Raw genomic sequence first — 275,092 nt, forward strand, 5'->3', positions numbered from 1 at the left:
ATCAACAGTCTTTCTTGGACTCTTTAGTTCTTTTTGAAAATATTTCCAAAATAAAACTCCTCCTAGATTTGCTAAATGACTTATTTCAACTGCAGATTTCACAGGACAGTTTTCTCTGCAAAGTACAATGCCAGGAGTACTATGCCAATATGTCAACAGATTATGCAGGTGGAAGGTTGCTTGCATCATAGCCGATTTTCAGTGTGCCATGACTGATGCTGTTCTTCATTCATTTAAGAAATTTTCATTCAGACAAAATGGGGCAAGCACAACATAGGCATAAGGAGACTGTCCAGTGTGAGGGCCAAATTTCCTGAAGGTAGCATATGTTTGCTACTCATCTGCTTCCTTTTTACATCCAGACATCTGGTTCCTTCTTTTGTTTAGGTTATTTGTCTCCTGCAAAGACCATGGACAGCAAGAAATGGCTTACTGTTTTATTGTTAGGAAACTACTTGTCCCAAGAATTCTTGTGAACACATTTCTAACTTAAGTAGAAAAATAAGCATGAAGAATAGTAATAACAGAGGATCTTATCTGTTCCATAGTGTGTTCTCATATATTACCTAGCTTTAATGTCAACGCTACCTAAGTTCAAATGTGCTACTTTGAATACTATCCTTGCATATAAAATCAGAGGCATGTATCTTAATTTGAGAGTTCTTTGTGAATGTAGCATTTGTTTTTGAGCAAGAGAAATGAATAAACATGTACATAGTGTCCCTTGGCTGTAAGAAGTAGAAGGGTGTTTTCTGTACTGCTGTTGACTGATTACTTACAATTTTGTTCCCAGTGAGTCATACCAGACCAAATTACAGAATTTACATGTTCCTTCAGTCAGTTTGTTAATCTTTGTGATATTTTACTCTGGCATATGAAGAAATACGTAAATACATAAAATATATCTGTGAAGAAAGGTGGTTTTTTTTTTCTTTTCTTGAATTAAAAATATTTCTGAGTGAAAAATCAGAAAGAGATATGTTGCAATTTTTTTGTTGCTGTTAGGAACACATATTGAAAAAAGCAAAATCAAGAAACCTGATTTTCTATTCCCTGAAAATTATACCTGAAATGCATGGGATTAAACTAAATAATTTATTGATCAGAAACTGAGGTATTAGTCTAGTGAAAACATATGTGGAGGGCTCTACCTAGAATAATAATATAATATTAACTTGTAATGGTAGCTGAAGATACAGATTTCCCACCTGTATTGTAATTCCCTATAGAGACTACTAGTAAGTGTTAAAGTGTTTTTAATCCTGTGATTGTGCTGCATTTCCTTATCAGCTTGAGAAGTCTGTGAAAAGAGAGACAAAACCCAGTATCAGATTCCACTGAAGAGGAAAGAAGCCTTGAAATTTGCTACGGAATTAATCCTTAAGTCAGAAATGTTTGTGAATTCAGGCACTGTATGTGAGTTTCTAGGCAGGATCATTACCACCTTTTCTAGAGACATGATGAAAATATAGAAGTTGTCTCCATAGTTCACTATATTTCTCCTTCAAATATACAGCAAAAGCTTCTTTTGTGCTTCAGATTTCCTTTCTTTTTCGTTTGCTTCTTTGCTTAAATACAAGTGACTGGTGCTGAGCAATATACTCTACAGCATGCTTTTAGGGCCAGACTGAACTGCTGTAGTTACTTGCTCTGGCCTGCTTGACCTTGGCCATAAAAGGATGCTGAGGAAATGTCAAGGCCAATTTTAGCAATGAAGTTATAATATCCATTTTAGAAAGATAACTCTGGATAGAAAGGTTTCAGATGATAGTTGTTGACTTTTTCATCATTATCAATTTCATGATCTTGATTTCTTTTCAACAGTTCTGCTTCCACTTTCTGAATTAGCAGGGCAAGCTCTCAGATGCAGTTACTTTTCAGGCAGAAGTACTGCCTTCTCTTTCTCTTTCTCCTCTCTCTCACCCTTCTATTCAGGATCCAAGGAGATGCAGGTAAGGGTTTTAAGAAGAATGTGAAACAATCAATCAAAACCAAGTGGGTTTTGCTAGGCTAAGTTAAAAGTGGAAGTCATCCAGCATACCTGTCAGGGAAGAGGAAGATATGTGTCAACCCCTGTATGTCCTGTATGTGTGTGACTCCAGCTCTGCTTCCAGGCAGATTTTAATAGCACGAATTGCAATATGTTGATAACTGTTAATTCATGCCTGCAAAGTCAGTTCAGTTGTATTAGTATTCACTTTGTTCTGCCTATCTGTTCCGCCTTTCCAGCAGCTCGCATGCTGACCTTATGTCCTCTTTCACCTCTTCTCTGTGAATAAGCAGGCTGTACAAATGGAATATCCAGTCCCTCTATTTTATTTAATTTTATTTTTAAGATGGAACACCCCAAAGTTATGCAAACAGAATGAAGTTGGAGCACTTGCATATTAAAATCACATGTGAGCTAAGTATGTCCTTTCTACTGAAATCCTTCACATATATACTTCTGACCACATAGCAGTCTCCAAGTTAGCTGCCCTGATTTCTTCAGACTTGACAAAATGCAGTGTAACAAAATATTTAAAGAAGAAGAGAGTCTGGCATTATATCCAGGCTGTCTCTTCTGCTTCAAAAATCACCATTTGAACAGCCCAGTAATGGGTTAATGACATCATGCCAAGATAATCTGGTTGGTGGCAAAACAAATACCAATGACTCATGAATTTAATAAATGTCCCCAAATGCGTTTCAGCAGAGAGGCCCAGTGCTGAGACACCACTGCCAGCACGGCCAGAGGAAAAACCTGAACCAAAGGTTGCAGTGATGTCCAGCCTGCTGCTCAGAGGCATGAGAGAGGAGAGCAGAGCTGGTACCTCTGCAATGGGGGTGGTGAGCAAAACAAGCTTTTGCATAGAATACTGTGGGCACTACTGTTGCTGGGGTGCTGTACTAAATCTAAGCCATGTTCTGCTGAAAATTGATTTTGTTTTCAGATATATAATTTATCATGGAAAAGCAAATCTTTACACAGCTGCAATTTCTGCATGCATTTACATAGCAAAAATCTGTACTTCTGGTAGCTACAAACAACAGCAGTCAGGAGGAACAGTTTGCAGGAACTACTCCCTCAGTTTTACTCACAGTAAACAGACAATTGCAGTTTATTTCCCCAAGCCCTGTGCAACTGTCTCAATTCCTTTATGTGCTGGCATATTTCTCCAGCATAAAATATCCTGCTAGCAAGGCAAGTTTTAATTTTTCCAATATGTTGTGTCAACAGAAATGAGGACATATACATGCACTTCAGTATTTACATGCGCCTGAACTCAATATCCTTTTGGTGAAATTCTAGATGAATCAGGCTCTTCTTTTTCGTTGCTTCCTTGTCCTTTCTTGTAGTTAATTCTAATTTTTAGCTACTACTCTGGGCATAAAGGGTTGGAGCCAAGAAGACAAACACGTGTCTGTTAAGATCCTTGTCCGCTACAGAGGAACTCAAACCCAACTTGGGGAATATTCAAAATGGTAGCACAAAGGTAGATATTCTATAGTTTTAACAGACCACAAAATATGTTAACTAACTTTTTAGGTATTAAGAATTAGTGTCCTGGAATAATATTTGCACTGACTTAGAGTAAGGTTCTGTGCTCAGTGTGTGATATATGTAAACTAGTAATCTTACTGTGGAAGTGTATTATTATGTTGAGTGCTTTGCTCTGAGAAAATATCATTAAGTTAGTTACCGATGCAAAATTTGGTAATTTATGTACAACTATGAATTGACAATCCTGACTTTTAAATCATGTGCATGGAAAGAGAGACCTGTAAAGGCATGGAAATTCCTGCCTCTTGGGGCACAAATGCTGGGACAGCATTGCTGTGCAGCAGGAGAAGCTTTGGCAAGTGACTCCCTGTGTCCCTGCAGGGATGCAGAACTCACCACCACACCCCTGTGACACCGGAGCCTGGTGGTGACCCAGTCCTGAATGGTGTAGATTTTCCAGATATTTCCAATATGGTTTCCCCTTGGAAAGACTCAACCCAAAACCAGAAAAGCCCTTGCAATGTAGTGGCACACAGTAACTTGGTTGCTCGTGTTCATTCTTACAAAAGTGCCACAGTTTCCTCCTGCATATGCAGAGAAGCCTACACTTGGAATCTCTTAAGAAACCAGCTGAAGTTTTCTGCAATAGAAATACCAGTTCCCAAAGACTTTAATCAGATGTGGAGATGATGAACTGTCTGCCTGGAGTACTCAGCATGACACATTACCAGGAGCTAACTATGTAGAACTTGTTTGGTTTTGTAATAGTCTTTTTTGTAGTGCTTTTTATGTGCCAGAAATTATTATAGACTCCTTACGCCTTGAGTGCAGCACGTTTCCTCAAGCTGCCCACTTGCTCAGGCTCCATTTCTGGCTGCTGTTTCCAGGCTAAACCATTTCCCCTTCCCTCTTATGTGCAGGGAATGGGCAACAGGGTACAGCTAATTCCCTTCTAAGGGAGAAAGTGCAGAGCCAGCAGCAGCTGCAAACACCTTCCAGCAAAGCTGAAGACAGAAAACAAAGTGGAGGAGCTGCTGTCAACAAAATGGTATGTTTTAGTCCATGTTTGTAGCAGAAAGCATATGGTCTGGAATGCAGTGCCCCTGAGGGGGCAAAGGACTGGCCTAGGTCACAGGTTATAGTCCACCTTTATTCTGAACAAGTGACTCACTAAGTGGCACAGGAAAATGGCTGATGATCCTTGCCTAACTATAAGTTTTAGATTAAGCTAAATTTTATCGTATGTTTTTAAATTGAAATCTATGTCCAGAAAATAATCAGTGAGATCCTAACCAGCTGCTGGTTTAATGAAATAAGCGGGAAACAGTCCAGTCTTCTGCACCAGGATTTTTCATGCTAGAACTACCGCAGTGTTTGGAAAGGACTGAATTATGGATGGCAGGAATAAAACCAAAAAAACGACAGCAAACCATGCTTTATTTTATTCATAGGCTGCTGACTATGAAACAGAAGTAGAATGCAACCCAAGCGAGGCAAGGACACACCCATGTGGATGCCAGTGCTTCTGTGTTAGCCTTGAAGTCTTCATTTTCTGGTCCAAATGGAGATTTTAATGTTGTAGCATTTCTGCCACTTTTCCCAGATGCCTCACTTTAGCTAAGAGAAAAAATACTATTAATGGTTAATTCCACTGGATTCTACTGTGTTGACAGACAATTCTAGATAGAAGTATTATTTGATGAAACATCACTTGCAGTATGGATTTTAGTTACAGTAAATTTGGAGATTGATTTTTTTCATTGTTTGCTTTTATTAACTGTAATTAGAATCTCAGGATTTCCTCTCAGGAAATTAGTATGGAAACACTTTGGGAGAATTTTCAGTAAAATAAAAGCCATTGTTTGTTTGTTTGTTTGTTTTGGGTTTTTTTTTGGTTTTTTCTGCTAAGCTTTCACCAGGGCTTACAAAAAACTTAAATAATTAAGTGAAAATTTGTGTGTTTCACTCCCAGAGGTTTTTTTACATGCTTATGTCACGTTAATGTAGCTACTACATAATACATGTAGGAGCCTCCTGTTCACTCTTGTGCAATAACTTTTTGAAGCCACCTTTAGCTTCCTTCTTCATCTGGAGCCTCACCCTGTTCGCCATAGGGATACATGGATAAGGAAAAGGGGTCAGGGCTGCCACTTACTCACTTTTTTGCATTTTTCATTTTTTAGGTTATTTGATGTTAGTTTTTTTGTTATGTTGTGAAGGAACAAAAAACTAGTTCAAGTTGTTCAAGTTTATACTCATATTAACACTACTGAGACAGACGGTAACAGCTGTAGCAAGGAAAACAGACTTCTGCTGTGCTCAGTGTTAAAAAAAAAAAAAGTAAGGAAAGTAGATTGTTTTGAAAGAAAAACAAGCTGTGGCATTTGCAAGTGTGTATGTCCTACCTGCCATCTAGTTTTTAACAGTACTGGCTATGAACAGGCTTACAACATATTTAATTTCTGTCTGTCTTGTGCAAGAGCCTTATCCAGCTCTGGGTTGTTGCCCTCACACAACAGAAAAGGCAAAAAGCAAGCTGGTTTCCTTTGCTGGCCTTGGCAGAAAAACCTGTGAAATAAAGCGTAACTCTTTTATGGATGGGTTCCCCTAATAACTACATCTGCGAGCATAATGCATATCTGAGGGAGTTTTGGGGCAATTTCTTAACTCTTACTGCATCTGAAGGAAGTTGGTGAGTGTCCCATAATCCAGGTATTGACATTGTGTGCCTGGAAATATGGAGGTCAGAAAATGTAGTGAGGTAAAGAGAAACTGTACTCTTTGGACTGAAGTCACTGTTGAGGTAGGCTTTTAATTCTGAGCACAAGGATTTTAAAAAGAGTTAAGAATGACCCACCCTCTGCGGTGGGTGGTGGAGAACCACCTGAAACTCCTTAGTGGCTGAAACTCCTTAGTTAATGGATAGTATCAAGAAAACTTACATGTGGTTATTACTTTTTTCTTAAGTTTGTAAACTTCAGTTGAACCACGATGCAATGGAGAGACTGCACGTGCTAGGAAAAAAATTTATTTTTACAAGAGTATTCCAGGTAAAAACATAGCGTACAAAGTAAATACGTTAACAAATTTCTTGTGTTTCAAATTCTTACTCTCTGAAAGGAATAATTAAGGTGTCTTCTGGTCAGTGGAACAGTATGTTCCTAGGAAAGAAGGGCTACACTTGATACATCACTGGACAGGAGCAGCACAGGGGTACAGAGACATTTTCAGAAAATGGAAGTTGGATATCGTTGGTAGAAGTTAACCTAAAGAAGACAGAAAGAGAAAGAATGCTGACCTTTGTTTCTCCTTCAGCTCCATACCATCACCTGAATGGTCACTTTTCATAAGTTATTTCTGCTTCCAGTTAACATTCCCAGCCCTACTCTATCTCCCACTAATTTTATAAATTTATTGTTTTACTTTGGTGTAGAAGTCACAAACAAAATTTTAAGAACAGAATACAGTTTTAATATATTACTGAAGTGCATAAGGTCATTCAAATCAAGAGTCCTGGGCATCTGCAAACTGATATGGCTGTATTGCTAAAAAGCAAGGATAATCCCCAAAGTTTTTGTATTAAACAACCATGTAGAATCACAGTAATGTATGTGTGTGTGTGTGTCTGTGTGTGTGTGTGTGTGTGTGTGTGGTTTGTTTTGTGCACGTGCATTTTTGCGCACGTGTTTTTGTGCATGTTCTTAGTTACAGTGAGCCTCTGGAAGACATAAATATTGACAGGTAAATGTTTCTGTCAGCTGATAGTTTTAGCAGTCACATAATTCTTCCTTTGATGTCTTGGGTCAGTGAAATCATAGTACCATCAGGGTTTTGTAGGAGATATATTCAAAGTGTTTCTCTGTGATCTTTCCTGCAAACAGAAACAGCAGTAAAAGCTATTACTCTGTTGTTATGAAAGAGTATCTGTGCATTCTTGACTACTCCAAATAGAGTAATTTTTTAGTTACTGGAAGAGCACAACTGTGGCTAGAGATAGAGCTGCCACAACAACTACTGGAGAATTACAGGGAAGATCCACAGTGCAATCACATTCTTTTGGCTATTGGCATGTTACACTGGAAATAATGCTGGAGGTCAGTTACCAGAACAATACTGTGTGATGTGCTGCATATTCATATACCTTCTTATATTAAGCCATCAGTTCTCTAAACAGCACTGAGGGGCCTTAAGCCGTTCAGTGTTTAACATCAGACATCGTAATATACCATAATGCATTTTTGAGAGAAAACAGTAATAACACTTCTCAAAGGCTCTTAGAAAAGGTACATTCTTTATTTATTTATTTATTTTTTAAAAATATTTATTTATTTATTTTGCTCTAGGGCTCGACTCCTGTTCCTGCTGAACTGAGCCAGTGTGTAAAATCAGAACTGATATCAGCTCAGTAGGCACCGGAGGACGGGTCCATCAACAGCCTGGAACAGCAGCAGCTGTAAGTGGCAGCTCCAGTGGAAAACAAGCATTTCCTGCAAACAACACACAATGCTAAGCTACAACTGTAGAGAGATCATGACAGCATGCACTAAAGACAAGACTATGAAGCAAAGCTTATGGGCAATTCTAGTTCAAACTTACAAGCATTTATTTCCTCTTACCTTTAAAAAAGCATGATAACTAAATTACTGGAGACAATGCTTTTTTTCACAATCAGACCAAGAATTTAAGGAGCACTGTTTAATCTCAAATAAGTAAAGAGTTTTTGGTCCTCCACATCACCTCTACCTGTTATCTTCAATAGACTGTGTCTCACAGGCACTCTTATTGTCAGTCTGCCCATTCAGCAGCAATCACACAGCCATCAAACACCCCCTTCCCCCATGCAGGCTGACATTAAGCGAAGTCTCTTCACCCCTTCTCTTCAGGTGCAGAACTTAGCCACTGTGAACAAAGAGGGAAACAATCACTGTTCACCAATCAGCTAAGCTCTGCACCTTGCCAGAGAGGTCTCTGTCTCAGGATAGTTCATCAGATGATGTTCTTCTGTGAAGTGCTGCTTTCCTCTTTTTTAGTTGGTTTGCTTGTTTTTTTAATGGATAGAGAGGATTCCACACTGGGCACAGGTCAGATAGTTACGGTGAGTTTCATACTTAGGAGCCGCAGTCATGGCTATGTGGTAATCCCTGGCAATGTGATTTTAATCTTAAGTCACAAATCATCATGCCAGGAACCCAAACAGCCACAACATTAAAAGAAAGCTGTGCTGTCGCAGAGAATGTTGCTCTCATAGCAGTATCTTTAGCTTCTATGTTACAGCTCCCCACAGACTTCTAGTCTGCCTCAAAAGTCAAATAGGGAATTCTATACATTGGTAACACATCCACCCCTTGTAATTTTCCTGTGCTAGATACTTACCATCAGAAGCCTGTGGAAATTTAAATTTTTACTACTGAAGAAACCATAGGGAGACAGTTCCTAGTACAGCAGCAACAAGAACAAACTGCATCTCCATGTTTCTGCCTTCAGACATTTGAAAGCATCTACAAGATTAAAAATTATTGAACGTAACTCAAGTTCCTGTGGGTTCTCAAAAATCAGGAGCAGAAAAGGAAGTCACTTAGCTCTACCTGATTTACAAGCCAAACCTCCTACCCCATAATTTTTACCCTGGCACTCTGTAGTCTAATCCACCTTTCCCAAAAAGTTTCCTTGGCAGACACACTTCTTATGTGTACAGAAGAACACCATTTGTGCATAAAAACCCCTTGTTTTCATGCTATCTATCTGCAGGATTTCATATAAATAAACACCACAAATTCAAGTGGAACTTGCTATCAAGTTCTGCTATATGCACAGGCAGGCTCGAACAGTTCTCTGCTTGGTACCAATGAGAAAATGATAATTTTGCTAAATTTTATGCCTGAACCTTGATACCACAAATCAGCTGTAAAGTTATGTGAGCAACCAAGGCAATCAGTCTTCAGATGAGTGATAATCATCAAGCAAAAATCTGAGGTATGCTGTACTCGAAGAGACCTTCATACCAATCCTAGTTTGTTATGTGTTAAACATACGTGTACAAATACTGTAAGGTTACCTCCAGCTACTTTAATAGACTGAAAAATTGAGATTATATTAAAAATTTAACAGTTTATAGCCTGCAGCAACCTTACTTCACAAATATTTCTTACAATTCTGCATTTTCTCTGGTGATTCCTCCCATAATTTTAGAAACAAGCTGGATTATCTATGATATTAACCAGCTTCTTCATTTAAGGCCACTCTTACCTCATAATTAGTCTTCAAAGGCCTCACTACACTTAACACACGAAAACATTTGAATTATCAGCTTCTTCTTACATGATGCAGATTGGCTTCCAACTGCACGGCTTTGTACTTCCAGTGTGGGCTCAGATTAATTTCAAAGACTGTGCTATCATCAACTTGCAGCTTTGTTAAAACATAAATGCTCCTTGCACAATTGCAATTTCTGTAATCAGAATTAAGAATTCAGAATGGCAAACAATGGCAGGTGGAGCCTGGGCTTCTCCAGCCATTCCAGCTCACAGCTGCCTCTTGTACAGTCAGTTATAAAGTCTTAGTGCCTAGACAAATCTAACTCAATGCACAAGTGGTTGGGCTTCAAATAAAACCAAAATCAACTCAGCAAGATATTTAGCAAGAGTTACTTCTCAAGGTAAGCAGCCATAAATTGTATGGCATGCCAAAGTTCACTGTGTTTAGTGAGCTCTGCATATTCTGTCTGTGTGAGGGAAACCCAGGGTGTTGAATTTAAAAAGAAAAATCACCTCTTCAGAATAACATCTCTGCCACCACTTTGGCTGAGGATGCATCCATATGGTCTCGTGCTGCAGCAAAGCATTTACGTGCAAGTTCTTGCTGTTTTGCATCTTCATTCACCATTAATTCACCATAGAGATACACACCCATTGCCTGAAAGAAGAACATAACACACAAGGATCCTAACACCAGTAACGACTAGTTAGCTGGTTTTGTTCCACTGACCCCCTAGTATTCATTTAATTCAAAACAAAACAAAAAAGACAATACAAAACACAAAACATACATTGTTTTCTCTGGATCTCTATAGCCTGGGGATGGTTGTCTATATGTTGTACTGAATATGTAGGGACAGAATATTAATATGGGGTGCATGTTATGTCATGACAAGAAAATTATTTCTCACTCCATTTTTTCTTACCACTTCTGAAGTAGAAATCTGTTTTCATTTATCCATGGCCCAAAATATTTCCAAATGCCCCTTATGAAAACAGCTTGTCCTTCCCTCAACAGGATACGGATTTTCTTTCCAATTGGAATGCTTCCATACACACATATGAATAAAGAGCTCACCAGCTGAAACAGTCCACTCTAAAATTCCCATTTGGCAGTTCTTGTAACTGGACATCAACCGAACACAGTCGGGTCTATGTTTCAGACTCTTTTCTTTACATATTGCTGAACATGCACAAATTCTGGTTGGGTCATAAGGCAGCCTTTTCCTAACTACTTCTTCTGGACATAGCATCTAACAAGAAAGATAACAAGGCCTCTGGGAGTGAGGTTTGACAGCATGTAGCAAAGCACTGTTGAACTTAATGGGAAACACGTTGGGGATTGCTGGTTTTTTTCTGATGACAATTTTTTCACCTAAATATGGGAATTCAGTAAGTGTTAAGCTGTACTTATCAAAACAGATTAGACACATGACAAAGTATTAGCAGCTCAGCTATACCGGCTTTTACAGTTCTGCTTAGTGTTTGGACAGTTGCTGGAAAAGAAAATTTTGGATTGCACTAAAAAAACATAATTTTTAATACTATTCCTCACAACTGGCTAGTAAGCCTTTAAAAAAAAAGGGATTCCCAGAGTGGCAGACACCTGCCAAACACCTTGCCAATCCACTAAGCATGCTCTCTTCCATCCAGAGACCCAAGAACTCAGATTTCTAGGGCTTACAGCTGCACCAGGGTCTGGAAGCCACAACAGGCATGGACACAGCCTTAGACCTCAGTTCCCACTGCTGTCATAAAGAATTTCAAAATGCTGAAATTTTGTTACAAATATCAATTACCTTCCATACCCCGTATTAATAATTTTTCCCCAAGCCCAAGCATTAATGTACAATAAAAATACTGGGGTTTATGTTCCTGAAAATTATTATTTAAGTAGTAATTATTATTATTTAAATTATTATTCAAGTAGTCACATTTGCATTTTTCCCAAACTTTAAAAAAGCCAAGTCTTTCATGATCAGTAAGGACATGAAACTGCTCTGATCTAAGCAGTAATCACTTGAGGTTTTGCCATAAACTATATGCACTGCTGTAGTAAGTGAAATTAAAGATATTGAAGAATGCATTTTAAAAGTTGCATAAATTACTTCCCTGCACTGCAGAAAACATTAATCTTTGTTTGGAGTAATATCTGTTCCAAATATAATGTAATTCAATATGTTTGGTTTTATGAACTCAACAATTTCCAGCCCCTCCCCTCTTCAGGCTTCTGCTGGTGGTTATCTTCATTCTTTCATAGGATTAGAATACACACAATATATATTACTCCTTATTTCCATAAGAAACTCTGGTTTGTGTTTGGTTTGGTTTTGGATTTTTTTTTAAGTAAAGAGCTTGCCAGGAAGTCTGAGGCCTGTTTATTGGCTGAGATATAAATAGGAGGTATACTTCAGAGCTGGAAGAAAGCGGATGAGACTGCAAGAAGTTCATTGTTCTGTTGTGACAAAATGTATTTGCCTGAAAGCACAAAACCTCATTGGCTGTAACTGGAGTTGTTCATTATCAACATAAAAGGCAAAACATTAATATCTTGCCTGGACTTTGACATATCTTGTAACATTCTCTACTTTTTTACATACATTTTAAATACATAATAGTCATCCCAGGCAGCAAATGCCTTTATTTTATAGAGTTGATCATTAATAGAAATAAACAAAAGTGAAACAGGAAGAGTAAGGCAGACATATAATTACAACTGAAACTTATTAATAGCCTAACTAAAAGCCATAGTGAAGACAGCATGTATAGCCAGTCTTTTAACACCTTCAAAATCTTTGGGTATCTTTTTCTGTACTGTGGACAGGGCTGCATTCTCTAGATTTATATCACTGTGCTATGCTTCTCCTTGATGTTGTCTTAAAGCAAGTTACCTAAGCACTGACTGCTTTGCACGTAGCTCATATCATCAGCATTTACAGCTAGACTTGGACTTCTCATTCTTGAAAGGGAACCAATGATGAGAAGTACCTTACTAGTATCATTGCTGCCTCTGGCTTGCAAAAATGAAAGTGGGAATATATACTATTTCACTACTTGCCAAAAGATTAGCATGCTTGGGGGGGCTGAATAACCTTAGATGGCTTCCTTAAGCTACAGGGTTTAAGGGACAAAGGCAAAAACCAAATACACATTTGAGTTCTTGAAAAACTGCCAGAAGAAAATATATTAATAATAATTTTTTATTTCATACCATAAAGTTGATAATTTTGAAAATGCTAATTAAATGTAACTGACCTGATCCTCTCTGAGAAATTTTGCAACATCTCCATACCCAGGAACGTACTTGTATTTAACAACAAGTTCACACCATCGATGACGAACCTTTGGGAAGAGAGAAAATATTAGGGAAAAAAAAAATGTGTGAGTGTTTATAAACAGTACATCTCTAACCAGTTTGGTCTGGTCATTGTTGTTGGCTTTGGGTGTTTTGGTGGGTTCCCTTTCTCCAGTAACCAGGCAGATGCCTCTTGATACTGATTGGTAAGCTGCGCAGAGGTGCAGGGGAATTCAGAGACCCAGAACACCCAAAGACAAACTCCTGATTCTACATTAGTAAACTATCCAAGATCCAGGCACAGATCTGCAGCATCTTCGTCTCCATTGATCCCAATCTTGACTTTTTTTCCTGCAAGTTAGGCTAGAGTTTATTCTTGGAAGGATGAGGGGGAGGAGAATTAGCATTGCATACATCTCGAAGAGCCACAAGATACAATTGATCATTTCCCCTACATAAATCTATCATCCAAGTGATATAAAGGTTTAAATGTACCAATGCTAAATCAATCCTAAAGGCATAAGATTTACATATAAACTTTACAGAGTTAAATCAAGCTGCCAACCGGTCACCAGTGGTGTTCTGTGTAGCTCAGTTTTGGGGCCAATCCTGTTCAGTATCTTCATTAATGATCTAGAGGAGGGGATTGAGGGCTTTCTCAGTAAGTTTGCAGATGACGCTACGCTGGGTGGGAGTGTTGATCTGCTTAAGGGCAGAAAGATTCTGCAAAGAGACCTGGACAGGCAGGGCCAGTGGGCCAAGGTCAATAAAACCAAGTGCCAGGTCTTGCACTTTGTTCACAACAATCCCATGAACGATTACAGGCTTAGGAAGGAGTGGCTGGAAAGCTCCTCAGCAGAAAAGGACCTGGGGGTGTTGGTCAACAGCCAGCTGAATATGAGACAGCAGTGCCCAGGTGACCAGAAAGCCAAGAGAATCCTGGCTTTTATCAGGAATGGTGTGGCCAGCAGGAGAAGGGAAGGGATTGTGGCCCTGTACTCAGTATTGGTGAGGCTTCACCTCCTGCCCATGAACCAGCTTGTCCCTAGTGTGCCTTTCCTTGTGCAACCACAATAGCTGCATGGAGAGCAGAACAGAAGTTCTCTTCATGAAGGCGTTCATGTGGTACTACTTCCTCACACAATAATGTTGTCTGTGTCTGCCTTACATTTGTATCATGGCCTGATCATCTGAACCCAACAGCTTTGGAAAACCCAGAACAAATCAAGGAGTGCCCATTCCCTTAACTGCTCCATCCTCCATAGGTTTCTGTTCTTGGCAAACAATCTCCCTTCAAATAGTTTAAAAGATAAAGATTTATTTGTCAAGTGAGATATGAGACAGCATGCACTTTCCTTTCTCTTTTGCTTTTTACCTTTCTTTCCCAAGGCAAATACAAATCATAGCACATTCCCAGATATGAAATGCTGTTCCTTGGCCATCTGGGGCAGGGAGTGCCATGACTGCTATCCTCAGATTACACCTTCACCTCCTGTTTTCCAAAAAAGTCCTCAATGCTCTCGCAGCACAGCAAACTGGAGCTCATCCTACTGTTACTGAAATACCTGTGGAACCAGCAAGGTGCTTGGTCCTGCCAGCTTCCCCTCATCTCATATGAGACCCCAGCAAGATGAGCACAGAAAGCAAGTGCAAGAGAAGCAGGGGGTGATCTGCACAGTGCTGGCTCTTCATTCTTCACTGCACACACAACATACTGGTGACTCTCCTGCCCCATATGCAGTGCAGCATATAGATGTCCTTGGGTTACACAAGCTGCATCTAACACAAATGCAGCCATCTCTCAAATACATACACTACAAAGGAAGTAATTTTTCTCGTATAATCCATGCCCTGGGCTGACACCGCAAACATGAAAATTTTATTCACATAAGAGAGGGATGGAAAAAAAAAATCAGTTCCCAAAGCCTCTCCCAGTGTTTAGAACAGGAAAAGTAAAATGGGCCCCACAGCTTCACAGCCTAATTAATGAGTCATGTGAACAGGAACTTTTAACAGACCAGTCTGAAAAGGAAATTTTTAAAACTAAGGCTCTTCTAGGACTGAACTAACCATACTGCATCCTGTCTATGCTCTTCTTGGCTTTTCTGTTCCTTCCAGGAGCAAATACTCAATGGCAAAAATTAGAATTCAAGTCAGCTCTCCCAGTTTTCTCTCCACACCACAAACAATATAAACTAAACCTGAAAAGTAATTTACAGCAATCCTTCCTGTTACTGTTGGCAGAGAGCACATGTGACTTGGGATCTGAAGCAACACCTGTAATCACCTTCACCCCCAAATGCTCTCACTGGTTTGGCAGCTGCAGAGGCCCTTGTGCCAAAGTTGGAAACTCAGTTTATTTTCTTAGCCTCCAATTACAGGCTGAGAGCTGTCCTTCTGAGCCCATGACTGACAGCTATTAGTCCTGAGGATGGGGAGAGGTGGCTTGGGGAGCAATAGAGGTTTGCTGGGACATCAGGTTCCTCATGGATGGATCCTCATGGTCTAGAATTTGTTCTTTCCTCCTGTACTGCTTTTGCAGCTGGTGCTGATGCACCCACTAACAGCATTTTGAGCTAAGCAATGAGTTATGAGTTTTAAGTTATGAGTTTTGCAAGATCCTACCTGTATTAGTAGTGTATTTCTAAGGCACAGCTTGGTGGCAGGAAGATATTGAGACACGCACTGTTTTGGGTACAACATTTGGAAGCCAGCTCATGTTTCCATACATGTCTTGAAGTGATGCTACTGTCAGCAGAGAGTCCCAAATTTAGGAGCAGTAGACTATACAAATAATTCCAGTGGACTCAAATTAAATTTAATTTCCTTTTAAGAAAAATATACAGTATTGCATATTATTATTTGCAACTCAAACATTCCCTGTATTCTGGCAATGCAGTAGATGCTGAAAAACCAAAACTATGCTGTCTTAGCCTGTTTTCAGAGAATGCAAGCTGTTGCATGAGATTATTTAACTGAGATAAGTATTTCTGCATAATCTCCTCATAATCCAGCTTTAAGACAGCCCCTTTGCTTTAGCAGCCTGGGCCAAGACCATTTGGGAAACGATGCTTGAAGCTGACTGACTTAACCCATCTAATGCACCAAATATGCAGCTTGACCTTCAAAAGAAAATGTCCCAGGGGCATACCTAAGAAATAATATTTTTAAACTATGTTTAACAGGTCTCAAATTGAAGTGATAATATTTATTTTTCTGACCCTGATGATACGTTACTTTGTCTCATCTGTATTATTCTCCCCTGCCACACACAAATAATCAGACAAGCCTAAAATAAACATCCTCACAGAAAGCCTTGTGTGTTATATTGTAATGACCTAGCTTGTTACAGTTCTCAATCACTTGTATGCAAGCAAAAAATAAATATTTTACTTCTGAGGTCTACAAGCAAGATTTGGAAAATAAGTAATTTAAACCATGCTTTTATTAAAGGGAGGAAAAAAGCTAGAGTTTAATAAGCTTTTGGTCTGCAAAATAGGAGACTAGCTTGAGGGAAAATGAGTACATTTTGCTAATAGCTGGATCCAATTTAAAAGGCGCCATGAGACAACAAATCTAAATCACTGAACAAAAGCGACTTACTCAGAGATCTTAGAAAATGGGGTAATTTGAAAGGCAGTAAGAGCTATTGTCCAACAAAATGAAACCTTAATTAAAGGTACGCATATGTGATCTTTATAAAACGTGGGTTCAGAGTCTTATTGAAAAAAATTATGCGAACAATTTGAATCCTAAATGTTAATTAAAGAGTCTCAGAGGCCAAACTCCCACATCTAACTTGCAGAGGAAAAAATAATTAAAAAATTCTCTCAAAAAAACAAGCTATGCTACTACATTAGTTTTAATTAACAAAAAGGAAGCTGGTATCTCCAGAGCACCAGGATGTTGCTCTGTTCCAACTGAAAGCATTTAACTCCAGTTTCTTCCCAGCTACACATAAATTGCATTCAAATATCAGATCATTTTCCTATATAATTAAGGAACAATGCTGCATGTTACAGGGCAATATCTGGACTAAACCCCATGTTTTACAACTGCTTAACATGGAAGAATTAAGAGTTTAGAAATTCCCAGTTTTACGATGCATTTAATGATCTATTTTTTTCCTTTAATCTTAGCTGAAATAGTTACTTTTTAATACACCAGCCAGGTTGCATCAGTCAGTTTTCATTCTGCATAGTCTGAATTTCTAACGGGCATTCCTATCTTCTCTGCCACAATATCTTAGCATGCAAGTTTGTTTTCATGAACATCTACCCAAGTAAGATGATCAGGGATGCAGAAGTAGCTCAGAAGGAGCAATAGAACAGACGTGTGTGTTACAACTGTGCTGACAGAGTATCAGTTTGGCAATCTGAAAATGTGTACTCCATAGCCAGAAACCTACTGGATGAAAGCAGAATGGATTCATCATTCTGACAAGGATTCTGTAACTGTGATTATTGTGTATGCCAAGGGTTTCTCAGGAGACTGAGCAAAGAGGCTAACATCTTAAATGAGCTTGTATTTTGGACCAAAACCTGCTGGACTTTCATAGCATAATTCGTCTATCATGTATCATAGCACTTTCCCTGACAATCAGTCTGAAAGTGCCTTGAGAAATGACTTGAAAATGTGCAATACAAATCCTCACTTAAATGCAGACAGTGTTTGCCATAAAAATGACACTTTTGAGGCCATTATCTTTAAAAAAAAAAGAAGAGTAAACTTATTTGGCCTTGACAACAGAGCAGGGCCAAAGAAACCCTGGACTAAATAGAGTGTTTTTCCTGAGATGCTAACAGTGCCAAGGTATAATTAACGCTATTTCTTGCAGTCCCGTGCAGTCTCTTCAATGTTACGGTCAAAATCATGGAAAAAATTCAGATTTTAAAAATGCTTTGTTAGTCATTCTCATGCTGCATTTTGAGTACTGGGAGGAACTGTTTTTCAGTGGGGACAGAGACAGCTGGACCCAAGGCTGATTGAGTTAATTGAGACTCATCATTATCTGCATTGGACATCACTGACTGTACAGGCAGCACCAGGCCAGTTCCTGCCACCTTGGGCAACATCCTTTCCCTATGTGCATCCCACTGGGTATCTTGCCAATTGAAAACCCAGTAAAACATAGCGTGGTCATTCAGGAAATTCTAAGGTAATAAAAAGCCGGCTAATAAAACTGAATTTTGTCAGGACATAATTGTCATGCTGGGGAGAACTATGCAGAGATGTAAATAACTTTAAAACCCAGAGTGTGAAGTGGTCATTAAAAAGCAACATAAAATCTGATTTTAGCCGGATACCAGACTGTGGATTTTGGTACTACCGGTAGCAGTATTCTACTTACTTAATTAATTTTATGCTTTCTGACCTGCATGTCTCCATAGATCAAGCAATTCCACCCCACAACGAGGGCTGGCAACAAGGGAGGCAGTCTTGCAAGCCCTATCTCTCTGTTCTCCACTCAACATCATTGATGGAACGCTGTAGGCAGAGTTCAAGAAGCAGCTGCCTCCACTTGATAACAGATGTTGTACTATCAAGCTTTTAGAAAACAAATTCTCTAGTTTGATCCATGGCAGACAGTGGTACAACCAGCAGCATTTATTTGCACCTGTAACTGCCCAAGTGACCCAGCAGGTCAGGCAGCAAGCTCCCATAGCTCTGCAAGCCTCAGTTAGCAATAGGTGCAGGCTTGAACCTTCTCACCACTAGAAATGTGATTTATGGGAATGTAATTCCTTTCCATCCTTCACCTCCACTCCAGTTTCTGGTTTACCATTCACTTATTTCCATGTAGTACAATTGAACCTTGATGTTAAAAAGTTTCTGAGCACCACAGCCTTGCTTAGGAGCAACATGATCAGATCCCCTGTCTCCAGACAGTGAACATATGACTCCACTTCTAGCTCCAAATAAAACATATGCTTCTCTACAGACAGCATGCAGACTCTTTCCTACGTGAGCATGCAGAAGCCCAGGAATCACAAATGTGTAGGAAATGCTGTGTAGGAAAGCCCAAGTGGAGTGGAGGGCATCCCTGCTGCTCTCTGTGATCAGAAAGGCATAGCAACTGAATGGCAGCATTTCAGGACAAGATTCACTCCTGGCAATGAAGCACATGCTGAGGTCTTGTTTGGAAAAGACAAATGCCCTTTTTTTCCCACCTCAGATTTGCAAACAGCTCCCAATTAGAGACCAGACACTTTTCTCCCTATGTATGTGGTTTCCATCTGTGATCACTGACAAGAGACTAAGAAGCTGTGTCTAATCCTTCTTCAAAGGTGGCACAGGCAGTCTCTCTCTTCTGGTGTCAAAGCTGCCACTATGAATAAGTAACTCAGTTAGGACACCTAATCCTGTAACCCCATTGCTCCTCAGCCTGCCTGTCCTTACCACATCTCACAGGAGACAGGCACACAACAGGATCTGGTCTCCAGTTTTTGTTCCTCTTCCACAGCAAACCAACAAAGTGATGACAGAACAGTGACCTACAGCAGAGCTGGCTGAGCCACCAGCACCAAGGTAGTGTGGCTGCTTCAGCCATATGCTGGGAGATCACATCCCTGACTGTGCCCAAAGGCTTCTCTCCCCCTGTTCCCATCTGCACCCCCTGTGCTGGGGGGAGCAGCTCCCATATCACGGTGCATGTGAGGTAAGGAAATGTTTAACACAGCATGTGAACTCACTCAATTTGAAAAACAACTCCTTTAAAAATAGGCCTTAATTAAAAACATAAATACACTACTTATACTGGAACCAAATGTTTTCCCATTCCCCTGCCTGTGCAGTACTGCCTGTTCAGCACGCTGGGGCGTTAGCACTGCTCACAGCTTGAAGCAAGATGGAAATGGCTTAAAAGACATCATCAGCTGCCTTTTTAACAATTTCTATGGAGATGTGTGCTAAGTTTTGCTTTGCTGTAGTGCTGCTGGCTCTCAGGAACAGGGCTGCCTTCTGTCTGGCAGCAGAAGAAAGGCCTCTGCTGCCCCACAGGCCTCCCAGCACCCCCAGCACAGGGAGAGATGCTGGCATCCCAGCGGGGCTCTGAAGCAGAGGAGGTTGGATGCCAGCCCCACTGACAGTGGTTCTTGCCCTGCACCTGGTGCCTTCCCTGTCCCTGCTGGAGGGCTGGCAGCCTGCTCCCCCTGGGGCTTTGCTCCCACCCAACCTCCATCCCCACTTATCCCTTTTCCCATCGGGCTGCTCTGGTGAGGATGGCTGCACAAGCTGTGCACGTGGACAGTGTGCTGGCAAACTGGGAGATCCTGTACCTCAGAAGGAGAGGAAGGAATGCTAGGTCCTAGCTTCATGTCCAACCAATTTTAGCCTGCAGCCTCCACCAAGAAATACTGCAGGCCTGGCTGGAGAATAGGCACAGATCCCAGCTGAAACTTTATTCAAAATGTATTACCACAACTGCCTGCCCTGCTCATGTGCAACCACATCAATGTTCCTTCTGACACTGCACTGGAATGCCTACCTACAATAGCAGCTAAAATATCTCTGGTATCACTGCATGTTTTCTTTTTATATTAGCATTACTATTGATTAAAATACTTCTCATCACCAATGTCTCTCCAGGATGTCCCCAGACTGAGTCTGCCTGGCATTTTTATCCATGCAGTGTTTGTATGTGTATTCAACATGAGCTATTTATACATGCACACAAAAGTGTCCTGGACTTATAAACCCAACCTTTGTAGTGAGAAATAGCACAAAGTCTGAGGCATATATCTGAGGCAGAAATGCAAGTCTGAAGAGTATGGGAATGAGCACGCCAATTTTCTGTTATCAATTATTACTAAATTACAAATCCTGTTCTGCAAAAGGATGGGTTCCTGCAATATCAAGACAACAGTAAGGTATCCCCTTTGCTTATTACCCTTTCTCCATCACTCTACTTCTACCTCCTCCCTCTTGTAACTAGGGGCAAAAAAGTACCTTCCTTTTTCTTTGGTCTCCCACAGTGACAGTGGTCCAAACACTTGTGATTTCCAAGCAAGAATATCATCACAGACACAATTTGGAGCTCCATATGAAATGAGACTCAAATTCCAGGCAATGAACAATGCAGTTGCCATTTTTTTCCACAGCTTAGGTTACAGCCAGTCTACAGTGCCCATGGTCACATCCTTACAACTTTGCATAGTTTAAAACTTGTCTTCCAATTTTCAAAACAATCAGATGCAAGATTTTAAAGCTAAAGACAAAGGCCTTTGACATCACTCTCTCTCTCACACATACCTTCCCTCATTCTTAAGTGAAATATATATTGAGTTTATAAACTCAGAAGAAACACACTCATTCCTCTTTTTTTCCTTGCTGCCAAAAATGCAGTGACTGTCACTGTGGAGGATGATGCTCACCCCATGAGGAACACAACAAAACTCCTCTCCAGGATACTGCAACCCAAAAAGCATTTAAATGGCACAGAGTTGAAAGGAGGAAAGCAGACTTTTACCCACACATTAGTAAGTCAGTGGCCCAGCTGTGGGTACAGATCTGTGTGGCTAAGGTAATGATGTCAGAACTAGCTATCGTTAGTAGTTTTGAACTGTCCTGTGTCATGCACTATTTAGACTTCACAAGTTTATGGAATAACTTACTTTTTCAAACTCTGTGGTGCTATCCAGGCATAACCTGCATCTGCAGTCAGCCTTCATACAGGAATAAGAAGTACTAGATGAGCTGTTTGGATTTAGCCTCAGAATCAGTTTATTTTAAATAAAAAGTATCTTCAGATTTTTTTTTCATAGTTAAAAACAAAACAAACAAACAAAAAAAACACACCCCAAAAAGCCCCCACAAAGGAAAAAGATGCACCACACATGCACAAAAACGCTCACAGGCCTAAGAAAAAACAAAAAAACACCCGTAATGCTGACAGCTAGGAACTTTTGTTTGTATTTTTAAAACTACATTCTCCTTAACATCCTGATTGCTGTGTCATTGATGTCATATATATGCAAACAGGGTAAGCTTTTAAATATCATGACAAGGCAGGTGGTTTGTATTACAGTTCTAGTTTTGTATTGCTCTACATACAAATACTCTATAAAATTTCATATAAAGCAATTGTATTCAATTCAGAACAGCTTTGGGACTGACTTCAGAAACCCAGAGGACTCCAACACTTCATTCATCTTTCCAGACAATATGACATAGAAAAGCAGGAACAATCCCTTCCTCCATTGATTCTTTGGATAAACAGCAAAAAACCCCAACCCAGTTCCATATTTGGTTCCCTCTTACCATCAGCTACCCCATTCTGCAAGTGCAACTAAGTTGCTGAGGTGCCTGATAAGGAGGAAACTAAGCCTCAAAACCAGTTAGAAAAATAAGGGGTGATAAGTAAACAGCAGTAGTATGACCAGTCAGGGACTTGGAAACTCCTATTAATGGCACCCAGCAATGAGTGAGATCACTTGGAACAAACTTGTTGCTGTTGGCTCCTGGATGATGAGGAACTGGGAGTGCTGACTGGTGCAAAGCTATTTCCAGTGCTCCATAAATCTCACACTCTGATTATGCCCTTAGAAAGCTAATGCTGATGGAGGTATTTTCTGTTCTTCTGAAGTGGCTAGAAAAGCCCCCATACTTCACTTGCAGCAATAAAATAAACCCAAATTATAGCTACTTGAGATTCTCCTTCAGTCAGTCTCAGAACTTCATCTCAAAACATCCACTCAAGTTACAAAACCCACATGAGCAAGAGTCAGTACCAGGGGACAACTCCCACTGCTCTTACTGGAACTGTTTTTCAGTCATCCTGTTCCAGTTTTCTTCGCCTCACTCTGAATTTTAGGCCTCATATTTGGGAAGCAAGTACCATATTCCTAGAGGCTACACTTTTCAATTTCACTGAGGAAAAGTCCAACTCCATCAAGTGCACGTTTGTAAAACCCATAGTGGTAACACCAGTACCATCTGGAACAAAGCACCCACAAACTGCATTTAGATGCAATACAAGTAAGAATATGGAACAAGCTGCAAACACAGAACATACCAAGATCTCAGAGGACCTTTTGACAAATGGCTGCTGTTCCAGCCAATGGGTTTCCTTTGTAGGAGTTAGGAATAGTCTACTATACTCTGGAATGAGCCCCTTTACTAGTGAAAGTGGGAAATATTTTATATGACAGTGATACACTTCTTGCTATTATTTGCCAGGGGAAGTGTAAGAAAAGCACAAGGAAAATAAAATGAGTATTTCTGTGAGGATGATTGTGAAAAGCATCACCCTAAGAACAGTACAGAGATTTCACTTCATAAAAACTTGGTTTTCTTCTCTCTTCTTTCTTTTCCATTTGATGAATCAATCACTCCAGTAATAGCTAGGTATACAAGCCTCAAATCTGATTTATTCCAGAAACAAGTTTGGCATGCAGGCTGACTGTTTTATAGAGCTTTTTCCAAGCTCTTCATTCCTAAACACTAAATTGCTAATTGTAATTCAATTACAAATAAAAGATCTTTTCAAGGTAATCTTACCTATGCTCCAATGCCAAATTAATTCTCTGAATATAATTTTAAGAAAGGAAACGTCAAGTGAAATTTATTTTGCATCCATGAAAAATTTTCACAGCTGCTTTTTAAGTCCTGCACAACATACTCTCATACACGAAATAAGCCATTTCCTCCTGACTTGAGTTTAAATTGGATAGTAATCTGCATGTTTAAATATGGAATAAGTACCTAAACTGTTTTTACTTTTGGAGAAACAAAGAAGTCTTGTAATCACTTATTTTATCTTACCTTACAGGACAGTAATGTCTTGTAACATGGTCATTCATTAGGCTGTTACCTTGTTCATTTGATCTGAATCAGTGGCTCACACCAACAGTGACACAGGTTTAGGAAAACAAGATTGTGTATCTCCTTGTTCAGTTGCAATGCCAGTATCTGATACATCACTATCTTTTGGTCCATAGTCTAGTGAAGGAGGACTGGCAAGCCTGTGGAGGAGGTGTTTGTAGTACATTGCTAATTTCATTCAAAAGCAGGAGGCTGGTCCTGAGCCCCTGCCCCCCGGGAGTACGAGCTGACGTGCTTGAGGATGTGCTGAAAGGAAAGCTCACCAAGTGCCTTGCCTGCCTGTGAGCATGGACTGACTTTTCCCAAGCAGTTACCTTGTCCCACCCCATTTTACAGTGTACTCTGCAGAGCTCTGTTCCCTAAGGGTGCCTTCCAAATGCTCAGCCACAAGCAGCAGGACAGCCGTGCAAGAACATGCTCAGCTCAATGCAGTCACCATCAGAGGAGAAGCAGCAAGACAGATAATTGCATTGTAATTCGTTTGCACGTCCATGTCTACTGTTTTTTCCCAGGCTAGGAAAGATCAGTGAATCAGTTATTTCATCCTAAATGAGATTTTCACCACTTTTAGGAAGCTGAGCACCTTATATGGTTTGCATTAGCGTGGCTGGATTTTTGTCAGTGGAATAAGATTCCACCACTTTATAGCTTCAGTGTAGCAGGCAGACCTCATGCACAATGAAGCAGTTGTGTGAGAGTGGCTTTATGCCACCCACGTGACAGACGATATTGTGATCTTAATTCTTTTTACGCACATTTTCTGCAGAAACAGTTATAGGCTCTCCTCTCTCCCCAGAATATACCATATTATGATTCTGAATACAGAGAAAGCATTATGTAAGCAAAGAACATTCCAGCCAACTTGCTAAGACAAGGAAAAATAACAAGGCAACTTTCCATATGCTGTACAGGCAAGAGATCTTAAAAAAAGCGCTGCCTGGAATAGGAAAGAAACAAAAGCTAACTGTATGAGAAGTATGGAGAAATACACCACAAATCTTTCTGCTCAATCCAAATTTTGTATTTTTTTTTCACCAGGTCTTAAATGATTCAGCAACAAGTAAAACAAACTTGCAAAACCGGAAACCTTTCATGTAGGCCAACTCTCCACACTCTGTCAGATGCTAGATATTGAATAAATCAAATATCTGCATAAAATGGCCACCTCAGAAAGAAAGAAGCAAAGCAAAACCAGGCACAGACCCACTTTTAACTCTATGATTCCACTGCACTGTCTGATGGCAACTGTAGCTGCTTTATAACATATTCCACTTCTCAGTCAGCTGAAATTCCAGCTGGACTTTGCCATCTTCAGACTGCAGCCAGGAACTATGTTGTGTTGCTAAGGAAATCCAATGAAGGACACAGCTTGAGCTCTTAATCAACATTTAAATTCCAGGCAAAGGCTGACTCATGCATGCTCCTCTTCTGGCTGCTACAAAGCAATCAAAACAAGGCAGATAAACTGCTGCAAACCCTCTTCTCCTTTCTGAAGTAAGGTGTGCCCTTACATTGTTAAGACTGGGTATGCATGGGGTAACAAGTGGTCAGGAGTACCAAATCATGTTATTAGCAGCCTTCACAGAGGACAGAACTGCACGTGGCCGTGGGCAGGCATTGTCAGGTTCATTCTGTTTTACAACAAATGCACTGAACTTTACAGTCAAGATAAAGATGCTTCAGAAACAGATTAAAAAGCTTCAAGAATCAAGAACCAGGATTTCTCACGCTGCACTTCTCATGCTGCACATTGTAGAACAATGTGACTGCCAACAAAGAGCTCTCTTGAAGCATTTGTGAAACTCAGGATACAGAGCCATCTTACACAGGCTTCTGAGTGAATGAACTCTGAAGTAACTCAAAGAAAAAACAAGCCTGATGCACAGGTATCCCACGCCCAGTCAACCAGGCTCAAAAAACCTTGGCCAATGTTTCCACAATACTTTTGCATTGTTGGCTTTGGTGTGGTGCTTCAGTGCCAGAATGCTACTGGACTCAAGTATTCATACAGAACATTCAGGTCCTTTAAAAATTAGCAGATAGTAGAGTAGTTCTGTACTGAGTGTATCCCAACAGTAAAATGCACAGACATGGTGCATGGTCCATGCCTGGTCTGTCTCTTTTACTCCCTCCAACACATTTACCTGATGAGGTGAGATTATTGAAATCCCCCTTTTTTTTTTCCATATAAGTATTACCAAGCATGGAAAAATCTTGCTCTCACAACAGTACACAGCAGCACGTACACATGTTACTCTTTACACTCCCTCTGATGTTGTAGGGAGGCCTACAAGTAGGCAACTACAGTAGGTATAGGGAAAGCCTTCCAAGTCCTAAGTGCAGACAACATTTTAGTGTACAATTTTTAAGACCATGCTTTGCTGAAAATGCAAAAATCTCATACTTCTTTGTGTACCACTTTCACATAGTACTGGCCATACATTGCTAATGCCCACCAGAAGACTGCTGTGAATTTAGATATCATTTGTCATAAATAACAAAGAAAAGAACTTCTTGGTTCTTAGCTTTCTGCTGCTCAATGAAACACAGCTGACACCACTTCCAAAAACTCCTGAATAAAAGCTTTGATGTGGACAGTTTTCTTTTCTTACTGGCCTGCCTGCAATATTTTATGCCTGTATTTTTAATGATCCATTTCTGATGCTTAGTTACTGAGAACATTTGAACTCCACCATCACAACAGGAATACTGTAAGTTATTAATGTCTTCACAAATCAAATCTAGACAAGAGCAGCTCATCTATCATCAGGCTTATCAGGCTTGGGATGTGGTTCTGTGTCCCTTGGTCACAACAAAAATCCACTGTGCACATACTAGAGAAAAAGGCACGGGAATTCCTTCCCATAGGCCTTTGAAGGCACATAACCTAAAATTCCCTTTAAAGAGCTGTAGGTGTCTGGCATCTGATGACTGGTAAAATGCTAATGTTATCTTTGTTGTACTTCTCAATGTCTGCAAAGTCTTTGGTTTCACCTTGTAAAATAAAATGGGAATTATGCTCCTTTCACTGAGGTTATAATCTTGCATTTGTTTGTTTGTTTTTTTTAAGAAAAAATTCTCACAGATCACTTCTGTGCTTTTATAGGATACCACAAGAAGGAAATAAAGTATGGAAGTGGAGACTAAGGAAAAACCTGAGAAACCAGAGCTCATGGCCTGTTGCTTATAGTTCATATGCATAAACTAGCTATCTCAAAGCTATTGCTTTGATCTATCTCCCTATTAATTCGTCTTCCCATTAAAGAACTACTTAAATTTCACTGGTATTCAGATGCGATTAAAATATATTCTAATACCTATAAATAGAAATGTTGGTTTGAGTACTTACTAAAACAAATCTGGCTTCTGGGATCCTGAATCGATCAAAGAGTAAAAAGGTGCAGTAAACAGCAATGGTCGAATGATGCCCATTTTTTCCCTGAGGAATGGCTAGGCCTGTGTTTTATTGATTTTTAACCAATTAATTTTTGGATTCCAATGTGTTTATAAAAGTCCATCCAGTAACTTCAGCATAAGAGTAATAAGAAAGATTTTGTTCTTGCCTTTGATTTTATTTATTGCCATAAAGTTCCAATTATAACAGGGTAAGTCATGCACACCGACTTTCTGCCGCCTTCACAGTAGTTTTTAATTAAAAAAAAAGAGTCAAATGTCATGTTATGTTTACTGTGCTCCTCCACTGCAAGTTAGTTTGATCATATGCTACTCCATAGCTAACCCTTGCTTATATATAAATCTACACGTTCATTATTTTCATGGCTGGCTCCATCTTCTTATTCTCCTCCTGAATACTGCACCCTCTAGGCAAAGACTCATTGCAATGGTGCTTTCAGCCACAAGTTCTGCTCTGCCTTATTTGTCACAACTTTCCCATCTTGAGAAATCCATGGGATGCTACAAAATACGCAGTGATGCTGTGTGGTAATAAGGATTTACTGGTTTGCTCCCCAGAGACATTAAGCTCTTCAGAGTTGGGATGCTCATATGTGCCTGTGATGGGGAAACTACATTTACAATATGACATAAAAGTGTTTTCCTCCGGGACTGCTAATATCCCTGGCACTTACTAGAAGGAACTGTAAAGAACTGATTCCCCCTTAACCTCATGTCCAAAACCAGAACATGCTATACTCTCTGGAAAGCAGACTTCTAAATCCTGAGTGAGACTTCAGAGCAGCCACAGAGGAACAATATGGGCTGACCACAGGGAAGAATAATTTTAGACAGACAATATAACAAACATGCATGCATCTGGGGACAATACACATAACAAAAATGAACTGGGCTCTAATAGACTATCACAATGACACAGTGTGAAATTATTAGTTGAAGATAATTACCTCAGCATCCTGCTTCTGGATCTGGTATGTTTTCTTTAAGCACTGCAGTATTCTGGGACACAACGTCTTCTCCTCCAAGAGAGACTCCAGAAGTAAGACTAGCTGGTCAGGGAGAAGCTAAAAGGAAAATAAACTCCACATATGAATAAGATCTCTACTGAGTGAGCGCTTAAATAGAAACAAATGAGAGAGCAAGACTGTGATCATCTGTGTACTTCCAGCATGTGCTTGAAATACAACAAAACTTCTACCTAGTTCTGAAAAATACGAGGGTTTACATGTATGTGTTCTGAAATACTCTTTGTGCAGCTCAGTTAAGACTTATTTTCCATGTTTTTCATTACTACAGTTAGATTAGATCTAAACCATGTTTATCTTATTGAAATATAACCACAGCTTATTAAGCAAGATTTTTATGGCATATATATACTAAGTAATTCAATTTTCTTTAGCCTTGGAAGGAATAAAGCCATAATAATTTACAGTGTATAGCTTCAAGAATCATCCAGACATCAGAACGTACAATTTTTAGGAGTAGCATTTTTATCTGTTATGTGAGCAATTCTATGATATTCTTACAGTGAGCAAAGAAACAACACAAATAAGTGACCAAAAAGTCTGATGTAGCAGTGCTTAAGTGCTCTGTTTAATAGGCTTATGAGATGAACAAACAATTAACTCAAACGGAGCTCAGAGATAAATTACTTCAACTGCCAGGAAACATCTATTGGAAATTGAGGCTTCAGGGTGATCAGTCAGAAGTTTCTCATATGTCCCAAAGATTTCTCCACTACTCATAATTGTGGGACACCAAAAGAGGTAGAAGGAAGGGAGGCAAAAAGTGAATTTAAGCTTTTCAACACAAAAAGAAACGATCACTGTTCACTCACACCTGCTGCTCTCCAGCCAGAACAATGAAAATAAAAATATCCTGTTACTTTAACACAACTTCCAGCTTTTATCACATTTGGCGATGCTGCCCATGTGCTCCTCTGCTGTATCAAAGTGCTGAGCAGGTAGGAAATGAAGTTAGCTCTTCCAAAAATACACCCCACAGCAGGGATGTTTGTGTGAACTGAACAAATCTGGACCCCTGATCTTAGACAGCAAGTTCATGAAGTTATCAAGGATCTCCTGATAAATCTTGATCTGTAAAATATCATGATTAATAGCCAACTAACTATGAAAAAAGGAAGGTTTTTTTCCTGTTTCAGTATGACATTATTTAGCATCATTACCTGAATCAGAATAAAGAAGAAACAGTTATCTCCAGGATTTTAATGCTTTGGTTCCCTTGCATTTTTATTTCCTTCCATTTCTTCATTATGGAAGTTTTACTCCTGGAGACTGAAAAAGCCTCACATCTTACTATCTATTAATGAACATTTTCTAAGCAATAACAAGGCCTGCCAGCAAAATTGATTTGTCAAAAATAGTCAAACATTTAAAAATATTGAGTAAGTCAATTTCAGGACAGCTACTAAAATGCCAGCTTGAATGTTTATTGCACAATCCAACATCAGCTGCCTGGAGGATGGTGAGACACACTAAAACTAGCATAGACAGCCAGTTGAAGGAGGTGATTCTCCCCCTCTTCTCTTGTGAGACCCCACCTGGAGTACTGTGTCCAGTTTTAGAGTCCCCAACATAAGAAGGACATAGAGATTCTGGAACACGCCCAGAGGAGACCTACAAAAATGATCAGAGGGTTGGAACAACTGTGAAGCCAGGCTGAGGAAGTTGGGGTTGTTCAGCCTGGAGAAGGCTCTGAGGTGACTTTATAGCAACCTTCCAATGTCTGAAGGGGCCTATAAGAAAGCTGGCGTAGGGCTTTTTACACAGGTGTGTAGTGAGAGGACAAGGAGAAATGGTTTAAGACTTGAAGAGGGGAGATTCTGGTTAGGCATTAGGAAGCAATTCTTTAATTTGAGGGTGGTGAGATGCTGGCACAGGTTGCCCAAGGAAGTTGTGGCTGGGTTGGATGGGCCTTGAGCAACCTGATTTGTAGAAGGTGACCCTGCCCATGGGGGGTTCAAACCTGCAGATGATCTTTAAGGTCCCTTCCAACTCAAACCATTCTGTGATTCTATGACAGAATGAAACAGAGTACGCCTACAGGAAGGGCTTCTGCTTGGAGACTGAATTAATTCTGAACACTTACAAAATCTGAAATATTGCAGAACAACACACAGAGCTAGTTAACTAGTGAATCAGAAAGCATTTTCTGCTAAATATAAAGATAGCAGAACAATACTTAATTTGTAGAAACTGTAGAACAGTTGCATGAATATGTGAGTTCAGAACATCAGAGCTAATATTTTATAAGATACCTCCATCATAGTTGCTATAGATTCACCCACAGAAAACTATTGTTAAAGATAACATTACAGAATCTCACTGAAGCCAACAAGAGTACACCAGCAGAAATAATAGCTATGTCCTTAATTTACCTCAGTCTAGCATTGCATTATGGGTGAAGAGTTTTTGGAATTACAGATTAAACTCTTACTGGTTTATGTTTGAGACAGCAGAGAAAAAAAAAATAAAGAAATCTGAGACCATGGCTTTGTTGTTTTCCCATCTTCCAGCTGCCTGAAATGAGACTTTGTATACCAGTTTCCAGCTCAGGGATTTAATTCAAGCCCAGAGCAAGCGGTGGCTGAGAGGGTGAGGGCACCAGCAGAAGAAATTCTGACGGACCTGGTACCGAAGCAGCACAGTGGGTGCAGGTATTACATGTTGTTCTCCCACTACTTTTGAAACAAAATAAAAGAAGGCACTCCCTTTTCTTACCTTTTCCTTTTCATAAAAGAGGCTCTGCCTAAGAGAGAAAAACTATCCTAAGCAAAGAGGAAGACGAGCTGTCTGCAGTTTCATGACAGAGATTGCTACATAACTCTTCTGAGGGATTTAGAAATCTTTTCTCCCAATACAGCAATATGAATAACGCTAGCTCCAAAGCAACCTTTTAACTGTTATAAACAAAATTCATAAAATTGCACTCTAATTTTCAGTCAAAAAAACCCACACTCCATTATTTTTCATTTTCTCTACTACTGTTTGTCTCACCCACCTGCTACTTCTCATCTTTCACACCATGAGAATTGTTTGGGGTACACACTGTCAATTTTCCATTTGTTTGCCTTATGCTTAATATAAACAGGCCCCTGCTTTTAAGTGCTAACAAAACACAAATGCTGGAGAAAACAGAAATTAGAATTCTTTTGTGGCATTATGGAAGCATTTTCCTTTACAGCAACTCATATTTTGCGAGTATCCAGTGAATATCTAGCATCTATGTATATGCAATTATTAAAGTACATTACTTCAATCAGGAACTGTGATGAGTACAAAGAAATAGTTTTCATTATGACAATGATTGCTACAAGAGCATGTATTTATATTGTCAAGTAGATAGCTCCCAACCTGGGCTTCCTGCATGGAAATTATACTACTTTTCCCAGGCTTCCCCCTCCCCCACTGGCAAGTACTGACACTAAAAAGAGGGAACAAATTAGTATGTTGCAATCAAGCACACCCAGAGGTTTTCTGTCATGTCCCACGTAATTAACCATCATTCCCACTATAAAGCTGTATCCCAGCACTGCATATTTCATCTTGCCTGTAAAACCTCTCCTAAAAGTCTTCAGCCTTTTGAAAAAGTTCACTCTGTCCTGCCATTAAACAGTCATTTGCCCTCCGATTCCTGTCCGTACCCTAAAGTCAAGGTCTTAGTGTTAGTATTAAGTTTTTACCTTTAAAACAAACTGCAAATTATAGGGAGTATCAAAACCAGGTCTGTATTTGAAAAAGTAAGGCCATACTAAAACTGTAACTCAGGCTACTACAGAAGCAGCTTACAAGAGCTGAGATTTAACATATACTAAATATCTGGAAAATAAGAAGAAGCCTTCTTTTTACTTTATTCATATCAGTACACAAGACACTTAAACCATTACACTTTGTTACAAAAGTATTTCAAGATAGCAAGCTTGAAAAGGTTTCTACGAAGAATCTTGGAGCAAACCCATGAGTTTTCTGAAACTTACTCCTAACCTGTAAAAAGCACAAATAGCTCTTGCCTCCTCAAAGATCTGGTATGGCAGCTACAGAGGTCATCGACCTCATATCCCAGAAGACCACCCATGCAAAGGAGTGTATTTATCAATTCCTACATTAATGAATGCAAAAAATACCAGATTCACCCTTTACACTAGCAAAAATGCCATTGAAAGATTTGACTACTGACCTTTCACAGCCGTGAAACGTGACACAGATCTATCTACTTGAGCATCCGCAGCACCGATGCTTGCACTGCACCCCTAAGCCAGGACACAAATCACTGAAGTAGTACAGCTGGTATGCTGAATATCCCATTTGCTCCTGCCTGCACTTGAATGAAGTCATTGAAAGATTCCTCAGAGGGAAAATGTGCCTCAGACTAATGCAGCAACCGATTGACAGTGGCGTGATTTCTATTATTACTCCATTATCACACTGGGATCTGTGCCTAAACGAGCATGCTTCCTCCCTGATGCCATTTCCTTTTATCCTGGCTCTAGTCTAAATGTGGATCAATGGGAGTAATATATATGATGTCACTTCAATTTTCAGCTACTGCCTCCCTCTCTCACATGCACAGATAGATCAATTCTTCCCAAAAATGGTTAAGAAATGCACAGGGATACTCTTATCCCAGCAAAGCATTCTCTGCTATATTTGTCTGTGTAACCACAGCAAGGAACTGTTTACACTAAGCAAAAACAGGGGAGAAAAGAAAAAAAAGTCACTTCTGTGCACTGGAAATTGCTGGCTGGAACACAACACAAACAAGGCCCAAAACAGATTTAAAGCAATCTGACCACTGAAAACTGTACAGAAGCGTTTCAGGTTTCTAAGGCACAATAAACTTCTCCCTTATTTCTCTGGGAGAAGGTAGTCCCCACAAAAAAACATGAAGTGTCTTTTCATATTAATTTTTAATTGCTTTTCCAAAGTCAACCCAAATTTTTCCCACCCCTCTCATAGGAAAGAAAGAGAAAAAACCCACCCCAGAGTTCAATAGTGAATGGCCCCCTTCAGTCAGAATTTCCTCATTAATTGCAGATAAGAAAGCACTGCTAGTAGTCTAGGAGAGAAGATTTATAGGGCCAAGCAATCTCTGTGCCTATGCTCTGAACTGATCAAAAAAATCCCTGAATGAATCTTACATTATAAACTTTTGCCATGGAAAGTCTGCCTTGAGGTCTGTTTTCTGCAGGCTGCAATTAAACAAAAAAAGCCTTTGTAAAACAAATCCCCCCTTACTCAAACTGTCCAGAAAATTGTTAGATTCAAAATTCAAGAAAACACTATTTACTCAACAACATTTTAAAATACACTTTGTCATTGTTTACCTCAAACACTATTGTTCCAATACTCTTTTGATCTGCACAGTGACTTCTTTTAAATGAAAACAAGGCTGTCCTCCCCCCTCCTGCCTCCAGCCACTTCCCCATCTCACCTCCCCCCTCCCCATTCAGGGGCTAAAATGTACTCATATCAAGTAACACATGAATTCAATAAAAAATGACCATGCTAACAGCTGTTAACTAGCACAGTGCGCTACACTACTTAAGAGAGTCTAACTCTGAATGAACTAGTCTGCAGTTTGATTAATAAGCAGAAAAAAAAAGTAATCTGTAGCTGACAAACACTTTGAACTGGCTCAAAAAATAAAACTCATTCATGCCAGAGGCTGACAAAATTTCAGAAGTATGTAGTGAAGCAGAAAGTTCTCTAACTTTATTTGGGTCAGTTTGTTTATGACTTCCCCCTTACCGAAAAATCAGCTCCCTTTCAAAGGTTTATGAAATATAACTAAACCTCACTATATTTAAAAGTAAAATAATTATCACTCTCTGCAACACATTCTCATCTACCCACAAACTACGCTTCTACAGAATGTCTTTTCACTTTGTATAATTTTTCTCAATCTCTGCTCAAACCATTCCTTCTGGTCTTGGCAACAACAGGTATTTTTTAGTATCTATTAAAAACAAAACAAAACCAAACCAAAAAACCTCAAACAAAATAGCAATTGTACAGCATTTTAATAATAGAACAAAATTCCTATGAACTTTGCTTCAAAACTCTTACTTCTAGAAGTAATGGCTGCAACAAGTTCATCAGCATTTGATTTGTGTTGCAGCTCAAAATGCTGTTTCTGGGACATTTATATTTGGTATTGCTTGCTTCATGGTAGTAGAGCATAAAAATGGAAGTGAGAGCGGTTTATTTGATAAACTACTGCACTTGCATTTAGTTCCTAGTTACTTTCATCTTCATAACAATATAAGAATTTCTTATTTTTGGAAGCAGATCATCTGTGTTAGAAATAATTTCAAGGCCACTACCTACATAAATATAAAGATTATATTTATTCTGGCAGCACATAAGAAAATATTGTTGGATGAAAAACACAAATCCCTAAGACACGCACAATCTTACATATGCACACGAGTCAAACAGCCTCATCTCCACTGACTTTTACCAGTCCTTTTGAAATGCAAGGACAAAACTAGCAGTAATCCGATTGCAATTATCAATATGCAAACAATAAATCTGACCACACAGCTACAGTTTAAGGTGAGTTTCCAGAGGGTTCTAAGAAGTTTTTTGCATGTGTTTGATTTTATTTATAACTTAAACTAATTCATGCAACAGTTTTGTCCATGAAGCAACAGAACTTGGGGAACTTTTCTAACAAAGCAATGTTTTCAGCATTTTTCAAAGAGGGACTGCTGATGGGCAAGGACTTTACAAAACAGGGCTGCTTCTTTTGAGATACCCTGCTCAAAACCTGTCCTGAATTAACACTGTTTTGACACCCAATGTTTACATAACCAGTGCAGTACTTGCCTAAGTGTTTCAGATACCCAAATAAGGAAAGCTCTTGGGACTACTTCTGTGCTTAAACTACATCATGCTCATACAGGTTTTTTGTCCTGTTGCACTTTAATGTGATTTTGACACCATGCAAATCATAGCACAAATCACATCATATTACTCGCATCAGACTTGCAGTAATAAGTAAGTGCAAACTTACCATTTGATTTTCTTAACACTGGAAAATATTTGTAGAGTAGCATGAAAGCACAATCAGACAGGAAAACTGTGTGTAGGAAAACTGTGTGTTCATATGTTACAATCCTGTGAGATGAGAATGCAAGGATTTAATTTTAGCAATATTTTAAACTGGCTTTTAATGTAGAGATCAGCAGCATAAATGAAAGTTTGAAGCTGCTGTATATATTCTGGGTCTGATATTTGGTTACAAGTTACTAGTAATGTTTTCAAAATGCCAGCCATTGCTACCATTCCATAAAGTGAACATTTTTTTCCTGGAGCTGTAGCATATAGTATTTTCACATAATTCACTTAATGAAGAGAAGATCCAGCATCTGCAATCTAGTACAAATGCACTGGAATGTCAAAAACTATTAAAACTTTATGATTTAACATACTGCTAAGACAGCAAAATGTAAACCAGGTGGCTTCCACTACAGGTTTAGTCAAGTTATATACAGTGCTGCCCCTCAGCCCCAGTTTTCTCATGTGTTTCACTGCAACCACAAGCACATAAGCACTTTATAAGCATAACAGGCTATGCATAGTCTATTCTATGCAGACTATCACCACTGTGACTTGCTGTCGTTCTATTGCTTCCAGTGTGTCCTCTTCCTGGTCTCTGCTGAAATGTCCAAGGCAAGAGGAAAGTGGACATGAAAAACCTGAAATCATGATAGGATCCATAGGATCATTACTTGGTTGTGCTGAGAACAGAGGATTGCTCTGACACAAAGTTGAAGCTGGCAACAGCAACATCTTCAGTTACCCCTTCACTTGATCTCAAAAATCCCAGCACTTGGGTGGGCGAAGGTGATCAGAACACCAGCCCTGCATTGAGTGCTCTCCATGTGAAAGCCGCTGGCACTAGGACAACCTTCTCATCTAACCCAGGAGAGGCACTTCAGCTTTAGCAAAGTGTTCATCTAACTACAAAAAACAAAGCCAAGAACTTTTATTTTCCATACTCTTACACTACCACAAATGAAAGGATTAATACAGAAAACCAGCAAATCTTAGCTACTGGAGGAAAGATTTCACATGTATGTTGTAAGCATCTGAAGTGGAAGTATTTGCTTCCTCATTTTCATGTCCTAAACACTAAGTTTCAGCTGCTTCAGGTACGCGCTAATGCTGAGATCAGTAGCAGTGTAAGCCACCCCACCCTGAAGGACCATCATCTAGATCCAATGAAAACTATTAGACTAATGAGTGTCCTTTGAGACATTAAAATAAAGTTCAAGACTACAGCACACACTGAACACCCATATTTCAATGGCCAGTCTATCAACTGTTAAACAGAGTCAAAAAATAATTATCACTATGCTAGCCACAACCATCAGTGAGAGCACTCTTAGAAAGATTTCCTTTATTTTTCTGCCTGTATGTACTAGGAGAAGAAAGAAGGACAAAACCCTCCAAGCCAAAGAAAATTTACTAATTTTTTTAAGCTTTGCTACGTGGTAAATTACTGTCTAAGTAACCTCATCACTCAGCATTGAAAATGTCAAATTCTATCTCTAGAAACTAACCTGGGCAGTTAAACTACCTCTTCAGTCCAAAATCCTTGCAACTGAGTAATTATTGCTTTCTTTTTCCTTGAGAAACTGGAATATAAGTGGAAATTTCTGGAACAGAAATATTTTCTACTTATGTCTTCCAATGCGGGACACAATACCCGGAGTGTATTTAGGATTGTGATCTTCAAGATTCATGGGAATTCACTAAACGTTTCCCAGATCTCTTATGATGTGGTCAGATCTTGGGGAGACCATGACCCATTTGCTGGAATATGTTAATCACAAAGGCATAATACATGCCCCAAACAGCTGGTATTGTTCAGAGAACGAACCTGAAGAAGGGGAGAGACAAGAAATTACTTCTTTTCCAACCTTTCATCATACTGGTTTCTGCTGAAGGCAGTTTAACATAAAGCACTAATAATATCACAAGCCTATCCTGGAGGAAAGGACTGAAGTACATCCACTTCCATCTCTTGACCCTTTACTCCTGTAATCCCTAAGCACCAATTCTCTTTTCTACACTTTTGGTCTCAGAACAAGTCATGAGTGATTTCATGTATAATTATGTGAGTTGTCTTTTACTATTTGCATTTCCAGAGCTCAGCTAGCAGAGTTTTCTTCTGACCTGAAATCTGGCTCTGATGCATTGTGTGTCACATACAGTCTGTGAAGACTCAAAACAGATTTCCCAACACATCACGTTCATTTTATCCTTTGCTGGAGAGGGCTCCAATTTTTGTGTTCTCTTAATTTGCTCAGAATTCAACCAACCAGATTGAGCACACTCGTATTTCAGAAATATATACTTACCTCCTTAATCACAGATGACTTTGCAGTAGATATAACTGTAACAGATGAGATCTAGACCTAGGACTACATAAGTGGGAAACTAACAGAGCATTATGTAGAGTTTGCAGTCACAAAACAGTCTCCACTGACTGGAGATGCAGAGATGCAAATCCACCACCATCAGCTTCTTTGATTCTTTTTTAAACTAAGATCTGACAGTGTCAATGACTAAAAATCTGCAGTTATCAGGGAGAAATCTTTCATTGTGGCTAAACTGATCTAGTTCCACAGCTGATGTAATTTCCCAGCCCAGCTACCACTCAAAGTGTCTCAGAGTGAAGCTTTTGTCACTTCAGAAGACAGCAAGTAATGTGCACTGCTGCATGACTCCAGCAACACAGGTCACTGCATGCCTGTCACACTGCTCTTCTAGTTTCTATATGGGTTTGCACCAACATCCCCTCTAATCTGGCCACTGCAGCCTGCACTGGTGATGCTGAGGCCACCTCTGACTGCTGACTGAGGATCACAGACAACAGGTAGGCTCTTTTTCCATTCCACAATTCTCCACTCAAGGCCCACAGTCTTCTTGAAAGGGAGCCTGAACTTTTTAATGGATTTATCCAAAACTTATGCTGTGAACTAAGCACATGCATTACCATGGCAAATTTCTTGGTTTTGACTGGTCTCATAAAAATACATTGCAGCATGTACTTGAGGGGGGAAAAAAAAGAAGATTAAAAAAGCAACCCTTTCTCCCTCCCAAGAAACCCTTTCTGAAACAAAACACTCCACTGCTCAGAGCTCTCTCCAGGGGGAGAGAATGAGGCAATGATGACAGATGAAACAACACATGACAGATGTTAGTTCATTGCTTAATGCACTTGTGGAAGCTACTCAGATTCTATGGCGATGAGTGTGGTATGAAACAGTACAAGCATATCTTGTTACATTTTATTCCTGATTTTAAAAATATGCATAAGATTTTATTTAAAACTGTTGTGGAGGACAATTAACATTGGGAAAAAGTCCCCCAAAACCCACAAAGACTTTAAAAGATCTGTGGACAAATGGGTGAGTGTTGCACGACACCTTTATTATGCCTGGTGTACAGAAGATGCTATAGTTACTAGCAAGGATCTAGCTGACAGATTTTCTCTTTCAAAATTGTATATAGGAGCATTAAAGCTAAACATAAAAATTAATCCTAGATGAAAACTACTGGACTCCAAGTCCTAGGTGTAATCGGACAAAATTTTAGCTTGAAGGATGGCAAGAAACTGAGTGGCTTGAGATAGGATTTGTACACCATTAGTATACAAAGCACCAGGACTTGGTAAGGAAAAGCAAGAAAACAAAACAAAACAGCCCCAAACCAGCCAATTAAACCCTGAAAATTAGTTGAAACGCTAATGATGGCAGAAGAAATGACCAGATACACTGAAAAAGTGCTACATTCTGCTCATGTTTCTAGATGAGACTTTCTATAATGCAAAGTAAGATATGTGAATTATTAAAAGGAAGCAGGACTCATTTTGTCACATGTACTGACCAGTGCTTCCACACACAGACACAACATTAATAATTTCTTTTAGATCCAGATAATGGATTTATTTATTGACTCACAACTACAGCTTTTGTGTGGGAACAACTCTATTCAATTTAATAGAATTACATGAAAGTACTAGCTTCTGAAGAGTTTTGTTGAAAGAAACAAAAATTAGAACTTTCTGTGAAGGCAGAAGTGGCTTTATGACAATGCAAGCAAAACAGAAAAGTATTTTGGACATACTACTAAGTTGAGGAAGGGGCATGAACAAAATACTTTACATTTAACACACAGTCCCTTATAAACACATTTTCACAGTTGGATTAAAACTAAAGACTTTAAATATAATAATTTCCTTATAAAATAGGGATAAATATAATTTATTATATTCACTTGTAACATAAACATACAAAGACATGCTTACAGAATAACACTCTGAAATGCTTAACTCTTTCCAACTTTTTTTTTTAATAACAAGCCTCATAATTAAAAAAAATAAATTGGTGTTTAGGTTCTCCTTTTTATGTATCTGTAAGGAAGATTCAATAAGTTCCTTAACAGACCTTGAGTTTATACACCCCCTTCCATTAGGTTTATACATAACATTCTGTAGTACCTTAACTTAATACTGTAGCACCTTAATTCTGTAGCCACTTAACATGCTTATAAAATTTGACTACTTGCAACTTAATTTCCAAAAGCAGATACAAAGACAAGTCTTATTGCTGAAATAGCAGAAGGTCCCAGGTTCTCCATTCTCAGAGACTTTTTACGACATTTTCCATCAATAGTTTACTACAACTTCCATTTTTAAAGATATTTGAAAATCTCCAGTGCTTTAAAAATTATTGAGGAAGCAAAGAGTAAAATCACTTGTTGCAGAAAAATAAAAAAGAAATCCTAAATCAAAAGTCCTACTCTGAATTTGAACTTATTTTTATTCTATAAACATGCAGAGAAATTAGTCAATTTACTGCACTTATTTCCATAATATTTTCTGTTCAGTACAAGAATCTAATATGTGTAAAGCAGTGAGTGCCTCCCATCCTGCTTCTCCCCCATGAACTTCTGGATTCCACTCCAGTATTTCATGTCCTGCTCAACTTGGACCTTTTGACTGGGATCTGGGGGAACCAATACAGGCCACAGTAGAACTTCGTCATAAGCAGGCATCAAGCAAATCACATCAATAAATAGAGCCTATTCTCTATAACACAACATTTAATTGCTTACTTTTACAGCTGAACAGTACCTAACTTCTCTCTCTGTTTAGGAAAGCAAGGAGTGGAAAAAATAGTGGTCTCCAGGAAGGATGTGTGGAAAATTTGCTGTCCTATGGCCTCATTCCATACTCCTTACAGAAGGACATCTCCTCATTTATTTACTCACTTAAGATCAAGACCAGCACTTAATCACTAAAGTTACATAAAAATGTTAAAACTACCAAACAGATAACGCCAGTGAGCACTGGTTTGGTTGTGCAGCAGTAAAGCATTATTTGTTTAGAAGTGGTGGGATAATGCTAAGTACAGTGCTTCAACAAGAATTCATAATCATGTATACTAATGCACAGTGACAGAACAAAGTTACTTACATGAAAAGTTTAAACAATACAATGCCACAGCTAATTTAAGAAATTCCTTGGTAACATGATCATTTAAACATAATTCAAGATAAATAATGAATGCTTCTGAACGCTGAAATGCAAACCATTTTGCAATACAAGAAAAATTTCTGCTTAGTATGGATCTTGTTCTTGAAAAGCAAAGGCAAGTGCCCACCCCACCTGCTCGTCCCTGTCTCACGAAATCAAGCTTTGGAAGCTTAATTTCAGGTATGTGTAGGCTGCTGTGACCAAAATGGACCTGAACTTTCCATTATGAATTACAGCTCTCAGATGCTTTTAACTTAACTATAAAAGTCAGCAAGAAACTTGGCATTCAAGTTTTCAGTCTGTAAGAGATTTTAAGATTACTTTCAATACTAACATTAGTCGTCATAAAATGTCCAAGGTGGTTTACTGACTTAAGAAAAGTGTTTGTCATCAAACTCCTACTTTTGAGAAATAAAAACTTAACAGTTGATTACTCTAGGGTGAGCCTAATGGCATTTGCAACTCTGAAACTAGGACAGCTGTGGTAACACACAGCAAACAGCCGCAGCTCCTTTAAGGACTAAATGTTTTCCACTGGCATTGTTAACTTTTAATAGCTTCATCTTAAATGACAGAAAAAGATAGCACTTTTTAATTTTCTTCCAACTAGGCAGTAGAGATTCAGTTTGTTGTGTGGTTTTTTTTTTGACCATGTTTAAAAGCAGTCACCTGAATACGTCTTCCAAAATCCCAGCCACCTCACCACCTGCCCCAGCGAAATCCCCAAACAGTCTCACTTTATGGACACAACTCTGTGAACACTTTGGTGTAATTAATTTCACATGCAAGAAATACCTCCACTGAGAGGAACAGCAACCTACACTTGCTCACAAGTTTACAGCATTTGACCCTCTTAAGTGTCTCTTTTAAAAGGACATTTAAGGGCTTAATAAATTAATAGCAAAGTTACACTCCAGAATTTTGCAGCAACAGTAAGGTTATTGTTTTTTCAAACTAGCTCAAAACGTGGGTTCTACATTACATTATACAGACTCACAGAGCAATTTTTGTGGTATGCTACTTATTATCTGCAGAATCGAATGAACTTATTAAATTATACACAGCTTTAACCAGTCTAGTCGGGAAATACACTTAAATGAACAAAATATTCTTGGAAATTTAACACTTCCCACTACTTATTTATTTATTTATTAAACACAGACACATTAGCTACAACAGTCTGTCAGTTTTTACAGCAGTTTGTGTGCACCGCTGACTTCAGCCTAGGAAGCTGCTGCAGCCCTGACTTTCAAATTCATACATACCCACAAGTTCTAGAAAACCTGGAATCAAAAGCACTCAGCACTTGTAGAAATTGAGGACCTCGCAAGTGTAGTAAGTACATTAAAGTGTCCCATGCAAAGAAAGCACTGTACACTGAGGTCTCCAGTTTCTCGTCTGTTTTTTTCTGGCAATCTTACAGTTGTTTTCACCATTGTTTGTTAAGAGGGTGAACTTCTGCCCATGATCAGCTTAGCTCTTCATCAGTCCTCATTTTGCCAACTATCTTTGTCTAAATTCCAGAGAAGCCAAAAGATACACTTAAATGAAGTTAAAACATGTTAAACAGCCTTTGATTTCACCATTTGAAAAATTTAACCTTGGGAAAACGTCTGAAAAGACATGCAAAGCTGATTACATGGGTAGTAGACATATTTTTCCACCCCTGTAAACTGTTCTTAAAGAAGTTGCCTGCATTTCATATTTCTCCAAAGCCAAGGAACAGAAACCAGCTGTGCTGTAAATGCCCAGTCTGGCACTGGCAGGTAAAAGGATCTCAGCTGCATATCACTGTTTTAACATTATGGTTGAACGCTGCAACAGACAGCAATTTTCCTTCACAAACACTCCTTTTAAAAGTGATTAAAAAGTGATTAATGATAAATTCAAGTTCTTAGCTAAGTACAAATGGGCAATAGAGGCAAGGTTACTTGAACTGAGCTTCACCAATATGTAAAACAAGCACCATAACCAGTAACCGCTGAATTACTCCAAGAATGGGTAAGGTACATGACAAAAGAAATGCAGTATGTGCAAATGCCAAAAGACAAGGGTTTACTCACTGAAAAAGCAACTTCAGGTCCACTCAGTCTGTGAGAGCACGAAGTCTTTTAGCCTGCTTATGCCTTGACTGCAGAGTTCTATAGTACTCGTCTTCTCTTCAGACTATATACACAAGCTCTTCTTCTTAATCTAAATCCAATCACAAACCATTCTTGGAAATGCTCCACCCTTGCAATTACATACTGCACTCAGTGATCAGATTCCAACTCTCCTCCTCCTTTTCTGTACTGTAGCCCTTTATATTCAATGTTCTTCTTGGAGCATTGTCTCTCATGTAATAATCATATTAATTAGAACTTTTGGCATTTAAACAACATGAAACTAGTTTTGGAAAATCTTACAATCCCAGGGGCGATAACAACATAAAAGTAAAGCCCTTTTTTATCTGCCCCCAAACATATAGGAATTTCTTAAAGACAAAAAACAGAAGAAGAAGAAATGTTATCTGTAACAAAGTGAGTATGTCAATTGCCGTAAGAGCTCTATTAGTTTCTGATGCTAGTGCACTGACTTCAAGGAGATATAAGCAATAAACACAGCCTTTCACTTTAATAGCTGAAATGCAAAGTAGGTGCACTGAGGTCTGCCAAGGGCAGGAGGTATTTCTTAATTTTCAGAATAACTGCATCTTATTTTTTATGCAGTTTCTATGTAAATAAAATCAATAAAAGGAAAAAAAAAACATTCTACTGAAATTATAATTTCTTTTAATTATGAATAGTATATAATTAGCAGTCTTACAGTAAATTGTGCTGGTCTGCGTGAGTTCACAATGCCAGTCTCTGCTCATAGAGAGACTGGATGGAACAAACAAATAAAACAATGGAATTTCAGCAGGTCTGTACCATTAACAAAACCGGTGTAATTAAGCAGCCTTTCCATTACACACTGCCCTTCTATGTTAACCTTTGTGGTCAAAAAATAGTTTGTCCAGCTATAAACAAAGGGTTGACAATGCTAGTTAGTTTTGGATGCATCGGCATGGAGCAAAATAGTAAGAATCTGTACCTTTCTGAGAGGTCTCTCAAGGGAAAGAACAGGAAAGTGACAGCAAAATTGTTGTAGTGATACATCATACAATTATTCCACAAAGCTGACCAAGTTCCATGCAGTGCTGAGGACTGGTTTTCTCTAGAAAATGTGTTTTCCCTTTTTCAGTCCCCCTGGGGTCTGGGGATCCTTGCCTGTACAGTTTGAACTGACTTAAAAAGTGGAGGGGAGGGGCAGGGAGAAGCACATAGGAAACAAAACTCCCAGAGTGCTGTGACAGGCTATTTCAGCATAAACATGGATACATCTATACAGCCAAGGCACTTGGGGCCTATTGGCAGCAATACTGAAAATCACATGACATAAAATTATAACATATGCCTCACACAATTAGGATACCAAATTAAGTGTCTCTCAATGTATACATTACTTCTCTCCTTTATTAATTTATTTTCTAATTTTCTAATGATCAGGTTCCCAATTCCACCAGTAAGTGCTCTCTGTATAGGTCACTATTACTGTGGCAATACACACATGCTGTACATATAACATGGCTATAAACTGCAGCAAGAGGGATTACTTTAATCTAGATTTTTGATACATAGCACAGCAAAAGATAGAATGGAGGATGCTGAGTCAGTCTGCTAAGATTTCAAAAATAATGGGAAAACATACTGCTGGCTTTTAGCCTGTTATTTCTTGATCATCTCTCCCCTTTTCCACTTGCGCTTGGTATTATTCAGCACAGTAAATAAAATATTTTCATTGTAGTTTGTTTTTTTTTTAAAGTGGGTTGCAGGTTCCCATAACAGAAAAATGTGATCTCCATGACAGTAAAATCTTTTTTTTTTTACCTATTACGTATACATTGCATTTTTTTCAGTTCTTGGTGATTGAGTTGTCCTCTATTTTTGAATGTTTTACTCATTGTTTATCATTTTGTTTATTCTGGATAGTCTGTTTCTCCACTTGTAGTGGGGTTTTTTGTGTGGTTCTGTTTGGGTTTTGGTGGGGGTTTTTTGTTGTTGCTTTTGCTTTGTTTGTTTGCTTTTTTAAAAAATTACTCACACAGCAACAGAGAAAAAAAATATTTTTAAAACCCCTCTCCGGGAAGCTGGACTGTGAAACCACAAAATCTGTCAGAGTGACAAAGCAGGGGGGAACCTTACATATTTTTAGCTAACATTTTGAAGCTGACTAGATTTCAAGTTGAACATTAAAAAAAAAAAAGAAGTAAAATGAATGTATTTTTCTTGATTGAAAGAGAGGGCTTTGACAGGGAATAGAAGGGAACAAAGAAGTATGCTTGCATCATGAAAACAGAAGGCAAGAAAACACTTAAAAAAAAAAATCCACAGATAGGATGACATTTTCTTTCCACAGAGACTTTATACACTCCACCCTTTCACCTGTTTAAAAGCCCCCATACTTTTTTCCAGTATTTCAATATAACTGACATTGAAAAATCCCTCTTGTTTCTTGTTTTCCCACACCCTCTGTATTTGACACTTGATTAGGAGCGTGCTCTTCCCTAAGGAGAATGCCAACAGCAGCACGTGGATGCAAGGGATGAGCTGAAAGACTACAAAACAAACCAGAGCCACAACGTGGCTGCTTCTGCATGCTCCCTTCCCTGGGAGCAGTGGGGAAGCACTGTGTGCCCGTGACACGAGGGACACGTGGGATGTGCTGCCACTTGACACTTCAGCCACAGAAAGCACTTCTTCGTTTTCAAAAACAATTTCCAAGCCACTGCTGGGCAAATCTCCTGATCTCCGCCTAAAGGCTTTCCAGGGTATTATCTGTGTAAGGGAGACATCTCACTATACCTGGAAAACGGGAAACACTACCAATTAATTTTTTCTATTTGTGGCTGAAAATCTGCATTCAGTAATACACAACTCAAGACAGGACAATCAGGGACTCCATGATGCTGATTAGTACCTGCAGAAAGATTTTTCCAATCTGTATTTTGCTGATACTTATTCTCTACCACATTTTCCTGTCTAAGTTTCAACAGAAGAAAAAACATAAAACTAATTAAATGCTTGTAAACAGAAGGAAAATCTGTTGCATTTTTGCAATTTCAATTAAAAATCCACACATTTCTATTTTTCTTTCATACAAAATACCTTTAGTACTCTATGGCTAGCTATGTTTGAAACTGGTCAAAGCTGTGATTAGAGTACCTTATTATGAAAGTTAGAAGTCTTGACTGAAGTAGAATGACTAGTCAATAAAAAGTAAAAAAAAAAAAATCCTAGAAAGAAAGTCAAGGCTCAGATCAAGGATCTGTACTTTTCCACATTCAATTTGAAGTTAATTTTCGAGCCATATTAACTTACCACATACATTTTCATAATTAAATTACATAATGTTACAGTTCAATGAGCATATTAGGTAAATAATACAGGCACTTTAGTTTAGCACAAGAAAGGTTGGCTGTGTATCTAAAATTAATTCCATGTTCCTGATGCACTGCTACTATGAAAAAAAGTCTACTGTGAATAACTATGAGTTTTCCCTGATAATACAAATCAGCAAGTATATGAGAAAACTAATCTGCAGCACACTTTGTAGCAGCTTGCGTGGAGCAATGAGATAAGTTGTTACTGTTCAAATAAACATTATGTACATTTTTTTGCACATTTGCGCCTTCATCACAGCTTGTAAATAAGGCTTGCAAGAGCAAATCAGGTCCTGATGTAAAGCACAGATACAGTTTTGTCCTACTTTTCTGACAGGTGAGCATATAATAATATTTCTTTACTGGGAAAGATATAAAACATACATTGAATGGATACTCACAACAGTTTATGAACTCTGACAGATCTAACTAAACAGATGTAAAGCTAAAACTTTTGAAAAGGACCGCTGAGAGCAACAACAGTATTAGAGAAACAAAAATAACAACAACAACAACAAATAATTAAAAAAAAAACCACACACACACACAAAAAAAACCAAAAAATCCAAAAAAACCCAAAAAGCAAAAAACCAAAAAAGGACAAAATCACTCTATTTCTGACAAAATCAAACCAGTTTGCATACCGGATGTCAATAAGCACTTTATTTTTAGTTACTCTACATGGGCTATCTACTGCTCAAAAAGAGACCTGCAGACACTTTTTGGAAACTTAGGGAAACTACGTTGCAGCTGCTTTGCATCAGATTTATATGCTGAGCATTTAAGGCATAACAAACTTGATTCTGAAGCAGTACTTGTTGAGACAAAATTCCCATAGATTTCAGTGAAACTCATCTGCATAAGGATTGTAGGGTGTGGCACACTGCACCTTCTGAGTAATCATTTTAACATATACACATTATGATAATTTAAATTTATTTTGACATTTTGTAGTCTTTGGTTAGCTTTAAACTTTAAGTGCAAAGCCGAAACATGTAAACATTAAAGAGCATAAGATAAAACAAAGTGCTGCAGGAAACAGCGTTGCTCAAATCTAGCAGAGATTGAAGCAAACATGAAACATACTCCTAACCACCTTGTTCATTTGAGGACATTTGCACATGGTGTACATTTCTTATTTAGGGATATCACATATGTTGATAAGGGTCAGATTAATTTAAGAAATGAGTCATAGTTTAATGCTGGGCCGGCAATTAACTGAATGAAAGATGCTTTCTACTAATTCCCTTCCCCTCCCTGATAAAGAAAGGAAAAAGAATAAGGGAGAGAGACTTATGGGCAGAAAACTAAACTACTCAGGTTTAATGAAACATGATAAATGTTTATAATGATAAAAAGGATAAAAAAAATATTTACAAATATGCAGAAAACCAATACCACATTCCTCTCCCCTGACCCCAGTAACTCTCACGTCACCACCAAGGCTGCAGGGCAGCCCTGGGAAAGTCCAGGATGGACTCCTGGAGTTGGCAGCAGTTGGGAGTTGGAGGCAGGAACACACAGATATGGGCTGGCACGGATCAAGACCAAAGACAGACCAATGAACAGAATCTCCCTGGATGCCAAAGCAAACAGGAGCAGACAGAGAAGGGCAAAAACAAAGTGTGAAGAGGAAGGCTGAAGGAAGGAAGGGGTTTGACCATTGTGATCCCTCGATTTTATACTGAGTATGATGTGTATGGAATACTCTGGTCAATTTTGGTCATTTATCCTGTCCTCTCCTCCCTAAAGGAGGGCGGCAGGTGTCACCTCTTTATCGCAGGTGCCATGCATATAACCCATGCATAAGAAGTAAGTATTATCAGGACATTTTCTGATATACACCTTGGTCACTGGATATTTGTCAAAAGCCTTGTAGTAAGTTGACCTCAGATGTCTCTAAATACTTTATAAAAACAATTTGTGGCCACGTAGGCAAACAGAGAAAAGTTTAGTCTTGGCAAGTAGAGACAGCCAGATTTGCATAAGCAGACAGTGAAAACAAGAACTTTGAAAGGCCCTGGATGGAAGGCTCACATTGTGTGTGTCATCTATAAAACCAGAAAGCAACATGTTATTACTATACTTCATAGTGTAAGGAATCTAGTGGTTTTTATTTATACAGAGACTGACACTTCACGTGGCCATATTTCCAATGATTTTTTCTTGTACAATAGTATCAGAACAACAGCTTTTTTCCCACTTTTTGTACTATTCCATATTGGAATTAGGAGCTAAACCAGACCTAGACCTTTACGAGCCCCCTGTAAAAGGGTGGAAATACTGGCTTTTTTGTTCCTCCAACTTCGTAACAGGGTGAGCATACTTTTGGCATATGGTATGAAAAGAAGATCGACCAAATGGAAAAAAGAGACTTAAACATTTACAGTGGAGCCTAAATACTCTTTTCTAGATAAACCTTCTTTCCAAAGAAATGAAACATAAGAAAAAAGAAAAGGTTCATTCCCTCCTAAAAATACCCATCAGTATCACAAAAGCTGCTCTCACAACTAGTAGCCTTGATGGACATGAGGGCTGAATGAGTGTGGAAACTGAATTAAACCCCCTGTCCCTGTAGGTGGTCCTTATGGATCAGTGTGCCAGAATCAGCACCACTCCTGTCCGTGATGCATCTGTTCCATGGACACAGTCCTTCAGGCTGCAGTTCTCTCAGAATTATACCAATTAATGGAACTACATTTTTTAAAAAATCTCTCTTTGAAACAGTAATTTAGGATAAATGGCTATTTGCAATAGACAGTTGCAATAGGAACTCTCATTGCAGGCTCCTGCTAATCGAATTTAAGCATGATTTTGTTTCCACTCAGGAAGCTTAAATTAATTTAGCTGTTCCTGAACACTGCTACAGAAAGATGAAGTATCCAGTGGCTCATGAGTACAGTTCCTAGTTCAATAGCCACATTTGCTACACAGCCAGGTTATGCTGAAAATTTGTTTGCTTTAGCTACCATGACACAAGGGATTTATACTATTACCCTGTTATCCCATTACATTTAGTTTTAGACTTGCACAGATTGCCTAGAGACTGAAAAGCAGAAGAATTCAAATCCTCATGCATGATAAATTACCAGCTGCAAGCAAATCTCTGGCATATTCCCCACACTGATAAGTCTTTGTCATTAATGCACCCCAACACTGAGAAGACCAGTGTGGTCCAATTTCCCACTATTATCTATTATCTCCTTCTACTGATTATTATTGTTGTTGTTGTTATCATCACTCAGTAAACTTTCAATTCAGGACTAGCTTCCAATAAAACAAACTGCGGTTTCTAATTCATCCCATGCATTGAAGATATGTGTTTTGATGAGTAACAAAGAGAAGGGCAAAAACTATGATGAAAATGTCAAAATCAGTAAGCAGAAATTGAAGTCTCCCCTTGTTTTTCAGGGACTTGCAAAATAGCTTTTGAATACAGAATTCTTCCATTCAGTTTTTCATAACTACGTGGAGGGCTCCATCAAACTCATTGAGAAAATCAACATTCTGGAGTCTGAGTTACCTAACTCTGGGCCTTTTCTTCCACTGTCACTTTCACTGTCACTGTCACTTAAAGGTAAATAATGACAAGCAAATTAAGACAATGAATGAAGACAGCCAAAGTCACTGTACAAGGGATGTCCAGATGCAGAACTCAGTTCAGAAAGTCAAGTCTGTTCCTCTTTGAATGCCATTCCTGCTAAATATGTGAGGACAGGTATCAGAAGATAACAGACTGCTACCACAATACCAGGAGATGCTATGTCCTTAGTAATCTTGTATAAATTTACAGTGTGGCTAGAATTGTCAGCACTTAAAGAAAAAACAAACCACAACCTAGATGTTTCCAGTCATCAGTTTGATACAAAAGCTATGGGGTATGCCCAAGCTATGGGGAATCACCACAATCAATGTCTGAAGTTGGATTACCAGCCGGTATGACAAGGTTCTCCCTCCTGTTTTTTTCATTTAACTCACAGGCTGCTATCAATGAATGGCAAGAAACACATAAGCTCATTTTCCTTACAGTTTTGTCTTTAAAACCAAAATCCAACAGTTCAGGAAATACTGTAAGATGAAGCTGGCTGCACTCCTAGAAAAAAACTTAAAATTTCAGTAAAGCCTGACTTCTCTCTATAAATTACACCTTAACCCCCCCAAAACAAACAGGAAAAGATACTATTACCTAATGTCTGAAAACTTAGAGAATATATTAATTCATGGAAAGTACTTCTGCAAGTGAAATGAACCAAAATTATTTCTATTGTTTATTGCATACTAACAAAATATCCAGGTACCTTTTTAACCTGTGTCTTCCTGGAAATACTATATTCCTTTTACTTGTCAAGGAGAGCAAACACTGGACTTGGTGCAGATAATCTTGTTAGCATAAAACCACTCTCAACAAGACAGAACTGTGTTTTTACAGAGGCATGCTACATTTTCCACTGTGATTCCCAGCCCCTGATGTGCAATTGAAGCACCTAAATTCATGCTGCTGTAGTTAAACTATCATATCCTCTATGCTTTCAAGTGTATTTTCAAATAAACAACTTTATTTGCTAGCAACACATCCAGAATTCATTCATCACTATTCTAAGTGTGTAATTTAATCCCATGACAATCACATCATCTTTCAGATGATTCATGTGGCCATGACTGTCAATGCAATGTTTGTGGCAAGCCTGAAACACAGACAAGATCAAAGGAACTATATAAAAGGCAACCCCACCAGGGTGACATTATGTGCCGTGCCTATAAAATCAGATTACTGCTTCTCTGGCCACGGCTTTCTCTAAGTGTGAAAGCTGTGTCTGTATCAAGCTCTGTAACACCTGAAGAAAACAGAAGTTACCTTTTTGATAAAGTAAGCCACAATAATTCCAGTAATTGCTCAGAGGAGAGCCCTGTTACATTGCTTTATGTCACAGTAAAAGTGTTTTACTGCAAAGACAACAAGGAGCTGCAGAAACCACCTGCATGATGGAAACATACTGTAAGACCTTTTTCTTGTACCGTATTATTCTGGCAAAGGGAAGGGAGGAGCCTTTTCCCAGGAGTGCAGGAGCACAGCCTGCCTCTCCACCCACAGCCCACAAGGGATCTCCCTCCAAGAGGCACTTATCTGTACACCAAATTGACATTTTGGGGAAAGCATCAGGCCTAATTAAAAGTTTAAAGCCAAAGATAAGTGCCACAGGACCACAGTGGGAATTAGAGCCTCTGGCTGGCTGGTCCTGCCTGCTCTGTCTTGGCCTGACACACAAATAGCTAATAAGAGTTCATTTAGCCTGTTAATACACCAGTTGGCAGCAAATAGATAAGGCTCAAGCATAGGTAGGCAAGGACACTATCACTTCCCAAAAGACCATATAAAGTTGAAACTTGTAACTCCAAGCCCAGTACTATAAACCAAAGATTAAAATTATACATTATGAAAAGAATAGCCACTGTCCTAATGGTCAAAAGAAGCATGTATTTGTGTGTTTCTGAATTATCACATCCTTAGAATGCTCTCCTGGGAAGAAAAATAAATAAATATATAAAAATTTGATAAGAATGTTATAGGTGTCAATTAGTTGGCTGGGGTGGCTCAATGACTACCCCATTCTAGCTCCCTTTTGTTGTGGCAAGCTATTTAGCAGGAGAAAGCACAGTCAGCATAGTTAGGCCACATTAATTTGCTGAAACTGGGCTCAAAATCATCTCTTTTTGGATTAGTTCTATGACAGCAATTCTCATATGAGTCAGCCGCCAGAGAAGTAGATATTAATTTAGCAACCAAATTATTTCAGAATATGTGAATCTGCTATTTCAGTCTCAGTTTCCTTTGCTGTTACTTCTACCCTGTGTAGGTGAGTTATGATTATGCAGCACACAAAATCAGAGCAAGTCCAAAGCATCTATTCCATTCTAAAGCCCCTTCATAATGCTGCTGAGCATAGTTGTATTATCACTGTGTAAAGATGACCAAAAGATACATTTATAAAATCATTCAGATAAGACAACTTTATATCTCTTATGAAATACAAACCATTAATGTTATATTATTCAACTATACCTTCAAAACATACAGCACATTTAACAAAAAACATTATTTACAGGATTGTAGGTTCAGAAAGTAGGGGATATATCAAAGTATGATCAATAGTAGTTGAACAACACAGAAATGTTATTTCCTACATCGGTGTTAGGCTGGGAAAAAAAGCCCAATCCTGAAATACCTAATGGTTTAAGCCTGAAAAGAAATGTGGTATTACTGACTTCTACTAATTCTAATGATATTGAAACCAATTATATTTGCTTCAACCTCTAAAATAGAAATTCACTCCTCAACACAGCAGTCCCACCACAAATGAGAAATATTATTTCAGGAAATGTGCACATCTCACAGTCTGATATGGCTCCAACTTTTATATTTTCTTTGATATCACCATCACAGGACTTCTAAAAAAAAAGTTTAAAAATATAAGCAAATGAGGAACAAACCACGATATTTTTAGATAATCAGAATGCCTCTCCACAACGTGATCTATTTCCAGGTCGTTTTTTGAGCTTGCTATAGTATTCAGAAGATTTTGTGAGAGGCTTGAAAGAAAAGAGAATAAATGGAAAAACTTTTAACAATTCCCCTGAAGGCAATTTTGCCTCTCCTTTACTTTTCCTTAAATAAACCCTGGTTACAAAATAGAACAATAATTTTTAATATCCCTTGAAAGTGGCCAGCAACAGATTGTATCCTCATGATTACATGGTGCGGGGAGAGGAAAAGAAATACTGTGAGCTACCAAGTCTGCCAATAGAACTTTGAAGCTATAGGAACCTTATAATTCTTCCTAAATCTGGTTTTATCATTCAGTTGCTAACAGCAACTAATGTTTGTTTGAATCAGCAATAAAAATTCAGGGATCCAGCCCATTACAACTGGCTCTTTGCAGACATAGCATGCATATTCATGCTGACCAATCTAAACACATTTAAAGGAACAATAACATTCACCTGACTGCCTTATATACCTTTGGTTATGTTGCCATCCCTCAGTGACAAACAGAAGATCAGGCTCTTGAGGCCCCAGCTGAGCACAAGGGCTTCAGCTCCACAGAAGCAACTACCATAGATGCTACCACCTTGCCTTCTAGAAACTACCACAGAACATGGACGAGTTTGCATCCTCTTTAACAGCTGCTTTCAAGTAAAAATATGTTTCTGCTGATGCAACTAACACATAGCCTGAATTCTGTTTTGATGCACGATTTGCTATGTATATCATGGATCCAAAGTTTAGGAAAAACACAGATGAACTTTAAATTACTTAGAAGTATCACATCTCCTCAGAGTGGAAAATCAGTATTTCTGAAAGCTGATAAACACAGTCCACTCTTCTTCTTTTCTAGAACCAAACAAAATTACAGTATTGGAAGTTACCATACTCAACTCTGCAGGAAAGTAGGCCATCCCTGACAACTTTTGAGTTTTATGGCAAAACACTGCTTAGGCATTATGACTCAGATAAGGTAGTGTACGTAAAAAAACAAAATCAGCAAGTTCTAAGTTTATACCAATTTCAGACTTTGAAACTAGAACATGAAGATTCATACACAAAGTAAATCATGCTCTCTGCTCATTATTCTTTCAACAGGACACAGCAGCAATATCAAAAAGAACCAACTCTGTTTTGGTCAACAACTGTGCACAACCCAGGAACTCTATTTTATGTTAAAACTAGCATAATGCAGTCAAGTGTCCATAAAGCTCATTTTAAAATGGACATTCAAGAACAAAGAGATGGCAATTGCTACTCTCAACCTGGAATCAAGCAACCACTCCAGATGCAAGAGGCTCCACTGCCAGCTTTCTTGGGCAACCTCTTTTCCTGAGCTAGAATTTCAGACACAACACCCCACCCCACCAAAATTGAAAACAAAACCCTATTTTCAAGCAGAAAGCCATTTTACAGAAGTTCTATTTACCTGCCACTGAAATAGTCACAACTGAGCACTTCAGAGTGTCAGAGGAGGATAGAGAACTATTTGGGTTTCTATACTCAGGTTCCAGAGTGATCAGCTTCTGCATGTCAGGAAAATCCCAGTGGTTTCCATCATCTCAACCACAACTGAAAGATACAGAGCAATTTTATTTGTTCATTTTTTCTTTCTTTTCTTTTCTTTTTTCTTTTTCTTTGAGAGAGAGAGAGAGGAAAGAGACCAAACTGAGGGGACACCTACATTTGGACCAAGAATAACTCTGAAGTACCGAATAAATGGGAAGTTGTTTCATTGCTGATATGAGGGCCACTGACATAAAACTTCATTTTGTGTCAGGAGCACAGAGGGGAACAAAGAAATAATTCAGGAATAGGTTTTCATGCTTTGTCATCAAAACAGAGCTAGAACTATAAAACACTGCTTAACAGCCAAGTTCTGGACATGATTTTTTTCCAGTGCCTAATTCTGAATACACTGGTATTCAAAGCAGACTTTCCACACCCTCCCTTACAGACATTCCCTATGCAAAAAAAGGTTTGAAATAATACACATTAGCCAAACCATAACATATTATGGCAGAAAAATCAACTATGGAATCAGCGGGTAGTATTGCACTGTATCTAGTCTTACAGGAACACTTAAATTTTAAGAAAAAACCTTGGGAATTTAAAAAAATTCTAGGGCCACATTGCAAAATGGTCAATTATAAAATTACATTTTTACCCTTTCACCTACAAACAGCGGAGAAAAGCTCACAAGTGGTTCACCCACAATTAAAATCCATTTCTGGCTGGCACTACTATTAACTGACTGCCCATTTCACAGCTGATCTGGTATGTTCTGTCATGACAGAAAAGTACACCAAAAATGAGTGAATTAAACTAACAGGCTGAACAGCCTTTGATCAGGACTGAACTCACTGCTTCAGCACAGATACCACATACTGCAACAACCAAAGTGCTCTGACATTTAAGATTAAAGGGCATTATTAGAGGTCGTTTAACTGCTGGGGTTTTTTTTAAAAATATTGAAGCAAGAAAATAGTGCTGTCTTGCTCAGTTTTTAGGTAAGAAGACAGAACACTTCTCTGAAAAATTCACTTCCAAACAAATGTGCTCTTCTTTTCTAGTTCCCCTTGTTTTAGTGAAACAAACTGACAAAACTCATAAGGACAGTGGTGATTAATATAGTGCTGCTGCTGTGAGCCCTTATCTAAGCATGAGGCAAAGAGAATCTACCAAAATTTCAGCCTGGGGCTATAGGACAGCTGTCACTTCATCCTGCCTGAGATCACTAGCATACAAGACCAATGCATCATTTTTTCCATGTGTTTTCCCACTCATTGCTATTCATCCACCTATTTGTTCTGTCTAAAATCACAAGTCTTAAAACAACTTATTTAGCAAAATTCTGGGGATTTTCCTCACAGCTTTTTCTTTACTGCTCAAAACATATGCTGACCATACTTGAACAAAGTAACACCATACTGCTTCTCTAAATCCCCACTACAGTACAAATTAAGTAGAATTTTGCTTATGTCTCAACTTACAGTGTGGACAATGTTTACACACATTTTACATGTGCTGCAGCAATGTCATTCTGCTATGCATATGCCAGATTCTGCCACAGAGATGGCTGGCTGTCAATCACAGCTCAAGACATGTCTGAAATAAGTTTTGTATTCTGAACATCAAAGACACTAAAATCTTGCAACTGGACTGTGAAGTTCTGGTACACAACTAAAGCACTGCTTCAGGGTAAAATAAAGAGTTATTGTTGTCTAAATTAATCAGTTAACCTTCAGACTACAGTGCAGACTCTTTAGTTAGATTCTGGATCTTTATACAAAGCAAATAGAGACTTAGCCTAGATGCCAGAAAAGCTGCCAGAGAAGCCAAAGAATCGTAAAAGGAACTAAAAATAACAATGACTGTTCTTTGCAGAAGGGATAAAGGGATAATGACAAGACCATGCAACTTCTAAGCGCCACGTTTTATTTCAAGATACTACGTGCCTGAGCTTAGGAGATGGTGTGAACATTGAGTATATGTAAATATTTATCTGTCCTCCTGAAATTACTAGTTTTCTGTGTTAAAATGCTCAGGGCTGTACTTTATTTCCACCTAAGCCCCCAAGGCCTTCTATTGCTAAAGTCACTGTTCCTTGGAAAATTGATATAGCAGACACTTTTCAGCACTGTCTATTAATATATCACTGGACATGTGCTTTCTACCTTCTCTTCCTCCCTAGGAAACCACTGTTTCATAGAGGAAAATTTTATGCACGATTTTATTTTATGCTATTTTATGCTCTATTGAGGAGCCCCTCAGTTCTACATTGCCTTCAGCTCCTACCAGTGTGAGAATTAAGCACACTGAACAAATGCCCACTATGTAAAAGACCTGAAAACAAAAGGGAAGGATTGACGCCAAAGCTACTGCTGTCAGGCTGAGCAATGTTACCCACTATTCGTAATACTGGGTAATCATCCAAAACCAACATTAATCCAAAACCAGCATGCTTAAGACATAGTGAACTAAAATCATTGCACAAGGGTGTTTGTCATGAAAGGTCTTGATGGATATTGTAACATTCTATTTTTCCTGCTGATTTTTTTCAGAAAATAAGGAAGGACTGTTTCAGCATCTTCTATCTTAAAACTTATGTTTTGAATGTAAGGTTTTCACTGTGAAATCAAAAAGAAAATCATAGAAGAGAGATTCTTTCAGATCAGATGCATTAATTTGAAGAAAAAAAATTTCTTCAGATCTGATCAAGACAAATTTTCAACACTGCTCACTGAAACAGAGTGATGAAGGGCATATATTTCTCATTAGCAAACACACTGGCAGTCTCACTTTTAAAATCACAAACTAATGTCTGATCATAGCATTTTACAGACAGCAAATAAAAAGTTATTTGCTCTACTTTGCATTTACCCAGTGGTTCTCTTAGATAGATAGGACAGGCTTATCTTCAAAGATCAAACTATCCTTCAAACAGTCAATCAGATTCAGAAAGAACTGAGCAAAAAGATCTGATTTTTTTTTTTTTTTTACTTTAGGTTCAAGATTTATTTTCTTCTATGCATTTTGCTCTCAGATACTATAACACATCATTATTTCTGACACAGAAAATACTGCTAAACTACATGGTCAAAGCTGGAAAGTTTCCAATGCACGATGTATCATAGCACTGCATGCAACAGCTCCATACAGCAGATGTAATTACTCTGTACAACAGGATGAAGTATAACCAAGTTCTCCCTGTACTTCTGTAGAGGCACTGTGTCTGCTCTTTTGCAAAAAAGGCGTCATCTACAGCCTTTCTTTTTATTCCTCACTGATTTTAGAAAGCTAAGTTTGATCTTGGAAAAGCTCGCCCGCCTCCATTAGCTCTAAGACAGTTGATGCTGTCACTGGATGGAAAGTAAGAACAACAAAGATCACCATCATAGCACAACCTCTTGGCCTGCAGAGTAATAAAACATCCTGTACTCAGAATCTGTCAGCTCACCTAACTACAGGGTTCTTCTGTGATTAATGTAAGGGTTCATTTAAAGCAGTTGTTCTTCACTGCGTATTACAAGGGAGAAGGATATTAGGACAGGTCTCCCAGCCAGTTGAGAAGAAGTGGCAGAGAGACAAAAATGTAAGAATCAGAACACAGGAAAAAAGGTCAACAGAGGGCCAAACAGAGAGCGAGATCGTGACTGCAACTCCCAACTCTTTGTAAAGTTCCCTGTGCCTACCAGATCCTCAGAGAATGAAAGGACTGAATAAGAACAGGAATAATATCTTCCTTCTGATACTGTTCTTTTCCATTCTGTGCTACCAGCTTAATGAGTTTAATGGCTCATACCATGGAAAACCACAGTGAGGGCTGGGGGAAACATGTGCTTCAAAATTGGAACTTAGTCCAGCTTTGGGTATGAAAAACAAAAATATGTGGTCAGGAAGTCTTGTTCATGAAACACTCTGCAGTGAAACAAGCACTGAGTTGCTAACATCACAACAAATAAAGATATATTTTCCCCTTGAACAGCTTTACACATGGCAAGTGAATAGTACGTAAGGCACTGGTGCAACACAAAAAGTAGAAACAATGCCAAGAAGTTCTGAACTATCTCAAAAACTCTTTTCTCACTCCCCCCTTCATCCAGGTAGTTCATTTTTGTACTCATGTGTGTAATTCCAGAAGAAGTATTACAAAGCATAGGAAAGTATTGATTATTGAATCTTTGATGCTGAATGATAAAGCCAGTAATACATGGCCAACCAGCCCATTCAGGAGCAGAGGTCTACCTATCATAACACTGGGAATCACCATACTGTGTTCTTTGTGACACTCATTGGAGAAGCTACTGCAGACATCTGTTCTGAACAGAATTCTTGAGTCATTTTTAGGAAACCTCAGGGGAACTGATTTGCCTAAAGCCATTTGGTTCATTGTAGAAACAGACATCCTCATTCCTAGTTGCCTGTGCACCCAACATCCTACCTGCCACTTCAACACTTCTGTATGAGAATGACAAGATTGTACAAGCAATTGTTGTTTGCTTCATCACAATGGAGCATTGTGTAGCAAAATTGTGTTGTTCCAGAAGCACAGGAATTCATGAAATCCAGGTTTGTCCTGGATGTGTCCTGTGTTTGACTGTAAATTCACCCAAAGTTCATTCAGTTACTTCTAGGGCCTTTCAATGGAGAGATTTCCTGTGCCTAATAAAGCACACACACTCTTCAATGGCATTATTTACTTACTCCCCTTCCTCTGTCTGGCTAGTATTTACTGTATTGTCTTTGATATCTGTCTTTCTGTCATACTTGATTTAAATAAGCCAGGTTATTTGAGAAAGCATATGGATAAGCACATATAAACTGAAAATAGCTTTCAGTGCACATATGTTTTAGGAAACAAGACTAAAATAATCTTCTGTTCTTTAAGGAGGTGGAAGACAACATCCATAAAATCTCTGAACAGCAACTATTAATACCACAATATCACAAGCCCAGACCCTGCGGTAACCAGAGGCATTTCCTGGGAGCTGATCAGCTTTCCTCCTCTCTTCTGAAACTGGATGGAATGTCCTTGAAGTAAATATATCACTGTAGGAAAAAACTAAGGAAAAGGGCAAAGGTGAAGGTAGAAAGACACAGGTAATTTAGATAAAACACTTGATCCAAGTGGGCTTGTGGTTGCCATTCCAAAGCTACACAGTGGCAGAGGACTCAATTGTCAGATCTAACCTATTCTCAGGCAGAAGAGCTGGAGAATCATGAGTAGGCAAGTGCCTAGACTTTAGCAGAAAGAGAGAAAAACCTGCATGACACTAGGGTGACTGCCAAGTCCACTAAGGCATGAGCTATCAGCTATTCACTGTTCTACACCTTTGAGGACCTTAAAGCTGATGAATCCATCTTAGCCTGAACAAAGCCACACAGCCAGCATCTCCAGGGACTGAAAGATCATGCCTTGACATCCTGTATTGTGCATGAAAAGCTATCCTTCCTGAAAAAAAAGAGGAACACAGAATGTGGAAAAATATTTGGCAATTGGTCCTCAGCAGCTCAGAAGATGATAATTGGAGCAGGCCACGAAGAATGACAGGAATATTTTGAACCCATGAAAAATTTTACTAATAGTAAGCAAAAACTAAAAAAAACACCAACCCAGAACCCCCCAAAACCTACCCACTGGTAATACACAAATGGGATGCTAGCAGTTCAGAAAAACCCACAAACTAAACAACCTAATTCCAGTGTGCATTACAGTGTTAGGGCAATTAAGTTTTTTAAGATGAATCTGATTTTAATCTGTAAGAGTTGGGTAAAGTATTTTGGCTAATGGCCAGTGGGGAACCATCAGTAAACAGACGTATTTGCAGAGAGGATCTGTGAGGTCATACAAACCATTACTACACTCAGGGGAAGGAAAGCCTCACAGGACTCTAGACAGAACCACCTGCATCATGAGGCCCATCATCCAGCTAAGGACACAGAAGCTCCAAGCTGTCCCTCGAGAGCTGACACACAGATGCATTGTTTACAAGAGCTAAAGCTCAGGGGAATCTCCAGGACACCCAAGGAATTTCCTTCACTGTAACTTAAAAACTGCCATGGCAAAACATACTTGATGGCGGAATTTGGAGACAGCGTTTCAGGAACAGTCAGCAGGAGAAAACTTGCAAAAAAACAGGAAAGGCAGATGAGACGGAGGAACTGGTAAGAAGGAAAAACTGTTTGTCTAAACCAAAATCTTCATCCTTCATAGAAACCCATCTGAAGCTGGTTTAAGGAACACCATCTTGTGCAGACCACTGAACAGAAACACACTCCCAGAGGCATGCATATCTGGCACACAGATGTCTGATCTGATACACACTGGCCCAAGACCTTTGCAGTTAACTCACCATTTTGTCTCCACTGTTACAGATGTGAAACACTAAATATTTCATTGTTGATGTTTGTTTTTTCTACGAAAGCAAAGTACTGACAACACCTGTAAAGAACTGTGAAAAGAGATGCAAGTGACTAGGCATTCCTGCAGCCATACTACGGTAATGTGGACTCTGTTATCCTACACAAATCTCTCTAAACTGATCTTTCTAATATTAGGAAATCATGTGGCATTTCTGCACTGTGGAAGGAGATCCAGAATATTCTATGTGCAGTAATTCTATCTACACATGTTGTACAGGTCTCAGAATTATTTATATTGCATACCTCTAGCCACTGGAATTTCAAAGGCACAGACACTGAACCTACAGTGGATTACAGAAATAGCTCAGTCACTTTTCATTTGTTCAACCAAATTTATCAAGGAGGATATATATTCAAGAAAGAGGGATTGTCATTGTCCTGTGGATACATGTACAAAACATTAAAAGCTTCAGTTTCATTGACTTCCAAGAGTTAAGAGGGAAGGATAAGGGAGAACAGTGATAGCTTAGGACCAGAATCCAGGAATGAGCGCACTTGGTGTTTTTTCTGGTATCCATCTTGAAATCTGCTCGCTGAAATCATGGAAGTTATTGACATGATTACTTCACAGAATATAAATTATCAGTTCAGGGACTCAACAAAATATTTCAAAGCTTCCAGCACTAGTCTTCTATCATTATTCACAGTGGGGAGCTACAACATACTCTATGCTTGCCAAGTGCTGGCAGAGTGTCTTCTGGAGAAGCACTATGGCTACTCCACAGCAGAAGAGGCAGATGAGAAGAGTCCAACAGGCTGGCTCTTGGATGTCTTCAGTGCCAGCAGGGAGAAATGCAGACCCTGCACTCTCCACATAGCCTCATAAACCTAAGACCTGGCCTTCTACACTTGATGATTAACCTTCAAGCCATCAAACTGTGGGATCATGGACACCTCTCCACACTCTTGAGGAAAGCTGGTGGTACCCGTATCACGCCTCCTGAGTGAGAGCAGTTGGATTGTAAATGGAGCTCTGCCCACAGGCAGTATCTGAACCTCCACCAGCAGCAAGCTGGGACAGCTGGCAAGGACATCAGCTGGAGAGGAAGGAAGCCTCCTGTGGGTGTTGAGTACATTTGCTGCAGACCAATCTACCTTTTCAGAATTAAATCCACATCCTCTCCTGTCACAAATAGCTGTGTGATCTTACTCACAGCCAGTTTTTGCTGAGGCATAGACGGCACAGGAAAAGGCATGGTGCTTGCAGAAGACCAGGCAAGGAATTTACAGGGTTTAATCATGCTTTCCCAACCAGGTCAAAAAAAGCAGTATTAGCAAAAAGCAATTTTATACAAAAAAAAAAAGTTAAAATTTAGCTTTAAAAATTGACAATTACATTTCTTAAAACACAGAATTTTAATTTTTGATTTTCATTTGGGGGGCAGAAGAAAGGAGTGAAGCCAAATAACATTTACATATATAAATATCAATGGTGCCTTCTTTTAGGGGATAAACAAGATCTAAGTGAACACTCCACCAGTCTAAGAGGAAATAAAAGCTTTATTAGAGATCTTTGTCAATCCCATTCCACTAATATGGCTATGTTTCTTTAAGAAGACTACATTTGTACCATATGTTCTTCCAGAATTTTGCTTTCACATTCACTTTTTGCCTTTTCAAAAAGACAGACTTGTATTTTTCCACTATAAACTGACATCACCCCAAAACCTGCCCCTTAACTATTCAAGGGCGTGTAGGCACAAAAAAAAAAATACCATCCTCCTAAGCAGGCTGGGTGTGGTATTTGAATGTTGTACATTCCTTCAGTTAATTGAAAATTATATCTCTCTTCTCAAAGGTTCAGTAAACAAATGGCTTGGCAAAAAGTCATTGAGAAATAAGCCAGGATTACCTATTTCAAATAACTTTTATTTCAAACATGCCATTAATATATATGTTGATATGCAACAGAATTTCTGGTGCTGTAAGCCCATGTGCTTCCCTTTAAGAGGAAGAAAAAGAAATAAAAGTAGGGCACTACCAAACCCTAAGAACTTGGCGGTGTGCTGAAATAAAAATATGTACGCACAGCTTTACTAACCTTAGTGAATCATCATAAAATCGAGACCCAGCTTAATACAAAGTAACATAAATTCTTCCACCACCATCCTCTCCCTCCTCTTTTTTTTTTTTTCTTCTCTCTCCAGTAGACCCATTTGTGGCAAGCATATTCATTCTCCATAACACATCTTTTCTACCACTGACGTAAAACTGCTCCACAGCACAGAATGGGGGAAACTTCTGATTCTCTATCAATACTATTACTATTTAATTTATTTATCAAGGTACACTTATCTGGAAAAAAAAATCTGTAATAAGAAGTTCCATAGATTCTAAAAAAAGATTCAAAGAAACTGCAGATATTCAGACACTAAACAGTTTCAGGAGTTCTTAAAATAATACCAAATGGATTACTCAGAAGTCAGCTGAGCAATAAGAAAAAATTGTTTACATATTGAGGTATGCCGACTTTGAAACAGCCTGTTTCTTCCACACCCTGAAAAAAGACAGCCACTTTTGTTAGAGCTTTTGATATAGATTCTTAAGCCTCCTTTTTATGCAGCCACACTACCAGTATTTTCAACAAACATCAATATTTGCCATAGACTCTTGAAAGTATTATCTGTGATAGTTTTTACCTTGTCTTTTGTTACATTCATGGATTTGCTCCTTAAAGCTTAAGGCAGCCTGCTTTTCAGTTGAAAGAAATGGAAATTTTCAGAACAGAAGAGCACATAATAGAGAAGGTTAATTTCTGCTGTTGGCACAGCTGACCACATTTCACAACAATATGAATACAGAAGATGTATTTGTGTAGGGCAGTACCAACAGCCCCAGACACTCCAGCTCTTGGGAGCCAGCCCAAATCTCTCATCTGCCAACACTCAATAGCCAGGGACTGGAAACATAAATTTTTCTCCGTGCTAAAATATCAGTGCTGTTTGGTCCAGACTTCAAGCTGGAGGCATGCTGTTTGCCTATCGGGTTGAAGGAAGAATTTTCTTAATAGTTCTACTTTAAATGGTCAATGAGGAATGCTTCCCAGGATGTGCCGAGTGCTCTGTAGTACAGCTCATCTCCTCAAAATACTGGATTGGTAATCAATTTAGTACAAGTTCAGGAACCTGGAATAAAGTCTCTGTACTCACAACTGGGTATTTACAAATGTAATATCAGAGAATTAAAAAAACAAACAAACAAACAAAAAAAAACAAACCAAAAAAGCCAACAGAAAACAACAAAGCAAAAAAACCCCCACAGGTTGCAAATCCAGGCAGAAATACAGCTTTTCAGAAAAACTGTGACATCCTCAGAGTAGGAGCAGCATGTGTGCTGTTCCTTGGAGGTGCTAATTAATTTTTTTTTAATACCCTTCAATGCTAGCCCACTCCTTCCAGAAGCTGACATCTTGGTCTGATCAGACTAAACAGGGTTTTTATTCACAGTCACGAGGCTCATCACTGTTCTCTGATCTCAGCACAGAAGGTCAACTGCATAAATACCAGGCAACCAAAACTGCAAAGTTATGACCAGACATCCTGTTTGCTGTGAATTCTATTTTTAATACTTCTGTGATGTTACTAATGGGAACTCCCCTTTTAAACAGTTTGGGTTTTGTTACAGTTTATCCTGCAGTTAATTAATCAAAAAAAAAGCTTAATGGGAGATCCTTTTGTGTACAGATTCTACTTATCACTGACAGTTTTAAGTTGCCTTTTCCCCCCTCAAGTTCCCCACTCCTGCGTTTGAGGAGCTTTGCAGACTGCTTTGAGAAGTAAAGACAGAGATTCTCATCAAATCTTAAAGCCGTATAGAAAAAGAAGGTTGTAACATTTGGCTTCCATATAGAAGCCAAGACATTAGAAATAATACAAAACTCAAAACATGTTATGCAGAAACATCCTAATAGTGAGCTATCCAGGAGACCAGCAAAGGTTGGGAAATGCTGTACACCCTCAGCACATTCTGAGAGATGGATACTCCCCTCTGGGAATGCCTTCACTGAGAAATTGCAAGATGGATCTCACCTAAACTCATGTTCACCTCTTATACTGGCTTTTCTTAAACTCTTCCTTCTGTTTGAGGTCATAACCAAGCATCATTCTCAGGCCTCTGCCAGTTACTTACGGTGTGGCTGTAACTACCCATTCACTATTCCTTAGTGGATACTGTCTCTTATACATGTCAAGCTCATCAGCTTCTGCTGAAAAGCAATCAGCTGTCTTTTGCCCTCCCCTGGGTTACCAACAATCATTCAATTGAACTAGCTCCAGTTTTAAATTTAAAAGTACTTTTTGACTGAGCATTCACATGGACTGGTTTATATTCAACACATTCAGTCCTTGTATCTTGCCCAGTTCAAACGTATCTTATCTCTCTGTATAGACTGAAGATTTCCAGAATGAATGCTACATTGGAAAAAAAGGGATATAAATAATAACATTCCCAGAGTTAATAGTGGAAAGCTTTCTCTTCTTCTTTCCAAGGGGAATGCCTTTAAAGCCTGCAAAAGATACAAGGCTGAGAGAACTAGTATCAACTCAGAGCCTCAGATGTTGATACTTGTCAAACCTATCCTATCTATGGCTTTTGCTGAAACAATCAAAAGGGATTTTAAGCAATAACAACTCTCTTGTTAGCTGTGCTAGGAGTTATTCCTACTGAGAAGGAGTAAGCAATGTCTTACCTCAACCAAAACACTCCACAAAATTTAAAGACATCTAATTCTTAGCTATTGCCACTCTTGTCAAGAAACAAAAGGCTCTGTATAATCACTGTTCTCTCCAGAAACCCAGCCCAATTATTAAAACTGTCAGCATATTGTAAAAGGATTTAATCTGAGTAAACATTCAAACTGTATTGCCCTTTGGTTAAAAAAAAAAAAAAAAAAAAAAAGGCAACCCCCCAATTCTGGGTTTATAAGATGTGATTTGCATTTGGGCCAAGATGAAAACATCAAGTATTTAACATACTTTTCAGTTTTTATCTTTTAGAATTTTCTTTCCATCTAAAAATGCTTAAATTCCTCTATAATACTAATACATGCATATTAATAAAGAATTAGTTCTCTACATTTCATATTATGTAACAACATTATCTTCCAGAAGAATAGATACAAAAAGACAAGTGTATCAATCATCACACAGAGCTGTTCCACAGAGATGTGTTTACTTCCCATTGATTCAATGAAAAACAATAAAACAAGCAGACATCAAAATCTTTCCCCTCTTTTCTCATAGGCAAAGCAGGGAAAAAAAAAAAAAAAAAAAAAAAAAAAAAAAAAAAAAAAAAAAAAGACCTTAACAGAAGTTGAAATCAGATAAACGGCAGGTATTCATTAGAGTATTGCAGTCTGGTTAGAAACAGATTTTTAGCCTGATGTAGCCTTCTTTGCAAAAGCAGGAAATGAAGAGTTTCCTAAAACTCAAGCCCTCCTTACAAAGTAAGGAGGAAAATTAGGGTAGGAAATGTGGTATGAAATGTGAAAATGCAGACAGATGGGATATGATGCAAGACAGGAAATTAAAATAAAAGTCTGAATTTGAACTGTGGAACTATGGAGAGACTGGACTTAATGACTATGTTGCTTTACCTTTCATTTCTCACCCAATGCTGACACCCTGACTCTAGGAACAGAGAACTCAGGCAGGAACAGTGGAGAAAACTCAAATGTATGTAGATGGGTGACTGACTGATAGAATTTTTAACATTATTTTCTCTAATCACATATATCTACATTTGCCAAATTATTTATAAAGCATATCACAATTCTGAGACAGAAAAAAAAATAAATTGTGGTGTGGGTTATTTTGAAGTTCAATAAACATTTCTACCTGAAGAGACATGGGACAACCTGAAATACTGGCAGGAATAGCTGCAGCACTCTGCCATAAAGAACCAAAGCAATGTAGATATAAAGGAGGCCGAGGAACCAATGAGAAGTCCATCTGACCACTGCCACATCACAGAAGCCATTTGCTAAAGTATTTCAAATATACAACCAAAGTTTTCAAAGAAAAACAAAGAAACCCAAATTCCAAAACACTGTCTGGTTGAAATACGTTGCATACTTATATGAAGCTTTAGGTGTTTAGACAAAAGGAAGAGCCCCTTTTTGAGGTGGTAATCCTCAAACAAAGGAAATTTGGGGAAAGAAGCTTGAGACGGTTTTTATTTTTGAGATATAAAACCTATCTTTTTACCTATGATGTTTCAAATCCCATAAATAAGACTTTTTGTATCCTGAATGTATTTTTGACCCAACAAAGAAACAAACATTAAAAATATTTGCATCCCTGTCCTGTTGGTCACATGCATTGTAAAAACTTCAAATAACTCTTGCCTTGCAACCATGCCTAATTTAAAATGAAAATCAGCATTTCAGCTCAAACACTCAGGGGAACTCAGCTGGATTTACTATTAAATCTTTGTCAATGCTCTGGAAAGAGTCTGCATTGCAAAACACCCACCCAGTCCACTCCTACCTAAGCCAAGATGGCAATAAATCCAATAAACTGGAAAAAAGCCACCAGCATTATATGCTGGCTTCCAGAATTTAAAGGATATCCTGGTAAGGGCATCTTTAACTTAAAATTCCCTCCATGTATCTTTTCATTACTATTTCCCATCCTCTAACATTAAAAGGAAACATACTATAATTAGATAACCAAATTTTCCTTACCCCTAACTTCAAGTAACTTTACTATATGTCAGTTTTGGAATGTTTAGATGCCAACAGAGGGGCTCTCTGTGATATTCTCACAAGAGAACAGAAGCCTCCCCAGTGGAAAACGAAGCCACGGGCCAGGGAGGGGGAAGACAATGAAAACACCTTGGACTTTCCTTCTACAATTCCGTTCCTATGCCTGCCTCTATTCCCCCAGCCTACACGAGAGCAGTAATGAGCACTGCAAAATCTCAAGGATATTATTTATGTTGATGACTTCATGGCTTGGGCACTTCGCATTTTATGACTTAAAAATTTATAAAAATTGTCATTATAACTAGAATCACAATAATGAAGGTGATAGTATATTGATCCAATTCCCTCACTTCCCATTTTTTCCTCTATGTAATTCATATTGAGTTATTTTGTTGTTTTTTGTGTTGAATATTTTTACTGCAGGGGAGTAATCCAGAGTCCATAATCAAGTTTTTGTAAACTTTAACAAGATATTTGCAATTTTGTGGCCCAGTAAAACTCACATGATAATCTTCAAAAGTAAGTATTTTCCATGGCAGATTTGTTGAGTCACAAGGGATTCTTATTCTAACACAAAAAGACATATTTACAGCATTTTAATCATTGGGCTTATTCTAAGGTTTGAGGGGAATAAAAGCACTCAGATGAAGATGACTCAGGAAGAGATAAACTGAAAAACACTAACTTTTTATTCATGAAACAAAAACAGTCAAAACTAACTGGTATGGGATTTGGAAACATCCAGTCTTATTGCAAGACATGTACGTCTGAAGAAACTAAAAAGCTGATGACTAGTACAAAAAACAATTAATATTTCAATTTCCTTACTTGAAAACATCAGTCATTGCTCTGGCAGCAGAAAAAAACCTCAGGAACTACCTGAATTCTAACAGTTACTATATCTACCAGTGTCAGTATGCTTTTTAAGTATTAACTTGGCATGACAAGCAATGAAACACTTAGATAAGTATATTTTTACATTACAAAAATGGATGCCTTGAAACTGATTACCCTACCTACATGCAGATAGGTCCTGCAGCTGGGTCGAGGCAATCCTAAGCACTGAATAGGCTGAGCAGTGACTGCTTGAGAGCAGCCCTGAGGAAAAGGACTTGGGGGTGCTGGTGGATCAGAAGTTCAACACAAGCCATCAGTGTACACTTGCAGCCCAGAAAGCCAACCAGATCCTTGGCTGCATCAAGAGAAGCATGGCCAGCAGGTTCCAGGAGAAGTGATTCTCCCCCTCTGCTCTGCTCTCCTGAGACCCCACCTGGAGTACTGCATCCAGGTCTGGAGCCCCTTTCACAGGAGGGACATGGACGTGCTGGAGCGTGTCCAGAGAAGGGCCATGAGGATGATCAGAGGGCTGGAGCACCTCTCCTATGAAGTCAGACTGAGAGAGTTGGGGTTATTCAGTCTGGAGAGGAGAAGGCTCTGAGGAGACCTCACTGTAGTCCTCCAGTATCTGAATGGGGCCTACAAGAAAGCTGGTGAGGGACTTTTTAGGATGTCAGGTAGTGACAAGACTAGAAGGAATGGATTCAAACTGGAGTAGGGTAGATTTGGATTGGAAGTAAAGAACAAATTCTTCACCACGAGGGTGGTGAGACACTGGAACAGGTTGCCCAGAGAGGTGGTGGCAGCTCCATCCCTGGAAGTTTTTAAGGCCAGGCTGGACAGGGCTCTGAGCAATCTGATCTGGTGGGAGGTGTTGCTGCCCATGGCAGGCGGGTAGTAACTAGATGATCTTAAAGGTTCACTTGCAAACCTGAAAATTCCATAATTCCATATCACAGCTCATCCATATGGCAGAAGAAAGAACAGCAAATTTAAGTAATTCTGCAGCCTATGCGTATTTAAGAGAACATCTCTGTTGAAGTTTCCAAAAATGTAATGCTAGAAATAGAATGTAGAACAAGAGCAGGGGTCACAGAAATAGACTGATGAGCACAGTTTCTCCCTAGTTTAAAAAGAGGGGACACAACAACTAAAGCTGCAGCAGCCGTAGCAGTGCCATGACCTAGGTTTAAAAATTCATTGGGACTACAGCTCACTTCTCTGCTGAATGTTCTGATGGAACATAAGCAGAACATCATCTAACTGGTGAATTGCTCAGCCATTTTTCTGTTAAATCAGAAAGATAACAAAACATGGAGCAAGAAACTGATTTTCAGATGTCATCATATCACTAGACTGCAATAAATCAAACCACTTACTATGACTCATGTAGATAGACAGTGAGAAGGATGGATATTCTAGAAAGCACTTTCTTCTAAAACTAAAAGTTTAACAATCAAATATAGACAGAACTTTAAAAGTAATGTCTTTAAAAAAAACACAGACACCCAAAATATAGCAAAAAAATTGCAAGCATATGGCATACACAGAAGAGCAAACAATATTGTTTTCAGGCCCAGCTAAGAAACTGCTGTTACACATGGAAATCAAGGTTGACTTTTAGAAATCATAAATAATTTTAAGTATGCTTCCTGTCTCAGTGCTTTGAACAAGAGAAAACAAATGAAAAGACTTAGTGTCTACATGCCATCTAGGTCACTGATATTGCACAACTTCCTGTTTTAAATACACTTCAAAAAAATTCCTATACTGGACATTCATAGGTTTTAACTGATTAAAAACAAGTGCAAAATACACAATACATCCTGGAAGTACAAAATGGCTATTCTTCAGATATATCCCTCTGCCCTTGACAAACCATAAAATAATCTGATAGTCTGACCAGAGACTTCTAATTAAATATAACTCATTAAATACTTACTTACAGGCCAAGGCTAGATCATTACACAGGACCTTCACAAAAGACACTTTATGCTGTATTTCTGTTTTACATAGCTGCAAAGCAACATGCATCATTAGTATAATTATACTTCTAGGGTAAAATATGATACATGCAATTGCTTTTTATCATAGGTTCCAGCTCTGCACTACTTCCAGCTTAATAAAACAGAAGCACACTTGTCCACCATACCTTTTTCTGTTGTGTGCAGACAAAACACACAGGCACACTTCTGGCTTCTAAACTAAGTATCATGGTCCAATTCTCTGTAATACCATGCCTGAGAGATTTATAACAAAAACTATTTGCACTGAAAAAACCCCATGATTTAACAGTCTTTTATTATTCTACTCTCCCGTTGTATTAAGTTACAGGACTGCATATACTGATACAGACAGTCAAGGGCAAAATGGTAAAGGGCTGCCCCTTAAATACTCTCCTTTAAAATTCAGTCAAAGCTACTACTTTTATTTGATACTTATATTCAGAAACCACTAGCCATAGCCTTAATTTAATACTAGAAAATACGTTCTATTGCAATATATACATTTTGATAAAATTAAACCTCCCATGCACAAGCTCACCTTGCCAGTTATGCTGTTATATTCACTGGGTCTTTCATAATACTAACAAGAAGAAGCAGTCACAGCACTAGCTTCTGTTCCCATCCCTACCCTAGGTTAAAGTATCACCGACCTTGTTGTACTTTGGGTCAAAGAGCAATAACTGCTTCATGACACATTGTGTGGCTTCATTCTTTGATATTTATAATTCTTAGAGCCCTAAGTGTTTTCATGGAGGTGAAAAATTGTCTTAGGACACAAAACCTAAAGACTTCAGTCCAGACTCCTTGCCATGCCCAGCTTTAGGTACCTTTGGCCATCTGTTTACCATCTGTAAAATCAAGATAAGCATTCTAATTTCCATCCTGAAGGACAGAATTTTAAGAGAGAAATTGAATATTCATAAAGTTATCTCATGCAATGGTAATTAGATCCTTACACACACACACACACAAAAGAAAAAAAAGCACATCGTAATAATTTAGTAGAAAGACTTCCTAAACACACAGTTGCATTGAAACTGTATCTTCACACTGCTAGGTTCTGAGATGTTTAGAATCTCTGTTACTTTTATGCAACTCAATCCTGCAACTTGGAGTTGTTGTAAAATTAGGAGCAATGGATGTAATTGAAAGCATTTTGTTTCCTCTCTGGTGCTAATAAAGACACATGAAATTTTTTCAAAAAAGGGTATGTTTAGTTCCTTGAAAAATACTACAGATTTGACAAAATAAGAGGGTGTATCAGAACAAAATTGTGGTATACTAAAGAACTTAGACCAGAAGAAGTTTTAAAATGCAGCTTCTGTTCACATATCCACACCAATTAACACCAGATAAACTGAAATCACTTTTCCTGGCTTCCTAGTCCCTTTAGGCATCCAGTTCTTCTAAATATGAATGCCTTTATTACTTGTGCTTCACAAAAGATAATTTATTTTTTAAAAAAATTTTCTTCTGTTTCTTATTAAAGACATGAAAGCATAAGAAGCTAACTCAGGGTAACATTTGTCAAAAAAATAAGGCCATATTTATCAAGCCACATGAAAGTAAATTTCAGTGATAAACTTAGAATTCCATCTTGTGGGTTTCTCATGCTACAAACTGGTATACACTCAGAAAGGCATCCACTTCAGCAAAAGAGGGGAGGGGAAATTGCAGGACATTGAAAAAAATTGACCCTAAGACAAATGATTTCTACAGTTATCTTCCCTCAAGTATTATCTCTCTTCCACACTGGTTTCTCACCTATACTATTAAATGTTTTTAAAAAAGTAAATTCACAGCACATCTCCCAGTAAAAAGAACCCTAGGAAACTACAAGTCAGCTCTCCTCTTCAATCAGAAAACTGGTCACTTGGAAAGATCTTAAAGAAGACTAACTAAACCTGCTTCAGCAGAACAATTAAATATATGAGTAGCTTCGATTAATTCCTCAGAAGTAGAGCCAACACATAGAAATCTCTCAAATTTAAAGAAAAGCAAGAGTACCACGGTTTGGCACCATACTAGTCATCTTCTCTTTGAAATAAACAGGATCTGGACCACGAAAACATTTAATACTCTCTATCTTTATTTAATTTCCTTTTGCAATACAGATGAGAGGACATAAGCAAGACGCTCATCAGTTTTCTAAGCTAAGTCTTAAGACCCTTTTTTTCCAGGTACTTGTGTTAGGAGTACAGGGGCAGATTCATTACATGGATATTTACCATATTTGAAGGACAAGACCTGAGGAGTGAAAAGACTATAGTACATAAAGCCAAAACATTAAATTCTGCAAGAAGCAAAAATAATGCAATAAAATTTCTTAGGAACTTCTGTCTCATGACCAAACTGTCTCATAGGCTGAAATGTGTCAACAAAAATGTGTCCTGTGGTTGGGACAGACACTGGGATAGTTGAGACGTCTGTCCCTTCTGTGTGTCTGTTAGGATTCCCAGAAATGACAGACTCACATTTCTGCCTTGCCTTACATGAACATTCCCCACAACATCTCATATGGGAACACGGCAGATTTAGAGAATGAACAAGTTGCCCTGAAAATGGTCATAAGATGCCTAACCTAAAGGCAGAAAAGGGAAAAAGATACATCATTGCTTAAGCTTTTTTTTCCATCAGCAATTTTTCTTGACAAAAATAAAAGCTTTTCTCGAAAAATCATTGTTAACTAGAACACTTATACCACAGGAGGACAGAAAAATCCTTGTACCTTCTTTATTAAGCAAATTTTTATTGGCAATCATTTGTGAATCAAAACTACAGTTTAAGTATCAGTACCTTCTGCTTCAAGAATGCTATTCAGGTATAGACTGCCTGGGTGGAGCTCAAAGTAGGATAAGAAATTATTTTAATAGTAAAAAGAGAAAAAGAAAATATTTCTGTTCATCCACAGCGAGACTGCAGCTCCATAAACTGACAGATATTATACAGTTTTGTCTTAGATCTCATCAGGTAAAAAATATTTTCTATATTTATATTGCATATATATATTTACACACATACATACAGCATAAATATCCATGTTAGTGTTGAGATGCTGTTGTCTAGCTTCAAATGTTGGTATGGATTTCACAAAACCTGTAAGCAAACCATCTGGTAAGAGGAACTAGGCAAATTGGGTGTGGGTACTCACTCAATTTCTGCCTCCAAGAAAAGTTAACACATATATGCATGACAGACCAAATGAGTATAATACAATTTACACACCTTTAAGAAATAAATTGTGTCTCTTTAATTAAAACAAGCAAGAATGTATTTGTTTTTAACAGTGAGCTACCTTCCTGCTCTAAACATTTTATTGGAGGGCTGGAAGGGCCCTGGAAGGGAGGATAACAGTATTACAAGCTGTATCCATGGTACATGGTACACAGAATAAAGAAAGAATGGTCATCAAAAATTGTTAAGCCTATTTCTGAAAATGGATAATAAGTGCAACACTGAAATAAAGCACACATTTGGGCCATCAGACCATTAAAACTCCTTTGGAGTCATTACAGTCAATCATATCAGGAATAATTTAGGGATTCTTAAATCAGTGGATTATTTAGCTGCCATGCACAAGTGTATATTCTCAACTCATTAAAAAAAACCATAAGAGATTCTGAAGAAGAAAACTTATGGAGTGTTTGAATGTAGTTTGTCACTTTTTTTTCAAATGTAGTAAGTTGCTCCAGTTTTAAATGTCTTGCCAGGGACAACTTTCCCACTGGCCCCCTGACTCACTTCATCACTGCTCAGAATTCACTGCATAAACACTGATGGGGGCAGACACTTGAGAAGTATTAAAAGTTATCAAATGTTTTTTTGTTTTCTGTTATTTTTGGAAAGAACAAAATTGTTCTCATATCTCCCATTTCCTATTTTATTAAAACGAAAAGTTATTTCTAAGCTAAGGTACAAAAGAGCAAATTTCATCCACCAAAAATAGGGCCCTGTAACTAGAAAAAGCAGCAGACTAAAAAGTTAGTGGCACTGGTAGATCCCAGTAAGGTAACTAAGCTTGCTAGTATCACATAATAACAAACATCACCTCATTAAAGTGCATCCAGTGAGACTGACTGCCAAATGGTGCTCCACCACAGGTGTATAACTAAGTCTTCCTACAAATCAAAAGGGAAAAATCTGCCCACCAGATCAGCCTTTTTCTTTCCCACACAAATTGAGTTTTACATTACGGTGACTTTAATTCTTCTCCACTCAGAATGGCTGCTGGCTTGCACTGCTGTAATTAACAGTGATTTAAGTATCTGTAAACTTTAAACTACTTCAACATACATCCATGTTGGATCCTCCTAATTTAGAAAAGGTCATCTCACAATTTAAAAGGGCTCATCATGGTATGTGTGGTGATCAGTTGCTTCATTGATCTAAACATGCAGCCTGAATGTGGCCTAAGAGAAACACCCACCCTTAGATGGAGATAATAATAACAACAACAACAACAATATCCATCTGGGAGACTCAATGTGAAATATACAATGCAACAACTCTTCCTTGCTAATAGAGATGGGTACTATTAAAAAGGAAACTAAAATCCTGACACAACACCACGCAAATAAGGTACATTTTACACTGAGGTCAGAACTGGGAAACTTTTTCTTATTATAGGTAAATCCAGTCAAATTATTTTTTTTTTTGTAATACATTGATATAGTATTTTCTTTTTCTATTAAATGTTCCTTAAGTGATCCTTGAGACAGCACTAGTTTATAAAACAGCAGAGCTGTAAAATGTCAGTTTCAAAACAAAATACAGACATTTTTTACAGGGATGGAAAACAAAATTTTGAAAATATTTAGGTTTAGTGGCCTAAAATTATATACAGATGTATTCAGGGGATATATATATTTTTTTAATGATAGGTTCTATTTATCAGATAGCTTAACAAAATTTAATGCAATTCAGCTCTTGTACATTAGGAGGGTATAAAATGTTCTCTCCAAATCCCTGTTTGCTAAAGTAATTACATGTTATTTGTAATCAGTGAAGACAAGCAAATACATTTACAGGGTTCCTAGAAAGTTCTGAGAGATTAACAAAATTTGGAAAGATAAGGTACAGCGAAACTCCACTGAGCATGGAAGAATGCTTTAGGATTTGTTACCATGTTTCTTTCCACTGTTAAGCACTGCACAGTGCAAAAGCACAAGTGATGTATTTCAGATTTGGTCCTTCCTTTGATCCTCCATTTGGTGGGTTCAAGCAAAAATGTTTACCATTTAATTTTTGTTTCACAAAGAATAAAGTCTAAAAGTAATTTTAATGCAATTTATTTTAATATTCTTTAATCGAATCAGCAGAGACATATAAACTTGAATTCCTTAGTTAAATAATTACATTTTCTATTTCCTACCTATATTTTTTGCTGTGACTTTTGTATCAAAAACCAATTTTGCATTTGAAGTATAATCCCACAACTCATTTTCATGAGTTACAAGATTAGCTTCTTATGTTTCAGTTCACTGGTGAATTTATCGTTAAAGAAAAAAAAAAGAGTTACAGCTATTAGCATTAGTCATACATTTCACAACCGTTTTGTTGTTGGTTTTATTATTATAAACTTAACAGCTATTTCAACAAAGTCATTTTTGCTCAGGTTATTAACAGAGCCTAAACGCTGACAATTGTAAATCTCTGGAGTGAGAAGAATAATCAATAGAAACAACCAATAAGAAAAAAAAAAGTTAGACTATCACATTATCAGTAAACTAGTAGGCAAGCTTCAAACACAAAAACAGTACTTTTGAGAAAGCAGCATAAATTATTCTGGAAAAATCGAGTTGTTCCTCAAAATTTTAAAGGAATAAAACTAAATGAGACAAATGCAATTTTGATAATTTTCACAAATCATCTTCCCTACTTAATGTGTATATATCTATATATATACACACACATACACACACATACTTCAATGCTCTAACTACTGTGTACCCTTGGTTTCTCATCCTAAGACACTTCTACCATTGGAATACTTCCAAAGTAGATTTTGTGTTTTAACTCTGAACTTCATGTAAAAGTTAGTAAGTCTCCTAACAAGAAGATATATTTCCCTTCAAATTCCACAAGGAATACAGATAGCATGCTTATAATTCTACTAGTATGATCATTTTCCTCTGCCTAATGCTCAGCACTGGCACGGATAATGGAATCTTTATTCAAGCCGGCACAGTTTAGTACAACAGGAATAATAACAACAATACGTAGCATTCTTATCACAGTCTTCATAACAAAATAACACTAATTTTAACTATCTGAACCTTTCCAAGCTGTGTTCTACCTTGTCTAACTCTCCCACATCAACAACATTCTGTATTGATACACATACTGACTGCTAGATGTGTTGACCAGCTGAATGAGGTGAAACAGCGTATGATTAAATGACAAGTGCAGAATTTAGGAGAATAGAAAGGATGACAAAAGCAGAAATGCATAAGGTGAGTGCTTTTAAGCATGAGCATGTCATAAGAACAGTCTCTACAGGTAAATATAAACAGAAAACAAGGTGAGCAAAAGATAATTTATGAACCAAAAAGCAACTGAAAGTAAACAGAAAGTAATGAACAGTACTGAAGGTGACTGAAGGAGATGAAGAACAGAGAAAGAAAAGAGGGGTGAAAAAGAAGCAGCAAAGAAATGACTGTAATAAAAGCTGCTTTAAAAAATATACTGATGAAACAGAGCAGCAGAAAGGTCTGAAAGGGAAAAAAGCTCCAGAAAAAAAAATAAATAAAAAAGAGCATAGGAACAAGAACCTTTAGTTACTTGACTAAACAGTCTTTGTCACCCATTGAATTTGTTATGCTGCTGTGATCCATCATATGTTGTCCACACTGGAGAGCAGCACCACACCTTTCTACACAAGCTTTCTGCAGTTAAAGCTACCAGTTATACAGTTCTTATCCAGCAAACAGAATCTTCAGAAGTTCTTTAAATACATAGAAGCGTGTGTAAAGTCAGCTCCTACAAACTTAACTGTTTAGAAGGCAACTTTTTTCAAGAAGGAATTCCCCGGCAGTTGTCAGCAACCTTTCCTCCACAATTCTGTTTCACTTATTCCAAACAGTTATCTCTCTGTCCTAGATTTTGTATTTGGATGCAGAAGCAGATGCTTTGATTTGGCGGTGTCTCAGTATAGCAAAGTCATCCATCTTGTATTAGAAATAGGAATTCCTATCACAAAGAAAAAAAAAATGATAGAGGAAAATCGGACAGCACAGACACATGAAAGTTTAGAAGCTACATTTAATAAGTTTGTCCTTGTTTTGAAAGGACAAGCAAGATCAACAAAAAGCTAATTTTTTTGATGCAGCAAAATACATCACAATCCTTATTTTAGGTACACTGTGGTAAGAGCTGGTACCAGCTCTCTGACTTCTGTTTACTTATTGCTCTGCTTCTTACCTCCCTCTTCTCTCTCCATAATTCTATCCCTATCACTGCTACTTTCTTCAAGTGTGCCTTCTCCATTATGTGCTTTTTTTTTTTTTTTTTTCTTTCTTTGATGCTCTCTTGCTTATTGCTACAAAAGTACTTAAGCCACTGCATTTCTGCTACAATCTTACACAGACACTGCTAAAAATCAAGAGTTCTAGGGGAACAGAGGTTAGCATCATCCACACTGACATCCACATTCTGACTAGTAAGTCCATGCTGGAAACCTAGCTGTAATCAACTGAGAAACCAAGTAATACAAAAAGCTCTGACAGCACCAGGGAGGTTGCCCACCCTCTTTTTCCTCTTCTCTCATTTTTAACCATATTGGAAAAGTCACCATTGCAAAAAGCAAACTTCAAAGGAACATGAAGAAGTACCCTGATGATGCAATGCTATGAATCTGCATTAAATAATAATTATTGATACTTATGATATTAGAAGACAATGTATGCTCTTGCCTTCAATTAGCATTTATATTTCTGCTCGCAGACCTAAACTAAAAGTTACTGCTTAAAAAAAAAAAGAGGTTTACACATTACGTTTTGCATTTCTAACACAGCAAGCATTCATGCTGAAGTTCCCTCTCATATATTTGGAGCAGTAGGAGGAGAACAATCCACACAACTGAAACGGCGTTTTATTGGTACAAAAGCGTTTTGCACTGATAAAGCTTTTTCCTATAAAAAGAGACAATAAGGAGTCTAACAGCTTGAAGTATCTTTAAGCCTACTGTCAAGATGTAGCAAGGGACCTACTTTGTACCATATACAAATTACTCCAAAATGTGTCCAGACCGCAGCTTCTGCTAAGGCTATTTGTACACTCAATGATTTTTCTCACAAATTCACGTGATGACACATTGGTTAACTTTAAAAAAAATTCTTCTTCATCTTAACATAAAATTATTTTAAATACAAATGCTACACATACATGAAAACACACATTTCCTGACAGAAATAAACCAAGAAATGGAATTATTTGGTGTAATAGTTTATGCTACCTCTATTTAGATCACGGCATTCTAAAGTACAACAGCGCAGAACATATTTCCTACGTGACGCATTCCAGTTACAAAATAAAAGCAATAGTGAATTAAAGGATGCTATTTGGTGGGTTTTTAACTTGCCACGGAGCTGGTAAATCACCCCCACGCAACAACGCGCTTTATAGACATTTGTCATATACTGCAATGCCCGTACTAAGGCAACACATCCCCAGGGTTGGCAGCCATGCAATCAGCAAGAATTTGGCTACGGAAACAGCAATGATTCATCGTGCATTCTAGAAGTACTGTCAAAACGGCAAAACAACGCACTGATATTTTAATCCTTTAAAGGTAACAAGCATTTAAAAACATAATTATAAAATCTGTTTGTAAAACCGAAGCTAATAAAAATCCCAACATAATTCCAACATACTAGGAATGCACAGACAGAAAACGGCTATTTAGTATAAGCATAGGCTAATTACTTACCCTACTACACTGTGATTTAAATGGCCAACATAACATTATGAAACAAACGTTTCACAATAGCTAAATCAAAAATCAGCAGTTTAAAAATAGTTTAGTTTATGTTGCAAAGAGTTTTTTAACTCCTCTCTAGTAATTTTTAAAATAACCAACACATTTTCATTAATCAAAGTCTGTATTGCAAGTCCCCCTCTGAATGACAAGCCAACAGCACAGTCAAAATTTTTGTTTCAAGGTATGTACCACACATATGTTCAAGGTATGTATCACATTTATTAGTGTCCCAGTGTCCACTACAAAAACTGTTTCTCAGCTACCAGAATCTGCAAATTGTTTAATAGTGGTGTAGGTCTTGTCAAAAGCTCTCAAGCGCTGTTTATTTCTCTGGTGAAAACACTTTTCTTTCTTCCTCCCAGTGTTAGTTAACTACAAATATAGGGGAGTTTTGTCTCCTAATTTACAGACATCTGAAAAGATTATGGATTTCTTTCCATTGTAAGTACACAGTGATACTGAAACTTTATCATCCTTTTACTAGCAACTTGTCAAAGAACATCTCGATAGCTTAAGAGGGTGTCCTCAGAAAGCATTTTAGTGTGCTGCCCTTTGTCCCATTACACAAATAGACATTGTGAACCCTTACCTTTTGGAAAATTACTTCATCCTGCCTTCTCTTCTTTCTGCCACTTTTCCTGATCCTCTGGTTTGTCTGAACCCATTTTGTGACCTGGGGTTCAAAACCATAGTGCTTTTTTTAGGAAGAAGTTCAGCTACATAGCGTTAGTAAGAATCTATAAACAGACTCAATACATTTTTCCCCATTGCTTAATTGGAAAGAGGAAAAGCCTTTTTCCCATCTAGAATGACATGTTCTTAAGTAATCAGGTTAGTTACTTTTCGATGGTCAAAGTATGAGGGTGGTGTTCATCTTCTTCATCTTGCTGTTTTCCACAGAAAGAATGTTTGATGCCAGACCAGGTTGCCAAATGGAAAGTTATCATTGCAGTGTGCAAAAATCCTGTGGAAAGTCTCTGCACTTAATCCCTTACACCTTCTATTTCAAGTCAGAAATTTATTTCCAGCCACCCACTCAAATGCTGTTCCAGACTACCAGTGTTAAATTTAGACAGTGGGATTGGTATTATTTAATAAAGTAGAAACATTTGTGGTTTATCTTTCCATAAAAATATTTCTATTCCTAATGCAAAAGCAATTATTTTTGTAAAGCAAAAGCACGATGGAGGTGGGGAAGAGTGGCAGGGGGTCAGGTGGAAAACTCAAGGAGCAGATTTGCAAGGGAAAGGAGCGGGGGCAACGTAGGAATAGCTGCGAAGGGTTTTCTCCTCACCTCGCCGCTCACTTGCTGGACGAGCTGGCAGTCCTTCCAGGTCTCACTCTCCTGCAGCAAAGGCTACACGGGGAAGAAAGGGCACATTGAGGCGGGCTCGTCCACGGAGCGTTCCCGATGCGCTGCGCTCCGTGCCCCCGGGGTCGGGACGCGACGCGCTGCAGGAAGCCCTGTCGGTCTGTCGGTCAGCCCTCCCGCCGCCACCCCCGGCGTCTCCCGAGGCGAGGCGAGGCGAGGCGAGGCCAGGCCAGACCCGGCCCGGCCCATCCCGCCGTTCCAGGCCTGGGCAGCGGCACACCGCAGCCCTCCGTAGGAAATGAAACACCTTCACGAGGTACCCCGCCCCCGTGCTCCGGCCCCCGGGAGCCCCGCGGAGAGGAGGAGCCTTCCTTAAAGACGTAAGGGCCGGACGGCTCCGGGGCGGCCACGCCGGGGCTTCCGCACCCACCCCTGGCCCGGCGCCCCCCCTCTGACGGGCAAAGGCTGACGGTGCGGCTCAGCCTAGACCCGCTTTTTGGTGCCCGAAGGAGGAGAACGGAGCCTGGACCGGGTCGGGTCGGCTTGGCACGGCTCGACTCGGCCAAGCTAAGCCAAGCCCAGCCCCAATTGCGGGGGACCCGCAGCTGCCGGGCCCGTCCTACCCCTCTGCATGTACACTCGACTTGCGGTCTGATTTTCGGAGAGGCTCTCCTGTTCGGTCCCCGGCTAGGGCAGACGCTTTCCTGCAAACCTTCCCGAGAAAACCCCTATCACAGGTCCCCACAGATAGAGGAATGGGCTAATAGGGCCAGTTCAGTAGAGGCAGTAGCATCACCATTAGTGCTTCAAGATTTCCCCCAGCACAACGATTAAATTACCTTGGGGAGTTTGAAGTGCACCTTAAAAGCAAGAACCAAAGCAGCTTTTCATTGGTATGACAGTACAGAAAGCTGTTTACTGAAGTCTCCGTGAAAAGCTTTACTCAACGAAAGACTGTGAACAGCTGATTCAATTTAGGCATGGGACTTCAACAGATGTTTCTGTGCCCTTTGATGAGGATATTCAAATTCCACCGTGATGGAAGGGACACAAGTAACAACAGCCATGCAAAATCTGAGTACTACATTAGAATTTCAGTAAGTGCTTTGTGTTTAGTATTTTAAATGAGAGACAATAAAGGATAGATTGTGCACGCGTGGTACAGTTAAAATGACGCTTGTAAGGTATGTTCAGTATTTTAAAAATAACTTGCAGTCTGGGCTATACATGACAGTTTTCTGAAAGCTTCAAAAGAAAACCTGTGCTCTTTTAGAAAAAAAAAAAAGTTAGGTCATTAAAGCACAGGTTTCAGCAAACCATCCCATATGTATAATTAGATGGACTTTGCAAACCGATTTAAGTAAATAAAGGTAGGTCCAATTAGTGCATACTAAATCTTGACATTATCCCTTTAACTCTACCACTTAGAAAAACCCCTCTCCTACCCTTTTTGTTTTACTGCCACATCCTTCTTTCAAGATCAAAAGCTTCAGATCAAAGCTAAGATCAAAATCAATGCTTTAAATAATAGAAGCAATTTCATTATGAAGCATTACACAAAGAAGAACTTTTAAACAGAGATATCACTGGAAAATCTTACTATAGATTTTTGTCACACAACACTACTTAAAACCTGTATCAACAATGTATTTTTATTTTGTAAAAACACAACAGATTTTCTACTAAATGGTGATTCTGAAAGCTCCTATGAATTGACTGTTGAAGTGTGTACATTTAAAGGACAAAGAACAGAGTATAGTTCAAAGACAGCAAACAAGAATATGAACAAAAAAATTTATGTTAATGGCAAACTAAAATTAATATAACTACCTAAACAATACTCCCTTGGGTCAGTTAACAGATTAGATACTACCTCCCCCCACAAGAAGTTATAGTAAAGGCTGGGTCATAGACGCAATGAGAGAGATTTATACTTTAAATCCTTTAAAGGTTTACAATTCACCTTCCTTCAAATGTTTGGAGAAAACTAAGGGGAAAAAATTATACAATTTTCAGACCTGCAGACCTGAGGCTGACTTGGAATTAAAATCCCTGAACACATGAACACACTGTGTGTTAAAACTCAGAAGTAGCTCCTGTGTTCCTGTTAGTAGTTGTACAGTGGTGAAGGAAACTCAGTGAGAATTGTTATGAACTTATTATAATGGTAATATAATAATATTGTGGAGCCAATATCTGGATTTCCCAGGTGCTGGCTGCTGTATGTGTTATAATTTGGAACACTTGTCTGATGGAAGAAGATTGCACTGCAGCATAAGGTACTAGTCAATATGCCCCTACAGACAGCCTTCAGAGGAAAAAAAACAACCAGAGAAACGGGTGGGCCTAACAAATTGTGGTCACAGCACACCAGCTGTGTGCTCAGCCATTAGCTCTACTTATTGATGCTTCAGTAGGGTTTTGCTCATGACCAGACTAGGAAATTTTGCTGGGCAAATTGGCAGCAGGAGAGAGAGAAGGGAAGAGGAAAAGAAGAGGGGAAGACGGGAGGGGAGGGAGGGGAGAAAAGATGCTTTTAAGAACATGTGGCCTCCTACTTATTATTCCATACTCGAAAAGGAAGGAGCTTGCATACACTACATAAAAGGGGGTTTACACCCCAAGCTTGAAGGGAGAATAACTCCATCACCCTCAATCAACACTGCTGTTTGCTGTCCATCTGACACTGTCATACTTGAATCCCCTAACAAAAGAAAGTAAGAGATTAGTTTATCCTCCATGTCCTTTACCTGGGAAGATTTTCTTTCAGAGACTGCTAATGGACCTGCCTTATATAACACTTAAATTGGGAACTAGCATTTATCCATGCCAAAGCATGTTAGGATCCTTCATTCTTGCAGCAGCGGAATTAAATATGACTGAATTTTGAAACAGGGAGGAAGTAGCATTTTCTGCCATCTGGGTGAAGACAGGCTCAATATCCTGGTAAATAACTTAAGTAATGATTTGCACCAGCTAATCTTCAAGACAGACCAGATCTCAAACATACAATGAATTTTCAGGACTGCACACAGTTTAGAAAACAATAGGATATTTGTGAAGCATACAACTCTTTCATTTTAAGTTGAAACAGAGACTGGTTTTTAATTGCTCAGATTGTAATAACTACTAATTATATTTCATAATTTGATGAAAAAAAGACAATCTTCTGTGTACAAACCTTTCTTCTGCATACATTGTCTAAAACTTCAGCTGGTCTGTGCTGCTGCAGTGATAAAACATTCAATATTGAGCTAAAAAGGTTGTTTTGAAGGGAATTTGATAAATAATACTATCAAGTAATTTTTCAGCTGCTCATTTCTAGATATTTTATTTTTATCTCAACTATGAAATTTTACACCACATATACACAGCCATGTATATACAAATATTCAGATCTATGAGGACACCAGCAAGTGCACAAAAAAGGACTGAAGATTTTACCATCCTATCATGTTTTCTCCCAGAGGATGTAGTTAACTTTGCCAGTCTACAAACTACGATTTCCTTTCTACACCTTCCCATATGACATAAAAGAAAAACTAGACTCTCACTTAGCTTCATTCTTTGATACTAGAATGATATTGCCTGCTTCATAAGGCTGATACTATCACCTCTGTGATACTAGTAAAGAATAGTTTACAGGAACTATGATAAAATGTAAGATATAGAATTGTTTTCCTAGCACAATAGAAGACTAACAGGGAAAAAAAGAACACTGGTTGCAGATGGAAGAATAACTTAGTTGAAAAATGAGAATGTGATGTGCTCTCAGAACAGTCTGTATGACCTGAAAACTCCTTCAGCAGAAGGGACTTGTTTTCCAGTCTTCTGGAAAACAGATTCAGAAAATGAAAATACAGAAAAGTCTTTTACACAGTAGCTCAAGAGTTGATTAATAGTGGCTTGAAACATTTTACTGCATTCCCCAAGGGCAACAATTGCAAGGATTTTAAAACATGACTCTTACCAGAATTTGGCAGAGAGATTAATGAGGCAGTGGGCTTCAAATGAAAATAGCAGGGTGGCTGAAATATCCACATTGCAAGAAACAGTCTATCAGTGGCAGGTCAAAATTTCTGAAAAAGAAATCCAGCCCAAAATGCACTCCTCTAAGACTTCCAGCTGATTTTGTGCAGTCTTTATGTGGACATCTTTACTCACGGAAACAGAAAATCAGTTGTTCTGACATTATCTGTATTTTAGGAAAGATGGTAATTTATAATAGTATCATAAATTCAAATGTTCTAATTCCCCCAAGAATCTCTGTGGTGTTTTAAACACTCTTTTTAGATCAGCATGCTGTGTCTGGTATTGTTCAATGTCATACTCTCAAGAGAGATATCATGTTCAAGTCAAATTTGTTCATCCTGAGAATATCACTACCTCCAACAGACAAAAAACTATTGAAATCATTACACTTTTAAATTCTGCAGCAGGAATATGCTTTCCAATGGGATAATGTAAATGCATCTTTCATATTCACATTAGCAACACTGCTATGTGGATAAAGTTCCTAAGGTAAAGATAAATCACTATATCCATCTGTTTAGTTCAAGATCAATCACTTATTACTTATCACTAAATATTATTATTTAACAGATAATGATATATAATTTTCATACAATCTTGCATTATACTATCTATACTATAATACTATTTCTGGAGTATGCTAAAATGCTAAGTTTTTTTCTCTCCTGACCTCATCAGGTGCTCTCAGTACTATACAGGTGCCTCTTCGGAGCAACTGGAAAAGTATTTTATTATGCTTATATTTACACCTTTCAACTTGAGAAGTATTCCCATGTGTGGCACTTTCAGCACACTCCAGACTGCAAATTACAGCACCTTCCTCTACAAGTAGCAAGATAATATTTAAAAGATCACAGAGTTACAGAGTCTGAGATACATGAGATAGGTTGGACAAGACTTTAAAGGTCATGGAGACCCACCTAGTACACTGCCAAGTCCACCACTAAACCATGTCCTTAATCACCACATCTACACATCTTTTAAATACCTCCAGGGATAGTGACTCCACCGTTCCCCTGGGCAGCCTGTCCCAGTGCCTGACAACCCTTTCAGTGAATATAAAAGATATAATACTTGTTAGTACAATAATGTATGGAAATAAACCCTCAGATGTCAGGTTCACCCTGCACTCTGTCAGTTTAAAGGTAATTTGAATCCAGACATTTTGAACCCAGAGGACAAAGACTCAGGCTCAAGTTTCTTTGACACAAGAGCAACCTCTATAAAATTTACTTTGGCTCCATCAACCACCAAGATCCTGGAGGATAGTTGCTGGCTGGTCAAACCACACAGAAAGTGCTTTTTTGTGTTGTTTTGGTTTGGGTTTGTTTGGGGTTTTTTTGCATTTTATGTGGGGGTGGGTTTTTTTGTTTTTTGGGGGGGGGGGTTGGGTTTGTTGTTTTTTGTTGTTTTTTGCTTGTTTATTTGTGCGGTTTTGGTTTGTTTGGGTTTTTTTTTAGCAGAAAAAAAAGAAAGAAAAAACCATGCCTGAATATGGATTCTGGATAGCCCTGCATGACTGAGGTGTGAAGTAGTGTTTTCTCTTCCTTTCCCAGTACAAAGAGACTCAAAGGAAATGAAGCAGACTTTACTTCTTGAAGAAATACAATACATCTTTCAGAGGTACTGACCTCTGAGTCTTACTGATCCCTTGAAGAAATTACAGATCTTTCCAACAGCCCTAGTAAAGAAACATCTTCAAGGCTAAAGTCCATTAGCCCCTCTGGCCATGAAATAGTTAGCCCGTATGGTAAGGATAATAACCATAAGCTGAACCATGACCTTTACTGTTCTTTTTTTGTATTGACCAATAGCCTTGACAACCAATAGATTTTTCAAGCTTATCTGCCTCCAGACTTCCCCATGTCAGCATTTAAATTTCCCTGTGGACTGAGAAGTGAATAGGCAGAATAATTAATGCAATCTGGGAAAAAATCCCTTCCTTATGGAGATGGAATGAGTTTTAGGAAAATAATTTATTTCCTCCATTATTAAACAGTAGGTGATCATCATATACATCTACAGTTTGAGTATGAAGCAGTCCTAAATGAAGAGGATGACTGGGGTAATATAAACCCAGAAAGATCCTGACATTGCTTGTATCAGCTTTTGTGGAAGCTACCAGACTGATGGAGATGGAATGAAGACCATTGCACAGCTTTTGTTACCATCTGTTCTCTGGAAGTACTTCAGCAGCTGTGTTGTGTGCAGAATGTGTGAAAAAACAAGAGCTTCTATCCCAAACTCTGTCCAGATGCAAATGCAGGAGCAGGATCTGAACCTCCAGGATCACTTTGAGTTTTTTAATGACTCAGCATTTTTCTGGGAATTAGCATTACAGAGGGCCACATGGATATCAGATACATGTAGTACACCTTCCCCACATATTCATTCATTTCTTCCAGTCACAAATATGTCTTTCTAAAAGCCTAGGAAACAGGGAAATTTTCCAGGAAGTAAAACGTGTTTCTTTTAAAATCTCTAGACCAGTGGAAAAGGAAGGTGGCAATGTGTTCTATTCACAGAGCGATTTTACCTCAGCTTCGTGCCCAGCTCTATCTTGCTGCACTAAAAAAATCTCAGATATTATTTCCTAAAGTAGAATTTGACCTTGATATCTTATGTCCAATGCCCAAAGTACTGCAACTATTTATAAAGGACTTAAAAACAGCTTGCTTCCTAACTAATATAGAAAAACTGTCTTCTAGCAAGGTAGCAAAAAAAGTATTTTAAACCTCTATGGATTGTTTCCATTGGGTAAAGAAAACAGTGGCAGGCTAAACATTAATTGGTTGCTAACTTCTCTGCTTTTCTTAGGATGTTTTTACAAGCAATGGATTAAAATCAATGTTTAGTGCTATGCAAGCCCAGCTGTGTCCTTATTAGGCAAATCTCAGCTCAACATTTCAGTCTAAGAGATGACCTGACCTCTCTCTCTCTTTGCTGTGTTTCCATCTTCTGCACATGTAGGTGGGAGAGTGGGAGCTTGGGAATGTGTACTTGATCCAGCATTGATCAGCCAGGCAGCAAACTGTTATTGTTCTTTAGATACCAAACATAACTCCTTTCTAGTAGGGATAAGCTCAGTCATTCTGCACATAACACAGCTTTTGTGTTTAGCAATGCAATTAATAGGAAAAGGGAACCAGAACGACTGCTTGAGATTTATTAAACTTAAAAGAGATTCTAATGGACAAATGTGTGGAATCCAGTCCACCCTTATTTCAGAAATCAAACGTGTTTCAAATGCACTTCAACTTATTGAGCAAATTATTACTTATGCTTACTTACTGTACTAGTACAACACTATGTTTGAGCTGAACACATTGAATGGCAGACTGAAGAAAAATATGAAAATCTGGCTTGAGAGGCAGGCCAATGTTTTAGCAGGCCATTAAACTGAGTCCAGTGAGGTATCACCTTCAGCCTTAATGCAGACTCACAGTCCCAGCTGAAAATCTCAAAAGCATTTTTTTTCCGAATTGTTCAATTAATGGCTAAATTAACACTCCTAAAACCCTGTTTTAAACTAAGCAACAGAGGCACTGAAATGCTATGGCTAATACTTTCGAATCTAACATTTACAAATTAACATATGCATTCAATCTAGGTAATGTTTTTCAGCGCTGTGTGGGTGTCTACAGTGAGCCAGCATTTTTTCCAATTTTAGAATGCTATAATTCATAAAAATGCTATTCTGATCTTGACTGTGTTTTTCTCCTAAAATCAGCAATCACATACAGTGCACAAGAAACCCCAAACCCTCAGAAACTATAACAATAATCAATAATCAAAGCCATGACTGAAGTTGAAGATCTCTGAAATAATTTTAGGTCCTTACTGACATTTTATGAAGTATCATTTTATATAAGCAATTTTCTAGATTTTTTAATCTATTCAACATAAAAAAACATACTACCGTTGCATCTTCTTTAGCAGTATCTTAAGTACAGTTTATCAGAACAGCTAAATGCAAAACAAGGACATTTATGCCAATAACCTTCTTTTGATCAACATTGAACCTATTTAAATAACAGACATTACAACAGATTTGAGAGTTTGCCCCAAACAAAACAGAGAATTCTCCATATACTTTGGTAGATCAAAAAAGACTCCCAGATGGACAGTCTTCATCTAAACTATCTTTCAAAGAGTTAACATAGATACAAAATCTGTCTGTGAAAACTGTCTTGATTTTTTTCTCTTCATGGCTCATCTGACATTTATGCACACATGTATGCACACTGCTTGATTACATTTTTGTATTTTCAAAAATCTCATCTTCTAAGAAAATGGGATGCAATGTTGACATAACTGCTAATTTTGAAAAAACCCCATAACACTAATTATTCATATTTTAAAACTATTATTTTGCTTGTTATCCTTAGAGAATCCATTGATCGATTTACATTGTTGATTTATGCTCATTTACATTTTTAAGGACTTTGGACATATCTTCTCATCTTCCCATCTGCAAGCTTGCTAATATCAAAACACTATCATTTTTCTGGAGGGGAAGTATGCTTTCCACATACAAGAATAAATACTTGTATTACCAGTTACACTTTCTTCAGATTATTTCTCAATTATCAACTTACTGGAATTCAACTATCAATCAGTCATACTCTCTACATTGATGGTATATTATACACAAAAATCTCCATGTTCAGATAAAAATAAAATAATCGAAGGGTAAGTGGCAAACTTCATTATGTAGCAGCAGCCTGTTATTATTATGAAATATTTACTGAGAACCTTGAAATTAATCTATCAGGTCACTGTTAAACTTAGTAAAATAAGTAAAAAAACTATACCTCTTCATAGCCTCTTCCAAAGTTTTTTCCACCAAATCACAAGCTTGAATGAGATTTTCCTACCTAACAGATCATTCTTACTAACAGTGCCTACAAATTTACTGTATGTCAGCAAACAGCAAGGATTTCACTTGTTTACTGTCTTAGTGTTGCCATCCACCAACATGCAGCTATTATGTACATCCAGAAAGAAAAATTGCAAGACAAGCCACAACTAACAATGACAAGAAATATCAAGTGTTAACAAACCCAAATCTTAAGTTATACTTTCATCCAATAAGAGTGATTTTTCTGCTGAAAACTTTTCTAGTACATTCTTTAAAGCTTTGGTGAACAATTGCTAGAAAGAATTCAGAAGCCTAGTAAGAGCTTTCTTTTAAAAAATATTTTAATGTGTTGTTTTTTAGTAAGTGACCATAAGTACTACACTGTGATGCAGTGCCTTGTTGAACTCTTCATCTGTATTCTTGTCTTAATAAAAGGAAACAGGAAATCTATAAAGCTTACAACTGGGGCAAAAGCCAAGAACCTTCTTAATAACAATCTGCTTTCTCAAAAATCATATCTAGTATTTGAACTGCTGCTGTAACATTCTCCTAAAATTTCTGAAACCACAGAAATGCATTCTTTGCATTGATTCAGAACAGTTTTTAAATTATATTTGAATTCAAATTTTTAATAGTTTTACTGCGCGTTTCTAAGTCATTTCTTCTTGAAGTAGATAAGCCAAGAATCACTCATAAACAAACAAGCCCAGAAATGCTCTGAGTAACTGAATATTCACCATTGGAAGATTTCCTTTGGCTGTGTATTTCCAGAAATGTAGGTGATGTATAAATATCACCAGTAGATGTAGCTTAATCTACTGCTTTTCCACAGTAACAAAAAGGAGTGCAGAGAGCTAAAAATATAAGATTTTTTCAGATGGTAAAAAAGGAGGGTGTACTCCAGTCATTTAGAATCAGAAAGCATGAAGCAGTATTCTTGCAATGCTCACTCTAAGTTGCATATACTTTGAAATACCTGTTGACAGTACTTTGATCAGGAAATACTATTAAAGGTAGAAGAGTGGGTAAGAATAAAGCTTTAACAAGAGGACAAAGTAGCAAAAGGGACTGGGAGGAAGATACAGCAGTGTTATCACCTCTTGCAATATTTTTATCATTTTGAGGAGATGTTTGGTGTGCTTAAACAGCTCGTAGCTGCATAATCACACCGAAATTGAATATTACACTGAAGTATCTATTTGAAAAACCATAAAGGAGCAGGCCAACTATTCTTTTTTCTTTCTTTTGTTCTTTCTGAAGATTGTTTTCACCACACAAGGTACCAAATGAAATACACACCCAAGGAACACTCAAGATAGCCAACTCACTAATAAGCAATACTACATTATGAAACAATGCCATTTCAGAGGCAAAACAAAAATGTGGTAAAACTGGAATGGTCTGCTTCTCAGTAAAACAGTGTATAACAGAGCTGAAAAGGGGGAATGACTGTAAGCATACTTTAAAACAATTAATTAGTGTAGAATAAGAAATTCAGATATAAGTAACTGGGAAATGTAACACAGGGACAAGTCTGCAGAAGCGAGAAAGTCATCCTCAAGAGCATATGGTGTTTTAACTCTAAATATTGTAGAAGACACAATACGTACTGTATTTAACAGAACCAGCCAGTAAAGTAAGGACATGGAGGATAAGGGGAACTTAAGTGATTTCATAGTTGTTTTCCAGCTCTAAGTGCTATTTCCTTCTATACTCCTTGACACCTTAACTCATTGACTAAATAAAGTGTTAATTACTTAACTAATTATCCTAGTGGTGTTAATTACTGCTTCCAAATGATGAAAAGTTGGTACAGTCCCCTAGTGAGTCACCTCTGAGACAGAAGTACATGATGAAGGTTTGACAAATGCTATTTTCCGTAATGCATTTACCTTATTTAACACTACTATGATGTTTTTGGGGAAAAAAAAAATAAAAAAAAATAAAGGCATCATAAACCTTGTATTTCATGCACAGCAAGACTGAAGACAACCTCTGTGCTGTGGCACTCTTCCATGTAAGAAAGAATCACCACACACCCTTTCTTATAAGATTAACCTGCAATGCTTACTAAATTTGGAAGTGTAACTTGCCACACAGAACTATTTTTTCACCACAAGACTTCAAATTCTGTTTCTAGTTACCAGTACAATTCCTTATAATCAGTAGTTATAATCAGTAGTTTCAGTTAAATTATTCTTAATTACTGCAGGTATATGCATGAGCCTGGAAACTGGCACATTTAGAAAAAACCCAATTACTTTTCCAAGTGTGAAATGGTAATAGAAATTGACAAATACCTAAATTTCAATACTTAAAAGTTCCAGTTACAAAGGGATCAATATATACAGTTCCTTAGGCAGCTGGAGGCTGGATTTGGGATAGCAAACATAACAAATGTACAAGTAAAGAACAGTTTCTTCAGTTAGACAGATTCCATAAGACTTTAAAAAATACAAAGTGCTAATTCCTTTACTGGAAGAAAGATGGTAACATCACTTCAGCAGTCTGGGGAGTGGAAGGTATTTATCCTAATCCATTTTTAGCACAAGTATTTTTCCAGTGTCTTTAAACTAGACACTGTTGTGAAGACAGTGAACTGAAAGATGGCCAAACAACTTTGCTTTTAAGTCACTATGTTTTACTATCCATTACGGATTTTTCAGGTAGGCAGTGATGAAGTTGCTACAAGAAATCTGAGGCTGATCAAGAGAGACATTAGAGATGTTGGACAACTGGTTAAGGGATCAGAAACATAGGTGCTGTTCTCTGCTACCCTTCCTGTTGCAGGGATTGATGAGGAAATAAACAGGAAGAGCCAGCAATCAATACCTGGCTCTAACCTTGGTGTCATGAGCAGGATTTCAGGTTTTTTGATCATGAACCAGTTTATACACCACCAGGGCTGCTGGTGACAGATGAGTTACACCTCTCTCAAAAGGGGAAAAACATTACAACAAAGGATTTTGTAGGGGAAATATAGTGCAAGACATGAGAAAAAGGCTGAGACACTTAATGCCTTCTTTGCCTCAGTTTCTAGTATTAAGACCAGTGGTCTTCTGGTACCTGCCCCCCTGAGCTGCAAGCCAGGGACAGGTAGCAGAATAAACCAAGGGGAAATAATTAGTGATCTGCAGCACCACTTAGGCATACACAGGTCTATGGGGCTAGATGGAATTCACCCAAGGGTACTTAGTGAGCTGGCAGAAGTGATCACCAAGCCATTTTCCATAGTCCTGGCTAACCAGGGAGTCCCAGTTGACTGGAGGTTTGCTGCAAGAAGGGTTGGAATTAGGATGCAGGAAACTACAGACCTGTCAGTCTGACCTTTGTGCCACAGAAAGTGAGTGCTATCACAGGACACATGCAGAACAACCAGGGGATGCTCAATCAGCATGGCAGGTCCTGCCTGATGAATCTGATCTACTTCTATGACAAGTTGACTAACCTAGTCACCTTGGGAAAGGCTGTGGATTTTGTCTTCTTAGACTTCAGTGAAGCCTTGGACACCTTGACCCACAACATACTCTTGGAGAAACTGGTTGCTCATGGCTTGGATGTGTGTACACTTCACTAGGTAAAAAACTGGTTGGGTGGTTGGGTCCAAAGAACTGTGCTGAGTGGAGCTGAATCCAGCTGGCAGATGGTCACAAGTGATACTCCCACTGGGAACACCAGTACTGAGGCCAGTCCTCTTTAATATCTTGCTATCAATGATCTGAACATGGGAATCAAATTCACCCACAGTAAGTCTGAAGAAAGTACCAAATTGGGTGGGAGTGTTGGTCTGCCTGAAGGTAGGAAGGCTCTATAAAGGGACCTGGACAGTCTGTATTGATGGGCCAAGGCAAACTGCGTGAGGTTCAGCAAGGCCAAGTGCTGGGCCCTGCATTTTGGTCACAACAACCACAGGCAATGCTATGGACTTGGGGAATTGTCGCTGGAAAGCTGCCCATAGGAAAAGGACCTGGGGGTGTTAGTAAGCAGTCAGCTGAATATGAGCCAGGAATGTGCCCAGGTGGCCAAGAAGGCCAACACCATCCCAGCTTTTATCAGCAATAGTGTGGCCATCAGGACTAGGCTGCCTGGGGAAGCAGTGGAATCACCATCCCTGGATGTATTTAAGACATGCAGGTACAGTTGTGGAATTGGCAGTGTGCTAGGTTAGCAGTTGGACATAGTGATCTTAAAGGGTTTTTTTCCAGCCAAACCATCTCTATGATTAGAGAGTAGTAGTGACGTACAGGTCATAGATTTGTATGTAACCACAGAAAAAAAGTCTTAAAAACCTTTTATAGCTACTACTGTAAATAACCACAAGAGATGGCTTTTAATCATAGCCAATGGAGGATGTGAACTTCCTAAACAAAACCCACCAAAACATAGAAATAAAAGATGTGGTGGAAACAATAACAAACACTATAAAATATAAAAATACTCATAAGGGAGCATAAAGGAATCATGTTCTGATTTGATTGTCAGAATGGACAGCATGCAGCAGTTCTTTTACAGAGGACATTCTCTGCAGCAAAGAAGTTTCCCCTCCAAATCCAGTGAAGTCTTAGATATTATTTGTAAATTTAAAAATGTTTAAATTCTCAGGCTATTTCTCATAGGGAGCTACTAAACCACCAAGGAATGCACTTTGTCCTTTTAATATCAGGTGCCGGAGGATTAAGAGTGACCTTAACTATTATGCTATAGGACTTTACAGTGCAGTCAGTAAAGTAAGGGTGATAAGCAGCTGCTTTTCAGTTGCTCCAGCACTCCAGACAGGTACCTAACAGCAGTGGATACTCTCTGCCTCATACTGCTCACACTGCCTGACTGGCTGGCTTCACCACATGACTTTACCCAAAGGAGCTGGCAGAAATCTTCCTCTATATAGACCCTAATCCACTCACCTGGCAACCAATATAAGAGAGACTAAATTACTCCTGTGGCATTCCTTGGCTGCTATTTATGGTGCAGGTAGTGCCCCTGCATGTAAGAAAGTGGTCTATGTGCCTTCACATAGATTCATCATGTTAGTCAAGTTAATAGTTTCCTGAAATAATCAGGGGTTTCAATATCAGCTCCTGTAAAGCATGCGTAGTTTTAGTAGATTTATAGTTCTGCAGTCAGCAAATACCATCATATTTAGATTATACATAACAACAAATTCAGAGCCACTAAGCAAAGTCTAAAGTCTCTATTTTGGGAAAAAGGGCTTATTATAATATTGCTCATTATTAATTCTGAACAACTTCTGGTACACACATGGGAAAACATAGTTCAATCTTCACAGTAATCTAATTTTTCAGCTCTTTATTCTGCTACTAGCTTCCTTATTTGTGATTTTAGATTTGATTCTGAGATAATAATAAGGCACATCCTCACAGACAAGTAAAATGCTAGAAAACTCTTTTATTTCAAGCAGCTAGTTCAGTGTCTTACAACTTCAGCTGTGCAACATCAGTTTTTCTCCTATACTTTAAGCAGCTGTTCTACAATGAACAATGTATGCTTCACAATAGAACTTTCTATCAGGAACAAAACCTTGATCAAAACAGCATTAAAATCAAAGTCCTTTTCCAAGAAATGAGTGAATGTCAAGATACATGATGGTAGATACTCTCCCTTCCTTCACTACGTTCCAATTAAAGCTGATTTTACTTTCAGTAATTTTACAGCCGAAAAAATAAACTCCACCTCGACTTTATAAGCACCTTAAAGTAGTAGTCTTTGAACATTTTGATCTTAGGGCAAAACTTCCAAAAGAGCTTTCTACAGCATACAAAGCATAGTGGGCACATGCACACCTAAAGCTGTTGAGGAAGGAGCCCAACCACAGTGTTTGGTTACAACTCTGGTTCAGTGACGCCAGCTCATTATTTTTAGCTGTCCAGCATACCAGAAAGCATGCTCACTGATCCTCAGATACACAGTGGTACTGCTTAAGTACTTTCACATTCACACATACAAACCAAGACTTACAATTCTAAATCTTTTCTGAATGCTAACAAAAAGTGGAAACAAATGCAAGCACTAGGTAAGACAAACAAGCAACACAGAGGATCTCAGTTTAGGGGAAATAAATTAGATATTAAGTCCTGAGTGCATAACAAAAACATATTGGACCAAAATAAATAATTAGAGCCTTTGCATAGCAAAGACACAACTAAGCATTTTCAGTTCACAGAACATAAAATACTAATATTAAAAGCAATCAGAATTAAAAGCGGAAAATTCTACTCAGTCCCAACTGCAGTAGAGCTGGAACACCAATGAATATGTTATCCATGCAGCAGATTATTGAGGAAATCACAATATTTACAAAATATTAATGCACAAATAATTTAACACTTAGTTACTGCTGTCAGTGTGGTTTTCAAGTAATCCACAGACTGACAACTGAGAACAATGTTCCTTAAATTTTGTAGAGTCCACTGTATACTGCAAAGTATACTTCCAGGTGACTACAGTATTAAGAAAGAAAACAAGTTTTGTAAGATTTGTCTTTTGTTCAGATTACAGTAGAAGCAAAAGCCTCCAACCAGTGAAAACTAAACCCATATTTAAAAATATACCTGCTACGGGTTCAGGCAATGATTTAAATAAGATACAACATAATGACAAATGCAAGACTACAGAAAGAACTAGGAACCGGTATTTTGTATTTACCTTTGGTATTCCTGAAGTGTCAAGCCAATTCTGGAAGATACTTTCTACAGTTAGCCCAGACCTTAGAATAAGAAAGAAAATATCAGAAACACACACAAATATCAATTTTCTCACATGAAAATCAACCCCTTAGAAGCTGAGCAAAACCCAAATTCCAAGTATTGGTTGTACTGCACAGATTAGGTTTTGTGTGCTTGAAATTCAAATTATAAATTCAGTGCCTATGAGGACTGACAGAGAAAGTGAAAGTGAAAGAATGCATAAACTGCACTTATGAAACATGTAAAGCATTAACAGGTGCTCTACTTCAAGTAGATTTTTGTTTCCTTAATAGAAAAAAAATCACAGGCAAGTAAATATAGCTGGAGACATCAGAATACAGTATTGTATCGCATAAGTAGCCTACATGTAAAGATAAAATACCAAAGAAAATGAAGTTAAACACAAACTTCTTTAAACTTCTGGTGGTTAAAAGCTACCAATGGATATTAATCCTCAAAGCTACCAAGCATCTAATATATTATATTTAATATATTTCAGTTTCATCTTTTCTTCACTTTTTTTTCCTTCACTTTTTTTCTTCACTTTCTTTGTATCTTGGTAATATTCACAGTGAAGTCACAAAATAGTCTGAAGCTCCAACAAAAGGAAGCAGTTCATCATGATCAAGCCTGTGGAGCTGAAATAAACACATGCAGAAGTATTTGCAAATTCAGAAATTATGTTTCCCCTTTTACTTTTGTAGGCAACTTATGTTGCACTTACTTTGACTCTGGCTGAAGTCTTCCCAACTTTCAGATAAGCCAATTTAAAGATAAAAAATAAAATACCCCAACATACTATCCATTCAGTGTGCCAATACTGGAAGAGGAACTTGAGTAAGCCCTCAATTAATGTAAATATTCTGTGAAGCAGAAGAGATATGCATAGTCCTCTGCATGGTAATGCCTTGGCAAGACTCATTCCAGTACTTGCAGCTATCTTCACATGTATAATGCAGGCCCATAAGCAACAAAGCATACATGAAAACAACAGCTCTTTAGAACTTGTGAAGCAGAAAGACTAGCAACCCAGTGCAATTTTAATTATATGACAAAGAAGCCTCTTTTTTTCCCCCCAGCCATGTTCTCAAAATTTTGCTGCTAAGGGATGTTTATGAACTGTATAAATGACTAAGAAGGATTTTTAATAAATACATCAGTAATTCTTACTGAATATTTTTCAAACACCTATAAATATTAACTCGTGTAATGCCAGTGGGAGAGAGAAAACTGTTATGCCTGACATGCAAATGGGAAAACTATGGCTTAAAGAGTTCATGGAGTCTCAAAAAGCAGTCAAGCAGTATGTTAGTGGATGATTCTGGAACACATTCACAGAGTAAACATTTCTTTGAGTTTACTCATCATAGTCATCACATTCTTTTTATTTTTCCTAGTTTTATTTGGAATGAACAAGGATTTAACTAATTGATATTATTATGTGTAACAACCATACTTGTCCAAACATGGCTTATACCCTGAATTAGATATTCTTATCCTTGTCAAACCCAGGCTAAAAAATTTACCCTCTGTGCCAAGAAGAACTACGTGTTAGCATTCTTTGAGGTAGATTTAGCAGCTCCAACTTCTAAACCATTGTGTTGGGAGATCTGCCATCCCTAGTCACATGGAGCAGTATTCTGAAGGCAGTCCATTAAAATGAGGGATCTATCTAAAAGAATAAAATTCTGCCTTTGTGAATTAGGGGTGGAAGAGTATGAAGGAAATAGTGTCAGCTGGTTCCCTAGTGAGTAACTGTTCAACAGTATTTGCAAAAAATAAGCAATAAAGCCTTAATTACGTAAAACATAGACAGGAATTTTTTAACAGGCAAAAAGCAGACATCAAATGCTTTAAATATGAGTAAGTCTTGCCTTAAAAATGCTACCCTATGTCATTCAGCTACTAATAAATGCTGGCATACGTGGGCTACAGCATCATACTGAAAAATGGAAGAAGGTACAGATTAAGGTAAAGGAACATTCATATTACAATTATACTAAAACAATTTATATATGCTTTCATGTTCTAGTAAGAGCTTCCTTCAGTTTATGTATCAGTCATATCTTATGGTGCAGGTCAAGGAGGCTTAATGTGGAAAAAAAAACATTTTTGGCTTGCAATGTATTTTGATAGCTCATGCAATTTAGGTCCAAACTTCACCTCAACAATGTATTTAAAAGTAAGAAATATCATCCTATCTGAATGATTTAACAAGTCCCAAAAAGGAGAATAATTATAATTCCCATAGAGACAAAGGAATCTTCCCAATCACTAAATCTGAAGTGTCAGAATATACCTTGTAACATTAGGAGATTGGACACAGACAAAAAAAAAACCTGACAACCAAACAAAAAAACCCCTAACCTCCTTATCATGTGGTTCAAATGATTGAAGCCATCATGCAGAAGCATGTCTACATGGCCAGGATTCTGAATTACATGGAAAATACCATTCTGCACTTCTGATTGATAGATCTCTATGGAAATCAATTTTCTACATCTAACTGAACGTATATGTCATGCTTGTAATGGGTAATATTCTGCATTCAAATGAATTACTAAATATCTAGCATTGGTAGTAGTACCTTGCTATGTGTGCAGATTTATTAAACTTAAAGCTGGACTTAAACCAGGATTGCCAGGTTGTCCAAATGGATAGGAATCGGGTTTTGAGAGCCAAATCTCAGTGAGAATTAAATCTCACCAGGGATGTAAAAAGCGGCAAGAAAAACTTCTATTGTTATGTGTGGAATAAAAGGACAACCAAAGAAAATGTAAGCCCTCTCTGAAGGAAACTGGAGACTAGATACATAGGGTATTAAGAAGGCTGAGGTTCTTAATGACTTCCTTGCATCAGTCTTCTCTGACAAGTGCTCCAGCCCCATTGCAAAGGCCAGAGCAGATGAAAGCAGGGACTGGGAGCGCAAACTACCCCTGACTGTAGGAGAAGAACAGATTCATGACCATCTAAAGAACCTGAGGGTGCGCAGACCTATGGGACTTGATGGGGTCCATCCACAAGCCCTGAGAGAGCTGGTGGATGTAGTTGCTAAACCTCTGGTCATAGTGGTCTGGTGAGGTGTCTGCTGATAGGAAAAAAAAGCAACATAGATCCAATTTTTAAAAAGGAGAAAAAGAAAGACTTGGGGGAACTACAGGCCAGTCAGTCTCTCTTCTGTGCCAGGCAAGATCATGGAACAGATCCTCCTGGAAAATCTGCTGGGACACGTGGAAAATAAGGATGTGATTAGTGACAGTCAACATAGCTTCACTAAAGGCAAATCATGTGTGACCAATTTGGTGGTCTTCTACGACAAAGCTACAGAGATGGTGGATAGAAGCAGAGCTACTGATGTCATTTATGTGGATTTCTGCAAGGCATTTGGCACTGCCCCACATGACATCCTATATGCTAACTACAGAGGCCATATACATGAGTAGCTTAAAACTGGACTCTCAAATGTTATATATTAAAAGGTAGATGAGATGGATTATACCACTTATTGTGTCTGAAGCAGAATAATTAAAATATCAGTTCTTTAATTTTTACTGTGTGAATCAAAACCAATACATCTTAGTGTTCCAGTGCCGAAGCAGAGCTAGCAGCTAGGAAAATATACTCTCATTTGACCATTAAACTCGTCTTAATTTTTTTCCCCCCAGCATATACACTGTGGCTTACTAAAAAATGGAGCAAGTAAAAACACTGGAAAAAAATCTTTCTCAATTATTTGCTTTGGGATTTGGGAGCCTACCAGCTGCTTTTCTCAATCAAAATCACCACATTCATGGCAATGTGTAGTAGCAAAAAAAACAAGTATGAAAGAGACATGTACCTGTATTGCTGAGTGATTTGAAATTGCAGCAATATTTTAATATATATTTAGTACTTAAATAACAATTTATGAAGTCATCCAAGGACTGTGGTTCGTAAGCCTGAGTTGTTGACAGTACAAATAGCAGAGCTGTAAAATAAGCCTTCCATTGTTTATTGTGTATTATTAAAACCATAACTTTATTAGTGTACTTATTTGTTTTATTAATGAAATTAAATAAAAAGTACCATCAGAAAACCTCAAAGAATAGACATGACCTGCTCAAAAGAATCTGCTGTTGTGAAGAGCACAAACAGCTGAAACACTGATTTATCTGTGGCTAGTGAAATTCACATTCTCTTTCAGGGCCATTTAAAATATGTCTTTGCTGGGCAGATGTGGAGAGGATCAATTTACAAGGATTCTGGGTAAAAAACTTGGTGAGAAGAGAGAAACCGGGACTTTTATTAAATCTAGTGCACTGTGATGCACAGACATATAAGACAGGTTTTTGTTGTTTGGTTTGGTTTGTGATTTTTTTAATATAGTGAAGTTTCAAATTATATATGAGGAAATAAGTTGCCTCAGTTATATATAGGATGGTAGATTTTCTACAGAAAGTCCAAGATAATGTGAGGCTATAGCCAGGGCATGTTATATTTTATGAGGTTTTAAAAATACAGAAGAGTAATGATAGATATTTGTTTGCTCTTCTTGCTATTACTCCTTCACACACAAAAATAATCTGCCTTCAGTGCAAGTAAGGAAGTTCTGAAAGGCCACATACAGCTAGGCCTGTCTGATGTTAGTTTCCAGCCCAGAAACAGGAGGATTCTGCCTTGGAGAATGGATTCCTACAGCTCATATGCCATTAAAATTGAGTCAGAGCAGGAAGTAGAGTAGTTCTAGAAACAATGCATATAATCCTCCTCCTCTGAGTACAGAGAGCAGCAAAAATCAGTGGCTGCTACTTAAGATGTTACATCTGTATCTTGGAACTCCTCATTGCTGGGAATATACTAAAAAAATCCCTTGTAACTAAAAACTAAAGGAATTAATTACCAGGAGAGTGGGAGTCTTTAAGACATAGATTGCTGTATCCAATAGCAGAAAACAAATGTTGCGTTACACCAATGTAATAATTACAGAAAATTTGCATGCCATTGTACAATTGCTTGCTGCCAATGTTAATCTTGTTCTCATTACAAAAGTCTCCCATAAGCCAATTTCTACCCCTAGCTACACTGGTTTTCATCTGTTGCCACAGCTGAGGGCAGGATTTGTCTTGATTCTCTATGACTAATTCTCTTTTCTTTATTTTTTTTATTATTAGGTCCAGCCTCCTTTATAAACTTCAGGCTATTGCAACACAATATTCTTCAAATAAGAAGCATTTAGTTTCAGCATTAAATTTTACTTGGTAGGATTTTACAAGTAAAGGCGGCTTTGTCTGCTACAAAGAATTTCCTTACTCTATCTTGAAATGCATTTCATTCCTAACAATGAGAGTTTGTGCAAAAAAGCACCCTAAAAATATTTTTTATCATTCACCCCTTTGCTTTTGCCTCATGCTAGTATTCATGTACTAGCAAGAGAATACACTCAAGAATGAAAAACCATCTTCATAGCAGATAAAAAATCATAGAATCATAGAATCAGCTGGGTTGGAAGGGACCTCAGAGATCATCGAGTCCAACCCTTGATCCAGTACCGCTGCAGTTACCAGACCATGGCACTGAGTGCCACATCCAGTCTCTTTAAATATCTCCAGGGACAGAGAATCCACTACTTCCCTGGGAAGCCTATTCCAGTGTTTGATCACTCTCTCCGTAAATAAATTCTTTCTAATACCCAACCTAAACCTCCCCTGGCACAACTTGAGACCATGCCCTCTTGTCTTGCTTAGAGTTGCCTGGGAAAAGAGACCAACCCCCACCTGGCTCCCACCTCCTTTCAGGGAGTCGTAGAGAGTGATGAGGTCTTCCCTGAGCCTCCTCTTCTCCAGGCTGAACAGCCCCAGCTCCCTCAGCCTCTCCTCATAGGATCTGTGCTCAAGTCCCTTCACCAGCCTAGTTGCCCTCCTTTGGACCCGCTCTAGGACCTCAATCTCCTTCCTAAACTGAGGGGCCCAGAACTGGTCACAGTACTCAAGGTGTGGCCTCACCAGTGCAGAGTACAGGGGCAGAATCACTTAAATAAAGCCTTTCTGTATATCTAGATGTTCTGTTCTTCTTTGTGTTGCTGTTCATAGCTGCACCTGAGGTAACTTTGGCAGTAGGTAAGTTCAGATATGCTGTATGTCTAATATTAAAGTGAATTACCACAGATCTGAAATTTCATCCATACATTCTGAAATAGGATGCAATGCAAATGAAGACATATTCCTTTTGTGTTAGTCTCACTGAAAGATTAAATGCTTTGGCATGTTCCTAGACTGAAACTCAGATACTTAGTCATATATATTCTGCACTGGTTTTGGACTTCAGAGAAACACAAGCAAAGAAAGGAAACAAAACAGAGATTTTATCAATAAATCAATGTATAATAATGCCATTAAACAATTCACTTTGACATATATCCCATTTAATGTCCCTGATTATATTTGGGCAGGAAACCCATGCCCATATATAAGCAAAGAATCACTCTACAGTACATCATGGGAAAATGTAACACCACCAAATTTTAACCCATGATGCCACAAAACATATTATCTCAGGGATAACTAGCTTCACTGTCCATCATCCCCTAAGTGTTTCACTAATAAACTGAATATATTTGACTTCTATGAATATCTTCCATCCTTTTTTTTTCTCTAAACCATTGATCCACATTTATGAAGACTTTCAAAAAGCTCCCCAAACCTACATTTTCCAAGTGAATACCTTGTTTTTAAGAACTACACTATGTAAAGTTCCACTACAAAAGAATCCGTATTTGTACAACAGCCTGTAGTAGTGCAGAACAAAGCAATGGATGCACAAGGAGGGATTCAAAACTCTGCTAAACACTAACTCTACCCTATTTGGCCAGTCATAGTCCCATACAGCAGGATTTTGAAGGACATGCCTGGCAATTAACGTTTGTAAAGGACCAGGTGGGGGAACTATTTTAATCCCTCCTTTGGACCCTGTTGGCACTCTGGTCTGCAGGAAGCAGCACCAAGCCAACTTTTGCAAACCTTGAACAAATCATCATAAACTCATACAATGTTAGGGTCCCTTCCAAGCCCTAACAATCCTCGTTAGCATTTCGAAAGGGATTGATGGAGAGGAAGGGGACATCAGTAATTGCCTAGAGGATGCATATGATAGAGATAAGGGTTGAGGAGCCAAGCAGGCAGAGGTCTGTTCCAGTTGTTCAACCTGGTATGCCTCAACCATGCTTACTAAGCAAAACAGGCCTATAAAATGAGGGGCTATACTGTTGGGTTTGGGGAGTTTCTTTGCCACCCACCAACCCTCCCCCCACTGGCTGGCAAAACACTGGATTCAGGAGTGGTGATTTTCTGTTATCTTTCTTTTCTTCACCTTCTTTCTTCCTCTTCCCCCTTATCCCTTTTTCTTTCTCCTTCTCCTTCTCTTTCCTAAAATCATTAAGTAAAAACAATTTTTCCCTGGTTGCACAGCCTTAACAACCATGTATTTTGACTTTTTGAGATCTAGTTAATCAGCCTTTTTGATTGTGTACCCTGAGTGTATATAATAATTGTAGTATCAGCCTGAATGCTTTTATTTCTTCTGTAGTTCAAATTAAATCTTATGTTCAAATACAGACCTTGAGTATCATTTCACCTCAATATGATCAAGTGGTACTGGACAGCCTGAGGGGCTGCCATTGTTCTCCCTCAAAGGGGAACCCAGGCCTGAGAGGAAAATAGGATCCAGCCACACCTAGGTCCTCTCTGAGAAGGAGACTAAAAAGTAAGGTGGTCCAGTCCAGATCTCCTTTGGCTATCACCTGGGTTGTATCAGGAGATGTGACAATGCTGGATTTCTGTTAGCATTTTTCAGCCTTCCCTGTTCAGCACACTGTGTCAGGGAGGTGGGGGGATGGTGCCAGACTACTGCTTGAGGAAAATCTACATGCTCTGGTTTCCCAGATAAATGGCAAAGGTCTGGGCTCCTTGCTTTAGGTTGTTATGTACCAATGTTATGCAGCTTTCAGGAGAATCACAGAATAATCTGAGGAGGCAACTGCACCTGGCACTTCAACTTGTATAATGTACACAGGACCTCATTGCTGCCCTACCATGCAAGTTAAAGGCTCAGAGGGAACACAGGATATCAACAGTGCAGCAAGTCTCATTTTTGTGTGTATACATATCTGAGACTTTTCAAAGAACGATAACCGCATGCTTGGAAAAAACAAGCAGAAGACTAAGTGATCTGCTATTCTTTTCTGGCTAGCACAGCTGATATTTAAATCTCATTTCCATTTTCTTCTTTGACTCTTCTAGCCTGGTTCTCACTTACTCTTTCTGTTCAGGGTTGTCTTCCAACAGCATACAAAGAAAATCCTGAAAAACAAATCCCAGTTAGTAGGTTTATTAAGATGTAACTCTGTGTCCACATTACTAGTGAGCAATAGATTTACAAAGACTGCAGATAACATAGTGATAAGAAGGAAGTTTATATATCCAGTGTGGTGATATACTGCTCAGTTATTTATACAACATGTACTATATTTGTCAGTTTTCCAACCCACACAAGGAAAACATGTCAATATTGAAAGGGAATGGGCTTGAAAAGCCAGCTGATTATTTTAATACAATCCCACATTCCTACTTTTTAATCAATCTATAATACACACACACACAAACTGCATTTAAAACAGTTAAAGGCTGCAGATTCACAAACTCAGGGGCAAAGAAACACTAAAGCTAAGGATGTTTATGTCCTCTCCACTGTGATTATGCTACCACAGTCTTTAACCACATATGGTATTTTTTTTTTCCTTAAAGCACATACCCGACTGAAAATTCTCATCTACTCTTCATTCAGTGACAGAATTCACAATGTTGCTGCCAACCACACCAACTAAGGAGTAAACTTTTCAGAGGTAGCTAGAATTTCTTCCATGTATTTATAAAGATGATACTATGCCAGTAGAATAGCATTACTATCACCCTCACTTAGAATTAGATGATAAGCTCTCCTTAGAAGGTTGTATCTGACATAAAAAAAAGGTTCTCTGGCATCCCCCACAATGCAGGACCTAATTTTAATGACATTCTCTTTGACACAATCCACTCCTCTGGACAATCTATCAAGAGGATTTATTAATATCAATTACTTACTTTTATGCTACTTGATATAGCAATACATCCACTTTATTAATACTAATCTTTGTGGAGACAAGTTTCCCAGGCTAATCATATTCCTCACTGAAAGATGTAAGTGCAAGCTAATTTCTGATTACAAGTACTTGACATCTAACGTCTTGAAGACTGTTTCCTAAAAGGTAGAAACCTTTTATTTAGGGATGCTGCCATGGCATTCAACAAAAAAAGATGCCATTTCTCTATCTGATTACAATACTGGTAGGGAATCAAATAACAAGTGATTCACAATTGAAACTATTGCTAACACAGTTAGATCTTCCTCCTTTAGATTATAAGTGAGATTCAAGCTATGTTGTAGTGGCTGTAAAATTTACTTATGACAAAAGGTAAATTACATGGCACTGGGCTCAGTGTTGCAGTGGCAAGAATGCCTTAATGAACTACGGAAGGAGTTGCTCTGTCCTACCTACAATATATTCCTAATATGATGACAAAGCATTAAATCCCTGTGCTTCAAACTACTAGCAGCAGTTCTGTACCATTATTCGGTATGTAAATGGAACTACAGCCTCCTTCCGCTTGTGGAAATAAAGAAATACACAGAAATAAAGAACATGAAAAGATCATCATTAGAGTTGTTTCAAAAGTGTGTGAAAAGTAATTCTGAAGTGGTCATCCGTGATACTGCTTGCACCATCTCTGTATCATTAATGCATCATTGCTCCATCAATCTCATAATCAATCCTATAGTACACTCAAAGATACCTTTGGTGTTAGAAGTGTTTTTGTATTCTGCACAATATAGGATGAAATTAAGCATCTCTTTTGAGAGTAAAGACGTCTCCATAGAATCATAGAATCATAGAATTGGCTGGGTTGGAAGGGACCTCAGAGATCATCAAGTCCAACCCTTGATCCACTACCGCTGAGGTTACTAGATCATGGCACTGAGTGTCACATCCAGTCTCTTTTTAAATATCTCCAGGGATGGAGAATCCACTACTTCCCTGGGAAGCCCATTCCAATGCTTGATCACCCTCTCAGTAAAGAAATTCTTTCTAATGTCCAACCTAAACCTCCCCCTGCACAACTTAAAACCGTGCCCTCTTGTCTTGCTGAGAGTTGCCTGGGAAAAGAGGCCAATCCCCACCTGGCTACAACCTCCTTTCAGGGAGTTGTAGAGAGTGATGAGGTCTCCTCTGAGCCTCCTCTTCTCCAGGCTGAACAGCCCCAGCTCCCTCAGCCTCTCCTCATAGAGTCTGTGCTCGAGTCCCTTCACCAGCTTAGTTGCTCTCCTTTGGACCTGCTCCAGGACTCTACACAGTAAGCATTGCTCTACACATTTTCTTAAAAATAGGATGAATCTATTCTGTTTTATCATAAATGTTTCTATTTTGATGCTCCAAAACAGAGTTTTAACATTTGCCTATCATAAAATCTGCATGACACATCCCACTACAGGCCTGAATTTTCAGTTGCTTATAATATCGCCAAATTTTAATCATCTAGAATGACATTTTATCCTCAGGATATTTTTTTTCTTCCTCCTTAGGTGAAATAGTTCAGAAATGTCCAAGATAAGAGTTAGGGGATAATATTGGGTTTTTTAAGACCATATGACTGGAAAGGAGGTTGGGAGAAGTAATTTTAAGAATGCTAGGAATGAAGGCTATTTGAAGCAGTAACTTGACAGATATGGGTTTAGAAGAACTTTTATTTAATACCTAAAGATGCTATATTATTACTCCAATTCTTGTCACCACAGTGATCCTTCGAAGGCTGCAAATCCCTATCTGTCCCAAGTGCTCCTTTCAGGGACTGCTCCACCATGCTCCTCCATGGGTTGCAGGGAAATCTCTGCTCGGGCCCCTTTTCCCCCTCCTTCCTCACTGCCCTTGAAGTCTTTGGTCTGGCACTGCTCTCATCTCTTCCTCTTCTTTGCTCTGCAGGTCTTTTTTTTACATTTTCATTTTCCTTTTCCTGAATAGGTTACTCAAAGAGGGACATGGGGCTTCCCGGATCTGCTTGTGCTGAGGCAGTGCCAGAATTGGAGCTCGGGGAGCAGCAGCAGATTCTCACAGGAGCCACCCCTGTGGCCTCCCAGCTTTCAAAACACCACAAACCAAGACTTCAGATCACTAGGAATTCCCTAAGGTACATCGACTAACTATTATGGCAAAGAAGAAAACAGCACATATGAGGATCTGAAAAAGATTTGTGGTAAATGTTTTTATGGATATTTAAGGTGATACCAGCTTCCTGGATGGCCTTTCCCTGGAATTATTCTCACTGGGTTTATTGTCCCTGTGTAGCAAAGCAGCAGAAGGCAAGCTGTATTCCTGCCTGAGCTTCCCAAATTCACAGTTCAGTGCTTTCAATCTAGTAAAGTCTCCATACTAGCAAGACTTATTTTGCCCACTTAGGTATAGTGTGAGTGTGAATAACCGAGGGAAGAAGCAAGCCTTGAATCACTACAGCTATATTTGTATAACGGTTTCTGTCAGAGCCCCAGGTCTTTCACATAAAAAGTCTTTGTATGTATCAGAATATACCTTAGTGGGTAAGCCCATTCAGACACCAGTTATGTTGGAAAAAGTATGCTGATTGTCACCCAATTCATTGGAAAAAGCATTGGCATTCCTCCTGTTGTTGAGAAGATTCTAACAAGACTCAAGGTATGGAAGTAAATGCATGCCCTTCTAATGCTTTGACAACAGAAAATATATTTTCTCAAATTCAATTGAAATATTTAATTTTTTTGGAAGTTACACAAATTCTCACTATCCACTAAAAATATTGACTATAACAAGCCTTAAAAATTTAATTAAATGAAGATATCTGCCATTTTACATCTATAAATATATAAGAAATAACATAAATACCTAAGCAAAAGATTAACTAGATCTGGTTTGTATCAATGCTTGTACCCTCAGTCATTCTTTGGACTTCTTTTTAAGACCGCCCAGCACATGCATTTGACTCTGATTATTTAAAATACATCTCACTAAATCAAAGAAAATGGAGCTGTGATTCAGCATGGGAAAAAAACATATGCTTTGACTGCTCCCTAGGTGGTTTGCACTGGTCAGAATTAAAGAATCTTTCCAGTCAAATGGTATCACATGACAATCTACCATGTAATTTTAAGCTTGAAGGATGCCAAATGGGAGCTAAGCAAATAAAAAAGGTTCATGTCAGCAGAGAAGTGAGAAACTACTACAACAGAAGTGCAAATACAAGAAGGTTCACCAAAACTGAAGTTCAAAACTTTCAAATTCAGCAGCAATGGGAAGGATTTGTATATTCTATCAGAAAGGTCAAAAACATTTTCAGATATATGGGTTGCTTCCCTGATAGAAGACTATGATGTGTGTAAAATTTATAGCTTCTTTTCAGATCTTCATATTTGAGCTAAATTACACCAAAATAAACTTGATTATTTTATACAACTATACTGTTGGCCATGAAAATGTGTGACACAATGACTTTTCAATCACTTCTCTCTATTATAAATGATCATAAAAAATCTGGGCAACCCTTATCTTCAGTATTCTCTCCTTCATCTTTGGTTTCATTTCCTAGCCCTACTTCATTCTGATCTCTCTGTGCTTCAAAATACACATTAATATTCTGCAATTATGAAAAATTATATCTTTGCAAAAAATATGTAATTTAGAGATATAAAACATGTATATTTGAAAAAAGAAATAAAATTTTCTCACAAAGTACATCTTGTCTTATATCATGTTAATGACTTTTACTAACCTAGTCTTATTTACACTTCAATCACAATATTTTCAGTGTTCCTGTTTTCAAGATACTTGTACTGGAATAAAGATATGGTCTAAAGATATGGTCAGATCTTTATATGCAAACATAATGGGTTGTCAAAATTCACAATGTTATTAGCTGATCCATAAATGAATAAGTTGTCATATACATAAGCCTTTTAAACATGGTTAATGTCTGACCTAGTGAAGCAGTCTTTTTTATTGCCTTATATTTGTTAGAAAGTGGAAGAGGAAGAGAAGCATACTGTATGGTAAATAAAGTTCCTAAGAACAATGAACAGAGAACAAAATACAAAGCAGCTTCTTCATACAATAGCAACACCTATTCCACATAAATGAGGCAAAGGCCTTTGGAAGAGAGAAATAATAAAAGGTCAGCGTTCATCTATTTAAACACTGTTTCACCATGCATACATACAAGGAAAATGAATGAAGACTGCATGGTGCACAGCTAACAAAAAAGTAGGAATATGCTTTACTTATGCAAGGATTGGAATAGGAAAATTACTCAATCTGAGTAAAACTGACCCATCTATTTCTGTTTTCAAGCACATGAGAGTGTATAAAGCAAAGACCCCTGTCTGAGAGACTCCTAGGGATGGGACAGCACTTAAGACCACACCACATCCCACCAATGTCAGCAGCTGTTCACTCAAGATCACATTCCAGTAAGCATGGAACAGCTGGGGACAAACTACAGAGACAAATTTTTGGTTTTTTGTCTAAAGAAAATATTCTAGAGACTGGAACATAAAAATAAATGCACACTGCACACTCAGACTTTCCATTCTAGTTACAAGAGTCATACAAGGTTGTAGTTGAATGGCAATTTGTGTGATCAGATAATTTTATAAAATTATAATAATTGTATGTGGCTACACAAATTGGCTTCCAGGAACATGATATAGGTACATACACAGTGGGCTTTGATCTAGACATTTGCCTTTAGAACCTCTAAGGATAGAATAGATATTGATTTTTTTTAAGCACTGCCTCCTTAACTGTCATTTCACTATGGAAGATAATAACTTCATCATATGGATGAACACTACAGAACCTGGATTATTATTATGACAGAGAGAACTACATGAAAATTAAAATCTGCAAACAACTGAATTCCTCAAATGTTCTTCCACTGTGTTAAGGCTATCAGCAGCTTGCACTCTTTCTATTTATTGTAGTAAGTAACATAAGGCTATCAGCAGCTTGCACTCTTTCTATTTATTGTAGTAAGTAACACCCAATTCATTATTTTTAAAGTTCATTCAAAGCAGCTACAAAGAGAATGCTGTCACTGAAAATAAAACAGAACATATTTTGTAAATCCTTCTCAAAGATTCCAGACTTGCTTTACTCATATGTTGGTAACTAAAATAAACAAAAACTAGTATTAAAAACATACTGAACATGCAATCAAAATTAACAAAAAAGGCAAACTGATTAATGCTTCACATCTGAAGTAATTTCCTTGCACCTGCAGCTTCACATCTAGGAAAAATACTACAAGAACTGAAAACAAGACTAGTATTCAGAACATGGGTAATTATTTTCACTGTTTTTACTTTCCCTTGTCCCTGCAATTCCTAAAGCTGGTAGCTTTCACAGTTATTTTGGAAAAGGGGAAAGTACAACACTATGATATTTGTACAACATTTCTACCTTGATTTATTTGACATATTTATTCATTTAAACACTCACAGCACACTTGCTCAAGAAGGAACTGGAATAATAAACTTTGTACTAACTTGACTTCATTGCTTCTGCATTTGCAATTCCTACTGTGATTGCTTATATACCTATACCAGACACCGAAATAAATATAATTTTAAAGATTTCTTACAAAGAAAGCAAATGTCCTTACAGTGGAGTATATCCCTATCCTCTTTTCATTTTTAACACAGTGATGAAGCAACAGGATGATATTAAAATTTATTCCCCAGCAACAGCAGTGAAAGTTGGGTTTAAGCTGCTATGAAAGAAGATAAAACCACAAAAAGCATAGAATAGAAGTTATATAGTACACAGATTTTTTACCTGCATTATGCACATAGCTATGTGCATACAAACAGGAGATAATTCCAGTAAGATAAACCACCCTGTTTTTCAGAACACCAGCACCTATGAATACTGACCTTTCAAAAGATTAAGTTTTTCTAAAAAAAAAAAAAATAATAAATCACCCATTGTTTATATTATCACCAGCTAGTGGGGTGTCCGAGTTATGTTAACCCATAATTTAAAAAAATGTTTTGCACTCTAGAAGGTAGAAATTTCACCACTACTGCCAAGTTACAATTGCCTTTCTCTTTCAAAACAAGCAGAAGTGGTGATTTAAATAATCAAACTGAAAGTTTAGGTAATTTGTTTTTTTTTAGAATGTGAGGAACTATCCCAAGCACAGTACCTGAGAAAGGACAAGCTGCCCATGGAACTTATGGACAAATTTTCGTAAAGATGTAAGGTATGATGCCTCTCCCATTGTCCTTGACAGAGACCGCAAAAGGAAATAACCCTACAAGAAATGAAGCCAGAAACAAATAGGATGCTATTAATTCACTGATGTATAGAAGAAAGAAGTCTTTATCATATTAGTTAAGCAATTTCAATAAAAATCGGCTGGCAATACTCACCTTCAAATAGTGAACTTGCATAAAGGCTTTTTCTGCTTTAAGACCATATTTGATAATAGATGCTCCAGACTCACTCAGTTCTCCTGTGCTCTCCTTTTTGGGCCTGAAATTTTAACACATTGTCTAAGTCTTGCATACCCAGGTAAATAAATAATTAATAACTTACATGTTCTCATAGTTGAAAGCATTTTAAATGCTTTAGACTAGTTGCATTTACTGCTACTACTAAATTCATTTAGTAGCTTTAGACACCTGTGACTAGTTCAGTCTTTTTCTTTACCTCAAGTAAGTAACTTGGCTTAGAGACAAACAAATAGAGAAGAGAAAAGAGGAGAGGAGAAGAGTGGAGAGGAGAGGAAAAGGAAACAAGAAAGGGAAAGGGAGATGGATAGGGGGAAGGGGGAAACATCCAACTAACAGTGGTCTGAGGACAGATGTCTCTCTTGGGACCATAAGTCTGTGACTGTAACAACCTCTACAGTTGGGTTTTTAAATGACTAGTCTTGGAAACCAAACATCTTTTCCCCACACTTCTACAGAATAAGCCTGACCACAGCAGTGCATGATTCTTCAAACCATATCACTCACATCCTTTTCATGAGCTAACCCCTAGGACTGAATTTCTTTCATATGTATGTCTACTTTAAGGAAAAACATTCTTCGTTTTTTGTGTCTATGTAGTGGATTCTTATTGGAATTTTGTCCAGAATGCTGGTTTTTTTTCACTGTTTAGGAACCAAACTTAGGACCAGTAAATTTAATTCAAGAAGTTGTATCTCGATAAATTTTAACTGTTTAAAATAAAACAGAAAAATAATGTGTAGATTAATTGGCATATGCAGATAATTGGCAAGAAGTAGCAGTATCAATTACTTCTAATATCCTTGTATCAAAAATATACGCCCAAATCAGCACAAACCTCAGTACAGACTCAAAATCCAGTGCAATGTCAAGACTGAAGTTTTCTCTCTTACATACGAACTCTGGAAACCACATGGACATTCTTTCAGAATGAAGAAGAAGAAAAAAAAAACAACAAACAAACCAATATACATGCAAAGAGAGAACCCTAACAAGTCCATGCCACAAAAATAGTAGAGATTATTTATATTTGACTGAAACAAGTGGAAAGCCTTTAGGTGAGTCCTAAGAAACTAGAGACATCAGAGAAGAAGAAATTGCCAGAATACTGAGAAGGCATTATGTTTCTCTCAAGTGTGTATTATATAAAGCATAACTTCAAATAACTTGCAAAGGCATAACTTCATTGACTCTGCATACACAGAGGATACACAATCTATCAATAATCTTGAAGTAAAACAGATCAATGAAAGACTACAGTTATGCAAAGTTGGCATTTTCCTACTGGGAGAGCACAAAAAGAAGAGAAGGCCTCAAAATGAATGAAATAGCAACAGCCTTCCAAAACCATGTAAGAGTCGATTATACAGAGGATGGAGATCAGTTTGTTCTTCACTTCCACTTGGTGACAGAAAAGAAAAAATCTACATTGTATGAAAGAAACGATAGTTCATCTGTGCATTAGGAAGCAATTTTTAACTGTTAACACTAAAACAGTTCAGCTAGGAACTATAGAAACCTTTTTTTTTTTTTTTTTTTGAGGTTTTAAAGAACACATTAGCAAAAACCTACTTCAGATGGTCTGTGTACACTGCTTGCATTTCAGGATAGGAGGATCATAGAATCATAGAATCATAGAATCGTCTGGATTGGAAGGGACCTCTGACATCATCAAGTCCAACCCTTAAGGGTATGTAAATCTCTTGAAATCTGTCCCTTTACTTCCATAATTTGGTCAGCGCAGGGCCAGTTTGAATTAGGATTAGTTAATTTGTTTTTCTTGGTCAAAGACTGTGGGGAGACAAGCAGTGGTATTAAGCAGTCGCTCAAGATAAAACACTATGGTATATGCCCAAGACACCAATCAAAGCATCCCAGATTATTATTCACTAGCAAATCAAGAATCCTTTTTTGCTATAATGTCTTTAGATATGTAAGAAGAAACTTGGGCTCAGCATCTATTATCTGAGGAGAAAAATCTTGTTTAAATAGCATTATTAGTAATTTGTAAAGAGAAACTAGATTAATATAGATCATTATGCTTTTTCCTTTGTTTTTTTAAAGCTTCATTTAGCTTGGCAATTAGATGCCACTCTCATATGTGTGTTTGTCTTCAGCCACAGAAAGTGAATCTGTTCAGGCTCCAAACACTGGCCTTTGTTCAGGAAATGGCCTTATTTTTCCATGAATAGAGGCTCTTTTAAACTTCTTAGACATTTTATATCAAACTAAATTCCAAGTTTTCTGAAAGGCCATTGAATTACACAGATGACTAATAACCTAGTCAATTTAAGTTGACTTTTCTTTTTTCTTCAGAAGGAAGTAAGGACATACAGTGAGTTTAATCAGATGACTTTGATGCATATTCTTTGAAGGGAGAAAATGGTAGAAAACAGGAGAGACAGAACATACAAAAGTAAAGATTATTCTTTCATGTTATTACCTTAAAACTTGAAGCTCTTCTTCAGAATTCTGCACCTCATCTCTGAGTCTTCGCCAGCGAAGTAAAGCTTTCAATTCCTGCTGCCCTTTTTCTTCATCATGTGACAGCTGCTTGGTGTAAAAAAACTACAGATCACTGATTGCTGTTTCCCAATAGACATTAATAACTTTCTGAAAGAGAAACTTGTTTTGTTTCCCTTTAACATGCAGTAAATTCAGGAAGAAGCACCAATATTCATTATGAAAATAAAATAAAAAAAATAACAGTTACTATTTTAAGAGTAGCACTAAGGAAGACAGAAGCCTTGCTGCATGCATTAGTTCAGTAGTGGGCTATGTATTTCTGACTGAGGAGAAAGATGGGCATGTTGCTTTCCCTTTAGTGATTGGAAGTACGTGAACCGAATTTATTGTACAGATACCTGGCACATAGTTTCGGTTGTACCTTCACTCTTCCCAGCCTTGAAAGCAAAGAGCTGCTTTGTGCCTTGATTTGGACTCATCTTTCCTACTTTTTCTAACACATTCATGAAAGTACCCTGTTGTATTTACCCCCATTTACATAATATTAACAGAGGTGCATACTTATGAAATAAATGCCAAGTTGTCAGCTTACAAATAACATCTAATTTCGTCCACAACAACCCCAGGAAACATTACCGGCTTGCAGAGGACTGGCTGGAAAGCTCCTCAGCAGAAAAGGACCTGGGGGTGCTAGCAAACAGCCAGCTCAACTCGAATCAGCAATGTGCCCAGGTGGCCAAGAAGGCCAACAGCATCCTGGCTTGTATCAGGAATGGCATGGCTAGCAGGAGTAGGGAAGTGATCATATTCCTACAATCAGCACTGGTGAGGCCACACCTTGAGTACTGTGTTCAGTTCTGGGCCCCTCACTACAAGGATACTGAGGTGTTTGACATGTCCAGAGGAGAGAACCAAGATGATGAGGGGTCTGGAGAACAAGTCATACAAGAACCAGATGAGCAAACTGAGCATATTTAGTTTGGAGGAGGCTGAGGGGAGACCTCATTGTCCCCCTACAGCTATCTGAAAGTAGATTGTAGGTAGGTGGATGTTGGCCTCTTCTCCCAAGTGAACATTGACAGCACTAGAGGAAATGGCCTGAAGTTGCAGCAGGGGAGGTTTAAATTAGATATTAGCAAGAATTTCTTTATTCAGAGAGTGGTCAGGCACTGGAACAACCTGCCCAGGGAGTCACCCTCTCTGGAGGTATTTATGAAACCTGTAAATGTGGCACTTCAGGGCATGCTCTAGTGGCCAAGACCGTGGGTGTATGGGGTTGCGTCTCTATGGTTGGACTCCGTAATCTCAAAGGTCCTTTCCAACCATGATGATTCTGTGATTCTGTAATTTCTGCTTCTATGTTATGGGAGATGGGAGATGGGTGAAAGCAAAAGGAGCTAATATTACCCTACATTATACTGATTTTATACTGGTGTATGAAATTATTGTCAGGAACTATGAAATATACTTATAATCATCCATTTGCATGAATGCACAGCACCTGAAGGAGCTGGCAGAAGAGCATGTCAAGCCTCTCTCCCTTATCAACAGTCTTGGCTAACAGGGGACGCCCCAGATCACTGGAGGCTTGCCAATGCGACGCCCATCTACAAGAAGGGCTGGAAGGAGGATCTAGGAAACTCCAGGCCTGTCAGTCTGACCTTGGTGCCTGGAAAAATTATGGAGCAGTACAACTTGCATGCACTCACACGGCAAGTGCAGAACAGCCTGGGGATCAGGTCCAGTCAACATGGGTTCAGGAAACGCAGGTCCTTCCTGACCAACCTGATCTCCTTCTATGACCAGGTGACCTGTCTAGTGGATGAGGAAAGGCTGTGGATATTGTCTACCTGGAGTTTAGTAAAGACTTTGACATCACCTCCCACAGCATTCTCCTAGAGAACCTGGCAGTTTCATGGCACAGACAGGAGTTTTCTTTGCTGGATTAATAACTGATGGACAGCCAGACTCAGAAAGTTGTAAACAGTGGTGCTCCCCAGGGCTTAGTTTTGGGGCTGGTCATGTTCAATATCTCTATCAAAGCTCTAGATAAAGGGATTGAGTGCTCCCTCAGCAAGTCACAGAATCATCATAGAATCATAGAATGTCAAGTTGGAAGGGACCTCAATGATCCTCTGGTCCACCCCTTCTAATATTATTGTTTATACATTATGTCCAAGCACCCTACTGAGCTGAGACTTAAAACTTTCCAGAGTGGGGGAATCAACCACTTCCCCTGGGAGACCATTCCAATGTCCTCATAGTGAGAAACTGTCCTCTTATGTTCAACCAGAATCTCACCAGAAGCAACTTGTGCCCATTGCCCTTTGTCTTGTCCATGTGACCCCTTGAAAACAAGGAGTCCCAATCTTATTTGCAGCCCCCCTTAAAGTACTGGAACATTGTAATAAGATCTCTTCTCAAGGCTGAACAAACATGGCCTTCTCAGCGTCAAACTGCAAATGACATCAAGTTGGGTGGGAGTGTTGATCTGCCTGAGGGTAGGAAAGCTCTGCAGAAGGATCTGGACAAGTTGAATCAATGGCTCAAGGCCAATTGTATGAGGTTTAACAAGGCCAACTGTTGGGTTCTGCATTTCCGTCACAAGAACCTCATGAAACACTACAGGCTTGGGGTGGAGTGGCTGAAAAGCTCCCCAGCAGAAAAGGACCTGGGGATGCTGGCAAACAGCCACCTGAATCTGACCCAGCAGTGCCCAGGTGGCCAAGAAGGCCAATAGCATCCTGGCCTGTATCAGAAATAGTGTGGACATCAGGAAGAAGAGAAGTGATTGCAGCCCTGTACTAAGCACTGGTGAGACTGCATCTCGAGTACTGTTTTTGGTTCTGGGACCCTCACTACAAGAAGGACATTGAGGAGCTGGAAAGAGTTCAGAGAAGGGCAACCAAGCTGGTGTAGAGTCTGGAAAACAAGTTCTGTGAGAAGAGGCTGAGGGAACTGGGATTGTTTAATTTGGAGGAGGCTGAGAGGAGACTTTACTGTTCTCTGCAGCTATCTAAAAGGAGGTTGTAGTGAGGTGGGTGTTGGCCTCTTCTCTCAAGTAAATAAAAATACAACTAGAGAAAATGGCTTGAAGTTGCATCAGGGGAGGTTTAGACTAAATATAAAGAAGTATTTCTTTACTGAGAGAGTAGTCTGGTGCTGGAACAGGCTATCCAGTGAGGTATTTAAAAATCATGTAGAGGAGGCACTTTAGGCCATGCTCTAGTGGAATGGTGGACATAAAAGTCTAGTCCCATCTAGTAGAATGGGATATAAAAATATATATTACTATATTTTTTATTTTTATGGTTTTGGGGGGTTGGCAGTCAGATGTGCTGATCTTAGGAGTCTTTTCCAATCATGACAATTCTGTAATTCTGTAAATTCTAAAAAGGAAAATAACCCAAAAGGAGTAATACATTTTCTGAGCTTCTAAATTAACAGGGCATGATTACCCTGTTTTGTTGCTTACTCTCTTCCATTCAGCTACACAGAAGAGCATCAACTAAAATGAGCCAGCAGTGTGCCCAGGTGGCCAAGAAGGCCAGTGGCATCCTGGCCTGTATCAGGAACAGTGTGGCCAACAGGTCCAGGGAAGGGATTCTGCCCCTGTACTCAGCCCTGGTGAGGCCACAGCTCAAGTACTGTGTCCAGTTCTGGGCCCCTCAGTTCAGGAAGGAGACTGAGGTGCTGGAGCAGGTCCAGAGAAGAGCAAGGAGGCTGTGAAGGGATCCAGCACAAGTCCTGTGTGGAAGGGCTGAGGGAGCTGGGGGTGTTCAGTCTGGAGAAGAGGAGGCTCAGGGGAGACCTCATCACTCTCTACAACTCCCTGAAAGGAGGAGGGAGGCAGGGGGGGATCAGTCTCTTCTCCCAGGCAGCTCTCAGTAAGACAAGAGGGCATGGACTTAAGCTCTGCCAGGGGAGGGTTAGGCTGGATATTAGGAAGAAATTCTTTACAGAGAGGGTTATCAGACATTGGAATGGGCTGCCCAAGGAACATTCTCTGTCCCTGAAGGTTTTTAATAAGAGACTGATGTGGCACCCAGTGCCACATGGCAATACCATGGCAATAGTGGATTAACGGTTGGACTTGATGATTTCAGAGGTCCTTTCCAACCCGATTGATTCTATTCTATTCTATTCTATTCTATTCTATTCTATTCTATTCTATTCTATTCTACGCTACTCTACTCTACTCTACTCTACTCTATTCTATTCTATTCTATTCTATTCAAATGTTTTCTTACTAAAGTACAGAATTAATGTGAACACCTCACAGCAGAGGACTGATGCTCAGTGTAAAGGCAGAAATTAATTTTAGGACTAGAAGCAAAGTACTTAGAGGCCTTTCTTCTCTCTGTAGTCCCAGAAACATGGTAAGCAACAAGGAATTTGGGGGTTTTTTTATGCTGTAAATATTCCTGATAATAAACTGGAGGCTCAGAAGAGCATACAATTTTAGTTGCAACTCCCACCTTGCTCTTCCATAGATGGAGTTCTGCAGAGTTAAGGGGTCGAATAAGGACCTGACACAAGCAGAGGAAGAAATAGCTAGCACATGAAACACCTGAAGTAGCAGAGGTACAACAATTAGAACTGTTTATTGGATGACATGCAATTTATGAGCTTTTCACTTGAAGCAAGACAATGATTTTTAAGCCTCTGACAAGGGTAACTCATGCTAGGCAATATAAGAGAAAATAAACTGTAAGTGCTGGTGCCCTGTTTCATCAGTTTCCATTTTGTCTTGAGGTACATTTCTTGACTGCCCGCCAGAAAAAAAGCAGACACCTTCATTAGGTACCTGGAATATTATAATAATCTCTTCTGATTATTCCAGTTTTAGGAACACAACACAAGGGTAAAGAATGCAGAACAACTGTTTGATATCTGAATTGTAATAACTGAGCAGTACATCTGTGACAATAACTGAGCACATCTGTGACAAACACATTTACAGTATCATTTGCACTGACCTCTGCCTCTGCAAAGATTAGTGTTCATTGTGGATCAAGAAGGACTTTAATTTTTTTTTTTTCAAATGAAATTATCATGCAAATTCCTAATTATTTCAAAAGACTTATCATCATAGCACAGGAGGTTTAATTTACAGCTAAATCACAGAACGCTATACAGTTTTGACTTCCACATAATTCAATTGAGAAGTGATACAACATCACCTTACCTGTTGTGCCCTAGCCCAAAATATATCTTCTAAAAAAGTGGCAAACCCTTCACTTATCCACTCCTCAGTCCAATCACGAGCACCAATAGCCAATCCAAACCAAGCATGAGCAATTTCATGGCACAGACGTGTTCCACAGAGATGGCTCCCTCCTGGTAACACACTCTGCGACAGGAAGATGATGTGTGGGCTGCACAGTAGGAATGAGTGATAAAACACATTATTGACCTGTTATAACATGCATGGAATGGACATAATAATGTATAAGGTTTATTAGCCTTGTCAGTCTGTTATTGCTACATGCATGCTAGATCATGACTGATAACTTATCACTCAGGTGCTTTTAGGAATTAGATTGTACTTTATCGTTAATTGGCAGAGAATCAAAATAAAAATTCTGCCAAGAAGCTGTTTTATATTCAACCGTCAAACAGCTATTACGTGTAAGAAGTAACTTAAACCAAAATTTTATATTTTTCAAATTACAAGACTGATTTACTTCAATAGAAGCATTTATTTATAATCCGGGATAATAAAATATGAGCATCTGGGAACACAGGCAGCAATTATTTATCAGTTAAATGATCAAAACTGGAAATAAAGCAGAAATATTTTATAAAGAAAACAAATCACTATCCAAATGTAACTAGAGCCATGTAAAGCACACAATGTGATTGTTAAAACTTAAACCAAGTATGAATGATACCATCTGGTGATCAGAGTTGATAATTTCTGCAAATGAAGAGGAAGAACATCCTTTACCACAAGCACAGAAATGAAAAGGAGGTTTGCTATTCACTAATAGTTGCTTTGCATAACAGAGAACAGTCCAATCTATACATATTCTGCTTTGCACTCATGTACTGCAAGAAGAAATAGGGGGGAAAATTTATTAAATAATACCTTGCTAGTGAAAACACTGCATTGTGAAATACTGCAGTACTCAACTCACTGTTCTGCTGTAAGGCAACTTCTGCTTTGCTTATAGACGTTAAAGACGTTAACAGATTTCAAAAGTTACATACTTTTAAAATTAAGTACATTGAGGAAATAGAAGAATTAAGCCCTCTGACTAACATGTAAGGCATTAACAAGGCACTGTGCCACAGATGGGCAAAAACCAAGACCACCACCTGCTGAGTACTTCTGCACTGTCTCAATCCATAATCTGCATTTCAACTGTTTTTTCAACTCCATCCAGTTAGAAAGGAAATTAAGCGTAATGGTAATACCTTCAAGGCTACAGGTCTTTCAAACTAAGTCCAGCCTCCCAAGCATGGGAGGGGAGTGCATGGCCTTAAGACATTTCCAAGAGCCAAATATTATTCATCAGTGTTCCGAAGAACTTCCCCACCCTCCCTACCCTTCCGTTGGAAATGTTAGAACACCCACAGTTTTCTTGCAAACAGTTGAATGTCTGGAACTGAGACCACAAAGCATGATACTTACTTAAACACAAAAACCAAGTCAATAACCATCTCTTTATAAAATAATAATAATCACCCAGCAAATACAGTTAACATATTTCAATCAGCTAGCATTTTAAGAAACAACATGACAAATTAAATAAATAGAGGAATCAAGTCAAGGAGAACAAAGCAAGAAAAAAAAAAAAAAAAAAAAAAAGCAGCTCTCCAAATCTTTGCCAAAAGCAATTCTGATTAAGAGAAGTGAGAGAAGGAGTGGGGGAAAGTGCAAGATCAGAAGCTGCTGAACACGATGAAGCTTTTGTTATAAGGCCCCTGATGAGAAGATTAACTGAAGCTTCAGGGGTATTACTTTGCCAGTTGTAAGTAAATGACCCCTAACTGTGGCATGTGTACAGTGCTGCAAAGAAAAACCACAGAAACAGACCAAGTAAGTAACATTCCAGGCATACTACTAGCATTGTTTTGTCCATTTGGTTAAGAAAAACAAAGGTACCTTCATGGCATCTAAACATGTTTTAACAGGGTTTTTTTTCAGGCCTTCTAAGCAGCATTTTAAGTCTACTGTGGATAAATACACAGTAGAAGTAAAGACTCTATTTCCTTCTTTTTTTCAGTCACTTAGATAATAGAAATGCCGCATTTGGACAATCTTCCCCTTTATGGAAGGATTACTAATCACTTCACTAAGGAAAATTTAGATGTGTTAAATTTTGGCCAAAAAATAAGAATACAACTTTCTACAAGGTCAAAAAATAAGATTATGTGCTGCCGCAGAATTTTATTTTAGGGTCTGGGTACAGCCTGCAACTTTGTTTCCTAAGAATACCTTAAAGGATTCCTTTCATTTTGTTTGCCCTTAACAAGCGAGTGTACCTCCAACTCAGAGCCTCACATATTGACACAAAAGCCCCAGCTCCTATTTATCTTGAGTGATTTTATCAAAGACTGAATATGTTTCTGTAGTATGTCCAGCATCTATAGTTCGGGGAGTATGTTTGATTCTACATACACATTCCATAGTATGAACGGGGAGAATTTTGACTCTACATAGTAGTTTAAAATACTGATTCTCTGTTTCCAATAAGTTTGAATTCCAGAAACTCCTTCCACTTCTACTGATACGAACTAAATCTACATTTTTTAATATCATCTATAATATGAAATGTTATTTATTGCATGTGGCTAATATTAGTGCAGTTCCTAAAACACTCAATAATTCAAGAACGTGTCTATGTAAAAATAAGATAATCAGGATGATGATTAAATTGCAATAGCAAAATTATTTTTTTTTAAACAAAATAGGAATTTGGCCCTCCTACCATCCATTTGATTTACTAGGAACAATTCATAAGGCTTTTGTGTGCTTTCATTGGACTTGAAAGGGAAAGAAATCCACTCATACACTAGGAATGGACAAAGGTGATTCACCCCAACAATCACATCAAGACCTGACATGGTAGGTGCAGCTTACAAATGCCTCTAGCTGATGCATGGCCCAAGTTTCTAAAGCAGGCCAGAACAGGCTGGCTGGATGTGGTAAGGAAGGTGGAAAACCTCTACCAGCTAGCAAAAACTCCACCAGTCTTTCTCAGGAAGTTGGATGAGTTCCCAATAGCTCTTACAGAAAAAGAATTTAATGACTTGTTTTTAGCAAGTACACACTTGGTTACACTTTTAAAGCAAAAGTTACTATTCTCACCAAAATCACACCCTCACAGGCCAGATATTTGCATAATTTGACTGAAAGAAGGAGCAAGTTGCCTCTCCAAGTCTAATTTCAGTTAAATGAAATCCCAACACTACAATTATGATACAAATGCATAAGAAAGAAAAGCTGAGCCCCAAAGGGAAAAAAAAAATTTTGTGTAAAAGGCCAAAGGGTCCTTACATAACTCTAACCATATTAATAAATTATCTCCTTAACAAATAAAAAGTTTCCCATGTGTCTGAGAGCTCAGAACAGTAATGTGACCAGCTGAGGGACCAAATCTCTGAAAGCAATTTTACAAGAGCTTTTTCTCCAAACTTATGAATTAGATGCAGATGCCTTGTTCATAGGCTGTAGCAGTGTGCTGTCTTTGGCTGCTCATGCATAATCAGTTGAGAAACGTAACACAAACTCAAGACAAATGTACATGCATTAACTTAAGTACGCATTTAAACTAGGAACATCAAGCTCATTTCTAACAGACTTGTTCCATTCCTCTTGAAGCAGAGGTCTTTCCCTCTTAACACACACGGATTTGCAGATACATTACCTTTTTTATTTATTGAATTAACAGAGCCTGCGACATATTAGCTTGAAAATTAAGCTTCTGGAGACAAAAGCAGCAGCCAAAATCACTATTACAAACGGAATATATATGATAAGCTATATTTTTCATGATTACATAGTACTCCACATCCTACTTATCTTTTCCTATTTAGAAAAAGTAATCAGCTGGTAAATGTGTTGGACAGTTATTGCTCTTACAGAAAAGACCCACTTAAACATGTAGAAGGGAACAGTGGAAATTGCTCTAAAATATTTTAATAGAAACACATTACACTGAGATTTCAGGAGTACTGGAATTTGAGAAAGTTAGTCAGTTAAATGGCAGCCCTTAGCTGTTTGTGCAGTATCTCATACATTGCCTTCAGCCTGTATTATTCCAGTGATTCAAAGAACAGTATTAGCATATTGTCTGTGGTATATACATCAGATTTCAAATGATAGCTTAATTTATCTTTGAGGACTCTTGTGCCATTGGTCTGCAGATACAAGAATACACAATATCTGCCTACCCAGCATTCTGGTATAAGTTACAGTTCAGTACTGAGAGAACTACAGATACAACCTTTTTTAATTTCCTTGGCTTGTAGTGTATCAGAAACTCAACTTTACACGCAGATGCAGTTGCAGAATAAGGAACTCATAGGTAAAATGCTCTGATCATTATTCCAGAAATAATGGAAACTTCAAAAATTTTTCCTATCACCATACTGGGAAACCAGTAAGTGACTGGAATTTACAGTTGAAAGTAATTCTAGAACAAATCACTAACTTTTTACTCCATAACTCATGCAACAGTACAGTAGGATAGCCAATAGAGAAGGAAAACCAATCCCTGTGTGCTGGAAATATGATAGTATCAGCCACCTCAGTGCAGCAAATCAGCATTTCAGATTTGAGTTGAGCACCCAATTAAAGATGTCAATACTATGGAGTAGCAGTAGCCACTCCTTGAACTGGAAGACAACCAGTTGAGTTTTGCCTATTTTGCAGTAACAAGCCAGTTAGGATGTGTATGGTGAAACCCTCTCAGAAGAAACTCTAGTGCTATACAACAGTAAAGTTGGTACTCGGCATACAATGGAAGAAATTATACAGTTAGCAGAAAAAAAAAATAGCCTAAGCTCAAACAGCTGCTACACCCACAACTGGGCTTGTACAACTCTTGACATTTTTCAGTATCTCCAGTCCCATACTGCATCAAGCGAACAGACTTGAAGTTAAAACCTGCATAAAAAGACAGTATGTAGTTATCACATAAAACTGTGACATACAGCACTTTCCAATGTCTTTGGACTTTCAAGTCAACTTTTTATTTGATTTGTTCAGATATTATTCATATAAGAAATTTTATAAATTTTCTTCAGATTCCAAAAATGCTCTGGACCTTTATGATGAAAAAAATAAACTAAACCACATTGAAAATATTTGCAACAGTTGACAAATGCAATGTTTACATGCCAGGAGACCTTGTTTTGTAAAAGAATCAATCATACTGACCGGAACAAAAATACATATGTTTTATGTGCTTTAAAAAATGGGCAAAGAATCTAATGCTCTTGCACATAATATCAGATCAACCTAAAGGAAAATGTATCAACTCATCTCATTCCACATATTTAAATTCTCTTAACTTTATGTTCACAAAAAAACCAAACAACTAATACATCCTTTGTATCATCCTATGTATATATCATAGTGTGCCTGAAACATTTACATCCATGGAAGGTCAAAGTAGTAAAAAATCTCCAGAACATCAATATTATTTTTCAAGAATAAAAAGACAATAAAAGTCAATAAGCAAATAAAACTACTGAATTTTTTTTTCTTTTAAAACTACAACAATGGGAACCAATGACATATAGGGTGATACTTCTTTGAATACCATTGGACAACCAATCCCCAAGGTGGGGTTAATATTTCATATTTTTATCTGAGATGACTTCAAGTATAAAATGCACAGGCACACCTGCTAAAACAAGGTTTGTATCTAGTTGCCTAATAAAATGAACATCTAGCCAACAGGAAACAATCTGGAGATTCAAACTTTTTTGCTAGTTCCACAAAAAATATTCTTAATTATTTTCTAATTTTTTTCTGAAGCCTGGTCTATTTTGAATTTCGCACTTTCCACTGGAGCTTAGTACCTCTGTTCTCCATCATCTAACATACACAACTTTAAAATGCTGGACTTGAGACTATCACTTCTCACAGAAGGGTTACAAACATTTCCCTAGATCCACCTCTCAAGAGCACACCACAAGATGAACAATATGGTAATAATGCAACAAATCTCCTTAAATAATGCTGTCTTTTCCTCTATCACACAGAGCACACACATTGACAATGTTAAGACCAAAAAAAATCCAGTTGGATTTTACAAAAATTAATGAAAAGACTTAGTTGTGGCTGATGTTCTGCTGCAGTCATACCACGGTAATAAATCCTGCTTCAAATGTTCTAACTTGGCATGTAAAAAAAGAAGGAAAGAAAGGATGTTGTATTTTATATGTTGATTTCAGTCTGATGTCTGGGAACCAAGTATTGCCAGTGAGCTAACCCAACCTGGTAATAAGCTCATTAGGAACTAGAGGTAACATGACCAGTCAAGAGTCAACCCGAGGAAGAACTGTGGAGTTGAGGACTTATTCATCAGTTGACCTCTGATGCCCCCAGTATGCCTAACTGCAGCTCTAGGTCAGTTCTTTTTTATCTTACATTTTCTGTATCATAAGAGGAACTGACAGGGAATTTATTTTTTTTTTGAGCTTTCCTGATATTGTTTCCTAATGTATTATATAAGTCCAACAATAGCTAATAATTTAGAAACTTCAGCACTCCCCAGATTTGCGACAGGCAGCAAGTTGCCTGCTTCTGTACAGGCAGTAAAGGTGAAGAAAAGAAGGAATTACAGATTCGAAACCTCAGCTCCCATCAAGATGTCTTATGCAGATTTGTTTGAAACCTCATGCCCAAATAATCACAAAGTAATGGAATTCTCTTAAAAAAAACAAATTAGACAATATCTCATTGTAACAAATGTCTACAATACTCTAAAAAAATCTTTCAAAGAGAAAAACCTTTAGGACTAAAGTTTTTCATGCTGTATATCACAGAATTAATTTTTCATGTTTAACTGATTTAATTACCTGGTTTAGGAGTAAGTGCAAGTAAAGAGACTTCAAGATATGCAAGAACATATTGCACCCTTAAAGAACACATTCTCTATTTGATGGAGCTCAATCTTTAACGTTCAAATTTCACACACAATTACTTCCTAAAAAGTACTGACGCTGCTACCATTTAAAAAAATTATGAATCAATGACATAAAATTTCAGATTCCTTACAAGATATTCATAGAACAAAACTGCATTGTTTCATGGCAGGTGTTTCCAAATAAGTCTTACAAGCTACAAAACTCTTTTCTTATTTCTTATCTTTTTTGCTTATTTCTTTCATTCTTAGATGTAAGACATATCAGAAGTCAATCTAGACTGATTCAGTTGGAGGAAAAAAAAAAACACAACCGAGAAAATAAAAATATTTCTATTTCAGAGCCAGGGGAAATATTGTGTTTCTGTTAACTTCAGAAAGAACTTAATATACTTATATAAATGTAGCATTTGGTTTACATTTTGGATTTTCTAAATTCCAAATTTCATATCAGACTTTTACCAAATTTATCTGAGAGTTTCAAAATGTTAGAAGACCTCCAGATGAAGAAAAAAAAAATTTAAAAATGGTTATACTGTCAACCATTTGATAATGGTTAATAACAAATAATAGTGTGGAAAGTCTCTATTAGAATCACAAATTTATGTTCTTTCTTTCTCATTTAAAATTAATTATAAGATTGACACAATTAAGGGAAAGAAGACCATGTGGAAGGACCTTAACAAGCTTGAGAGGTGGTAGCAGCAGGGAAATGAAATCTGCTTGAAGGCAGAAGTGTTTTTTATTAAATCTCTATGAACTACAGTTAGAGTAGCATTCCAAACAAATCTAAGGAATGCTCTTGTTTTTTAGAGACTCCTATAAGAAATACTTCACCTGCAGCCTGAAAAAACTCCAGATATATCCCTGCATCATTCAGGAAAATCCCAAACATTACTGCAGGAGAGAGCACTACAAATCCCTAGTATGAAGAAAAGATAAACAAGGAAAAAAAAAAACATCACAGGTTTTGTGGTGAGGTTTGTTTTGGTTTTTTGGTTTGGTTTGGTTGGTTGCTTGGTCGTTTGGTTGTTTGGTTGTTTTTTTAATATCACAGCTTCTCAAATCCTTAAGGAGGAGAAGATGAAATTCTTTACTTTTTCAGTTCTTATCCAATACATCCTTGCTTCCTGTGCCAACTATGAATGTAGGAGCAAACAATGAGATGAAGCTAATTATCCAATTTGCATGTGATCTAGTATTTGCCCATATGCAGTATCACCCACAATTCTTGTTTTTAAGAACTGGTATCTAGAAATATATTTGCTGAAATCTTTCACTTTACTTACAAGAATGGGTGCAAATCCAACATTCTCAAGGCTATTTTGATTTTCAACATCCCTGATAAAACACATTATTTCTACTATGTGCTATGCTCTGTATGCACAAATGTTACAACACCCTGCATGTTCATCTTAAACATGGCTCGGCTAACAGAAAATTAACTAGCTAGTCATCCATTACCTGCTTTTCTTATTTTGTCATCTATAAACAGTATGTAAACTGATATAAAATGCATGCCTTCATTTTATTGAATGAGGAGCCAATGTTTCTTGTTAAATTGATTAAGAAGATACATGTTGTCAGACAAAAAAAGTGAACATAGAATAAAATGTAATGGCTTTAAAAATATTTCTTAGTTTATTCTGCGCAGCTGCTATACAAGCCTTCTTTTTTTGTATGTGTCAGTCAATAAGATATCTGTTGTGCTTTTGTACAAAGAACAAAGATGCCTTTATCAATTCTCAGAAGTCCTTAGGACAAACCATTCATGCTGTCAAACCCCCTAAAGCCCTTTCAGCAAATAATTAAATCCATCAGTGACAAATGTCAACATACTAATTTGTTAAATACTGAACAATAGCAACATTCAGAAGAGGTGCCTCATTTCATGTTATATCAACCCTTCAATTTGTAACAACTTTATGGCAGCCCACATATCATGCAATACTAAACAGAACAGCATTATAATTTTTAAAACTAGAACAATCTGCTCTCCTTACAATAAATGCTTAATAGTTCAACAAAACTGTAAACAAAATCTTTTGGGAACGACAACCTCTTCAAAATGCATAATTTTTCCTCCTTTTTGGAAGATTATTTCCAAGTAAAACTACACACAAGTGCAAATTCTCCTTCACACACAGTCACATTTATTGTGCTGGTGGAAAAATAAGATTAAATTACATCATATTCAGTGACAGAAAAGCTTCAGTGTGTCTAAGAATTACTTTATCCACTATACAGGACATGCTTATTGTTGAATCATATGGCAAAGTGGTAATTCAGCTGAAAGTAGCTAGTGTGCATGTGGATTCCTTTAATTATCACACAAAGAGATCTAGCCATTGTTATTGGATCACATAGCAATGGACAGAGTAATTGAAAACAGAGAGCATAATTGGAAAATATGTTAATGTCTTCCAAGGCCTAATTTAGGGTTCTGAAAAATTTGATCAGTAATACGCATCTTTCTTTTGCTGACCAATTAGTTATCTTCAAGAAGGCTAACAAGACTATTCAGATTTCCATATTAGCTTTAACTCAGTATTCATCACTACCAAGCTGTCATATGAAAAATATATTCCTGTCAGTTAACTCCCTTACACTTGTTTGACAAGATAACTCTGTCAACAGATACAACAAATAAGAAAGAAAATTCTAGCAAATTCACTGTTCTGTATCTTTACATTTAAAGATCTTTACATCTTTACATTTAAAAACACTACCTTAAATTTCACCTTCAAAAAATTTACACAGAAGGTAACAAATTTTCACATAATCTTAATATGCTTGAGATTCTAAAATTATGTTATAAATAAAGAAAAATTGATCTTTATAAATAACAGTGCAGGATCATACCATGAATGACACAGATTAAATTACTATGACATCACCGTTCAATTTCATTATTTAAAATTAGACTTAAAAGTAAAAATTATTATAAACTTGTAATACCTAAGCAAACAGTCACCTCCTCTGTTAAAGAGAGGCATACTTTATGCAATAGCACCCTTCTGTCCTACTTGGAACCACTCGGTGTATCCTACTTGTCCTTCTCATCTTCCTAAGGACAAAGCACTCATAATATGCTTTCCTCCATCAGTTTCACCGGTTTAACTCTCAGTCGTTATCATGAGATTCTTACTAGTCCTAAAGCAAATGCCCAACAGGAACAAACTGGTGGAAAGCAGGAATATGTGCAGAGAAAATATGATATTATTAAGACTGCAATGTGTCAGCCCTTGGAAAAATGAAAAATTATGTTTCTAATTTCCAGTCAAATACAATGATCTCCAACCAATTAGATGCTAATTTTTATAGGATAAGTTAATATTTTGACAGCAGTCTGAACAATTCTGTAGTTCCACAGTTCACCTTTTCCAAAAAAAACCACCTACTTCTTCCTAGTAAGTGTGACCAGAAGAAATCTATGCCAGAAATTCAGTAATTGAAACATAAAATAAGCAAAATCTATGTTTAACCCCATTAAAATTTTAGGTTTTGATGGTAGCATCAACACACTTTGGAAAGCATGAGGGTTTTTAGTTTCTTTTTAAAATTTTTTTTTAAAAATTTCTTTTTAAGTTTTCTTTTAAAAATTTTCTTTTGAAAATTAAACAATACTGTAATTATTCTAATGGAACAGATGGAAGGAGAATTCAGATAAAATTGTTTTGAAAGTACAGCTTATCTAGTTTAATATATACGAAGAGTTCTAATAGTAGCTTTACTCACTCGGGTATGAAAACCATCTTGTGCCATTCAAAGAACTTACTTTCCTATGAAAAATCTTTTTTAAAAAAATCTTTAAACTTGACAATATACAAATTCACTTTTGAAAAGAAGAATTATCATTTTTATTTTGAATGTGGGAGAACAGACACAAGAGTGACATGACTTCTCAAGATACAGAATTATGGTTTTAATTCTTTCCCTCACACATCAATGAATAAACATAAGGATGCAGAATAATTTGGAGATGACAGATACATCACAGGAAGCTCCTCTGTATGCAGCATAAACCCCCTAAAATTTTGGCAGTGGCAGAGAAAGTAAAAAAGGCAGCAAAGAATCTTTTCAGATATTTGATATAAAAGAGTTATAGTAACCATTTATTAATTAGTGCATTCACTGAAATTAAAGACAGAAAGATAAAACAACGTCATTTGAAACTTCCAAATTAATAGAAAGAATACAGCTCACTGGCACTTTGTAAGAATTATGGTGTCAGCATGGGTGTCTATATGTTCTCAAAGTGCTTTCAAGCACTTTACTAATCAGTAAATTCTGAGCAACTAACCTGAGGATCAGTGTGGGAAAAGGGAATCCTCTTGTACCATGGGATTTTGGTTCATCACCAACACTTTTCTGCATTTTACAAAGCAGTGAAAACTGCTATATAAAGACAAAAATTACAAAGATACCAGTACATAACAACAGTGGAAATGTGCAACACAGGACTTTCCAAAACTTCACACTTAAACTCAATCTGCTAGGAAGCTTAGCATCTGCAAGCAAGGTTAAAACCTTTTTCTTTTAAAATCCCAACTTTATGACAAAAGGGTTAAAACATTTATCTGACTTTAATAATACATTAAGTGGCTTCCATCCTCTTTTTCAGAAGAGCCAGGTCTCCAAGCATCTTACAGATCCTCTCTTATTCTTCCTCAAGCTACGTTACAAGCATCCGATGGGAGGCCAGAAGTAATAAACATCACCAAAAGCAAGCTCTTTACCCTCAGTACGATTCTGAACTACAGGTTGTTACCTTCAAGCTCTCAGAAACATTGTCATTGCAGTTCAATTCCGCTGTATTAACAAACAGGAATTAATCCAAGACATTGGTGAGCTTTGGAGGTGTCTGTATTTGTGTTTACGACCACAAAGACAAAGCTCTTAATAAATGAAAATCTTAAATTTCCTTATGTAGCATTAAATGATACATCCAAAAGAGGACAAGTTTTCTCTCCAATCAACAGTCATATGCCACCTAAAATCCTCTCAAGAAGATCAGATGGTAATCTGCTCCAAAACTAAACATACTATTTAAATATATACACACACATAGAGCTGGGTGTTTATGGACCATTATGTTTATGGATGGCTATAATGCTCCTCCAAATACACCTTCTACATATGACATCTGCATCACTGAGTCTGGATATAGGCATAAAATGGCTCATTTAAGGAAAATCCCCTATCTATAATGCTGATTTATTCTGCAGAATATGCAGAATACACCTGTCTTCAAGGAATTCCATACTTGCTACTTTTTTTAAGCTGAAACTTTCTAAAGGCATGTATCTTCCTTCACACATAAGGATCAGGTAGTGATGCTCAGAGAACCTGAATTAAACTATCATCAAAATAACATAGCTCACTACTGAATGTAAAGAATCACTCAGCTTATCAACTCCCAAACTTTATCAGCCTTGTGTATCTGTTCAGAACATGTTCCTTACATTAAGAGAAAAAAAAAAAAAAAAAGGAAAAAACAACCCAAACAAACAAAAAATCCCCAAAACAACACCTTCTCTCGCTCCCCCACATAAATATGTAAAAAAATCAGTTTATCAGTTAATGTAGTATTCTGCAGGCAGTACAGATTACATTGTACTGGTAAAATGGAAGTATGCCAGCAGCCTTAGAATTGAAAAACAGGAAGAATTCAGATCATAAATATGTTACTGTACAGCCTCCCATTTTCCTGGCCAAATTACTACTTGATAATTTGGCATAGTTAGAATAAAATGTAAGAGTTTCATACTAGCAGATGTGCTGCATGTGTAGAAAACATAAGAAAAGCTGCTAACAGACCGATGCTCCCTAGAGGTAGGACTGGCTGCATCAGAGGTAAGACATCTATGTTATTGTGCAGGGCAAGATTTCTGATCAGACACAAAATTGCTCATCAGCATTGGATCCCTCGAAGTAGTACAGCAAATCTTGAATAAAAATCAGAAAAAGGTGACCTCAAAGACAGATGGAAAAGAGAAAAAAGTAATAAATTCAACCTAGAAGGTGAACAGCTGCAAGGTACACAGTAGTGTTAACTTTTCTAAAACCCTTTATGCTTTGTATCTGTTTGAGAAAATACAGACAAGTTCAATTTTTCAGATGTATGCATGTGACTCTTTTTAGACTAGAATTTTATTCTAATATTAACATGTATAAAACATCTCAACACAGAAAGCTTTGGGGGAGTTTATAATTGGAGTTTAAAAAAAACCCAGGCAATCGACTAGCAATGACTGACAGCAGGCATCCAGTACCCACCTAAGAAGAGTATCCAAATACCAAACTAAACCAGGATGCTGTAACTTGAGATAAATGATGAAGATTTGCTAATTGGCTACTGATTCTCACCACAAATCAGTTACTTGGCAAAAATATGCCTCTTACAAAAAAACCCAAACCTGTATCCAATGATTCCATAAAATTTGCGAAATCTGATAGATCAATAGAAGATGAAAGTTCTTGAAAGACAGCAAGCAGTATTTCTTAACAGCACAATCAGATGAAGCACCACTGTTTTTTTCCTCTCTTACTATTACCTCTAGTTGACTCTCTGCCAACTCCTCCTTATGTAAGCCTATGAATCCAACAAACAGTGGCAAAGCAGAGCCCACACCATATGGGTCTGACGACAGGGAGGTATCTTCAGAATACTGACAGCATGGAAACACAGACCATCTCAAAGGCTCCCTCGCTGGCCCCACATGAACATTGCACAAAGAAATTGCCAAAAGAGATCTTCCCAAAACACATTACAAAACAGACCCCAGAAATAATGAGCAACACAACAACTTCATTCTCTGGGACCTCATAAAGGACCTCAATTGCTGCACAGAGCTTCAACAACGGCTTCTGGAGCAGCACATGGCTCTCTGCAATTAGTACCACGAAAAAAAACCCTCCAAACTATTTTTATTTGCAAGTTCCTTGTCCAGTGAATGCCCTAGGTCACATTCATTTTAAACACTGTGTGGCAGGAAATAATCAGGCTGTAGCAAAGTACTGAGAATACAGTTCTCATTAAGTCTAGGAGAGCCAAAGGTTATTTACAGATCACAGCAGCATACATAACACAGTCACAGAGCTCACATACTGTCAGGCAAGTAATTAATCAAGCCAGGCAAAAAGTTTGGGGTGCTAACAATTACCACAGCAAAAACTGCTAGTTTAGTATCATGACAGGAACTTGAATACAAGATGCAAAACCTTGGTACTACACCTGACAGCAAACACAAACAGTACAACTAAAGTCTTTCATCCATACTTTTCTCAGCTCATCTTGAAATGAGAATCTCTGTAGATAAACAAAGCAGATTTAAATTTAGCCATGAGATCTCTTCAGCTAGGTTTTTCATTAATACAAGTGTCACAGTTTAGCAGTTTGGGGGAACTAAAAACCTAGGACAGAATTCCTCTCTATTCCCCCTGGCAAAGGGGAAGATTAAAAGGGGAACAAAGTTGGGACACTTCAAGTTGAAATCTGAAAACAATTAGATAGAGATTTTGCTAACACAAGGGAAAGGTAATAACATAATGGGCAAAGTAACAAAAAATACAAATATATACACACGCACAACCCAATAGATAGCACATGGCGAGCTGGGCAACAAACAGCAACACAGCCACCAGGAAGTGGGAGGAAAAAGAGGTAGGAGCTGCTGACTTTCTGATCTTTTATAAAGTATAGATCCCTCCCTGTGCCTTCAGCTCTTCTCAGAGTCTGAAAAGCCCCCTTCCTTATTAGATCCTCCTGTTCAACCAGTGACATACATGCTCATGCTTAGTAACATAAGCAGATAGTTTTGGACAATAAGTGCCATATGTATAAAAATACTTTGAAAAGATATCAAACAAAAGACAATGAAAAAATCTCTCTCTTTTAGAGAAATAGTTTCTTAAAGTGATACCTTTGGAGGAAGAAAGTGATCCACTGTTTTAGTCCCAACTTAAAAACACACTGCACACATAATGTACCTTTTTCCATCATACATGCAGGAACTATACTGATAGTACATGAAAAAAAGAGACACACAAGCAGACATATTGCATATTCCAAAACATAAACTCATTTTCAACCAACACAAAAAAGCATAAACTGCCTACTCAGAAAAATCACAAGGCGAAGTACCATACATACATGGAAAACGGAATGCTAAAATGATATGAGAAACTGGCTACCTATGATTTATAATACATCTCACATTTTCAGTCAGGTCAAGAGCAGAAAAAGAAAAGATCAGTGTCCTAACAGTTTATAAACAGGAAAGATTCATTCTTTTATCAATTTGCAATAGCAAAAGCAAAATCTAATCAAAATGAAAACAAAAAAAACCTGGTAGTCTAAAAAAAAACTTTAATGTAATAACAGCCATTTTTAAATATAATATTGTATCATTAACTTCTCAACAAGATTACAGCACAACAAAATTACAGTCTGATCTCAGTAATTTGTGCTTTACTACATCTGGCTATGCAAAATATATACGTTAAAGAACAAGGTATAAAGGACAATCATCCATCCACCAACTGAGAGACTAGTTTAATTCAAGGTTTTATTTTAGCTTATTTTTTTATCCAAAGGGAAGTTAAATTTATAAACTGATCAGGAATGATCACAGATTAATCTCTTTAATCTTTCTAAGTGCCATGATCAAAATCTGATGAATGCCTCGCATTTGTAGGCATACTGTAGAAGATTAAAATATCTATGATTATGTGTATATTTTCAGCTAGTCCCCCCATATCTCTCTATTTAGGTATTTATTTGGCTCCTATAATCTTGGTATACAAGCACTGATCCACATGTTAAGTAGCTAAAACCAAAAGGGTATGCTCTCCAGATAGGAAAACACCTCCTTCTGATATCAATAGGAACCCTGTGAAGAAAATGTTATGTCTGAATACAACCCAGAAGACTATGAAAATCTCAGACAAATGATAACTCTTTCCCGTCTTTGTGAGCATCAATACTCATTAGCATTAATGAGATTTATGCAGGTGTTTTGAAAGAGCAGAACATATAATATCTGATTAAATCAAACCGAAGTTTTTTAAGCCGCTTATGGCTATGGAATTTCCTACCTGGCTATGAAGCAAGGGCAGTGATCTGAAGAGGGCTGAGCAGTTGCTGAAAAACAGTGAATGGATTTGGCTTCCAATGGAAGCTGGGGGCATGCAACAAATTTACTGGTAGATATGTATATGAAAACAAAAGTACCATGCAGAGTTATTACCGTGGCAGACACCTTATTGATTTAGTTTTGTTAACATATGTTCTGGAGCTAAACAATAAAAACAGCAATTTACCATTAAATAACTTTCCAGAGTTGCTCTTATTATACTAATGAGCAACCTATAAAGTCATTGGTGGCTATTTTATGCTCTGTTACACAAGGAATCAGATTTGTGTAAATGAGTCCTAATAGCTTTGATTAGCTTTGCAGCATTTCTCAAGTGAATATTAATTAAATACTAAACAAACAATGTTATTAGAATGAAAATGCTCTGTCACTGGAAAAGAAAAAAATAATAAAATACACATAATTTTCAAGTTACCATTGCTACAACACTAATTAACACACAGTGCAAATATTTGCAATGGTAAATCCTGATTTTTCCATAGTTTTGGTAACTGAAAAAAAAAAGTATATGGAGGCTGTAGAATATAAAAACTGTTACTTTCGTAAAAATTTCAATGAACACTACGGAAGAAATATAAATCATCAAATAAAATCAGATTGCTATAGGACTCAATATCCCAGAATCTTTTAGCTGTTTTTATATGCTTGAACAAATAATTTCTGAAAATGCACCCGGTGGGCAAACAAAAGCTCATAACCAAATAATAATGTTTAAATTAATCTAAACAGAGAATATTATCAAGTTTTGGAAAGTCTTCTTTGAGCCTTACAATCTTTATAAACTGTATGTGTGGGCAGAACTAATTCTGTCCCCTTATACTTGCATAATTTGGGACTACTTTGTCTAGACTTCAGCTGAGGTAATCTACTAAATACATATAACTAGAAGCAAATTTGTATTCTGTACTGTTCAAAAAACCACACTGTACTAAGGTACGTGACTAACAACTGCTGTACTTTGTTTCTTGATCCTTTTTCCAGGGGAAAAGCACAAGCAAGGACGTTTCTTGTTTTGATTAGGTTTGGGGGGTGTGTGGGTGGGTGGGCGTGTGTGTGTATATAAAAATATATACAGTATTAAATATGTACCCTAGGCAAGCATGGGTAAAAACATTCTCCTTGATCTTGACAGTAAGGTGGTACCATATGTTCTGCTTCCTACATCATGAAAGAATTCATTTGATAAAATTACATCAGCCACACTGACATTTCATCCTTTGGATAAGCTTCAGTTTTCTTCAGTTTTCCTCTGCATTGGAGATGATCACAGATTTCACCATGTTGACACCTTACTCAGGTTTTTGTATCCATATAACTAAATGTGTTTAAAATACTCTTAAGTCTTGAAATTGAATCTATATTCTGTGGAAAGCCAATATGAAAGTTAAAGGTTTGATATGTTTCCAAAACAGACTCTCTTGCTCAGTTAAGTACACTAAGCTCTCTGTTTTACACAACTTCCTGTACACTGAATGTTTGTTATGCAGGAGGATTGCACAGGAGGCTGCACAGGTGTGAACAGATGAAACCCAGCCTTTGCCTGAGATAGTGTCTCCTGGACAGCCAAGAAATTATTTTAGGCTTGATGGAAAATGCTTTCCAGCATTCAACATAGCACCAGCAAGGAATGAGGAGGTAAAGAACAAAGTGATGTCCAGAATATGCACAGAATACTTGGAATGGCTGTCCAGCTCCAAACTTTTCAAAATCTTTCCCTGCTACATGTAGTTTAAAGATGCTTCTACCAGCTGTTCTCAGGGCAGCAGACAATACTTACCCAAAAACAAATTTATGAAGGCTATGGTATGGTACCCATGAATGATTTCATACACTCTATTAGTAATCAGAAAGATAAAAGGAAAGGGGGATTTGGGAAGGAACTGAGATGCTACTTCGTGCATGCTGTACTTAGGCAAGGAAAACTCCATGGTTCTGGTTTACCAGCTCCTTGGAGCTCGTTGTCCCAGCATTTATACTCTCAATGTGATACTAGTGCAGAAATCTAAGTAACCAGTTTCTCAGATTAAGTTAACTTGACTTAAACAGTGGCTCAGACATTTACGAAGTGTCTAGCTCATTTTAATGTGCTGATCTGAACTCAAATGGTTTTTTAGCATATCCAGCTGCTCTCAAGGAACAGACATTGCTTCATATATCTAATTCTGCTTCTTTCTGCAATCATGGCAAATGCCTTTCTTACTATTTCCGTTCCATGCTTCTTAGACATATAAACATGTACGTTTTTTTAAGTTTCCTGTAAACCCCCTTTACCTGCAGTGTTACACCTATACATTGACATCTGCCATGGCTTCCAGTTAGTTGAAGGCAAGCATAGTTAATTCCTGTGGCCACCTACATGGGCTTCATTGCTGTCAGAGGCTTTACAAGTATTATCTGCTCATCTCATACAGATTGTTGTGCTAATACCTAGCCACAGATTGTTGTGCTAATACCTAGCCATAGGTTCCCGTAGCCACTGTGAGTCTTTTGGTTTCCCTGGAGCTTGTTGGGCCACACAGGTTCCTGAGTAGGCCTGTTTAACTTATTGGTATATTCTTCAGGCAGCAAGTCTGTGGAATGTGTTGCTCATCATTTTTATCTTGCTGAGACAAAGGCACAGGATTCAGCATGGCTTTGCACCTCCTCAGCATCTGGGACACATAACTGTAGTTTGTGGGGTTCATACTGGCATACATGTCTTCCTGATTTCCAGTCATTACCTAATCCAAATTTAACACCATAGCCACAGGTTGCCCAGAGTTTACTGTTTAAAAAAGCATTTGTGAAAAATTGTCATTGAGAGCAGAAACTAAGCCACAAAAGATAAGATTTCATTAGTGCTTCATTTTTGGCAGGAATATTGCAGAGAATCACAACAGTATGCGTAACCAGGTCATCAACAGCCCAGCTCACCTAACCTTCAAAAAGACATGGAGATAGAGAGACAGAGGGCTGTGACCCATGCCTGAACACTCACAAAAGGGAAAAGAATGGTAACACTGACCACTATTGGCTCCACAAGGGTACAAGAAGACATATCCAAAAAGAAGACATATCTGAAACCTGCAGGAAGTTGCCATGCTAAGAAGAACATGGGAGACGTAAGGACTTGAAACGTCCTTCACAATAAAGTAACTGATCCACAGCCTTACATCTGGACTGAAAAATCATGGTGCCGGACTGCTAGACAGACTTCTTGGACACTTTGTACTCTTTGGTGCTCCAGTGTGACAGTGAGTGAGTGAAACCTATTTTGCTTCAAGCTTTATTTTAGCCAAAATCAGCTTCCCCCCTTACAAGAACTCCCAGTGGCTATTTGCTACTATTTTACAATTTGTTACTATGTACAATAGTGCAGTTGAACATTATTCCACACAGTTGGTATGCAAACTACTAAAGGCAATCTCATAGAGAGCTCCTTTCTGTGGGCAGATAATATTTACACCCACAAAAGTGTTTTCATTTGAACGAATGAATACTTTTAAAGCACATCTATTCATTCACACATTTCCAAACTGTGTCTCCTCTCCAGGAGATTTTGGCGCAGGGATTTTGTGAACCATTTCACCCCAATAGGAAAATAACAATGTGAAAAAATAAGCACTCCTCTGAATAGCTTCAATGGTTAGGCTGGGATATTTAGCTCAGGGAACCATACTAAATAAATACGTAAGTACATCTCATTTCTTCAGTTGTATAGACTCTAGATGCAGGAGTCTCCATAATGACTACTTTAACCTATTCATCCACTATACTGGCACTATAGGATTTTTAGCAGTCAGTGATAGTAACAGTGTTGAATTTTTAAGACTACCTTTGTCTTTTTTTTTTTAGAAATTAGCTCAGCGCTGTTTAATTGTAAGCTTGCTTACTACATTTAGATTTTGAGTATGATTTCAATGCAAAGCAGGAACATAAGTTACTTACAGCCTAATAACTTGGACTGACCTAAAGAAATAAACCCTGTGAACTCACTTAGCTCAACTAAATCTCTCAGATTTACAGGCCTTCATAAGAAAACATCCATGACTTACCTCAGCATCCATGGAGTTAATTTCAAGCAAAAGGTCCAAGACACTATTAACTACAATCCTTCTCAGCTTATTACAAGCAAAAAATAAAAAAAGAAAGCCAGCCAATCCACCCCACATACATGCTCCAAAAATAATAGTGAAGGATTATAAGATCTTTCCATAGTTGCTGGACATGGTGTTTCCTATATCATCTACCAAAAATGTGTACTTTGCTGAAAACGTAACACTGCCTAGGCTGTTCTTAGCAGTTCTGCAATCACAGAATCACGGCACGTTATGGGTTGGAAACCCATCAGAACTTGTAAACAACCAGAATTTTTCATCTAAAATAGAAAAGTTTCTTGTTGAAGATGTGGTAAACCACATGAATGTTTAGCTACAAACATTCTTGGTCAAACCAAAGAAGTGGAAGGTTATTTAATTTTAAAGAAAGAAACATTATATGGTACTGCAGTGGTGTGTAGAGTAGCTGGAAGTGATACACAGTGGAAAGAAGCCAGAAAAAAAAGAGGAAATTATGTTCCTTGGTAAAATGGGTCCAAAGCTGCCAGTGTCTGATGGTGTTGAAAAACAACTTCCGCATTCTTAGCCAAAGAGCAGCAGCAGCTAATTGAAGGCCATAATCACAGCTCAGCAGTGGATTCAGCACCAAATTTAACTAATCAGCATTGAAATGTCAGAACAGTAACACTAGCCAAGCAGTCTGGATTAACTATTCTAAAAGCACAGAATATGTGACAGATGAAATTTTTATCTTTTGATGCATGCTGGAGTCTCCCAAAGTACATGGTCCAAACCCAGAACTACAAAGGCCCCCCAGATCGTCTTACAGCCCTTTGCTGCTGAAGGGGAAAACCTCAGATCTCACATAGCAAAAGAATATCAGAGATTTGCTGAGAAAACCAACAATGGATCATGAGATACTAAAGAATATTTTGGCTGCTCTCTCTTATCAAGAGGAACTGAAATTTGACCTAGGCCTTGTGAAACCCCATGTTACCAGATGTGGGGATTAAGCAGTGAGAGAAACGGATTTTTAAAATGTCAGAGTAAAAAGGACCATTCTAAGGTGAAATAAGCTGCTGAACACTATGAATGTGATAAAACTCTCCTTCAAGAATGAAGTTTTGCAACTAACAGAACTTTATTACAGCAAAAAAATAAGAGTAGGAAATAACAGGAAGTACAGGACCAAGACATTACACAGGGGAAGCCTAACCTGAGTGGTCGTGATCAAACCTGGTGCTGAATTACAACACATATGAGGAAAAGAGACTTACCTATACAATATAGAGTTAGAGGGGTGAATGTTATGAAAGTGAAAAAATAGACAGCAGCTGTAAGAGGGAGGAAAAAAATCCCAAGTACCAATGCCATTAAAAATGACATCTTCTGGTAAGTTTTGAAAGAGGACAAGGATAAATAAGACTGAAAGCTAGACTGAGATGTAGGAAGATAGATCTACCTTGTTCAGCAGCAATAAGCATATCACAAAATAATTGCATAAGGTCTCAAAGTTTAAAAAAACTACCACACAAACATAAACAAAATCCCAACTAAGAAGAAAGGCATTAATGCCCCCTGATTTATATAAAGTCAGAGTTTTTAATACCAGATTTTCTTTACAAAAGAATTTACTGGAGAAACTGTGTATTTTGGGGAACAGAAACTATCCCTATAAAGTACTATAAAACCATGACATTCAAATCCTCCCTAAAAACAAGTGTGGTGGTGAAGGCCTCATCTAACCCATACCCAGCCACTTAATACTGCATGAGAAAAACTTAGTGAGATCATTACACTGATCAGATCATTCTGTTGGTGGTTGTGAAACAGGATTTCTTGTTAAAGGCAAGTAATTGATTCCAATAATGACAGAAGATTGTTGTGATAAGCCTTTTTTTTTTTCTTTTCTGTCAGAGAAAGGTGTCAATACGAACTGGTTCTACAAACAGTTGAAGTATGTATTTGGGAAGGTTTGTGGAGACATATGGAAGGAACTCACGGTTGCAAGAAAAATTACAGAGAAAGACCTAATCTTTGTCACTTCATAGTCTACATTCTAAATGTTCTGTCTGGATTATTTTGAGTTTATGCTACTTTTCCATTTAATTTGCTTTTCTTCCCAAGCTTTCTGGAATGAGGAAAAAAAAAATCAAATCTTCAATTTCTGCCCCAGAGCAAAAATAACTAACCATTTGTGTATTTTAAAATATCTAAAAGCCCCTACATATTTCTCACTTTACATTACCTGACAATCACACTTCTGCAAAAACACTGAAGCCAACAGAAAGAGTTAACTCACAGACTAGGACACACGAGGCTCTTTACGAGAAGTTTCTGTTCGTAAACATTTTGTGGTCCTCCCAGTTGCTTCACAATCAAGTTAGACTTTAATTTCATCATATGAAAGCCTCTGTTCTGAATTTAACTTTGAGAGGAAAAAGGAACAATTAAAAAAAAAGGAGGGGGGATCTTTTAGCACCAGTTCATAGGAAATGCAATTAAACAAGCCCTTCTAGCAGAAATGAGAACACCAGATCAATGCAAAAACACATATAGGGACTTTGAAAGCCTTGTTTCACAGTTTTGGGCATGGTTTTGGTGTTCTAAAATAAAAGAACTTTTAGGTCAGTTTGTTTAAAAAGACCCACAAAACAGGATAGAAACTATTACTAACAACAATAACAAAAGATTCCAATAGAAAAAAAAAAGCAATCAACACAGTACTGGGATCCCTGTAATGGGCTCTGAACATACTCATCTCCTTTGTCCATCATTTACATTTTTCACTTCAGAATGCCATCAAGAACTCTCACATCCTTAAAGAACAATCCTTATATGCAAAATAAGCCTCCAACAGGACACTAACTCCACCTTGAAGTCTGCAAAAACGACACACTTACAGAATGAAAAAACAATCTGTTTTTTCACTTTGTAATACTAAAAGGAAAAGCACTGCACAGAAATTGTTTGACGGACCTCCCATTTTTAGCAACATCACAATATACCTTACCAGGAACAGCATTTAACACTTGATCTTCATTAACAGCTAAAAAGCCTGAATATTTACAACAGTACCTACCTGTACATTTTTTAGGATTTAGCTTTAAAATTGTAAGCTTCATGGGCAAATTACTGATCTCAGACACACAGGACAGATCTACACAGAACTTCATGGAATTACTAATGATTTACACCAGCATTCTGGGGACATAACATTCTTGTAATAAGTTCAAAATAAAAAGTTAAGTAATACAGCTCTTCATTCAATCAAACCAACCAGTAAAATAACATTAGATGAGAAAGCTCTAACTACCACAATCTGCATTCACAAAGGCTTATAGACAAAAATTTTCTTGAACGAACCAGGAGGACCTTCTTGGCATCACATAAAGTGTTTCCAAATTCTTAACCACATGCTGAAGCAATTTCTAAATAAGTGAATAAAATCAGTCTATAGCCATGCCGCAAAAACATTCCACGCAAGATGAGACCACAGGCAACAAGATTAATATTAGAATCCCCTATCAGCATATTAGATCATCTGTCACTAGAGAGCCCATCCCTGACCCCCCAGTTTCAGTAGCTTTTATTATTTCTAATATTCTAAAACTTCTATACGTAAGGTTTGCAATTTCCAGGATTAGATCAGAATCTCACCATGAGCAACTTTGCCTCTACTGGTGATGCAACCCAACATCCTGTTGGCTTTCTTTGCTGCTGCAGCACACTCTTTCCTCATGATGAGCATGTTGCTCATGTTGAGCCTACTATCCACCTCCAGGTCCCTTCCCACAGGGCTGCTCTCCAGCCAAGTGGATCTCAGTCTGAACTGCACTCCTGGGTTATGTGTTATCAGGTGCAAGACCTTGCACTTCTCTGCGCTGAATTTAAAAGAATTAAATTTAAAGAATTTAATGAAGATACCGTATGTATTTCTGAGTACTTTTCTAATCACAGTAGCTCTTCATTAAACTCTGATACAAATTTCATTGGCTGAGAGCCCTTTTGCCATACAGCAAAAGAATGAAATTATTTTTAGACTCCTAAACCAAGAGTTATTATTGATCCCATATAATACTTGAAGGTGGATAACTGAAACAGAAATAAATTCCCATGTTCTAAAACATCCCCTTTTGCTTTAATTTTAGTCAGACATCTGTGACTGAAATGTTATCTTCTTATGGTACTATGCAAGAAGTGAAGTATCTTAAGACAGGTAAATATTGTACCTTATCTTCTAAAAGCACTGAGAGCTCTATGGAAAACTACCAGAAACACAAAATAAGCCCCATTACACTGTAAATACACATATGGCTTGCTTATTAATACATTCTATAGCAGAGGCTCACTTCAGGTATTTGTTATGAGGAATAACAGATTTCAGAAGTCCATCTGAAACTACTGGTTAATGATTACCATTGTTTTGCCATTATTTACCATTTCACCATATTCTTTATAAACGAGGAGCAAATAGCACTTTGCTCAGGGTACTACTAAGACTTGGCGATAGCACCTCCTATATTAGCAGGATGTTTACATCAGTGTTTCTGCCAGATACCATAAGGAATGGATGGGATCATTGAAGAAACTGAAGAAGTGTCTCATCATGGATGGCTGCGATACAATACTGTAAACTCAGCTTCTACACTTTTGTGTTTATGAAGAGCTGGCAACTTTACAACTGGAAAGCAAGGAAGTAATGATCATCAGATTTATATAATATATAGGTTACAAGTTCATATATGGATATAGTTGGGTGCTTGTGTCTTCTGTTGATGACCTATGAGTGATCAAGTGCAGACTGCTGATTGCACCAGGTAGTATGGCTAAAATTGGGTTTCAACTTCAAATTTAGTTTCTGAGCATGGAATTTATATTACTATAGAGCTTTTCCAATTCACCTTAAGTTGCAGCATTTGCTTCTGCAAGTTTAGTAAATCACTGAATTGTTTTCTGCTTTATGCTGTTGTTACTGGAAGGAAAACAATATTCACCCTTGCACAGATAATACATTGAGATATCACACTAATGCAAAAAGACGTCATCTGAACTGTGGTGGTTATACATATAAGCCATTTGAATAACGTCACTTTAGGGATTAAGTATAAAAGCAGCTGTTGCTGTGGCACTGTAAGAAAGATGGTGAGAAAAGCCAAAATCAATTTTTATTCCTCATAGTCTGAAATGCTATTTCATCAACCTGTCAGATGGTGAAACACAAGACTAAGAAAGAAAAAAAATCAGAAAGCAACACGTGTGTGTTGGGGTTTAAGTGTGTATTACACAGAATCACACAGAATGTTTAGTTTGGAAGAGACCTCCAAGATCACCCAGTCCAACCTTTGACCAACACCATAAGCTACCTACTACTAAACCATGTCCTCAGGGACAGCTTCACACACCATTTAAGTACCTCCAGGGATGGTAACTCCACCACTGTCGTGGGCAGGCCATTCCAATGCCTGACAACCCTCTCAGTGAAAAAATATTTCCTAACATCCAGCCTAAACCTCCCCTGGAGCAGCTTCCATCCATTCCCTCTGGTCCTATCACAGTTCTTTAGGGAGCAGAGGCTGTTTACCTCCTCACTCCAACCTCCCTTGAGGTGGTTGAAGAGAGCTCTAAGGTCTCCTCTCAGCCCCCTCTTCTCCAGACAAAACACCCCGAGCTCCCTCAGCTGCTCCTCACAGGGCTTGTGCTCCAGGCCCTTCATGAGCCTCAGTGCCCTTCTCTGGACACTCTCCAGCACTTCTGTGTCCCAGCTATAGTGAGGTGCCCAGAACTGAACACAGGATTCAAGATGTGGCCTCAAAAGAGCTGACTACAGAGGGACGATCACCTCCATATTCCTGCTGGCCACCGTGTTCCTAATACAAGCCAGGATGCCAAAGCCCTTCTTGGCCACCTGAGCATACTGCTGACTCATGTTTAGTCGACTGTCAACCAATATCCCTAGGTGGTCCCTTTCCAACTTACAGATCTCTAACCACACTTCCCTAAGTCTGTAGCTTACCATGGGGTTGTTACGACCCAGGTGCAAGACCTGGCATTTGGCCTTGTATTAGTGCAATTCATTTTTTTTGTACATCAAATGTAAAAAAAGCACATGGTTGTGCTGGATGCTCAGTCATTTACAATAAAACACCCAGCCATATTTAAAATATGCAGATATCCCACACAATAATGAAATAAGGTGCCTCCTACCATGGTCTCATGTCTTACTTAAACTGTGTCATTGCCAAACCATTAACTCCATCTTATTTTTATGGTGTCACAAGATCCAATGCAAAACAGTTCATCTGTTAGGTGATGGGAAGAGGCAAATCACTTATAATAACAGAAAAATTCTTTGCAGTAGGTAATGTTTACATCCCACTTTGTCACAAAGTGATAAAATTTCATTCTTTTCTTACTGCGCTGCTGCAGCCAAACATAACTGATGTCAGTGAAGATGCCAATATAAAACCAGTTAATACCTGGTTTAAGAAGGTATCATACAAAACCTGAAATGCTTCTTAAAAAGAAGTAGCCATTTTATTTTCCAGTGAAAAGCACATGAAAACCTATTTGCTATGTTAAAATTAAAGAACTATCTTTTTTGTCTGTACTTACTTGCAAGAAACTAAAGAGAAAAAAGGAGGCACTGAACGTAAGAAATCTCTTTGCTTTGTTAATCTTTTAACATTATTTTGAAGGGGAAAAAGGACATGCTCTTAGGGATAATCTTATTTCTGGTATGAGTTTAAGTAGTAATATTTAGCTGATTGTAGCAATTTTATAAAATTGTGAAAAGCACATTTTGCTTTCCATCAAGAAATTGACTTGCAGGTTTATATTCAAAGGAGCATCTGCTAAGAGTTAACAGACCAACAAGGCGGCTCAGCACATTACCAAGGAGATATTTTGTGCCTGAAATACTCCAAATCCTGTTTTGATCCCAAAATGACAACTGAACGAAGGAAGGACTGTGATTACAGTGGTACCAAATTACACTTCAGGCTCCAGCTCAGAGTCAGAAAATGTTCTCAGTGCCTAAACACCACTAAGCTCATATGCATGTGTTGTCCAGGCATATACACTGTATTACTGCTATTACAAAAAAGACTCCAACCAGAGTGAATTTTTAATGGCTCTGTTTTCTTGAAACAGTAGAACAGTGACTCAGCAAAATTAAAAACTATTAAATTGTTGCCCCATCAGCAGAGTATTATTAGTTTCATTAAAATTCTCACTAAATTCTATAGCACTCAAAACTGAATCCGAATTCCTAGAACTGCGAAAAATTTCAGGAAGGAAAGAATAAAGTAAAATACCTACATGTAAAATGACCTACATGTTTAGATGGCTGGAAAACAGATCAAGGTCTCTTTGAATTCAAAACTGACTGTAGGTTATAGCTCATAAAGCCTTCAGTGAATTTTGAATCTTGTGTCATCCAGGATTGACTGCCTTTCTGGTATTAAAATCAAAACATACCTTTTAAATAGATACCCAACTTCTTCTCTATTTCAAAACATCGCTGCAGCTAGTATTATATTTTCCACACTCCACTCCATGAGGCAAATATCTGGAACCCCTTCCTAAGAATAGTTATACTGAATTATTATTTACAGTGGCATTGCAACAGAACGTGTAAGGCTATCAAATATTCCATCTACCTCTAACTCAGCATAAGTGGTCATCTAAAATAGCATAGAAAAACAGATCCTAAGGTTCTTGCAAATATTTCTAGGGGGTCTAAGCTCAATAGCTTTTTATTTTTCTTTAAATGCAAATCATTAAGTCAGATTTCATTTCTTTAACCAAGCTTTTGAATGAAAGAAAAGGACTTTTGTATGTAAATATGACGGCATACAAAACCATCTGAAGGATCAGGAATTAAAATCTAAGGTAATTTGCAGTCTCTCATATAAAAAAAAATAAATCAAAAACAACAATACACACAAGCAAACAAGTATGCAAGATTCAAGTTAAGATTCTCCATTACATAATGAATCAGAGATAAGCCAAGAAAAAAAAAAGTCAATTTTTATTTCCCCATATATGATACTTTTACTTTTCACTTCAATTTTTGTACATGATTACTTCTGTCTGGATAGACAATTAGTGATGTACAAAAAACAGACTATGGAGAGTTTATGTTTAATGATTACTCTTGTGGGTATTTTGTCAAATTAAAACAACTGGAAATGTTGTCTACAAATGCTTGTACAAATGCAGGAACTCACAAAAGGTTTCTACAGCTGAGACAGTCAATCACAGTTCTGCAAGAATTAACAATACTAATGACTCACATTCATGTTTGACACTTGGATGCTTTCCCTTAGTCCTTGCTGATTTTACTGTAGGCTTATCAGTTGTCATTTGAACTCTGCAGACATACAGATTGGATAAATGGTGGCTACAGACCCACAGACCAGAAAGGCAGCTTGGGATTTTTTTTTTTATTCTCCATTATTTATTTAAAAGAAGTTAACAAGCATAGTGGCATGGCCTTGAAAGACTCAATATACCATGTTTTGATGAATGGTATTTTAAGAGGAAAGGGTATTCCCTGAGACGATTTGCACCAGAGGTAGAGACTAACTAAGCTCTTTAAAACCAGGAACTGAAAGCTGAGTTGCTAAATCTGTATTTAGCCAGCTATGTAAGTGGATTTACAAATTTACAAATGTGCTAAACATTTCCTTTGTTTCTATCATTGAACACCATTTGGGTTTCAAAGGTATCCAGCATACTGGAAAACGAGTCCACTCATTTTAGAGACTAAATAGGATTTGAATAACCTAACATCTAGATATTCTTTTGAAAATGTCAGTATCTTGCTCAGAAGTTCTTTGATTTCACTTAATTGCTAGCTCTGCAGTGAAAAACTGCTGCAAGAAGAGCCAAACTAGGAAAGACCAAAAGTCCATCTATCGCATTATTCTGTTTTCAGCAGTCACTGAATAGTAGTAATAACTGCTTAAGGAAAAACTAAGAGCATGGTACATAACAAGGGACAGTTTTCTCATCATACTTCTATCTCCCAGCAACATGTGGCATGACAAGTCAATTTACTAACACATATTGGTTGGTTAAGGATTATTCCTTGTGCTAACATTTAATACAAAACTTGTACACCTTAAACTACATTAATTCAAATAGAAAAAGCAGTAGACTAAGCATTCTGGAAAAAAACACTTTCAAGACCAGTATTTAAAAAAAAAAAAAAAAAAAAAAAAGTACTTCAAGTCCATGCAAACAAAGGCTTGCAACCCCCAGGGGAAATAAATAACTATTAGCATCTTTTCTGTGAAGGAGAAGAAAGATGGTAAGCAGTTTCTAAGGCCACAGACAGAGAGAGATCGGTGTATTGCAAAAGATTCTCTCTATAGAGGGCCTTCCATGGATAATTTTTTCCAAAACAGGATTTATGCAATTAAGGACTGCAAGATAATTCAAAAACCTCAAGCACAGGCTCAGGTGGCAAAAAAAGTTAGGAGTCTCTGTATTGAAGAGAGTGTTTCACATCAGGGAATGAAAAGAACTAGGAATTCAGAGTCTTTTCAAGTTTTGCCAGAAGAAAAGGAATTGTAGGTCAGTAGGAAGAGAATTTGAAACATTAGGTTTGCACATAGTGAAAAGATTGGGAATGAAATTATTTAAGAGCATGAACAACCACGGAACATCAATACCCTATGTTTTATTTGAAGTATTTCAGGCAGCTTTGTTCAAATCGGCTCACATGAGAGGATTTGCAACCATGAAATAACTCTTCTGTTTAAATGCCAGTTGTGTTGGCAATTTCTCAGGGAGTAGCATGTCACAGTTTGTAGAATCTGCCAAGTTGGAAGGGATCATCAAGTGCAACTCCTGTCCCTGTGTCATCAACACCAGGAAAACACAGTGCTACTTTCTTAACTTCTTAGTACCCCAAGTACTTAAACAATAAGCACCTTTCAGTGTAGTCTGAACAGTTCCCTGAACAATCTAATTAGGAGCTCTAGAATCTCTGCAGTCTGACATATTTCCTTATTGCTTTTCCTCCAATTCACTCCCTCCTGCTAATGACAGAAGTTAAAATCAGGTAATTAAGTGATATTAAGTGTTCATGAAACTCTCAACATTCTACAGAAAGCACTGAATTGCTGGATATTAAGTTATTTAAATTTGGACAGTTTAACATAATATCATCAACAAAGACATGTAGGCCACATCCTTCTTTTAGTAGCAAAAAATGGAGTGAAGCTATGCTGAATCATTTGAAGCGAAACAGCATAAAACCAAGAAAGTGCAGAATTAAATCCTGCATCTTGAAAGATGTGCAGTAAGCAGGACAAATGATTTCAAATATTACATATGGTCAAGATCCCATTTCCATACATAAGTCCACAGAAAATTAAAATACTGAGGAGGAGATGTACAGAAAACAGAAGTAAGATAACTTAGCTTTCAACTTGAGTTTTTCTCATAAACATCTGTTAGACTTCAAGAGAAATGCAGCTGACCAGTGGTAGCAGCTACTGGAACAGAGAACTTAAAATGCCTAATGAGGTTACACTATGCAAGACGTATCATCATTTCATTGCAATCTGCAGTGTTGGCTAAACATCCCCCCTAAGTAAAGGGAAGTATTTTGGGATATTAAAAACCCCAGTAAGTATAAGCTAATGAGGAACAGACAAAGAAAAGTGCCAAATGCTGTAAAGCCTTCATACTTCAGATAATGACAAAAATTTATGACTTCTTCCTTCCCTGGCAGACAGGAGTACAATTAGGATTCTCAAAATAACAGCCCCTTTGTACTAGCATGCTATGTTATGTTTATACTGCTACAGACAGACTGGAAAATAAAAGAAAATAAATACTACAGCACCCTTTTTAACAGATAATAGCTGACTCTTTTGTTGTTCTTATTAATGTGGGCTTGGATATGGTTTTGCACATAGCTTATTCTTAACTGAAGTAATTTAAGTAACTATTATTGCATGCAGAGGAATTAAGTATTTAAGTAGCTTGCTGTATACACAGAAGCTTCTGTTTGAAAAACCATATGAAACAAGAACAAACAAGTCATCTTTTATTTTCCTTTGTTGTCCAAATACAGTTTCACATTTAAATAGCTTAAATTATTCCTTGATTTCAATTCTGAAAAATTTGAATGTGCTTGGCTTTATGAACTGTTGAATGAAAACTCTCAGGAAGTATGAATGCTCTTTCATCCTTTTTACTCAATGATATGGATCACTTGGAACTTAAGAGTGGTTAGAAGAAGCACAGGGAAATAAAAGCATTGGATATTCTCATCTCCTTCACAAAGAAAGCACAATTGCAATATTCTGAGCATGCAATCTGGACTAAGATAACTGCAGATGGTTTTGAAACAGAAAACCCTACAGGTATCATTTGCCTATAAATTCTGGGAACATACATACAGAGGAACCTCTGACAACTTCCCAAACAGCAGCAGCATATCAACAACTGAATCTTGAAGATTTCTCTTACTGTGTGCTATTATTTTGGCCTAGACATCTCTCCCCCCATTCTCTTCCATTTCAGTTTCTTGCCCTTCATAGATCTGCTGATCACTGCTCTTATTACAGAGATAAATAAAATGTCCGCTTTATTCCTCAACTACCATGATGATCCATAAGGACCTGTGTCAACCATTTAGTAGCATGCCTTTGAAGTCAGAGGAAATTGATAAGCACTCTGCCCATTTCATATGGGTCAAAGAACACAGTACACAACATTTACCTCCACATAAAACTATTATGCAATGTATCTGAGAACATAGCATGTGATAGGTACCCCAGTGTAAGTTTCTTCATGCTTGCATTAAGGAGTTCATTGAATAAAGAGCTATAACTGAAAACTCAGTAACCAGTACAAGCTATCTACAAAGCAATGAGGTTTATGTAACAGAGGAGAGTCAATGAATGCTTAAGTTTTATAGTTCTTACAAAAAAAACCCAAACCAAAACAAAACCAACCAAAAACCAAACAAACAAAAAACCCAAAACAAAAGTAAACTTTTGCCAAGTAAAATTTGATACAATATTATTACATGCTGGTATATTTTTCTACTTTTATCCCTAAGGAGAACTGAAAGAAGAAATCTGTAGAAAAAAAATCTATGTAAATAAGAAACAAAACATGCAGCATGAAACAAAATGTTTACTTATTGGACAAACCTTGCAGGTTTCAGCAAGAGATACACTTCTGGTTCATCTAAACACTATGCATCTCTGGTTCATCTAAACCTGGCAATTTCTGCAATTTGTTGAAGTTGCTTTTCACTCAACAGCTGCCTCAGGAATTCCAAAACAAAAAAACAACAATCTGGACACATACATTTCTTTTCAGTCCTCACCTTTCTAAAAGAGTTTTGCCTTTAATTCTTTACTGGGATGTTTTGTCCATCTGCCAAAATGAATTAACTGTAGTGTTGGCACCATGAAAATGGTGAATAAAAATGGTGTTTCATTCTCTATTAACAAACACTCTCATTATCAAGCTAGAAACATATATATTTTTAAGAAAGATAAAAAATAAAGGGGGAATTTAAATTTCTAGTCATTGCCTTACAACTAATACAGCTAAAACTCTATTGTCATTGCATGACTGGAAAAAAAATGGTAAACTCAAAAATATTTATTTAAGCTTTTTATTCTCAACAATTCCATGAAAACTTCATAATACAATTCTTAAAGTTAGCCATACTCAGCTTAAAAAGACCAGTGTTTGACTAGAAGCTCATCAATGATGAAAGGCTTGTGAATAAACTCTAGATCTGCATTTTAACATACTCTTGTTCTGTCAAGACATAGTGGTAAAATCTGCACCAATAGAAAACATGACAGAATGACAGCAACATCAAGTGCCTCGATCAATTGAACCAGTGATAATAAACTTCATCTTGGCAAATGAGGAAATTCTGGCCCCATGTGTCTTATGAGCTTATATTTTCCTTCCCTGAGTTCTGTTCAACTAAAGTTAAAGATCATAGCAAAAAGCATGCACAAAACCTACCTACATGAAGAGAGAATCAGAGTTTTAAGTTTGCTTTAAAAAGAACAGAACAGCAACTTGATAGCAACTTGAAACTTTTAACTACCTGATAAAAAGGAGTCTAACAAAATACAAGAGATGTGATAGTAAGAAGTTTCTTTACCTAGCCATCCCCAGGCTGGAAAAGTTGGAAGGAACTATCAAAACGTCAAGCCTGGAAAAGGGGTGTGTACCCAGTGTGGTGTAAGCAGCGGAGAGACACTGAGGAATTAGCTGGAGCAAACGTTCTTCACAGCACTCCATGAGGCATGAGGGAGCAAAAACTCTGTAAGGAATGACTGCTTCCAACCTGGCAGCAGGATTTTGGAATCGGCAGGGATATTCCACATGACTACAGATTTCTTCATGCCATCTGACAATAACAAAAGGAAAAAAAAAAAGAGAGAAAGAAAAAAAGAGAATGAAATAAATTAAAAAAAAAAAAGAAAAAAAAATAGTTTAATGTGATACCAGTACTGTGCACACAACTGAGTATGCTAAGACAAAGACATTCTCTGGACATCAAGATGACAGTAGCTATAAAATTATCTCATTTGTATTCTCACACTGTTCATGCATATGGAACACTCATTGCTACATGTCAAAAGAAAATTGATATAGTTTCGAACTAAAGAATAAAGACTAATTAAACCCAGTTTTTATACTGGGTTTTTATTCTGATACATATCAGAACAAGTGCTCAAAACATATAAGGAAAACTAAATCACAATATGTAAGTAGTTATTTAAACAATACCTAATTAAACTTGCCTACAAAAATAAAATTTTGTACATATTAACAGAAATAAAGTTCAATTAGAAGTAAAAGGGGCTTTTTTTTTTTTCCTGTCACTGTTACTAAAATTCTCCAGGAGCTTTTACCAACCCTTTTTTCATAAGTGAAAAACAGGCTTATCCCCATACATATTTGAAAATATCATAATAGGATCAAGCTTACTTTACATTATTTTTACAGGATATTCAGAGCTGTAGCTGGAAGGAAGGAGACGTAAATCAAATCCTTCCTAAACACTGAGTCATACACTTTCAGAATATTTTATCTGCCCAAATATATCTAAGTAGAAATCAGTTTGTGTTTTCACCTGCTTGCTTGTCTTCTGTATAGTGCCTCTCTTTCATTTGAGATTTCAGTTTAAGGAACCTGGTTCTACTATGTCTGGACAGGCAAAGCACGTTTATTCCACCCAGTATTTATATTTGGAAAATCTTGCTCCAGAGAAGTGCTGACACACAAATCAAAATGATAATGTGTAGAAAACTTATGCTGAAGTGCGACCATTTTAGCACCTTACATAACTCTTTCTGTGAAGGAAGTGGGCTCTAAACTATTTCATTGGTTACATATGCAAAGAAACTAACTATATTCATAATTATAAAATTCTTTTCCATGGGTGGTCTAACCTAATATATTTCTGCCCTAAAACCATGTCACTTTTTATTTAATTATCAGAATTGTTTTGCCAGAGATTAGGCAAAACACGAAAACTAGCTTCAAGAAGGGAAGAAGATCCAGGCAACTACAGGCCAGTCTCACCTCTGTGCCCAGCAAGGTCATAGAGCAGATCATCTTGAAGCCTCTGCTGAGACACATGGAAAATGAGGAAGTGGTTGGTGGCAACCAGCACGACTTCACAAAGGGCAAAAAATGCCTGACACATCTGGTGGCCTTTTACAATGTGGCCACAGTGTTGGTGGACAGGGGGAGAGCATCATCACCCTGGATTTGTGAAAAGCATTTTAGGCTGTCCTGCATGATATCCTGGTCTCTAAGTTGAAAAGGCATGCATTCAATGATGGACCTCTCAGTGAATAAGGAACTGGCTGTGTGTCTGCACTCAGAGAGTTGTGGTCAGTGGCTCAATGTCCAAATGGAGACTAGTGATGAGTGGCAGTCCTCAGAGACCAGTACTGGGACTGGTGCTACTTAACATTCACATCGGTGTTGCAACGGGGCATTAAGAGACACAGGATACAGAATGCAGATCCAGAGGACACTGGGTTTTATTAGTGCCATTGCTCACTAAGCAGTTGTTTCCACATAAAAACAACCACACCCTTACCCATGAAATAATGCCTTTGGAATCACTCCCCTGCACGATTTTTCCGCTCAGATTAAACAACTTCTGTTTTGATTTCTGTGCGAATATGACTCATTTTCAGATTCCATAGAGTAATGCTATTCATATACCTCAACTTTCAACAATATTCTGAACACCAACCTGAAACCAGCTTGTGAAGATGGCAAGGAAAACTCAGTGTTTGTCTGGACAGCTGCTGTGAAGGACTGCTGAGACTTCTGCTTAACTTCCTGCCAGCACCCCACAGCAATTGTGAAGGTGGATGCTGGCATTGGCATAGTCACATAGTAGTACCAGCTTAAGACACCTGTAAATAAAAAGACTCATCAGACTTGTACAGACTCATCAGACACAGCGCACATTCAGTATTTGACATTCTCATGTTTTTGAGATTTCGGGACAAACCTCCCACACTATATCCTGATATTTTTTGCTGATGAAACATGTTACTGAGACACAAAAGAGCAAGTCATATGAAGCCACCATAGATTCAGTATTGTTTATTTAAACCTGCTACTTTCTGCTTTCTGCCAATGTCTTTCATTAAAAATAAATCTACAGCTGAAATGTTATCAATGCAACTTAATGTGACTATACTGTTAAATAAGACATGCAATGTATAGTACAAAGATTAAAACAACTCTTTAATCCCTGGATCAACCTTACAGTTTTGCCTTAACTGAACAAAGTATCTTCTTCTGTGTTCTGGGCAGTACCAAACTGATAGGCAAGTTCTAACAAACAAACACTAGTGTTTGTGAATTGGATCTGGAAATCTGAGATACATGATGTGCAAACCAGGTGGTGAGAAATTGAAATTTAGATAGAGATGGCATATTGCCTAAGTCAATGATTTGCTCACAATAACTCAGGAGCTGCTAAAACAAGATGAAAGAGTCTATTATAAGAGCAAAGAGATGATAAATATTATCATTATGGGAACACATTGCTGGAAGACAAGGAGAGCAGTATAGGATGTCTATTTCTATGAACATGTCTGGACACACTGGAGGATGCTTTAGAACAGCATACTTTTCACTAACCTAAATGTTTCTTAGGTATTCTGTTTGTACCTTTAAAATGGTACAGCTTAAGGGTTACATTCAAGTTCTCATTTATGGTCACAAATACAGCTATGACACCATACTAACAGACTTACTACTCTTGGAAAAATCCTAGCATGACTTACAACCTGCTGAATCATGTTCAAATAACTGTAGCTGTGGAAACTGTGGAAACATACAAACTTTGTTTATTTTAAGTGAACATTTATCCTCACTCTTTTCTAATAGTATTCTGACTAGGGAAAAATCCAACCTAGTGAAGGCCACAAGCTACAGAAGAAGGGAAATAAACTGCAGCTAAGTATCTCTGGTCTACCTACCTTAGTGACCACTGAAGATCAAACTGTCCAAAGGAAGGACAAGCAGAAAAATCTTTACGGTTAGCCTAACAATAAGTTTTCCATGTCCTGTTTAGTATGATAAAACAATACTTGTGAAGTCTTGCAAGAGGCAGATAAAGCACCACCTTTTATATCCTCTAGCAACAACATACATTCCCTTACTCCATTCCACTTTTAGCAATATTCAGCATTACCATAAAAAACCTTTTGTCTGTGTTGTCAGATTAATATATATTACTCCTGTAATATTCCTAAACTCCTGTGAGTATGTGGGCAGAACATACTTGTTTGCTCCAAACCAATTAGTGACAAAGAGAGTATCAGTTTTGCCAATTTCTGCTACTGTGTCCCCATCCCCCCCCCTCCTCCTCCCCTTTTTTTTTTTAATTCACTTACCAAACCTATAAAGGAGCCAAGGCAAGCAAATGTCACAGAATCACAGAATCATCCAAGCTGGAAAGGACCTCTGAGATCATCAAGTCCAACCCTTAATCCACTACCATTGTGTGGCATGGCACTTCATAAAAGAGGGAAAGAGACTCCACCACCTCCCTGGGCAGCTAATTCCAATGACTGATCACTCTCTCTGTAAAGAATTTGTTTGCAATATCCAACCTAAACCTCCCCTGGCAGAGCTTAAGTCCATGCTCTCTTGTCTTACTGGTAGCTGCCTGGGAGAAGAGACCGACCTCCCCCTGGCTCCCTCCTCCTTTCAGGGAGTTGTAGAGAGTGATGAGGTCTCCCCTGAGCCTCCTATTCTCCAGACTGAACACCTCCAGCTCCCTCAGCCCTTCCTCACAGGACTTGTGCTGGATCCCTTCACAGCCTCCTTGCTCTTCTCTGGACCTGCTCCAGCACCTCAATCTCCTTCCTGAACTGAAGGGCCCAGAACTGGACACAGTACTCGAGCTGTGGCCTCACCAGGGCTGAGCACAGGGGCAGAATCCCTTCCCTGGACCTGCTGGCCACGCTGTTCCTGAGCCAGCCCAGGATGCCATTGGCCTTCTTGGCCACCTGGGCACACTGCTGGCTCATGTTCAGCTTCCTGTCAATCCAGACTCCCAGGTCCCTTTCTGCCTGGCTGCTCTCAGCCACTCGGTGCCCAGCCTGGAGCTCCCCATGGGGTTGTTGTGGCCAAAGTGCAGGACCCGGCACTTGGCCGTGTTGAACCTCATCCTGTTGGAATCAGCCCAACTCTCCAGTCTGTCCAGGTCCCTCTGCAGAGCAAATTTCCTAATTATGGACTCAACTCCCTCATCTAAATCATCAATGAAGATATCAAACAGAACTGGGCCCAGCACTGATCCCTGGGGGACACCACTGGTGAGCAGCCACCAATTGGATTAGCACCGTTCAGCACCACTCTCTGGGGCCCTCCAGCAGTTCCTAACCCAGCAGAGTGCTCCTATCTGAGCCCTGGGCTGACAGCTTTTCCAGGAGAGTGCTATGGGAGACGGTGTCAAAGGCTTGACAAAGTCAGATTAATGGAGGTTTTCTCTGCCCCTCCTATTGCCCTTGGTGTATCTGTAAAAACTTTTTGTTATCCTTAATGGAAGTGGCGAGATTGAGTCCAAATTGTGCCTTTACCTCTCAAATTTTCTTTCTACATGACCTAACTATATTCCTAAGCTCTTCCTGAGTATCCATCCCTTTTTTCCATAGTCTGTAAGTTCTCTTTTTAACCTTCCTTCAATATCTTCCTGTTCATCCAGACCGGTCATCTTTCCCTCCACCTTGCCTTTCAGCACACAGGGACAGACTGCTCCTATGAATTCAGGGCTTGCTTCTTGAAGTACACCCATCCCTCCTGGACCCCTTTGTTTTCCAGGGCTGTTTCCCAGGGTACACTCTGATTCAGTCTTCTGAAAAGGCCAAAATCTGCCCTTGAAAGAAAGAGGTCAGCCAGGACAGAAACAATTCATTCTTGTGAAATATCAAAATTCTGATTGATATGAAGTGTGCTACACCCAAGCCTATATAAACTGAAGTCAACAGCAGCTTTACCACTGACTTAAATGCATACAAGACAAGGGGAGTCTATACTACTTCACTTTGTGTAGCTTTAGAAAACAGTCCATGCAACTATGTTAACTGTAAAACCTTACAAGTCAAATAACAGCAGAGAAAGAGTGAAAATTTGAGAAACTAATGGAAAAACAGTAATGTATTTTCAACTGAGATCTGAAACAATTATGAAAGTGAAAAGGCAGTCACAGAAAACTGTTCCAGATGGAAGGAGGTGTAGAAAAAGGCAGCACTCACAACAGTGAGGAGGCTGTCTACAAGGAAAGGGTGTAGGCCTTTGCTAAACAGTGGAAACAGACGAGTTACAATAAGAAATAAGGTTTATCAAGACAGACTACAGCAAGCAAGACCACAGAATTAAAAAAAACAAACCAAAACAAAAAAACCCACAAACAAACAAACCCAAAGCAAAACAAAAAGCAATCAAACAAAAAACCAAACAAAAACCCACAAAACTCCACCAAGGATAATTTGCATGGAATGTCAAAATTAATGGGGAGTCAGTTTAATAGTCCAGAGAGAACAGCATGTACTGCACATAATTTATGTGAGTTAGCGAGGAACATATGCTGAATAGCTGGAACTGAAGCAAAAGGATGAAGATACCACAGACAAAGAAAGCTAGTTTTTCGCAGTATGTGTTTTCAGATTTATCTAAAATAAGATGTCTCCAAGAAAATAAAAGCAACTAAGACAAAGATCCCTGCCTGTTTTCCAAGCCTCTTATATTTGCAGGCAATATGCAGACCACATGAACTAGCGATACTCCCAGAACAACATACAAGATTTATACATACATTTTTACATACCTAATGGGGCTTAATTAATTTCCTACAGGGCGTTTACATACCATTTTGTTCTAATTCTACAACTGGGTAGGATAACTATCCATTTATCACACAATACATATAAATAAATATACATGAATATATATTAGTAGATATTTATCCTACAGTTGTTTGCCTTCATCAACTGAAATGACATGCACTGTAATGACAAGTGAGTTTGCTGTAGTGCATCCACTGACTGGTGACTGAAATGTTCTTTAATCTGGCAACACTTTTCTGCAGCAAGCACCAGGAAGTCACATTTCGAACAGCCTAACCCTCATTTATCTTCTGTCTTCTCCTCTCTCAGCTGCTAAGACTGCCTCTCAGCCAGCCCTTCTCTTTCACTACTTTTTTTCTTTAACTTTCTTCAGGACTGTGGGCTTTGTTTTGTTTTCTTTCATTTGTTATCTTCAGATCTATCCCAGGGCATAGACTGGGATCACAAGATCCACTCTACTTTTCCCTTCTTCCTCTTCTTCCTGTCCGGCCATTGCTTTCCTGTGGCTACCTTGGAGACAGCACCACCTCCAGGGCCAGAGAAAACAGTGCAGCTGAAACAAGGAGATGGATTTATTTACCAAAAAGAGGATTCTCTACCACAAAACCAGTATTTTGTTCCACTAGTACCTCTTTAGACATAGCAAGGACACCTTGGGAAGAACAAGAGATTAGCCTGGGGTTACTCCACAGAAAAAGGAGAAGAAGAACACCCCAATCCTTTTATTTGTAATACTTACACACTCTCCTTAAAACATTGCTTACTTTAAATGCAGCTTGATTCTTACTCATAATTATTTAGGTAATTATAACACCTTCAAAGTATTTTACCTACAGGTAATTTTGAAAAAAAAAAAATCAGAATTTTTTTTCAGGTCTACAAAGTAAATATGTCATAACTGTACAAATCATGTAGCAACAATTAGCTATTCTATGAGATGTAACTGGACATCTCATGCAAAAATATAGCACTACATTTAACTGGGGTAGGAAATTATGATCTATTTATAATTGTGCAAAAGAACAATTTAAATGCCATTTATTTCTTCTTCTACTTGAAATAATAATGAGGAGTTAAATTCCTAGAATTTTTAATGCATTTCTCTTATCTTTGAAGTCATTACAATTGTTCAGAGCCCTGTGTACTCCACTTTAACTGAAGAAACACCTAAGAATTTGTATTTAATAATACCAGATGCAAGAATGCTAACAGTGTTTTTTCTTACTAGTGTATTTTCCCTCACATAATTTCTACTGACACAAACACACACACAAAAAATAGAAATTATGCCAACAATTTACAAAAAGCCACAAAAAACCTAGCTACCTCTGGGGGAGGAGACAGCCCCACACAACATTTGATATACAAAGTAAGACTGAGCTCTAATATATAAAACTACAGCTAAATAAGTAGTTATGCCAAAACCACTATTTTGCTGGAGCACCAGGACTAAGAGCCCTCCAGTTCTCTGAAACTCTTTGTAACATGTAGAGACCTTTCATCTATCTCATCAGAAAGCCAGAATTTCCCACAGAGAACCCTTACGCTCATGCCAAAGGATGAGTTAAGCATTGGCTTAGAGAGATGTGAGGAGCTGTCAGCTCCTGTGCTTTACTTCCCGATACACGTTGGGGATCAATCAATAAAGTAGTGGACACTCTTGTTGTGCCTTGTGAAAAGCAAGAAGAGCACAAACAAAAGCAACTGCTGTTGCTGCTAGCTACAGAGCAGTAGTTTCTCTGGCAACATATTTCCTCTCAATAACATAATAGACTTCCCTGGAACCAGAGAACGCAGAACAAGTTTAAGGACTACATTAAGGTAAGGTAACCACACAAAAAGCAAAAGAGGTTTATTTTACACTTAATGAATTAATATTTATTTCTTGAACATGAACCAAAACAAACACTAAGGTGTATGTGACTAAACATATATGTACCTTCTGTGTGTTACAGTAATATGTTCAAGGCACGTAAAACTGACAAGTGTTGAAAAATAAATCCAGTGGTTAAATGGCTCACATTACACACACATGCAGTACTCCCCATAAAGTTTTCTCTGAAAGGGCATTGTCAATTGTATTTTCCTGATAAATTTTTCTTCACTAAGTAGTTCACAAAGAATGTACGGTATTTTTAAGCACCTTTACATCATATCTGGATAGTTAATTTGTACCTGAGCAAGTGACACATCAAGATTTTTAAACAAACGTGGCCTCACCATATTTCAAATGACAGGATGAGCCACCCCGAGAGGTTTCTAGGTGTGTTTTACAAGTAAGATAAAATTTTAAATAGGATAGATTTCACATTCCCTGTATAACTGCCTTCCATAAAGGTCTATGTGGGACAGGTTATTTAACACTACAGACCATTTTGAACTTTTTAACTCCTAAAAGTCCTACTAATCCAACTGGTGAATTTGTATGCACTGTAGGCTTCAGACTAACACTTGAGCCTTAAATTTGTTTCTTAGAACATCCCTCACAATATTGCTCCTTTTCCTTCTTTCCTCTTTTATCTTTTGTGTAAATCTTTACAATTCTGATCAGCTCTGTAACACTGATTAATAATTTCCAGATGCATACAAGCACCAAGATAAAGAGGGCTTCATCCCTGACTCAGTCTTTTAGAGGTACTTTGGAGTACAAAGCTTACTATTTTTAAAGAAACCCAGCAACTCTTGCATCATGACATCAAAATAATCATTAAAAAACTGTATGTGCTGCATAGATCCATAAGCAGAACCTCTCATTGTGAACTAAATCTTGAGCAGAGGCAGAAGGAAATCTGTAAGGACAGAAGTGCAATAAGTGCTTCTGCAGTTCTCTTCAGTTCAGGAAAGGTCAACACAAAACTTTGGCACTGTCACTTGTTTTCTCAAGGTGCCAGATTTAATGCTACATTTGGCTCTTCACAGTTCACTTCACACTTTTCACTCCCCTTCATTAGCACAGGGAAGTTAAAAAGAGTTATTTCCTCCCTATTGGCCATTCCACTAAGGACTTCTTACAGTCTTTCTTGCCTTCAGAGAGTTCTTAGGAAAGGAAATATACTGGGTTAGCCTTTCAAAAATTTTTAAAAATACACCCCAACAACAAAAAATGGAACAAAAAAAATAACCAAAAAAGACCAACCAAAGCAACAACCACAAGGATTTAAACAACAGCCCCTCTGTTCTCCACAGGGTGGAGAACATTGTTTCAGACAATGTTTTCAGCTATCCTTGAAGGACTGTAAGCCAACATCTCACTAGCAAAGTGTAACTATGGGTTAAACATGTTGAGCAGTGATGTCAGAGCTGTTCTCCTAGTCTGAAGTGAAAAGCACTTGTGCTTTCTTGATGCTGGAACAGGAAAATACTACTGTCCAAGTGAGCTGACCAGCTCATCATGGCAGTTTTCCATATTTAAATAGCAGAGACAAGGCTAAAAGAGGCTTCACATATGGGAAAAAATAATCAGACAATTCAGTGCAAGTGTTTTATCTGATGGTTCTCAAATCAATATGACTTTCATTCTTTTCGCCCCACCTCAGAACCATCCTTTTTCCTTAAAGGGGAGCAGATTATTTTTTTCCATATTTTTTTTCAACATAGAATAAAAATGCTTGCTTGATCACTGTTGCACATGTTATGACCTACCATGGCAAAGAAAACCTCCAAAGACCAGATTTTCAGGGCATTGACTTTGTATTTTTCATATACTTCATATATTTCAGGAAACAGACATGATATGATGACCACTTCTAGTCACAGACATGCTGATCTGCAACTCAATTATTTAACAAAGCCTGAAGTTGTCAAGAGCCATCTCTGAAATGTTTAACTGCACAGTAATTAAAATAAAGACAATTTATGACAAGTAAAGTCTGGGTCTGGAAAAGTTAAAAGGAATAAAAATGCAGGAAAAGTAATTAGAAGTAGCACAGAAAATGCAGATGCTTTAAATTCTTACTAAATTACCTGAGGCTTTAAGCAGGTAACTTTTCCATACAATAACACAGATTACAGAAAGACACATAAGTGCTTTTACCATTAGAACGGCACTCCTCCAAAAGTAATACACTTACTAAGTTGTATTTCTAATTATAAAATTATCAACAATAATTTGCTATAGAAAATATATTTTACCTTCTTGAAGCTGAACTGGTTCTGCTGAGTTTTCACCACTCATTAACACAACAAAGCCTGCAGCTGTTCGGACTGAAGCTTGCCACGTTGACAAGGCAACTGGTGGTTCTTGGCATGGGAAAAGGGCTCTGTTGTTTATTGGTGATCCCATGGTATACACACATGGCCTAGATGGTAGGAAAAGAGATCGAGGTTGGAGTTGCAATAAGAAAGACCAAATTAAGTTTTCTATCAAGAATAAAACCTACTGTTGTACTGAGGGCTTAACTTCAGCTATGTAGGTTTCAAACAACCAAACTATAATCTAAATCACTTAAAATGGGATGAAAAAAGCAAGATTACCATAATATTTTTATATAAACTAGAAAAGAATAATTTCAGTCTTTCCCCTTTTGCATAAGCTTTCCAGCTCACAAGCTCTCCAATAACTCTTAGCTGAACACATAAGACCAAAGATGACTTCTGAGTATCTTCTGAAGATGACATTGCAGGGCTTCACCCTGTGACACCTCTCTGTTATCATTAATCCCATCTCTCTGTGGAACCTGGAGGCTCATCCAAACTCAGAGCAGCCTTAAGCCTTCCTCAGTCCAAGATGCAATAAATCTTGACATTTTTTACATTTCTTCTTGCAGCAAGGTAATGCATGCTACTACCTCACCTGCCTTTCAGAATTTCAACCAGAGGACATATAATGAGAAGAAAATATTTCCTTCCTACTGGCCTCAGCTTCCTTCTCACTTTTCACATAGCCATCTTCCTTGCAGTATTGCTCATTTTATAGTTTCTTTAACACTCTCCTGGGCAGCTTCTTCATCTACTGTCCCTTTCCAATTTCAGCTGCAATATTTCATGCCAGCCAGTTTCTTATTAGCAGCTTAACCACAGCTGTGGAGGTACCAAAGTCTTGACTCCATCTATCTTGTTATTGCTAGTGCACAGATGTAAAAATTCCTGTTTTACTTCTCAGACTTGACAATTTAGTAAAGGAGGCTTCAAACTAGAGGTGCTGGGGGAAGGGATTCTCAGTCCATCCCACTGCCACCACTTTGAGTCCGTGCCAGTAATAGATGCCCTGGTCCTGGAGAAATATCAAAGTCAGCAGGAGAAAACATGAAATGCAGAATGTAATCCCAGCAGTGAGGCAGCTTCCCTGGGGGTCTAACTTATATGCCTCTGTACAAATTCAGTGGCAGAGGAAACAAACAAGAGTAGTTATGGATGTGTGCATGCTGCAGTGCTTTGGTATTGTTGGCATTAATGAGATGTGGTGGGATGGCTCCTATGACTGCAGTGTGGCAATGTGTGAATTTACGTCCTAAGCAAGGCCAGGCAGGGGACAAGAGGAGGGGACATCACCCTCTACATCAGTGACCAGCTGGAGTTTGTGGAGCTCCACACGAAGGTGGGTAAGCAGCCAACTGAGAGCTTGTAGGTCAGGATTAACGAGAAGACAGGGGCTAAGTAGTATCACAGAGGGGGTCTGCTATGGGCCACCTAACCAGGAAGATGAAGCAGATGAGGCCCTCCATAGACAGACAGGAGCAGTTCTGCATTCACAAGACCTGGTCCTCATGGGGAATTTCAACCATCCTGAAGTCTGTTGGAGTAACAATAGAGCAAGGCACCAGCAATGCATTGACGATAATTTCTTTCTTCAAGTGTTAGAGGAGCCGATGAGAAAAGGTACTATGCTGGCCCTTGTCACCAAGGATGGGCTGGTGGGTAATGTGAATCTTGGCTGCGGTGACCATGAAATGATGGAATTCAGGATCTTAGGGCAACAAGAATGGTGAACAAAAGCTCACTACTGTGGAATACAGGAAAGCAAACTTTGACCTCTTCAGGGATCTGCTTCAGCCCTGGAGAGGAGCCCAAGACAGCTGGTCAATATCCAAGGATCAGCTCCTCCAAGCTCAGGAGAAATGCATCCCAACAAACAGGAAGGCAGATAAGAATGTCAGGGACCTGAATGGATGAACAAAATGCTCCTGGGCACCCTTCAAAGTAAAAAGCAAGTCTGGAGAGGGTGGCTGCATGTACAGGTAGCCTGGGAAGAGTACAAAGAAGTTTTAGCAGCCAAGGATCATATTAGGAAAGCTAAAGGCCACATAGAATTAAATCTGGTGAGGGACATCAAATGCAACAAGACAAGTTTTTATCGTGTCTGTGATAAAACAAAGACTATGGAAAATGGTGGGTGTCCTGGAGACTTTAATGTGCTTTAGAAATAATATCAATCAACAATAATAAGTATTATGTAACTAACATTTTCCCTAAAACATTTCAGTGCTAAAATACATACAAAGGCAGTTCACAATTCTCTACAATTAAGAGTACACTCAGAATGGGAGTTAGAACTGTGGATGAAGATTGGTCAAGTAGTTAATCTTTTCTTGATAACTAAACCTTCTTTCCACTTCTCACCCATTTTAGTTCAATTTTTTATATATATACTTATTAAATTCATTATTTCAAAACAAAATGTATTAGAATATGTCAAACTCTGCTAAGAAAACAGGAATGAAACCTACAAATTCGCAATTTTGAGTGAAAACTATAAGAACATCAATTACATCAGCTATTAATTAGATATTCATACATGCATACCAAGATCACTCGGAGTCTTGACTGACAGCATACCACCAACTGAGAAATGAAGTAACATTGATCAGTGTCCTGTTCTGTTTTAGAGAAGAGCATTTATCAAATGAACTCATGATTATTTTCTTCATCCTTTTGTCTTTCTCTGGAATTTTTAATATATTTTTATTATATTTTCTTCTAACTTTAGAGCATGCCTCCAGAGTTTTTTTGCTTCCCATGATAAATAATGTTTTCTATTTAATTCACAGTAGTAATTTCTTTTTACAACACTGGTAATAGTGCAGTATTACCTTAGGACACTCACTGAAGCTGACAGTTTCCCTTGTTCTTGGTCAGGCAACACAATTCCAGCATGTAAGAACACAGGAAATAAAATTTTTATCCTGATATGGATGAGATTTTTCACCAGATTCACAAAAAGAAAAAATTACTAGCTAACCAAGTTTACATCAAAGAATAGTAACAACAAATAGTTATTTTAGACTGCTTTTGCCAAATGACACAAAATTTGCACAGAATACAGGTAAAGAAGCACACCCTGCTCTGCTAACATCAGGCTTGCACACCTGTATCTCACCTTGCCTAAACCCTTTCCGCAAAGCCTTGTTTTATCTTATTTTTTTGTGTGTGTGTTATAACACATAATTGTTTAAAACAAATGAAGTTAAACTCTTTATAAAACTGTACATAGGTTAAATTCCAATACATTGTACTAGTGCTAAATTAGAGGAAACACATTGGTAGTGGCCACACAATGCTTGTACGTTTTTACTGGCTTCACTTTTCTTTGGTATTAGAACCACATGCTAGACTACTCTGGGAAAAGCACCATATGCATATTTTGGAGCAATTTTTAAAATTCCCCTAAAAGGATACAATGTAGTGGCATTCCCCCCAGACACAATAAATGGTCTTCATTTTTAGAAAGGGATTGCAAAATATGACAGTATTTTATAAAATGAACTTTGCCACAATATATATGGGTTCTTCACATACAGAACTTGATTTTAAAAATGTAACAAGAAAGATTCTAAAGACTGTGATATGGAAACTCACTTTTAACATCCATGAGTTTATGTAATACCATACAAAAGAATGAAAATAAACTAGCTTGAGACTATCTGCTACCATCATACTCCTTGGCCCACATCAAGCCATCTTTTCCTGCTATATTACTGATAAAGTTCCATGTGTTTGTGTACAACTGCCAAGAGAACTCTCTAAAGTAAGTATAATACTTTGCAGTGAAAGGGGGAAAGAGTCAACACTAAAAGATGCTAATTATTTAGATCCTTAAAAGAAACATTCAAATGATTGAAACACACAGACAACACACAGAAGGAGTCCTATACCAACTGAGTGTTGTTAACATTAGTCTCAAAGACTTTAGTAAGGGGCAGATAGACACAGACATGTTCTGTGATCACAGTCCACTGCTCTATCTTTGCATAGAGCAAAATTCTGAATTTTCAGAACTAACGGTACTACATTGAGTTAAATTTCCTAAACTCATTCAAAAAATAACTTACTGGGAAGTGACAAAGGGAGTGGGAAGGGGAAGAGGAAGTCATGAACATGACCAAGACATTCCGGGAATTGATGCTGCTCCCAGTTTAGCAGCAGAATTACCTAACTAGCAGGTGTTCAATTAAAAGACCTCATTTATCTCCCTAGTATGAATGCCAGTGAGAAGACTCTTTACTTCTGTTATGATAACTGAAAGTTAACCATATATCTCTACTTTGGGAAGGAAAATCAAGTATTCAATTAGACCAAATTTCTTCCTCATCTTCCAACTTTATTCCTGATTTTAGGTATCATAAAGAACTAAAAGCTATTAAAATCCAGCTTTGAACATTACAGCAAAACCATTACAGTTGTAGAAGTCAAGCGGATTGTAATTTTGCTTCCACAGAGAACTTAAACTTGACGTTTTCTCTGCAGCACACTGTACTTTCACAAATGCTAATACAATGCCAATACTTGTAGTTTCAGCTTGTAGTTCATTTGCCATGATTGATAGATTAATGCGATTTAAAAAGTTGATTACGAGAGACTAAATAGGAAAAGACTGTATCTGTAAACTTATTTCAATTTTGATGTAAGACTAGTTGTGAAGCAATTCTAGTAAATATCATGTATACTGGTCTTTATGCTGTATGATCAGTTGTGTAAGCCAGGAAGGAAAAGAACACAAGGTATTAAAATGAAAATAACCTGTTAAGAATACCTTCTTTCCCAGAAGTTATACCTCCTTATCCTCTGCACACACTTATTCCAATACACAGCAATTATTGACTCACACTCAGAATGAGCAAATGCAGTCACTTAGGCCTGAAGTCTGCAAGCCCATTAGGGTTTCTTGAGCAACAAGTCCGTCTGTTCTCTCACAGGACAGCAATAGGATTCAAAACAAGGATGAAATTATAACATTGGAAGAGAATGCTCATCTTCACAGTTACAGGGTTCTCTATTCTTGTACCTATCTTTAAAATGAATTTGTAAAAAGCTTTCAGCTAATAGTAACATACCTGCCACTTTGGTCTGTAGTCCATGTAACAGATCTCCCCTCTGGTTTGGTTTTGTACCATATTCTTATTGCATGAGGAAAGTCTACTGGAGTCTGAATTCCTGGTTTCCTTATCTCCAAGCTCCAAGTGCCAGTAGTAAATGGCAGCTCTCCACAGCCAGGTGCCTGGCTGCAGCGAGTAAAATAGCATAGCTGTTCCTTCCAGCAATCTGCAGGTAAAGTCACAAGTTCATGTACAATTTGATTCCTGGTATTTCCCATATCCTTTGAAACATCATTTAGCTTGGCAGAGCTTGTGAATTTTTCAATGCCTGATACAGCAGCAACATCTACCTCCTCAACCTTCAGCACAGACAAATCACAGCAGTCTAATACCAGCAGAAAATCCTTGTTCCCATGATTCTCTGTATCACAGTAGTCCTTTGAACTAGAAATCCCAGAAGCCTGTTCCTTGTTGCTATGGTTACCATTTTTATCAAAGGGATCTTCTTCACCTTGACCACAGACAGCTAAATCATTATATTCCATTTTAGATGAGCAGGCACTCACACTTGCCAGAAGGGTGTGACAGGGTTCAGATGCCCTTATTTTACAGGTTTCATCAAAGTGGGACTGGCAGCCTTCTTTGCCAGTACTGCTGGTTTTCTTGTACTGACTCCCAGTCTCAAAGAATAAAACTATGATGCCTTCAACAACTTTACTTTTAAAATCCATGTCCAAGTCCAATACATAGTGCTTTACAAGCATGTAGCTAGTGTTAGCCATTAAGGGCAAGTCATCCTTCATGGGGTCTAGTTGTGTCTCCATGTTCCAGTCTACTGGGCAAGTTTTACAAAGCATTTGGCATTTCTTACAGATGATGTTTCCAAAGAGAGCAAGGATATTCAGCCTCCCAGTGCAAAAAATAAGTTTGATTAGTATTGCAGTATTAGAATTATCTGGAGTTCCTCCACTTCTCTCATCCTATAAGAAAAAACCAAACAAACAAATCAGATCATTGTTTCTCAACAATTTCTGAGATACATTACATATGAAAGTTATTTAAAGTCCAGTTATCTTTATAAAAATAGGACATCTAAAGAGTGATTGTGTCTCCACAGAATGTTATAAAGTAGTCACTACAGGATCTGTTGTCATGAGCCACTGGCTTTATTTTTCAAGGAAGATCTCAAGTGAAAGTACTTCTAGACAGCTTTTACAAACAGAAAAAAACAACTGTACTGTAGGCCTTCTGTTGAACAATAATCCTTTAGAAAATATTATTGGTTATGCAATATGTAATTTAATTCATTACTTCACTGCTTGTTTTTAAAGTTGCTGCATTTATTTCAAATATATTGCCTCAAAACATAGTGATAATTTTTCCAATGTAGTACTAAGCAACAAGAGTAAGCCTAAATCACTTTATATGTCCTAAAGTTTTAAAGTTGTAATTTCACATATACAATGCATCTCTGCAGATTAATATTCTTTTCACAGCTGCTCTCATATCAGAAACTTCAAGTAAATTACGAGAAGATTTACTATGAGTTTAATTTACTATGAGTTCATTCTAAGTATTCCTTTGAGATTACTCACAAAGATTTTTCAACTCTATAGTTAAATATTTAAGGTAAATTATTACATCTTGCTTAGACATATGGTTTAGTGGTAGACCTAGCAGTGTGCTAGCTTAATGGTTGGATTTTATGATCTTAAAGCTCTTTGCCAACCAAAATGAGTCCATGATTCTATCTTAATAGCTAGAAAACCATTAACACTGAGGATAATGACATCTTATAGAAAACAAAAGGTCTTCTGACTGGAAAATATGTAAAGACATAAAGAAGCACAGAAATATTAAAATTATCAACACTTGTTACAACAACAGGCACAATTTCACCACAGAAAATTAACTGTCAAGCACTTGAGCTAAAGTCACGTACTTGCAGCTTTGCAATGTCCTTTTTTGTCTACTTTCTAGATTAAAACCAAAATTCAGAAGAAGAAGCAACTGTTAAGACATCATCTACCTGTTCTTTTCCAAGGCTTTTGAAACAGTACCCCACAGCCTCCTCCTTGATAAACTGACTCAGCATGGCCTGAACCAGTGGTTTGTGCAATGGGTGGGGAATTGGTTGACAGACCATACTCAGGGGGTGATAGTAAATAGTTCATCCTCCAATGGCAAATGCATCATGAGGGGAGTCCCCTAAGGATCAATATTGGGCCTGGTGCTGTTAAACAGCTTCATAATAGACCTGGATTATGGGATCAAGAGCACCCTATGAAGTTCACTGATGACACCAAGATGAGTAGAGAGGTTGACACCCCAGAAGAGAGCGCCACCCTCCAAGTTGACTTTGACAGACTGGAGAAGTGGACTAGCAGGAACTTCATGAAGTTCAATGCAGAGAAGTGCAAGGTCTTGCATCTGATAACACATAACCCAGGAGTGCAGTTCAGACTGAGATCCACTTGGCTAGAGAGCAGCCCTGTGGGAAGGGACCTGGAGGTCTTGATGGACAAGAGGCTCAACATGAGTAAACAGTGTGCTGCAGCAGCAAAGAAAGCCAAAGAAAGGATGCTGGGTTGCACTGAAAGCCACCAGCAGCAGAGACAAAGAAGTCATCATCCTGCTCTACTCGGTGCTTGTGACTCCACACCTCCAGTATTGCATCCAGCCATGGTCCCCGCTGTACAAAGAACAGCCTGGAGAGGATCCAGAGAAGAGCCACAAGGCTGACAGAGGACTAGAGCACCTGCCATACAAGGAGAGGCTGAGAAAACTGGGTCTGTTCAGCCTTCAGAAGTGAAGAGACCTTATGATTTTGGGAGACCTTATGATTTTGAGTACATCATGAGACAGTACATACACGGAGACTCCCTGTTTGAAAGGAGTCACATGGACAAGACAAGGGGCAATGGGCACAAGTTGCTCCTGGCAAGATTCTAATTGAACCTAAGAGAATTTTTCACTAAGAGGACAGTCAGACATTGGGATGGTCTCCCTAGGGAAGTGGTGGATTCCCCCACTTCAGAAAGCTCGACAGGGTGCTGAGACATATCATATAAACAATAATATTAGAAGAGTTGGACCAGATGATCCTTAAGGTCCCTTCCAACCTGAAATTCTATGAATCTATGATATGAAATATAGTTCTTTCCCTGCATGTTCAGTGACAACTTCATGATAGGCAGCTAAGTCCCTTTTTAAGTGCCTTAGGTGAACAAAGTTTCACAGACTTATCATGGACCTTAGTCTCCAAAGTCAGTTTCTGTGGAGTTCTCAAAGTCAGCACAACGGTGGTTCAAGGGTTGGACTCGATGATCTCTGAGGTCCCTTCCAACCCAGCCAATTCTATGAAAGGAGAATCCACACCCCTACCACACTACTTCTGTAAGAATCCAGGACTTCTGATCAAGCTAGCATCAGCAATTGAAAGACTCAAGCCAAGAAATTATCTATCTTGTTCCCTTCATCCAAGGAACAGAAAACATAAAAACCATTTCCTTTGATGAAACAGCTCTTATAGGGATATCTTTGAAGACCACCTAAGAAAAGTCTTTCACTTTTATATCAATCCTCTTGTACTTTTGCAAACATACCAGGGCACCTTCAGAAGGCCCCCTTTCAATGAACTATCCCAGTAAATTCAGAAATGTGAAGACTGCCCACAGGAGACATTCATTGCATCTTTTCAACTGCATACAGTAAACATGACTCTGTTCTCTGATTTTTCCCAATTTTTTCCTCCAAATCTAATAATTTTCTTGGTTGTCATGTTAACTATTTTTAGTGCTATCAAACATATTTACAATAAAACACTTTGCATCGTGTCCTCCCTTAGCTTACCATCAGTGTACTTTCAGATTTTATCATTGTATCAGGAACCCAGAGCTTCTGCAGAGTCCCAGTTATTTCAGTGTGGTTACCCAAGGACTCCTTATCTGTGCAGATATATGTGAAATGTTAATCTGTGTTCTGCCAGCTTAACTAACCCCCAAAACTTGACCAAAGAAACCAAACCAACCAACAGAAAACAACAGAAGAAAGCGAAGAATTAAGCACTGGATTATTGATTAAGTATTGGATCCTAATGTGATCTTGCTCTCTACTTAAGTCAGTGTGAAAAATAGTACAGAAGTGGAACTAAAATATTTAGGAAGACATATAGGAAAGTCTGAGGGAAGACTCAGCAAACCTCAGCTTAGAGAATGAGTAGTGTCTATAAAGAGCACCAGGCTGTTGCAATCCTGTCCTTATGTTGACACCAAACTACGAATAACACGAGAGCAACCAAGGGTTCCAAAAGCTGTGACACCAGCAAACCAGCTATGAAACCTGTGTATATCATTGTGGACTGGATGTAATGTTATCTTGATTTTTTTCTGACAGGTTAGCCAAGTATTTGTGGTAGAGAAAAGAAATAAAGTGACTTGGTGGTGAAAAAAACGAACACTGGAGTGGCATTCAAGAATCACGGTTTTGCATAAATGCTTAGATTTTCTCATTTGAAAACCAAGCAAAATAAAATATTGATACATATTATAAAATGTGAGTACTACACTAACAATAAATATTCATGGTATACTACTAAGAAGTATTTATATCCCTGTTTTTCTGTGTTCCATTTGAAAGATGTGATCAATTTCTTACCTCAAAAGTCTAATTACACTAAATTCTCAGCTACTACGATGAGGAGCACTTCTGCTTAATATAAATAATAAAGTTGCAGTTTAGTGCCTACAAACCCACATTTATTTTGTACTTAAGAGGACTGTCACATTTATTTCACTTTAATTAACATAGAAGAATAAAAGGTGACAGACAAAAATAAGAAAACAAACAAAAAACCAAAACCAAAACAAAACCCACCACAATTAACTGAAGCATCATAAAAAAATTAAATTCTATACATTTATATACTCTCTGCTACGAGGTCAAGGAAACTAGAAATGCACAAGACATGTATAGAGGTAGTCAGACTACTAAACCTTCCCTGGTGCAATATCAGGGCATTTCCTATAGTCCTATCCCTTTTTACTTGGGAGAACGGGCCAAAACCCACCTCACTAAAGCTTTCTTTCAGGTAGCTGTGGAGAGCAATAAGCTCTCCCCTCAGCCTCCTCTTCTCCAGCCTCCTCTACACATTCCCAGTTCCCTCAGCTGCTCACCACAGGACTTGTTCTCCAGACCCTTTACCAGCTTGTTTGCCCTTCTCTGGACACTCCAGCACCTCAACGTCCTTGAGAGGACCTTAGAACCGAACACAGCACTTCAGGTGCAGCCTCACCAGTGTTAACCAAAATCCTAAGGTAAATCAACAGGAGTTGCAATTTACGCAAATTTTCAAGTCAAGCCTAGGCATACGAAAGCAGGACCCTTCCCTGCTGCTTTGCTGAAGTAAGATCCTTGCTGTCCGTGGAAGTTCTCTGTAGATATCCAAGCTTTGCATTTGCAACTTGTACACCTTCTACTACTGCTTCCCAAAATATGCTGCTGTGAGTTACTGTTCCTGGGATTTGATCTGACAAGTTCTTCGCTACCTTGTGTACACATCAAGGTCTGTCATCACAGAGAACATACTAGTGCAATTATTTCTTACATCTTTTTTTGAGATATTTCTCTTAAAGAACACTGTCTTCTGTAACACTTATTGTGATATTCTGTCCATACAGTTATCTAGGGTTTTGTTATTGTTGTTGTTGTTTGGGATATTTTTTTTTGTTAAAAGTAATGCATTTCACCTGGCTGAACGCGTTAATGCATTACTGTCTGAATTTTAATAACGAAAACAAGCTAGGAAGTGTAATGCTACTACAAACCCTTGACAATCACTTTACAAACCTTGTTTTGTGTCATATTTCTTGTGCTCACAAAGATTTAACAAGTTACAATTACTTTTAAAGACAGACCTAACATTCAATGCACCTTCCTTACCAAATGCACTTTGCAAGTCATAAAAATATATGGCAAGCTAATTGTTTGGTTATGTTTAAATATTTTAGAAGACAGATGTCTGCAAAAGAATAAACAATAACAATACCAGATGGTGGCCAACATGAATAGAGTTACTCTTGATCACCTGTGCATAATAGAGTTGCATAAAAGGCACAAAGAATAGGAAGTAGGGGAAAAGTGATCCTTCACAGAATGCTAGTTGTGTAACACTGTTTTTTCCACTTGCTATAGAATGTATTGGCCTGAATTATAATCATACACTCTGAAAGCAAACCTGAGAAAGGAGCTTCCAGGCAAAACAAAACACAATTGCAAAGTAGACAAGATCAGAGAATAAATTTCCTAAAAATATTTATACTGAAAAAATTATTCTTTATGGTAAGAAATACACAGCAATGCAGTTTTGGCATTACAGTTAAATGGAAAAGGAAATTAAGAAGAAGCAGAAGGTAAGAATTTGGAAACACAATCCCGTCCTACAGATGAAAGTGCAGAAGAAAAAAAAACGTGCACCTAAACTGCCACAGGAATATAGTCTTTACAAACAGTATGCTAAGGAAGTGAGAATAATTGTTACACAAACTAATTCAGTTCAACATGCAAATAAATAGCCTATTAAAACTAGGACGACAAATTACGATACTTGATACTGATGTTCAATTATTCCAGGAAGCTGTTATTTTCAATTGCTAACAACTATTATGCTCTAACACTAATAAACAACATAAGAAAATCAGAAAACCATCAGAACTTGCTAGGAGGTCCGTAACAGGCAGTATTAGGTAGAATCAGATGAAAGGCTTAAGAACTTAAAAAGAAAACAAAAAAAAAATTCCAAAAAATCCAAATAAAAACCCCAACAACCCAACTACAACAAAAACCCAACCTTGAAAAACAGGGAAGATACATCATCAGAGATGACCTCATAATATAATGGCACAGGCCAGAAATGTAGTTTCCAGAATGCAGTGCATCACCTACTCCCTTTCCAAGCACACACTATTCCTTTGCACTCGTGCTAGATGAGCCAGTGATGGGCTGCCTTACATCTCTGATACACAGCAGTGAAAGGTACATGCAAAATGCAGTCATCTAAGATATGTCCTCATGACAAATGAAGGACTATGCTAAACATACTACTGTATAAGAACACACAAGGTATTTCAGAGCACAATTTTTATGGATTTCCAAAATCTCAGAACACAAAAATGAATGAAAGAGAAGGCTGTGTGAGAGAAGATTGTCACAGGAATTTATCTTCAACCAAACCAGGCAGCTGGAACCTCTGCCAAACCCTGGAAAATTCCCAACTTAAAGCTGTTCCAAATAGTAGAGTATGTCAACTGGATAATCCCTTAAAAAACATACCCATATATTTTATTGTGCAGTATCAGAGCTGCACAAGCTTACATAGAAATGCTGACTCAGGTGGAAGGTATTGATCCCCAGTGTAGGCACCATTTCTATCTCACCTTTTCTTTTTCAGACAGGGCACAAACTCATTCCATAAAATAACAGCAAATCAAGGCAATTAAATAGAAATGTGCAGAAATAGTGTTTCCTAGACAACTAGGGACAGTCAGACAAACCCCACCAGTCCACATAAGGTTTATTTGAAGATACTTCTTGCAGCTGCCAGTTCTGCCAGCATCACATCCTTTGAACAGGAGTGAACAGAAACAGGAATCTCCATGCACACTCATTCCAGACCATAGTCCATGCACCTGAACTGGTAATTCAGGCTAATATTCTGAGCTGCACACACGGATCTCTGAAGCACAGACACCACCTCATTTACATTCTGTACTCACAATATTCTTTAAAAGGTGTAGAAGTATTCTAGTACCACAGGTTTTTCCTACATGCTACTGGCAGATATCCAAATACTACACATTTAAACAACACCAGCTTCTTAATAATTACAGGAGGTTTATAACTAATTCCCTTTTGACTGCTTTCAAGGAAGCTTCTTTCAAATCCAATTTTAAATATTTTTCACATAATGTAAGACCCTAAGATAGATCTTACAAAGAAGTCAGTTTTGAACATCAGCACCAATATCAGTTTTAATCTTTAAGTATCAAATAATATGTATACACACTTTCCATTAATTTCAAGCTATTTTTATTCCACATACTAAGTACCTAAGCCATCTTAAGCTTTTTTAAGGCAGGAGTAAGTTCTTCTATAGACGAAAATAAGGCTTAAGCAAACAGAATCATTTGCTACTGCTATACTACTGTAAACTAATCCATACCAAACAGTTTGCCCATCTCACTCTGAGTCACAAGAAAACCAGTACACATCATAATGAAGCTTTGATATGAAAGGTAATTCAAGCAGTAATATCCCATGACAAAGCAATCAGTGCCTTTCCAGAAGCATCCTTTTAAGTCTGGAAACTACAGAAATGAACATAACGAAGACCTTCCACAGCAACTATAAGTTAGCAGCAGTGCAAGTTGCTTCCCATGAGCTGAAGTTTTGAGTGAACCAAAGAAGCTGAGAACCAGCCGAACTAAGAAACACCAAGAAAATCCAAGTACCTTTCTGCCCTCAAACAGCCATTCCTAAGAAAAGCACATAATTAACCCAAGAGACAGAACTTTAACTTCCTGTTGGCCAATAACCTAGGAAGAGCATCCTGATACTGCCCATAAACTCTCTTCAGACTGCTACTTTGTATTACAGTAGTGAGCACACACCTTTGTTTAAAAGAAGACCAGATCTATGCACATAAAAACATTTTACAAATCTCTGCCCACAAGTCTACAATTTAAATGTGTATAGAAAACCCACTATGTAAGGATGGAATTTCTTGGCTTGTACAAGATGATGTCAAGATGGACATGACTGTGGGCATCCAGCTATACCTCACCCTTCTTTAACTGGGGCATTGGACTAGATGATCTCTAATGGTCCCTTTCAACCACAGTGATTATGTTGTGAGCCTGAACATCATTAAAGGGGTACAGAATTACCATGGATTTTATTTCCACTCAAGATACAAAAGGAATGGCTTGTGTGTGTTCAGTTCTCAGGAGAAGGAGTGTGTAAATGGAAAAATGCTCACACATAGGAAGTTTCCAAGTAAAACCTGACTGTGCTTATCTCAATAGAGCTGTCAAGTTGTAAATACCACTTACAACGTGAAATAACAGTTTTCTTAAGGATAGAGTTAGAAAACCAGTCTTCTCTTTCCAATGTTGACATTGGCAAGCCACTTCAGTCAACCAACCTGACCTTTGTGAAACTAAGCATTATCCAGAGTAAAGGACCTAACAAAACTGAGCTGATGTCCTCAGATGAATTGCAATATGCCATTTTTTATGAAATGAGTTTCACTTATACGATTGCAAGTATTAAAGAGCAAATGAGAGGAAGAAGCTTGTTAGCTTCGCGAAGCTTGAGCAGGATTACATTTCAAGGTCTTTCAGGATATTATACCGTAAACTGAATGCCTACAAGAGGGCACCGATTCAGGCTGCGTAAGCACTCTGAAAAAAAGATGCCGGCTGCCCAACCCCGACTATTTTTCATTCTGACCACAGTACCCTGGGCGGCAGTTCACTCCCTACGAGCCTGTAGCTTGTGCGCTGTAGCTTCCACCAGGGGCTCGGACGGGGCTTGGCGGCTCGGCCCGCCTGCGCAGGTGGGAAGCGCTGGAGAACAGGAGAAGCCGGGGAGCCCCCCGAACGCGGCCCAACACCTCACGCTCCCTGCGCCCGCAGCGGGACTTCGTGCAAGGGAGCCCACGGACAAGGAAGGCTCACAAGAGCAGCCAACACCGGCGGCCGATAACACCGCCACCTCGCCGGCTCCCGGCGCCACAGTGTGCTTGAGGAGTCCTGCGCAGCGGCGGGGAGAGGGGGGATGGGGAGGGTGCGGCGGGACGAGCGGTCGGTACCGGACCCCTCCCCTTCCAGCCCCGCCGGGCGCCTGAGGGGCCGCGAACCGCTGCGGCGTTACCTGCCGGGATGGCGCCCAGACCCCGCCGCCTACCCAAGCCTGCCGCGGCGCTGCTTGATGACCTCATACAACCGGCACCGACCCTACCCCTCCCACCTCCCCCGGGCCCCGCCCCCGGCCGGGCAGGGACGGTGCTGCGGCGTTCGGCGGGAGGGCGGCCCAGGGCGGGGAGAGGGGAGGCGGAGGGCGGGAAGGGGAGGCCGGCGTGGGTCGCCGGCGTCTTGTGTCACCGCAAGTGTCCTCCTTGTACGGGCGGATGGGAAGGTTGAATTTCCCAGTCCCAGGGAGTGGTGTATGAGGGAAAGAGCAGGAGCTGGCCTCCGGAGGTGAGCGGTGGTAGTTTTCCAGCCTCAGGATTGCTTGGCAAGCTGCGTGTCTGAACCTGCAGGCACGTTAAGGTGACGGGATGGAGAAACACAGGTTTGCTAGCGTGCCGGGGTGGGGCACTGTCATTGGAACGCAAAGCAGACAAAATCCCATAGACAGAAATAAAACCATGTAAATTTTCACCACCGGTTTCGTTAGACACTTCATTCTGTCAGATTGGTAGTGGGTAGAGCGCTTGGAGCAGTTCATCCCTGATTAGCTGCTGGTACCATCGCCCTTTCGTGTCTCAGAGCTGGCTGGGTGCCGGAGCCACCCCCTGGCTCCCATGGAAGCCAAGGGTGCTGCTCGCTGCCAAATGGCTCCGTTGCTTCTGACAGCAAAAGGAACAGCAACTGAAAATACCCATTTCCTAGCACTGAATCAGCTCTGCAGCTTTCTAAGAATGGTAGACAGGCCGCTACTGGGTGTTAAAATCAGGACCATAACAGATCTTTGTGATACCTAGTTTGGCTTTGCAGTATTTAGTTTTGCAAGGCTTGTTGCATATTGAATTTTCAGTCTGCAGATGCTAAAGGCTCCTTTGTGAAACTGGCATGAGGGGTGGAGGGGGAGGGGATGGAACTGTCTGCACAGCTTGTATGTGTCAAAAGAATTATTAAATATTAATTAAAATAGGGATTCCAATGGGGGTGCCTTAAGCACAGCTTAATAAGGTCACTTTCTCTTTAGACCAATGAACATTTAATTATTTATGCAAAGTAAAAAACACTGAGAGGGGAGATGGGGAGAGTCTCTCCCAGAGCTCCCAGTTGCATTTCCTAGTGCATTTACAAGGCAGGTGGGAAGTTTGGATGTAAACCCTTTCCAACCTGGGAAATCTGCAAACAAAGCTACCTCCTCTCAAGCAGATGTCATTATCCTAGTATTATAGGGAAAGAAAGACAGACATAGAATCATAGAATCACTGAATTGTTTGTGTTGGAAAGCACCTTAAAAATAATCTCGTTCCCCCCCCCCTGCCATGGGCAGGGACACCTTAGTTCAGGTAGACCTCTAGTTCGGGCAGGTCAAAGCCCCATCCAACCTGGCCTTGAACACTTCCAGGGAGGAGTCATCCACAACTTCCCTGGTCTACTTGTTCCAGCGTCTCACCATCCTCACAGGAAATTTCTTCCTAATGTCTAACCTAAGTCTACACTCTTCAAGTTTAAACAATTTCCCCTTGTCCTCTCACTACACACCCATGTAAAAACACTACCCCAGCTTTCCTGTTGGCCCTTCAGATACTGGAAAGTTGCTATAAGGTCACCTTGGAGCCTCCTTTTCTCCAGGCTGAACAACCCCAACTTCTTCAGCCTGCGTTCATAGGGGAGGTGCTCCAGCCCTCTGATCATTTTTGTGGCTCTCCTCTGGACACACTCAAGGAGCTCTACATTCTTCTTACTCTGAGGACTCCAGAACTGGACACAATACTCCAGGTGGGGTCCCACAAGAGCAGAGGGGGAGAATCACCTCCCTTGATGGGCTGTCTGTGCTTATTTTGATGCAGCCCAGGACACTGCTTCCTGTGCTACAAATGCACATTGACAGCTCATGTTAAGCTTCTGGTCCACTATTACCCCCAAATCCTTCTCCTCTGGGCTGCCTGCTATCCTTTCACCTCCTGAACTGTTTTTGTGCATGGGATTGCCACAACCCAGGTGCAGAACTTTGCTGTTGTCCTTGAATTTCATGCATTTTGCACAAGCCCACTTCTCAAGCCTGTCAAGGTCCCTCTGGATGGCATTCCTTCCCTCTGGTTGACTTCACCACACAGTTTGGTGTCATCAGCAAACTTGCTGAGGGTGCACTGTATTTCACTGTCCATGTCACCAACCAAATCCAAGTACCAGCCCTTGAGGAACACCACTTGTCACACATCTCCATTAGGACACAGTCACTGATCACAACTCTTTGGATGTGACCATCCAGCCAGTTCCTTATCCAGTGAGGGGATGAATGTGCTTCTATAGCTTTACTCTCGCATCAAGAGTAATCTTATTTAACTTGTATTTTCAAAAATTGTTTTTTCTTTTATCCAGTCTGTTATATCAGCTGCAGTGATTGTTATCATCCAATACAGAAAAATACCCCCTCCATATGAACTCCCATGGATGCCTTAATTTGGCCTCATACTTTGATACCACTTTGGCCTGATAAAGTTCTAATACAGTCATTCAAATATGGGATAAACAGACTGAAAAGTCTTGCTTTCAGGAAACCTTACTCAATGAACACAAGAAAATTATTTGTTGCCCCAAAGAGTATGGGTTTTGTTATGATCAGTGGAGAGATCAGATCATCAGGTGGTGTACCAGGTAGTATACCACAGAGAAGCTGAATGAGTGGATAATCATAAAAAACACCTGTTCAGTCCCTACTCTCCAAATGTAATGGAAACAAAGACTGTAAGTAAACATATGCATAATTTAATATTTTCCTCCAGGCCTGTGACTTTTTATAATATTGAGTGGCTTGAGAAACGCTGCAGGATAGGACTGGATGCAAACAAATAAGGGTATAGAGAACATTTTACCTGACAGGTGGGCTGAAAAGCTTCTAACACATAATTGGAGGAGAGCAGCTGCAGAGAATGGCCCATGAGTCTTGGATGCTCAGTACCAAAATGAGTTTCACTCATTATCTAGAGACCTCTTGAGCATACAGTATGTATCCTCACTTTTCTAAGCAAGAAGACAAAGAAGGCTGGCACAGTCCAGTTTTCAGAGCCAGTAAATTAGCCTCTGGGAACACCTGGGCACAGAAGGTATCTGAGACATGGCTGCTGGTGCTTTAGTTTTGCTTGCAACCTTCACCCTCCTGCCAGCTGTGCCTCTGCATACTGTCAGCTTCTTCTGTCACTTCCACAAGATAGCACAGGACAGTTAAAGTCTCACAGAGATAAGCCAGGAGCTCCTGAGATATTAGCAGTCAATAGCAAAACATCAGGGAAGCACCTGCACCTGGATTAGAACAATCGTCACTATCAGTACAGGCTGGATGAGGTGTTAGAAAACAGCCCTGTAGAAAAGGACTTATCATAGATAGTACATTTATGTATCATACATGTAAAACATTAGGAATTTCATTTTTATATGTTGCAAGTTTGGTGCCATTTTCTGGAATTACACTAAAATTATAAGAACATCGAAACACAGGAAATGTTTGAATTCTGAACTTGGTTCACTATCCACTCTGACAATGTGAAGTGTCTAAATATTTGAAAGAAAGGAAGAAAATTACAATACCCCTAATAAACATGCCTTGGGAATGGTATTAAGACTAACTCAAGTCATTCAGCTGATAAACTTCAATTTATTGTTGTCTGGATTATCAAATTCTTTATTAATCTTTGTTTTATTTTTGAGAGCAATAAGCATAATTGGAATTACTACTGTCTGGCTCATGTTCTGCTTTATTACAAGCCTTGTAATTCTTCAATACTGTTTCTGCAGCAAAGTTTGATGAGGCAGACAAAAGACCCAGACCTCTGCCCCAAACTTCGTTTGCAATTCACAGATTCTTTGGTGTTTATAAGAGATTGTCAAACATGTAAGTATAGGATGATGATAACTTGGAAAATGAAAATTTTGACAGTGACCACAGTGCCTTTCTGAAGCCTGTACCTCAACAGAAAAAAATTCTGAGTCACCTTCTTTACTCCGCAGGTGAAATACATCTTTGCCACCGATATAATACAACAGTGTTTGCAAAGAATATTGACAGAGAAGCCTGTTTATTTCTCTGAATCAGAAGAAAAAAATTCTTTAGTCATAGGACTCCTGGTAGCATTCCTGAGACTATTTTGATATATGCATAGGTGAGAAGGGAATACTGGGAGATGTGTATGATTATAGTTATACTACAAGAGTTAAGGTTTTCAAAAATCTTACCAAGAGGAAGAAAACTGGAAAATAGTTTCATTCAGTAAATCTGACACACAGGCTTATTTTTTTAGTCTGTGATACTTTTTCAACAATATTTTCCTTTTTGATACAGGACCTGGTTAATTCACTTCTCAAGAACTGTAGGTATGTCCTGTCAGACTTCATTGCTCATGTAGTGTGGGGATCAGCTTTATAGGTGGTAGTAACCCCAGCGCCCCCAGGTTTTTTGATAGGTGAGCAGTCCCAGTGATATAATTTTAGCTTTGCAGAAGCTTTTTGTTACTCCCACAAGCTCCATTTTAAGGATTCAGTAAACAGAGGAGGTTGCACAACCATATTTTATAGGGAATCTGGGATAATTTGAGGAATCCCTGGAATGACTCTGCTTTCTTAAGCAAATCCATGCAGTCATATTTTAATGGAATGCAGTAGATGCAGCTACTCTGTGTAAGAGAGTTTTTAAAAGTTTTTTAAAGATCCAAATACATGTGAAAATGATCCATAAGAATTTGATATTTTTCATAGGCACTTTCCTTAATAGACTCATTGTTTCGCTCATCAGAACTCATAAGAGAACTTACTGCTTGAAGGGAGTAAGTGAGTGAGGAGGTGTTTGAAAAACTCTCATCTTCTCTGAGCAGTGGTTTGTTGCTGCCACGACACTGCTGGATCTTGCTGGAATCAGGGTTTTCAGGGAAGAAGCAAGTCAATTCACTACGTGACAATGATGGGCTAATTTTAACATTTGACACTATGAAATACCACAGAAAACTCTTCTAGGTCACAGCCAACTGCACAGCTGAAGACATTCACATTTGCAGCCATAATCAGTAACAACTTATGAAAAACCTTCAATGGGAAAGAGGGGACCATTTTTGCATATATTTTATTTGTGGAGATGTTAAATCTTTGTGAAACTCTTTGCAAAAAGAATCACAGAATAATCAGAGGTGGAAGAAACCTCTAGAAATCATCTACTCTAACTGCTAAATAGCAGGATTGCCTGGACCACATAGAACAGGATGGCATCCAGGCAGGTTTTAAATGTCTCCAGAGAAGGAGACCCCACAAACTCTCTGGTCAGCTTGTTCCAGTGCCTTGTCACCCTCACTGTAAAGACTTTTTTTTTTTTCCTATGTTTAAACTGAACTTCCTGTGTTTCAATTTGTGCCCATTGCCCTTTATGCTGTTTCTGGGAACTACTGAGAAGAGTCTGGCTCCATCCTCCTTACTCTCACCCTTTAGATATTGCTAAGGTCTCCTTTTAGTCTTCCCCTCTCCAAGCAAAAAGGTCTCAGTGCTCTCAACCTTTCCTCATATGGAAGGCGCTCCATTCCCTCACTTGTCTTTGTTGCCCTCCACTGGACTCTCTCCAGGAGTTCCCCATCTCACTTAAACTGAGGATCCCGGAATTGAACACAGTATTCCAGGTATGGTTTCATGAGGGCAGAATAGAGGGGAAGGATGAATTCCCTTGACCTACTGGTCACACTCTTCCTAATGCATCCCAGGATATCGTTGTACACAAGTGTACAATGCTGGCTGATGGTTGTTGTCCACCAGGACTCCAAGATCCTACTCCTCAGGGCTGCTTTCCAGCAGATCAACCCCTAATCTATACTGATGTATGGGGTTGTTCTACCCCAGGTGCTGAACCTTACATTTGCCATCGTTGAACCTCAGGTTCCTTGCTGCCCAGCTCTCCAGCCTGTCCAGGTCAGGCTGTGTGGCAGCTCAGCCCTCTGGTGTGTCAGGCACTCCTCCCAGTTTTTTGTCACCAGGGAACTTGCTGAGAATGCAACCTGTGCTCTCATCTAGGCCACTGATGAGGATGTTAAACAAGACCAGACCCAGTACTGACTCCTGGGGGACACTGCTGGCTACAGACCTCCAACTCAACCCTGATCCATTGACAATGACCCTCTGAGCTCTGTCACTACACTGACTGGCAAGTCCTTGAGTTTTTGGTGTTCAAGAAATGCAAGCAAAATTCAGTGAAGTTTTTAGGCTATATGTTTACATCACAGCACACTGCACATGGTTAGAGATGCATAGTTTACCATATACTCAAGATTGTGTAGAAAGACAGAGATACCTCAGTAGCTTGAGGATCCTTGCAGAGTCAACATACTGATAAAGGCAGTCAGGCAGAGTTCCAGCATGCAAATTCCAAAAAATGAACCTCAAGACTCTTGCTCAGGTGCTGCTTAAGTCCCAAAGGCCCCTTGCAGTCTTACTTCAAAGCTCCCAAGCTGCATGACTGTTTACAAGCAGTATCCTTCCTTTGCAAGGGGGACTCCCTAATTCCCTGTCCTCCTCCCTTCAATGCTCTTTCTGTGTTTTACATTATAATGTCACCAGATAAAATACAGGGCTAGAAACAAAAGTGCACACAGCCTTCCAAGTAAAAGCTTACACTGGAATAATAGTTTGTGCAGCTGTATGACCTCAAAGTTTATAGCACTTTTTTCTTCTGTAGTTAACCATAACAAATGTTAACACACTACAAATCTACCTGGATATAAAAGGTCTAGCACTTTGACTTGAAGATAGCAGATTCATAAAGTAGATTTTATTTTATTTTATTACATGGACTTGCCTCAGGATCCTGAAAAAAAAAATCTAATAAAAAGTCAAAGAAGATATTTAATGTAAATAAAATACATAATGAAGCAAAGCAATGCTGGTAGATTAATTTACTGAGGACCACTGTACAGGTCATTCATGGCTTAGTTTTCACTTAGTAATCATAAATTCAATGTCATTGCCTCTGTGTCACTATAGAAACCATGTTTATATCACATACACACACATTTCATAGCTCTTCTATATGTAGCATATATATTTATAGTATATGTAGTAAAGTAAAACTTAAGACTTACAAATCGTAAACTAACTCAAACTGGTTTACAAAAATGCCTTAAATTATTGGAACCATAAAGTAAAGGTCATGTGAACTAGTCATGAGCTAACATCCGGGGCCCATAATCTGATACAAAAATTGTTGGAATTTTAGATTTATGCACAGCTTACAGAATTTGAATTATATTTCTGTATAAAATTCAGTTCCTATGGATCTTGACTGCAGGACAAGTGGCACAGACTGTAAATATTAAGGAAAAAGGAGCCACCTGGTCTGTCACGTATGTATATAAATAAATGTCACTAATTGTGGGAAGGGACACAGAACTCCCAAATAACCTAGGAAGTTAATGAAAGACCAAGAAGAAACCTGGTTATGCATTTGTATTTTTCTAATAGGAAAGAAAAAGTAAAAGCACAAAGCATTTTTGTAGCATTTAATTCATAAAGATTTAATCTTGGAAGTTTAACTAAAAAGAGATAGGAGCTTAACACCTCTTTTTCAGTGGACAAACATCACTCAGTTCTTTGCCTGTTCTTGTAAATGTAATAGTTTGCATATGAGATCACTGTTGGTTACAATTCAGGAAGAAAATTAGGAAGTTATTTCTCGTAGTTTTCTTTCTTGGTTTCATGCCATATAGGAATTACCCATGTTGCTTAAGGCATACGTACTGTTTTTGTTGAATTCCAGAAGAGATGGGTCTGATTTTTAGCAAGAAGCTTTGGAACAATCTCATGCTGGCATGTTAAGCAGCTGTGCTAGGAGAAATGGAGAATAAGCATTTTGACAAGAAAATAATTAAGTTAGGCCTGCAATGGACAAAGCTGACGTGAACAAAACTTGCTTAATGGTTGATAATATCAATTCTTAACCATAACTTTTTTTTCTTTCAGAAATACCACTGGGAAGGCAGAAGACCTTGGGAGAGAGGGATTAAAAAAAGGTGTATTATTATGGCCTGAAAGGGCTCCTCATTGAACATGCGTGACCTGTTTCTATTTCACTTAACTGCTGTACTGCAAGAATGAAAGCAGTATTTGCAGACAGATATACCGCAGCTCTTTAATATTTCATGACTGCCTGTGCAGTCCTTGTTATTCATTGTCAGGATTGACAGATCAGCCATGGGGATGTTCTTGCCATTTTGTATCTTGACCTTTTGTCTAGTATAATTACATAAGACTAAAGAAAAAATGTAGTAACATAGCATTGCTTGGGTTGACTTAGGTTCTTTATTCTTAATTTTTAATTCCAGTGAAAGATTAAAGGTGAGACCAATTGCTTAGGGGATATTCCTAGCAGCCAATCATTCAGTGGCCTTTGGCTTTACAGTTACTGTAGAGTGTGGACATTTCTGCTGGTAATTTACTGGTTTTGTCTTTCATTGAATACAGAGAAACAATATAACATTTACCAATACCTGGCCACTCATTCATTCCAGTATCATGGTTCTTACACAAATACTACTCAAGGTAAGCATGAGTCTTTGATTTATGAAGCATTATAATACCTCTTTCCAAAGCCTGTGGCTTTGCATAAAATGGACATTAACCTTGTTAATTTTTATTTCATGCTAATACATTTAAAAATCCTGAAATTCCTATAGGGTGGTAGAAATTAAAACTTAGTTTATGATTTGTTGCACATAATGAAATGAACAGACTGAAAACAGAAAACAGAATTACAGGTTCAAAAAAAAAAAAAAAAAAGGAAAATACTAAAACAGTAACCACTCATTTGTCCAAAGTTTTGCTTTGTTTTTAATGTAAGACTCCACCTACTTACTTTTGTAAGCAAAATGACCTTTCCTGGCCTTTTACTTTTAGACCTGCCATATAAGTTGAGACCTAAGGGAGAGAACAAACATCCCGTCTTGTTTCCCCAGTTTATAGAGGTGTTAATAAAGCCTGGGATATGAAGTTTTCCTTATTAGTTAGAACCCATCTTAGGCAGCTGACTGAGTTTTTAAAGGGTCAGCAGTGTAGGAAAAAACCCAACAAACAAACAAACACACAAAAAGGCCCAAACAAAAAACAAATAAACAAAATCAAGCAAACAAACAAAGAAAAAACCCAAACAAACAAAAGAAAATTAAACAAAAAAAACCCAAAAACATGAGCCCACATGAAACAGAACCCAAAGTAAAGGCTGAACAGTGAGATGACAGTTTCTAAGACAGTGTAAGACAGTGTCATCTGAGGCGATCTCTTTACTGGACCTAAAAAATTACAGCATGCCAGAGGCAAAGACAGTAGTCTACCAGGTTGTTTTTGTCAGAGAAGGAAGAGAGAGTATATGCCACACAGCTGCTCTTTTCCTGGAAGCACAGAGAAGTTTGTTCAAAAAACCAGTGAGCGTCATCACAATGATTGCTGTGCACGTATTCCCACCATCAAAACTTGAATCTTAAGCAGAGTTGTATTTCAAAAATAAGTGTCCAAATCAGACTTTTAACTATATTCTAGTACAGAGTTGGCCTGACATTAATAAGAACGAGATTCCTAACATCCCAGTGAATTATGTTCTGGATTCAAACACTATCCATGTTTTAGAGAAACATGTTATTTTTATTCTATTTGTGGATCCTTTCTTACTTCACATGCCTTCAGAGCTCTTTTTCTTCAGACTGTCAGGCAACCAAACCCTTTGCTTTTTTCCAGCTGTGATGCTGTGCCAGCATGTCAGTACTTTGTTATTCAAATTTTGCCTGCCTCTGTGAACCACTACCAGCATGGCTTCAGGAAGGGAAGAGCAGTTGCCACTAGGGTCTGAACATCAGTAGGTCATGAAGCATGAGCTAAAGAAATTGTCATGGTGCTGTGCTGAAATCCCTTATTGTCCTGCTAGAGTTTTGTCCATCAAGCACCACTCAACTTTGTAAGACTGTTTTTGTTTTGTCTCCATGAGACCAGCATCAAAGTTGGCATTTGAGCCTGAAATCCTGGAGCTCCAGTTCTCCCTTTAGCTTCTCTGATCTTTTCATTAAAAAGAGCTCTGCCATGCCATGCATTCCCCAAGCCATTTTAGATAGCAAAGCTTTTATAAAAACCATTCAAACAAAAGGAGTACAAGAATACACTTGCAAAATATTTGTGTAATTAATGTAAAATCAGGACACCCAAATTTGCTGACAAGATGATTTTACTTTCAGTAGAGAATATAATCTCTACCAACAGGGTATACCTGCAGCAAAATTAATTTATATGAAGGGAAATAACCATAGCTCATACCCACTTGGAACTTTTGTACTCATTCAGACAGGTCTTTGTGTACTGAACTTGCATCCTCTGGCACTAATGATAATATCTAAAAGTGAATTAAGTGCACGCTATTAGTTGAAAATTAAGAGATTATTGGTGAAAAACAATGAGGAAACACCACAGGCCATTTCCAGGTCCAGAAATACTTGCTTTGGACTGCAGACAAGAAAAGGCTAAATTAATTAAAGAAAAAATGGGCTAAAACATGAGAACAGGTCTTTTTTTTTTACTTCAAATATTTCATGAAGCATTCATAGATGAACAAGCTACTAAAAAAGTGCTCAGTGGAGTTTTCCATTTCCATTGCCATATATAGCTTGTTGGAAGCTTTTGTCCTCAAGAAGAATGCTGGGAATCAACACGTTTATCTGTTATTTAACTATGTTTTTCCTTTTAACTTTGAGAGTGATTCAGTTAACTCTATGCCAAAAAAATTTCTCTGGGTTACTTCATAGACTCTTAAATAATTCGGATAAATTCCTACTAACTCACTAACCTGTTACATACTTGCCTATGACATTTCTGTAGCAGACATATCTATGTTCCAGTTTTAGCCTTGATTCCTGTATAAAAAGTTGGGATTTAATGTGATCTACTAACCTCCAAAGGAGTTGAATTCAGGCCTCTGAAATACAATGGTTGCTGGACCTGCAGAGAGATGCAGCCACATGACAACTTCTGTTCAGGCTGCTTCAGGCACTGTAACCTCAGGAATAGAGGAACAGAAGCAACTAGGGCCAGTGACCCTGTAAACTACCATAGCAAGGTTTGCTGGAGTCAATCTATCACATCCCCTCATAGTGTTTACATTCCTTCAGCTAGTACATGTTTATTAGTGCCATATTAAAAAATACTTCTAAAGCCTATTCCAGGCCTCAAACTATCATTGTTTTAAAATTTGTGCAGGCTTTGGGGAAGTGACTCTGTCTTCAGTTCATGATTTTAAATTTATTTTGCAATTCTTATAACCATTTTTTTCAATTACGTGAAAGTCTGAGTTTCTGCAGCAACACACAGCTTCTGCAAATTGGTAAACTATCTGGAATAAGATGTCCACATGTTTTTAAAATGTCTGTGGGCCATGCAAAAGGGAAAGAGTCCTTAGGGTTGCACTCCATCAGTGAGATAAGCTGCTGTGGATGTACTGCCCACTGACACAGCATGTGCACAGTGCTTGGAAGGAGTGTCATGTTAGGTCAACAGACCTCAGTGCTTGTGCTGCAAAGGGTGTGCTGACAGCCTAAATCCACACCTCAATGTATGAACATTGAAGCTGTCTTCCCCTGTGAAGGAGAGACTGCAAAACAAGTACACCCAACTTCTGAAGTTAGAACTGACATTGAGATTAATGTACATATGATCTTTCATTGGCCAAAGGGCCAATGACAGTGGTATGGACTACTGAGCTTGTTTGCAGTCTGACATGGAAGCAGCACTGGCCCAAGTTTCTGAAGAGTGCTAAAATGTGGGTTGCATTGAGGATAGGATGGGAATGATCCAGTTAGCTAAGATTAGCTCTGAACTTCGCTTAGAAAAGTTTGGGGAATGGCAGCGATCACAAGATGAAGTCTGGGATTTGTCACAGGGCTAATAGGAGACCTGCAAATCTCTGTGACATCTTAGTAAGGAAAGGATCACTCAGTCTTGTTTAGGGGTAGTGACATTTGTATTTCTGCAAGTCAGCAGCCCTTGGACATCTGAGGCTGTGACTAATATTGCTTTAAGATTTGGCCTTGCAAGAAGTGGGGTTAAAGGCTGAGAGCAGATGGGACCTATTTTGTGATAAGACTTTCCAAGTGGTTAGTGGGTCTAAGGGCTACAAGTCATTGCTGGATTATGACTAAAATTGATATACCTTGATATTACTGTGGTAGTACTAGGGTAAAAATAGAGTATACTTAGGTTAAATATGGTTAAATATGAATGTTTTCAAGTTTAGTAGCTAAAGATTGTATTGTATAAAACCGCTACTTAAAAGTCAGGCAGAATAGACTTCTCATTCAGGATCACAATAAGTATTTTAAAAGACAGTGTTATCACTAGAGAAACTATCTGTATATTTCTGCCATGAGATTTTCAGTTATTATGAATATCTGCTTTCATAAAGCATTACTGGTTCCTGTTCTAAAGTGCTCGCATAACATTTTTCTTCCTTTCTTTCTCTCCTGCTTGCCTGTCTTCACCCCTTCCTTTTTCTCTTTTTCCCTTCTCAATATCTATTTTTGTTTCATATCACCTCATTCTTTTGTTTCTAAAAGCACTTTCCTATTAAATTTCATTTTGAAGTATTCCCGAAGATGCCATTAAAAAACACTTGGAGGAAACTGTTGTAGAACATAAATGCCTCATAAACAAGGGACCGCCCACTCTACATCTTTTGTCCCTCAAAACCTGTACTGGTTTGCTGCTGCGTGAGATCCTGGGAGCTGATTCATCTTTAGGTGCCAGTGTTATAATAGCTCTTTAAGTCCTATTCAGCTATGAATCCCTTTAGCTTTCAGCTATCTACGTGCATAAATCAGGCTAAACGGATGCTGCAGGTTCCTGTACGCTGAAGCGGGAAGAGGCTTCATATCCTGGGTAAACCAGAATGGAAGTATCCTTCTGGCCAGATAAGGGACAACGGATATCAAACATCACATTTCTTTCCTGTAGAGCAGTGCTCTCCGAACTAGGGTTCCTCCACCCCCAGGGAAGCACAAGGCAAGACACTTGGAGTGCAGGAAGAAAGGGATTTTTTTTCCATTATAAAAGAAAAAAAAAACTTTATGTCATCTTTTTTAATGTCATTTTGGGAATATTTTATTATGAGCATAACATTGGTAAAATTGCACATCTATATAATAGAAAAATATACAAATACTGGAGTGCATAGTGAAAAAAATTTTACTAGTAGGGGTGCCCATGTAGCTATTACATCTGTAATGAATAAAATACACATATAATCCTCTTCTCAGATCTGTATGTGTGGTATTAAAGAGAAATCCTATCAGCCATTATAAAACCCAGTATCATATTTCCCTTATATGAATAGGCTAAATTAAATTCCAGCTGTGCTTGTGCAGTGCTTGCTCATCTTTCACAATTAAGACATACTGGAAGCTAAGGGCTTAATGTTTTGAGTCTTGCTGTCTCATAAGGATTTCATGTCACAGAACACACATGGGTCTATGTAATTGTTATTGATATTCAGCTCATGAATGGCTGAACCTGTGATCTGAGCATACAAACAAAAGGAATCATCAAATGTGCAAGGACAGTTTGCCATTTTTCCATTATGTAAACTTAAGAGTTAGGAGTGTGTGACTTGGCAACCTCACCCAATCTGAGCATTGAAAATTCTCTTTTCCAACTGAATAATACTTTTTTCATACAGGTTGCTCTTTTTTTGGTTTTCCTTTTTTCAGTTCTCATTGTTTTGGGTTTTTTAAATTTTTTCTTCTGGTTATGTGCTCAGCACACACTAGCAAAACATGATTCACAGAAGGATATGTAGACTGCAGAATGCAAAGAGGAAAAAATGAACAACTGCCAGTGAACTTGTGAATGACAGTGGAAGTTCTGTCTAAAGAACATTGCGGCAGCTCATCTGTAAAAACAGGACTATCCTCATATGCCTATTTTTGTCTGTTTTATCCTCAGACTCTGTGTTTTAGGTCTGTGTAGTGCCAATAATTACTTCTACTGCTATACAATTAGGCCCTTCATAATAACAACTTTACTAAAAATACTAATCACAGGCACAGCTACAGCAATATTTAGGGTAGTTGTGCAGAAGGTCTAATTCTGTACTGTTAAAACAGCATCACACAACACTGGAAACTTCCTTGAAGGAACGAGACTGGGAGGACCGACACAGCTGTACGAGAATGAGGTGTTCAACAAGCAGGAGCACAGACCTCAAGGCAGTAAATACACCATTTCCATTAGGACTTAAATTACAATTTTGTATGAGCAATAGGTGTCAATCTCTTCTCGACAGGTATAGAAGAGAGACAGCCTTTCTCTTTCCCTCAATCTACTTAGTCACCACCAGTGCTAAGAGCTTCACAACCTCTTCTGAAGAGCGAGGCACATGAGGCTTCCCAGACGATCCTCTGAGCCTCCGGAGAGCTACCAGGCTCCAAATTTGAACTAATTCGGCATAAATAAGCATTGCCATCTGATGGCGGAGCGTGGGTACTACACAGCAGCTCCCTGCCAATGGAAAATTGACATTAAAGCAAGAGTCTTTTTCTCAGAGGAAGCGTCTGTGACTAAATACCAGATTTCATTTTTTCCGACGCCATTTATGATTATTTTCTCATCATGCAAATCCTGTTTTCTTGAACTAGGCCGGCTTTGAAACACCTAGAAATAGACTGCTTCAATGTTTGCAACATTAAGAACTCTTTTAATCCCTCATCACGATGTTTCTAGCTTTTCCTTAGAGGCAGGATGCTGGAAACTTTTGTTCTGAAACTTTTCCTTCTCTCGGCCTTCTGTGGTGTTGCTCATTGCCATTCAGACGAGAAAGGGCAGTGGAATCTCAGTGAGTGCACGTACTGCAGTTTTGGGTGGCTGGCATTTACAGAGTGACATGCCACTGTTTCAGGTAGCAGTGTGTCTTGTGCTTGGACAGACACTTCTTATAAAAATCCCAGCAAGACATTTCAGCTGTCACAAGTAGTAGTTTCACTCTCCCCTATGCACTTCTGGTAGTGGTTTGTATAACTATGTCTCAACCTCACTATTGTAAAGCTGATTTTTCCAGTGCTGCCAGACTAACTGCTTAGCATAGGAAACCTGGCCTTCTCTTCAGAAGTCTGCTCCCACTTACACTTAAATTATCATTAAATCAGGCCTACTGACAATCATGGTGCTGCTGCTAAACAGATCCAGATTGAAATAGCATTGGATTTGGGACCTAGAGAAGGGAAAAGATTGGTTCCCTACTAGCTTATTTTAGAAGAGGAAAATAAGTAGCTTGCACTTTTACATCATATTCTGTGCTAGGCAACCAAAGTGCTTTACTACCTTATAATCTTCACAGCCTGTCCTATGAGTGAGGCGACTCTGTTGTATTGCATTTCTCTGAATACACCAGGAAAGACCAGGCAAGAAGTTCAACTTCAGTAGCACACAGCTTTTCACTTCCTTGATTTGGTGCCCACAACTTTGTACCAGCCCTGCTAGAAGAGAGGGTGGGTGGGTGGGTGGGTGGGCAGGTGGGTCCCCACTCACTCTTCTCCCATGATTCAGTGTCAGCCTGGCAGGTGCACTGCCCTAGCACCATCCACAAAGTGACAGCATCTGGCCCTAGTGGAAGACTTCTTTCAGTGCCACAGCACTGCTGATCTTTCCAAGTCCCTACCTGTAGTCATTCATAGTTGCTCTTTTAAAAAAGAGTTTGGAGAAACCATCACAAATCTGTTATCAAAAGTGATGTATTTTGATGAGGTGGGTAATACATCAGCCAAATACCCCCTGTGGAATTAGCATGCACTGGAAAAATTACAGCATTTCTGTGTTCTGAGCTAAGGGGCTGGCACCTCTTCCTTCATTCCAGCCAATACTGAATCTCCCACGGGCAGCTCTAGGCAGTCTTGAATACCTCTTCCACCACAAAATTTCTGTCCACTGCTTTGGACTATACAAACCTCACCTTATGATTACTTCAGATGCTATCTCGGACATTTGGCTAATTTTTGTGAGCTGTTTCTTGGACAGAAGAACTAGGGGGGGAGGACAAAAACATTTTTTGTGACACCCAGGTGTTGGAGTCATGTTATGTTTGTACCAATACGTGACCTCTAGAAAATAAGCATGCTAAATGACAATGGCCACGACATGGAGTGCCCAGGTCATGCTGGGCATCTCTCATCACCTCTCTCACTAAGTGTGGAACTTAAAACTCACTAAGTCTGGAACACCTCATCCCCCAGCCTGTACTGATCATGCAGATTGTTCTAATCCAGGTGCAGGACCCTGCATGTGGTCTTGTTCAACCTCATAAAGTTCACTTGGGCCCACCTCTCCTGTTTGTCCAAGTCCTTCTGCCCGACATCCTGTCCCTCTGGCTTATTGACAGCACCACTCAGCTTGGTGCCATCTGCAAACTTGCTGATGATGCACTTGATCTCACTGTCCATATTGTTGATAACATTATTAAACAGTATATACACACACACACATAGAAGATAAAATCTGACTTCAGAGCAGGATTTAAAGCTACCTAAAAACTAGTTAGTGGAAGAGAATTTTGAATTACTGCTTATTAATTACCTCTTAGTCCCATTTTCAAAGTAATATGATTTTGCTGTGGTGTCCTATTTTTATAGGTTGAACTTCCTTACGAGTTCTCCAGATCTAGTCCATATGTGCTCGTCACGTTCCTTCTCTACTTTCTTCTGCACTGTCTTTAACTGTATCATCAAAGGAATATGAAGTTAGTAGAGCAAAAGGAAATACACAGAAATACAGTTCTTTTATTTTTGCATTGAATGCTTCCTTTTCCCATTTTCTTTTTCTCTCTCAATCTGTGTGAATTCCCAAAGTAATACACTAACTTTTCATTCTGGCACAGTTTTCCTCTGTGGTTGAGTATAATGTTTTTCCTTTTATTTTTCTTTACTATTTACATCAAAAGGCAATTATATTGATTAGTTAGTCCTTATCCAGATTTTAGAAGGTATGGCAAACTATGCAAACTATGGATAAAATAAATCTTAAAATGTTATTTTCAGTAATTTTAAAGTTTCAATTATGTCTACTTTTGGCATGGAACAGAATATAAAGGGTAAAGAACAACAGGGAATAACCGTATAAGCAGTTACTAATACTTGTTTTCCAGAGGCTTTGGCAAAAGGAGTTTTTTGTGGGTATTACTATTACTTTGTGGGTTTCTACATCATGCTCTATAATGTGTATCTCTCTTAACAGAAGAGTTTCAGGTAAGACCTTCCTCACACTGCCAATAAATCTCCAAAAGCCAAGTATTCTTGTCTCTGAACCTTCATGGAAGAAAGCACTTTTAATTGTGCTAACAAACATTCCAGATTATTTAGAAATTCTGAAATCAGTTATGTAAAGTTACCACAGCTAAAAAAATTCCTGTTAGACCTCCACAACTAATACTATGCACCATGGTTTATGTGAGTCATCCCAAAAAGCAGGACCTGAAAAACCCAATCAGATTGTACTTTAAAATACAGCAGTGTAACAAGGTATTTGAGACAGTAACTAAATCCACAAGGACATTAATGGGAGACCAGTCTCAACAGTCTAACCTAGCCTCAGAATCTGAGAACAGAGCATGATCTTTTATACCAAATCTTCTCCTCTGGCAGTGTTGAGTTTTGCAGACTCCCAATTTAAATATAAAAAAACCAAGCATTTTTCTATTTGGTTCTTACATTGATGAATCCTATCATGTAATCATGACATTTTGTCACGCAGTGTTGACAAAAATCATGTATTTCCACAAAGTGAACCATTAAAAATTGTAACTACGCTTAGATTAACTTCTTAGCTTACTATTGAGTACACTGAAATCTCTATAATTTTTAGTAGGTTTTTTTTACTTTTTTGTTGGGGGTTTTTTTGTGGGTTTTTTTGTTTGCTTGTTTTCTATTTTGTTGATGTAAACTTGGAAAAAATCTTAAAATACTTTTAGTTTATACATTTTACAAGACAAGAAGTGATAGTAAATGAAATATTCAGGCAGAATATTCCTTGCCCTTTTGGTTTGGTAGGATTTGTGGGTAAGTAAAAAATACAGAAACTTAAAAATTATATTTCATTATTTGTATTTTAGAAGCATGCAGACTTTCTTTCCAGGATCTACTGCCTCCTCTTTAAGAGTTTTGTCCCGTTTCAGATGTCTGCAAAGGTACTGCGTCCCCCAAGCCAGGCTTACAATGAGATGCTGACAATGTTCACACTGCCCACAGGAGGGCAGTCAAGAAGCGCGGTACACGAAAAATCCCTTCGCAATGGATTTTAAATAAAATCAGCCTTATTGTTCAATTCTGCTTGCTAATCATGCAGAAATCTGTATGACTTTCCAGGGTAAATGAACGCAAAATATGAAAATAATCCCATTTTGTAGATACTATGCTAAGGACTATTTTTTTTTTTTTTAGCCAATTCATACTTACAGTTATCTAAGTTTAAACTTAACTGTATGCCTTCTGGTATCTTTCACCTGTGTCCCAAGATGTGAAGTAGTTTTGCTATTGTAAATGAATATTCTGGGATGCTGTCCTAGCATAGGAAATTCATATAGGCAAAATGAAGCACTCTCTGAAACAAAGATGACAAAAGAATTTCTATATAAAATTAACCTTGTTATTTCCCACGTGATAATCTTCTCTGCCTGAAGCTCTGCATGTACTACATCAGTTCTTCTTGATCCATCTTCTGCAGCAGCCAGGACCAGCCTCAGAGATTCCCTTCACACTTCTCCAGCCCTAAATTTCATGTCATTGCACTGGTGGAGTGACACTGTCTTGTGAGTGATCTCAGCATCACTTGCTGGATCATCCTACCCACCTGCCCACCTAGCACAAAACATCTGCAGCACAAAGAAAAAAATTTTCTCATCAAAAGTGGTATCTAAATGTGCCTTTCCCACATGGACACTCTTCAGGGAAGGAAAAAAAAGGAAAAAAAAAAAAAAAAAAAAAAAAAAAAGGCTTTTTTGAAGAGGTTTCATCTTCATTGTCTTTTTGGCTGTCATTTGAACTTACCAGAGGAAACCTTAGTAATAAAATACTTGAAAATTTCTTATCAGCAGGTGTCTCGTTGTTAAACTAATTACACATTTGGTATTTAATGTGCTGGGAACAAAGTTTGTTTGAAAGAAGTTTTGTGGGTTTGGATACTCTCAGTTCTCAAACAGCTCTGAAATGTGTCTAGCTGTGCATCATCTGTTTGCGAACAGGTTCTTTACAGAAATGAGCTGTTTCAGCAATGTTTAATCAACCAGTGCTGACCTTTATTCTCAAATGCCATAGATCCATTTTCAATAAATCTTTAACTAACTATTGTGAAGGGGAAAAGTTGACAGCCTATAGAACCTACTTCTACTCTTACAATGTTTTTTAGCTACCACACAGCATGGCTGCTGTAGGGCTGAAGATGTGTTTTAGGTGGTGAATTTTAAAAATCTGTATTCCAAACATCTTTTGACATTTGTGTTATCTCTATTTTCATTTTGCTTCTTGCACCTTGCTGTATTGTCCTATGATATGTGAAAATATTGACAAAGAAGAAAGAAATTAAGCCTATAGTATGATACTGGGTAAGCTAGTGGCCTTTCCTCTTAACATATACATGTTTGAGAATTGTTTGCAGTAATCTCTGGATATTCTATACTGCAGTCTCTCTCTGGCTAATATAGAAAAAAATCACTGGATAGCTTGGCTGGATAACCAGTTGTTCCAGCAGGGAACTCATTGCAAGCTGCAGATTCTGTCCAAAAAGTTGAGTGAGTATCGTGCAACTTCTGGCACTAAGCTTTACATCCTCAGAACTTTTCTACTCTTGACCATTAGATATTAATTATTTAATGTCAAGTCAGCTTTCTACACATATTCTAAGGCCAGGTGTTTGAAAATCTATAGTATAGTGAGTTTTCTTGATGGCAGAAGATTATGAACATGTTGTATCTGCCTAAAGTAATCAGGCTGCTTAACCACAGGGGAAAATGCAGATCTTCATAGACCAGTGAAAAAACATCATTCTGTCAAATGATTGCTATTTTGTTTCACAACTTGCTTGTTTTTACCTGGCTTCCACAGGAGGAATGGATGAGTAAAACTCTAGTCCCACTCACTTCTTTAACTCCATTTCAGCTCAGAACTTGAAGGCATTATGCAAAACCCTGTGAGTAAGGTGAAAGAGGTTAGTTATCCTCAGACATGGATACCAAAACCTTAGGTTGCAACCATTTTTAACTGATCTTGGATATTTCACACTGAAGTACTGCTCTTCCTGCAGGTGTATTTGCTAGAGTCTACACAATTAAGGTAGATTATCTGAAATCTGAAATCAGCAGCTCTTGGGTTTGTTGCTGTAATTCATATATTCTCAGGCTGTTCTAGCCTGCTTGCTTCAATCCATTTTAAGTGCAATCATTCAAAATTCATGGGACCTTTGCTATTACTTGTTCTCAACTACTAATACTAAATTATCTGCTATAGGTGTTTGAAAAGCATTGTTGACACCTAAAGAAAGACCTAATTTAAAATCTGAGAATTTTCAAAAATCCACCTGCCACTCCAAGACCATTTTTATGATGCTGACCTAGTAAGCACTTGGCAAAGACTGAAATATCCCATTCAGAAGAGCATTACAGATACTTACCTCTAATATCTTCAGGATTGTCTGTAATTCTGGGCATGGCTAAATTAGGCCAAAGTTGTGTGCACTTGCAGGAGAAAACATTTATGCATACCTTTGAAGTATGCAATGTTTAGATACATTTCTTCATTATTTTTTTTTTCATGATTTGCATGAAGAACACCTGTGCACAATTTAGAACGTTTTTGCCCTGCATTTGACACCACCTGGAATGATTCCAGTCTGCAGTTTCAATTTTAGGATTTAGACTGTGCTTACCCAACTCACTGATGAATTCTGGTGAACAATGATCAAAAGATATTGGATTTTTATCCCTAGATAAGGCAGACATAAAATTATGGGTAGTGCCACTAATCTACACTGCATACAGTAGAACCTCCATATCCAGATTTGTATTTGTAAAACTGTTATGTGAAAGGGTGTACCTAGGGTCAGGTGCTGGTGAATTTGTTTTCACTAAGTACTGCCTAGATTTTTTTCTGATCAAACATTAGCAATGAAACATATTGCCTGATTTTGCTGAATGGTCAGGAAGGCTGGAGTCACCACGCAGTGAGATTCGGGGTCTGTGTATTTTGCAGCAGTGTTTGTATGAGTTATGTAAATTCCTAGTTCTGGAGTGGAACTTGGGTTACATCTTTTTCACTGAGTGGCCTTGGAGAGTTTGATATAAGAATCTCACCCGGTCCAGCTGCCAGTGGTAGTTTCTCTGCAGCCTTGGTGACATTTTATGATATTAAATGCATTGGTGCACGTGGGGTTAGCATGATTAAGTTAATACTTGATGGAACTGGTTACTAAATGTGTGTTTTTCCTACACTGCTAGTTCAGGATAAGAGCATTCCTGTGGGGCAGGAGATAGTAACCTTGCTCGGCAGATTGTGTCCAGTTCACATGTCCCACTCAGAGTTTTGCAATCAAAGTGCTGAGACGAAGTGGACTTCTGAATTTTTGGGCACGCTTTCAGGAGCGTGAGCATTGAGGCGGGATCAGTGCAAACACCAAGGAGCTACCGCGACCCCGTTTCGCCTTCTGTGCCATTCACGTGCAGGATGCTTTGAGCATCAGTTGAGCCTCCTAGCGTGTGGGAATAAGACACGCTTTGGTTAAAAATAAATAGATAAATGAATAAATAAATAAATGCATACATACACACATACATGATGCTCGCGGAGTTTCCCCGGAGCGGTTATTTTAAGGGGGGGAGAGGGCGGGACCCTTATTCCCATCCCCGCCTTTCTCCGGCCTGGAGGGATGCGGGATGGGCGGGGGGAGCTGGCGAGAGCCCGGTGCAGGGGGCGGCTCTCGCCACCGCCTCTCGCCCCCAGCCACGCCCAGACCACGCCCCCCGGGGATACCTTGGGTGCCGAGGACCGGGACGGCAGTCTCCTGTCGCCGCCACCATGACGGACCGATCGGCTTTCGACACCAATGTCATCACCATGACCCGCTTCGTGATGGAGGAAGGCAGGCGGGTCAAAGGCACGGGGGAGTTCACGCAGCTCCTCAATTCCCTCTGCACGGCCATCAAAGCCATCTCCTCCGCCGTCCGAAAAGCGGGCATCGCCAACCTGTACGTCCCGGGGTTGCCAGGGGAGAGGGGGTGGGGAGCGCCGGTAGCATCCTGCACTTCCTCGCAAATCCAAGTGATCCTGCCGTCTTCGGGGTAGTGGGGATGGCGATTGGGGTTGTCGCCCAAAAGGCGTGAGTAAAGGTGCATCCACACATCCTCTTGCACAGGGCTGTAGCTCCTTAAGTTCTTTAAGCATCTTGGACTCCAGATTTTCTCAAGTGAATTGGATTTTTAGTAACAGGAGGCATGCAGTCTTTGAGATATATCTGGTGCTGATAGACTTTCATGAAAACCCTCAGAAGTTTTGGGTGCTTTGAACCAGATGATAAAATGAACAGAAAGACAAAGCCTTTTAAAATGCGGCTCAATTAATGCTCATCATAGTCAGTAACTTACATATCAAAGCACCCTTTTATGCTTTTATGCTATGAGGCACTTAATCAAATTCAATGAAGGCTTTTTTCCCTATTGCATCATAGCAACTTGAGTTTCTGTGTGAAGTTTTGGATGTCTAAAGGTTTAGGAAGAAGACCAGAAGTGATTACAGTCAGCCAGTCAAACGGGAGTTGCTGTGGAGATGCAACAAGGAGAAATTAAAACTCCTGAAATGTTAAATAAGTGGAAGTGGTTATAGGTAACTAATCTCCTGAAGTATTTTACATATTGTTGTTCAGCCGAATTCTGTGCTGAGCAGGGCTCTCGACGCACTGCTTCATTACTTAATGGCAAATGCTGTAGAGAGAAAATTAATTTGCTTCTATAAACCACCTATATGGTGGAAAAGATAAGAAGGAAAAGGTCTCTGGCAAAGCAGAATATAAATTATTACAAAATGTATCAATGAACTAAAAAAAAAATCTGACTGAAGTTAACAAAACAGAAGAAACTGCAGGAGATATTAAAGATCCTTCACTTTATGACTTCAGACTTCATGTAGCTGCGACTGTGTTTAATCACTATGTGCTAGCCTTTGTGTGTGCCTATCAATAAAGACTAGGGTTTCCCCATCTGCAGCCTGATTTGTGACATTCTGAGGCCTCATTCCTTCATGTGTCCTACACATGTCTGTTGACAGCTTCCCTCAGGTTCCATACCTGTGCTCCTCACCTTCTCTTACGACAGCCTGTGGTGAACTTGACTGCCCACTAGTGCTGGGGTAGCTAGCCTAGACTCCTTGAGCTGTGCATCTCCTCTGTGAGACTGTGTTACAGCTGGTGAGAGGGTTTATCTTGCCTATAGGGAACACCACGTCCCGTTTCTTTGGATCTTCACTGGCCCCAGAGGTGTGCTCACTGCTCTATATATCCCAGCAGTGGAGGTGCAGAACATCTGGGAAAGCCACAGCCACTTCCCAGATACAGGCTTGGCACAGGCCACCCTCCTGTCCTCTCCTGGGCCTCCCCAACAGGTGAAGTGTGACAGCTGTAGCTGCTGTCTCTGAGGATGAGGACTCGTGCCTTTGCTCACTAGCATGGTGTTCTGAGTACATTGTTCTCTAAATGCATTTTTACTCTTGCAGAAAAATGGTCAAGCTGCTGTAGCAGAGAGAGAAAGACAGAATTGCGCCAGCTCTTTTTCTTTGTCCTTGTCTCATGTATTAAGCTGAAGAAATGCAATACATTCAAAGCAGTGTGTTCAGTGTTATTCCAAAAACCTGAAATACCAGTATCCAGCCTAATCAATGAATACACGAGAGTCATCTGAATGTGTGCAGAACTGGCTATTGTTTTTCTCTTCTGAAAGATTAACTTCCCCTCCTCTGTTTGGTATGGTTTCAAAATCACCAATCACAAAGTCTCCTCATATTTCCTGATGCTAGATGGTTTGATTCTGATTATCTTTCTAAGTTTTATTTGTGGTTTGTACTTGTATTTTCATTTTTATACCAAAGTAAATATTTACTACATAAAATCAAAACTAAAAACATTGAACCATAAACCTAATGACATATCTGTGAGCAAAGTGTTTCTACTGCAATTTGTACATCATATTGCTAAACAGAGCAAATTACATAGAAAATTTTCACTTAACTAGTGTAATCAGATTCATTGCTATGTTTTAAGTATAATTTTTCTAATGAAGGCTTAGTTTTGGGGGTATAATATTGTAGCTGTAGTATTTTTGAGCAATAATATTGTATCCTAGGATTCAGGGGAAGTAGTTTGTCTACAATTCAGGGACTATTGAAAAAGGATTCTTTGTTTTGTGTTCTTCACATTCAGTGTCTTCTAAATTTGCCACCACAGCTTATGTTAGCAGGTCTCAGCAAGAAACTATTGCACAGTAAACGAAAACTGGCTTAGAGAACTGGGATATCATCCAAAAGTACTGATTGTTTTAGAAGACATTTTAAAAATACAAGGTTACAAGAGCCCCCTCCTGACAAAATACTCTCTCTTGGTCTTCTTCTAGCTATGGAATTGCTGGGTCTACCAATGTGACAGGAGATCAAGTAAAGAAGTTGGACATCCTTTCCAATGACCTGGTGATAAACATGCTTAAGTCATCCTTCAGTACATGTGTTATCGTGTCAGAAGAAAACAAAGATGCTGTGATAGTGGAAGCTGAGAAAAGGGTTAGTAGCTTTAAAGGTTCTCCCTGCTTAAGTTCAAATCAGTCTTTAGAGATTAATTGCTTCAGATATGACAAACTGAAATTGAGCTGAAAATTTCATCTACTTTTCTATACTGACAAATGAAGGGGAGTGGCGGATGGATGGAGGGAGTGTCAGTCACCATTTATTCTTTCTCTTATATATGTTCTCAAGATTGATGTTTATTGGTTTTATCTTTACCTCTGTTGCTCTTATTGCTCCTCCCTAGTTTTTTTTTTTTTTTTCCTAATTTTTACTACTTCTGGATGAAGCATTTCTTGTTTATCCCATTTGATCTCTAGAACTACACTTTAAGTCAGTCAAATAGCTTTGTCAGTAGGGCACTAAGGACCTGTTCTGTGCAGGTCAAATCTCAAGTTCTTTAATTCAGGCAAATTCTCCTTCAAGACCCTGGAAGGATTATCAACAATGAACAAAAATATTTCTTGCTTACTTATTATTACTCACAAGTCTACATGCACGTATGGATAGCTCATTTTTCCTATCTAGTATTTTGGTATGATCTCTGTAAAACCTCAGTGTAAAAAACCGAGTAAAAATTTAGTGAAAACAAACAACTAAATCATAATTTTTAAAGTATAAAATTAAATCATAATTTTTAAAGTATAATGTTTGCAGTTCTCTCTCAAGAAATCTTCAGAATTCATTGGATGAACAAAGATTGCTTTAGATCTGACAAAATATGATTCAATACTCCAAGGACACTCAAAAAAAATTCAGCATTAATGGCTTTCTAAACTCAGTGTGAGCTAACATGATGTTTTTATCAGAATTTCTGCTTACAACTCCTACCTGCAGAGCAGAGCATTGCTGGACTTAAATTTCTGGCATGCAGGGTAAAATAAAGGGGGCCTATAAAAAGGATGGGAAGAGAAAGGATAGCAGTTTTAAACTACAAGAGAATAGATTTGGGCCAGATTCAAGGAAGTAATTCGTGAGAGTGGTGAAGCCCTGGAACAGATTGCCCTGAGAGGTGATAGATGCCCCATCCCTGGAAACATTTTGCCTCAGGTTGGATGGGGCTCTGCACAACCTCATATAGTTGTAGAAGTCCCTGCTCACTGCATGGGATTTGAAGTAGATTACTTTTAAATGCTCTTTCCAACACAAACTATGATCCTATAATTCCGTTCTTGTAATCAAACAAAAAAATAATGAACATTTATTATTGTTACACATGAGTTTTAAAATTAATGTGGATAAAATAAGGGGAAAACAAGATATTTAAAAGGTGCAGTTTTTAAAAGACACAGCTGATTCAGCTGTTTTCCCTGTATTGGCAATTTCCCATAACTACAGGAATCCTTAATATGGCAATAGGCAGACCCCCAAAACCCAGAGTAAGACTGCAGACTTGCTAAAGTAATGTCTGAGCATCTGTCCATTCAGGGATACAAAATCTGTTATAGTATTTGGACATGAGGTGTTAAAGGTCTTTTTCATCTCTCTAGTTTTATCTCTGCATAAAAAGACTGAGCTTCTTTATTTCTCTTTTGCCTTATAACTCAGAAAGCCATTCTTTTAGAGATGAGAAAATCTAGCTGAAATGGTAGATGTTACAGGATGTCTCTCAAAATTGATCAGCACTAATTAAATAGATGAAGCCAAATTAATGACTAAAAACCAATAATATTTTAATATTAAAAATTACCATAATCTATTACTTACTTTAAATATTTTCCAGCATCTGCTGTGGTACAAATCACACAGTTTTAATCAAGAATTAATTTTGTGCCAAAGAATTTCTAACATTTGAATTCAGTTCTTTCATAATCTATAAAAGTTTTAGTTTATATTGGTGTGAAAGTTTCTGATGAAATTTAACTACTGAAGTATTTTTGTTTGGAAGGAGTGGGCAAATAAGATCACTGATCTAGTTGTTCCCTCTTTGATATTTTCTAGGGTAAATACATTGTCTGCATAGACCCTCTAGATGGCTCATCAAACATTGACTGTCTTGTTTCCATTGGGACCATCTTTGCCATCTATAAGAAGGTAAAATGCTTTCATGTAGGAAAGCAAAACCTATTACTGTACACCTTTTGATGAAATATAATTGCATGTGAGCACTTAATGGAATCTGGGTAAACTTGTTTGTGAGACATTCAGGACCAGTTTTAAGGTAAATCTGCTATTTAACAGATATTTGAATAAAACAGTTGTAAGGGATTTGCATTACTGTCTTAGAAGATGAGGTATCTATGTGCACAGGGAAGTCTGGCCAATATTTAATTAGCTGGCTAAAGGAATTACCCCTTAGAAACAAATCAGGTCTTGGATTTCATGAATATTTGCGTTGAGACAAAATACCATGTGGGGAATATGCTTTCTGGATTTCTTGTTCTCTGCACTATTAAGTCCTGTTAGCCTGAGGACAAGCTTCAGACACAAACCAAAGCTGAAACATGTCATGTACATTTGAAGTGTCTAATTCACTCTGAAAGGCAGAAACCTTGTCTGAAGGAGCTTGAAATACTGGACTCACATGTTATAAGATGGAGGAAAAGGTAAGTCAGAGAAAACACACCCAACTGTCCATTTCAATCACCTTTTGTATATTGTCAAACATCCCAAAGTAAATATTTTCAGCTTAATTTTTTCTATGAAGCAAAAGAAGAAAAATAAAACCCAAGTATTTTTATCTGCTTTTAAATTTTTTTTTATCTCCACGAGTCATGTTTCAGTGCTTGCTTTTCAACTATGCCTCAGAATTTCCCTCTGAGCTGTGTTCATCATCACCTACAAGGAGGTACACAGCTCTGTATTATCTCTGTAATCCTTTCCGGCTTCCTGCATTCCAGCTGGGTTTATACAAGAGCATTTCTATATCAATGTGTTTGTCTCCTCCATATAATTTGTGTTAGTGCATCCAGTAGGAATCTCAGTTGTTGATCATGGAAGTGTCTGTGCCAACCCCATGTGTGGATATGGAGTAGTGGAAGACCATCCCTATGCCAAGAGTTACGCACCAACTCTAGGAATGAAGTAAAGCTGACGGTGCTTCTCCTTATTCTAGATGACCCCTGATGAACCTTCTGAGAAAGATGCTTTACAGCCCGGGCGTACTCTTGTGGCAGCTGGGTACGCCCTCTATGGGAGTGCCACAATGCTGGTGCTGGCCACTTGTGCTGGAGGCGTCAACTGTTTCATGCTGGATCCAGTAAGTGTCTTCTCTTTCTTTGGTTCTTTATTAGGGATATAACTGTCTACAAAATCTGTTTGTCCCTCCAAAAAATCAAACAAAGGAGAAATTTCCAAGCTACCATGGAGAAATGATGTACACCTAATAAGCAGCATTAATGTCAAGAGATTTTTTTTGTTCTGCCTGCCTGCTGCAGCAGTGCTACCTGTGCTTCATCAATGGGAAGAGAGACAAGTTAGTGCAGCAAGTATGCAGGATCATGTGCCCCATCATGTGATATTTAAAATGAGCTGTTTTATGCAATGCAGGGTGCCCTTTTAGACTTATTTGCCTTTTCGTTAATGTTTGGACCTCAGTAAACCAGAGAAGCAGAAACATTTAACCTTCTTCCTGTGTTTTCAGATCCTACCATGATGTGTAAAGAGTAAGTGGGTGCATTTGATGTTGTAGCACGTATTGGCTATACGAGTTTTAAAATAAAAGTCATACTGATCATAGTGAAATGTAGTTTGTTCTGGTGACCCCTTTTTTTGCCATGAGTCATGCTGTGCCACCTGCCTGTATTATTTTTATAGAACCCACAGTGGTCAACCAGCAGGAAATGTAACTTGGTGCTCCCTGTCAAGTAACAATTAAAGTAGATGCATGCGTATTTATCTGTATTTACCCAGCAGATTTAACTTTGAGCATGTGTGCATTTTATTTTGTTTATTTTTAGCACTAACTTGTAAATGTACTGTAGTGCAAGCTAGACAAACCTGCTCTTGGTTGCAGAGGTTGTTTTTCCTGACTCTGCACTTCCACTTCAGCCAAATTAAAACAATCTGGACTTTATTAATGTCTCCAGTTATTTGAAGAGGTTTATGGATTTCTTCAACCAGCACTCTCAGTTTCCAAACTCCTCAGAGCTGTTCTTTTGTAGTCAGTCTAACAAAAGTTTGGAGACTTAAATGAATTTACTGGCAACCTAGAAAAGTGAGAGAGATCTGGCAATGAAGTAGGTTGCATGATCCTAGGATTCATGCTCTGTCTCTCTTTTATGGATTAAAAAAAACATTGCACATCTAGGCTTAAAATACCACTTTTTCATAGGTACTGAATTACTAAAGAAGTTGCAGCTGTAGTAAACTATTCCTAAATTGTGCATATGATTGTTTTTTACCTTGGCTGGTAAATAAATGAGCAATTAACATTAACAAATTGTTTTATTTCTTACTGTTAGGCAATTGGAGAATTCATTTTGGTGGACAAGGATGTGAAAATCAAGAAGAAGGGAAATATTTACAGTCTCAATGAAGGCTATGCTAAGTACTTCGATCCTGCAGTCACAGAGTATCTCAAAAAGAAGAAATTCCCTGAGGTAAAATATCCTGTTTCAGAGACACTTTCTGCTGACAGTGATCTCTCACTGTCTCATGCACTGCTCAGAGCTTGTTTTCCTTTCTTGTTTTGTTCAAAAATGTATCTTCATATAGGACTGACAATTTGAGCAGTACTTGATGTGACTAGATATTTCACTGCACCTCTTTTTTTTTCTTTCTTCCTTCTTTTTTTTATTTTGGTTTTTTGTGGGTTTTTGTGGGTTTTGTTTGTTTGTTTGTTTTAGGGAGGAGGGGGTGGGTGAAGGTTGTTTGTTTGTTTTCTTAATCTTCCATCCTGCCTGGAGTCCTGAGTAATGGTGCTGGAGGCAAAACTGGGTGTTTGGTAGTCAAGTAGAGAGGAAGTCTCATCTGGTGATGAAGAAATTTGATCAATGTGTGTGCTAGATTGCTGCTTCCACCCTGCAGTGTCAGAGCAGGGGGAGAGACAAGTGTGGATGGCAGTAATTCACTGCTCAGTGGAAATACAAGCTGTGTCCTGTGGCAGACTCTCACCTGGAAAACTAGTGTTGTCAGGAGGCTCAGGCCTCCTGCTCTAAGGAGTGGCCATAAAAATCACGTCTGTTCTCATGCCTTATGCTTGTCATCACCAGAGTTATTATGTCAAATGCAAGCATCTGCTATTGCTAAGTGTTTGAGTCCCTTATTGACTTCCTGGTCTTGCTTTGAACAAAGACTAGTGGTTTTGCCTGGCATCTTTCCAGGCTTAAGGTGTTGTTTATGTAGATGTTAAAATGTACTCTCTGGCCTATAATACAGAAATAATACCTGTAGTCAACTATTAACCTTTCCTTAGCAAAAATGGTAGAAGTATGAAAGATCACTTCTTTTCCTCCTTGGTATTTTTCTTACTATAAAAGAAAAAAAAACAAAACAAAATATCAATTCCGAGCACTTGATCTTTGTGCTTCTAGAAATTCAGTATTTTCCAAGGATGAGAGCACCAACTGAGAGCTGGGATGCATTTTCTGTTGTTAGCACTACCACTGATGTATCCTGTAATCTTCTGTCAGTCCTTTTCCTTGGTTTCTACCAATTAGAAAATGAGGAAAAACCTGAAATTTTCTCAAAATCTACTTTGAATATTATCAATTAATCATTATGAAGGAGTTAGATTTTAGGACATTAAGGGGGGGAGGGGCAGGGAGATTAACCTGATGTGCTCAAAAGTTACAATTATTTAAATGTCTTTCTGTAGGATGGCAGTTCACCGTATGGTGGGAGGTACATTGGATCTATGGTGGCTGATGTGCATCGCACACTGGTGTATGGAGGAATCTTTCTGTATCCTGCTAACTCCAAAAGTCCCAAAGGAAAGGTAAACCTAAACAAGCCCAATCACAGAAAATGTTAGGTTATCTAGGTGTTTCGCTATCACGGATCATTATTTTGATTGCAGAACATGTGTTTTACAATTTTGGTAGCCTGCATCTCTGATGGGTGGGCATGGGCACCCTTTACACACTGTCACAAGTAGCAGCAACCTCTTTTCAGATACCTTGTTTTAGGGCTGCTGCTAATCTGTTTCAATTGCATCAAATTTGCTTTATCCCCAAACATATTCAGATTATGGAATGTCCTGGTGGATGTGTGGGTCAAACAGGCTTCCTATATCATCTCAGCCCAAACCAGGCTGCCCCCTGTCAAGCAGAACATTATAGTGCAAATTAACCAACCCACATTACCTAGAGATTTTTTTTACAATCTAGCATGCAAGCAGCCTAAATGTAGTGCACACCTTACAAGCAGCTCTGTTGAATCAAAAGATGTCTGCATCTTGAGCTTGGTATCTGTGCCCCATCTGGAGGGACTATGCCTGGCTGCCTCTGCCCAGACAACAGTTAGGGAAGATCACACAATTCCAACCTGACAAAGGCAGTATTTATTCAGCAAGGACCTTTCATCTGTTTTGTAATTGTCTGTAAATTATTGCTTCAGGTTGCAGATAAAATGCGGTTACTCATTAGGGAAACCTAATGGCACACTCAGACCTATGTGGTCCGCTGCCTTCTTAAAGGTTGTGTTGTGCATACGAGCTTTATCTCTGTGTAAAGAGCACAGAGCAAACATGAGCTATGAAGAAAGTACTCAGATCAGGCAAATCCAGCATTCACTGTGTTTTGTTTAAAATAAACATCCACACAATTTCATTTCAAGATTGAAAGATGGAGTACTCGATTGGTTTTAAGTCAAGGGGCAAATATATTTACCTTTAAATATTGTCAAGCCTTGCCTGGGCTGATCATTGACCTTTTGTTTTTTGTCTTCTAGCTGAGACTGCTATATGAATGCAATCCTATGGCTTTTGTTATTGAGAAGGCTGGGGGAATAGCAACGACTGGGCATCAATCAGTACTAGATATAGTGCCTGAGGATATCCACCAAAGAGTGCCTGTTGTCTTGGGATCTCCAGATGATGTGAAGGAGTACCTTGAGATAGTCAAGAAGCATTCAGCCAAGTAAAGAAAGTTTGCTGGAGTCACTGTGCACATGGGGATAAATGCCTTACAGCTGAAACAAATAACACACTGCAGTATGGAGAGATTGAACTATATAACCTCTGTAGCATGATATCAGATAAGCCATATTTTCGTAAGATTTTTTTAAGTGAAATCTTGTGCAAATGCATTGTGCAATGAAAGGCATTAAAAGATTGAATTAAAGAAAGCATTAAAAGCAAAGAAAAAAATGTTTGCTTTTTCATTTATCAGTTTTGATTGCACAAAAGCCACTGTGTTACAAGGAAATAGTGTGTTGTGTTCAGTAACTAGGGGAAGACTTTATCAGAAAAGCTGCAGACTGTCACCACAACATAAAGCTCTGTCTTCTTTTAAAAATCTTGAAGGGGGGAAGACTCAGCAGCCTCCTACAGTGAGTAACCCACCTTTCCTAGAGCAATATCTGATTCTTCAGCAATAAGTATAAATGCTAATGTGGACACCTTTACACATTGTTTCTAAGCCAAATTACTCACTGTATTTCAGTCTGTGTTTCTTCTGACTGAGAATCAACATTTGAGAAAAATGTACATTAGTGTATGTTAATTAGTATGTTAATCACACATACTGATAACACTGCCAGCTGACACTCAGTCACGCAAGGATGGAAAATGACATGTGGGAGGTCAGTTCTGAATTGAAGAAAACACACAGACAGCCTTGTACCATTCTGCTGTGTTGAGCTGGCTGTTTTGGCTGAAATTAAGCTGCTTGTTTGATGGAAAAATGAACCTGTATCTGCTAGCAACTCCCACCAGGTGTTCTTTGTGTTATTTGGAGAGTGTGCATTATCACAGAAAAGGATTCTGCTGCACAAGCAGAATTAGGTTGTGAAGATTCCAACAAAGCATACTGACATTTGCCATGATGATTCAGAGCATACTGCACAGTGCTAGCACTCGGGACTCCTCTTGTCTTGGTACAGTTTATGGCTGTGACTCACAGACTTTTTTGAATCAGTCCGAATCTGCAAATCTTTAACATTTCTCACTGCACACTTACTTTTGCCAAACTAAAAGGGACACATGAATGTTGCTGTTGGGCAGATGGCCACTAGTGTGGGACAAGCCATGATCTGGGAACCCCTGCCTATGGGTATGATGAGCTATAAACCTCTCTGTCTGAATATTTTGCATACTGCTGTACAGATAGACTGTGTGAGCTTGATTGTTCTTGTAAAATGAAAAGAGTGTGGGAGGACTTTAAGGACCTGATGCAAATGCATTTTCTGGGAGGGTTTATACACGCAGAAACCTGGGGTCCTTTGTTCTGACACGGGTTGTGTTTGGGGCATTTGGAGGCATACTGGCAAACCTTAGATGGGTGGGTCTCATCTCAAAACCGATAGAGGACAAGGTGTTTCTGCCAGTTTCTGATGAAAGTGCTGTTTCTGATGAGGCTTTGTTAGTGAAGACACGGCTTTCTCAAATCTGAGCTCTTAAAAGATGGGAGTAGTCCTGGGCTCCCTTTCTGCCTATGCACTCACTTTTCATGCTGTGAGGATCTAAGTCTGACTCCTCTGTAGGCCAAACTCTGCTCCAGGAAATGAACAGAGCATGGCTTATATACTTTACCTACTACAGACCTGCAAAATCAGGCACCCAACAAACAGCCACCCACAGTATGCAGCCTAATTTCTGATTCTTTCTCTGCTGGGAGAAGGTTCAAACATACATCTCCCAGAGGTGAGCCCTTTGTGGTCAGTCTGGGGACCAGCCAGGAGGCAGAGGGCTCACCCCCCCAGGGTGAGCGCTGTGCTATGACTGGGGAGAGGACTTCATGCAACCAGACAGCAAGTGGGACAGCCATGTGCTGAGGGTCTCTTGTGGCTTGGGTTTTTCTTCACGGGCTGCTTCTTCTTGTTCTGGGACCAATGATGCTTCTGCTGCCTTACTTCATGTGAGCAGCCAACTACTGGTATATGTCCCAGCTCTTGCCCTTGTAAAATTAAAAATAATGCAGTCTTTGCATCTGTTTTGTTTTCATTGTTATTTCAAAAGAAGAAAGCAAGCTTCTCTCCATTTTTGATGAGTGAAGGTGAAGATGCCTACCTTGTACACTGAAACACTTCCCAAGGGAACTGCATATTCCTGTCCCAAGCATTTCCTTACCTGCTTGCTCAGGCACATACCTTGCAGCACTCTTTTGCAACCCCTTTCCAGAGCTCACCCCTATGCTCCTTTGCCAGGTTAGGGGGTGGGTTTTCACAGTGTCTGCCTTCAAAACCCATTTCATTATTACTACCCTGATCAGGGGCTGAACTGTGGCATTTGCTAAAAGGTCTCTGTCTCCAGTTTCAGCTGGCACCATTCAAGTGACTAACATTTCAAATCAGTTAGAAAGAGGTCTCACCTTTAAGGCATTGGGCTAGCCCATATGCCAGTGGAAGTGTGAATCATCCCTGAGAGCTCTTGTGTAATGTTGTTATCAGAGGCCAAATCTTCCACAGATCTGTCAAATTGAGGTGGTCAGTTTTTTAACCTTTCTGTGCTGTTCTAGCCCATCTTACTGAGATGTTCTCAGGATTATAAAGAATCATCACACTTTTCTTAAACAATCTGGTTTCTTCCTCCTCCCTGTTAGTTGGTAATTATTTATAAAGTTTAATCATTCAGTTTAATTATTCATCTTTTTATCATTCATCAGATCACAGTAAAGTTTTCATGCAACCCAGTCTTTTGCCTTTCTCTAAATTTTATTCTTTTATTTCTCTTGTCACTTCACTGGTGCCTGCAATACTTCTGGACAGTTTAGGAGGAGACCCTGTGTTCTTTGCATATAAGTGTAAGTTAAGTTGTTACTGAAGGAGTGTTATATGAGCATATGAGCATCAGTTGAATGCACTGTGCTTTGAGTGTACTAAAATGATTCGTCCCTGTAAAAAGCATTTGGGTATTTATCAGTTAAAAAAAAAAAAAAAAAAAGGTAAATAATGGACATCCTTTAAACCTCTAACTCCAAAACAAACTTTCTGTTGCATGGTAATCTGAACTTTGTCTTTTTGTCCAGAGTAAAAGATCACTTGGAATCAACAACAAAGATTTGCACATGATGTTCTGACAAGTGCTAGAAGCCATAGGCCAACCCCCACCCCATTTCTTGATTGGGTATCCTGATGGTATTCCAGCTACAAAGCAAAGAGATTTTGCTTTAAAAGAATTTTAGTATTTAGTATTGAACAGGAACAGCCATGATAACAAAACAAAGTGCAGAATGTAAGGGGTTTTAGGCTAGTTATATATTTGCATATATAATGTGAAACTTCTCTGCTTCTTTTATTAGTAGCATTATATGCTGTCCCAGAGCTTCCTTAATATATTATATTTTGTGCAAAGTCTGTTCAAAGAAAGTCTCCTAACTTGAGAAAAGGTACTCTGGAATATTTGTCCCATTATGTGAATGTCATCATACACTTTTAAACAGATTGCAGCGGCAGAAAAGAGAAAAGTAGATATTCAAGATAACTTTCTTCTTCCACCATTGCTTTCGAGGACATAGTAAAAAAACTCTGCCTGTTACTCCACTGCAGGAACTTTGCTTACCATTCTTCCTCCTTAAAATGAACCTTGAAAAGCATCCCTAAAGCTAAGTGCATGGGATCCAAGCCACACTGCACTGTCTTTCTGTTTGTTGCTGGTGTTCAGTGTTGTCAATCCCTGAGACCTTTGCTTGAGGCTAGGTTCAAAGTACAAAACCTTAGCATTCACATCCCTTCACAGCTCACTGAGTAATGTATCATTTACAATTGAGATGCTTTTAGGAAAATCCAAAGAAATGCTAAAGATTAAAAAGGAATGCAAAGGGAAATCAATTGTCTCTACAGTTCCTACAGTCCCTATAGCTGCAGTTCCTATTAAAAAAAAGCAAAGCTAGATATGTGCTTTGTTACTAAATTTTGTTTCTGCATTCCCGGTGTGATTTTAGTACAGTTAATGAATTATAACAATGTAACTCAATAAAATAACTAGTCTTCCTTATCCCCAGGTTTTCTGTTTTCTTTTTTTTTGTGGGATTTGCAGACTTCTGTTTAAAAATAAGATTGCTCTGCTAACATGTACAACATATAATTGTTCTTACTTCCTTATCTGAGAGCAAAAACAATGCTGTAATTAAAATCCTTAATGCCAGTGTTCCAGATAGCATGTACCTAGCTCACTGACATTTCTGCCTGCCTTCATATTAGCATCACAGGACACATTTATGTTGCTCATACAGAACTATTGGCAGTTTATTTGCAAACTTGAACATCTATGTGTTGCACTTCAAGACAGAGAGAGGATCTAATTAATATGTATAAAATATATGTGGGCTGGGCATCAAGAAGGAAGGGGCAACCTCTTCTCACTTGTTCCCTGTGATAGGATGAGGGGCAATGGGTTCAATATGAAGCATGGGGAGTTCCACCTCAACATGTGGAAAAAATTATTTACTGTGAGGGGTACAGAGCCCTGGAACAAACTCCCCAGAGCTGTTGTGGAGTTTCCGTCTCTGGAGACTTTCATGACCTGTGTGGATGCATTTCTGAGTGACCTAATTTTGGTTCTGCTGTGGCAGGGGTGTTGGGCCACTGGGTCTTCAGAGGTCCCCTCCAATCCCCGAAATTATATGATTCTGTAATAAAACTTAATTTTGTGAGTTGTGACACAGACATGCTCAAATCAGATAAGCTTAATTTGTAAATTATTGAAGACAACATTACTTTCTAACCAGGCAAGGCACAGCTCACTAGTACATCTCTTTCATGCAAGCCCTGTATATTACAAGCAGTCTGGACTAAGAATGTAGTCATTAAGCTGGGACTGCTGCAGACAGCAGTGCATAAAACATCTTTAAAAAAACACATGTCTAGATGCACCATGAATCTCTTGTTTACTCCTCTGGGATGTGCCAGACAACTACAAAACCCTCGTTTGTGAAGCAGTCCAAAAGGGGCTGAACACACGGGAATTAAGGCAATAGGGGAAGGGAACATCACTTTCTCAAGTCACATGTGGTTACTGATGCCCTATGCCTTCATTTCTTGTACCTTGGGAATTGTGTGCTTTGCCTTGGATTTGCTGAGCATATTACTGAGTGGGAGCTACAGGAAAGCAGTTTCCAGCTAAGCAGCCAGCAAGATTTTTGCATAAGCAATCCAACACACAAATTCTAAAATATCTTACTAGATCTGTACATTACTAATTTCAATGCAAGAGGAGGGCAGCTGCACAGTGGTTGTTCAGCTGTAGTCCCATCTCAGACTCCTTTCCTGTATCCTGGAAGAGCCATGGAGGCAGCCTGGGGTGGTGCAGTTATTCTGAGCACTCATTTGCGTGGTCTCAGAAACTTCTTAACAAACTGTGATCAGCAACACAGTCAACAGCTTCACCTCAAAATAAAACATCTACCCAGGATCTCAATGCATCAGGAAAGTGTCTTGTTCATCTGAGAAGATAGGAACCATGGTAGCAGCAAAAATGTCCAACAAAAGCTCCTTCAGAATAAATATACTGATGCTGATGTGACTTGCTATGAGGAAGGAATACCACATTAAAGGAGCAGTAGGGTACTTGACACAGCTGCTCAACTCCATGCTGACTGCCATACAGGCCATTTCCTCTGCAGCCAGAAAAGCAGGCTTTGCACACATGAGTACTACCTAGTGACACAGGGAGGAAGAGAAGGTAGAGAGACAGCTACTTACACACTGAGGCTGGGCAGAGGACAGATATTCATAAATATTTTGAAAACATGCTTTTCAAGCCAAGTGACTATAGGCATGAGGTCATGGAGAAGGTGATCCTTGAATATTAACCAGATGTCCTGATCCCCCTTTCCTCTAGAACTTTGTCCCATGGTATTTTGGCCAGCAGATCCCTGAAGCGATCAAAGTCTGCATGGCTCAAGCCCGCAGTTGTAAGCTATATGCCCTGAGGATCTTAAATTCAACTGCTTCATGCAGCCAAGGTTGTCCTTGAGCCTCACATTGGTCATGAGCCCTTCTCTGTTGGTGAGAACAAGATCCAGCACAGCACCTTTTCTTGCTGGTTCCTCTGCCATTTGGAGGAGGAAGTTATCATCTATGCATTCCAGGAACATCCTGGATTGCTGATGCCTTGTTATGTTGTCCCCCTCCAGGAGATGTCAGGGTGGTTGAATTCACCCACCAGGGTGGTTGAAATCACCAGCTTGTGAACTCGAAGCTTCATATGTCTGCCTATGGAGGGCCACATCTACTTGGTTCTGCCAGTCTGATGTTGCAGACTCCTACTGCAACATCACCTTCTCCCTTCTTCCCTTTAATCTTAAGCCATATACAATCAATCAGTCTGCCATTCCTCCCCAGGTAGAGCTCCATCAATTCCAGTATCTTGTAGCTCTAGAGCCTTGTATCCCAAGCAGTGATCATAGAACCCAAAGCCCTGTTGACAACACCAGTTCCAGAGTCATGAATTCACCATTTGGCTCTTCTTGTATGTTCCTTCATTCATCACTGATGTCAGATGCATGGAGGAGAACACAACCTGAGCTCCCAGTCTCTTCATGAGCTGCCCCAAGGCCCTGCAATCTCTTTTAACTGATTGTGCATCTCCCATTATTATGTCATGGCTACCCACCTGAAAGACCAAAAGAGGGTAATAATCTGAAGGATTCACAAAGCTGGAAAGCCTACAACATCCTTTACCCAGTCATAGCAGACCTCCCTATGAAGTGGGTTTGGTCTGTATATGGGGCACTTTGCTCACCTAAGAGTCACCTACTACAGTGACCCCTTCAGGGTTTTTTTTCAGTGTCAGTTTTGATGGACATCCTGAGGAGAGCTGGCCTTGGTGATGCTATTGGCCTTTGCTCACAACCAGATCTTAATGCAGAGCCCCATACCTATTCTGCAAGGGGAGCCAGTCTGACATATTTTTTTCCCCTTAAAAACTTGTAATGTTAGTTTTCTCAGGTTTATTGTTATTTTCCTGTTTGGTTTGGTATTGCTGGCACAGTGACCATGACAGATGCTGAAGTGAAGAAGCTGGACTTATTATCCAACTCCCTTGTGACTAATATGCTCCAGTCTTCCTGCAGCACCTGCACCCTGGTCACAGAGGAGAACAAGGAGGCCATCATCACTCTGAAAGCTGGACTTATTATCCAACTCCCTGGTGACTAAGTGCACATGGTGCACTTCTTAGGGGAACATGATTGCTCTGTTTTTGGTTTTTTTTGTTGTTGTTGTTGAGCAGTGACTTGTTCCCATTGACTCTCCTCCTGTGGTTTACAACAGGATGGCTGGGGGGCTTGTTGATGAGAGGATATGGGATCCTCTGCTCCACTGAGAGTTACTTCCTGTTCTGGTTTTGGAGAACTCATTTGATAAAAATAATCAATTTCCCTTTCACTCTCCCTGATGTTTCTTAACCTACTCACCTCTTCCCTGAGCTCCATCACTTTGTCTTGGAGCTGTGCCACCCATCTGAGCAGGTTATCAACCTGCTATGGCACACAGCCATAATTGGAGATGCCAGTGCCATAGTTGTTGCCATGGCAATCCTCAAAGCCTGTGGCCTGGGTACCAATATTCATTTTGTTGGGTACTGGGAGTACAGTCTTCTTTCTCTGAGTAGCCGACATCACTCCATGAGGCCTTTTCTCCTTCTTTGTTTTTTTCTTTTTTATTTCCATAATCAATAAAAATGCTGTATCTATTCCCTGTACAACTCCTTATCCTTCTAAGATACCTGGACCACACCTATTAGGTCTAAACAGTGCTTCCTCAACTGGAAATTTCAGAAATGTAGATACTACTATATACTGCATCATACCTTGATCCCAAGATACAGTTCATCATGGGGAATTATCTGGAGGTGCCTTTAAAGCTTCTTATTTTGTGGTGGCTGGGTACTGAGTGGACATGTGTTAAAGGTCAACCAGGGCACTCTGAGCAGCCAGCAGCAAAAAATAAAGCAGATGCTAACTACCCCTTCTCCTTCCTCAAAGCTGCTGCCATGTGCCTCATGGCACTGCTAGGGAAGACTGGCACACACTAGCTGCTCTCCTGGCCTGGAGATCACCCAAGAAAAAGTACCTAGAGTAAAGACCAAAAATGATGCCATCTCACTTTGTCTTTCTTTCTCTTTCTCAGGTAAAGCTCTTTCTGGCAGAAGCAACAGTCTCCTAATGCATCTTAGCCATCTAAACTGAAAGCTAGAGGTGTGGGAGGATAAGAGGAAGGAGCCACTCTGGCAATTATTTTTTTTCCCCCTAACACCTTGTAATGTTAGCTTTTCTCAGGTTTATTGTCATTTTCCTGTTCTGTAGGTTTGGCATAGCTGGCACAGTAACCCTGACAGGTGCCGAAATGAAGAAGCAGGACTTATTATCCAACTCCCTGGTGACGAATGTGCTCCAGTCCTCCTGCCGCACCTGCATCCTGGTCATAGAGGAGAACAAGGAGGCCACGATCACTCTGAAAGCCAAGCGGGTCAGTGCAGCTCCTGCCTTCAGGGGTTTATCGGCTCAGGCAGCGGCAGGTGGCACTCTTGTTTCAAGTATGAAACCTGGGCCTGGCCCCAGTATCAATCCATCCCAAGGGAATGCAGAAAGTTTGCACCACTACTGCACTGTTTTGATTAATAGCTGTGGTGGATGGCATGGTTTCAAAACCTGAGAGAGCTGTGGAGGGTAAAATCATATTTAAAGTTTTGTGAAGTGGGGAGAATAATTATTTTGGAGTTTGCTAGCAACCCCCTGACCCCAGGTGTAAGTGTACTGTTACATACCCTGACTGCCTGGGTAATGGCTTTGGATTACATCAGTATTCAGGCAAGATAAAAGGAGATGAGAGGCTGGCAGAAGTGGGTTTTAAATTACATTTCCACAGGATACACCTGACTCCTTCATCAGGCTTCCCCCAGGAGGGAATCCTGTTGCAGCATGATACTTCTCACACTGATGTAACCTACCCTTTCACCAATGTTTTCCTTCTGCCTTCTTACCCTCAAACCTCACATCCCAGGCAAATGCTTTCATTGGCAACAAATGTAATAAACCCAAATATATTTATGTAAGGAAGATGCTCGCCCCCAGAATGAATGATCCCTTTTGCTATCAAGTGATTCTTGCATTGCTAGGCAGCAGAGGATTTTGTGCTGTCTGAACAGAGACGTGTCCTCTCCTATTTCACTGGCAAGCCCTGCAGGGAGTGGGTGCTGTGCTGCAGGGCCATCTGGGTACACAGACAAGCTGTGTCAGGCATGATTGGAGTCCTAGAAACAGTCATAAAAACATGTTTTTTGTCAAGTAAGAGGATGTAACAGTGTAAGACTGCATATAATTTGATGTTTCCCTTGCCAATTGTGTATTAGGGTAAATAAGTGGTTGTGCTTTGAACCCCTTGATGGTTCATCAAATATAGACTGCTTGGCACCAATAGGAACAATATCTGCTATCTACAAAAAGATAAGAGGATGAACAAAGCACACATGGAATGATTCCCTTTATTGTAAGCAAAATGTGTTTGTTATTTCTACGTAGTTGCTTTCCTAGGTCCTTGAAGTGTCTTTGGGATCAACTGAGCATTAGGAAGAGCAGAAGGAGTAACATTTGAGATTCACATGTGCTAAAATGCTGCCTGAATTCCCAGTAAGGGGACATTGAATCATAGAATCATAGAATCATAGGGGTTAGAAGGGACCTCGAAAGATCATCTAGTCCAACCCCCCCTGCCAGAGCAGGGCCACCTAGAGTACATCGTGCAGGAACGTGTCCAGGCGGGTTTTGAATGTCTCCAGTGAAGGAGACTCCACGACCCCCCTGGGCAGCCTGTTCCAGGGCTCTGTCACCCTTACAGTAAAAAAATTTTTTCGAATATTCAACTTGAACCTCCTGTGCTCCAATTTACACCCATTACCCCTTGTCCTATCACTGGTCATCACTGAGAAAAGCCTAACTCCATCTCCCTGACACTCACTCCTTACATATTTGAAAACATTGATGAGGTCACCCCTCAGTCTCCTTTTCTCCAAACTAAAGAGACCCAGCTCCCTCAGCCTTTCCTCATAAGGGAGATGTTCCACTCCCTTAATCATCTTAGTAGCTCTGCGCTGGACTCTTTCAAGCACTTCCCTGTCCTTCTTGAACTGAGGGGCCCAGAACTGGACACAATACTCCAGGTGCGGCCTCACCAATGCAGAATAGAGGGGGAGGAGAACCTCTCTTGACCTACTAACCACACCCTTTCTAATGCACCCCAGGATGCCATTGGCCTTCTTGGCCACAAGGGCACATTGCTGGCTCATTCAACCCCATGAAATTATTAAGTGGCAACATTTCGCTCCTCCAGACACACAGGCACTTAAATAAAACCTTTCCACCATCAGGCTGCTGATCAGCTCTTGTAGTGATGCTTTACTCACTGTTGGGTACTGACTGGGGATGGCTGATGGTGACTGCCTGGACAGTGTCACTGTCAGCAGTGTGGCAGCTCCCAGTGCAAGCTGGTTTGCCTGTTCTGGATGGGAGTTCATAAGCATGGCAATGATGGATGGAGGCCACCTGAGGCTGATGGAAGCAGTCACCTATAGCCATTGGGGCCCTGCCATCGGTTCTGCTTCCACAGAGCTGCACAGAACAGCAACTGCACAGACAATAAGTACATTCTAATAGATAGAGTTACGCCAGGTCTTCCGGTAATTTCATTGCAACACTATTAATTTCAAGCACTATTAACTTCAAACCCTTTGAAATAATGAAAAAATAATGAAATAACAATGTTTTACTGATTGTTACTGAAGGGTCATGTGAAGGGAATAAAAAAGAGGTGTTTATTATTCCAGTGAAGTACTTAAGAAATAAAATACAACTTCAAGCCATTTAAGGGTCATGAACATGACTTTGGAACAGCTAGAGCAATCATAATTCCAAAGGATGATCCTTAGTATCTGCCTGATATTTGGTATTTTCCAGTTCTCAGATGATTGCTGCTGATTTTCTCACCATATCAGCACCTTAGATTCATTCCCAAAGACACACTGTGCAGAACAGAAATATGTGCCCCATTTTAGGAAAAAGATATATATAACCAGCACTTTTCTACAAAGGACAGATTTACTTAATATGTTTAAAATCTCAGAATGGTTCCCAATCCAGAGCCATCACCATGGCTGCAGATATTGTCTTCAGCCAGAAAAGCAATGTATCAATTTCTTAGAGAAAACCACTGAGAAATGAATTCCATCCTATTTAATTTAATTATCCACCTGTGTCTTGCTTTCTGAAGAATGGGTTGTATGTAGAAACATCAGATGTAGAAACATCAGAAAAGTGAGGCTGAGCGAGGAGCCTTGCTCAGTCAGCAGAAGCCATAGGAATGGATAGGACCTTGATGGTCCCAGCTGCTGAAACATTGGTGACAGTAAGTAATTTTTCCTTGGATTCTTCCCAGTTTTTCATGCCACTGTGCTGACTCCAGAGCTCTCAGTTCATGCTCCACATATATAAGCTATGAAACTCTGCTGCTTTGTTTCATTCTGCTTTTAATTTGTAACGCTGCCTAGTGCCTCTAAAATATTTTAGTTCTGCCCGCCCCACCCCCCTGCCCTTTCAGAAAATGTCATCCCTAGTGTGCAATCTCTTACAGAGAAGGTGTAAGAATTCAGGACAAAAGCAAAGGATACTCATGAAACACTTGATACAGAGACCTGGAAACCAAGTGCTTTCAGTGCTGCTCCCAGTGCTGTTGAGAAGTCCCTCATGTGATATGGAGTAATATGCAAAAAATACGCAAAAATTTTCAAACTGAGATATCACCTGAGGGTACCCCTATAACCAGACTCTGCAGACCTTTTTTACCTGCTTCACATGAAGCTTGCCAGAGCTTATCTGCAGCCTCTCTTTTTTATTTCAGTGCTTTGCATAAAGACCTTTAAAGAGATTTCACTACTGTCACCTCATAGTCAGGACAGAGTAGAAAGGAAATCCATCTGTGCACCAGAAAGAAGTGAAAATACTCAGCAGCTCTCAGAATCTACCAGCCAGCTGATTCCCTGTTTGTGTCACAGTACATGGCACTTGGCAGGACAAAACTCCTGCTGTCCTAACAATTAATTATCAGCTGATCTCTAGCTTTTTTATATTCTGACAAGCTCTGCAAAATGCTTTGCTGAGCTTTTTTCCTTCCTTTTGGAAGCTGGCTCTTGGAAACCCAACTGTGAATAAGGACAGAAAGCCAAAAAAATCTGCTCAAATACCCATCTCCCAAGGGAGGAATTCCTCTGGGTTTTTTGCTCAGAGTTGTCAATAAATACATGTTTTCTCAGCCATGAAAGTATAGGAAACGCATTTAAGAAAAATCTCAGAAAAATATTTTTTAAAATTAGTTTCCTATGTAACCAGCAGGTATGTACACTGAATATACACTGCTTTCTATGATAGAATCATAGAATAGCTTGGGTTGGAAGGGACCGTAAGGATCATCTGCCATGGGGGGGGGGACGACTCCAACCAGTAGATCAGGTTGCTCAAAGCCCCATCCAGCCTGACCTATAAAAACCTGGTTTGTTATGTAAAACAGACCTCTTTAATGTATTTACATAAAATTAAATTTTATTTAATGAGGAAAGAAACACGAAAGAGCTATGAGAGTTATAATATGTTTGGAACTAGTGGTATAAATGTCTGTTTAATTTTACATTTAATGTTGCAAGTAATTAGTCTACTATAGACAATCATCACATTGAGATATTTATGTTGTAGAGATATTCTCTGGAAAGAGAAGAAGTTGTGTGAGGTATATAAGTCAGTTCTATAAAAGACTGTTTAGTAAAATAAAAGTTACTAATAGTCAGTATTCAAACATTTGGGACATACAAACAGGGGGCTTTACTAGTCTTTTTTAATTATGTGCACTGTAGCCTCTCTGAACCATAGAATCATAGAGAGTTAGAGGTTGGAAGGAACCTCGAAAGATCATCTCATCTAGTCCAAACCCGCTGACCAAGCAAGGTTGCCTATAGCAGGTTACATAGGAACACATCCAGGTGGGTTTTCAGTGTCTCCGGGGAAGGACACTCCACAGCCAGGGTGCCCTGTCACCCCCACAGTGAAAAAATTCTTCCTAGTATTTATATGGATAAGTAGCTTGGCATAGAGTCAAGGGAGACTGCATACCAGATGTATTCGTACATGCTATATTTCATCTCCTATGAAGTGCTGGCTGGCAACTCAATTTTTTCCCACAGAAGATCTTGGCAAAATAGTATGAGTAAAAAGTCTGGAGCAAAATACAGCTAAAAACTGTAAGCAAAAGTAACAGAAGTAGCAAAATCTGTCAAATGAAAATTTAAATGAAGATTTTTTTGATGCAGAATTACTATCTCCATATGTCATGAAAGATGTAGGTTTGGTGTCCTATATCTCAGTTTTCCTCTAGCTGTTGGCATACAACAATGACAGGGATCCCCAAGTTACCCTTAGCCTTCTACGCTGCTCAGACCCTACCAAGCACCCTGAGAACTCCATGCTCCCCAGGGAAAAGCAGATAATTTCTCCAGTTGTTGGAAGAGATATCTTTTCTTTTGGAAAATATATGTGGAAGTTATTCTTGGTTTTTTGTTGGTTTTAGTTTTTTGTTTGTTTGTTTGTTTGTTTTTTTGTTTTAAGAATTTACTCAATATTCCTAAAATACTGTATTTCCTATACCTCCTCTGGTTTTTAGTTTTTTCAACCAGAATTTTGGACTAGATCCCCATTTTCTACTTATCTGCTACTCAGTCTAATGAAGTCCATGCAATCACTAAGAAATTATTTGAGTCTGGAACAACGAAATCTTAAACCAGGGCCTGGAGAAAGGCTCTGCGGGAGTTCTCATTTCAATTCCTCACGAGCCACCACCAAAACATCCATTGAAGACCCATGACAACCAACAAGATTCTAAAGAAATATTAATACCAAGATCTCCACCCATTTTCTGGTCCTGGATGATGAAGGCTGGAGAGAGCCTTCCCAAGTACTCGTGGCTGTTTTCTTTTCTTACCCCACCAGTCAAATTCTTGTAAACTGTGGGTGAGGCACACCCCTGATGGAAATACCTGCACCTGGTGGGCTTGTGGTATTTTTGTTCAATTACAGCCAAAGTGCCAAATCTAAATAAGAGTGCGGGAAACAGATTAAAAGACTGAAGTAAAATGTCATGTGAATGTCCAGTGTAAAGTGATATATGTACACCTGCACTCACACACACATTATATACACAAAAGCATCTGCTATTTTTATGGAATATGAACATTTATTTCACTCCAGTTACTCATCTCTTCACCAGCAGAGACAAATGCACAATCTTGGCTCCACCATGTTGTTCTATTTACCATTTTCTTTTGTGATACTAGAAGACATTTGTCTATACTGTTAATTACTGCATTCACCTCACATGATTCCTTCTGAGAGGTGTCAGTAGGGACAGCTTATATTTACATTTAGAGAAAATCAGTGCCTCTCTTCTGTCTCAGATTTCTGATGATATTGAGGTAAACTGGGCTGTAATGCTAAGGTATCAGCTTCAGTGAAGGTATCACATTGATTGCACGACATATATAAAGTAACAAACAGCATCCTGTCCTAGCGTGCAGAGGTGCCTGTACCAAAGTCGTCCTCAAGTAGTGGGAACAGTCTGTTTGGGTTGTTTGAAATGCCTGTGTAGACATAAAAAGGAAATCTGCCCCAGGTTATTACTGAAGAGTTGCTTTTATCGTTTCTCATAAGAGTGTAACTTTCAGTCCAATGGTAATTTTTCTTTGCTTTGCACCCCAGATGCAATATTGTTGCTGCAGGCTATGCCCTGTGCAGCAGTGCTACACTGGTTGCCCTCTCCACAGGGCGAAGAGTGGACTGCTTCATGGTTGATCTTGTATGGTTGTGGTGCTAGTCACATTGCTCCTGTCTTTCACATCTTTTTGTGCTTGGTTTTACTAATTTTTGTTACTCCTTGACTCTGTAATCTGGCAAGATACATGGTTACTTTTTTCACCCACTTCCTGGAGCATCATATTACTTAGTAAGAAATAGGTATGCTGGTTGCAAACCAGCGAACTCAGGGAACTCAGTGAAAGAGAGCTTGACTTAAATAGCATTTGAAACCCCGTCAGTTCAAACCAAACTGCTGGTTTGCACAAACACTGAAAATAACTTAATCCAAACTATGTCTTTGACTCCACTAAAGGAATCCAACTTCTTTTGCCTTTTCTGTCTGTAGAATCTGTAGAGCATGTTCGGTGTTTACCATGGGGCAAGAAACATGTTTTGATATAGTTCATGCAGCATAATGTCTGATTCCCTGAGTCCATTTTAATTTTATGGCTAAACCCTGTAAGATGCATACCCAAAAGTTTCTAATAGCACAGTGATACCCATTCAATTGAATATATGCCACTCCTTAGTGCCCAAACCAGGAGCCCAACAAGTGTGCTGGAGGAATGTAAAAAGGAGACTGCTTATCTGAGAAACCAGCATTAGATGTGGGGAATAACATTAGAAGTTTGGGAGTTTTTTAATATATATAAAAGGATGCATTGTTATCAAAACTCCTTTTAACCTTTATAACTAAGCTCATTCCAAGCAGGAAGAACTGGGGGTTGAACTGGTATGTTTAGGCAGTGGAAGCAGCTCTCAAACTGCAGACAGCAGTACCTGTTGACCACATTCACTTTAAGATATTTAGACAAGACAAGCAAGAAGAGGTAAAAAAATTAGAAGGCAGTGTAATTTCTCAGTTTGTAGCCTTATGATCTGGGGACAGAAATTCATGACCCATCTGCTTTCAGGGGTGACTGGTGGATATGCTCTCTGTTACAGACAACTGCTTTTTGTTTATAGTACCCAGGTGACAACTTTTTATTAACAAGATTCTGTGCTTTCTGCTCTAATACTGTGAAATTATGCACAAGACTGGTGCAAAAAGGACCAAGTGTTTCTGCCACCTGAAGTGTGTCAACAGTTAGAGAAAATCACCAAAATTTTCTGCTGACTGCTAATAGTTGGTCTGCCCTGCAGGGTGTTGGTGAATTTATTTTGGTGGACAGAGACGTTAAAATCAAGAAGAAAGGGAAGGTATGCAGTCTCAGTGAAAGTTATGTGAAGTATTTTGAGTCTGCAATGACAGGGTATTTACAAAAGAAGAAATTCCCTGAGGTCAGAAGCAGTAGCACTGTGCCCAATATACTGAGCACTGGCAAGTACTGCATTCCATGCAGTCCATGGCTGATGGGAAAGGATTTGAAGGCCTGGCTGAGTTCAGCCCCATGTAACCCTTTCATGCCATTATCTTGAGTATGTATCTGATGTGTTTTCTTCTATTGCACTGACATCTTTTATAATTTAGGTTTGGTAAGCAAATTCATAGTTTGTTCATCACTGTGTGGAGGAAAATGTGCTGTACATGAATAACTTGTTTTTCTAACAAAGCTCTGAAACTGTGACAGCAATATGTGGGGGTACCCTTGTTTTCTAGATTGTCTGAATATGCAGCTCAGTCCTATGGGCAGCTGGGCATTTGGGTCTAGGTTCCATGAACCACCCAGAAGGTACTTGCAGTGATCTGGGGGACATCACCTTCTTCCTTTGCATGCATGCATCTGAGAAACACTGAATTGCTCTTGCACTGCCTACTTCCATCATATGGAACATGAATCAACACACAAATTGAAAAAAAAAATTATGGAAAACATAATTTCAGTATATTCTGCTGTTAAAAGGATTGATTATATGGTATCCCTCAGAGACATAGAGATGAGAACATCCCATTCTGATGAAGTTCTCTGTGGGGCTATACATCTCTGTATGGCCTCTAGTCAATGCTAGGAGGACAAGCTTTCAATATGGGAACCTGGAAACTTGCTGGAAAGGGTAGCTATGTGAACTCACAGTTTAATATGGCAATATATAACAAACAGCTTAGGACTGAATTTGGCCAGAAAACATGATTAAATGTTTCCCTTGTTAAAAAAACCCAACCAAACAAAACCAAAAACAAACAAAACAAAAAAACCCAAAAAACCATAAGATTATTTTGTAAGCTATTAGTTTTTGAGAATGTTTCTACAGAGATCAAGTAAATATCAATGTAGAAAACTTCAGGCTGCTGTACAAGAGAAATGTAAGAAGGAAGAGTTTTAACCATAGGTCTTTGACCTGAGCTGAAAATCTGAATTTACTACATTTGTTATAGGTGCCACACTGACATCTTACCAAAATCTCTTTCCCATATTACCCAGATTGTCACTACAGACCATGTCAAATCACAGAATTTTGAATATATTGATTTTGAATATTTTAGGTTATTTTGAAACCTTAAGTCCACTCTCAGCCCAGCTGTGAGAGAAGCTGAAAGCCACAATGCAACTTTTGCACTTCCTGAAAACTAATTCAGCTGAGAAAGAGATCAGCGCTTCTCTTTTTATGCTCTTGTTATGCTGAGCTATGTGTTCAGTATAATGCACCAAGACTGGATTTATTAGTTTGTGGTTTTGTGAACCACCAAAGTGCTGTTTAACCCAAAACCTTAAAACAAATAATAAACCCCAGGCAAGTATTAAAAAGTGAAGAGATTTCTAACTCATTGGAAAGACCAGACAGAGGTATTCACCACAGGCTCAGTGAGGACAGCTCTGTCATTTGATTCACTAGTTCCTTAGATTAGGGCATACAGGAAAAGCTCATTTTCAAACACTATTTTGTATCAAATATGTTGTTACGTTAATGCAATAGAAGATGGCAGAAGGCAGTTTTGTTACTTCAAAGCAGGCAGTACAAATAACCTGTACACATATGAGTTATTCAGGGCAGGGGAAGCTTCCTGAGAGGTGCTGAGCGAGCACATAACTTTATTGTTCTGAGAGGGAGGGTTGTCTGCATGGGAAGGCCCAAAGCATCAATGTTATGGCCACAAAGCACAAGGAAGTGCCCTGCCCATTGGAAAGCTTGTTATGAACCCGCATTTTGGAAAGAGTGTAACTCAGATCCTTGATTTTAAAAGAACATTATAATTGCATTTTAAGGAGACAGTAGGGAAAAAAAAAAAAGAAAAAGTGTTGCCACTCTTCAATAGCATGGAATCTGCTTCCTGGAATCATGTGGGAGCCTTATCAGCTACAGTTACATCGGTGATGGTTCTACCTTCTCTGCACATCCAGGTGGAGCATTGCACAGTTTTGGTCTTTGTGTTCATCTGTTTAGTGCACAAAATAGCAGTGGGAAGGATATGCTGGATAACTCCTGCCTGTGACTTGAGGGGGAACTGAAGTGGGGCATGGGGAACCCTTTCTTACCCAGGCAGAGCATTCTTAACCTATGGCCTTCTGACTACTTGAATCCAAGAGACTAGGCATTAACTTCAGCTACTTGCCACTTTCTTAACCCTTTTTTTCCTGTGATCTTACTTCTGTTTCCCCCTTCCTATGGCTCTCAGTGAACACGCTGTTCAGATGGTTCTCTGACATTGCCACAGAAACCTGAGAAGTTAGAAATAAAATGGGCAGAGTAGGATGTTGTTCACAGTATGTCCTATGTTCTGTATCACTGCCATTGTTGACCAAATATTACAAATCAACCATATATGTGGAGAGAAGAGATTTTTCCCTTACTATCTAAATATAGCATCCCAGATTAGAAAGTTTGAGCTACAAAACATGCTGACCTTCCAAATTCGTTGTGAACGAATTGTGAACTCATCTAAGGCATCAGCTCTGAATTAAAAGTGCTGTCCTTCTGGATATCTGCTGTAAACCTGCTGTCATTATCATGTGTATCATACTGGGAAATACTTGTCTAGACACATTTCTTCAAAAAACAGAGTTCAGAGTAAAGCTAATCTTTTGTTTCAGCATCACAAAATCTCCTGTTGCTTAGCCAGCCTGAAAAGCAAGCTGTTATTTGCAAGCCTGAATGTAATGCAACATGTTTACTGCAGTCTACACTGTATAATGGGCACTGCTGGGCCAGGAACAGTTTCTGCACAAGTATTATACTTCTAACTCCTCCCCAGAGTGGGTTCTTCTTCCAATACTGCTTGCAATGCATTAGCTTCTAGTTGGCGCTGGTTCACATGTGATCATATTTTTTGCTATTCCACCCATTTTTAGCTTTGCTTCCTACCATCATGAGAGAAGTTGAGTCTCATCACAGCTTGCTGATTGAGAGCCATAAAATGGAGACCTCCTGGCTAAGGATTTATCTTAGGAGTACAATCAAAAACTTAGCAACAGCATACAGTTCAGTATGAATCATTCTTCTGCCAGTCAGCCCAGCTGTGCCTCAGTGGTATGCGAAAGCTAATAAAAACACTGTGCTTTTGTAATCGTAAATCTAGAAAAGACTTTTCCCCTCCAGCTCCCCTCATCCTCATAGTTATGCAAGAAAAACATGGCCTTGTTCTGCTGTGGATGAACACAGCTTTCAGAAATCAGTAGAATAAAGTGAGAAAGTCGCTTCCTTCATATTGTAAAGAAAAATATCAAGGACCTATGTGTTATAGGCCATTTTTGTTTCTCTGGGTTTTGTTTCCCCCTGGAAATGGATGAAACAAAGAGCAATCACAAGTTTACTCAAACACTACAGACGCTGACCAAGGGGACATCAGTGTTCTCCAGCTCTTTCATTAGCATCAGCTGAACCAGTACCAAGTGCTCACTGGACAAACACACAGCTTGGCTTACTCAGAAGTTGGGATTAATTTCCCTAGCATTCACACTCTATTTTTTCATTTGAGAAGAAAGCCTGGGCAGTATGCCAAGACACATGCAATACCTATTAACTTTTTCATCTGTAAGAAAAACACATGACTGAACAAACTGGAGAAACAAGAAGTAACATTGCTTGTAATAAAAGGACCACTTATTCCTCCTAAATAGGTAGCTGGATGCTAAGGGAAGTGAAAATGTTATTTCAGCCTGTGGTTCAACCAACAGCTGTACCAGAATGGAGGAATGTTTCTTCTGTATTTTTCTCAGCACAGTTTCAGCACTGTGTTTCTAGCACATGAACTTTCATCAGGGTAAGAGGCAACTACAATTGTCAGTGGCATCTCATCAGTTTCACATAACATTGCTTATGTACACATAATTTGTGTAAATTACCTGCAAGCAAATAGGAAATGCAGCACATCGCAAATGTATCTGATGATCTGTACACAGGTGGCTCAGCCTATAAATCCTATACATGTCCGTGGCAGACTCCTTATTTTATAATGTCATAGCAGCAGCCCTTAGCAGTCTGTTTCAGAGCCTGCTTGTGATTGAAATGCTATGAATTTTTTAACATTTAACAAACTTTTCTTAAGACTTGTCTCACCATCTTCTGAAGCAATAAAAGAGACCTCTTCCTTTGACCGTATTTTGAAAGATAAATTTAGACTGCAATGATAACTCTCTTTTCTTAAACTACAAACTTGCTTCAGTCTCTTTTTAACAGATCTGAAGGGGGTTTTTTCTGACCTCAGATCTTTACAGTTGCAAAGTCACAGGTGCAAGCAGCTATGAGATGGAGAACTCATCATTTGAAGTCTGAGTATGTCATTAGTTGAGGGTAAGCCATGAAAAATAAGGGCTCAAATATATCAGTATTTGAAAAAAGTATTTTCCAGCTGTGCCTAGAAGTAATGTAGGTCTAAAAAAAACTAAATAAAAAATCTCCAGGTTGTGTCTCATCCTTAATATCTTTCATATGCTGTGTTATAATGTACACATTATAACATGCACAAGAAGAAAAAGTGGAAAACAGTATAAGTAGAGCTGAACAAGGGGTATTTCCTAGGCTGTAACATTTCTCTGTTCCAATTTTACTACCAGATGTATTAGATATGCCAGTCTTATATTTTGTGTCTTAGGACTGAACTTCTTAGTTTTGTGTTGCATTGGATTGTGTAATTTCATGAAAATGTCTTCCCAGTTTAAAAGAGAGTAAACATCAAAACTCCACGGTTCTATAGAACATTTTAAAAAATTATTTTGCATTATGTTTTTTTCTCTATTTTTGTGGTTTTGTTCCACTTGTGGAATTTTTTCTGCCAACAAACCTCATGATTTTCCTGGGAATGGTGACAAACTTGTGATGCCTGAAGGTCTTGGAATTGACACGTTCTTTATGTGTTTCCCTGCTTCTAGTATCAGCAAAAGCTGAGCTTTGTAGAAAGCACTAAGATTCTTCATTAGACAACTGATCCAGACAGAAAAAGATATGCAGAGGTCTTTTCAAACTTCTAGCACTGCAATACACAAATATATATGTGTTTTAAATGTGCATGGTCCCAGTCTCTAGTAATTTTCTGAGGAGGCACGGATTCCTCCTCTGCTTCTATATGTATGACATACATATAGATAGGTAGATAGATATAAACACAAACAAACAGCAAAAAACCACAATAGACTTCTGACTTCAGCACTAAAAATCTTTCCTTCAGTTTAAATTTGTTTTTTCTGTCCTTATGAAAGCATTGCAACATGTTACTTCTCCCCAGTGGAGCTTATTTGGTGTTCTATTTGGTATTCTAACTTCTATTTGTGCAAGACAGCTTGTTTTTCTTCTATATTTCCTCCCTTACCATTTTTATGACCAATAAACATGAAACTGATATGAATACTTCCAAGGCTGCTGTCACTAAAATTCTTTCAACAACATTAATTTCCAAGCTGAGAACAAGGAAAGCTACATTCATGAATAAATTGCTATTTCCCAAACTAAGATACAGAATGAATGTTATTTGCACATACATTCAAAAGTGACATCAGTCCTCATGCCCTGACTTAAGAACCAGTGAAGGATCAGCAATCATATGAGTACTTTGTTCAGAAAATAATAAGTTTTCACTCACTTTTTGCAGCCCTTGCTTTTTCACAGGATGTGAGTTGGCACCAAATAGTGTACTCAAATTACAGGGACTCTAGCTTTCATACTGTGAATGCAGTTCTTTTAAAGTACTTGTTTTAGAACCCCATAGACATCAATCACTATGTCTTACAAAAAAGCTACCCTTTAGACTGGTTTAGGAATTTGCAATGTCCAGAAGCCGATAGTGATTCAAGCTTTATTCAGCTTTATTATTCAGCTTTATTACAAAATTGTCTTTTTCTGTGCTACCAGCTGCCTATCTTAGTTGATTTAATGCTTTACTCTGTGTTTTTCAGGATGGACATTCCCGACATGGTTCCAGGTATGTGGGGTCAGTGGTAGCTTATGTTCACCATACATTGGTGTATGGTGGTGTCTTCATGTACCCTGCTAATCAGAAGAATCCTAGAGGAGAGGTAAATCATTTTACTTACTCTCTGGTGAATTTAGCCTACCTAATACAGCTGGTTTTCTCAGAGATATGTAGGAAATTTTTACATATATAAATAGATAATTTTCATCCCTGGAGAAAATCAGTAATGGCTATGATGGTCAGCAATTGAATTCAGGCAAGAAATTTAAGCAATTGCCATTTTAGGCCAGAAATCTTCCTGTGTGCTTTTATATTGCAAAGTTAAATGGTTTTCACTGCAACCAAGGGCTTTATTCACATTTCCAAAGGGAAACATTTCAGTACCACAGAAATCCTTTGAGATACCTCTGCCCAGCTGGCAGATAAAACACAAGCCTAAGGAAGACCTCTGCACTTCACATTGGCAACTGGAGTCCAGGTGGGAAACACCAAACTACAGAGTTATGTCCAATGTTAGAGAACGGAGTTTGCCTACCTTCTGTTTCTAAAGAGTATTGAGTTAATTATCACCAGCACTGGTGAGAAAGAAACACAAGCTTCTGCCAGCTTATCTGAAAAACTCTGTCAGTAGAAAGTGAGCTTCATGTGTGCTAAGATCAGTATTATACAAAAAGAGTATTTCCTGTTTGGATTTGGACACCTGTACAAAACACACTGTGACTTAAATACAGTGCAATGCAATGAAATGTCCCCCTCGACCTTCTGGGCCACAGACCATAGCCATCTTCAACTTCTCTCCTCCAGTGTCAGACACCCTTGCTATCAAAATTCTAAACAAACATGCTTTAAAAGAGATCTAGTTATATGGCTGATCTTGTGGACCAGCAGTATGTAACCTGCAGGTCATGATTAGGCAATGAATTCTAGAATGTCAGTTTGGAAGGGACCTCAAGGATCATCTGGTCCATCTTCTAATATTACTGTTTATATTATATGTCTCAGCACCCCGCTGAGCTGAAACTTAAAACTTTCTAAAGTGGGGGAAACCACCACTTCCCCTGGGAGACCATTCCAATATCTGACTCCTCACAGTGTAAATTTTTCCTCTTGTGTTCAACTAGAATGTCACCAGAAGCAACTTATGCCCATTGCCCCTTGTCTTGTACATGTGACTCCTGGCAAACAGGGAGCATCCATCTTCTTTGTAGCCCCCCTTTAAGTAGTGGAACATTGTGATAAGGTCTCCCCTAAGTCTTCTCTTCTCAAGGCTGAACAATCCCCATTTTGTCAGTGTCTCCTAATATGGCAGGTGCTCTAGTTGTCTGATCATCCTTGTGGCTCTTCTCTGGACCCTCTCCAGCCTACCTGTGTCCTTTTCTGTACAGTGGGGACCAAATCTAATTGCAAAACTCCAGGTGTGGTCTGAAAAGTAGAGTGGGATGATGACTTGTTTATCTCTGCTGGGGATGCCCTTGTTGACGTAACCCAGCATCCTGTTTGCTTTCTTTGCTGCTGCAGCACACTCTTTCCTCATGTTAATCCTGTTAGCTACCAAGACCCACAGGTCCCTTTACAGAAGACTGCTCTCTAGCCAAGTGGATCTCAGTCTAAACTGTACTCCTGGGTTATGTGTTCCTAGGTGCCCTGATCATCATCCCCTGTAAGACAGACTATGCACTTTGATAGAGAGCTGAGAGGATGAAAATGATGCTGGAATCAATCCAAAGGCTTTAGAACAAGTGTAAATCACAGGCATGTAGCTTTAGAATATAGAGCTCCTTCTTCAGGTTAAAGAAAGAATGAGGACTAAATGCTCAATAAGCAGTATAGCCAACAAATGGATCTTCTTTTCATATCCATTGTGTTAAGTAATACTTAAAAAGAACATAAAGTTCATAAATTTACAGTTCTCAACTTACAGTTTTCTACTACGTGAAAAATGTCAAACTGCTTTCCTTGAGCCAGATAGTCACAGCTGAGCAACCAGAAACTCAACACGTGGTTCCACAGTGGTACCACAGCTGGTTTCTGGCTGATCTTCCAAAAGCTGGCCAAGCCCTGAAGAGAACAACAAAGGCTATTGGTCCTATGCTGACTGTCAGATGGAGTCCTTGTACCAGAAGCAGCACTTCAGTGGGCTTTAGAAATAAGAATAAAGATAATATGTCCTGTTTAAGTTTGTGGTGCAGCATGGTTTTAATACAGTGTGATAAAAGAATAATGGGTAGTAAATGACCCACTTCTTTGTTTCTCTGCATAGGTGCATTCTGTCATGCTTCCTTTTACCTAGAGATTGTTTCTTTTGCACAAATGAAAAGCTCCTTTAATATAGTATGTATTAATAGTGTATTATGTATTAACATAAATGTACTAAAATTGTCAGATATGAACACTTCACAGATCACCAAAAATTCAGCTAAACCTGCAGAAATAATGTCTATAATGGCTGTCATCTATGTCTTTTTAAATACAGAAGCTTTTGGCATCTCTGCCAAATAAGTTTGCATTCCACCAAAACAGAGACAACTCAGAGGTAGTATTTTTAAAGATGTGAGGAGATATCAGAGCCCAAACCAGAAGTGCCTATATATAAAAGGATAAATTTGCTTTTAATAATTACTGTAGTTCTGAAAACAGAGTCAACATTTGGATGAGTTCAGGCTACTGAACTCATATCACGCCAATATCTACTTGTATTTCTGAAAGCCTCAATCAAATCCTGAAACCTGAAACTGGGAGCATCAAGTTTCTGACTCCAAAATATCCTGACCAAACACAATGTGATTACTACAAGCTTAAAGCCTGTACATAAGAAGAGATTTTGGCTTTTCTTTCCCAGCTCTATTAATTTACTTGCTTAACTGTTTTGGTGATGTTTATGGACCAAACAGCTGCTTTTGACATTTTTACCAAAATACAGCTTCATCTATGCTGCACATTATTATGACAGCTTGGTAATGATTTGGGTCATATTTGGATGCAGGGTCAGTACAGTATTCCTCAAAACAGATGGTGTGAAGGTAGGTGAAAGGAGGAGAAGAAAGAGGAGCTGATAGGGGAGAAAATGCTACTTTTATCAATGGATGTTTGGTACAAAATTTTCCAAAATCACAAAAGGCAGGTTAGGTTCTGCTAAGTCCTTTGGTGTAATTTCCTTCAAAGGCAATCACAAGTTCCCTCTTTCTTTCTATCTTCAGCTGCTCCATGAGTGCAACCCTGTGGCTTTCATCCTTGAACAGGCAGGTGAGATGGCAACCACAGGGACTGAAGCTGTGATGGATGTGAAACCTGAAAGTCTTCACCAGAGACTCCCTCTTATCCTCAGTTCTTCAGATGATGTCCAGGAATACCTTGCTTGTGTACAGAAAGACCAGAAGACCAGCTAAAGGCTTTTCTGCATCAGACCTTGCTCATGCATCTTCCATCTGCAGGAAAAGCCATACATTTTGAGATGGTGAATTCTAGCAATTAGCATTCACTCCTCAGTGAAAATCCCACTTTATGAAAACAAGAAAAATAGTAAGAATGGATGATGGGAAAAACAACAATTTCATTTACCCTTGCAGACGAATATAAAAATCCTTTAACTGTGACTTATGCAGGGCAAATGTAGAGACAGAAGCCTGATTATTAAACAGAAGCAACTTACCTCATATGAAATTAACAAAAGGAAGTGGATTGTGTCAGAACTCTCATTTGATCTGAAACTTTACATTTGACATTACATTTCTGGCATTCTTTGAGACAGGATTTTCACATCAGTATTTGCAATGCTACTAACTTGATTTTCTGCCAGAGGTTTTGTCGCAGGTGCCTTTTATCTTATCAGCCCTGAGAACACCAAAAGTTTTTAAGATACAAATTATATATGACTTGAGTAACTAATGAAGATTAAAAGGCTGCAATAATGCTGGGATATTTCAGTTCTCATAAGAACAGGAAAATGCTTTGTGTTATTTACAGATGGGTAGCCACCAACAGTATAAATTACAATAAACTATTGCTCTGGATGTGACACTCACATCATGCCTATTCCCTGTTTCTGCATTGTCCTCTACCACAGATGAACTATTACCACGTTGCCTCTGCTAAATTTCCATTTTCTTTTGCTTCAAAAGGTTCTCAGTTGATACTGAAGCTTGCTACATGCTACACTGTCATTTCTAGCCACCTCCATGCTCATCCTGTTGGTGCCCTATTGATATGTCTCACACTTGACATTGCCTAAGGATGTTGTGAATCAGCTCTGAAACTAGGAAGCAGTCATTTGCCAATGAAAGCAAAGATTATTAATGAAAAGAAATGTTTGGTTATTTTATGTGATAAGGGTGTGAAAACTGGGGTTAGGTCACTTTAAGTATTAGCTATCTTGACACTTTTGTAACCCTCCTGTCTGACTATACAGATGTTTCTTTTGGCAGCCATTGTCCCACAACCAACATCTGCCCCATCTTCTCATTTCCACCTTCATTTCCCCATTCCGTACCCCCAGCCACGCCAGTACAAGACTTTATTAAGAACAGTCTGTGATTTACATTAGAATAGAGATAAGAGTTAAAGTATTCCTGCCAAGAAGCTTACAGCCATATTCTCTTATTCACAATGAACAGGCAGACTAAACAAAAGCAGACAGAAAATAATACAGGACAGGCACTTACCCTTAATATTGTTATCCCAAGGGTGTGGATGTATTTTCAGTATTGTTTCAAGTATAAAAGCACTCTTCTGCAAGTCTTTATCTGGCACTATTTAAAGCTATAATAGTGCCATAACAACTGCCTAGGATCAGGTACAGTGTGTACTTGTTTATTCTGTTCCTCATCATGTGCTTCCCGAACCTCTGCTATCGGCAGCAAATTACAAGCAACACTTAAATCCTGGAGAGAGAAGAAGAAGAACACTGCAAGGGCTTAGGAAATGGCCAGCTTTATATGGAGAATGCAATTATGTACTCTTGACAATGGAAGCTAGAAAATCAGTTTTCCTGAAAAAAAAATATGCGTACATATTTATTTATACTCCCTCTCTCAATCTCAATGTAATAATATAAATGCTTGTTGAATCCACCAATTTTTTTGACAAATTTTATCTCATTTTTCTAATTGGAAACCTAATACCAAGCATAATTCAGGGCTAGTCTAGCAAGATAACAATACCATTATTGCATCAGTAGAAAGATCACTTGTAACCTGGTCCTGTTTTCAAGGAGCCAAAGGCAGATTAGGGACAGAGCAAGAACAGGGACTTGGTACATTCCAATTTAAACCACAGGGCTCCTCAAAACAACCACTTTTTAGGGCAATACTGAACCAAAGTTTGTATTGTGGTGTTTATACATACTCTGGTGACTAAGACCCATGTCCTTGTGCTGGCAGTTAAACTATAAATATCTGCAGTGCAACTTATCAGTCACTCAGTGACCTCATGCCAGAGTAACAGCACCTGAGTGCTTATGCCTTCATTTCAGTATAATTTCACAGCAAACCCTGTGTACAGATGCATCTGCCAGCCTTCCCATGGTCTGCACCAGAAGTACCCGATAGTGGAGGAGACAGCACTGGGTCACCCATCTGACAAACAATTGCAGTTTGGGTGGCTATGATGCTCAAGAAGAATCTATCCTACCATTTTATTCTGTTCCTAAATGGTAGCACTCACAGTTTGAGTGGTGGCTGGTATCTACAAAGAAGATCAGTATCTTCACTGTATAAAATAAACCATGAAAATCCCAAATGCAGATTAAGAAAGCATCAACTTTCCTGAGTATGGACCATGGTTTTTTCTTCGCCAGAGTCCCACTTTTACTTATCACAGCACAACTACACTCTTTTCCTAAGGGCATGTATGTTCTCTGCAACACCTGCCTAGCACAACCCTGCAACCCAACTGCTTTGCAAGGTTTTCAGGATGGAGTCTAAAGTTTCCATTCCCAATGTGATACAAGTTCAGACTGTATCTCCAGAGCTCTCTGACACAAACTGCAGGGTGTCTGGGGGGAGCGGTGGTGACACCATCTATGGAGCCGTTGTGATACTGAGCCACAACTTCCCTCCATAGTCAGCTACAGAGGTGTTTGAGGGCATTCAGACACCTGAAAAAACAAGTTGGGGAACTTTTTTTTTTAAAACTCTTTTTTAAAAGAATCCAGAGATCATATTTAGGGGTTGAACCATTCAGAAAGGAAACACATCACAAGCTGCTATAAACACAGGCAGGAGGAGCAAGGGAACTAGCATGGACCAATGCTCATGACAAAGGCACCCCAACTCTCCTTACAGAAGAAGGTGAAGCCTGATATTACTTCTTACACATTCATCAGCATGATACAAAATTAAAAATGGGTGGAAACATAAGTATCTGAAGAAACAGTGATGTTTTTATATATTAGTTCATGCATATGCCTTTATATCAGTATTTAATGGTTTATGGACATAAAATTATATATAAACCAATGCCAGCTGAGTTCCTGTTACTTTTGGAGGAGCATGTGGAAAGTACAACAGTTGTACCATACCATGTAAACAACAAACTTAACTGGTTTCTGACATGTTACCAAATCTAACTACTATTTACAATTTCAGGGCACCTTTGCATCAATTTGGTGAGTAAAATAAAAACAAAGCACCTAAACGTGGTGGTATTCAGTAACACAAGAAAACACAGAAACCCCGCCAGCCTCTAACAATTGAGCAATTGTTTGCTAATTACTTTGCCTGGAAATTAAGTTAGTCTGAACATTCAGCCACAGAGCATTTGCCTTGTGACTGCAATCACAAGGTGGTAGATCAGAGAACAGGTTGAGGCTGGCAGGCTTCCCAGCAGCCTCATGGAAACACAGCCTCCATGCACCGCTGCCCGTCCAGCCCTGCACTGCAGGGACCCCATCCCAGATCTCCTGCAACAGGAGCTCACTTTTCCCTGAGAAAGCAGGGCAGATGAAATGGAAATGCTGTTTGAAATGTTGGATCAAATATGTCTTTGAGCACTTGTATAAAAAGTCAGTGCTTCATGCTGACTTTCACAAAATGTATGCACAGGGAGTTTTGTTGCTTTTTAAATAAAGACAACTGATACTTCTGGAAAAATCAGAGAAGGCTTTTCTTCATTGATAAAATGGAAGCAGTATACCTTAGGTTAATCACAGTCAGAGAACAAAGAAAAGCTCTTAGTTTACATAGACTGTATTACCCGGTTAGGCTCACTGTGAGAAAAAGAGTGATTTGTACCTATGGAACAGAAGAGAGGGATTAACAAGAGGAATAATGAAAAACCATTAACTCTTGAAAGACCACAAAGATAGAAATATCTATTTTTCACAGATATGCAAGGCCCAAACATGGGTAAATCTGGGAACAAAATCACAGAATCATCACAGACTGCTAGGGTTTTGAAGGGAACTCTGGAGAATATTTAGTCCAATTCTCCTGACAGAGCAGATTGGCCTAGAGTAGGTTGCACAGGATGGTGTCCAGGCAGGTTTTGAATGTCTCTAGAGATCAAAATGCCACCACTTCTCTGGACAGAGCCTGTTCAAGTGCTCTGTTACCTTTGCAGTCCAGAAGTTTTTCCCTATATTTTGTTGAACCTCCTCTGTTACAGACTGTGACCACTGCCCCTTGTCCTGTCACTGGACACCACTGAAAAGGAGTCCTCCTGATACCAGCCTTTGAGGTATTTTTAAGCATGGATAAGATTCCTCTTTAGTCCCTCTCTTCTCCACATTGAACAGACCCAGCTCCCTCAGCCTTTCCTCTTATGGTAGGTGGCCCAGTCTCCTAATCACCTGAGTGGCTCTGCACAGGAGTCTCTCTGGTAGTTCCTTGTCCTTCATGAACTGGTGAGCCCAGAACTGGACACAGATGGGGCATCATCATCACGGCAGAGTAGAGGGGGAGGAACCCCTCCCTTGACCCTGGTCTTCTTGATGCACCCCAGGATGCCATTCCTTCTTGACCACAAGAGCACATTTCTGGCTCATGGTCATCCTGCTGTCCACTAGAACTCCCAGAGTTTTTCCACAGAGCTTCTTTCCAGCAGATCAGCCCCTAACCTATACTGCTACGTGGGGTTATTTCTCCCTAGATGCAGTACCCTACATTTGGTATTTCATATGGCTTCTCTCTGGTCAATTGTCCAGCCTGTCCAGGTCATACTGGATGGCAGCACATCCTTCTGGTGTGTCAGCTGTTTTGTGTCACCAGCAAACTTGCTGAGGGTACACTCAATGCATTCATTTACATCTTTGATTAATCCATTGAACAGGACCGGACTCTGTACTGACCCCTGAGGAATAGAGGTCCATGATAAAATTTACAGACATTAAAAAAAGCAAACCAAGCCAAACCAAACAAAACCAAACAAAAAACTGAAAAATGAACACAGAGATAGAGGATCTGCACACAGTTACCCAGAGGTACAGAACTCTGGAAGTTTTAAGGAAACAGTTCTTCCCATTAGGGGAGGTCTCAGGTCATCTCAGATACAGAATCCCATCACTCATGAATCTCATGCATTGTTACTGAATATACCTTCAGGTGTGGCTCCAAGCTTTCTGCAAATACAGATGTGGTTTCAGAAAAAGAAAAATAATAACCTCAAACCAAGCATGTGATTCAACTGAACTGATTTCAATACTTTAGGAATGTAGGTGACAGGTTTTCCTACTGAGATCTGCCCTTGGGGGATGTGTGTGCATGTTGCTCTCAACTGATGCAATGATTCTGCAGGATCCTGCTCATCAGGAGCTGAGCAGGTTTCTGGTAGCAGTTCTTGCAGTTCTAGCTGCTACAATTGATGAAGAGAGTTTGGTGAGCCACCTTGCAGAGAGTGTTGGCCTGGACAGCTACGTACTCACTGACTGATAAACAGAGCTAGGGCCACTGTGTTCTTATCAGCTGCTCAGCAGATCACCCATTCACTATTTTATCACTGTTGAAAAGACACCTCCATGGAGGAAGTAACACACCCATTCAATTATCCAGTCAGTAGGGGCTGAACATGCTAGTCTGGCCTAATCCAAGCCCAGGGCGCAACCATTTGGGATGTCTCATCAATTTAGCCTCAAACACACCCGGAGCACATGCCCAGGAAAGAAAGAAAGTCAACTTTTCCCCACTCCCAGCCACCACAGCACTGGCTTGTGATACCATGATACCAAAGCCATAGAGATGCCCGGCACTTCCTTACCAGGTGGCACAGTATCTGTGTTTTGCACTTTTGATTGCTTGGTTTCCTGTTTTGTTCCTGCATGGACAATCCTGTTCCTCTTTTAGCAAGTTGGTGTGATTTTTTATTCCAGCACAGGAAAAGAAAAAGAAGACTGTTCACATGAAAAGAAAGCAGGGAGGATACATGGGAGGCAAAGGGCCATGCAAGCTAACAGAGATATGAAATTTAAACCCTGTAAAAGAACAAGAACAGGGCTGTTTACCTTTTAACCTGGTTGAAGCAATACTGCCAGAAAAAGAAAAAAAAAAGCCCAAAGAGAAGGCCAGCCTTCTCTCAGATGTACAAACACAGCTGCTAATCATCTGCACAGCCTCTGGCAGGCATTCTCACTGTTTGGGGGCTTCTTCCTCTCCCACTCCTCAGCTGTGTGTTAGTTTAGATTAAAAATGTGGTGGTAAAGGTGATTCTCTGCCTTTCTGGTTTACAGAGCACCTAATAAAAATGGGACTATAATGTTTGTAGAAATATCTGGAAATACTGCAACTGAAATAACACTTTGTAATAGTTTCTGATGGGTGTCCTGGAACCACAAGTTTGCCTTTGGAATGCTCTAGTCTGTTATGAGGGAAATACGATCAAACCTTGTAACTGAATCAGAAAACACAGATCAAGTTCTTCCTGTGACTAGTGAGCAGCTAACAGCAAAACAGCAGCAGTATTTATTCTTAACATTTGCACAAGGCATTATTTAAACATTTATGTTTCTTTCAACTACAGGTATTACCACACATCTTCAAAAACCAATGCAATTTTGTACCACAGCCGATATTTTCAGTATCTATGTCCTACTCCAAAAAAAACCCAAAACAAACCCTGCTGTCAGCTAGTGCTTCATGCCTCAATGCAGAAAGCAAACTGCAATAGTGGTAAATATGGTTGAGCAGCAGGAATTTTAAGAGGGCTATTATGAAGAACTTGAATCCATAATTCTTGCACAGATGTGCTATTGTGTTAAAGACTGTAGTATGCTGCGGTATACACATATCTAGCAACACCAGGAACCTGAAATCCAACAGTGAACTGTGCAGAGAGCTCTTGGAAAGTCCTATTCAGCTTTCTTCTGTAGCTTATTACCAGCTTCATTAAGGTAAGACAGTTCAAGTGCCCACTGTTAATTGCTGTCTGTCCCAATGCCCTTCACACTTTTTTCAGGAAGTTGTAGCAGGAAAAGCTAAGGCTTAACTAGTACACTGTTTGAAGAAACACTAAGATTAAAATAACACTGATTTGAAGAGAGAATTGTTAGAGATTAATGGGGATGTTCTCAAACAGCAGCTTTATCAAATAATTAGTGAAATTTCAGGTAAGTGTAAGGACACCTAATACATAGGATATAATCAGACATAAAATTTCATGTGCAAACCAAACCTAGATTACATTCCAGTAGGCCCACCTGGAAACAGACAAGGAATCCAACCTGTTAAGTTCACTCTGGGTAGAAGGGGGGTGGGCCACTTCATTGGTAACTTGATCCATTAACTGATTAGTTTAGATATATTAAGACACCTCAGAAGCAGCCACCTTCTCTTATGTTCACAGGGAACACGACTGTGCTTCATTTCTTTTTTTGGTCAAGCAGAAACATTATCTTACATTACCAGAACCAGCAGGATATGCTCAATTCCATCGTTAATAGCCAGAAATTGCAGTTAATCTCTAACACATAAAAAATGATGAATTGGCATCAAGCTCAGAAGGATTTTTTCATCAAGGAGATTCACTAAAGAGAATATACTGCATAACATGTTCAGAAGCTTGATGCTTTTGTCTCCTTAAGTTTTTTAAGCAGATATTGCCATTTACCTACGGATGCCTCAGAATGGTGTTTGCTGAGTGCCCTTATGCAGACCACCAGTTAAACATAAAATATAACAAAACTTCACTGATCTCGTTTACTTCCCTTTAAGGTTTCGACAGAGTGACATGACAAGTATTTTGTCCCTGTAGTCCTTCAAAATATTTTTAAAATTACTGCCCTGCATGGATTGTGTAGGGGATTATAAAAGATTATTAATTCCACTCTTAATGTTCAGAAATTAATATTAACAAAGACAAAACCAATGCACATTAAAAAACAAAACCCACAAAATTCTATTTTAGTTAGCAGTTATTGATAGGATGGGAAAATTACTGTTTTTATAGGGAAAAGAGATTGCTTCTTAAGTGACATTTAAGTTAATTTCTCACTGGAGTATAAAAAAGCAGCACCTCATGTGTAAGTGAAGTAATTTCATTTCATGGAGTACTTGTCTTCAGAAACTCATGACCAACTTCTGGTAAGTACAGTCACTGACAAGACTGTTACTCCCACAAGATCTTTAGGACAAGCAGCCTAAGAAGCACCAGCACATATAAATCAAATGCAAAATGTTTTTTCTTTCCAAATTCAAATGAAACAGTTCATACAACACAGATGAATGCAAACATTGACTGCAATGACCTGCAAACACTGTACGGAGCTGCCATGTACCATGCATGTAACATAGCACCCAGGTACCAGATTTAGATATTCATGAGTATAAGACCTCCTTAGCAACAAAAGTAGCTGTGCTTTACATGGGGCCTTAACAAGGTACTCTAGATAGTAGATTTTACTGATAATATATGTTCAAAAATAATACATCTTGTAATAAATGCAACTTCAGCTATCAACACAAATATAAAACCAAAGTAAACCTGTAAAAAAACCTGTAACACACAGTAACACAGTTTTCATTACCAATAGCTTTTCTGGGAACAACTCAGGAGCTTTCTGTGCTAGTGTGTATAATACACATTTGCTTTATGATCAGAACAGAACAATTTTGAAGAGATGAAGCTTTCCACAACAAGATATATACCATTACAGAATCACATGCTACTTTACACTAGCACTCCTGAAGGGAAAATAAAAACCGATGTACAGAAGACAGGGCCACTTGTGCAGTGGAATCACAAAACTAGATTTCACGTAATTCTTGAAATGTAACAGGCTTTTAACTTCTACCAATGTTCCTAACTGCAACTTACACAACATGTTAATGTTTACAGTGTCACTTTAGACTATGCAGGGTGAAGCTGTTACTTAAGAAAACTGGGTAAACACTGAGCTATTTGCATGACCTGACTTACCCTGTTCTGCTTTTTGATTATGCTGCTCAGAAGAGAGGATGTTCAGCCAGAACAGTCAGCAAGTTCAGTGCATAGAAATAGCTCTTTTATCACATTGTACTTCAAAAAGAGCTATCGGCTGATGCCTCTTTCATGTGGCTACATTCTTTTTCACATGCATATGCTTTGGAAAGCAAATTTCACTTCCCATCTATTCCTACAAGATACTTTTTTTTCCTAGCAACTTTTATTTAGCCTTTGCAACTCAAGATCTTTCCCTAGTGCTACGTTTTTTTGCAGCAGTTGAAGCAGGCTTGATGCAAGTCTCACCATGCACTTGATATTGTCTTGTTGTTCTATACAGAAAACCAGTAACATCTTAAGTGCTACTAAGCCACTGTAATGCCAGCTTCCAGGATCCAAGTGTCCAGAGACAGGTACCTGTCCACCCTCAGTTCTGAGGGGGCAAGAATGAAAAGCAGCTATGACATAAGGATCTCATGGAGCCACTGCCATGGCAGCATTCTGTATCCTGCCTCACATTTTGAATGTACAGACCATTGCCACTTCCTTCCAAACATAAGCCATTAACAGGACCACCAGTTGAGCTCCATATTGATTTCATCCATGGCTTCCATGGCTGTTATGTTCTCCATAACAGGCTTAGCAAGTCAGCTTAATAGATGAATTCTAACTGGTGTTTCTGGTCTGTAGCTTGTTAAACAGCCACTTGGAATAAGAGGCTCTTCCATTTGTAGAAAAACCTTGTATGGAGATTCTGGTTGAAAGAATTCATCCACAAGCAGCATGTGGACAGAGTCACAACCAAACAGTATTTAACTTGGGTTCCTCATTTTGTTTTTCTTGCAAAAAGTATAGATGAAATGCAAACTTGTTTAACTACAAAGAAATTCAGCTTCTATATCTTGTACTACAAACATTCCCTTGCATGCGTGGCCATCACGCTCAGAGACACTGTGCATAAAAACCCATGGGTCCATAACCTCTGAACTGGTGCTAGTTAAGCTGCAGAAGTAGCCTCTTTTCTCTCCAGACCAAATACAAAAAGGGTCAAGTCAGCACCCAAAAAACAAGACCAGTCTTCCCCCCAGCAGTTTCAGACATTACCAATGCATCCCCCTTTGCAGAACTACTGGTACTCAAACCTAAAAAACATGCAATAGCTAGTTACGTTTCAGCAGCAGAGGCAGCTGCAAAGTTCTTTCAGGAGAGCACACTGAAACTCACCTTACTGCAATCAGCTAAAGAGCATTCAAGGATTGAGTGGCCCAACTCCACTAGCCATAAAGAACTGCTTTCTTTTTCTTTCCCCACTACCTTCCCCAGCCAAAGCTGTTGTAGGGAGAATATTAAGGATACTTTGCATAAGTCAAGAACCCATCTTTCTCTTGGAGCAGCCTTGATGCTCTGACAGAGTACTTTGAAGGAGACAACTGCTCTAATGACAGAAGTGTAGTACCACTCTGAGGTGCTGGAAGAAAACACTGATGGTGTTTAAAGCTAAGTGGATATCAGCTGTGCATGCAGCATGTGAAAACATCTTTGTTATGAAGTACTAAGAACCAGAGATCTCTGGGTCACAGAATTAAGCCCAAATTCACATTAGAGATATTGCGGGGAAGAAATAGTTTCAAAGAATAAGGGTCATATTTTGATATTTTTGTATTTTAAATAAGTCACAAATACTACACTTGATTTTGTATCAGCTGTTAGCCACTCCCAGATAGGGTTTCATTTTAGTAACTGTGAGAAGAGGCATGGGCATAAGTTGCAGTTGATAAGATTTAGGATGCCTATTGGATATAAGTTGAGTGAAAAATACCAGACAAAAAAAGCCAGGTCACCTATACACACATCTGAACAGAATTTACATGTTTATTTAAAAAGTAAAACCTTCAGCACATTACAATTTAAAAAAAAAGAAAAAAGAAGAATCTATTAGATTAAGCAGTCAAAAGCCAGCAATATTACAAGCTGTTTACATACCAACATTTACATTATTTAAAACAAGTGGCATGTGACCAATATGTAAAACATACTTCAAAAGTTTAAAAAAAAAAATCAAGTTGACTTTTGAAGGACTGAAGTCTACCACATGTGTGAACATGGGTTTGGTCAGTTTAAATCCCCTCTTCCACTGAAATACTCAGTCTTCAAACTATACAAGTGGATAGCTAGCAGCTGTTGCTATTCCACAGTGGTTCTTCCTGTCCTTGGCCATGTAGATATATCCTTTGTCACCCCACTTCTCACCCCAGCTGAAAATAGAAGTAAAGGGTTTGTTTTCATGTTTAAAAGACACTTTTTTTTCCCCATCCAGCAAGTGTTTTCAATTTAAACTGCTGCCTTTCACACTTGTTGATCAAAATAAAAATAGCTGGGGTTTTTTTCTGGTAGTTGCCTTTTTTAAATGCTTTTCTGCAATTAAATTGCACATTACAGAAGAGGCACACCAAGCTCATAGAAATAAAGAGTGTAGCAATTCTCACACCAGGTGGAGACCTTGGTGTGCAGTCCTGGATTACAGGTGCCTGGGGCTCAGACACTGCAACTTACTTCAAGGGAAGACCAAGACTGCCAGCAGCATTTGAGGGTGGTGCCCCAGTACTGATGAGAATGAGGCAAGCTCATGTGATGTGCCTTTTGGCATTAGTTTATTTCTTTCTATACAAACTAGCAGGTAATTCCATCTTTGAAGTTCAAGTGTTACCCTATTTTACATAAGTGGTGCTCTGCTTTCCAGAAAAAAATCCATTACCCTCCCCAGACCTCATTTTCTTCCACTCCACCATTTCAACATTTACTAGCTTCATGGGCTGCTGTATTAATACTCAACTCCCTTGAATTAACTAAAAAAGCAGAAGGATGACCCTGCTACTTCAGGACTATTTTATTAGGCTGCCAGCAGCATGAGTCAGATTTAACTTGTCATACAATACACCCTTGACAACACTGTCCAGATTTTCTACATGCAAATTGTAATTATTCTTGTCTTCCAACTCCATACTGCAAATGATGAACTACCTTCCTTTCTCCCCTACCCTCTTAAAGGGCTTAAGGCACAGAGAGTGCTTACCTGTTCTTAACAATCCAGTATTTCTTCCCATCTACATCATCCCCTTCATAGCCATAGCCTACAACCAGAACACCATGGTCCAGGTCTTCACTGCTGCAGTCTGGTTCATAGTAGATACCTGCCGAGGTATAAATTCACATGTGAACAAGTTCATCCGCAGGAAGCCCTTCTACCTCACCAGAAGCTTTTTGTATTTTAAATGTAATGTTGCACAGCTTCTTGGGAGTCACGGAAAGGTGTACTGAGTTAGGTGTACTGTGGCAGAAACTGAAGGACAATACATACATATGCAAGGACTCCTGATTACGCCCTAAGTCACAAGATCATAGCTGTGGGTTTGGCTTTGTGGTTTTTTTGCTTGTGGGTTTTTTGTTTGGTTTGGGTTTTTTTTATTTGTTTTTTGTGAGAGGTGGGTTGTTTGGTTTGATTTGTTTTTTCACTTCTTAAGAAGAGGGGTAATGAATGCTGAGTACTTGAGTTTTCTGCATGCAAGTTGCTAGCAAGTCCCCACCTGACTGATAGAACTGGAATGAAGAATGGCCTGCATCAATAGCAACAGACACTGGACCCACAGCTGCCACTGCTTTCATGAGAGCTCTTTCATGTCCTTGAGGGATGTCAACAAAGCCAGTGTCATTAGCAGCATTGTACTCTGCCTTGTAGCGACAGTCTTCATCATCCTAAACAGAGAAAGGAGTAGTTATAACTTAACACAGGTGAGCACGGGAACTACCAGACATTCTGTGACTTTGCTGCCTCAAAAATAAGGGAGAGAAAATGATCCACTTCCTTCAACAGTGCTTTCAAAAGAGAAGAGCAGAAGGAGAACATAAAAGCTAATTTTGAGTTTCTAAGATACAGAAAAAGCAAAGGACAGTGGGGCCCAAAAGAAAAGCTTTACTGGTATGTAAAGGAGTATCACATCCTGGAAATCTGCCTTCTTTGGTGGCCAGGACAACTCTGTCCAGAATGCATTAATGGGCAATGGAAGAGAACCAAGTATTCCATTAATTACAAAGCAATCCAGAAATTGCTCATTGAGCAAGAACTTAAAACCCACAATTTTAGTCTGTCAGTTTGAAAACCTGAACAGAATTATTTGGAAGTTAAGCCTCTTGTGTATTACCTTACACACAACATTTACATATTTTGTTAAAGCCTGCACTGTTCCGAACTGTAGATGCCATAGGCATTAAACTCAGGAGAGCAGCCTAGTTTAGAAGTTGGGCCATGTGAAACAGAAACAGGTTTAAGTAAACACATCCCTCACAGCCCACACATGACCTGTGCAGTATGATTAGTACTCAGGTATCTCCCCCCCAACTAAAGGTACACAGAGTACACCTCAATTGCTTACTTTTTGTACTCTGCAAATTAGGTACTTCCTATAACCCACTAAGATAACTGGAAAAACAAAGAATAAGAAAAAAATTAAGACTGCAAGGATGCAGACGAACAAGAACAGAAATCTAGAGGCTTCTACGTTGCTCACAACAAATTACATTGCTATAAATAAGCTGCAAGGGAGAATACTCCATGGCGAACAGAACTCAAACTGGTGAAAAGCCCAAACCATGGTCTTTCAAATGATACTACAAATTATTACTGCTCTTTTGTCCTCTCACCATTGTTTAGCTTTTGGTACATCATTTAGAGTTATTCTAGAAGTCTGCCCATTACCTACATTTATGCATATTTAGTGCAAAAGTAGAACTTAAGGCACCGCCAACAACTATTTTAAAAAACAAATTAACACCAACTGCAGGAATTTGCTGGTCTATGGGTAGCAATGCTGTAACAGCTCAGTTACAGGAAGCTGAATTGCACCCCTACAATTAAGTAGCACTGTTGACAAGGGCTGGGTCCTGGTTTGGTGTGCTAACCAAGTTAAGGCATGACATTTGATAAGAAGGTAGCAATGAGGGGGAGGAATAAAAATATTTGCTCTAGTTTTTCCAGCTGGCCTGGTGAGATTTTGACCTCAAAGACCAGTATGTGATTCCTACTGGGACTTGCAGTCAATCTAGTTTTCTTAGGAAAGACGCAACAGGAATAATAGATGTGTTATTACTTAAAACATTTTCCTTTCTAGGTATGAGTTTCCCAACACATAGTTTGTCTATGCAAAAGATGAGACCTGCAATACAAGTTCAGCTATTACACATACCTTTGCAGTATACGGATAGGATTCCTCTGAATCAATTCCCCCATTATCCTGCACATACTGGAAAGCCTGGTCCATGAGACCACCATTGCAGCCTTGATTTCCTTCAGGTCGAGAGCAGTCTACCAGATTCTGTTCACTCAGCGAAACAAGTTTGCCCGTTTTTCTGAAGTGCTGCCCTTCAAGAGCTCCAGTTGTGCTGAAAGCCCAGCAAGAACCACACTGACCCTGAAGCAAAAAACAAAATCACAAGTTACAAATGCAGATAGAATGTGCAATTATAGTTCCCTAACCACTGATCTAAATATGAAAAACTAAGTCATAAGACCAGCTTCAGTTTTACGCTCCTAGCATCTGAGTGAAGATGCTACAGCCTTCTCAATTCTTAAACCATTTAGTACAAAACTTCTAAAAAAAATCCTACCCTAAAGGGGGTAAAGAAATACTATCAAAATAACACATAATTTGCTAAACTTGCACTGGTCTTCATTAAATAAGTCCATAGAATTTTTCCCCTATAGAAGTATAGCATTCAGGAAGCTGGACCTGTAACTGCTCAGAAATCTACCATCAGATGGTACCTGGTCTTTAACTGGAGTTACATATCCCTTGTCCCTCCAGTCTACTGATCGTGGTGCTTCCAGGAAGCTAGGCTCAAGGAACTGTGATCCTCTGTACCTCCTTTCGGACTTCTTGTGTGCATAGCCATTCATCAGCTGTCTGAACTCTTCAGTTGTCTGAAGAAAATTCAAAACATGCAATCACCATTTATCACACAACACAAGTTTAGGAACTATTTCATGCCTCTATACATACCATGTCACCAAACTGATTCATTCCCAACTTGTAGCTGTGTTTTCCTAGAGTGTGATCCAGATTATGAAGTTCAATCATTTTCAGATTCTTCTCCCACACCACTCTCCTCCAGCTTTCCTCTCTCTAAGGGGCCAGAAAACAATATACTTCAAGTAGACCGTTCTAACAAAGCTCACTTGCATGATAACATGCTTTGTTATGACTTGCACAATTGGGAAAACGTAGACAACTGGAACGGCAAGTCTGAATGCGATTTAAATGAGTCTTTTTGCCATCCTCGTACCAAAGGCAAGAGTACAGGACGGGTGTCCTCTGAGCAGATGCACAGAGGACAGGGACCCAGGAAGATGGGGATTATCCCTCCCCACCGCAGACCATAGTCAGCCTTAAAACAAAGCAGACGTGACTCAGCTGGCAGGGCCCGTGTTTGCTGCGCCCAGCGCGTATCCGAGGGCACTCTCACCTCATGGTACTTCTTGCTGTGCCACGACTTCCACAGCTGCCAGTGGTCGTCCAGATCAGGGTCTGAACGGGGAGCGCCGAAGGTCAGTCCAAGGCAGAGGCAGAGCGTGATCAGACAGGGATTCATGCTGGCAGATCTGCCGGGAGGGAGGCAGAGCGGTCAGGCGCAGCAAGGCCTGTGATCCACAGCCCCGAGCAGGGAGGGGGACGCCAGACCCAAACCGGGCCTTGCTGGCTGGTAAACAGCGCGTCTCCCCCGCTCCCTCAGAGTCGATCACAGGACAGAAACGCAAACCGCTCAGCCCGGCACACCCTCCTCCGAGGCGCCTGCCCGCCCCCACCCTCGCCGAGATTTTCCTTGAGTCCTTAGGAGCTGACCCGGCCTCCGCCCGTCCCCATCCAGGGAATGGGGCCTTCGACCGCGACTTGTAAACAAGTTCGGGCGGCGGGGCCAGGACGCGAGGCGAGTGGCCAGCAGCCTCCCGGGGGAGAGGAATGGCGGCCTCTTCTCTGCGGGAGCCGCCCCGACAGAGGACAAGGAGGTCTGAGGCCCGCGGGTGTGCTAACCCGCTCCCTCCCGCAGCCCCCACCCTACACCGCTCACCTCCCCCAACACCGACCTCCGTTTTCCCGACTCCCCGGCCACAGGATACTCGTCCTCTGCGGCCCTTCTTATACCCGCCACGGCCGTGCCCGCCCCGCCGCGCTCATTGGCGGCCGCTCCAGGCCTCGCCCCACCGCACCGCACCGCCCGCCAGAGCCGGGGCTGCTGAGGGAGGAGAGGGGAGGAGGGGATTGCACCGGCGCAGGGTAGCACGCAGGGGCGTGAGCCGCCGCGGTCACCTGAGGGGAGGCGGCCCCCGACCCCGACCCCCACCCCCACCCCCACCTCTCCAGGCGATAAAATAGAAGCAGCTCCGATTTGGGGCGGGAGGCGTTTTGGGGCCGCCCTGGGGGCATCCCGCACCGCCCGAGCCGTTATGTTGGGCAATGTTTGTCTAAATATTTAGTATGGGTGCCGTCAGGCTGGAGATAGTGGCAGTCACGCTGGAATTTAACCGAGGGAGGACTTGAAAGTGGGCAACTGGCAGACTAAAGAAAAACAAAATCTGGAGGCAAAAGGGGAAAAAAGAAAAAAAAGAAAAAAAAAAAAAAAAAGGCGAGGTGTTTTCAGTTGCAGGCGCAGCCCTGTCCCCACCTTCTGGCTCTGATGATGGTGGCTCTGGCTCGGGTGGGACGGTGGGGTCGGTGTGGCGTCTCCCATCCTGTGCTGAGGGTCCCCAGCCCAAGGTGCCCAGAGGCCAAGCAGGGGGTGTCCGTGCCTCGACCCCTGTGCCTCTCAGAAGGCTGGCTCGCAGACCGTGTCCAAGCCAGCCACTAACCGGGAGAGCTGCTGCCACTGCAAACAGACCGCTGGTTTTGTTCCACAGGGCAGGTGGGGCAACTTCCCTGACACTGGAACTGGGAAGGCATGAGGGAGTATCTCCCGCTGGGAAGGGTCCCGGTAGTATGGTGGGTGCATCAGTACAAGAAATATTTTCAAGATAGTACTCCTTAATTTTAATAATTTAATATCTGAAAATGGATTTTTCATGTCTCTGGGCCTGAGGCTGACCAAAGTCAAGTGTTTTACCATAAACACGGTAAAAAAACGTAAAGTGTTTTTTAAGCATAGCATCTGATGATATCTACTAGAAACACGGTTCGTGACAACCAAACTTGCAGCACAGGTAAGACGTGAAAAGATTTACATGTGGGCTTGGTCAACATCTAACCAGGAGTAGACAGACTTTTGTTTTTAACAGACAACTTGCCTCTAGTAGTAGAATAATTGCATGAGTTATGTGAGGTTTCCCCTTAAACTTGTAAAGCCAGCATTGCTGATGGTCTTAGCTTGCAAACTGGAAAGCACATATATAGAGTAAAAAAACAAGGTTTCTACACTGTTGTGCAACAGTAAAAAGGAGGAAATCATATGATACATGATGCTCCCTTTTTTTTAATCTCCTGAGACACACAATGTCATTAAAATGAGCAATAGATGTTTCCCATTATTATCCCAGTAATCAAGAAGTCCCACAGAACCAAAAACATGAAGAGAAGTTGGAGAAGTTGTCTTTTCAAGTAGCCATGCACATCTCCTGCTCCTGAATTGGTATACTAACTGCACCCAAAAAATGTGTAAATACACCCAACAGTGGTGCTCCTTGATCAGTCAGTAATCATAAGTAAGCCTTGTGAAACCTCTGAAGAAAGATGTTTTAAAGCTAAACTACTTAAGTTAAAGCTTGCATGTGAATACTCAGGACTAACCTGTCAGGATGGTTCATACATGTGTAGCCACTACACTTTAAACAGGAACATAAAAACATGGATATAACTTCTTCAAAACAGGACTGCAGCAAATACACACTGTATGCATTAGTATTTTTAGGAATTACTTGCTCATCGTTTTAATATTTACTTGCTTTGTAAGGCTGTTATCGCATTCCCCGTGGTAGATGAAATTTCTGAAAGTTCTTGTTAGCCTTGAAATTGTTACATGGCTAGTACCTGGCTGACAATACAGACATCATGGAAACAGTTTCTGAAAGAAAAAAAGAGTGTGACATACACTGCAACAAGCAACCAAGCAACACTGCACACTTGCACAAATTCGAGCAACTGTGTGTGTAGGTTTGAAAAAATTAAGCTAGATATTCTTGTACTTTCTGCTCAGCTATTTGTATTTCCAGTTTTCAAATAACTGTTCCAAGACCAGTCATTTCTAAGGAAAATGACACATTTCCCTTTTTGTAAAGGAAAATGAGAATGCATGCACTAAGACTATGTGCTTGTATCGCTACAGCCTTAAACTTTTAATAAGCAAACCAATTCACATGTAAAGACTTAACAACAATTAGATGAACTTCATATATTTTGACTAACCCATAGTTGGGAGTTTCTGTCTCTTTGGTTGGTTGAGTTTAGTGGGGGATTCTTGGGTTTTTGTTTGTTTTTTTGTTTGTTGGGTTTGTTTATTTGTTTGTGGTTTTTTGCTTGGGTTTTTTGTTTGTTTGTTTGGTTTGGTTTTGGTTTGGTTTTTGGTTTGGCTTTTTTTTGGTTGGTAAGTTTGGTAGGTTTTTTGTTGTTGTTTGCTTGTTTGTTTGTTTTCTTTTTTTCAAAATGTGTGGGATTTGGGAAGTTTTTATATAACAGCTTTTCACCAACATTTTCCGTGGAATGGATTTTCTCAGTCCTGTATATATTATCTTTGTTTTTGCAATTTGATCTGATATCAACGGAGTACTGAAAGGCTACAGTTAAGTTCTCAATGAACTATGGACGAGGACTTATTTTCTAAAAGGGCAAGATATTTAGCAGGCATGACAGGAGCTAAGGTCAAAAGTACAGAAGGTCTTGCACCATCAATCACATGTCTTCTGCTCTGTAACGTGCCCTGAGATGCACCAAGAAAAACTGATGCTTTTCCAGATGATAAGAGGTCCTGTTTTTTTGGAGAAGTTACCATAGACAGATAGCTTGTGATGCTACCAATGTGCTGAATTTCATCATAAATACTCTTAGTGCTTGAGCACATAGACAGACGTCATATTCCATTTTTACTCGGAAAGTAACTTCACCCTATGAGTATATTTAACTACTGTACATAGGGGAATGTTAACTGAAAATTAGCTGAAATTCTTTAAGGAGACAGAAATACTTCTGCTTCCCACATATTGGCTTTCAGCTTGTACTGAAACATTGCCATTGCATGAACATATCTATTCACCAGGTATTTGGGGAATGAATTTTGGGAGCCTTGGTGGAGGAACATAAGCATATGAAAAGGAAATCAGCTGTGGCCACAGCCTTATCATAACAAGTGTGTCATATAGAAATCTGTGACACAAATCTGTCTTAGGACTATCTCCAGTTCCTGGATGACATTTTCTCTCCAACTATGTTATTATATTGTCATCTATGCAAAGACTGCCAGTCATGTTGCAGAGACAGTTCATGATTACAGTCAAGATAAAAATGCCATACTGCTGCTAGACTATCCCAACACTATTCATATTGCCCAATGTGGTGGTGGTCTGCTGAAGTGAACAGAGGGTCCGTGGCAGCAGTGATAATTGGGCAAATACTACTAAAAAACATTTTCTATCAAACTGTGCAACCTTGTAACACCCTGCTTCAGTCACAGCAACCTATTGAACAGCCTTTCAGTTATTGAAATGATCTCCATGGAGATTAGAAACTGTGTGGGGGTCTTGTGTGCAAAGGATTCCTTCCAAGCTACCAGAGGGAAGGGCGTGAAATCAAGAGATCTTTCAATTTTTCTGCTCAAAAGCTAAACTAGACCCCTGCCATCCTGTCCAGAGGAGACCTAGATAGCCATGCTAATCACAGTAGTCACAAACTTTTCTGCACTAAGGTAAAGATCAAAACTCTTAAGGGGAATAATCCCCTAAATTTTAATATCTTGTTTTTGAGTGTAACTTTCCAAATTTCTTTGAAAAAAAAAATCTTTTGAGGAAATCCGTAGATGTGAAATTCCGACTATTTTGTCAAAGTCATACCACTTGTCTAAGATGAAGGAGCAACAACTTTGAATTAACTGGTCATGTTTCCAGTGTGACAATGAAAAGATTGGCAACTGCCCTGTAGCTCAGTGGCCCTACAAATTATGAGATGACACAGACCATGCATTTCTCAGTAATCCTGAGAATTTGCACAGTGGTGTGTTGCCTCTGCTGTTGGAGGGGTGAACTCAGCATTGATCTCCAGGAACCCATCTCATCAACATGAAGTTCAGCTGCCACTGGACATCCTGAGCGTGCAGCACAGTCCTCTCTGTCTTGAACCTCTCTGTTTGTTTGAACCTTGGATTTCTCTAACTTGTTTTGTACTTTTAAATCCTTTTCCATCTTTGTTCTCCCGCTACAAATGCACAAAGGAAAAGGCTAACCTGTATCTGCTGGAAAAAGACACAGAAATCAGAAAAGCAAAGATCTTTAGTAATGGTTGTTGACTTGCAAAGCTACAGCAGTGTAGCTGGCAATGTATCAAAACCATCTGTACAGTGTAAGCAGAAAAAGCTATGTCACACTTAACTGTGACAAGAGTGTGTCACAGGTGGCTTGACCAGCTGTCTCAGTGTAACCTGTGTCCTCTGAGCCTTCATGAAGTACAAACAAGTAGTTTGGATGCCACTACTACAAACAGCAAACTAAGGATGTTTTATTGAGGCAAACACCAGTTTTTATATTACTATGAAGTCTAAATTCAGGACGTTTATTTCTGGAATACAAAATCTGATCTGGCTTACTTTTTAAAGGCTATGACGGCAAACATGTTTATTTATACCTTGTTAAAGTCCTCTGGTGTAAATCTGGCTTCTACTGTTGTACCTGACTACACCATGGCTTCAGAATGGACTTCTACTGCAGCACTGTCTTAGTCAAGGTATCTCTAAAAGTAATATGTGCCCTTGAATGCAAATTACTGTACCTCAAAGCAAACTTTCACTTTTTTTAATCTAATAACTTCTATTACATGCTACAAAAAAGCCCAAACATTTCCAGCTACAGGTATAATACTCTTCAGCCAAACATTGATCCACTTTAGAAATGTGCAGGTATATTTCAAAGAGCACTGTGCTGGTTTTACATGACAGAGTCTGTTTTATGTTTGAGAAATGCCAGACTTATAGCTGTGTATAGGAAAATGAAACTTAAAAAAAACAAGTCAACTTTCTTTTTGGAAAATAATGTTTTTCTTACGTATTAAAGATACTGCTTATAGTAAAAAAGCACAGTAAACTCCTAATATTAGCATAACTGTTCCAGAAAGCGGGGAAGATGTGAGAAGACAATTACAGAATGCATATATCTTTATGCCAGTTTAAGGAATGCTACTCATTTTATTACTTATTTTTTAGGCCAGTTTCAGAAAAGTTTTAGGAACTGCAGGTAATTTTTACCTAAATTGTTTTGGACATGGCTGGTGAAAAGGCTACCAAAAAAGCATGGAAAAATTTAGTTATTCCTTGCAGCTTCCAGAAAAGTAACCATCCTTCCTCCCAACTTGGGCATTCTTCACCAAAAATCTGAGGTGCCTCTGGAGTTCATAACGTCCATCTGGCATTAATGACTTTCATAAGTACCCACTTAAGAATCTTTGCTTTGGATTCCCCCTAGTAAAAAATCAGATTCAAACTGAGCACCCATAAGTTAGTTGTATCATTATTAGGTTAGAAAAGGAAGAAGGTTCTGCTTGGAGGGAGCATAGATAGGCCTCTGAATTTTCTGAAGACCTGCTAGATGGCTGGGGAATGGTGACACAACCCTTCTGAAACACCTCTTTGTTTTCAGCAGTCTTGTGATCTCCCAGAACCATCATCTCCTCACCCAAGTGCCAGATAAGAAACTGCATTCCAGCTCCTCTGCTGACCCACAAGGCAAAGACGACTTGGTTTGCATCTCAATGTATTACCTGGTCACAGGAGTTGAGGATGATGCAAGGGATTGCTTGCCTTGCAAGAAAGACTGGGTGAGGGTTCTAGTAGTGCCACTATTTCTGGTTAGGGTTTCCTAAAAGCAATATTATTTTCCTTTGAGGTTTTCTGATTAAGTTATTTTTTGTATGCCTGGAAAAAATAAGTTTGGTTTTGTGGTTTGTTTTGGGTTTGGTTTTTTGTGTCATGGGTTTTTTTTTCTTTCTTTGTTGGGGGGGTTGGGTTTGATTTTTTTTTTTTTTTTTTTTTTTTTTTTTTTTTTGGTTTGGTTTGGTTGTTTTTTTTTCTGTTATCTTAACTTCTGTTTTTTAAGGGAGGCTAAATACTGACTCATACTTGAAGTCAGCTTTGAAGATTTGACTATGGTGTAACTCACAATCTTAAATTTTTAAACCTTAATTTGATTAATTTCTCCTTATTTTCTCAATGTCTCCTCCTGGTTTCAGGTGGATAGTAACTTCTGAGTTTGGCGATATTTGTGATTTTAAAAGCCAACCTGGAAGAATAGTGGGAGGATGTGGATAAGTATAATATTAAATTGCTGATGTAGAACTTCTCAAATATGGAATAATTTCTCTTTATTAATATTTCTCTAAAATTTATTAGGCATTGGTGGTTTTGTTCCTCAGGCTAAAAAGGATTTTTTTTCAATTTTACACAAAAGTAGTTAGTATTTCTGGACTCTCTTAATTTTAAACTTTTATTGCTGCATATTAGCAGTTGTAAATACTGTCTTTTTTTAAGTTTTCTCTGACAAAGACCAATTTTTAACTGCCCATCTCTACTTTAGCTATCACAGTAAAGGCATTTTAACAGAGTTCAAAGAAGGCTTTGGAGGGTGTTTTATATACTAGTTAATATTTGAAATCACATCTTGATTTAAACAAACAATGATCCAACATTTCTGTTTTGAAATGGAAGCAGTCACAAAGCTCAGAGAAGTATAAATCTTGAAGTGACTGAGTGCAGTGTTAGTCCTTCTGCAAGCTGTTGTAAACAGCTGCAGAGGATGAAAGAAAAATCTTGTTTGTCTCTTGTCGTTCTTGGAACACTGTTGTCTAAAGGGCAAAGTGACATGCTGAAAAGCATTTCTTACGATAAGGTTAGAGACTGCGAGTGATGAGAGGAGCTATTTTTAAACTTAAAAGTCACAGGCCGGGCTTCATTAACAGATCATGTGAGGGAAGGTTAAACAAAAGCTGCTTGCAGAAGAGAAGAGGCAATTGAAACAATCAAACACTGGCTTAAAGTTTCTTTTCCTGAAAATCGGATAAGAGAAAAGAAAGACCAGTGCATGTACCTTTTGGGTAAGAGTGATGTTGACTCACAGCTGATACTCCCACTTTAAAAATGGGAAGGCTGAGGAAAGAGAAGTAGTACCACACTGTTGTGCCTCTGAAATAAAATCAATGACCTGTGGGGTAGATCACACTAGCCTCTTTAATACAGAGGTTAGCCTTGGCAAATCAAAATACATCCTTTTCCCCCCTCTTCTTGCAATCAAAATAAATTCAAGAGTTAGCTTGTTTTGGGAATGTGAACAGCTGTGATAGAAATTCAGTGTCATACACACTGTCTTGCCTGTGTCTGAGAGCCAGTTGAAGTATACTCAGACCACTGAACACCAGGATGCTGGTAACTGCTGCCCTCTTTACATAATAATTTCAAATATCTTAAACACTGTTTAATCACTGTGGCAGACACAACGTCCTATATAGGACCTTTCTGGCCACCAAGGGCTTGCTTGATTGGGATCTTCCCAGTATCACTAGGCTAGAGTTTCTTTTGATCTCTCCCTCTTTGAGCACCCTCAACCTTGAATGTACATCCTGAATCTTTGGGACAACACAGCAGAAGGAAAAGGACTTCTGTGCTGATTCCTGACAGGATATGGAAAATGAGCATGTGCCAAGGGGACATACATCTGGATGCAAGATGAAGCTGGGTTAGTTAGTGGCCAGCATGAAACAAGACGTTTTAGTTTCAAGACACAGTGGTGTCTTGATGACTCCAGGACAAGGCCATACACAGTGCAGCAGCAACAGAGAGCTGAGAGAATGTTGCTTCTCTGGCTTGTCTCATGAGCAGCTATTAGCTTATGCAATTTCCTCTTGCTCCGTACGAAAATATCTATAGGGATTCACTAGGCCTTTACCCTAGGCTTGCAGAAGGACGCAGTAGGTGACTGACATAATATTTATGCCATCACTTCTCATCCCCATCACCAGAGTCTTCCTCTGCTCTTGTAATAGGTGATCTTTTCATGTGTGGTTGTGCAGTGCTAGAAAGGTGGGCTGACATGGGGTGATCACCTATGGTACTATTTAGCTGTGGTGGAGCCTGTGGCCCGGCCACCTAAATTTTGGGCCTAAATCTAAAGTCCAAGCCTCACCATTCTCATTACAGCATCCTTAACGAGCAGGTTCCTCCCTCCCCAAGTAGTACTGCTGCAAGTATTGCTGCATGTCAGACTTGGATATCAGCCATCTAAGTTGTTCTGCACCCTGCCTTGCAGCCAACTCATTACGTACAATACCCATCATCTAATGCAAATATTTGACCTTTGACCATCGCTGGAGAGGTGATGATGAAACCCTCTTTGCCCAGGCACTGTCCCAGTGCCACGTGCCTGGGTTGCCTTCTGCTGCCCTGCCCTAGGTAGGGGTGACAAACACCTCCTGTTAGCATGAAGGGCAGACAGCTGGGCATACACTTCAGTCCAAACAGCACTGGCTGTTTTCTCTCCCCCAGTTAACTTTTTATTTTAAAGAATTTTGTGTTTGGCTAAACAAATAGCTGTTCAAAACACAAACTGTTTAAGTGAGACTCCTTACTTTAACTCCTTACTTTATCCATCTTACCTTAGCTGTCTTAGTTGGCAAAGGCTGGGGTAGCCATCCTGGGAGCCGCTGGGTCATATGTCCCTCCTCTGTCCTATGGGAATCAGTCTGCCAGGCTGCTGTAGCTGCTACCAGTGCTTACAGAGACTTTCCCTGCTTTAGGTTTCAATACACATTTACACAAGCCCTTGGTCCTGGCACACAGTTCTAGAACGTCTCTTTTTTGTTAGCAAGATGAGTATTTTTGGAAAGGGTTTTAGTTGTTTTGGGGTTTTATTTGCATTACCAGAAGCTGTTTACTGAAATTACATATCCATAACTCACATATAACATCACACACATTGTTTTGTGTATTGTTTAATGAATTTGTACTGTCATAAAACATTCACAGAATATACATGAAAATTACTGCTAATGGAAAAACATGCTGTGGTGATGTTCTGCATTATCATATGATCACTTAAATTAGTATCCTATGATCACTTAAAGTACTCCTTCATAATAGTATTAAAAATTTCTCCTCTTGAAGAAGTAGTTGAAACAAAAATCCTCTAATCAAGTACTAGAACTGATTTGGTTGAGCTGGCTAGAAAGAATTCTAGCTTCACACAGAAGGATTTTTTACCCTCCTCTCCTTAACCACTGACTGAAAGGCAAGTCAAGCATAAGTGCCTAAGTCTATTTAAGACTAGCCCATGTTTCTTCCTGTATTTGGTTACATTAAAAAATTACATTTAAAACCATTGCCCTTGGCCAGTATTCATGTCTTGAGTTGTCAGTTTTGTTTGAGAGGGCTGAAAACATTAAATCACCGTCTACAGAGCTATAAAATGCAGGCTGGTAGGTACTCACTTGCAGTTAAAAATAGTTCAGATCATCCAGATTCAGATAACTGGCTGGCTTTCCATGTTTGCTTTAAAACAGGAATCAATATACACATGTTTTTAAGTGATACCAGAATGGCTAGCACAGATAGGTCTGCATGTTCTAGCTCTGGCCATCATACGACCTTTTCACCTGGACTCAGGGAGAATTTTGTTCATTGCAGATGATCCCATACAAGCCCAGTGCCACTGATGTTGTTTGCTCCTCTTGTGGTAATCTCAGCGAGGCAGAAGTCCACTTCCTTAGCTGCAGCCCCCCTGCCACCAGTGCTTAACCTTTCCTCATACGACAAAGCTTGTGTGCTGTGCAGAGTGAAAATGGAGACAAACAAATGATAGAGCTGCTAGTTGGCTTAGGAAGAATACATTGAATTCCTTAACATTTTCCCTGGCTTGTTCTCTTCCACCCATCAAGTTAGTTTATAGTCCTTTATAGAACTCTTTTATGCCTCAACTTCTTTTTGAAAAAAGAGCAAAAATAAAATTTTGCTCCCTCCTGCCCCCAACCCTCGTCAGCAAGATCGTTCACTCTGTAAAATTCAGTTTCATTGTCAGCCTTCTTGCTGTCAAGGAAAGCAGTCACCCTAAATACTGTGTTAATATACATTGTATGTTTTCAGATAAATCTTGATTGAAGATAATCAGAACAAAATAAAAAAGAGATAATAAGATAACTCACTGTAATGTGTAATGATATCACTGCTAAATGTAAGGTGTTGCACTGATTGAGTGCCTTACTTTTCCATGAGCTTTAACTAGTGATGCTTCATTAATTGAGTCCTGTGAGGGAGTAGGGTATCAACCTTGAAAATTATTTGGGACTGTTTTTTCTATGAGATCTCCACACAGCTGTCAAGATGCTGTTCTAAATATTTTCCTAGCTAAAGCCTGGCTGCAAAGACAAATTTCTCAGGCTTATAAGTTAGCATATGTGTTGCTGCAGAGTTGTCTAAAGTTGAGGTTCTTGGTGGGGGGGTTTTGTGTGGTTTTTTTTTGTTTGTTTGTTTGTTTGGGTTTTTTTGGGTTTTTTTGTTTGTCTTGTTTTGTTGTTTTTTTGGTTTTGGTTTTGTTTGGTTTTTTGTTTTGTTTTTTTTTTTGAGATAAATGTTAGCATTCAAAAAGGCCATGTTTGTTTCATGCAAAATACTGGAACGATTACAAGAGTTCATGAAACATGTTTGTAATTGATCAGCTCAGAAGCAATTCTGCATACTTGATTCACTACAGACCTGGAAAAAAAATGGCAGAATGACTACCAGGGCAAGGTAAGGTCTTGGCTGAGCTGCTGCTGTTCTCCTTAAGCAGAGAAGCTGAGAAGGATGCTGGTTACTTTTTCTCACATGGTAGAGCTAAAGTATATTCATAGAAACCCAGATGCTTTCTGCAGTTCTTTTTTTTTCTGATAAGACTGCAGATAATGGAGCTGTGGGTGGCACTTTATGAATGCCAAATAGGTGAGATACATTGTAAGAGCACAGTTTTGTTCTCAGGTCCCTGGAAAACCTTCTCCTAACCTTCAGTTATGTACTTGTGGTTGTGTACCTACTGTGTATCTGTTGTTGTACCTATGATTGAACCTGTTTTTTCCCTGTGTTTCTGTTCTGTTCCTTCCTCCCACTGATTCTGGGAACAGCCAGGGTTACCTTCTCAAACAGCTTTTTGGAGTTACTAACCTGTGTTTTTCTCACTAAACTGCTGAGTATGCCACAAAGCAGGGGCTTCATATACACAGTGAGTGCAAGCAGAAACAGGTTTTTCCGTTTTCCTGTTTTTGAAAAATGAAAAAATACTGCTTTGTGTGAATCATAGAAAAATGCACAACACCTTATCCTGCATCCTTATGTTGTTTTAAATCAAAAAGTGGCAGTAAGAATTTTGCTATGTAGACAATGCAGAACAAACTGTGAGATTCATGATTGCCTTGCTCTTGATCCTGTAGTCAGACCAGTACCAATGGTTTTTATTTTTGTTTTTTCCCTAAGTAGGAGGTGACATAGGGCATCTCATAATCTGTGTGTTCATTTCCCTCCTCCTGTGTCTTTTGAGAACACTGTCCATTACAAGTCAGGACGAGAAAATCTCCAACTTTCCTGAACGGCAGCAGTGTGACAGGAAACAAAAGAAAAGCGTGGCCTCTGCCGGGAAAAGCCAGGCAGACTGCAGCTGCCACAGTGTAGTGTTTGGCAGCTGCTGGTGCTCCCCCATCTGAGCACTTAACAGTTCCAGACTATCTGTGGCACATCTTTCTCTTGCTCAGAGGGAATGGGAAGAGACAGAGAGGAAAAGAGGAACAGGAGACAAAATAGAGAATCCAAAGATGATGAGAATTAATTGATTCTACTCTCCCACCATCTTTTTTTCTGCCACCCACATGTCCCAGCTGTCGCCACAGCTGCTTCTGTCATTTACTTACAGAAGATCCTAAAGCTACCTCTTTGTTTGAAGACAAGCAAGTTCTTAAAATGACGAAACCAAGCTACGAAGAGCAAAAGGAAACACATTTCTACCTGCATAATTTGGTAAAAAGACTGAAGTGTGCTGAAGAAAAAGTGCAGAGCAACATCCTTGGCTAGGAAGAGCAAGCATTTGCATTTCAAACAGGAAGACTTGCAGACAAAGGAGGAGGAAAAGACAGGATGAGTTTTGCTTTTTTGTTTGACTGGTTTTCCTTATGTCTTGTGGGGTAAATAGAATCACTGTAAAGATTGAACACCCTGAAACTGCCAAGTATGATGTGACAATGTATTTCTTGTCAATAGCAGAAAACAACAAAGATCATAAACATATATGATTTTTCTAACCAGACATCATAGAAAAGCAGTTAGACCACTTAGGATGGTACTTTTTTAGACAACTAAATGGAGACTAACCTGATATTTTTGCTGTGGAAACAGCTAATGAGAAGCAACTGCAAAAACTTTCACAAGCAAAAGTGAAAGCAAATTATATGCCATGGAGGCCTAGTGGAACAGGTGAGAGAAACTTTTCTCTCTTTCCTGAAATGCTGTGAGTTGATGCAGCAGTCTTTGCAGGTATTATTTTCTGCAAAAGAGAATATAAGGATTATTATTGATTTGCTCCAACCTGTCCAAGTGTTACAGCAATATTTGACAGTCATATACATCCAGTGTTCAAAGAGTCCAAACTGGAGGCTTGAATGTGGTGTTCGTACCTTTATGTTAGAAGGATACTTCTCATTCTCTTCCAAACCCTCTGAGTTTTCTTCCCTCAGAGGTTATTAGTAGGGAAGAGAAGACTCTGAGCATCATAAACTGAGCATTTTCTTTAGGCACAGGTGATGAAGAAATGACACAGATGAGATTAATGGTTGGTCCCATCATTAGCATATAAAGACTGGAATAGAGAGTGTTGTTTTATGTAGAGTTTTTACAGCCTTTTTTTTCACTTGTCTTTGAGCCTTGCTTTATATAGTTTCTTCCTGTACAGACTCTGTAAAGTTTTCTTTCATCATTTGAGGAAGTTCTGAGGTTTCTCAGGCTAGAACAGATGTTCTTGGTGGTTCCTTTTCCTCCTTTGTTTAAATAAGCCATCCCTGCATGGTAAACATTTCTGCAAAATCTTGCTTTCCTACTTGTCATGTTGTTTCCCCTGAGAGATAAGCCCAGGTATCTACCTGCATGAAGAGGGTAACTGAAAGGAGAACTGTGTCCTCTACAGGGCCTTCTTCAGCAGGGAGCAATAGCAGAACAGGGCACGTTCACAAGCCATTTAACATGGATGGACTCGGCACCCAGAGAGTGAGACAAATAAAGGCATTATGCTTTCCCTCTGAAACAGCTCACAGACTCTTTTTGCTGCTGCAGAAGTAGCATGTACCTACTAATACACTCCTGTCCAGCCAAGCATTTATAGACGTGCTAAAGTGTTTTGAGCAAGGCTCTTGCTGGCTTGGTGACTTCAAATGCCTGTGTCCACACATGACTTATTTGGCTAGAAGCTATAGCAATTAAGCAAGTTCTGCCAGTAGCTTGAGTTGACAAGGTATTTTCCCATTAAATAGGTCAGAACATTGTTTTTTGATTTGTGTTCTTGTTTACTGGAGTCTTACCCTGCCTGACAGATTGCCTGAAGGTACAATGTTGCAAAGGGGCAGTAGGATGGCTACAGGTCCTCTGATAAGAGGTTTGTCCCCCATGTGCAAGCACAAAGCCACCATTGCAGTGCTCCCTGTATTTCTACAGGAGCTGGGGTACAGCCAGATGGGAGGTGAGTGAGGGGAGGGGAAAAGGGTCAAGGCACAATGTGTTTGGTGATTGTGCAATGCAATGTCTTCAGGAAGAGGCTTAAGCCAAAGCACTGCTGCATTCGAGTGTCTCTTGGCTCCAGACACTTCCCCTTATTTTACCAGAGTGCATTGCATACAGGTTGTGCAGGAAATCAAATGCAACAGATATGTAGTTACATTGCAAAAAACCCTGACCATGTGAAATCACCACGTTTGTTTACCTTACAGAATGGTCAGATGAGAGACCCCTCACCTTTCACGGGTTCATTGAACAAATTGTGCCTCCAAGGGTGACTGGGAGCAAAATGAGACCCTCTCTCATCATCTTCCTGAGACAAGTGTGCTGACAGGAGTCAAGGAAGAATTGTAAAACAGACAAGAAAAGGACGAATGTTGCAATGGTCATTTTGAAATAAACCTGTTTGTGACGAGCAGTGACTGTGGTGATATTTATGCTATGATTCATACTGAAGTGCAGTACCTGCAGTTCTAGTCTGGATGACTTTCAGGATAAAGCAGCAGCAAATACTCTTCTAGCATTTAAGAGTAAGAAAACAAGCATCAGGGATACTTTTGGTTCTGGCACTTTGTTAACTAAGAAGCAGGCTTGTCTAAGAGGTATCAGGACATATTTTTCCACTGCAAGGTGCAGCTTCCTTATAACTGATTCAAGACAAACGGGGTTGCACAGCTGCTCACGTCCCTGTATTCACTTGCTGTCTCCCTTTTATGTGGTAATTGCAGCTACAATGAACTCTTACCTGGTGCATATTATACCACATTAGAGCTCTTGCAGGATGCCCTCAGAAAGCCCCTTACACCATGTCTCATTCCTCGCTGATGACAAGTCTGAATTTTCTTATCTGTGTCTCTGCTAGACTGCCGGCGATAGCGTCTGTCTCCGTGTCTGTAGGCTCCAGGCACCTCCTGGCAGCCTCCTTGCAGCAGTCCTAGCTGAGAGACATGCATGTTATTCTCTCAGCACTATTGATAAGCAAACTCTTACAGCCAGGAAGAGGTGAGAGGTGGCGACAGCTTTCTGTTCCTGCTTGTTGATGTTGCAGCTTGGGTGTCTGAATTTAGGATATTCTCATCATATTCCAGAGGGCACATGAGGGAGCTGCATGGGAAAAACAGCACTTGTAGGGGAATCAGAAAGTCATGTCTCTGTTAATTTACCAGAACACAGCGTGGAGGCACCAGAATACAGGACTGCACTCACACTCCTGACTTAAAACCACTGCTCACTACTGAGTTAGTGGAAATGCCTGGCTCACTGGCTGTCTTACGAGTGGAAAAGAAAAGGAAAGGAAATGTCCAAATATTATTCCCTCCAGGAAGATCTTTGCTTCCAACAAAATATACAATGCCCATAATTTCCTGGTCAGTCCTCAAGGGTACTCAAGTGTTTTTTCCCATGAGTGCTTAAAGTACTTGAAGGTGCAGTGAAAAATCTTTACAGACTGGTTGGATGACTGTTCTGCTTGGTGCTACACATGTTCTTTTGTTGGTTTTTGCCTGTAGTCAACAACTGAAGCTAGTTTTGAGCAGGTTAAACAAAACATCCTTAAATACTTCTGGGGGGCTGGGAGGGGGAAAGGAGAAGCAGAAAGGAAAGAATTAAAAAAACCAAATGCCTATCCAAAAGACTAGAATAACTTTTCTATGTGGGAAGCTTTTTTTTTTTTTGCTGACAATTTGCCCTTCTCATCTGACTTTAATTTTTCACTTGAAGGCTTTTTTCATTTGCATAAATCAATGCAAATGCATCCTAGATCCTAGACAGCTTTGTTTTGTTTTGTTGTTTTGTTTTTGTTTTTGTTTTTTTTAAACTGCTGGATAGGTAAAGTTTGTACCTCTGCACTTCAGAAGCAGGTCTGTGAAAGCCAGTGTTAATCCCACCTGAAGCAGTGACAGATCTATTGACTGTGCTAAAATTAACAGCTTTTCCCTCTGCACAGCCCAATCCTTCCTACTTACTTATTTTCAAGGGTCTTTACACTTGCTTTAGAAGTGAAGAGGAAAATCATTCACAAATGCAGATTCCCAAAGCCCTGCTAAATTAATAGGGTTTTCCATATGTAGTAAATTAAAAACAAAACCTACAGGTAAATAAACTTACAAATAGATTTCTGTACTCCTTTTTTATCACATATGCAGACTACTTCAAGACATGTAGATCTAGACTCAGGTCTTGAACACAATAGTATTATTTGGTGTGCAAGAAATGAAAGATTGAGTCTTGCTTTGTAACTTCGATTTTTAATTGAGTGTTGGTTTAAGAAACAGTATGGACAGCAACTGCTAGATATCTGTAAAACCAAGGGATGTTTTCCCTTCTTTTCGGTCTGAAGGGAAAACAACAAATCCAAATGCCAATATTCTAAAAATATCTGCTGGGTATAATGAAAGAGATGAAAGGGGTAAGATGACACACTAATGATTTTTACTCAGAAATGTTTAATGGCAAGTAGTGTGTTGTTTCTTCTTCATGTTCAATATCTTTTCATCCACATCTCTAGCTAGCGTCTCCCCTTCTAATTTTTGTTTTGTTACAGCATGTGAAGCCCAGGTCCCAGAGCCAGGGTAGTAGGGCCCATATCCCTGTCTGTGTGACAGTGCTATGGGACAACAGCCTGCTGTGTTCTGCTTTCAGGAGTTTAGCAGAAGCGATGGTCATCTGAAGGCATAGAGCTGATACATTACTGAGACTTCAGCCACTTTTAGAAATGCTTCCTGTGCAAAAATCTCAGCCTAGCTCACACAAGCAGGGCAGTGCCATTACCCTGCTTTCATTCACCCTGCTGGGCACTGAGTCAAAGACGGACCCTGCGGCTTCAGCAATGCCACACAGGAACCCTGTGATGCAGGCAGGAGAAGAGCAAGCTCCCTTTTTCATGCTTCTACACTGACCTTGCTTGCATCACCAGGTGGACCAGAATTAGTGGTACCCAAAGGTGCCAAAGGGCTATGGATAGCATTCTTCAATCACTAACTGAAGTAAACCAAAGCACAATTCCTAGTACTTCAGGGATGTCTGTGAGACATGAGCTCTGATCCCACAGCAGTGCATGAGCTATGCTGCCCTCTCCTCCTTAGCAGAGCAACTGGTATTATTCCTTAGGGCTTGGCTTTCCTGGTTTAACACCCCTGACCCTCCAGGGTAGAGGCTCAACCATATCACATTCTCACACTTGCTGGTGTTCCTGGCTTAGGGATAGTTAGAAGGTGGTAGATGACTGCTTTAACTTATTGCAATCTTTCTTAAGTGTCTTTTATGCCAAGGGGCATTGATATCTGCCCAGAGTTTCATCAGAGCTTGTGGAAATGCTTTTACCTAAAACAAATACTGAAGTCAAACCTTTACATGGCTTGAAACTCTTTATGGGTGTGGTCAGAAGCACCTTAGGCAGATTTGAGGGAGCCTTAGTGCTGAAAAAAAAGGCTGTCTGGCCCTTCTCCTCAGCTGTGACTTCTCATTCCTGCTCTAAGCTACAGCTGCAAGCTCATCAGGCTGCAGACAAAGCCTGAAAAACAAAGGGACCTGCTGGACCAGTGAGCTGAAGTAACTGACCATGCAACCCCACAGGTACCAATTCAAGTCCAAAAGGCAGAAATGCAAGGGTGAAGAGGACAGGACTTCTCCTAACAATGATAGATTAGTTTAGGATACTTATGAAAATGGACTCTCAAACAGTACAGTGTTGAGACTAGTGTGATGGCTTGAGATATGGCAGAATTTGGTAATTTCTGTCTCAAACCCAGCATCACATTCACCTACCCTTAAATGTACCAGTTCTCCATTTATCTGTCTCCCTTGTTGCAAAAATGTTCTGGATTAAAGATAGAAAAAAGACAAAGCAAAATGTCAGAAACACAGAAGCTGCTGCATAGCTGAGTATCTAACCCCCATCAGCTGCCCTGACTGTAGTTACCTGCACCACCCACACACACCAACTATACTGTGAATAGGAGACGTCAGCCTTGGATGGATTCACTGATCAGTTGCCAGCAGTCTCCTGACCAAAATACATGGACTAAGGCTTTGAGCTGTGGCTATTGGCCAGAAGAGTACCAGCTACTCTCTCTGTGCCCTAAGCACATAGTTATGCTAGCTGTTCCCTGCTTGGTTTATTGTTTCCCACTAACTTCCACTAATCTGCTTCTTTTCCAAGACAGCTGACATAAAGCTGAACACTGCTCACAAAGCTGGCAGAACTGGACTGCCTCTCGCAATCAATGCAAAGGGCCTCTGCCAGAACTGGACATACAGGACTCTCCAGGAACCTGTACCATAACATGGGCTGGCCTTGGAAAGTGTTTGGAAATTTTATTTCTCACATGCACTCAGCTCCTGTTTATTACGGCTATGACCCGGGACCCGCCTCTTCTAAGCTCCTGATGTGTCACGATCAGTAATGCATAGGATTTGTGATTCCCTGCTACTGCTATTTAAATCTGGTTTTGGTTCCTGCAGAATGTAGCATAGATGTTTCACAGAGGTGAATGCTATTGATACACTTTCTAATCTGTCTGTTTCAAGATGTAATTATTACATCCGGACTCCAACAAAAGTTTTATTTACATGGCTTCTCAGAGCTGGAGATTACAGATAGGCTTCAGGTAGCAGATATTAGGAGGTGCACACCTGGCTTCCCAGATTTAATATTGTCCCTGAAGTTTCTGCTCCAGCAGACTAAGCATTGGAAGGAAGGAATGCAGCTATTTGTGATATAGCAAAGCAAGATAGCTTGTGAAATGTGTTCCTTGTGCAAGAACACCAACCTTTTTTTGACCCTGAACTATAATTTCTTGGCAACCAAACATCGTATCAACAGCTGTACTTAACCATATGTCAAGGTCAAGAAGCCTACTAATTTAATGGATTTCCTTATTTTTCACATTCTCGTTCCAGTCTTATCACCAGCTCCCTTTCATATGATCAGTAGAAATAGCCTGAGGTGACAGTGAGCACTGAATAAAGGCTAGCTCTCTGTGCTTACACTGCAGTTCTCATCTTTTCAAGGAAGAGGCCAGGACAGTCCTGTGGCCACACCAACTATCACATCTCTGCCTCTCAGGAAGATGATGGTGCCACTTCTGGCCTGTGCTGGGAAAATGTGAGACACAACATTTCGAGAGTCTGAACTTGCCTCTATCATAAGACTGTGGCTGTGGCTGTAAATAATTTTTACTGTAACAAGATTTGGACAACATCTCTCAGCAATATTTGGACTGATTCAAACACCAACAAAAGGAAGGACATCCTCACAATTAAGCATGTGTCAGACACTAAGTGGTAGAGGTAGTTTAATAACCCACCACCACACCCTTCCTGATGGCAGCACTGAACGTAAAATATTCTCTGTTATTGGCAGTGCTAGTGGAGGCCTTGTCTGAATTACAGAAATGTTCACTTACTCAGCATGTCTCCAGCAGGGACTTCTAGGTGTTGGGAAGCACCCTCAAGCATTGACAGTGACCCAGAGTCGTATGTAATAATTATATTTGTGAGGAGATGCCTGTATCTGCTGGATATTCTGTTGGCCAACAGTGGTCTGATGTAGAGACTTTTCTGCTGGCCAAAGACAGGTAACATTTCTACTAGGCAGAGGAGAGAGAAGTCAGACTTGCTTGGAAAGACAATGCTCTTGGATAATGTTGCCAGTGAGCAATTCCAGACCAATTTCTTAATAGTCATGTTTCATAATATAACTCAAAACACATCACTTATACTGCAAGCTTTCTCAAATCTGCTGCATTTCCTGGATTAAAAAAATTTTTATTGTTTTTAAACAGGGAGTTGCAGAAAGAAAATAAAAACAGCTTCTTGATGCAACTTAAATGACCTCATAGATCTCAAAATTGTCACTGCACACTTTGCACTTTGCACACTTTACTTTTTGAGTCTCACTTCAGTTGGATCAGCACGTAGAGTTGCAGGCAGATAACAGGAGTAAAACCATAGGCAGAGTAACACAAGCCCTTGAATAGGACTAAGAACCAGGTCTCTGGGTCAGTTCCTCCAAGCTACATTCAGAAACCTTGGCTTCAGCTTACACAAAATGTGGCTCTGGGCCTGGTATATATTAATAATAAGGCTGCAATGGCATAAGAGGTCCTTTCAGGTCTGACCACCTTTGGAAGGAACAAGTTTCATGCCTACTGAGCATGCATGGATCTCCAAGTCTCTAAATACCTGTTAGGAAGGGTAATCATCACTCATTTCTATCTATTATGCAGAGGCATACAAAAGTCATGACTCTACTGTGGTAATTACTATGTAGACGAATGAGAGGGAGTTGCAGCTCTAGACAGATAGTGGATAAAAGGAGATTCTTCTGTCACGTTTTGAAACTAATTCTTCTAATGACAGAAATAATCTGCATATTACTTCACTTACCAGTCAAAGTAACAGTGAGCGGCAGTCTCTAATAGTAGCTTCTATGAGCAGAAAAAAAGCTGCCAAAATGTTTAGTTCTCAGTTGGGAAAAACTTTTCTATTGAAGCCAAACTTTCTCATTGAAGCCACATCCTAGAAATCCCGTGGACCAGAGATGGGAGATGATAAACTTTTACTGAAAAACAGTGGTTTCCCGTACTAGTATAGAAATCAGCTTCACTTCTGGTAATAAAAGAGAAAAAGTGCCCATGAACACTGAGCAAGGCAGTAATGTCACTCTTACTGCTTAACATAGTGGTGCTGGGCTTTGTACAAACACACCTGAATATCAAATCTGAGCTTCAGAGAGATCCCTTGGTGCCTACAGTGCCTATTCCTGAGCCACTGTGACCATTTGCCTTGACCTGTGCTCTTCCTCCATGCAACAACTGGCTCACCTGGTGCTGAAGGCAGCTTTTGCATTTCACTCAAGTGATGTAGCACTCTTTCCTGCAGCAATTTAAAGCAGAAAGGCAGGTCTGGTAGGGGAATTGTGAAAATACTGTGCTATCACAGAAGACTTGAACATTTAAGTAACTGAATATCCTTAGTGAAGTAGAACACATAAAGCAAGCCAGAATTTCTCTCTACCGCTTCCACCTGTCATTGGTCATTAAGAAGTACCTGCAGAGCTTTCCTGGCCACTATAGTAAGAAATTAATTTACTGCATAGTTGAGCTAAATCATATCTGAGGAAGTGGGTCCTCCTGTAACACTTCTTGATCTCATGCCACTCTTGGAAAGACAATTTCCCGATTTCATTAAGTATAAATGAACCATTGTTCTTGGAGAACGAATGGTAAATGGGGTGGTCACTGGTGGCTTTGTCATACATTCTTTAATGTGTCCTGTACACCCAAACTGACGCCAGCAGATTAGGTTCCTTCTCATATTTTCCTGAGAAGGCAGCAACTATGGCTTTGCAAAGCACTTCTCAGACAGGTAATATTACCTGGGACAGAAAGGTTTTGAAGTCCTCCAGGCAGCTCTGCCAAGATCTGGGCCTCAATTAATTTCCTAAAGCACACATGCAAAATGTTAGTCCATTGAGTTAAACATTCATGCAGCTCCTTTCTGAACCTCTGCAAGCAGACTGATACTGTGGGTATGATGCGGGCTTCCAGCTTTCTCTGAAGTCTTTACTGACACTTGGCTGCCAGGTCTCAGAGCTGGAAGCAATATTTCCTTTTGATTGTGAGCAACCCAGGAAATTTAGCCCATCCTATCTGAAGATAATTTGGTTATCATGACTCATCCAATTCCATGATTTCCAGGCTAATTGCTACAACATCCTCCAGCTATCAACAGAATTCCCAGAAGCCTACAGAAAAAATTGATTCAGAGTGTTCCAGTTGCAAATGATGGTGCTTTAACTTCTTATGCATAACCAAATCAAATAATCCAGTCCTAGCTATGAAAGCCTTTAAGGGGTGGAAACACCTCCAAAATAATCTCTCTCCTGCTTCTGATGCTGATATGTACTTTAGGGATAATTAAATAATCCACAATTTAGGCTAAGGAAAGTAAGACCTGGTTCTATCCTGCAATTCACCTGGTTGTGATACTGGCTATTCTGTACACTGACAGACTGCCTTCAAAGCAATATTCAAGACGTGTACTGTGTTTTCCACAGTAATAAAAGTTTCATCCTAGCAGTAGTTGATTGCACTTAGCACTATGCAGAATAGTGTTTTTTGATTTTTTTCCCCACATTTTCAACCAATGGGAAGAACTAAACAAAGGTTCCAAAGCTACAAAGTTGTAGTGCTCTGTAGGTAAATTCAGTGAGAGCAGAATTTGCTGATGTTATGCCAATGGTCTCCCACTCTGCCCAGCGGATTCACTCTGCTACAAACATTTTGACTTGTAAGCAGTCCTCTGTGCAAGTGAGACTGATTCACCTCTAGTGGGAAAACAGACTGTAATGATTCTTCACAGCCTGGCTAAAATAGCAGATTTTGCAATGCACTTAGCTCAAAAAGTGAAACATGCAGTGACTCAAAGAGTCACACACATGAGATTTTTTTAACAGCATCAGCAGTCTAGCCCCCAATGCAAGAGCCTTCACTTTGCTCATATGTTTCTCTGAGAACAGTATTGAAAAGCACTCTTTTTTTTTTTTTTTTCCCCCTTCCTCCTCCCTGTGCACCACATGCTTGTGTCTCACCCAGCTCTTACTCACTCATGCAAAGTCCAGCTCCTTTCCCGGGTAGTCCCACCCCCAGCCTACGAGACTGTAGAGATGCAGCAGAAGCCTCCTGGTCACACTTCCAACATAGATAGCCCAGAGCATCTCGGGGTCAGTCACACTCAGCTGTGAAAGTGCCTGAACTCCTAGGCAAGATGCCTCACTGAGCTGCACGATGGATACTGTGGAAGTGTGAATGAGTATGTATTCCTGAACCTGGACACAGAACCAGAAGTAATGCCCAGACTTGCAGCAGGTGCTATGACATATCATTGAAGGGTGAAAGTGTGGGGCCAGGCTGTCAACATCTCAGCCAGCAAAACCATTTAAGATGCCCAGGCATTTACTCCTGTTCAAGGCCCCTTCTCATGCTGCACAGAATTATTCCTCAGCTAGTTCCGAGCTCCTGCATGGCCAGGGACGTCTCACACTAGGCTGAGCTGCTCAAAGCTCCATCCAGCCTGCCCTTGAACACTTCCAGGGAGGGGGCATACACAACTTCCCTGGGGAACCTGTGCCAGAGCCTTACCATGCTCAGAATAAAGAATATAATCCTAATATTTAATCTAATTCTACCCCCTTTCATTTTAAACAGTTCCCCCTCATGCTATCATAAAATGTCCTTGTAAAAAGTCCCTCCCCAGCTTTCCTGCAGGACCCCTTCAAGTACTGGAAGGAGGCTGTAAGGTCTCCCTGGAGCCTTCTCCTCTCCAGGCTGAGGGAACTCCAACTCTCTCAGCGTACTCCATCCCCCGACCATCTCCATGGGCCTCGTCTCAGAGTAGGGCTGTGACTTTTAAGGTTCATCCAAATGACTCAGCAACAAGGCTGCATTATGAAGACCAGTCTTTAAATATGCATGTTTTGGATTTGGACCACACCCTGGGCATTTGGGTAGGTACAGAAATGCTAGG

The 275,092-nt window shown here is 39.0% G+C and overlaps 3 protein-coding genes and 1 pseudogene across 3 annotated transcripts; 2 read left to right on the forward strand and 2 right to left on the reverse strand.

Moving 5' to 3' along the window:
• Positions 1 to 6,496: 6,496 nt before the first annotated feature.
• Positions 6,497 to 178,180, reverse strand: AOPEP (aminopeptidase O (putative)). The gene is made up of 17 exons (XM_030467251.1): positions 178,135 to 178,180; positions 168,223 to 169,184; positions 163,085 to 163,251; positions 154,837 to 155,002; positions 152,722 to 152,970; positions 119,452 to 119,641; positions 114,241 to 114,347; positions 111,717 to 111,819; positions 111,491 to 111,598; positions 104,487 to 104,530; positions 96,157 to 96,217; positions 80,583 to 80,645; positions 79,878 to 79,961; positions 28,216 to 28,332; positions 12,994 to 13,080; positions 10,252 to 10,396; positions 6,497 to 7,355 (listed from the first exon to the last, which is right to left on the reverse strand). The coding sequence occupies exons 2-16, from the start codon at positions 169,059 to 169,061 to the stop codon at positions 10,256 to 10,258; spliced, it is 2,526 nt and encodes an 841-aa protein (XP_030323111.1). The 5' UTR covers positions 169,062 to 169,184; positions 178,135 to 178,180; the 3' UTR covers positions 6,497 to 7,355; positions 10,252 to 10,255.
• A 21,992-nt stretch (positions 178,181 to 200,172) lies between these two features.
• LOC103539204 (fructose-1,6-bisphosphatase 1) lies at positions 200,173 to 210,247 on the forward strand. The gene is made up of 7 exons (XM_008505690.2): positions 200,173 to 200,430; positions 202,843 to 203,005; positions 204,947 to 205,039; positions 206,061 to 206,204; positions 207,409 to 207,546; positions 208,764 to 208,883; positions 209,837 to 210,247. Exons 1-7 carry the CDS (start codon positions 200,261 to 200,263, stop codon positions 210,026 to 210,028), a joined length of 1,020 nt encoding a protein of 339 aa, XP_008503912.1. The 5' UTR covers positions 200,173 to 200,260; the 3' UTR covers positions 210,029 to 210,247.
• A 5,272-nt stretch (positions 210,248 to 215,519) lies between these two features.
• On the forward strand, positions 215,520 to 235,653 carry LOC103539194 (annotated as a pseudogene).
• A 10,961-nt stretch (positions 235,654 to 246,614) lies between these two features.
• On the reverse strand, positions 246,615 to 251,719 carry CTSL (cathepsin L). The gene is made up of 8 exons (XM_030467274.1): positions 251,681 to 251,719; positions 251,078 to 251,213; positions 250,615 to 250,737; positions 250,380 to 250,535; positions 249,802 to 250,026; positions 248,146 to 248,314; positions 247,635 to 247,752; positions 246,615 to 246,816 (listed from the first exon to the last, which is right to left on the reverse strand). The coding sequence occupies exons 2-8, from the start codon at positions 251,201 to 251,203 to the stop codon at positions 246,717 to 246,719; spliced, it is 1,017 nt and encodes a 338-aa protein (XP_030323134.1). The 5' UTR covers positions 251,204 to 251,213; positions 251,681 to 251,719; the 3' UTR covers positions 246,615 to 246,716.
• Between the last annotated feature and the right edge of the window lie 23,373 nt (positions 251,720 to 275,092).

This window comes from Calypte anna, chromosome Z (assembly GCF_003957555.1).
Source record: "Calypte anna isolate BGI_N300 chromosome Z, bCalAnn1_v1.p, whole genome shotgun sequence".
Taxonomy (NCBI): domain Eukaryota; kingdom Metazoa; phylum Chordata; class Aves; order Apodiformes; family Trochilidae; genus Calypte; species Calypte anna.

Excerpts from the sequence above, each read along its gene's own strand:
- AOPEP (XM_030467251.1), bottom strand. The coding sequence starts at position 169,061 with ATGCTTTGTAAAACTTGCCCAGTAGACTGGAACATGGAGACACAACTA. Across the intron at positions 114,348-119,451 it reads TTTGGGCTAGGGCACAACAG|CTGTCACATGATGAAGAAAA; the intron begins GTAAGGTGATGT and ends TACACCAAGCAG. Across the intron at positions 104,531-111,490 it reads GGCAGCTTGTCCTTTCTCAG|GATTTTCTTTGTATGCTGTT; the intron begins GTACTGTGCTTG and ends TTTGTTTTTCAG.
- LOC103539204 (XM_008505690.2), top strand. The coding sequence starts at position 200,261 with ATGACGGACCGATCGGCTTTCGACACCAATGTCATCACCATGACCCGC. Across the intron at positions 203,006-204,946 it reads TAGTGGAAGCTGAGAAAAGG|GGTAAATACATTGTCTGCAT; the intron begins GTTAGTAGCTTT and ends GATATTTTCTAG. Across the intron at positions 205,040-206,060 it reads TCTTTGCCATCTATAAGAAG|ATGACCCCTGATGAACCTTC; the intron begins GTAAAATGCTTT and ends TCCTTATTCTAG.
- CTSL (XM_030467274.1), bottom strand. The coding sequence starts at position 251,203 with ATGAATCCCTGTCTGATCACGCTCTGCCTCTGCCTTGGACTGACCTTC. Across the intron at positions 250,027-250,379 it reads TAACTCCAGTTAAAGACCAG|GGTCAGTGTGGTTCTTGCTG; the intron begins GTACCATCTGAT and ends TTTTTGCTTCAG. Across the intron at positions 247,753-248,145 it reads ATTCCAGTTCTATCAGTCAG|GTATCTACTATGAACCAGAC; the intron begins GTGGGGACTTGC and ends ATACCTCGGCAG.